Source organism: Platalea leucorodia (assembly GCF_965183815.1).
Source record: "Platalea leucorodia genome assembly, chromosome: 6".
In the NCBI taxonomy this organism is placed as follows: domain Eukaryota; kingdom Metazoa; phylum Chordata; class Aves; order Pelecaniformes; family Threskiornithidae; genus Platalea; species Platalea leucorodia.
This window is the reverse complement of record NC_138828.1, coordinates 84,234,994-84,523,351: the sequence shown is the minus strand read 5'-3', so window position 1 is coordinate 84,523,351 and position 288,358 is coordinate 84,234,994. Positions and strand designations below refer to the sequence as shown.

Sequence of the window (288,358 nt, the reverse complement as noted above, 5' to 3'; positions counted from 1 at the left end):
TTAAAAGCTGGTAAGGTCAAAGTCTTGGAATATCTTAGAAAACTTGGAAAGGGTCTCGAAAGTTTCAGTTCAAACCTGCCTCTGGGCTGTACTTACATCATTTGAGATAATGAATCAATGGATGATACTAACATCGAGGCCCTGAAGAGTCATGAAAAAAAAGCTTTGAAATTGGTGCCAGTTTCTGGCTCTGAATTCTCCAAATTGTGGAGACAGCTGCCAAGGGCAGATCCAAATTCCTCCTAATCCAAGACAAGATCTGAGCACTTTGAAATGTAACTCAGTTCGAAGCCTGGATCTGAATTCTGCTGGAAACACCTCCTTCCTATCCAACAATGCTTTCAAAAAGGATCAGAGGCATCAGAACATCCAATCAGGACAAATCTAACTTTTTTTTAAATTTTATTTTTCATTTCTGGTTAGCAATAGGGAGGACAAGATGCGTGACAAGAGTAGCATACATGAGAAGTCTGTCTGTTCTGTGGTGGTCTTGTTGGTTTGCTTTAGCATCTCCCTGCCACAGCCACTAGGACAGTCAAACTCTGCAATGACTGGAGGCCAGACTGAGGCCAGGCAGGGACCTGACCCTAGCAAGCCCTCAGATGCAGAAGATGAGCCCTCCCAAATTCAAATGAGAATGGAGGTTGGCACCCTGTTGGTTTGTACCATCCCAAGACTTTGTCAAAGAGTAGATGAATTTCTCCCAAGCACAGAGTTGAGATGTGGTTGCAATGGTCCTCACCCTGATGCTGGAGAAATGTGGCCGTGGGCAATGGTGCAAACAGGAGGACAACCAAGCTTCAAACCTCCATTGCATGGAGTTCTCTGTGACATGCTTGGACGTCAGCATGACATGTTTTAGGCCTCACGGGTTACAATTGTCCCCCTAAAGGACCCATTTGGGGCTGATGTCCTCCAGGGTTTTAGGGATCTTGGGTTCCAGCTTGAGAACCTGCTCATCCAACTACGCATCTCAAGTACTGGAGATGGAAGGGTGAATTTGTTCTTGCACAGTACATGGAAGAGATTATCACCAAGGGAAAACCCAAGAGCTCCTTGGGCAGGGGCATTGGTTAAGGAGCCCAGAAGAAATATAATCTTGGATTCAGCACTTTTCTCATAGACTGGTGACCCTCCCACATCTTTTTCCCCCACCCCAGATAAGTATATAACCTTTTCAGCTTTGAATAAGAATACTTAAGGAAGTTATCTTTCCAGCTCATCCACTCCAGCTCTTTTCTAACGCAAGGATAACAGTCCGCTTAGATCCTATGGCGTGTTTCTCCATGGTCGGGCACAAGAGATGAACGGTATCACAAAACAATGGCCAGTGCCTGGAGCAGATGAGTACAGTGGTATGTCTCCTTGCACAAAAAACCTTCACTTGCCTGGAGATTTGCTTGGCTTATACTGGGCTCCAGAACAGCTCTGGACACATCCAAATGCAGCATCGTGACCTTATCCCTGCACAACCCACCTGATGCTTTCCAGGGAGCAAATACTCACCTCCTGTAGCTGTGTTGACCATCAGCTGAGCCTGTTCACAGATTTATATGCAGCGTTTCTGCACGATGTGAACCCAGCTACAGTCCCACAGGCAGACTGCTGTCTGCGGGGTGAAGCTGGCTGGCTCCCTCCCTGTGCTTGCGCACCGCTCCGTGCCCAGCTCCTCTGTCAGCAATAAGGCCAGCTCTTTGCTGGCCACTGAGAGCATTTCTAGCAATTGCCTGGCCCCAGGATTAGATGAAAGGAGAGCGGTCGCAGGAGAGCTCTGGAGATTTGCACTTCCTTTGCCAGCATCCTGAAAGACTGGTGCATTTGCAGACACAACACTCTATTATTCATGCCTGAAAGATGGAAAATAGGGCACATTATGATATCAAAACCCAACACCTAAAATCACTCACTTTGTAGTTTGCAACTGAAAGCATATATCTAGCTGTATTAGGATGGAGAAGTTTCTTTTCCTAGGGAAATCTCTCCTTCCCTGCTGCCGCGTGGGGCACAGCCTTCTGGCTGTGGCTGCTAACTCTGCAGGCAGAACATCTGCCTGTGTGCTTGGGGCAGCAAACTCCACCGCAATCCAAGCCAATCTTGATTTACATTGTGGCAACTGAGACAGCAACCTGGTCTGCTGTTTTTTGGAAGGGGGGTAGCTGTATACATGTAAATGCATGCTGTAAATCAGCACCCATGGAGCCGTGGCTTTGCAAATTCCTGTTCCTGTTGAAGCCACTAGTTTTTCCTGGCCCTCTGTGGGCAGGTCACACAACAGCCTTGTTCACTTTTACAGTGACCTGATGTTTTGAGGCTGAGACCAGAACAAGTGTCACACCTCAGAAACAAATTTTCCAGTGGGACTTGCCTGGCAGGACAGGGACAAACAGCCCTGAACATCAAACATGCATGGTGCTGCTGTCTTGTTATGTGGACTCACAGTCTTCCAGAAGTGGCATTCACTTGTTACAGAGATTAGCTGCCGTTACAGACCCAGAGGATGAGATTCACCTCATCAGCCTTCAGATGTTTGCAGTGCAGGTACCTATTCACAGCCGTTGCTCCTCAGAGTAGCGGAGCTAAGAAGACATGGTTCATGAGAGCAGATGTAGACATGTACGTTGGGACAAGAAGAGTTGCACCCTAAAAACACCTGTTTCACCCCTCTGGCTCTAAGGGAAATCCCAGTGACTGTCTCCAGCAATCAGCCTGCCACATATTTCGAGTTCCAGCCTTGTCTTCCATGTTTACCAGGGAAGGCACACCACCAGGCATCCGCCTGAGGCAAGTCAGGGCAAGACCGAAGTATGGCAGGAAGGAAGAGTCCTGGCAATGCTGCACCTTTGTGCCAGTTGGCTCACCATCTGCAGACACTGCCAACATCTGCCTCTTTTGCAAACATCTGTATGTGCTGACAGCAATGACACGTGAAGGGAAGATCTGTGATGAATCTTGGGAAGAAAAAGGGTTCAAAAACAACAGGACAGTTATACAGAGTATGTGTTTGTCTTCCTGCAAAAAACTGTTTTGTGTAATGGCTTCTTACCCTCAAATAATTCTTAAGTCCCTGGCACCTCTCCTAAGCACTACTGATTTTTTATAATTGGGGAAACTGAGGCAGGCTATGGTAGCAGAAGTGACGGTTCCAATAATGTTAATCACTGTGTGCCAAAACAAAGGGATGAACCTGTATATCTGAATGCTTAGGCCAGTGCTTTGAGCGCTAGAAAATGTACCTTCTTGGGTGTGATATTGCTCCCCCTCCAAATTGGGAGGGAGAATATTGGCTACAGCTGACCTGCCTGCAGCAGTTTTAAGGGGAAAGGGAAAAGGAGGAAGATTAAAGGACAGAACCAAAAGCTGGTCTCTTGTGGCATCTTTTACACAACCATTTCCCTTTACAAGGTCCCAAACATCCATTAAGGAAGCTTTTAGGACCAACCCCTTTTTGTCTTACAAATGAAACCAGATGCCAAAGCCCCAGAAGTGGCAGCAGCAGTAAAACAAACCAACCTGGCAGATTCACCTCCTGAACCTGGCAGCAGCGTGAAGCCACCTCAGCAAAGTCATCACGGGACCATCCATCATCTCACAAAATTGCTGCTGCTCTAATTAAAGAGAGACCATAAAGATTTGGATTTTTTTATCAAATATTGGAAAGAAAAGGCACTCACTGCCAAAGTGATTAAAGTCTTCGGTGTTATTCATAAGTAGGAGTTTCGCTCAATAAGCACCTATGATGGATGATGGAGGGTTGTTTCTGCTCAGGAGCAAAGGGGCCTGATTCTGCATGGACCAGGGCATGGAAGGGGTTTTGTTTTGGTAGCCTTTCTTCTACTTCATTAATGGCTCGTGGGAGGGGATGCTCACTTCTCATCTAGCTTTAATGTGAAACAGACCCTAAATATGTCTAATAAAAAAAGAACACTTTTCACATGAAAAAAAGGGTTCGGGGGTATATTTATTTGCTACCTTTTCCTGTTAACATCTCCATCTTCTCAATCCCTGTTCCTGCTGCAGCAGCTCTGGGAGTGTGTTTCTTAAAACCAGAATGAGGTCTCAGGGAATCCCATTGCAAAGTCAGGTGCGGCAGGGTTCGGGGTGAGCAATCATCTCCTTTCCAATGCCTCCCCTCTCCTGACAAAGCAGCTATTTAGCTTCTGGTTTATGGAGGTTTTGGGTCATGGAGGAAATCATAGAATTAGGAATGAGAAATGTGGGTTATTTTTTTCTTTTTAGTGAGCAGGTTTTCACCTGGAAAAAATGACTGTGGGAAAGGTGTTCATGTTTCATCATCAAAACTGAAAACATCCTTCACTCTTCAGTGGCAACATTTTTGGCTTTCAATAAATCTTTTGAGGTGTGGAGGGGGTCTGGTACTTTCAACGATGTCAGGATGACACAGTCCTTTCCCCTTTTATTCCACCTTCTAATCACATCCTCCCCTGCCTGCCCCTCATCTCCCCAGAGCTGCCTGCACCTTGCTGCTTTCTCCATCCTGGCTCCCGTTTTCCTGCCCTGCTGACATTTTTGCAGTTTGCTTTATTTTTTCCTGCTGTTTTGGTAACTCCTTTCCAGTGAATTTTTTGTTTTGGCAAACGTGCGGAGCCGACTCCTTGGGGAGAAGTTGGTGGAGCATTTCCATTTCACTGCTATGGAGTAAAAGTTACCAAGTGCCGATGCCCTTGAAGTCATGTGCCTTCCTCTGATTTAATATAGAGCCTTTATGTGAAGTTAAGGACAAATACCTTCCCTTACAGAACCACTCCCTGTGACAGCCTCACTAATTAGTCGTTATTAACAGTGATAACAGAGCTATCAGGTTTAATAGGCAGCAGATTATGGCAATTACAGTGAATTCACTGGGTATGGGAAGCCAGGGTTTGCCTCCGGGGACAAACGGGCAGATTTTGTCAGGCAGCACACGCAGGGCAGAGCTGCTGTGTGGAAGGGTGCTCCACAAGGCATGAAATCATGGCTGGGAAGATGTACCAGCCAGCGGGACTTTGGGGTGAGGGAGGGTAGATATCATAAATGCATGGAAAAATTGGAAAGGGCAGATTTGGAAATGCCTTTCCTTTATTTCTTTTCTTTTCCTCTTGCACTTTTGCTCTGTCTCTCACTTTGCCTTTGCTCCTCTCTCTACTCCCCTCCTCCAGGAGAAAACAGTGGCAAAAAGAAAGATGAGAAAATTACAGAAAACACCAATGTGTTATTGCTTCTCACTGTCTCTGGCCGAGTGTCTCTGACGAGTGGGCACTGTTTCTGCTCGCTCTCCTGGGTGGTTGCAGAGAGCAAGGTCAACATTTTTTGCAGGGTGCCAAGGGCCAACCTAAGGCCAAATTTTTCTATAAAAAGTAGTGAAAAGGGGTCTGAGGTTCAAGGGTCACTTGGCTGGAGGGGTGGTGGTGTGGGAGGAACCTCAGAGGTCCCCACAGCTCAGCTCATCACTGATTTTATCCACCTGCCTGGACCTGTCCAATTAACCAGAAATGTGGAAACACTTCTGAGGACCACCCTGTCCTCCTGCTGCACTCGCAGCCCCTCCAGCAGCAGAGGGATTTCCCTCTGTGTGTGCATTTCCTTTTTCCCTGCTGAATTTTTCTTCATTAAATCAGCCTTTGGGAGGAAAACCAAATACAACATACTGACACGACAGCCCATCACGCCTCGGGAACGCATTTACCAGAGGCAGCCCCAGTCGCTCTGTTTTCCCCATTATCATCGAAGCTGACAAAGACATCCTCCTCCAATTTCTGTAAGACGCAGATCCCCGTCCCCCGCTGCCCCCTCCGCTTCACTCACCCCTCAAGCAAACAGCTTGGCTGGAAAGACTATCCACCACACGGAGACGCTGGAGCCGTGGTTGCAGTGATAGCCCCCGAGGGACCTCTCCTCTGCTCCTCAAAGCTGGACCCCCGTGCCCTGTGCAGCACCCTGGGGAAGGCACCCTGCACAAGAGATGGAGGAAAGGCAAGAGGCTGAGGGGATGCAGATGTGAATCACCCCACGCTTCCACTTTGCACTCGCTTTCTTAATCAAATTCCAGGAGTGTCTAGAGACTACCACTGCGATCAAAGCCTTGTTAGGCACATCATTGAAAAAACAGGTAGAGTCTACCCCAAAGAACTGCTGATGTGAGCTGGGAAAAGGGTAGGGGAAGGTGGGCTGCAGAGACAAATTGTCTTGCCCTATGTCCAAAGGCTGGGGTACAGCCAGGAGTACATCTCCTATCCCTTCTTCTGAATCATCTCCCATGGTTTCTCCTGAAGCCTGAGTGAACTTTACTAGCAAATGTAGGAGATGTCACAAAGAGTTTTACAAGGTATGGTACGGAGAAACCGTATCCATTGCACTATATCTGCTGCACGCCTCTGATGAAATGTCGCTGGATGGCTTGCAGGACTTGGGCTGGAATTGGCTGCTGTGTTGTAATGTGTGGATGGCTGCGGCTGCCGCGGCGAGGGCTGATGTGTCAGACAGTGCTAAGAGTGCCTCAGCTGCTAGCACAGTCACTGTGAAGGGTGATGGAGCTGTGCTGAATAGGTGACATCCCCAGACTTGAAGTGGGCTGGAAAGCGGGGCTTAGGGAAGCACAGACCTCCCAAAGACTATTTTGTACAACATTGTGCTGGCTGATGTTGCAACAGGATTCTGCTAAGATTTTATGTCTTCCCCATAAATTTACAGAGTCCCTTTTCTGATCCTCTCTCTGCCACCTGAAAGCTACCTTCTCTGCGCAACTCCGTTGAGACCCCAGAGGGAAACAGCTCAACTAACACTTGCCCACTTGCCATGGGTTGTCTAACTCTGGCTCTGAGGAAAAAAAGAGTCTTTTTGGTATAGCCAGAATGTCCAAGAGCTATTCCATGAGGGATTTTTGGTTCAAAGTGGTTAGAATAAGAGAGATGCAAATGCTGATAAATTATTCTCTTCATTTCTTTTTATCTTTCACAAAGCAGAAAAAAAAAATGGCATAGACTCAATTTCTATAATGTTCTGTTTTCATCTGTAAGAAGAAAATTTTCAAGCTTAGGTGCCAAAAGCAGGAAAACTAAATCTGTATTTAGACAGTTAAATAAGAGGCTCAATTTTCAAATGCACCAATACCCTGTATTCCTAATTGCTACCAGAAGAGACTGAAATCCTACTTTACTTTCAAAAGGGCATTTTGCAACTCCATAAAGAAAACTTCTTTATTTGCAAAGCATTTCCATAGAAAACGTCCATCAGGGAATGAAGGACAGAAGTCCACTGAAAACCAACATACATGTTTTTTTTCTTTTAGAGTTCAACTCCTAGCAATAGGCAACTTAGATGGATTCAGTAGCAACGGAGTTACAGTGATCACAGGCCTCATGCTCAGCTGTTCTTCCATTCCTCTGCACTGAAGGGTTGAACCCAAGCTACTGCCAGTGGAAACTAGGAGATTATGGGATTCTCAGTGCTTATGTTTGCTCTCAAGCCTATTTCTACACTTGGCTTTATGGTATGAGATCCTGGCTCTGGGCAGTTGTCTTTACCCCCAGTCTTAACCCACCCTCTGACAGTAATGCAGCCCTACACACACTGGTCCAATTCCATTTATGACTCCACCCAAAACAGGAGGCACTGTATGCAAGGCTGGACACCATGGGGAAACTGAGGCATCTGTGAGGGGATAAGGTTATGCCCCATTCTGGGCCGGCCACAACATTGTGTCCCAAGGAGAAGCTTTCATAGCAGATGCTCCCAAATCCCAGCAAAAGGATAAGGAAATCTTAGCTTAAACTTGCTTTCAAATTCATTTTTCCTCCTTATACAACCTATCTTCTGCTGGCATTTACTCCTCTTCCTGAGCTTAGTACATCCCTACCATTCCCATGTGTTGGAAGTACAAATCCATTATTATATAGCCCTTATTATAATGGTGATCTCTTTAATCCGCAGCACAGACAGGGAGCTCTCTAAGCGGATGGGAATGTCATTGGAGTGTGAGCTTCAGGATTTGACTTTGATTGGACCAAATAATGAGAGATGCTGAATTAAGTCTAGCGCTAAGAGCTTCCTGTCATTTCCTCCCAAATGCCAAGACTCAGGGTTAACACTGATGGAAGATCAGATGCTCTTAGATAACTCACTGCATGGTGGAATGGCTATCAGTGTCAGAAAGCAAAAGAAAATACAACCCAAAATTCTGAGGGAAAACGGAGATTTGTCATGAACCACTGAAAAACAGACGGGTGCTGGAATGAAGAATAACTCTGTCTGGAGAAGAGCTGTCATCTAGACATGGGTGAACTTCGTCCTCTTGTCCTTCTGAGAAAGCTCTGAGACATGCTAGCAAAGCCGTGTGGGAAATATTTCCAGTGTCAACCCTCCATGCCAGCGGATAAACAGAGGACTTTTTGGTCCCCAAGGGCTGCCCATCAGCTTTGAGTCCATTCCACCAGCCCTATGATTTACTAAAAGAAAAACAAGTTTGGAAAGCAAATGCACAGACTTTCCAAGAGGGCCCCCAACCACAGGGAAGACGACTCTTTGCCCCAGGTTATGTTTTGTGCTGTGTTTATGCTCATGCTGGCTCTGAGAGGATGGCCTCAATGTGCACAATACTGAACAAGAGAAATTCCTTTCTCAGAGAAGGTGGAGACCCGAATCAAGGGCACCAAACCCACTTTGCAGGATGAAAGTTATTCAGGCAGCTGCTGTTTCTGGAAATGCAAACAAATTGGTACTGGTATATAGCTGTTTTCATAGCATCGTGGTTGTTCTCTGGTATCTGATACCTCTAATAACTTCATGGGATGGATACGTCTAATAACTTCATGGGATGAACCATGGGTCATTCGGCGTGTTGAACATTAAAGGGACTAAGGTGACATTCAGGGCATCTGAATGAGGTTGTTTGCCTTCGAAGATCCTCTTGCGTTACACAAGTCAATGATAACATAGCTCAGTTATAAAACATGGTCACCTTGATTATGCAGCAGGACACAGGCTGCTCTCCTTGTTATTAGAAAAAGTTTAGAAATGAACACAACATCACCACGTTATTAAGAAAAGAAGGAGGGAAGGAAAGCAGTTCAGCAATAAAAATGTCAATCTCTGGTTTATTTAAAAAATACTAAAACAATGAGCTGAAAATGGGAAATCTAGAAAACTCCTTTGATAAATGTCAGTAGTTTTAAATTAGGACAAAGGAATTAGAGAAATGGAGGCTTATGTTTAATTCACTTGAAAGCAAATTAAAGGGTTCGGCTTATGGATGAAAGAGAAAATTAGGTTATTTTTTTCCCTGAGAGTTACCAAGGCTACTGCAGCCCAGAGAAAGCCACAGTTCAGCACACAGCTTGGCGAGCTGCTATTGACAGGGCTGTTTGCACATCTTAAGTGGATTTAGGAGAAGTGGCTCCATCTCAGGAATCAGAAGCTGGACCAGACACTGTGTCACATCCTGGCAGGGAGAGCACTAGGTTGAGTCTATCTAATCCAGGGACTTTTTTCCCAAAATAGTCCTTCCTCCCCCACCCTTTGCAAGGGAGGTGATGGTACGATGAGTACGAAGCCCCCAGCAGCAGGTTGTTTGATTTTTGAGATACTCAAGCACTAGTTAAAGTCACCTTCTGCACCTTGGCGTGGTACCTCCAGCATTTTCACCTGGGCTGAATGCCTGGTTTTAGTCAGGCACCCAGAAATGTTGCCCCTCAGTCTATGTGTGTGTCTATTACCAGTTTATATTGCCATGGCTCAAGCTGGGAATGATTTCCAACAGAGAAATGGCTTATCAAGTGCCCTGTTTAAGGGAGCCTTTACTTTCAGGTTCACGACTTTATATTCTGTACTGTTTCATCCTGTTTCTGCTCCTTCTCGAGGTCTTCTCTGTGATATTCAGCTCCTTCTACATTTCACGGAGGTTTCTCAGCTTTGTTCCATCAACAGATTTCATTAGCACTTCATTCCCACCTTGGGGGCCAAAATTGTTATTGCAAACCTTAAACAAATCAATTGCAAGACAGACCCAGGAGAAGCTCCACTAATAGATGGGCTCCCCAAACCAGCACTGTTCAATATCATTTCCCCGTTAGCCACTTCCTTACTTTTGACATGGTTTCCTCATCAAACTCCGTCTTCTCCCGCTGGAGTAACAAGGTTACCCCATGGCACTGCATCAATTTTTCATTTAAAATCCAAAGAAAGGAGACTTTCACATGCCCATTTTTTTCCTACAAAAATTTATTTTATCCAAGAAAATACCAGGTTTGCATGCTATGATCTCTATGTATCCATTCCCTATGTCTTTAGTGCCCCCTTCCCTCCATGTTATAAAGCCCAGCAAAGTTTTGAGCAGCAACAAGCATCTCTGATGTCTCTTGTATTACCTCTCTCTTTCAGACATAAGCCCTGGTTTTGCTGGTCCCCAGCCCAGAGGCTGCACTTTGACTTGATAATTTTCTTTCATGTCCTTGCCTCCAGATCCGAAGTCGTGCATGCTGGTCCTTGGAGATCTAGTGACGGAGAGTAGCCAGTCCTTCTGATATGGTGCTTTTTGGGACAGAGCTTCCCTGTAGTTCTCATTTCTCAGTGCATTTCCATGCCCCGCTTCGCTTTTGCCACCATCATTAATGGTTCATCTTAACTGAAAGCAAAGGTGAGCTATTTATTTTTTTCCAAGGGCTCTTACCTAGATTATGGCAAAACATAATCTGGATATCAGCCATAATATCTTCCCTCATTTCACTACATAATGTCTGCCCCTCTTCTGTGTTTTCTTTTCAATCTATCCCATGAATGGACACATGAAGAGTACTGGGGGACTGGGGTTTTTACATCTCTCAGATTCCCTTTTCCCTTTGTTCACCTCAAAATAATTGCAAACCGTGGCAGGTTAATCCAGCTGTATCCCACCCAAAGGTTGGCTGCACTCCAGCAAGGCGAGATGTGTGATGTTCTGTGTTTATTGATGGTATAACTATGCAAGGTAGTGTGGTCCCCCAGCTGACCTGGCTGGGAGCTCAGACTTCCCAGGATCTCACTAAAGGAGCAGAGTTTGCAAAATGCACAAGGATTCCCAAGGTCCTTGCATTTTCCTGGGAAGTCAAACCTGCTTGGCAATGAGTTTAAACACCCTACAGGTGCTGAGACACTCTGGAGTCCTTGGAAGAATGAAGATCTTCCTAGAAAGGTTTGACAGCAGCCACAGTTATTGGGGTTTTTTGTTTTGTTTTGTTTATTTGCTCCTAAATGGTAGCAAGTAACTCTCCTACTCTCCTGCCAGCCCAATTTAATAGGTTTGTGTGACATTATCCCAGACGTTCAGCAACCAGAGTCCCAAAATAACACATTTGCAAGCAAGAGAGAGAAGCAAGGGGGACACTTCTTAAACTGGCAAAACACAGCCAAGTTTCCAGTTCACAGCCCTTACGCTCTCACAAACTGATAAGACAGAGCCAAGCCCCTCCTCCTGCCCTCTCCTTCTTAAAACCAGTAGAGACAACACCTGATTAAAGAGGTGATGCAGATAATGCAAGCTGGTGCCCAAGCACAGCAGACAAAGATGAACATCACAGCAGCTTTGCCAGATCAGAACAAGGTTAATCTGTTTCTGACAGTGGCCGGTAATGGACATCTAAGGAAGAGGATAAGAATGGGGACAGCGTGGGGCAAAATGTTTTCAAAATACTCCCCTAACCTCCAGCCTTGCAGCTCTGGGAGTTCCTGAGCCACAGGTGAGGTCTCTGTACTTAACTCACCCTTGCCAGAGCACTCTTCTGTGAAATTGTCCGGTTGATTTTTTTTGAACCATGTTAGCTTTTAACAGTCACAAAATCCTGTGCCAAGGCAACAACTCACCAAAAATCCACTTTTTCCAATTGGTTTTGGACCTGTTTTCTTCTTGTTTCATTTCCTGGCCCTCACTCTGGTATGGGACGAGGCAGAGGACAGGTGATCTCCATCCACCTTGCCCAAATAGATCTCTGTCCTCTCTGCCTGCAGCTGTGTCTTCTCCAGGCTGAAGAGACAACACAGTGCTGACAGGTGGAAACCCTTTTCCAGGCTAAAATCACTCCATCCACATCTTGGATCATATGGTATAGATGAAGAGAGTGAGAATAACCTCTGTCCTGACTCTGTAGGTGGAAATGGTTTTTGAAGTTGTTTGGAAAAGGTCTAGCAGCATCAACATCCTAGTGGCAAGTGTCCTATGGACTTTCATTGAAAACTGCTACTCCTGTTCCATGTTGTCGCCCTGAAGGGCACCAAATGAGGGTCCTACAGGTGTATGCGCATAGGGAGGGGTGTTACCTGAGAACCTGTCCAGTAATCATCCCACTGCAGAGCATCCCATTCTGTTTGACTCAGGAACATCCTCCTGTAACAGAAGACAAGATGCCAGCCATCCCTTAGACACTGACTTTATCCTCCTCACTCCCTGAGCTGTAAAACCTCCAGCAAAACCCTCCTGTCTCTGATTTACCTCCTTTGGGTGACCTCCTCATTTTTGCCCATATAGAACGAGATTTGGCCTGCCTTCGTCTCTCTTTGATGCCCATCACTCCTTTCTCCTGCCCTAGGGCAGTCCAACTGGATTTGCCTCTGCTGGATTTTCTTCCTGGGCTAGGCTGCCAAATATTTCTGGTGAAGGAGAGACAGTTCATCCTTTTTCCTCCTGTTTCTGAACATCCTCGGCACAGCAGGTAGTGCGTTCCTGCTTTGTTCTGCAGGTTGCTTTGGTAAATATTTCTCTTTGCACACAAACTTTTGCTTAGGACCCATGTGTTTTGACCCCAAGAGGCAAACCAGAATCCACTCTGGACACTCAGATTATTGCTAAAGTGAAGAAGGATTAGGTTTCTGGGTTTCTGCAGTCATTTGGTTTATACCTAGCTGATGTGAGGCTGGATGGGTTTCCAGAAGCTTTGAGCAATTATAACACAATCTTACCAATCATATCAACAAGGTCACCTCATCAGCAGGCTTTTGTGAAGCCACATCAAGGAAGTTTGCAGAGCTGACCTGAAAGTGTACTGCCTTTTTTTTTTTTCCTATCTTAGTCCAAATTTTGAAATTTTCCAAATGGTCCCAAACAGTGAGGTCGAGAAATGTTGGAGGCAGGGAGTACTCTGGTCTTCCCAGTTTTGGGGATCAGGATAGTCAGTGCATGGGGCTTCTATACCACCTCATACTGCCTGGTGCACCCTCCACACATCTGCCTGGCTTTTTCTGCCACCCCAGCAGCTGGTTCCACCGATTCTCACATTTCCCACCACACTTTTCTAGACAGTATTTTTCCTAGTCTAAACCTCCTCATATCTCCTGGCCAGCAGTGGCTTGTCTTGTCCCCTGTGTGCCATGGGCCACCATTTCCCTGAGAGTCATTTTGAAGCAAGAGACATTTGTACATGGGTGCTGTCCTGGGATGGGTGGGTGGGTGGGTGGATGGATGGATGGATGGGTGGGTGGGTGGATGGATTGTTCTGGAATGGTCCTGGTGGCTTTCCAGCTTTCTGGAGTTGCATGAATACCTTAATCTCTCAGTTGTCACTTCACCATTCATAAAAAAAGATGACTACAGTTGTCTTGCCTTGTTTCTATGGCTATTTTTGGATTAGGGACCATCTATTGCCATGGGAGTGAGAAGGGAATGGTAGGGTCCTCCACAGCAATCTTACTTGGGGAAGACAGGCAAAAGTTCTGTTCCAATTTCCATTGTAACCGGTTTCGCTCTCACAAATGCATTTCTTTTAATCAGCATATTTTATGTGCCTTCCCTACCCAGTGATTTCTCCATGGACCTACCCAAACAATTCTTTCTTTCATTGGCTTTGCTAAATCTGTTGTCCAGAGCTCTGGGGAGCAGCTTTTTGGGATAGGTCTAACATAAGTAACAATGGGATTTTTTTACACCTGACTGATCAATACCTTGATTCATTCGTAAGGCAAGGGAGCAGGTAATTTTAGGAGGGGTGTGTGTATGTGCGTGGAAGGAGTGTTTTTTACTTAACTCTATTCATTTCAGCATCCACCCAGCGATTAGGAGAAAGCCCAGATCTGATAAATAAGGCAGCAAGGAACAATGATCCCTCTCTCTCCACAGTATTTGCAGCATGTCTCTTCTGGGTGGCTTTTCCCAGTGCATGGGGTCCCCTCCCTCCGCATGCAAGTAATTACAGGAAAGGCAGGAAATGCCTCCCCGTTGGGATGAACGCTGGGGGTTGTCTATGCCTGGACTTTCCCCATCTCTCAAACCCCCTGCTATTTTTTTTTTTCTTCAAACTTAAGAAGAAATGTTGCTTTCATAGCACTGATTCCTTGACAGCTTCCCCTTGTCTAGAGGGGGAGGTTGTATCCTGCCCTTACCCCAAGAGGGGACAGCAAGGCTGCCTTTGCGTCGCCTCCTCCAGCTCCAGCTGTGCAGATGGAGGAGGTTGATGCAGCTTTACCGATTTGATCAAAAGGCAGGTTTTCCTGCAGCTCAGACGTGAACAAGGGGACAAAACACAGTGGCAGGGAAAGCAAGTCCCCATGTCCCTGCTCTCAGCACCTTGGTGGGACACTGAGTCAAACCCATCCCTTCTTTAATGCATGGCGTGATGGGGCTCAGGTCACCTCTTTTGGTCCAAGGGCATCAGAATATCTCATTCCTGAGGGGAGGGCAGACGTCTTCCAAGGAAAATATTTTTTCATTTGTTCAAAAACCCACATATGTTCCAGTGATATTAGTTTTCCTGGGCAAAGAGCTGCTTCAAAAATAGAACACTAAAAAAGAATCTGTGAAATAATTAAAAATAATAATAAGCAGAAAAATCCAATAATTTCCCCAGTTTCCCAGCTAGATGTTTCAATTGCGTCTCATTGCAATTTCATTTTGAAATTTGTTTAAACATAATCATACTCTGCTTTAAGAAGTCAAAAAAAAACCCCCAGATCAAGAGTAATGCTTTTTTACTCCAAATGAGGCTTTATTAACACTTTCTTTTTCCCCACTGAGTCGCTCAGGAAATGCTCATTTCAGCTGTGAAAGACAGTTATTAAAGACATTAATTTATTTACAACTTTTCAATTCTGACAGAGGACTAGAAAACTCGCTAAATGAACAGCTCCAGACTGGAACACGGTAGAAGATTTCAAAGGGAGAGGAGGGCCAGGGATCACACTTTCCTTTTGATTTGCCAAGAGGAAAAAAAAAAAAGAAAGAAAAAGAAGTATTTTCTTGACTTCTTTATGCTTTATATATAACACCTAGAAGTGGCTGTATGAATTATTACCCTTCTCTGTTTTGCTCATGAAAAATAAAAATGTGCAATTCCTCTGATTTCCTAGGAGAACTTGCTGGAGGATTAATGAGGTGATGCCACAAGGAAATGCAAGTTAAGAACCCTGAACAGCTCCAGCAAAAAAACCTTCCCAGAGTGTTTAAATACCTGTTTAGATAAAATACCTGACCCAGCAGTCAAGAAAAGCTCTCGCTGCAAATGTTCAAAAGCATTGCCTGAGCTTTCAGTGTGGAAAAAGGGCCCCGGTGCTTCTCTGAATCAGCAGAGGAGCCCCTGTGTTAAGAAGAGAGACAATGAAGGAGGGATGGAAGGACAAAGAGGGGAGAGGAGAGGAGAGGAGAGAGGAGAGAGGAGAGGAGAGGAGAGGAGAGGAGAGGAGAGGAGAGGAGAGGAGAGGAGAGGAGAGGAGAGGAGAGGAGAGGAGAGGAGAGGAGAGGAGAGGAGAGGAGAGGAGAGGGGAGGGGAGGAGAGGAGAGGAGAGGAGAGGAGAGGAGAGGAGAGGAGAGGAGAGGAGAGGAGAGAGGAAAAAGGTAGGGAAAAGAGAAGAAAGAAAAAGGAGGGATAGAAATGGAAAAGAAGGGAAAGGCAAGAAAAAGAAGGGCAAAGAAGAGAGAAGAGAGGAGAGAAGAGAGAAGAGATGAAAAGAAAAGAGGAAAAAGAGAGGAAAAGAGAAGAAAATAAAATAAAAGGAAAAATAAAAGAGAAAAGAGAAAAGAAAAGAAAAAAGAAAAAAGAAAAGAAAAGAAAAGAGAAAAGAAAAGAAAAGAAAAGAAAAGAAAAGAAAAGAAAAGAAAAGAAAAGAAAAGAAAAGAAAAGAAAAGAAAAGAAAAGAAAAGAAAAGAAAAAAGAGAAAAGAAGAAAAAAGAGAAGAAGAAAAAAGAAATCAAAATAGAAAAGAAAAGAAAAAATACAAGAAAAGAAAAAAAGAAAGGAGAAAAGACTGGACCTTTGAAAAGGCAAGCCTGCATTAGGAGGAGGAACAGAGATGTTTACAGGGTACTGACTTGGGAATGAGGCTTCTTACTCTGTCGGTCAGTTAATTACTGGGTGAACCTGAAGACATCACTTCACATTTTGTGTCTCAGCTACTCCATGCATGAAATGGAGGTAGTGGAAAACGATGCTCACTCATCATCATAAAAATTAAGGAGCCAGGCTTTGCTGCTTGGCTTCCTAAAAGAGGGTCACCTACTGGGACACGGGGATTACAGGTGGGGGAGCCCGGGGGGTGGGAGAAGCACCAGGAGATGGTGGTGAGGGACTTCTTGCAGGGGCTGGATGGGCTCAGTGCACCATGGGGAAGGAGGTGTGGGGACCTGGATGGAGGGTCCTGAATTTACAGAGGTGTTTTTGGAGGACATTTGGAAGGTTGCAGGGGATTAATGAAAGGTATCATGGCTGGGAGGGGTGGTGGGATGTGGCCCAAGACCTCAGGGCTGTGTCTCTGCTAGCAGTCAAGACCAGGACACAGGTCCCAAGGGCATGGGGCTGGTGCTGTCATGAGGAGCGAGCGCCCTGTCCGAGGCTGCAAAGAGATGCGGGTTTGGGGGTGTGGGGGATGCCGGGACCCTCCAGGAGGGCAGCGGGGGAGAAAGAAGACATCCCGGGGCTGGAAGGGGTAAAAGGGGCCATGCCTGGGGCTCGCCCAAGACACAGATCCACAAGCTCCCCCCTGGGGCCGGGGCTCCGGGGCCGGGGGAGGCGGGGAGGAGCGGGGCCGGGCCGCCAAGCCCCTCCCCGCGGGGCCGCGGCCGCGGAGAGGCGGGGGCGGCGGCGGAGGCAGGCGGGGGAAGGCGGCGAGGGCTGCCCCGCCGCTCGGGCACGGCGGGACCCGCGCCCCGCGGACAGAAGTTTGCTCCTGAAAGAGAGGGGGAAAAAAAAAAAAAAATAAGACGAATAAAATAATCAAAAAGCAAGGAAGCGGCTTTCTCCGCAGCTGCCCCGGAGGGATGAGGCGAAAAGCGGCCGGTGGGAGCTGCGGGCATGACCCGGGGCCGGAGCGGGGCTGAGCCGGCCGCGGTGTGAGCGCTCGCCCCGGGAGGGCCGGGCCGGGGCGGCGGGGACGCCTCCCGCCCTGCCCAGCCTCCGCGCATCCTCCGGCACCGCCTGCACCGGCCGTGCCGAGCCGTGCCGAGCCGTGCCGGGCCGGTCGGGTCCCGAGCCGTGCCGAGTCGGTGTGATCCGAGCCGTGGCGAGCGGTAGGATGAGGGGCATCCTCTACTTCTGCACCCTGATCCTCCTGGGTGAGTAGCGCGGTGGCACGGGGAGATGGAGGGGGACACACGCAACTTTCTGCTGGGGTTTGCTTGCGGGGACGTTTCGGCCACCCCCGGGCACGGTTGGTCTCCTCCTCCCCAGCACCCCAGGAGCATCCCCCAGCTTTCTGTTGTCTCGTTTGCTCTGGATCCAAGCGCTGGGATCTTTCCCACTGTCGCTCCGGATAGTCCTGTTTGCCGCGGGAATGGCTCAATTTACCCAGGGAATTTAAGGCACTTCTTGCTGGGGAAGAGGAGCTTGGAGGGATGTGTTGGGGTGGAGGCAGATTTTGCACAGAGCCCCAGGGTGATGGTGAAGCTAGAAAATGTCGGGAGTTGGGGGCCGGTGGGAGTGGGCTGGCAGCCCCAGCTCCGCCGCTGTGCTGTGCAGCGCCGTGCACCGTGCCCTGAGCGCCGACCTGACCCGAGCTGTGTGTATGTGTGTGTGTGTGTGTGTGTGTGTGCTCGGGGTTCCCGCTGCAGATTTCCTCTTACCCCCCCAAAATTAGGGGTTTTTTTGTTTGGCACCGGGAGCGGGGGGCGAAGGACCCCAGATGTCTCTCCCCATCCCTGTGTGAGCTCTAAAGGCGGCCGTGGTTGGGAGATGCTGTCCCCCGTGGGATTCCGCCGTACCCGCGGGGATGTGATCTGCAGCACCCCTGCTTTCAGCATCCCGCTCCCATCCCGCTTCTCCCCAGCTGGGAGCGGCCGGTTTTCCTGCCTGCAATTCCCGGGGCTCCCCGCGCCCCTGGGAAGAGCCGTGCGTGAAGGGGCTGCAGCCCCGGGGCTGCCGGCACCGGGCAGCGGGCAACCACGGCTGGGAGCCGCCTCCCTGCCTGGTTTTGACTGGCTGCAACTGCGCCAGCTCCCCTTAGGGTATTTTTTTTCCCCCTCCTCGTGCTTCTTTGAGAGAGCAAACCCAAGAATGAGTCTGTGCTTAAATAGACCGGGAAAGGCTGTGGGGAGGCAAGGGGGTAGGATGCGCCGGTCCTTTTTGAGTAGGCACTGGGGGAGGAAAAAGGTCTTGGGATGTATGGAAGTGGCTGGGACATCCCGGCCCGGCGCTGCCTCCTCCGCACCCCGAGCATCCCTGCTGTCAGCCCCCCTCCTGGGGAAGAGCCCGAGTAGGTTTTTCCCTCGGTGGGGAAGGCTTTGTCAGAGCTCCAGGTAACTCCTCTTGCCGGCTCTCCCTGTCACTAGATGTCAGCAGCAGCAACTCTTACAAGTCCCAAAAGCAGGAGGGGGATTTTGACCCCCCAAGAGGGGCCATCTCCAGCCAGGGAGTGCTTTGCTCCAAGGGTTTAGAGGAGCACCGGGACCTGGACATGCCCCAGGTTGGGCCGTCTCCTGCCTTGCAGGGGCTGGAGCTGTGCCCTGGGCTGGGGAAGGTCTCAGCCTCCCTCAGAGCTGAGGATTTTTCCTGCAAGGCTCACAGGGCCTCTGGGTGGGAGCCCAGGTCTCTGCAGGGTCTGTTTTCCAAGTGGTTCAGATTGACTGACTCACTGATTGACTGCCTGATTGACTGACTGGTGGACTGATTGATTTTCTCTAGAGAAAGCGGACTTAAAGAAAAGAGCAAATGGCCAGCTCTCCATCGTCAGCAATGCAATTGGGAATAGCGGGCAGGTGTTAAGGGTACACTCATCGCCGCCACTCCAAGCCAGAGCAAAGCTATCAGCTAGTATTCACCTTTTGGCCTTCTGATCCTGGGGTCTCCAGAAGGACCTTTTCATCTCTGAATCCATCTTTGACCCCTGCAGGCTCAGCACCATCCCAGCAGATGCCATCCAACACCCTCAGCCCGCTCTCTAGATATTTTCTAGATGTTTGTGTTATGGATGGATGAGGGCTGCTCGTTTAGATGTGCCTGGGGAGATCTCCAGCAAGGACTGGGGATGCCGGGTTGCTGGGCTGGAGACAGTGACCTCTGCCACTGCAAACATGGCAATTCCCAGTTTCATCCATGCTGGCTGCAAACCACGTGGGCTGCAGTGCGAGCACGTTGCTTTTTGTGTGTGTGTCCCCCGCCATTTTTGGGATGATCCTGGGTGGTGGAGGCAGGGCTTGGAGAAATTGTGGCTCTCCAAGGTGGGACTGGGCAGCGTCACCATCATCCAGCCTGGATGGAGAGCTCCTGCTGCCATTTCATACCCAGTTCCCTGGTGGCACAGGCACTGAGGGTGACCCAGACCAGGCAACTTATATAGTTGAACACAATTTTTTTTTCCCCCTCAACCACTTTTCAGCCAGATCCGCTCCCTGATCTGCCTCACCAGCAGCCACATGAATGCCAGTGCCAGTGGCAAGGACAAAACAGGAGCACACAGCTGGTGACAGGGCCATGGCTTTGGAGAAGTTCATTGCTGTCTTGGTGTCCCCCGATATTTATTTGCACCTGTGGTATTGGCTAGAAATCCCACCCACAAGGCAGTGATGAGGCATTCAGGAAGACTTTATGGAGAATCAATGCTCTAGAAAGCACTGATATAATTAAAGAATATAATTAATTTTAGTAAGCCACTGGACTATACCTGTAACCAGCCCCCAAAGCACTGCCTATCCCTTGTGCACCTTTCAGAGGTCACATCAGTCCCTGCGCTAACGAAATAATAATTAAAGAATGAGAATGAAAATTTGGGCTAGAGTTGAAAGCAGTAGTTTGTTGTGAAGTCCCCATGGGACCAAGAATAATTTCTGGACCATTGCGATGGAGGACAGGATCCCGAAATGGCATCTGGGCTGTCTTCTGCCGACAACTGCCGTGTTTACCTGGCAAGTTTTACTGCGCTTAGTTGTTAGCATAATTTCTGGCATATGTTTCCCACAGGCTCTTCACAGATGCAATCAAACACAAGAGATTGTCTGGCGGATTTTCACCTGGTTTGGGAACTCAGATCCCAGGGGGAGAGGAAAAATCTCTTGAAAAATGCATCTGTGTGTATGAGAGAGGGAAACGCTCCTTAAATTAGTGCCTTTGTCAGTTCTGACGGAGCAATCCGTTATTTGCATCAGTAAGAATATGATATTTATGTCTCTCGGTATTGGCGCGGAGGAGAAATAAAACTTCTCCCTCAACAGGCTGTCCTCAAACACTGTGCAAATTCCTCTGCAAGGATCTCACCACACCCAGAAAGTATTTTTTCCAGAGCTCTGGAGCCTTATATAGTAATTACTGCTGGGTAAAAATTAGTACTAGTTAAGTCTAATGATTAGTATTAATTACTGTGAATAGTGTTTTATTTTGCTTTTGGAGACAGAAATGTCTTTTCTGCTCTCCTGGCAATTTTCACAGAAGGCTTCTATTGTGCCTGAAATCCCCTTCATCATTTTCACACAGGACTTGTTCATTCTTATAACTTTCCATGTGGTCATTTTTAAACATGACTTTTAATGTCGCTAAAGTTTGCCACCTTTCCATAAAAATACTCTGCTACCAAGATATCCATGATTTCTTTTTCCCTCCAGTGGACTATATATTCCCTTTGCTTCCTTAAAAAAAAAAAAAAATGACCTCTTTCTTCTCAACCTAAATGTGGAAGAGGACAAATTCAAAGGAAGTTCTCCTCCTGCTAAAACAATTTTTTAGAAGGACACATTTCACTGAAAAAAATAAAAAGGAACAAAACGATGAAAAGCTTGTTCCTGTCAATCTTCAGTTCAGCACAGTTCCCTTGTTTCAAATGCATCTGTCAAAATTCCCTCTGGTAACACCTCCTGGCAGTGGACTTCAAGCTTGAATGGGCTGATGGTGGCAGCTGTGTGATAGCAGGTGGGAGAGAAGGGCTGGGAAGACATCTCCACCACCCCATGTGGACTGCCTTCATCTCTTTTGGCCATCACAGCTTTAAAGGTTCAATTATGGGTGTATTGGGGCTGGTGAAATCAGAGTGGAAAATCAGGGTTGAGAAGATGAGTTCAAAGAGGTGGATGGGAAGTAGAGCCATGGATGGGCTTTAGGTCTTGGAGATGGACAAGGAGGAAAACCAAGTTTGGTGTGACTGGGGGGAGGGAGTGCATCCAGGTGTGTACAGGAGGGGGTTGTGGCAATCAAGGTGATGGAGGACAAGGACTTGGGGCTGTTCTATGGAGAGGAGGAAGGATTTCCAGAAGGGGAATCCACCACTTTTCCTGGGTAAGGAGATCCTGGGACTGCCACAGGGAAGAAAAATGAGTGTGTAGGAAGGATAGGTACCTTCTAAGGTCACATCACATGTAAATTACCTGTGATTCCTCCAAGATTTGGGTCTAATAACAAGTGATGCCACAGATGGCTGCTGCTGAGCTGTAGCGAACTTGATAGGTGTTAAGAAAGGTTGTTATCTTCACGAATATTTCCAAGCATCTCCCTGCATCTTACAGAGCTGAGCCGGTAAGAAGCCCTACCCTGGCTGCAGATCCACCTTGGGGGTCCTTCAGTCACCCAGCAGTGACACATCTTTCCCTGCTGCTGGGAATGGCAGCCATGCAAGGTGCAGGGCATGGCCAGACCTCCAGTGTGTCCTTGGAGCCTGGTCATCTCCTGCACTCTCTGGTCCATCTGACTGGAGCTGTTGGGGGGACTGGGATTTAGCTGCCTGCAGCAGGTGGCTTAAAGGAATGAATGACCCCCAGAGATGGAGACTCTCTGGGCCCCTGGTCCACTGCTTGGCAGTCCTCATTGGGAAAAAGTGTTTCCCTGTATCCTATTGGACTAGATATATATTCCCCGGCTCAAAACTGCCTGTCACTCTGGAGTCTCCTCTCTTTTCACCTCCCTTCATGTGAATCCCTCTTCTTCCACAGGCAGCTCCTCAGTGCACACGTTCCTCTTTCTGTCCAAAGCCATCTGGGAAGCAGTTTGCATGAAAGATGTAGTAAAAATAGTTGTGCTGTGGTTTTGATTTATTGAATCCAACTGGAAAATCCTGTCTGCAATACCTGCTCTCACTGAGTGCTTTGACAGAGTTATTAGCAGCACTCCCCACGCTACTGCTGACGTATGGGTTGGGGGGGTGTTTTGACACACAAGCGCAGGCAGCTGCTTTCAAGTTCACGGGTCCTGTTTATTGAGGAGAAAGGAATGGGGCAGGTTTTCTGGTGCTTCTTCCAAAAGCAGGATCAAATTGCTCATCTTTCATACATCGCCAGGCTAAGCCATCTATTCTTTGCCCCCAAGGGGATGGCAGTCCACTTTGGGATGGGATTTTAAACAGATCCAGATGCTAAAGGGCTGTGAGTTAAGACCTGAGAAACTTGTGGCTTTTACTTTCCTCCTCCCCTCCTGCTACTCGTACACATAATTTGAGTCAAGACTCAACGTTAATGCAGGTCTTTTAACTGTAAGCGGTCCGTGCTGCAGACTGCCTTGCAGGACACATTGCATACATGTGTTTCGGATCTCTTCTGCCTCGAGGGAGTTTAGTCACTAATGGCTGCAAAACCCACGAGGAGCGGAGATGCCTGTGGGAAGTGGGCTCTCTTGAGATAGGCAGCAACTGGAGCATCTTTGGGAGTCTGTCTGCATGATTTGAGGTCTCTGAAGGCTCAGAGCTGAACTGGACCCAGCAAATGCTCAGGACAGGTCTTGGGAGAGCTCCAGGGTGCCTTCAGAGAGGGCAAATTGAACAGTCTCTGCAAAATAATCAGGCTTTGCTTCGAGCTTTGCATCAAATGAGGCTGGCTGATGCCTCTGCAGCAGCCACCTGGGAAATCCTATCATCCTTGATTAATCAGAGCAAAGGAAACACAGGGCATCTACAGCCTCATGGGAAGGGAACCTTCACTTAAAGGATGGCTGTGAATTTTTTGGAGAAAACCTGCTGTCTGGGTCACCACTCGTCCAGGGTTCATGTGGTCTTGTCTGTGAGAGTTTTACATAAACAGTGAAATCAATCATAAAGGGTTTTGTATTTCTCGATTCATCTTCTTTTGCTGTGGCAGCCTTTACTGAATGCTTCGCTCTATTTTTTTTTTTCCTCCTGCTGCCCATACTAGACCTTCCATAAGTATCAGCTCCACCATGATTATAACTTGCCTTTTCTTTCTGTCCATTGCTCATGTGCATCACCCCTAACTGGTGTCTAGGACCTGCAAACTGGGTCCCCAGGTGTTGGCTGTAGATGCAATGATTTGGCCTGCAGCCAACCCAGCCCCTTCTTCAGACTTGCCCCAGAGAGAAAAGCCAGGAGGAAACTCATAGCTTCTCCGAGCTACCTGTCTCTGTGACTTTGGATAAACAAGTCTTAATAACAGGCTAGGTATTTCTTCTGAGATTTTAACTTCTGTGCATGGGAAGAAAAATGCATGTCCCCACGACAGCCTTCACAGCCATATCTCTCTGATATTATACAGCTGACTCGGTTACCTGCAATCTGGAAATAGGTAGCAGATGTCTCCTGTAGCACCACGCATTTTTTCCTTTGTTGCTGTCTGTGTTTTCCTTTGATGTTCAGTATGTACAGCAGAAGGCACCTTAAAAAGATGTCACAAGGCATGAGGCGACATAAATCCATGCACACTGAGTCTTCTGTAATAAAGGCTGCAGGTTAGGACGATGTGTTTGCCATCTACTAATGGAGAGGAGAGCAAACCAGCATGCTGAATTATTAGACAGGGCTTGGAATGAATCAAAGCCATTTGACCTGTTTGTGTAAAGCCCCAGACAAGGCTGTGTTTGCCTAAGTGTTTCCTCTGCACAGTGAGGAATTACACTCCTCCTTGCAAGGGTTAGTTGATTTATGCCCCAGATTTGACACACGACTTATAGCAATTTCACAGTAGGGCTTTTTTTTTTTTTTTTTTTACCCTTCCAATCTGTTTGTTTTGTTTCTTCCTCTTGGTAAGAGAACATAATGCAGCGAGGCTGCTTGAGAGACAAACTGCACACCTTGGTCTGCCTGTCACACCCACATCGTCTTTCGGAGAGAGGGCATGGGCAGAGTCATCTTAGCTGAGATTTCCTTCCAGTGTGGGAAAAAGTGCTCGGGGTCACGGTGCTCACAGCCTATAAACACCTTCGAGGTAATGTGAAGGAGTTATTCTCCACCTCGCAAGGAGCTGAAGTGAGGAGGAACTCGAGCTGCGCATTAGGAATAGAAGTTTGCTTTCAACCAGGAAAACATCTGATTAGTTAAAGGAAGGGAGAAGAGCAGGATTCCCTTTGGGAAGATGATGGAATCACTTGGGGGTTGTCAGGCTTTGTAGGCGTTAGCAAACCTGATTAGCAAAGCCATAAGTTGTGCTGGCCCAAGGAACTCCTGAAAGGTGGTCGGGTGTCCCATTCCCAGAGAATTTCCTGGTTTTCCCTATTTGATTGGAAAGCTTGTCTCTTTGTGATGATTTAGGATGTTAATTGCAGGGAAAACTAAAGGAAATATCTTGAAACTCAGATGAGGAACCTCCTCTAGGATCCAGCCTTATGGGGCTCTCCTGCTGTTTTGGGAAAAAGATCAGGAATTGCGTCAACCTTGCAACAGGAGACTTCTCTGTCAGGGCCAGAAGGTGTGGGAAGGGAAGAGCAGAGAAGGTCCCTAGCTGATTCTGCTCTGGAGGTGGGAAGCAGAGGAGAAAGAGCTCCTGAGAGGTTGGACAGAAGATGCAGATGAACCTTAGTAGGGAATCCAGGAGCTGGGAGGAGGAAAATGTAGGACCATAAGTCCTGAGAGCCATTCCCGAGCTGGGGAAGCCGTAGGGGTTGGATTCCCCTGTCTGCGAAAGGTGACGTGAGTCCCTGCAGGCGAAGTGTGTGTGAAGTGACAGCTTGGGGACCCATCCATCAGCGTGGAGTGTGGAGGCATACGCGGTGGGTAAAGCAGCTTCAGAGTTACCACCCTCTTGGGACTAATGCAAGGAAATTTATCTCCCTCTGCTGATATTGCTTCATTCTTCCTCCCCGCAGACCCAGCCAGGCCAATCCTTAATGTGTGCTGGAAAGCCTGTTAGTAATTAAGTACCTGACTCAAGGGGGTCCAGATCTCTAGTCAAGTTTGTTATATGCTATCACGTTACCAATAAGTATTAATTATAATCGGAAGGGTTGGAGCAAAAAATGAAGTAACAAATAAATGAACAAAAAAACCAGAAATAACAAAAAGAATTCTAGTGAACTCCCCCAAAAGTGCCTGATCTGCAGGCTGAATGATTTCCCATGGGATAAGGAATTATGGCATCTGTTTCTGGGTGTCAGGTTTTAGAAAATGATGCAAACTTACAGCATCACAGTGTAAAACAAGGATATTTTTAAAGTAGGGGAATTATTATGAGGTAGAACCAGGTGACAGTGCAGTTTGACCTGGGGTATTTGTGTTTGGGTGAAGCAGCTAACTACAAGCTGGGATCAAAATTTCTCCTCCGTGTATCAGGAACAATGTGACTTTTAGCAGCACCTGCTGTGCACGCAATCTACCGAGCTCTTATTTCTGTAGTCAGGCAGAAACTGAATTCAAGTACAGTAGCTGACTAATCTGCTCTGAAAATCTTCCCATATCCCCTACACGGGGATCAGTGATCCTGGTTTGCACCGGATTAGAGATGTGCGCTGCTAAAGAGAAGGGGCTGAATTCAGTGATGTGCTACAGAGACGGGAGCAACTGCGGGGTGCAAAAAAGGAAAGTCTCCGATAGAAGAGGAGGCTGAAAAACAGAAACTCATTCCCCCAGAAAAATACTGGGCTTTTGGTACAATTTGGCTTCTGAAAAACAGTGACAAATCAGGAATAGTAAAAATTCTGATAAAAGATAATGAGTGGAAAATAAAATGCTTATTGAGGATAATTCCAGGGGAAGAAAAATGAGGACTAAAATAAAGCCTCAGATGTCCCTGTTCTGTTTTACTTGCTTTTATTAAGAAAACAGAAATTGGTCTTCCCAGAGGGACACTGGACAGGAAGAGAAACGGACCCTGTGTCTCACTTGTCCCCTGCCCGCACACCAGACAGGGATGGTGCCAGCAGGCTGCAGGGGATGGGTTTCATCCCACCTGGTTTTCACCTGGTCTTCTGAACTTTTCCTTTAAATCAGCGGAGAGAGGTTGGCAGGCCCAGAGGGACACTTACCCTCCCTACAGATCAGTATTATCTCCAAGGACTACGAAGTGAATCAAGATGACAATTTTAGACCTTTCCCTGACTTTTAGGTGCTTTAAGTTCAATGAGATGAACCTCACCTAAGCCACCAAAGTTTCTTATCCTCCAAGAGAGCTCTGGGGATTGAGGGAGCAGTCAAGGAGCTGTCATTTCAATGTACTCAACTCAAAAAAAAAAAAAAAGGAAAAAAGAAAGAAAGATCAAGAAAGTAATATTCAAATATTTAGCACTTTATTTTTCTACTTGAAAACCCCAAATTTTCCCAGGGAACACATTTTCCTATGGTTAAAAGAGAAAGAAAGAAATCCAATGGGAAATTTTCAACTGTTTCACAGACCTGACGGCTCCAGTCGCAGTAATGATCAGAAGTACCTGGAGATGGTGACTCTGCTGGGGGTCACAGAGGCCACTTGTAAATCATACAGTGCCCAGGAGCCTTTGGAGCCATGGGAATTTGATTGTCAAACCTATTAAAATCCCTGAAGTGCTTTTCGCCATGGCCAAGCGGCCATGTCCTGGACATTGATGAGGAGCTAGCACAAGCCAAGGACCATTCCCAGTTCTTTTGCAAGTGGTTGCTCTGTTTTGAGGGGGAATAGAGTTTAATAGCACAGATGAGGCAGTTCTGGGCCATTTGGACCAGCACCTTGAGTTTCCTTAATTAACTAACCTAGGCACAGCATGAGAGTCCACCCTTTCCCTGCCAGGAACCGTCCATTTCTCAGACAGCCTCCAGATGTTGTTGGACAAATGTGTTTCAGCTTAATCTCTTTCAACCCTCTACATTCATCTTCTTTTCTGCTGCTTCCAGATCAGAAGGCAGAACACTAACAATGACATGAGATAATATAAAATAAATGATAGCGCTGCCTAATTTGATAGGGAACAGATAAATCCCCGTTTCTAAAGCATGCAGGTGCATGCAAACCCACATGCACGCAGACCCGGCAAGGGGCTAGGGATTTGCATGTGGAGAGCGAGTCCATCAGAAGTTTCTTGCAAAGCCTGTGCAGCGGCTGTATCAGCTCTGAAGTGTCCTCTCCAACAGGCAAAGCCTTTCTTGGCTTGCCACTGCAGTTAACATGACCTCGTGAAAGACAAGACACATGAGAGAAGTCTGAGGAAGCTTGATTTATCCAGAGTTGAAAAGGGAAGAAAGACACAGGAGAGAACATGATCACACTCTATAAATACCTTCAAGGTAACAGTGCAAGGGAAGGAAGAGGATTAGTCACACTTCTGTAAGACAGGGAGGGGAGGAGAGAAAGCAACAGCATGAAGCAGAGAAAGAAAAAGTTTTAAGTTGAGTATTAGGAACAAAATGTTTAGGCCATTTTTCTTTCTCATTTTTACTGGAAAAAGAAGTCGAAAGGATTCCATTTGGGCTAGGCTTTAGGCTTGATGCAATTTTTTGGGGAGAGTTGTGGGTCATGGGAATGAGGATTAAACAGCGCATCTGTGACTAGGATCTGCAGGTCCTAGGTGCATCCATGAGCTAAACAATGGGCCTGCATAGCCTCCAAGACAGCAACAGTGTCTCTAGGCACAGGGTCACCCTGTGCCTGGTACACTTGGAAGTGAGGGTTGGCCAAAGTTCTTTCACACCTCCTTTTCCCTGCACCCCATATATCCCACACTCATATTGAAGGTATCATGGAAAGATGGTGCTGCTCAACCAAGGATCTTAATGGTCATGTGATGGTACAGCTGGGAGGTGGCTCAGTGGTGGGTGATGGGTCTGGGTAAGCCAAGAGACTTGGCTAGCCCTGGGCTCTGCCTCTTGTTAATGGGTGATGAGGTGGCTTCTCCTCCTCTCCAGTAAAACCACCTCGGTCTTGGTGCCTTAGACCTGCTCTCAACCTCTCCACCTCTCCCAGACCCTCCCTGCCCCCAGGACACAATGCCTCCTGCCCTCAGGCCTGGCCCCATCTTCCCTGGAAATGGAGGTGAGGAAGGCAGGAGCTTGGATGTGACCTCCTTGAGGGACTGGCTCCAAGTCAGGCTTGGACAATTATTCTTATTGTCACCTTACATTACACTGGGACTCAAAAATAAGCATTTTCCAAAAAATGCAGGTAGCTGCTGCCAAGATTTTTCCCTGTCTCAAGCAAGTGCCAAGGACTCTTTCTTCTCATAACAAATCAACTAGCCAAATATAGATGTCCCTGGAGAAAACCCTTCAGGCTAGTAAGAATTAACGAGTTGATTCAACCAAAGGTAAACAAGCTAATTATGCTGTTCTTCAGCCTGTGGTTTCCTGAGCAAATGAATCTTGTGTATGTGTGTCAGTCTGTCCACCCCAAATAAATTTTGAGTCCTCTGGCCAGGTTGGATAGGTTTGATAGAAGTCTCAGAAGATGTTCAGCTCCCACAGGTTGTGTGATGTGAAATTGGCTGTGGAAACAGGAATGAGCTCCTAGTGTTGCCCTCCGGGGGAAAAGTTAGTGAAGTTCATAGCAGAAAAGGTGCATGTGAAAGGAGATGTAGAAATCTAGGCTCCTTTCATACTGCTACTTATTTTTTCCCAGCTAAGCAGTAAAATGCCTGATGCAGATCTGCGTAGAGCCAAAGAAACGTCTTCCTGGGACCATAAAGGCAGTCCCTGCAGCCTGCAAGTCCAGGGAGAAAAGGCAAAGTGAGAACTTTATGTGGGTTCAGGATTGCTCCTTGGAGGTAAAAGCAGCTAAACAATGTCAAAGGGGAAGTATGGTCTTGTGGACGTTAACCATCACAAAGTAGCATAGTTGTGGATGCTAATGTGATGTGCTGTCTCTCGGGCAGTGCCCAGGACCTTGGTCCTGTGCCATCTGCACCTTTAGAGGAGGGCTACATTTTCCAAAGAAATGGATATTAGCATGGAAATTTGCAGGAACTCCTCCAGGTTGGGTTTGCTTGACATGGTGTCACCTTGAACACGCCAAGGATTCAGGAGAACTGCTCGGGGGGAGCAGGTAACTGTTGGTGATGAAGGAAATTGGGGAAAAAGTAGGCTGGTCTTCAGAGTGTCCATGGGGTCAGGGTAAAGCCTCTCAAGATGAAGTCCACCTTGTTGGACAAAGCATGGGCAACAGGGAACACCTGGTTGTAGTAAGACTTTTCAGCAGCTTCACTGCCCGGTTCAGCGCGTGCTGCTGCTCTGCTTGCACCTCCCACGGGCTGCTTGGCTCAGATGTGACACACAGCTTTCTCAATCTCCGTCATCTGACGTGTTGGGTGGCAAAGGTTAATGGCATGGCATGCAATGGTCGATAGCTGTCGACTACAATAGATATTGTGACAGGTTGCAGCAAGGAAAGGATAGGGATTAAGTGAATTGGCTGGTGCTTTCTCTGCTTCTGTGCATATGATTTCTGTGCACCCATCTGAACCTCACTGCTTGTTCCCATCATCCCATGTCCTGCTGCCCCACAAATTCAGGGGCTGGGCCAGAGGCACAGAGCTTCGGATCTGCCCCATAGTATTTTACACAGAAATCACAAGGTAAAAGACCAGAAGGAAAAAAAGAGGTGAAAAAGAGGGAGGGGAAAAAAAATGTTCCTTCATGGTGCTTTTGTTTTCTAACAATGTTGACATTATGTGGAGTAACCGAGTATAAAATCTGCCTATCGTTTGGGAGCTGGTGTGCAGAAAAGATGCTATTATCTGAGCCTTTTATGCCTCTTTACCCTGTCTGGATCAGAGGAGATAAATGTGTAGATAGGAGCTGAGGCTCCTATCTTTATTTAAGCTGTCAGGTACTGCTATGTTATTTTATGCTGACTGTTATAGAAAGCCTCCACAAAGAGATATATGTTTCTATATTCCCTCACGTTTCCTATTTTAATCTATAATTTAATAATAAAAAGAGATGTATTTCCCTATATTATTTTTATTTGTAGTGTCAGTGCTTCTCTTTCACTCATTTTTCAAATAAACATTCACAGACACAAAGCACTTAAAATATGCACATAATCAATCTTCTCTGTTCTCTTTTGGGCTCCCTTTTGACTATTATTGCAGTCATACTTTAATTTACACATTAATGCAGAAACATTTTTAGTATAAAACAGGTTCCCCGTGGGGACAGCAGACTCGCAGTGAGCACATCCGCATGAATGCATGGCCATAGTTACATTCAACCACATTCCCACTCCACTCCCACGTTCACATGGCTCACACGTCTAAAGTTAAGCACACGTACACATGAAATGAGGCAAAAGCCACATCTGTCGATGTGAAACAGTCAGCAGAGCCAGGAACAGGTTGGACCAGGTTGCCCAGAGAGGTGGTAGATGCCCCATCCCTGGAAACTTTCAAGGTCAGGTTGGACGGGGCGCTGAGCAACTTGATCTAGTTGAAGATGTCCCTGCTCTTTGCAGGGGGGTTGGACTAGATGACCTTTAAATGTCTTTTCCAACCCAAACCATTCTGTGATTCTATGATTTTAAGCATCCTTAAGCCCTGTCCTACTGGTGTCCAATCTGGTTATCTATCAGCTCACTGGCATAGTTTTGTCTCCTCCTGACCAAACAGTGCCTTGGCACACTTAGGAGGTGTCATAGACCCAGGACAAAGGGTCCAGGTAAAGGTGTCTGTGCTGGTGGGGGAAGGTTTAAGCATGTGGGCATAGGCAAGCCAGAATGTACCTTTTGACCCCAGGGCCAAAGATTTTGTCCAGGCTTGTTTTATGCGGTAGTACAGATGAAACCCAAGATGCCATCACAAGCAAGGACCTGACCTCGGTTTCCAAAGAAACGCTTCCCACCAGGAGTTAGCCATTTCTCAGCTATTCCTCCACACAATGTGGATGCTCTGAGGCCAAGTTATAACTGGGTCAGCAGCCAACAAATGCGAACAGGAAATATATGGGGCACAGAGCTTTGCCTGGATAAGTCCATGTTTGACAACCTGCTTCTTCACAAGCATTGACAAGGTCAGGGACTTTCTCTTCCTTTCTTCTGGCTGAACTTCTGTTGGTTTTGCCTGTACATACCCCCATGCAGCCAACTATCCAATGAGCCCAATGTTTGTGAAAAGGGTTGCTGGAAAAGCAAGTGATTGACATATCGAAGGATAGGGAGAGCATTGATGCCCAAGACTGAAATGTGGGGGCCAGGAGGGACAACGGAGATGCTGTTCTGGGTAACTAACCAAAAGTGCTTCATTTCCAATCACAAAGCTTTCAGAAGTAAACCAATCACTTTGATGTTACATGAGATTATTAACAGATGCTGGTATTGACTTACCCATCAAGGCTTGGACAATATCTTCTAAAATATTGACATGTCTTCATCATATTAAGACATTGAGCTTCCCATAGGTTTCTGGGAGAGTTAGGTACCTTAGAAGGAGGTAGGTCATGAATGCCTATGGGTCTGGAGCCAGCTGTCTAGCGTACATCTAGATCTTGGGTGAGTTTGCTTGAGTTGAGCCCATAACCATGATTTCTTTGCAGCTTGGTCTCTCTAAGGTTTGTGACATTACCTGCTTGAGACATCAGTGTAGACAGCAGTCAAATGGCTCCAGACAACACCGTAGGAACCACCAATGGTTGAAGCAAGAAAAGGGCTTGTGAGCTGTCTTTCTCTTGAGTGTAACAAAGGTCCTTGAAAACATTTCATCTCACTTCTTCCTCTGCAAAAATATGTCTCTCAATCATCTGAAGCCACTTAGAATAATTTGTCTTTTGGGGGAAAGTATCTGCCTTCTGCTTTGTTTTTATTTTGAGGTTTAAAAAAATGTAATAGTCCTTGCTGACCTCAAAATTTTCAATGGGCAGATAGCACAGCAGAACTCGGGAACATCAGTTTGATTGACCTGAGGCTGTAGCCGAGCTGGTGCACGATGACCACCTGGTGTGCGAAAGTCCTACCGGGGAGCCTGGCCTTCAGGAGAGAAGGGTAACTGAAGCTGTTTGAACAATTCCCAAGCAGCAACTTGGCAGCATTTCAGATTTAACATAGTGAGACAATTAGTGGAAGTAGTTTCAGTCTCGATTATTTCCCTCTTATGGCAGAAAAAGAATCTGTGGAAAACTGGGACGGTTTCTTTCCAAGTGTGTTGAAATTGTATCTAAAGGGAAAGAGAGGGAATCCCAATGTTGGCCCAACATCTCTTACTCCTGCACATCTGAACCCCATGCCATCTAGTACTCACCTCTGTCCAGCATCTTCTCAAGTCCTGGCTATAGAAACTATAGTAGGAGTTACAGGAGCTGTTAGCAGCATTTTTACTCTATCTGGTCTAAACCCAGCCCCTGATATCCAAGCCATAGCAGTTATATTTTTTTAGAAAAAAGTAGGAAAGGTGAACAGCTGTATAAGGGATTCCTTCTGCTCCCATGTAAAAACTCCTGAGAGAAAAAATTGCATGAAAAAGCAACCGGGATTCACTAAGTCTAATACAGACACGTCTCTATTCTAGGTTGGGGTTTTTTTATTATTTGGGTCCATATCACTGTGTTTAAACCTCAGATCGTGCTACTGCTGTCAGGTCAACAGGGCGCAGGATGTTTCTCAACCTCATCACTTCTCGTGGCGGCAGTGGGAGGGTTGTTCTTGGAGATCTACAGGAGTGCAGATTCACGGAGGGACCAAGGGCACAAAGACTACCTGCTGATTCCTCCACACTGTGTTCAAAGCAAGGAGCAGAGTTTCTCTGCATGGCAGAAAAGCAAAGTTAGAAAGGACTGTTTTGTCCTCCCCTGCCAGTTCATAACTGGCATTTAGATTGGAAAGATGCACAGACCATCTTTTCCAGCACATTTCCCAAGACCTAGGAAAACTCTGTAGTGCAAAATATACACACATGCTCCCTGCACGCCCTGACACATGGTGACTATTCCTGCACACACTGCGTGTCCCCTAGGATATGAGCTCAGCCACACGCCCCCAACCATGCACACCAATGCTCTGTGTCCTTCAAGGATAGACTGAAGCATTTTCTTCCCTGGGGACCTTGCACCCATGTTACCCACGTTGCTGCCTGGCACCCAGCTGGAGCACAGGTCCACAATATCTACATGGTGTTTTGGAAGAGCTTACTTGAGACCAGGAGGTCACCTTTTGTGGTCCTGGCCCATCCAGTCCACCAATGGCGCTGCCTCCCAGAGAGGTCCATGTGGGAGTTGTTATTGGGACTGACAGCATGGACAATGGGTGTGTAAGGACTCAAGAGTAGTGTTAGTCCTACCAATGACCTGAACCTCTGCTGAATGACACATATCCTTATTTAAGTTTTTCTTCCTACACGGACAGGGAAAATACATGCGTTTTGGCTTCGTGTAGGAAATGAATCAAAAGCTTATGTGAAGGAACGACCCAGCTCGGTCCCACTGCAAAGCTTTGTCCTCCTCCACCCCTGGCCACCTCCCTTGGCAGTTCATGACAACCAATTTCTACCTGTGGCTGTGTCGCAGGCCCTGAAAGGCTGCCTATCTCCCCAAAGCCTGCTACAGTGAACCTCAGAGATCTGGTCTAATCAGCAGGTTTGCAGAGAAAATGAGATTTTTTTTCTTCCTGGCTGACTTCCAGCAGCAGCAGCTCCAGCTCTCCAAGGCACATCTCAATTAATTAATACAGTCAAACCTTATTAGAGACAATTGTTGGCCAGAAATTACCCAGTCCTGAATTCTCTTTGCTTTTTTCCTTGTTGTTTCTCACTGTTGCTTTCTTCCCTGCTTCCTTTCTCGCCAGTGAAGCATGTCCTGGCAAAGCCTGATGTAGCGTGGGAGCTTCTTTAGTGTGCAGTGGAAGTTCAACCCTCCTCCTAGCCCAAAGCCCTGCTGCAGTCAAGGTTCCCAAGCAGATCTCAGCACAGCCTGGCCAGAAACCGTGCAGTCAGCCAAGGTAGCAGGTTACAGGAGTCGGGGTCCCAGGGGCTCTTTTGTCACCTCAAACTTGACGTTGGTGGAATAGCAGTGAGCTATTTCTGTGAGACAAGTGAGAAAGTGACCCAGAAAGCCTCTGTGATGGGGGCCACTGAAACCTGGAAGTGCTGAAAGTCCTCCAGGCAGATTGAGATTTGACCTGAGAGACTCTGAGGCTCCTAGACAAGGGGGGTGGGGGGGCGGGGGGGAGGAAGGAAGGAAGGAAGGAAGGAGGGAAGGAAGGAAGGAAGGGAGGGAGGGAGGGAGGAAGGGAGAAAGGAAGGGAGAAAAGGAGGAAGGAAGGAAGAAGGAAAGAAGGAAGGAAGGAAGGAAGGAAGGAAGGAAGGAAGGAAGGAAGGAAGGAAGGAAGGAAGGAAGGAAGGAAGGAGAAAGGGAGGGGAGGGAGGGAGGGAGGAAGGAAGGAAGGAAGGAAGGAAGGAGAAAGGGAGGGGAGGGAGGGAGGGAGGAAGGGAGGGAGAGAGGGAGGGAGAAAGGAAGTAAGGAAGGGAGGGAGGGAGGGAGGAAGGAAGGAAGGAAGGAGGAAGGGAGGGGAGGGAGGGAGGGAGAGAGAGAGAGGGAGGGAGGAAGTAAGGAAGGAAGGGAGGGAGGGAGAGAGGAAGGGACGGAGGGAGGGAGGAAGGAGGAAGGAAGGAGGAAGGGAGGGGAGAGAGGGAGGGAGGAAGGGAGGGAGGGAGGGAGGAAGGAAGGAAGGGAGAGAGGGAGGAAGGAGGAAGGGAGGGGAGGGAGGGATGAAGGGAGGGAGGGAGGGAGGAAGGAAGGGAGGGAGGGAGGAAGGAAGGGAGGGAGGAAGGGAGGGCAAAAACCAAACCCAGCACTCTCAAAACCGAAGCACATATCAGCGAATAGAAATGGTGTTTTGTTTTGTATCACCAGCCACAGCTGCTGCAGAATTCCTTGCCTGATATTTTTGATGCTTTGGAAAATACCGAAGTGCAGGCGGACAGGGTATGGTCCTTAGGGGCAGTATGTGATGCCGAGGGAGGAAGGGCTGGGGCAATGCCATGAAGATGGAAGCAGCAAGATCCCCTGTGTGCCCTGCCTGTCGTGAGATGCTGCTTAATTGAGAGCATGTGCTGGGGCTGGGGTTTGCTCCCCGGCTTAGCAGGAAGGGCCTGGGATACCCCAAGACCAGGAAGGTCCCCTTGTTTCAGCTCCCACCCTACAGCTGCCCCATGCATGAACCATGGCAGTGAGTTGGTGATGTAGCAATGTCTGACCACGCAGCTTGCATGAGCCACTGAGCCTGGGAAATGAGGCTGCAGGTGGCAGAGACATGGGTTGGAGGCTGGTTTGGGGTTCATCCTCAGCAGGGAGCAACCATTTCCAAAATCAGACTGATCTCTCTCAAAACAGCAGTGGCACAGCAGGAGCAGAGGCTGCTTTGTGTCTGTGGGTAAATGAGAGGCATTCTCCAGGGCTGTCAGAGCATCACTTTTCAACAGCCTCAAATTATTATTATTATTTTCTTTTAACATGAATGCAAATATGTCAGCCTTTCTACGTGGTTTCATTAACTACCCAGCCCATCACTCAGAGCCTCACAATTCTTGTCAAGTACCGACATCCCCGTCCCATGTTCATTGCAGAGTAAGAATTCCTCTAACTCCATCTCATGATGGAAAACAGGTTCAGGGTAGGATTAAAAAAAATATCCAAAAAATAATAGCAATTGTTCTTCTTCCTTACAGTCACTAAATTACAGGGCAGACACCTGCCAGAGTCGCTGCAGTCACAGTTACCGAGAGTAACTCAGTGCTGTATCATGGTGATACAGGCAAAAACTGAGTCCCATCCTGGGTTTAGGTGGGTTTGAGTTGAAAAGCCAAGTGGGGCAATGCCTAATCCCCTCTGTGTGTGGGAAGAAGAAATCCCTATCTTCCCCATTTTGTATCTTCTTGATTGAACAGGAGGGAAACAAGAAAAGTGCTTCAGGGTCATTATTGAAGCTGATCAAACTTAAAACAAAATAAATTGACTAACAACAGAAAAATCCTTTTATTGCATAAAGGTCTTGATTTGTCTGTTTATTTTCATGAATGTGTCAGGCTGTTTCTTTGAGCCTCAGTACATGCCATTCCATTTCCCAGGAATTTTACCCACCTTTCCCCCAAAAATATATCAAATAGGGGACATGCATCACTCTGCCATGTATCTCATGGTCAGATACCACGGCAAGCCTCACCCGTGCCTGCTGCACTGTTTGTTGGGCTGCCCCAGTGTCTCAATGCATTCCCCCTTCTCAAGCCTGGCCTTGAGACTCAGCATTTCTCCTTGAAAGCTTCAGCTCCTAGAATCAGGTGCTTAGAAGAGAATTTCATTTCTTTTCCCTGAGCAGTCATCTGTCATGCACAGGGAGAGATGCTAGAAAGCAAAATGTAGAAGACTGTGTCCTCCCATTCTTTTTGGGATGCAAACAGCCCTTCCCTTGTGCTGATCCCTTTCAAGCTATGTCCAGGCTGACTTTGCTTCTCCCACTGCATCTCTGCTGTCCTGTAAGAAGATCCTTCTGTCAGCTGCATGCCATTGAGATGACCTCCTTCAAAGCCCTCAAAACATGGGACAACTCAATATATTTCCTAAATAAGTGAAGCATAGAAAGGTGGTTTCTACATCTGCTTTGAGGCTGGGGAGCTCAGTTGAGAGATTTTTCAGTATACTGTAAGAAAATGGCAGTTGAAGAGGCAATTCTGAGGAACGGAAAGTCGTGACCAGCCCCCCCTGGTCCTGCTGCATTTCAAGACCAGTCAAAAAAATGTGTTAAGGATTTGAGCAGAAGGCACAGCAGACGGACCGTCTCAAAGATGTTGAGAGACGATCAAAACCATTGCTTCAGATGTGGCTGGAGAAGACCATGCTGACTGATACACAGGGAGAGCCAGTTTTAAGTATGTTTTAGCAGCAGTATATCTAAAATGCCTGAGCCTTGATCTTCAGCTATACAAAAAAGGAGTTACAGGCTCCCACGTCTTTGAGACTTTTTATTTTAATGAAGGATAGGTACTCCAAAAATTACAGACTGAACTGACAAAAGAAATGAAGGATATCTGAGGTGCTAATTAAAACACCACAGTCGCTGTTTTGTTACTCATACAGCCATGAAAGCTGTAGAAAGCTCAAACCAAGCTTTACATTTGATGATGCAGTGATATTTTATAGCTGAAGTAACTTTGGCTGAACGGGCTTATTATCAGTGTTCGCAGAACCATACCTGCCTCCTGGAGGCTGTGAACCCTCCTGGTCCCTGAAGGGATAGAGGGCCATTTCTGGTGACCCTTTTCAAATCAAAGATGCTGTTGCACAGAGGAGGTATCAGGGTGTCTGAAAGCAAAGGCGCCTTTGGAGAGGGTCAGAGCACATGTTTACAGATGAAATTTTCTTAGTCCACCGGTTGGGAGCAGAGAAATGTGAATGGGATAACAGATTGCCAGCCTTTTAAAAGCGAGGTTGGGAGCTATAAAATCAGCTGTATATGGAAAAGCAAGCAGAAGTCACAGAGGAAGAAAGAGCAGTCTCCTGAGGCTAAACTCTTTCAACTTGAACCATTGCAACATTCAATACTTAAAACTTTCAGTACCTAAAGGGGGCTTATAAGAAAGATGGGGACAGACTTTTTAATAGGACCTGTAGCAATAGGACAAGGGGTAACGGTTTTAAACTAAAAGAGGGTAGATTCAGATTAGATATAAGGAAGAAATTCTTTACAATGAGGGTGGTGAAACACAGGAACAGGTTGCCCAGAGAGGTGGTAGATGCCCCATCCCTGGAAACATTCAAGGTCAGGTTGGATGGGGTTTGAGCAACCTTATTTAGTTGAAGATGTCCCTGCTCATTGCAGGGAGGTTGGATCAGGTGATCTTTAAAGGTGTCTTCCAACCCGAACCATTCTGTGATTCTGATTCGATAATATCCATTTGGTTGCACCGGGCTCTGGGGAGAGCAACCCCCTGCCAAGTCCCCACAGCCAGGCTTTGAGACGGAACATGCGACTGAATCCTGGTGGCTGCCACAGGGCTTACGATGGATGAAGATGGCAAAGCACAGGCTCTGCTCACTAATCAGCAGGAGTTTACCCAGGGATAGATGCTGTTTGCCTTTGACTTGTCTCTCAAGCCCTACTTGTGGATTTGAACTGGAGGATAAATGGGCATTGGGAAGGCTTGGCCAAATTGTTGTTGACATGCCTGGGTGAGGAATTGTTGGCAGCTCGGTGGGAAGAAGCAGAGGAGGGTTTTACTGCACTCTCATGGTGCTATCATGGTTTGGTTGGCAATTTTTCAGACCCTCACCTCTCCCCACAGCCTGAGCTCTGTAGTCATTGTCTTTGGTTTTTCTCAACAAAAAATTTGAGCCTGTCTGATTTCCAGAGGTAGCCAGCTGTATGCCCCTCATCACCCCCCAAGATGATCTGCTTCATCCCCCCCTTTCCTGCCCTGCTCTGCTCCCCACTACCAGCACTCAACTCCCACCCTGCACCTCCCCACACCCACCCAAACCAACGGCTCCCTCCTGAACCACCTCAAACCATTGCGTACCTTGCATGGGGCTAAAAGCTCAGCCACAGTGTCTGCAGAAGCATTCAGCAAAGGTGATAACAAGGTGGGAGGAGAGGCGGAACACGATGGCACAATCAGGGGTGTTACAGAAAGCCTTTAACTTTCCCCAGCCCACTTGCTACTAAACCCATGAGTTGCTTGGAGACAACCCACAAAACCTGCTTTGGAACACCAGTACTCACACCATCTGTAGACGACCCCTCCTTTTCATCAGCCTGAAAGAAAACAAAGAATTTTTCCTTTCAGAAGCATTTTTGGTTTAAGTTTATTAATACTCAGGAGTGCTTCTGGTGCCGCTATCACAGTAAAGATGAATTATTCCAAATCAATGAAAATGACCATGTAAATTATCAGCATAAAATTTGACAAACTCATAAGTTTTCCTTTAAAACACACAGCTCCTTCCCACCAAAGCCCCAAATAGCAGAGGAAAACTTGCACACTCCCGATTCACTTGATGCAAACACCCGTGCATGTTTGTAGGAACTGTATCTCTTAATGCAGGATCCGAGGCGGGTGTCCTCTGGCTTTGTGGGTTTTCTTTGCTTGTGTTTAGACCTTAATGTGCAAATATATTATTCTTTGGGCTTGGAATAGTTTGCAATATTCTTCGTATGACCCCAAAATACTTTGTTTGAGAAATGCTGCCATGCACAATTCCTTGCAAGCTACTGCTAGAGGAGGTTTTTATCTGCTCTGTAAGCAAAGATAGGAACTTTGGTTAGCAGAGGCAATCCATGCAAAAACCAAGTGCTGCGTGTGCAGACTGAGTTATAATAATGGTTATAGCTATTCCAGGGCCATAGCAGCAGCAGCTATTCACTCTGGGAGGTTTGGGTTGGGCAGAGGAACAAATGAGCTGAAAGCAAAGATTTTAAGCTCAGCAACTAAACTAAACTGAAAACCCGTCAAGCTAGTACACAGCAGTAAATGGGCAAAAATGGGCATGGGCTGTGTGGAGACCTGTGGTTCTTGGGGGACATCTCAAGCACCCCTCATCTTCCACCTATTTCTTAGCATCTGGGAAAGCATCACCCCCTCGATTTAAAAAAATGAACTCTTCACAATCCTTTAAGAGCAAGTAAATGCTGGGGAGAAGCCACTGTTTTCAAGGTTATACCCAGGGGGCCTGTCAGAGTGTATTTAATGCAGATTTTCTCAGCCATTCTGAGACTAGAAACTTAATGATATTTGAAAGGAAAAGGAACATCCCTTTGCTCCAGCAAAAGGGAAACCCTTTTAAACACTGCTAGTCCCTCCGGGACCAGGGCGGTGGTAGTCAGCAGTCACTGGGATTTCTAACCTTGGGGAAGGCAGGGATGAGGGGGTGGGATGGGCAAAGGACTCTCATGGTGCCCTGTTTAGGGGTCTGGGTCTGATGTCTCTTGTGCCAGTGCATGAATGTGACTGCTGGCCGTTTTCCTTGGGGCTCTTTGAGTTTGGGGTCTTGCTCTCCAGGTTGTTTTCTTGTCCGTTTGTCCTCAGGCTTCCATGTCCTGAGGGAAAGCAGAAACTGCTCTGGGCCAGTCTCTCCTCAAATCCAAAATCAAGCAGCTAAAACCCCATTATGTGTTTTACATATTTGCAATGTATTCCCTCATATTTGCACTCTCATTTTCACTCTTATTCCCCTCAAAGGTGTGATTTTAGGGCAGAGAGAATGATACTGAAAATTTTACTCATGGTTACAGTTGTCCTGTGGCCCAGGGCTGTTGTTATATGGCCACTCCAAATATCTCTTGGTTTTTTCCCCTCTAAGTTAATTTTTTCCAAAATTTTGCAGACAAGATCCAGTAACCAAAGCCAAGTAGTTAAATCATCCAACTGTTTTTTTTCCCCCCCTTTTCCTCTTGTTTGCACAGGACAAGTCTGTTGGCATCACAAAACATTATTTCCTTTTTCAGGTTTTCCATATTTTTTTCTTTATTTAAAATCTTTTAAGGAGGCTTTTATAGTGTTCATTACACAACATTTGTTTTGCACATTGTATCAAACACCCATCAGTATCATATTTATATTACTTAAAAAGTCAGGGGAACTTTTACCCTCCTGAACAACCTTTCAACAGAGACAGCCCTGAACTCAGATGATTTTGAGTTTAATATGAACAGTGTGTTGTGTATCTGAAAGTGGCAGTGGTGTTGATGAGGCTGAGCATGCTTTCTGGTCATAATCCTGCTTTATACTTGTGTTTTTCCATGTCATGCGATGATATTTGTCCTGGTTGAGGACATTTGTTCCACAATCTTCATTGTCTTCTGAAGACCATGCTTTTAGCTAGAGGTGAAGCATGCTATCAGAACATTGCAGATACCTCTGCAGTACCTGCGGAGAGAGGGGCAGAGGGTCTTGCAATGTAGCTTTTGCAAGAATGACCCTGCACCTGAAAAACCCTCCTTATTTAACCCCTGCCCAGAGAGAAGGCTTGCAAGCTGGTAAGCCATCCCTTTGGGTGCCGGGTGGCATAGGACAGACAGAGGAGGAACACAGCAGCTGAAACCCTGCTGCAATAACAGGACCCCCAAGGACCCAGGGTAGAAGCTCCCTGATGTGAATTTCAGTACAAAACACCTGTCAAAATTAAAGTTGTAGGGATAGGATCTCCCTTCTGTGTCTTTAATTGATGCTTCTCCTCCTTGTTATTCCATAGGGGAGCACTTTCTAAATGTTTTAAGGCCCGCTGGGTCTTCTGGAGTGGTACAAGATGGCATCATGCAGATATCAGGTAGACAACCTGTGGAACTCCTCACGGCAGGACATTGTGGATGTCTACATGGATCTGTGGGGAAACTGGACAGGTTCCCCAAAGATAAATCTGCTGAGAGTCGCTGCCTTGCGTAGAAACTACTTTTTGCTCAGGATGTCCACAGGATGAAAATAGCTGAAGGCTGGAAAGATATCAGAGGGTAGTACCATGTGCTGGTCCCTTTTTCGTAGTCTTCCCCAGGCATCTTCTGTTGGTCACTGCTGCACACAGGCTGCTGGGTGAGATGGATCTTTGAATGGCTGCTGCTATGTAAATCTGGGTCAGAGGAGGTTAAACACCAGTTTGTGGGGTCAAGGTGTGATTTAAGGACTACAGAGCAAAAGTCTGTCCAGCACAATCCTTCCCTGTGCTCCCAGCTTAACATTATCAGCAGCTTAAAAACTTCCTTGCTCAGAGGTTGTATCCAGTCCCTCCCATTTAATAGCCCCAGTGGATGCTGCAGCTTCATCCCACTGATCCAGGACTCCTGCTTTGCTGTTCGCTTTCTGTGCACTTCCAGTCCAAGCTCCAAGGACGGACAGAGTTAAGGCTGCAATTCAGTTACAGGGGAGCTGGAACAGCAAACCTCAAACCGCTGAACAGAAAGCATCAGCCTCCCCGGACTCATACTTCCTCTGCGTCCACTGCTCTGACTTTAGGAGAAATTAATTGCAAGCAGCAATGCACCCACGATCCCCAGAGCAGATGCTGGGGGAAGAGGGTCTCAGTGATGCTGGCAGGATAGGCTCGGTTTGAGCACAAGCCTGGTCTTGTGCGGCAACCCTGGCCCGGCAGGGAGGGAAAACGGACAGACAACAGATGGAGAAACAAACCCAGCAGGAGGAAAAAATGTTTTGAGAAGAGGGAGGAGGAAGGGAGAAGAAAAACAAGGGGGAGAGTGTCAGCATATTAGAAGAAGACATGGTTTGCTGGGATTAGTCCTTGGGGGTATTCGTGCCCAGGGTGCTTTCTGATGCTAATCAGGCAGGTGAGGGAAGAAGGAAGATATAAGTCTCTCTCCTAGGGTAAGAAGGGATGTGATATCTTTGCTAACTGAGGAGGGAGAAAAAGCACTGCTACCTGAAGTATGGCAGCCGCTCGCAGCACGGAGCCCTGAGTCAGTAACTCGGGGCAGGAGGGATGGAGGGGCAGGTTTTAAAGAGCTCATTTATATGCCTGGAGTCAAAATACTTCTTAGTCGCTCTAATCAAAGTTAAGGATGAGCTTTTCACCCATTCCTCCGGGGCAAAGCTAATGACTCCTTTCTGAATCTGCCAGCCCCATGCTGTCCCCCCTCCCACCCCAGTCCAGCTGCTCAGTCCCCACCAAGGTGGACGAACTGGTCCTTGCTGGGCTGGCTCAGGTCTATGCAAGGATGGAGGTGAAAAGGTGGAAGAGTCCAGCTCTGCGGACATGCTCAGGGTGGAGATAAGCTGCAGGACTTTATGGCAGTACTGGGAAGATCTTTTCCTGGCATGTGTGTGCAGGGATGGATGCGATAGCGCTTGAATGGTTAAGACTGGGGTGGATTTAAAGGGGCTTGTATAAACTTCTGTAGAATTATTTTGTTAGGACTGGTTTAATTTTGGTCACAGATGGGGGAAGACCTCTATTTTGTTCCCAAAATAGCTTTGTCAACTGAAGCCTTTGAAATCCAACAGGGAGCACATGCATCATGACAAGTTACTCCTGATTCCTTCTACAGTGTTCAGAATGATCCTAGGTCTTGCAGGAGATCAAGTGCACCAGATCCTACCCCAAATAACTCATTTTCTTGGGACCCAAATGTCATCTGTATTTGCTGCCTCAGACAGGAGAAATCGTAGCAACTTTGCAAGACCCCAGGTTTGCAAAGCTGCCTCATGGTGGTTTGTGTTTGACAACAAGTTTTCCTTTAATCACTGAATATGCAGGAAAGTAACCCATCTCAGGATGAGACCATGGGCCTGAAACGGGCCCCGAGGCTGAGACCCAGTTGTGAGATCACAGAATCATCAAATCCTAGAATGGTTTGGGTTGGAAGGGACCTTAAAGATCATCTGGTTCCAACCCCCCTGCCATGGGCAGGGACACCTTCCACTAGACCATGTTGCTCAAAGCCCCATCCAGCCTGGCCTTGAATAACAGAATAAGGAAGGGTGAGAGGGAAAGCAGGAAAGGGAGGTGGTCTGGAAAGTCTAACTGAGCACAAACAAGAAAAATAAAGCTTTGCTGTGTGAGTCTGGATTTTGTACTTGTGCAAAGAGCAGTAGTGCAGGACCTATGCACACTTGGCAAGGGTGGAAGGAAGGAGTGCTTACTGTCCTGGGATTAATTTAACACATAGAAATGTTATCCCAAGCCAACCAGTTGATTTCCAAAAAAAAAAGCAAAAAAGTACGAACTCCAAATACACCCACTAAAGAGAACTGCAGTGATAAATAAATAAACATAGGCATATCCACACCCAAACCCCCAGATTCCCAGCTGAATTCTTAGCTCTTCATCCCCATGTTTATGAAGGATCTCTGCTGAAGTTCTGGCTCAACAATTTTAAGTGGCCAGCGTTCCTTTAAAAGATAATCGGCACCTCCAAAGGCTTTTCTTCCTCCTATCCACCTTCCACCAGGACAAAAGATTCCCCTGCATAATTATTGGCCAAAATGGCAATTGCACACGTTTTTCCCTAAGGTATGCTCAGCTGAGCATCTGCGGTCTCAGCTGGGAAGTTCGATTTTATTCAGCCATTCAGCCCGGGTGCTCAATAAAAAATGCAAGAGCGACAACAACAAAAAAATCAAAAATCAAAGGGCAAAGGAAGGTAATATTGCTGCCAGCTAAACAGCTCCTTTTAATCTGGGCTCCGTCCTCCTCCTTCTGAGGGGGAATGATGGTAGTGTTAAAGGCAGATGAGAGGGAGAGATGGGATCCTAGGTGTGTGAAGCTGGAGTGGTTTGAGGAGATAAGATTTAATTTTCAGAGGCAGAAGCTGGAGCTTTGTTGATGCAGAAGAGGGTGGGTGTGTGTTGGGGGGAGGCTATGGCGAGCAGGAGAGATATTTAAACTTCACTTGGTATCAGTGCAGGGCGGTACGGGGCTGGATCTGTGTGGTCAGCCAGAGGCAGAGCCAGCTGGAAAAAAAGAGAACTACTTCTGTGGTTTTTTGGATGGTGATTTGGTCTGAAAGCTTCTTTTCCTTATTGGGAAGAGGTGGGAGCTCCTAACAATATAGTCCCTGCATCCTTTATGGCATCCCAAGACATGCAAAGGGCATGGAGCACCTCTGTACGGGGATGTGGATCCTGCCCAGTCTCTCCAGTAGTTATAATGGGAGCTGAGGCAGCTGCCAGTGATGTTACTGCCTTACAGATCCACTCTGTGACACCGAGCTCCATGCTTCAACCCCAAGCTGGTTAAAGAAGACCCTTCTGGCTTGTGACACTGGGATTTCCCTCTCCTGGTCCCTGTGGCTGGTAGTGACTGGAAGGACCTTCTGCCACTGATGAAATGCTCAGGGACGTTTGGCCAGTCAGTCAGTTTTGGAGAAAGTTTGGAGATACACAATGCAGTGCAAGCCCAGCTTTTCCAGACATAACAGCCCACACCGAATCCCTGGACACCAAATAAGCAGACTGATTTGGAGAGGTGCTGACTTCCCCCCTTCGATGCCTTGATTTTGGAGGAACATGGACAACGTTTGGCACCTCTGACAGGCAGACCACTGTTATGCCAGGAGTGGTTGCAGGCAGCCACTTTCAGGATGCCAGATATCCTGGAGTTACAAGAGAACCTGTGTAGCTTCTTCATGATCTCCATCCTTTCAACCTCTGCTCAGCGCCTGCATTTTCCAGCCCATTCTGGGAAATTCTCCATTATCGTTACAGATAATGCTATGGCATTGCGCAGAATCATTGAGGTTGGAAAGGACCACTGGAGATCATCTAGTCCAACCCCCATTCTCAAGCAGGGTCACCTAGAGCCAGTTGTCCAGGACTTTGTCCAGTTGGATTTTGGATATCTACAAGGATGGAGACTCCACAGTATCTGTGGGCAATCTGTTCCAGTCTTCAGTCACCCTTACAGTAAAAAATGTTTTTCCTCTGTTTAGTGGAAATTCCTGTGTTTCAGTTTCTGCCCATTGCCTCCAGTCCTGTCACTGAGCATTACTGGGAAGAGTTTGTCTCTGTCTTCCTTACTCCTCCCAACAGGTATTTATCTGAAGGCAGAGCAACAGCCACAAAGAGGCAGACTGGATCCAAGCCCAGGGCTCAGCTGAATTTCTCAGGTCAGGAGTGGGTGAAAACTTGAAGCCACAGGACCGGTCTGGGGCGCAGGGGCGTTTGGGCTCTCCCTTCTCTGCCACTGACTTTTTGTGTTCTCCGGGGAAGCCACCTCACCCTGTCAGGTCCATGCCTGCCTTGCCTCTTTGCATTAAAAAACTCCACAGTGATGGATGAATGACTCCTCCTTTTTATTATTTTAAAAAGGGTTTAGAGTACAATAACTACCCTTGACACAAGGAATTTCACTTTTTAGCACTGAAATGGAGCAAAGTTTCAGCAAGAGCCTCAGCTTGATGAGAACTGCTTTCCCAGGTGCTCATGAGGTGCTGGGAAAAGAGGGGAGAGAAAAAGGGAGGATTTCCTTGTTATATTAAATTGTAAGAGCCTGTGCATCATGACTGCTAAGGAAGGAAGGGGAAAAACATCAATCAGACATGTTCTTTGAAAATGCCAGCTGGATTTGCCACTGAGCCTGCTCTTGCAGTCACTGCTTGAAGACCCAGCAGGGGTAAGTCCAGGCCCTCCTTTTGTACCTCACCCCAGATGCAGTCTCAGAAACGTGGTGGTTTGGGTTACATCCATGTAGCCCCATCCAGAACCTCTTCAAAGAGCTACTCCAGATGCCTGTTGGTGGTCAGAGAGAAGGACCCAAGTGTCAGGGCAGGTGGGGATGGAGGACGACTTTGCTGGGGCTCAGCAGTCGGATATTGGTACAGTAGCTCACTGCTGCTTCCCTTTCCCCAGCCTTATTCTGGTTGGTATTGCTCTGGGATTGCTGCATGATGGGCACCAGAAAAGTCCCATGATCATCTACTGTTCAGTGAGATCCATGTAATGAGTTGCCAGAAACGCAACAGTAGAGGCAGCCAAATCTCTATGGCAAGAATTAGGTATGAGTGGTTTGCAACTGTGACCTGTGGCTCAGAATATCCATGTCCTAATCTCAGCTTTCAAATTATCATTTTTGTTAGGATCACGGCTTTCTGCCTTGGTCTTGAAGACCTTCATGGCAAGGACCATCTCTCCCTATGCTTTAGAGAGAGGTGGTGACACGGAGGGGGACTTCGCAGCCTCCTGTGCTACAAAAATCATGATGCCACCACCGTCAGACCCAGAGTGAAGTAACAAAGTGAAGTAACTTGCCCAGGACTGTGCCACAAGTCTGTTTCAGAAGTGCAAACAACCCTGAGGATTCCCAGTTGTGTTGATGCTTTATCAACATGCCAGCAGGCTTTTCAATGAGAAACTCAACCTTAATCCTCACTATCTTGATGGACTTTTTTTTGTGTTAACTGGTTGCCAAACACTTGATCAGAAAAGTGTCTCTGAGCTTTAGAGGAGTGAGAAAAAAAGCCACACTTTCACAGAAAGGTAGGGATGTGAGCTCCCAGAGCAGACATTGGTGTGAGACAGTGAGAACCCTCTGGATACCTGAGTGTGTAACATTCAGGCATCCTCCTGCATTCATAAAATTGGGGTCAATAACACCATTACTGATGCTAACTATGCCAGCCCCATTTCCCAGAGTGTCAGCTGTAATAAAATAGCTCCCCAAATGTCAGGCTGAGCATAAAGGATATTAGAAGCCTAATGGAGTACATTCATACTTCTAATTGTGAGTAAAATATCAGCAAACGACTGAATATTTTGACAGGGTTGTTCAATAATTAGGCTGGGACGCAAGAGATAGGATTCAGCTTGCTGCTAAAAATGAGGCAGGGCTTATGACGAGGGGAATAAAGAGAGCCTTTTGTAAAGGCAATTTGAGACAAAATATTGCTGGAATAGTGCTGTAAAAAATGTCATGGATATCGTCTCAGCATGCACAGTCAATGGGAGGGCGAGCTCGCTGCACTGATTGCCCAGGGAGGAGGCTGCCTCCCTCTCTCCTCTAGGAGAACTAGATGTTGGTGAATAAGCTAAGTTTAAAGAACAACTTTGTTGTGTTTGCTTTCATTTGGGTTTTTACATCAAAGACCTCGTTCATCCTCTCCTCCAAGCAAAAGGCTACAAGAGGCAGAGCCATCCTACTACCTGAGCAGTAAGGAAAACCCAGCGGCTTTGAGCTAGAAACATGAAAGACCATCTTTGTGATCCTGCTTTGACTTTGACAGTCTCCGGAGATCCTCCCCATCCCTTGATTACTGCGCTTCTCTGAGTGATGCCGTCCCTTCATGTCCCACTGGCGGGGAGATGTTTGGCCTTGCAGAGATATGAGAAGTTTTCCTCATCCTACATGGAGACGTGGCACTTCGACCACCTCCTCTCACTGCTGTGTAGGAGAGACCGCTACCTTCGGTGACTCCATCCCAGACCATGTTCATCAATGCCACTGTGACGGGAAGAGTGTGGCCAGAAATGGCATGGCGGATCTGCACAGGGCAAAGAGGGTGTTGTGAAGATAGATATGGGGAGTACAATAAGGTAATGGGATACTGCTGTGATAGAGGTTGATGAATGCCTGCGACAGATAGACAGATGTTTGAGAAGATCCCAGTGGATTTTAGGGTATAAGTTTCCCACCAGCGTGGTGCTGGCTGGATTTTGGGACAGGAGAACAGATGAAACGATCTGCTCTTGCCTCCGTCGGTTGTGCTTACAACAACTCCCATGGCACTTTCGGCAAAATCAGCAGAGTGCGATCGCTGGCATCCTGGTCCTGTTCCAGCAGTAATAATTACATCCTGCCTCCCCAAATTCCTCCCGTAGTCTCAATTAGAAACAATTTTCTCCTTCACTTCATGACCCAAACAGTTGCCTCGATTAGTTGTGCAATGTTGATTAAACAAGCCAGTTCCTATAGATGGTTGGAAAGGAGTCCGTGGGGATTCGAGCACTGATGGAATGCACAATATTAATAGAAATCAATAGAATTAATGGGTTAATTCCGTGCTAACACATAGTGCTGGAGGAGAAGTTAGGCTAATGAAAATGCATGTATTCTCTAAACTATTCCATTTGCATCAGATGATTCATCCACCACTGCTTCTTTCAAACAACATTAATGAGATTAAAAGCACATTTACTAAGTGTACATGACCAAGGGGGGAAGGGAGCACAAAGTTGCTTTCAGCAAGCTCTGCCTTACCTAATTCTCTATGTAAGGTGCTCTCTCTGTACCTGTTTTTTTGCAGGTTACGTGGGGAACAGAGGAGAATCGGGGATCTGTTGTGAAAAGGGGGATTTTCCTTTGAAGGCAACCAACTCTTTGCTAGTGATTGCAGGATGATTTGTCTAGATATGGACCCTTCCCTAGATCTACCCTGGGCCAGCTAAAATGATGGTGAAAAGTGAGAAGCTGTAGCTACTCCGATGCCATGCTAAACCTTGCCTTGCATCACCTTGCCTTGTACTGGATAGACCTACCGAAAACCAAAGTTACAGCTCCTGGGTTTTCCTTCTTCCGGTGCTAATTTGTGATTGGAAATGGGTCTCAGTGGCACCAGTAAAATGGGGTAATAATTGCAAAAATTTGGGGCTGCAAAAAGAAATGCACATTTCCAATATGCTCAGACATCCCTGGCTATCACTGGGCCCCAGCCCTTGTCAACGGCCAAGAGGAAACATTGGTGAAGTGGGGTTCATTTAGTCTGGAGAAGAGGTGCAGGGGGAAACAGCCTTGCGCAGCAGGGGAGATAATCCATCCCTTGCATCCTTTTATAAAGGGCAAGAAGTCATGGGCTTAACATGAGGCAAGATCAGGAGTTAGGAAACACTTTCTGAGCACCGGAAAAGAGAAACACTGGAGCCGTAGGCATCATGGAGGTGTGTAAAGTGCAAGTTGGATGCACGTCGGTCAGGGATGAGTGCGATTGCAAGTCAAAACCCTTGTTTTTGACTCAGGTCTCAGAGAAGCCTAGGTACAACATTTCAAAACTGCCCAGACTCCAGTAAATTTTTCAACCTTCTCTTGTCCTTGCAAAACCGAAAGGTCGCCCACCTGGATCTCGGTGACCACAAAACCAAGTTTGCCTGCATAAGAAAGGATTGAAAGAAATATCCTTCCAACATACCGGGGATTCGATGGACAAATGGCATCTGGGTAGAGCCTGTAACCAGACACTGAGCACACCAAGGGCTGTACTGTGTATGCCATATTGCATATGCTGTATTGCATATGGGTATTGCATATGCTGCATAAAGCATTTACATTATTGCATATGCATGACCAAAGAACATTTCAGCTGTGGTCCTGTGTGGTCGGTTTGATAAAAGAGCCCTTTGCAGGCTGCATCCAAAGGCCACCGGGAAAGCTTATGGCTCACTTCAAGAACGAGGCAAGAGCTTGCCGTGGGGCAGTCCAGACACTGGCCACAGGGCAGCCTCAGCCTTAAAAAAAAACCCACTGAGTGGGCGGTTATTCTAACTGAGAAGAGCAGGTTGCAAAACCTTTGGAGTTTGTTTCCCCTCTGTGGGAAATATTGACAAAACCAGAGGCAAGAAAGACAGTCCTGGCAGCCTGCTGAATTTTTGGCAAAAGAGAAAATGTTTTTGGCCGAAAAGGAGGGGATTTGGATCCTGAGCTGCATCTGTAGTGCATGCTGGGAGATGAACTCTAGCTGCGAAACTCAGAGGAGAAGTGAGCCAGACTGCAAGACTTACCATGGCCACAGTTCAGAGGCCACATTTGTCTTAGTTTGGGGACATTCAGGTTTTTGATTTAAAGGCAAAAATATCTATCATCTTCTGTTTTTCCGTGAATCTCCATTTGCTCTGTGCAAGACCAGAGCTTTGGGTGGGTAAAAAGAAATTCTCGATCCCACAGCACTGCTTGGAGAGATTATTTTTACACCAGTTTTACTTCTACGTGCCTCTCCCCAAAACTGGAAAAGGAACCAGTTTAAATCACCCAGACAAAAAGCTGTGTTGCAAACAAGCAGCAACAGTCACTGAGTTTCCCACGTGTCATAGCAAGGCTGCCGTGGAGCCTGAGGTTGATATGTGTCCCACTGCTACTTCTGCATCCCCCGAGCTCAGGGACTCCCTCTGCCAAAATCCCTGTGCTGCCCTTGGGTTTGAGTTTGTGCCATGAGGCTGGGCTGGCGAAAGGGGACACCTTTTAAGTGACAGGGACCCTCACTCCCCAGGAATGCTACAGCTGGCTGTGCCTTTTGGTGTCCCACTATCTCCAGTTTTCCTTAAATCACCACCTGAATGAGTCCTGTTATGTCTGGAGTACCTCCATTAAAAGATGTCTTTTTTTTTGACCCTAGACTATCCCAACCCATGCTTAGGAGTGGTCAGAGCTGCTATTAATATGCTGATTAACTTGTTATTAATGATAACAGATTTTAGTTAAAAAATTGCCATTTGGGACAACATTTTCCCTTCAAAACAGGCCTTGCTGAAAGTAAAATGTAGGGAAGAGGTTGTTTCATGTCGGGGAGGGAAGGGTTGATTAGGTAATTTGAAGAAAACCCCTCCTTTTGGTCTAAATGAGGTTTAGCCAGTTCTGCTTTGTAGAATGACTCCGCAGCTCTCTCCATGGCACGAGCAACAGGCTTTCTCCTGCTAACAGGGGATCTCTTATCCTCTCCATGGGTAGCCATGAGACAGTGCCTTTACCCAGCTGTGCACATGCAATGTCAATACAGTATTTTCCTTAATTTACTAAAAGTGACATTGATTTCCCACTTGTTCTTCTGGACCTGAGCACCACTGTTTTTCACATAATGAACTCCATATTCAGAAGCACTTATGCGATGTGGGAACTTCATTTCCAGAAGTGTTTCACAATTTTAGGAGCGTGCCTCCCAGACTACAGGATCAGGAGAAATCTCTCATTCCTGTGTCCATTGGTGTGCACCCAACATTGCATCAAGGGTTCAGCACACACCAGGATCTACTTTGACCTACGCTTTGGTCTCCATAGAAAGGAAACCTGGATGCATAGCCTGGAAGGACCCAGGGAGCGTACTGGTCATTTCTGTGACTCTTTCTGTCTTCTCTTGATGAAATACGAGTTAATCAGCAGTGTAGAGGTGTATGAGTCTGTCTTCACTGGGGCTACCTTGAGTCACGGCTGCTGGGACTAGTTATGGGTGTGAGCAACCACGGTACAAAGTCACTCCTGGTGTGTGTATGCATCTGTGTATCATTAGGACTCCAGCAAGAGGCAAAGTGGACATGGGATGTCCCTACATTATCACCCAGAGACAAGTAGGGCAGATCAAGCTCAAGCTACTGCTTCCTCTACTCCCAAGCCATAATGCATGATCCCACGTGCAACCCAGTGGACTTATTGTGGTGACACCAGGGAAGAGGCCAGCCTGCAGTGTGTGAGTCCCACGTAACTTGCACACGTGCTGGTTCTGGAAATTGTGCCACAAGACAAAAGATGTGAGAGGCACATTCATCACATGATTTTCTGCTGCTGAACGTGGCTTGGAGGGCTTTGCTCTGCTCTCAGAGCAGCCAAATACCTGTAGTGCTCAGCAGGAGGTCAGCCCATGGTACTCCATTGGGTACAGTCCTACATAAACAAGTGGCAGATGAAAACCAAGTGTCCTGATTTTCATTTTCATATCTTTTACTCCTGATTTGCACCAAAAAGAGGACATCACTGAATATTCAGAGCAGATACTCTGCAACAACCTTGCTGACCACTGGCAGGGCCAGAGCCTCCCCAGTACAGATGTGTGTTCAGAAGACGAAGCAGAGATGACCAGTCACACCAGCAAATCATCCAGCCCATGAAACTTACCTTTAATCTCATACTTTTATATGCCACTGACTTCACTGCAGAACTGACACCATCAAAAATAAGACCAAGGTCTGTTCCTTGTGCACTGGAGGCATCTGTGATATTAGCAAAAATCCAGAGTCCCCAGACTGAGCTCGGTGGAATTACTGTGGCTTTAAAGTTGTAACTGTGATTAAAACCTTGTCCTTACATTAATTCATATTTCACAGGCCTTTTTTTGGATGTTTCACATTGTGAGTCCGCTGGGGAAATTCCAGCTGCATGTTCTAGATTCATGATCTGTTTTATTTTGTCATTTATTCAGTCTCTTGTCACCGTGGCTACTCAGTCAAAGGAGAGGAAAATTATTGTGGCTTTCCCCCAGGCTGGTGTAAATCAGCATAGCTTCAGTACAGTCGTCTGAGTCAGCTGTGTCTTCACTTAGTTGTGCCAGGTTCTGATTTCATGAAATTGGGTATTTCTCTGTAGAGAATGGCATTGCAACAAGCTGGGAATATGCAGCACAAGTGTACTACAAAATTCCCAGCTCGCAAAAGCAACCTAAAGAGGGACTGTCTGAAGAGGAGGGGGGGTGGATGGAGAAGAACAGTGGCGGGTTCACAACTTAGAGCCGGTAGACAGCTAAGTTTGCAACCTGCATCACTAGCAAGAGGATCGTCTAGTTCAATACCTGGCTCCCAACCATCAGCCTAGACTTGTAGGAGACATAGGAGGCTTGAGGGCACAATGCTTGCTGAACCCAGGTGAGCTTCACAGGCCAGAGAGAAGTTCAACCCACCTCAAATCTGTTCCCATTCAATCTGTCCCTGAAAAGTGCCCCACAAGAACTGCAAGAAAACCAGAATTGGGTAAAGTATGAAACGAGCACTTGAGGGGGGAAGGCTGTGGTCACTAGTGACACAGAGACACCTTGAAAGAAAGTGGATCCAGCTCCAGGAAACAGTCAAAACCAGGCTGAAATGATCAAAACCCTCTCAAGGATTTAGGACCTTCATCCTTATTCAATCAGACACTTCTGAATTGGCTCCATCTTCAACACTGGAGGCTCTCTGTGCCCCAGTGGGCATTGTGTGCCATCAATGGCACTGTCCTTTGGGTCTGCTCCTGGGCACAGTCAGGTTATATGAGCAACTCACCTTGGCCAGGTAAACCAGCCATGCATAGACACCTCTGTACTGTGCCTGGACCTAGCTCTGGAGTGCTCCAGGTTCACTCCAAAACCACTAGAAATAAATATCCCATGGCTATCGCTTACCTGGCAGTAAACCTGGGGTCTCAAAGCTCCCTGTGCAGAAGCCAGCATCTCCAAATCTACCTCCCAGCTGGGGAAACCAAGGCATGGAAAGGTTGATGGACTTCCAGTGTCATTGCTAGGAACTAGAACAGGAGCCCTCATCTGAGGTGCGTGTGTTGCATGCAGACCACACCATCCCACCAGGCATGCGTACCTCCTCTCCAAAACAGGCTACGTGTCCTCTCATGAGGCATAAACCATACAACGTGGTGTTCACGACTGATCCCATGTGTGTTCTTTAGATGTAGAGGATTTGGGGAGGGAGGGGGTTCAGCAATGCCTGGAGATGAGATGCCTGTGCCCCCCTCTAGGGTAATTTGCAAAGCTGTAAAGTGTTTATTTTGGAGATACTGAGGACAGTGGGAGGCCATTAGTGGGAGGTACATTACACCTGCTAATATCTTGTGGGGGAGGAGAAGGAGAATGATCTGATCTTATTAGAGCAGGTTGAGGTAGAAAAGCCAAGCAGTCAAAAGACAGGCGATGACAGATCCAAGGCTGTCCGTGCAATTTAATCCCTTTCCCTTGGTGCATATCCATTCTGATATGGTCTTTAATTGCATGATTAAAAATATTGATACTGTTCTTGGACAAGATAACAATCTGTAGTGTGGCGGTATAGAGTAACTGAAGACACAAATCCTCATCACTGGTACATAAGCGAGGCAGATGCAACGAGCTTTTTCTTTAGCTGAAGGCTAAGGCTTCTAGGACGGGAGGAAAACCACAATCCCTTGTCACAGAACGATGATAGTTTGGCAGAGAGAGAAGGATAGGGGCCATGGTGGACAGGCAGTCCTCATGATTTGCTCAGAAGTTGTTGTACACAGGACTCAAACCCTTCATGGACACAGAAATGAAAACTCCACGCTGGAGTAGACCAGCCCAGCTGGAGTGGGTGCCAAAAAAGTGGGGATGGCCTCCCTCCCCATGCCGGGGAGGGCAGATTGTGAACTATTGGATCAGCGGAGTAAAGAGCTGCAGAAATTATTTGTAATTCTGCTAAGACCTTCCAGGGACAGAGGTTTTAAAGAATGAAGTTGTTGCAGAGGGAGATGTGTGGTGCAGTGATTCTGTTATCAAAGTGTTTTCAATAGGAGGGGAAGAAAAATTTAAACCTCACAGGGAAAGCAGTAACAAGAGGTGGGGGAAGAAGTTGGGCCAGATACAACCCAAGGAGCCAAAAGAAGCACATTTTGGCAAGAAGGGTGATTAAGCATTGGAACAAACTACCCAGGATGATAACAGATTTCTTTCTCTCTTGAGGCCTTCTAATCAATGGGGGCTTTTCTCTGGAAAATACACTTGAGCCAAAGACAAATTATAGGGGCCATTACCACTGTGAGTGGATGCAATCCTTTGGCCTATGTAAGGGAGGAGGCCAGCTCTGACCTCCTGGCCTCTGAACTTGTGAATCTTATAGTCTTTTTGCTTTCTGAAGGGCCCCTGCCTTGCTCTCACAAGCAGCACTGAAGGATTTAATCAACTACTTGCTGACCACAGCAGAATGGCGATGCTCCCGCATCCTGGCTGTAATGCAGGTCCTGATAGGGGAGCAGCCAACTGCTTCAGACCTTTCTCCTCTTCCACCCATAGGTGGTTTTTACTCCAAATAACCTTACAGTGACCCATTTCTAGACTATGTATATTAGCTCTGTTCTGATCCACGCCCACATCCACCCTCTGTTCGTCTGACGCAGACCCTTCATTCCTACAGTCCCAATGCCTGCCTTAATTTGCTGCCTCTCCTTGGCCTCGTTTGCTCCATAACAGCTGCTGACAACTCAGTATGAGACCACACAAGGAAGGGAGCTTGCACGCACACCGACATCCTAAACATGCCATCTTCTGCATTTCCGGCAGGATCCTCCTCTGAGATTGTACCAGCTCTTCATGGGTGGGTCTGGTCTGGAGACAGGGTCATAGACTCATAGAACCATTTGGGTTGGAAAGGACCTTTAAGATCATCAAGTCCAACCGTTAACCCAGCACTGCCAAGTCCACCACTAAACCATGTCCCTAAGCACCACATCTACCCGGCTTTTAAATATCTTCAGGGATGGGGACTCAACCACTTCCCTGGGCAGCCTGTGCCAGGGCCTGACTGCCCTGTCAGTGAAGAAATTTTTCCTAAAATCCAATCTAAACCTCCCCTGATGCAACTTGAGGCCATTTCCTCTCATCCTATAGCTTGTTACTGGGGAGAAGAGACCGACACCCACCTTGCTACAACCTCCTTTCAGGTAGTTGTAGAGAGCGATAAGGTCTCTCCTGAGCCTCCTTTTCTCCAGGCTAAACCACCCCAGTTCCCTCAGCCGCTCCTCATAAGACTTGTGCTCTAGACCCTTCACCAGCTTCGTTGCCCTTCTTTGGACATGCTCCAGCACCTCAATGTCCTTCTTGTAGTGAGGGGCCTAAAACTGAACACAGGATTCGAGGTGCGGCCTCACCAGTGCCGAGGACAGGGGGACGATCACTTCCCTAGTCCTGCCAGTCACACTATTTCTGATACTGCTGGCTCATGTTCAGGCGGCTGTTGACCAACACCCCCAGGTCTTTTTCCACCAGGCAGCTCTCCAGCTACTCTTCCCCAAGCCTGTAGCGTTGCCTGGGGTTGTTGTGACCCAAGGGCAGGACCTGGCACTGAGCCTTGTTGAACCTCATACAGTTGGCCTCGGCCCATTGATCCCTCTGCAGGGCCTTCCTGCCCTCCAGCAGATCAACAGTCCTGCCCAACTTGGTGTTGTCTGCAGACTTACTGAGGGTGCACTCGATCCCCTCATTCAGATCATCAATGAAGATATTGAACAGAACTGGTCCCAATACTGAGCTGTGGGGAACACCACTTGTGACTGGCCACCAACTGGATTTGACTCCATTCACCACCACTCTCTGGGCTCAGCCGTCCAGCCAGTTTTTAACCCAGCACAGAGTGCACTTATCCAAGCCGTGAGCAGCCAGCTTCTCCAGGAGAATGCTGTGGGAGACAGTGTCAAAGGCCTTACTAAAGTCCAGGTAGACAACATCCACATCCTTCCCCTCATCCCCTAAGTGAGTCACCTTGTCATAGAAGGAGATCAGGTTGGTCAAGCAGGACCTGCCTTTCATAAACCCATGCTGAGTGGGTCCACTCCCCTGGTTGTTCCGTACGTGCCGCGTGATGGCACTCAGGATGATCTGCTCCATAACCTTCCCCGGCACCGAGGTCAGGCTGACAGGCCTGTAGTTCCCCGGATCCCCCTTCCAGCCCTTCTTGTAGATGGGTGTCACATTTGCTAACTTCCAGTCAACTGGGACCTCCCCGGTTGGCCAGGACTGCTGATAGATGATGGAGAGTGGCGTGGTGAGCACCTCCGCCAGCTCCCTCAATACCCTTGGGTGGATCCCATCCAGCCCCACAGACTTGCATGTGTCTAAGTGGTGCAACAGGTCACTGACCATTTCCCCTTGGATTATGGGGGTTTCATTCTGCTCCCCGTCCCTGTCTTTCAGCTCAGGGGGCTGGGTATCCTGAGAACAACTGGTTTACCATTCATCCCCATGGCTGTCATCTCTCCCTCCTGTTTTCTGTGGTTTTAAATGGGTGTAAAATTCTTCCTTTCCCCAAGGCACCGCGGTCGCTACCTTGTTTGGTGCTTCCAAATTTTCTTCTGCATCGGGACCTTTCTGCTATTGAGCAGGGCACTGTGGGGAAACTGTAGGACCTTAATTCTTTCTTGGGCACTGGGAACCTCGAGTTCATCCACAGCTGAGAAAACATTTTGAAGATGAAAAGCAGCCGCTGCAGCCCTTTCCCTTATTGTTTATCCTCGCACAGAGCCAGGAACGCTGGCCCCTGACTGCAACAGCACTTGCGAACAGAAGTATGACTCTATAAGGTGAAAGGCAGCAGAGGAACTGGACCTGACTGATAGTATTGTCCCTGGCCAGGTCCCAAACAGCTCTGAATTACTTTTCATCATGTGTTGCAGGAAGGGGGTCCTCACAGTCAGATGCTGGCACAATTTTGTGTTGTCTTCATCAGAGCAGCACGGGGCTGAGATCAACCTCAATGCGCCATGTGGGGGGAAAAAAGGGTTATTGAAATAACAAATGACATGCAAGGAGAGCTATGATTAGCTGGACTTTATACAGATAGTTAGGAGGAAAACTGACCTTTATTGCTTCTGGCTTTTTCAGCTGCCTCTGGTCTATTCAAACTTTGTGACACTTAATATCAGATTAAACATTACACTTTTTTAAACTGGCCAATTGAAGTCAACAGAGAGCAGGAAAGAGAGACCAAACACACTGCTACCTGCATTGATTAGATGATAGAAAATGTGATTTCCCTTTAAAGGTCCTGTCGATTTAAGGGTCTGAAATTCACTGATGTGCAATAGAGTTTTTAATAGTCCACATGTTCCTGGTAAACCTTCACAATCAATTTCCCTTATGCTCTTCTCTTGTATTATCCATCATAATCATCTTCCCCCAGCTCTCCTCAGCAAGCAATTCTGAATTTCAGGCTTGTTTGCAACCTGGTGACCTTCCCCCCACCCCACCCCGCCCCCCCCAGATGAAACCTATGAATAATCATTGAAAGTGTGTTATAAATAATTGCAGCCACTAATTGCATTTCAGGATTCTGCTCCTGTTCCTGGGTGGACTCTTACTTTACAAGGGTAAGAGAAGCCTTCGGGCAAGTTACTAGACCTTTGTATGGATCAAGTTGTCTTGGATTACAACATCATTTCTTATAGCAGAATTCTTTGGTTATTTGAGCTGAGACTGAAAACAGACTTCCAGGACAGAAATAGGGAGGGCATAAGGAGAAAGTTCAGCATGAAGGTTCAAACCTTGCTTAATAACTTATTATTATTTAATTTCCTTCCATCCCCTGGGATCTCTAGGATGGAAGGAACACATAATTGCCATAAATGCAGGTCTAACTCAGGTGAAGACATCGTGACTTTAGGATGCTGTTTCAGATGTGTTGCTTTCCAGGGGACCCAGTGTTTATAGCAGATGACACTGCTGGCACTTTACTGCTGTGTTACATTGTGAAAGCCCATCCCACCTTAAGCAAGCTCTGATTCTAGCTGGCTGGCTCAAGAGGCTTTATTTAATTCCTGACACAAGCCAGAGGTCTTCTCTTTAATCAGCTTGCTACTTCCACCAACAATGAAGTTAATGATCCCTGCTTTGGCCACATTTGACACCTGGGACTTACATTTTCATTGCCATCTCTCTTTGTTTCAGTGCACCTCCAGCAAACATCCTGTTCCTGCGTGGCCAGGATGAAGCTCCAAGGGTCATATCCCTCTAATTTCATATAAATGTCTACCTATACAGCTGAGTTGGTTGCCCTGCCTAATGCTCCACTTGCTTTCCAGTTGCTGCTCCAGAAATGTGCAGAATTCCCATAGGACTGTGTCACATCTGCAGTCCCATTCATGTCTCAGATACCCTAGAGCATCTCGAATGGCGTGAAGTGCCCACACGTGGGCAATCAGCTCCTCTAGCAATGCAGAAACGTAGATATGTAGCTCACATGGGAGTGACTAAATGAATGCCAGACAAGTCCTATGTTTCTTTCTCTGTATAGCCCTCCTATGACAAATAATTAAATATTTGTCTTTTATTCTGTATTTTCTATTTTATTTTTTTAACACACTGCCCCCATGGTTCATTGTCTGCCCATTTCTGCCTGCCTCCTGCCCAGTGCCTCAACTCAGCATCTGCAGGGGAAGCCAATCTGTCATCCTGGGTTTAGAACAACCCCAAGACATGGCCAGTTTTTCTTCTCTCTTTCCCTCTCTCTCTCATATTGTTTCGACTGCGTTTCTCTGTTCTGTGGCCCCCACATTGGTTTTATGCCTTTTATTACTAACAGTTAGCTGGATGAAATATCTCTTTCACTCTGCTTTTATGAGACATATTTGAAAAGACTTGCCAAAGCTGCTTAGATCTTGCAGTGCCACTGCTTACTGCTCTGTGCAACACTCTAAATATCGCAGGAGGTACAAATACGATGCTTGCACTGCTTCCAAAGGTAGATTTTTCAACCCCAGTTTGATGATTAAAATAGCACCTCTTGGTCTAACTTGCAGTAAGCCCCTGATGTTCTGGACAATGTAGATATACATAATAAGAAACACCCCTGTGCGTTAAGTTGTATTAATGCATAGACTGAAGTTATTATGTGACTGTATTAGTATGGACTATACCATCATGCTGGTTTGGGGTGAGATGGGTGGATTTCACCTCCTTCTGGATTACTCATGGCATGTCCCAACTTGTGAATCTTTGCATTTACAGCCTCAGCGTCCTTTTAATGTGGAGTTTTGTTTATTTCAGTTTAAGTTCTCATGGTTTTGTCTTTTTGTTCTTCCAACACAGCCTGCCTTTTCCCTTCTGTGACCTCCCCCCCCATGTTTGTCGTCTGTCTCCCCCCATCAGCCTCATTGGCTATGGGGGGTATTACAGCTAAATGAGGCTCCCTAGTCTCTCCTGTAGTTGAGGAAGGCATGGAAGTGTTTCTAGAGAGTAACTACAAGCACTTAATTTAGGCTTCTCTATGGATTGCCTAACTCTTAATCAGCTCTGTGTTGAGTACCACTCTGCAGTGATCTATATACTTACATTTAGATACATACTTACATATATGTAAATACATATATATATAGTTGCATACCTAAATTCCAGCTGTCTTGCCTCAGTGCCCATTTCTCACTGCCTTTTCTCTTCCTCTCCTCTTCAGCAAGAAGCTTCTCCAGTTTTTCCAACTTGGCTTCCTCCTCTAATCTCAGTTTCTGCCTTATTCGTCCTTGTTCATCCTCATTTATGCTTTGGGCTTGCAAACTCCAGCCTTCATATCTAGTGCCAGAAGCAAAAAAAGGTCAGCATGAGAAGAAGGGACGATAGACAGACACAATGACCTGGGCTGGTACAGACATGCACACAGTTTTGTCTTTGAACCCAAAGTTGCCTGGAAAAGTGCCACTGAAGAACATATATTGGAACCCTGTGGTTTTGTAAAGTCAGTAGAAGGATCTCTGTTCTTTGATTTTTATCATCATTAATCTTCATAAAACTTCAGGGGGGTTCAGCTTTTGTTTGAACGAATTTTGTGACTTCCAGAGAAAACAGAGGCGGGGGAGTATAATTGAGAGCTTGTTTAGTGCCAAATTCATCTTAAAGCAGGGAATGCAAATCGCATAGCAAGCGTTGAATTATATATGATTAAAACTGCTTCAGCCCTTGCAAAGAAAAATAAAAAAGAGCCTTTTTATTCACCAGTTAATCATGTACAAAAAAAGTGGATGGAACAAAAATGAACTTAATCACAGAAAAAGGGGTCACAGTTCCTGCTTGACATATGGCTGGGTTTTCTATCATAACAGTGCAGTGCAGAATGCACTGCCATTTAAATGTTTTAGAGAGGTACATTAAGAAGAGAGTTCATTGATAAATGACCCTTTAAAAATGGGTGAGATTCTCTCCTTACCAATGAATGCTCAAGGTCTGCACAGTTGTCTTGGCTCATCTTGAATGCTCTTGTGTTTTGCAAGCCAGGCAGAGCTGGAAGGTTTTTCAGTGCTTAGTTATATTAAATGATGTATAGGATAGATAAGAGTGTGTTGAAACCACTGAAGGCATGATTCCAATACTGTCCATTTTTGCTAACAGTTGCTAGTCTGGCAGTAGTTCAAACTCAACACCCGTGGACTTTTCTGATCAAGAAAGTGCCAGAGATCAAACAAAGAAAATGTAATTTTCTCCTTGCTTCTCTACAGTGAGAATGGTAACCTGAAAATGAGTCCTGGCCCCTGCTGAACCAACAATGTTGACATGCCCTTAGGACTGTTTGATGCAGTGGGCATCACGGCTCCCTCAGAGAGCTTGCTGAACTTCATGTACCGAGACCTCTGTCTTTGAAGGCATTGCGCTTATTTTGCTATTGGCAAGAGTGGACAAGGGGATGTTACGTGCTCTGCCTTAACATCAGGCCTGCAGAGATGGCGTTGAGTTGAAGGAGGGTATGGAGTGAACAAATGGGCTCAGCTTGCCCTTGATCAGCAGTTCCCTCAGCTCTCCGTCAAGGACGGCAAAGGAGGACACAGACCTCCAGCAGGTGCTGAAATGTAGTTTAAGAAAACCGCCAACTTTCTCAGAGCGTCAGCATTTGGTGGTAGCCAACGGATAGCTACAGAGCTTCAGTAGCTGTGTTAGAGCCTGGTGAAGCGGGGAAGAGTTACTCTCTTCATTACACAGATGGGCAGTGGATATATAGGGAGTGTTTGCCAGATCTATTTGCTGAACAAGGCAGAAGCACTCGTGGATCTGAAAGTTAAATACAAATGGGAGAACATCCTACCATTTCTCCTGGGACCTGGATGTTCTCTGGGGCTTGGTCAACTTGCCCAGTCCTGGGCTTTCCACCATCCCCAGCGGAGCCGTGTGCTGAGCCAGTAGGCACCTACTTTCTTTGTATTTCATATCCAGGATAACCCAAGTGGCTACATTTCCCCAGCGCATGGCCAACCCTGCATTCAGCCTCAAACTGCTTGTCTTTCATGGGTTAGTGTGGTGGTTGCAGCAATATCCTGATGGGAGGGCTTGCAAACCCATTTCCTTTTCTTCCCAAGAGAGTCCCTAACCACCAGCCTGCATAATTATCCTCAGAGGAGGAAAAGCTCCTTCTTTTTTTCACAACAGTATTACCAGGCATCCTTCTTCTCAGCTTTGGTTTTACACACCTTCATCTTTAATACTTCAATGAAGTCACTGCTGATTAACATCAGCTTAACCACGAGAAGAGGGAGATGCCTTGTTCTGGGAGAGCAAGACTTCACACGGACTTTATTCACTTTTCATTTGGGTCTGACTCCAGTGTGTTTTCTTTGATTTTGAGGCAGTTGTTCTCACTTTACAAGTCCATACCAGCCACAAAGTCTTCAATAATCACAACTGGTCAGTGTCGTAGGGAGGGAGAGTGGGAAGGGACCGCACGTACACAGCCTGCTGCTCCAGCAAAGAAGGGAGGATGCAAGAGCCATTTCTGACAGATGTTTCTGTAAATGATTCTACTGCTGGGGATTAAACAGACCCTCTGTAATCTGTTTCACTTTTTAACTTCCCATATAACATTTTTCTTAATATCTAACTAAATCTCCCTTGCTGCACAGTTACTCAAAATTACTTCTCATCTTACATCCCACGATGGTGGAGGGCTATCTATCACTGTCCGCTTCTAAACCGTCTTGTTTACATATTTGAGTGCTCTGATTTTGTTTCTTCACAGGCTTTATCCTAAACTAAACAAACCCTGTTCTTTCAGCCTTTCCTCAGCCTGCAAAACCACTTATAATTTTAATAAAATTCCTCTGGGATCTTGTCATCTTCCTTAGCACGTGTTGTCCTGCCAAATAGATGGACCTAAACTCCAGCTAAAGCCTCACTGGAGCTGAGAAGTGCAGGATAATTGCTTCCTGTGATAAATATGCACCACTCATGTCCCACACCTCATGTTTTCTGGTTTGCATCTCATTGCTTTTTCTTGTTACCACCTCCCACCTCATGGTCATGTCTCCCATACTGCTGGCAAGCCACCCATTTCCTAGGTTTACATCTCCCTCCTATCCTCTTGCACTCCCATTACCAAGTGGCACTTTTGCTTCTGTTCAGTGTCATCCTCCTGATTTTGGACACTGCCTTTAACAGATCAAGATAATTTTGAATTCCATTCTTGTCCTGCATATTGCTTGTGACCCCCTCCTCATCTTCTGTCAGCCACAAATTACATAAATCTATTTTCTATTCCATCATCTGAGTCATTATGAGAATATTGAACAGTACCAGACTCAGGACAGACCCTTGGAGACCTTCTTAGTCTGAAAATGTGCCATTGCTAATCTTCTTGGAGCACAGTATTCATGAGCACCCACTTTACCATGAATGCTCAGAGGTCATTCTTATGGGCACATAATATGGACCTGTGCCAAATAGCTTGCAAAAGTAAAATCATACCATGTCACCCCTTGCTGTGCTGGCCAGTCTTATCCACATGATTGGTCTATAATTCATCTGGTCCCTTCTTCTCCTTCTTTAAAAAGGGCATCTCTTTGTCCACTCCTTTGGGATTTCATTCTTGATGAGGACTGGGAAGATAAAGATGTTACTTTTCTGCCATTTCTTGTAGTTGATATACACAGACTCTCTGACAAGTATCAACAGCCTCTGGGAGAGCCTATTTCTGTATCAGCAGTTGTGTGGCAAGGGAGGATTTTAAAACAGTATTTGAAAGGAGAATCTCTTATTGTATGGAGAGTGTGGTGGGACATGACAGGAAGCAGCCTGGATGTCATTCTGAAGGTCTTGCCCAAAAGGGTCCTCAAAGTGCTTTGTCTTCTTGGAACTGCTGCCCATCTCATCACTCACATGTCCTGGTTTGGGCAACAGCCGAAGTTCAGGGTCTTGCACTTCATTTTCTCAGAGAAGGAGAAGCCCATGACATTCATTCCAGATACATTCCTGTTCCCAATTCATGAGAATGTACCTGTCCATCAGTCGATCACCAGCACAAACATCCTTCCCTGCACCCTCAGCCTCACTTAATCAACTGCTTTCCAGTTAAGGGCTCTTCCATAGCAATTGACTGCAGTCGGAGTCCAAGACAGATGGAAAGATTTTTTACTCTTTTCATTTTTTCCCCAGTGTTAATCCTTTTTCAGGTTTACATCTTTAAAGAATCTGAAACACCAGATGATATCAGGAGGAGGAAAGTGATACACTGCAAACAAGTGTAGACCAGGAAAGAGGAGTGCTGGGATGAAGGGGGGTTAAGTTAAGGTAAAACCTAAAAAAATGAAAAATAAAATTCATCAGCAGGGCGGGTGGGTCACAGTTAAGAGATAAATGAAGTTCTGACTTGTAAGTAAGGTCATTAAAAGAAGGAATCTGGTTTAAAAAAAAAAAAAAGAAAAAAGGAAAAATTTTAAAACAGTATTAAGATGTCTTTAATGGCATTGGTGAACAAGGCATAGAAATCTGTGCTGTCAGATCCTAAGCGCTCAGTGCTTCAGCCTCCAGAAATGCTCCTCTGTTCATGAGACAGAAATTAAGGGAAGGGTTTGGACTATCTACTAACATTGAAAATAATTTTTAAAAATAGAAGCCACTGCAATGTGCATGCCCCCGAGAACAGCAGGAAAGAAAGACAAGTCCCTCAGACTGTGATTAGATCCCAAAGAACTCAGTAGGAATATTCAGAGAAAATATTTTCCTTTGTCTGCCAAGGGAGATGTTTTCAAGACAATGGCTAAAGATGTATTTTCTTTTATGCTGTTAGCTGCCCCTCTTGGGTCCTTGCAAATTGCCCTGACCAAGAAGACTTTGAGTCTGCATTTTCAATGCCCTGATGGGAGATGTTGCTTGTACAAATTTTCCTCTGGGCTTTAACTTGCTCCTGAGACTTTTGACAGGAAAGTGCAAGAATTATTTGAAGGAAATGAGAGCATTGCAATACACATAGATGATATCCTGAAAGACGGGGGGGAAGACAGCAAAAGGGAGAGACAACAAAAAGCTGCAGAAATGGGTCAGGAAATGGGACATGGCAAGAGAAATCTAATTTAAAATCAGAAATGTGAGATATTTGGGAGAAAGTGCAAGTGAATCGACATACACACAGACTCTGGCCAAAGCCAGGCGATTACAGAAATGCTGCTTTGACAGATAAGAAAGATTTGCAGAGTTTAGTTCCTGAAATAAAACGAGATGACAATTCTTCTTTCTGGGATGTTATGCAGAAAGGCTCAAAATGAATCAGGGCTGCCAACCTGGACAGGGAGTTTTGGAAGTCAAAGAGAGAAGAAAGAAATCACCTGAGTTTTGGCAAGCTGTGTCACCCAAAGATGACCACCTGGCCATTAAATCCCTCTGCAAATGACTCGGGACAGTGTGACAAAACTCTTGTGTACTTTGCAGACTGGTGGCATTGGTTTTCAGAAATGGAAACAGCATCTTAATGCATAAAGGGGAGTCTTTGCTCCAGAAGATGTTAAAGAAAAATATTCAGGTAGGGAAGATGGATCCCAACAAAAAATGGACCCCAAATTAATTGTTCCCAAAGCAAAAAGCTCGTTCACCTTCCAGAAAGCAGAAGGGTGTTTAGCTTTCATTTTGCAGCTGCATCCATGCAGTTTGTGCAAAGCAGGAAAAGAAGAGCTGAGAGCAGGCACAGTCCTGGGAGCGTCTGAGAAGTCTGTTCTTGAAGGCTATGCAGAGAACTGCATAACGCATGTAAATCTGTTGGAAGAGATTTCTCTCATCTCAAACACAGTAGGGAATAAACTTCTGGAGGCCATGGCAAAAGACAAGACATTGCAAAAAGCTGTTAACACTGTCACTGAAAGAAGGCTTGGGAATTACATATCAATTCAAATCAGAGCTTTCTGTAATTGATATTATAGCATACAGATGCAAAAATTAGTAGTGCCAAAAATACTACAGCCCTGAGGTATTCTATAGAATCTGTGATATCTTGAAAAATATGTTGCAGTGGTCACAAATGAATACAGAGATGAAGAAAATGGATATGCGTGAAATGTGTCAATAATTTCTATCTTAGAGAGAAAAAACAATGATGATGTCTCAGATATGGTGGATATGTTGGATTATCCAGGGTACTCTGAGACTGCATTATTAGAGACTCTTCTATTAAGGTATCTTACGGGAAACAGTAAACCTTTATTTGGCAGATATGGGCTCCCAGAAATGGTCACAGTGTACAACTTAATCGACAGGACTTTGCAAGGTTTTGAAGAGTTGGTGAATGCCAGAATTCTTCAGTCAAATGATTTGAAGCAAAGTGGAGTTAAGGGAGTTAAAAATTACATATATATATTTATATATGTGTATAAAACCACTACAGGCTCTGAAAAAGATCTGTATCTCACTCTGCTGGACTTAAGAAGACTGCCTCTAAGGCACTGATCATTGCTAGCTGAAATTTTGCTCAGAAAGCTGAGAATCAGACTGTCTTGCTTATTCAAATCTGGGCTGGGAAGCTGAGCTGATCTTGAGGCACAGATAGGTAGACAGACGTACAAAAATACATCGACAAAATGAAATGATAGCTGAGGAGCTCAGTTATTACAGGCTCTGTGGCTGATGACCCCTGAATGCTGTTTTAGTGGCAGTTGAGCATAAGCTGCAATGCGAGAAGAATTTCTGTTTGCAAAAGGGGGAGATGTAAAGGGCTTACACTCAGGTTAATCTAGGAAATACAGATCAAGAGAACATGTTAACAGCATGTTTGCCAATCTCCAAACTCAATATAGGCCTGTGAAATATTTCTTTTAAACATAAATCTTGCTACAGGTCTGGACTATTGAGGAACCCCACACACCACTGTACTAAGCTCTTTGGGGATCTCGCAGCTCAGGGACTGCAGTTAAGAGTATACGCTTATCATTGCTCTGCCTTGAGAAGAGTAAATGTAGCCATTAGAAGCACCAGAGAAATGCCTGTACTAATAGTTGGAGCACGTAGCACTTCCTTTCCTCTAAAGACTTGGAAAATCAGCCCTGTGGCAATTACTGATAATGAACTTGAGCATGTAATCTAAGCAGTGGAGACTGTTGTAAATGTCTGGCATTTTGCTGATGTCATGAATACTGCTTTGATTAAATTATTCTTTAGTTGTCCCAGTTCCCCCATTTACAGACCTCCATTTATCTTTGCATGTCTCTACATAGGATCGTACCACCCTTGTCCCATGCTTCCTGCATCTGCTTGCAGAATGCTCCGCTTGTTCCTTAACTTAGACTTTTGTCTGGGACAGGGACTTTTTATTTCCTTACTCTGTGTCAAACCCAGCTGATGACCAAGGTCATTGGCTTCTTGATGGTGGCACAAAGCAAGTCATCGACATTGCAATTGTAATTGGTTCCCCAGAGAGGTGGTAGATGCCCCATCCCTGGAAACATTCAAGGCCAGGTTGGATGGGGCTCTGAGCAACCTGATCTGGTTGAAGATGTCCCTGCTCTTTGCAGGGGGGATGGACTAGGTGGCCTATAAAGGTCCCTTCCAACTCAAACCACTCTCTGATTCTATGATTTTTTTGAAGTCTCCAGCTTCCCATCTAAAATTGCCCCTTTTTGCCACCTTTCAGGGTGGCAACATGCTTAAGTACATCCTGCGCCCCTCCAGTGGGGGATGGATTTCTATCTTTGTGGCTGCTATAGACAGATCTTGCTTAGAAAAAGACCTCACCAGGACTGTTGCTTTCACCATTGCAGTGGAGAGCTCTGGCAGTCACACACTCTTCTCAAGAGCAAGAGAAAATGTCGCAGTGCTGGACAGGGCAAATGGAAGTCACCCGTGTGTGGAGCATTACTGACGATTGCTATCCGTTTTAGATCGCTCTCAGTTCATCCGAATGCAGCGCCAATTGAAGTGGTAATGACTCCTCTTTCAATGGCAGCTTTCATTCGGAGTATTTTGATATACCAGTAAGAGTTGCTTTAAAATGCCAGCAATAAAAACACATTCAAAGCAATACACTTAGTGCCTCGGCTGTAAAGTCCCTATATGTTCCCATCAGCCGTATTTTTGACTGAATAAATGCTAGGCATGAACAATACTCACTGCATTTTCCACAGCCCTCCCTCCACGTGCGCGCACGCTCATTTGCACGTGCACGTGCACGCACACGTTCTCTCTTCCCTGCTTTCTGGAGAGATCAGACTGAGGTTTTCCAAGAGACGCAGGCAACCTCAATGTTTCCCACTTCGCAGCCATCGCCAGTTTTGCTGCCTCATTGTGCCATGTCTCTCCAAGAAAATGCATAATGGATTCCTCTCTTAGGGACAGGATGCCCACAATGTCTCCTTGTCTTCTTCAACATAATATCAAGAATAAAGATCATTCTGAATACCAAGAATCCTTGATATTGAGTCACCTTCCTTGGGATGTGCTTTCTACAGCATACAAAGGTCAAATACCAGACTGAAAGGCATGAAATCAAAGCTCTTGCTCACCACCATCTTTTGGGTGAATAGGGGTATGTCTGAGCCCTGTCCAGCACATAGATCTCTGGATGAGGAACACGAGAGGTCAGAAAGGGAACAGAAGACAAGCTGATATGATGAAGCAGACGCAGCCAGAGTTAAACCCAAAAAGGAGCAGTTTTGGGTCTAAATTTGCTTTACTATGCCTCAGCAGAGAATCTTTATGTTTCTACCATGTGGCCAGGACATTTTAAAGCCAAACCTAGGTGGAACTTGTGGTCTTATATGTATTTCCTTTAAGTACTTAGAGATCTCCTCTAGCCCTTGAGACCTCACAGTCTTTAATACAGTTGTCCTTACAGCTCTCTGCTAGATGTGCTCTTATCTTCGCAGACAAGGAGCTGATGTCCAGAGACCCTTGGTTATCCCACAGGATGGGATGCTTATTTTTACACACCTGTGTTACGATTCTAGTGATCACAAGCCCCACTAACCACTGTCTCCTGTTAGTGGTATAACTGGTTAGCTTTGGGATGGGGGAAGCACCTCTGTTACACCAGAAATCAGGGACTGAAGCCCCCTGATATATCAATATAATGGTGTCCCCAAATTTTGGCAAGCAATGAATGTGACATGAACCAAGTTCACTGCCAAAACTAGTATCTTGTTGTACGATAGGATCTTCAGAGGACACATTTCAGAATAGCGTGTACCCAGTTTGAGGCTTCATGGATGCTCAAAAGTTTTAAGCCTTCTTTCTGGTCAGATGGATTAATCTTATTTGGAATAGGTACACAACTATTTGCAACCAGGTCATGCACTGAGCGTGACGGTCTGATTTGCATCTTCCTTTCATAAAAATATTGTTTATAGCTGATTCAGTGGTTGGTCTGGTTGAGTCAGTCCAGCAGGAAGGGGCATTCCAGAGGCATCTTTAGAAAACAAAGGCTGAAGCCTTGTCAAAAAGGATGTGTTAGTCTAGGAGAGTAATGATATCTAGGGAGACTTGACCCCAAGTTATCATGAGAGTTTTCATGAAGAATTGTTTTGTCCTTAAGGGTAATGGAGGCATGATGTAACTTCACCAGACCACAGACACCCAGAGGGCTTTGGATTTTCTTCCAACTTGAAAGTCTGCAAACACAATCCAATAACTAATGCCCCAGCCCATGATTTTTTTTTTTTTTTTTCCAGTCAGGTTCTAGTCATTGACTTGGTGGGGTAAAAATAAATTGCTTCATCTTTTCAGGCTTCATCAAAGTCAGAGTGACACTTATCTCCTTGGCAAATGGCTAAGAGATCTACAGATGAGAGGGGCTGTCAAAGACAAATGGGGGATTATTGAGTTCATCTCAGCAGATGTCCAAAACGCGACTCACCGAGCCCTCTTTGGCTTTCATTTAACACTTGTGGCCATCACATTTCTCTCTCGCTTTGCATTGTAAGTCCTCACAGGGCAGAGAATAGCCCACTAAAATTGTTTGTGCATCATCTGACTTGCACAGATCCATCATGCCAAAGGACCGGTGGGATGGCTTGCTTAATAACATTCCCACCACAGCAGGGGTCTCGACCTACAGGACATCACAAGCTTTCAGGCTTCTCTGAAGGTATCTAGGTGTCCTGCATTAGTCTATGATAAGCAGCAAGACAGATCAGAGGACTGTGGTTTCTTCTGATTTTGATTTCATGCAATGAGTAAATTATCTTCTACGTGGATGAGCTATTAGAGGAGAAGGAAACACTTAGTGAGTGTTATTGTATTTATTTGTATTTCCTCAGTGTCTGTAAAGTGTCCTGCTTGAAGGCACTGAGAAAATACAGACAAAAGATTGCTTATAACCTGAAAGTAAGGGGAGAAAGGTCAGAGCTGGAGGTACAAAGAGTCAGGCAGCATATTTTTAATGCCTGCTTGAGACATGCAGCATGTTGTTGGCCTGAACTTTCCGGCGTTGCTTTGACACCCTCAGACATTACATTCCTGAGTTGTTCTCAGCAAATTCCACTACCCCAGTGCTGACTGGGAAGAATCACTAACAAAAGAAGATCAGTTTGCGCTGTGGGATTTCATTACGCATGTGTTATGTTTGTAAACCCATCTAAATCCACAGAGGGCTCATAGAAATGAACAGCGTCATCTTCCTCGCGTGAGCCGCTCTGATCTAATCCAGCAAAACAGTAAGCCCGCCCTCAAAGAGTTCATGGTGTTGGAGCAGTGACCATGCACCAAGCCCAGGGCAAAACAGACGGAAGGGAAGGGAACTTTCCCTTGCCTGAGGAACAGCATCCCGAAGGGGATTGCTGGGCACTAGGAAATCCAGATGACAGCTACAAGTTCTGGGCAAGGTGTGTGGGATCTCCTGGGAGGGCTGTTCTCAGGCAGGTTTGGGGAAGGACCATCAGTACGGCAGAGGTGTTTACTGGCGAAGCACTGTTATGCTTTATACGCTTCCCCCCAGACCAGGCAGGGTGCAGGGTTTTTTTCCAATGACATGAACCCAAGTGAGTACAGGTTAGTGCAATGCAGACAATGAATTCCCAGTGTAGGATTGCCTCTCTTGCGTGTCTCAAGCACGCTTGAGTGCCTCAACCCCATTGCAAATGAGGCCCCTGAAGAGGGGGACACCTGTGAGCCGTGACTTCTTGCACTCCTGGAAAAAAATCTAAGGTATGCAGGTGGAGGCATGTCCAATGTATGCACTTGGAGGAAAAGCAGTCCACTGCACACTCTGCAGCTATTTCAACAGTAAATGGGAAATGAAGTTTGAGCTGTGTACAAGGGCTTGTTCCTTAGGTGATCCTGAACACTTGACTGTAAAATCATGATGTGAAACCATAGTCCATAGCGACCACTTGCATTAGCCACCTGCGCCCATTCATGCATCGCTATTCGTTTATGCATATTTGCGAAATACTAGGAATATTTCTTCCAGACTCCCTTTCCCAACATTTTTCACTCCAGGACAACTATGTGTAATAACTTATTTCTGACAGTTTTGGGTAAGTTGAAAGTTTCTGGATATCAGGAAGTTGCCTATTAGCAAGCACTAACATCTATCCCACAGATTTGATTTGACCCAGCCTATTAGGATTGCCCAGTGATGACCAATTCTCCCAGCTGAACACAGAGAGATGGTCTGGTGCCCTCCTCAGGTTTAGACCCCGGTTCTGCAGGTGTCTGTCTCCTTAGCACAGGATGCAAGTAGATTTTGCAATGTCCTCTCCCAGCCATTTACATGGCCTATGTGCCGGCTGGCAGACTGACTCTGGCATGAGGAGACCCATCCAGCTTTGCAGGCAAACCAAGGCTTGTAGACAGACAGCTTCTCGTGCACCGTGACATGTTGCATGTGGTGTGTCTGGTCAGCAGGAGACCTCTGAAGTGCAGCAGGCACATGAGGTGGCAGAGCAGAAGGGATCCCACAGCATGGAGGATTCATGAGCACAGGAGATCCAGCCTGGGCACGAGGGGAGTGAGAGGCAGGAGCCTTCCACATCATACTTGTACTCATAGTGCAAGATTTGGCAGGCTTGATTTAGGAAGAATTATGCAAAAGATGTCTAACTAACCTAAAGGGGTAATAAACCACTCCTGTTGCTTTGTTGGAGATTTTGGATAGTTATTCTCCTCTTAGCAGCAAATATTGTAAAAGCAAACACCAAACACCCTGGAGTCAACAGCTTGTCGTAGAAATAATGTGTTCATCACTCCCTAGGAGTGTGCATGAATCAGGGATATAAAAGGATTCACACCTAATACATACAAAAACTGGAGGGGAGGGGGACATATCCCAAAGCCCTGTGTTGAACAGCACCATGAGAAATGCTGTGCTTCCTCCTAAAACATCTGAAGCCCAAGTGTTGGTTGGATCAGAAAGGCAGAGTGGCAGGGCCCCTTGTTGGTGCTCTCCAGGCGTTTTGTTTGCCGTTTCCCAGCTGGCACATGGGGTCACCTTCACACTTCTCTACCCCAGACACAGCTGCATGTCCTTGGTGAAGGAAATGGTCTCCTTGGAGGAGAGTCAGACCTTCTTGTTCAACAAAATGCTCTTTGAGATACCCATATAAGAAGAACCAAGGATCTGTCAAGGCAGAAGAGCTGGATTTTTCTCTTACTCCCGCACACTAGGAGTAACTTTATGTAAGTGTCACTGAGGTAAGCAAGAGCAGAAACAGATGTGCAGCATAGCTACAAACAGGATGCGAAAATAAACTCATTACTCCATCTGCCCACTGTAAACAGCGTGAAATTAGCAGCAAGCGAGGAATAAAAATCCAGACAAATGGCCTTTTAAAGAGAGCAGAGGGAGCTGGAAGGTCTGCTATTAGAAAAGCAGAGGCACAGAAAACCCAAGCCATGCACAACCCAGTGCATATCCCGAGCCCCCCAGTCAGTCGGGGCAGAGGCGGAGGAAAATCCCGCGGTGGAGAGTCTGCAAGGTGCTGGTTTTGAAGGAAAAACCAGAAAGGCCACTCCATCTTTGGGAGAGAAGACCTGATTTTGCTTTTGTCCCTGCCTGTTAGGAAGCACCATCTATTTTATAAGTCACAGAGATTATTTTTTTTCCCTAAGAGGCAGTCTCTTAATGTTGCATAAAATTACTCTCTCAGGGGTAGTGTGAGAAGGAAAACGTGGTGTTATGTTGTCTCAGTTGCAAAGACATCGCTAACAATAAAAGCCCCTGAATGATTTGGTTTTTAAGTGACATGATTATGGAACGGGTCATTCGTGACGCTCCAAGTTGCTTCAAGCACCTCTGCCGTAAAGTCTGAATGGGGGTGTTTTATGCTTTGGGCTTGGGCTGTAAATATTCACCCCTGACCTTTGTTCTATGAAGCAAATCTCAGCTTGAGGATATATTTACTTAAAATTTTGCAAGAAAATTTCTCCAATGGTCAATCTGTTTGATTTATTTAAAGTGGGATCCCAAAGTGTTTTACCGCTTTTACAGGCTGGCTGTGTTTATAACCATCCTGGGGAGTATCTTCTGCAATTCATGTAGCAGAGAGGGGAAAGAGGGTCATAATTTCTATTTTAACCTACTTTTCTAGCAGCTGACATGACACTGACAAAGTCATCTCTTCTAGAATAAAACCTGCCGTGCTTTATCCTTGTCCAGAGGAGATTCTTTGGAGAAAGCCAGGGCAAAATACGTCAAACGCTCTTTCCCCCCGCCCCATGGATTCTGCTCAGATATGTGCATGGGAAATTCAGTGTTGTCTGAAAGCAGAGACTATGAGCAGCTCCGGCTCATTTTATAGATCTCAGTGAAATTGCAGACCAAGTGATATTTCAAGGAAACTGGTTCCTTGTGTTCGGAGTTTGTCAAGATATGACAGCCCAAGGCAGAGTTTCCTACATGTTGGAAATAATTTCTCTCTCCACATTTGGCAGATCCAAACAAGCCTTGAGTGCTAAATAAACCAGGTCTATGAATAAATCAGGGGTAGGAGAATTCAAATTTGAGGTGTTGTGAGATTTGAGATAACTGAAAGCTTGATGTTGGCCATGAGGCACTTCGAAATAGTCTGGAGTTTGAAGAAAGGTTTTGCATTTGAGATGCCATTGGGATATTTCAGGAGGAAACCTCCTGGTGGGTTCACCCAAAATTTGTAATAAACGTAATTGAAATATCTGAACTCCAGCTGCTACTTCCTACTCTAATCAAGAGCAACAGAAGCAGCTCCTTCTTAGCAAACACCCTGCGCCTGCTGAGGGAAGAGAAATGGATATACTGGGCTCAAGGAGTGAACTGGGAGGGCAGTGGAGGCAGATGCAGGAATTCAGGGCAGGAGAGGTAGCAGGTGGAAGGAGGAAAAAGGGACTCTATGGAGAGATCAACAGACTCTTGGAGAGAGGGGAGATCTCATGAAGCCCTCAGAGATGGAAATCAGGGCCCTGCATTTTTCCCAAGAGACGGGATTTTCTAATGATGTTGTCCGAGTTGGGTCTCACCAGGAGCAGACCTTGGAGGGACTCAAAAACCAGAAGGTGCCCTCGCTTTATCTACCCCATGAAGGGTAAAGTATCCTTATCCTTCTGGTTCCTATCCAAAGGGAAGACAAGTTCTGTTGGGGACAAGGAGTTCCTTTGGGAAGCATTTGACAAGTCGTCCTTTAAGGTCATGACAGGAGTTTCTGTTTTTCTAGTACAGCAGGATCCAAAATTATGTTATAGGCATGGGGACCGATTCTCCCCTTCCATAAACCAGGTTTCCCTCTTCATCACTCCCCCAAGCCATGGTGCAGTCATGCCTGACCTACGTCAACATGCTCCAGAGCATCACACCAACTGGAAAGCGTGCAGTTTGCCTTGTCCTCGACCCCTGTCTCCTCTCCTCCACCTGGGTGCCACCATGCCCCGCTGAGCACGGCTCAGCCTCTGGCTCTGCCATTGCCAAGGTGCAGCCATGCAGCCGTGAGCCTTAGAGTGAGCGCAGGCCAGGACCCACCCCCAGGAGCCAGTCTGCATGTGGCCAGCCTGCTTTAGAGAGGAAGAGCATTTAATAGCATGGAAATGGTCTGCTCCACACCATGGGGGCACAGCACCACTGAGCATGTTTGGTTTATTGGTATACACGTTGCAATAATGTCTTCCTGCCATGCTTTCCTCTATCCTTTCAGCATGGGTAACAGAGGACTTTTGGTATTTTTACAAGTAACTGAGGAGAATTTACAGAAGCCTGGGAAAAGCCAAGACAAAATGGTGGGAGTCCTGGGGAGGTGGTGACAGTGAACAAGGGCCAACTCCTCGGACACACGTGGGCTAATTCCATGTCAAAACACCCCACACAGAGCCATTCATAGCTTCAGGGAGGTGCAGGCAGAGTTAAATCATGTGCCAGGAGGAGAGGCTGGGGTCTCCATAGCATTGGGCTGCTGTTAACTTTGAAAGGCAGAAACGAGATAGAGATCTGGGGCAGCAAAGTGGCTGGAGAACATTTTGTGCTCCAAGCAGGAAAGAGCAAGCACTAGGAGCTGGTCGAGTCTCTGCCACATATAATCCTGCTTCCAGGCTGACCCCATCCGGGGTCACTCTCTGAAATCAGGAAGAACCTGGTCTCCAGGAGAGAGGTGACCTCTCCTTCTGGCTCATCATCTGGAGGCCACATGCATCTCACTGCTGCTGGTGGCCCAGCAATATGGAAGAGAAGGCTGGGTTGAGGTGTTGAATCTCAGCTTGTGTCTTGTCTCCTTAACGTCCCTCCAACTTCCTTTCACCCACTCCTGTTCCCCTGTGACACTGCTGAGCAGTGCTGCAGCACACTCGAGCCGCCAAGGTGTTTCAGCCCCATCATGGGGGAAATCCATGAGTAGGAGTGGCAAGTCTGAGCATTTAAACCCTCCAGTTGACCTGTTGGAGAGGGATCTGCCCATTTAAAGACTTCAGAAGCAGGATCATTGCTTGTAGAGTGGACAGTGATGTGAGGGATTTCCATCTCTGCATGTGAAGATGGACATCCCGGCCTGGTCCAGCTCACGGGAGATACAATTCATTTCCCACCTGGGGTTGCTCCATCACCCTCACACCCCTTCTCTGGTTTTCTTGCAGAAGGTATGGCGGAAGCTGTCAGCTCGAGCAGGGACTGTCTTCAAGCAGGCGAGTCCTGCACCAACGACCCCATCTGCAGCGCCAAATTCAGAACCCTCCGGCAATGCATCGCAGGCAATGGAGCCAACAAGCTGGGCCCCGACGCCAAGAACCAGTGCCGGAGCACTGTGACGGCCCTGCTCTCCAGCCAGCTGTACGGCTGCAAGTGCAAGCGAGGCATGAAAAAGGAGAAGCACTGCTTGAGTGTCTACTGGAGCATCCACCACACGTTGATGGAAGGTCAGTCGAGCAGGGTGCTCATTTCTGGTGATCTTAGAAAGGAATTACTGCTGGGGCTTTCTACAGAGCTCCCCAGCACCAAAGTAGCTGCAAAAAAGGTCACCCCTGTAGTATCCCATTCCCTCTCAAGACCTGCTGACCCCCACCGTAATGATATTTTGGGGACAGCAAGCCTGAAAACCTGAGACACCTCCTTCCTTCTTTTTAGCCTGGCCTCTTTTATATGACGTTCCCAGTATACCCTGAGATCTTTTGCTGGGGAAATGCATGGTGTGTTTTGCATCAAAGTATGCTAACCAAGACCATGAAAGCGGTGGATTTTACAGAAACACTATACAAAGCATGGGCATTGAGGAAAAAACAGCATGAACTTAAAAAAAATCATTCTCTTGGAGGCTCTCAAATGCACCAGTGTCTTCGGGTTAGTGAAGATTTGGGGCTGGTGACACCAAGTTGGAATTTAAAGTGTTCCCAAGTGTTCCAAGTGTTGGATTTTGACGTTTTTTTTTAAGAGTCATCATAAAAGTGCACCTCAGTGGCCATAACTCTTCCTTGTCAGGCTGGTGAGTATTTTATGCACCATGAAAATTAAAATGGGGAATAAAACAGAACCTTCCAGCCATGGGCTGTGAAATAGATTAATAAAACACTGCTGGCTGAAAACTGAAAGGAAAGGTGCAGGGGTGATAACACAGGCCAAAAGGCCAAGCAAAACAAAGAGGATGGAGACTATAATGCACAGGCTTGCCAGACAAGGAACTGCTTAATCAAGCTTTTGGGTACCACACCTTGCAGGGTGCAGAGCGTAGTGATATGAACTGACTGGGGAAATAAGAGACCTCAGCACCCTCCAGGATCCAATCTTTCCCATAATTACTTGCCAGGTGAGCTTGTTTGCATTGAAGTGAAGCCTGGGGAAGAGGTGGCAATCCAGCCTCTCCATTCACCTTAACAGGCTGCGTTGCAACCCCTTCCCTGCTGACCTTTGTGGCCTGAAGCTTTGGACACAGTTCATCTGTGACGTGGCTGTGCAGGACAGTGGTGTCAGGATGACTTCCAGCTCCAGGACCACTGCTGGAAGAGCAGGGAGAGGATGGCAGGGAGCACTGGGAGCAGGCAGGAGCCAGAAATGGGTCTCCAGATGCAAAGTGGGAGATGGGTGCTGGGTGGCCAGGCTGGGGATGACTGTGAGAGCTGTTATCAGAGACTGCCAAGACTCTGCCCTACCTCTCCTCTGCTGTCGTGTCCTGAGCTCCGCATTTTTTCAAGCACCGGGTTCACTTGCTATGCAGATTCACACTCCTTTGATTTCCTTGCCTTAATTTCCCTGGGGAAATATATTTCATAATAGTCACATGTTTCAGAGTCCTTACACATGTTTAATTGACTGAGAAAGGAAGCCAATCCACACGCTCCGTGTAGGGCTTTGTCTCTCAGTCATACGTACCCAGGAGGCTGTAAAAAGCTTCCTAGAAGCCCTCTTATAAAATCAATTGTGGAAGTGTGTGCTCAGGGAATTTACAAAGCATACTATTTACTCAGCTTCTCTTGAGCGCGCCTGTGTTTAGCCACCTTCCCATTTGGAGACACAATAACATGATGACAACCCGATAACAATTCTCTGATAAGGTGCTATATCATCAGGACATAAAACTGCTATGCTGGAACATACAAATGGGCCCCTCTCCAGTCAGTAACGATGCAAGATATTTCAATGAAGGTGTAAAGCTGCCTTGTAATGCACCTGTGGTAATTGCACAAGGCTGTGTACCCTGGGAGCCATTTCTTCCTGACCGCAGCTGGTGATCAGCATATGCCCGGAGCATGTGGTCTGATAGTCCTTTTATCCCAGCCAGTACACCTGCTGCTGCTGTCCATATCCATCTAAATGTCCAATAAAAAAAAAAATGATACTGAGCTGTTTGCTTCAATAATATTCTGTGGTATCCATCAGGATGACGGGGCATTACAGACCATTGAGCGGATGAAAGGGAAGCACCGATTGAATAAAATTAGCTTCCCTGCAACTTAAAAATGAAGAGGGAAAGTTTCTGTGGGCGCTTTGGGTCATTAGCTCCATGCCAAGTAAGAAAGGGCTGTTGGCAAGGAGAAAGGGAGACGTGTTAATAAATATGAAGGCGTGTATTGCCACACACACAACCCTGTGCACAGACCTGGCTGTGTCCCAGAAACAGGTGAGGACCATTGACCCAGGGAGGGGCATATAGGAAATAGCAAGAATGGTGATGGAAACCCCATGTATGTAGGGAGCTGGTGGTTTGAACTCTGCCCATGAACAAAAGCCTGTGCTACAGTCTGGTGTCCTCAGTGGCAATCCCTGTAAAGGGGCCCAAGACTTGAGCTATAGAGGGTTGCAACTCAACAGTTCCCTGAGAGGCTGTTCTACTCCAAAGCTGTGATATATTTTTAAAAGCCAGTTACATCTTGTTCCCTTCCCTAAGGATATGGCCTCACATCGGTTCCTGTGACTCTGAGTATCCATTTACTTATGGCCTTTAGAGCACACGTCCCCTTGGACGCACCAAGCAAACCTGTGCTGCAGCTGTTGAACCTTGTACATCTCAGACATCCCTCATGAGCCGCAGTTGCCTTCTCACCAACTTCTCTTTTCACCCCAGGCATGAATGTACTGGAGAGTTCCCCTTACGAGCCGTTCATCAGGGGCTTTGATTATGTCCGGCTGGCATCCATCACCGCAGGTAGGTGGGTGGGAAGATGCTCCTACACTTACTGGTTCAGACTGGGGGGAAGAGGCTGTGGGATTAAGCACTACAGACAACGCAGTCCTTTGTGCTCTCTTGTGGTCTCTTCACAAAGCATTGCATAGTTCAGGTCTAGCAATCATTTTTCCAAGGAGCTGCTTATGAATCCTATGCTAAACTGGTACATGTCCTAGGAAGAAACACTTGTGATTTTCATCCTTTGTTTTTTTCCTGTCCATACTGTGAAGGGCTGGGACTGAGGGACATGGTAGGAAGACCTCTTCCAATGAGCCATCATGGGTGGGATGACTCTCCATAGCAGGTGGATGACCTGTGCCATGCAGACACCCTGCCGAGCAGGGGCTGCTTGGGTATCGTTAGGTATGAGAAGGTGCTTCCACATCAGTCACAGGGTCAAACTCTGCAGACAAAAAGGTCAATAACCCGACCTACCGGTTGATCCCAGCCACAGCCTTTAACCCCATGCCCTGAGGGCAACCTCAGGACTCAGATCCGTGTTCTGCTCTGCATCATGTAATCCCCTTAATTACGTGAGCAGAGCTGCCCAACACCTTTTAACCCCCTCGAGGGCATGAACTCCCGGCTCAGCAGTCAGAAGGTCAGTGCGGTAGCTATTAAGCCATCCATCACCAACATCACAGCTGCCACCACAACCAGTGTTCGACTCTGCTTACGCACCACAGCCATGGGGAAGATTTACTGACTGATTTTTGTTACCAAACTACCCGTCTGGGAGCAGGTAATGTACTCCTTGTGTGTCTCTGTGCCAAAACAGCAGTCCTGTTGCAGCTCTTCCCAAATGTGCGCCTGCCTCTGGGGTGGCATCCACAGCTGGAGTGCACCCAAGCGAGTAAGGAGCAGCAGGTCCCTGCAGCCAACGGACATCTGCGGTCCCCGCGACAGCAAGGCACGTAGGTGAAAATGTCCAGGAGCAAATTAACCCATCAGCCCTTGACTATCTGAGCAGTGAGGGGAAGGGGGCTGCTCCCTGACCTCACATCTTCTTATTGACTCCACTTGACCAATTTGAGCATGGAAAGTGAAGCATGCACAAAGCTGTTTGCTGGGTCATGGCCTTCTTTACTAGAGTTTTTCCCCTTTCACTCAAAGTCCTACAGGGCTCTTTAGAGCATGGCGAAATCTAGGGATGGGGATTTTATGCACGGTTAACACATTGTCAGGTTTTTAAAGCAGAGTGAAACCGGTTGGGCAGCAAAGCGAATGGGTCCAGAGCAGCAGGGAGATGTACCAAAGGACTCAGCATCCACCTAGGGATGTGAAGTTTCCTGGTTTAGCCTTTTTTCCCCTATTTATACTCATCCACACTGTCTATAACATAACTTATGACCTGCCGCCCCACGCCTGTCCAGTGCCCAGGATCATACGGTCAGCATTGCCAAAGGACCCTCTCAAATCTACCAAAAAAAATTCCCAAAAACTTATTGAAACATAAGACATCCCCATGACCGTATGCCAAGTCAGAGCAACAGATATTTTTAACCCAATTTTCCATAAACAATATATGGCCACTATTAAAACTGTACACATGGAATTATAACCCTCCACTCTAATTGTAGTGGTGATTTAAAAAAGCACATCCTCTGTTGTTGCGTGGGAAGAGGAGAAAAGCTAGCATGTTCCCTGTGATTCATTAGCTGAATGGGTAATGAAACCCTTCCAAGTAACTGTTTTCTACACGTTTGCTGACAGCTCCCCAGCGTAAACCAATGCCGTGGTGGGAACGCACCAAGCAAAAGTTCCACCCATCATAAAATAACTGCAAAACTTGGGATTTGACTTCCAACTCACCGTAAGCAGCGGGGACAACAGGAAGGGAAAAATAATAAATGCTCGGAGAAGGAGCATCTGATAACATCAGTGAAAATGAAGGAAGGCAGCCAGTTTTGAAGTGCTCAGAGAGACTGTCAATGTTTTAACACTTGTCAGCAGTGACTGTCTGGTTTTAACTCCCAGCCAAAGATAGGGCTTGACTCTGCATTGGAAATTTATCATTCTGGGGATTTTTTCTCTGTGAAAAAATCCTTCTCTGCTGGGGAGAAAGTCCTTCTACTGTGCTTCAGGTCATGAGCTTAATTCAGAGAGGTGAAAAACGGCCTCAAATTCATTTTCTCTCTCACGCTTGGAGGACCCCCATCTTATCTGTCCGATCAGACAGAGCCTAATGTCTCGACTGACTCCTACCAGGGACTCTGTAGCATTTCCCCCCTCTATAAAACAGAGCCTCGTCCTTCTTTGAAGGAGCCCTAAAACCAGTCTTATACAAATGCCTTTCCCTCTTAGCTATTCCCCACATTTGCAGAGGAGATCACTGGCACATAAACTCGCGAGACCCCTATTTGCCTACCAAAGACAGTGTGTTTCTCATCCGTCACCACCGTTTTTGCTTTATTTTCCTGATTGTTCCCCCTTGCTGCAAGTTTTCCTCCACCTCCCCTGCAGCCCCACAGCACACCCTTGCTCTCCCACCCAGACGGCTAATCTGGGGCTTTCTTTCCTCTCTTGTTTAAGAGGGTGGAAAAGCAGAGCGATTTCTCTGAAGCCGGCGAAGGGGTGACCTTGCGATGTGTGCAGGGAGAGACCCGCATGCGCTCACATGCAGGCAGCACCAAGGTCCCAGGGGCATCATGTTGGATGGTAGCTCTGATCCCCATTGCATGAAGGCACTGTCGCTGCTTAGGATGTGGGCATACTGGGCAGGACTGGTCTGGATGGGGGAAGCCAGAGCACTGTTGTAGCGCTTTGAGACCCAGACAGCTCTCAGCTGGGCAGGTCCTGGGATGAACAAAGCACAGCTGCTGCCAAAGCCAGACTTGACCCTCCTGAGGCCTGAGGAAATTCATTGCACAGATTAGAGAGTCTGGGGTGCAAGGGTTAGTGCAGACCACCCATGTATCTGGAGACCCAGCTTTGCCATTGACTTAGTGTTTGATCTTGAGCAACCTTTTGGAAAAAGAAGGTCCATTAGAAGAGATCTCATCCCACTGGTGTGTCCAGTCATGGCCATAAGTAGATGAACTTTCTAGTGACTGCTGTCTTCCCAGGCCTCAAGTTGGTTAATTCACATCAGTAAAGTGTTATGAGATGCCCAAGGTAGAGCAAAGCTTCATTTTATTAAATGTAAGAGCTTGGTGGAGCCAGCGCTGGGGTGTGGGGTTTGTTGTGTGGCCGTGACACCTCTTGGAAAAGGTGAGTAGAGAAACGGGATTTGGTTCTGCCAGGACACAGAGAGCAAATGTAGACTTCACCCTGGTCTCTGCTTTCCCAGAGTGGGTGGTGGTCTCACCGAGGTGGCCATGGATGGGAGCAGGATGGGGATGAAGATCTCGGCATAGGTTGGTGCTGCTGGTGGGCAGGTCAGCACAAAAGCCCATCACCATCTCCCACCACCCCACAGGGTCTGAGAACGAGGTTACCCAGGTGAACCGGTGTCTGGATGCCGCCAAAGCCTGCAACGTGGATGAGATGTGCCAGCGGCTGCGGACGGAGTACGTCTCCTTCTGCATCCGGCGCCTGGCCCGGGCCGACACCTGCAACCGCTCCAAGTGCCACAAGGCTCTGCGCAAGTTCTTCGACCGCGTGCCGCCCGAGTACACCCACGAGCTGCTCTTCTGCCCCTGCGACGACACAGCCTGTGCCGAACGCCGGCGGCAGACCATCGTTCCTGCCTGCTCCTATGAGTCCAAGGAGAAGCCCAACTGCCTGGCACCTCTGGACTCCTGCCGGGAAAACTATGTCTGCAGGTAATGTTTGCACACCGGGGTGGCCAACATGGAGAGCTGTCCCTTGGACAAGCCTGGGCTTCATCCACTGGTGACAGCCCGGTGACCAGAGCCAATGCACCCACCTGAAGGATCCTGTCTGGAGGCACCCATCCCACCACAACCCACCGACATAGGCCATTGCCTGAGTGGTTCCTTCCCATGACCCATGTCCTTGTCTCATACTCTATATAGAAGGCATTAACAGACAGAAGAAGATTTGAGAAGTTCATGCTGGAGCTTTTTTAAACATTTTCTGTGTTTTTTGGCTTTGGTCCTAAAGAAAGACCTGCTATGGAAATAGTTCCAGGAAGGTGCAAGCTAAGCAGGGATGTGGTGTGGGGTGCTTGCAGCCACTTTCACCAATCTGTCTCCTCACTGTCTATCTCCCCTAGCCCAGAGCATCCTACAGGAGCACCCAAGCTATTCTAACAGTCACAGGCACTTGTAGATACCTTAAAACCATGGCTTTCCTTTTTTTAATTAGAAAAATTAATCATATATATAAAAAATATACCCTTCTGCTGCAAGGCTGGATGTGCTAGTGATTGCAATAGGAGTCTCAGCGTCACAGTTCTCACTCCAGATCCACCACGTAGTGTGTGGCCAGGGTGGTTTGCTCCTTTGTTTCCATTTAAGCCCCATGCGTGCACACATGCACAGACCCATCCCAGTGGGCACACTCACAGGCATACCCCTTAAGTGTTTTTCTCTCAGCTGTACTGTTTTCACCCCTCTATTTCTCAAAAAGTCTTTGATATTCCAGAAGGTTGATCCACATACAGCTCTCGGGAGTGGAGCCCATCTGTCAGTAAGAGATGTAAGACCGTAACAGCAGCCGTACTGCACTAAACGTGATGGTCCCAGCCCCGTGTCCTGTGGCCAGGTACAGACTCCTGGAGAAGAGCACAAGAGCAAGTGTAGGACACATCTCCCAGTATTGTCCCAGTCTCTAATTATTGTGGGCTTTGGGACTTCCTGAGCTGAACTTCCAGCAACCACCCCCTACCAGCACATCATCTTTAAATTACAATAAAAAAATTGTATCTTTTCACAAAGGGAGGTGAGAGGAGCAGCAGCAGCATCTTGGAAGGGTGGGCTGGTACTAATACCCTCACCCCTCTGCACCCCAGAAACGTGGATGAAGGAGAACAACTGAGCTATACATCTGAAGGATGCAAAAGCCCCTGAGCCACACCAGCTCTTGCTCAGATTTCCCCTGGCTACCTAGGGAATCTGAAACGGACGGGTACTGCCCTCGCCCTAACAAGACAAGAGGGCCCAGTGGGGAAGAAGAGGTTCAAAGGGGAGACTGTTGCTTCCCAGGAGGCTGGAAACTGTTTCCTGCAAGCAGCACAGCTGTTAATTATCTGGTTCTTGGTCTCTGAATATATAATATAAAACATCCTCAAGAGACAGAGCGGGATCAAGGGGTTGACGTGTGACCTGGTCAAACCTAGCTGTGCAGAAACCACAAGGAGAGCTAGGAACAAATAATTTTTAAAGAAATAGAGTGAAATACTCCAGGGCTAACCTTGCCTGCACTGCTTAGTCCTCCTGCAGCTTCTTCACAGCTGTAACCCCTTGAATTTCCCAGCTTGGAGGGGTGGGCTCTACCAACATGAATAATACAAAACCTGCAACCAGTTCCTCCCTTCCCTAAATAATGCAGCAAAAATTTGGGCAAGAAGAGTTTGCTGGGCCATGGCACAGGAGAAAGGGGTTGGTACAGGGCAAAGGTGGGAACAAAGACGAGAAAAAAAGGAGAAGACTGGGGAGGAGAAGAGAAGTGGGCAGGTGAGCGAGTTGGAGTGCTGACACCGACCAGGAGCACCGACAAAATGTCTGGAAGAGAGAAGCTGTCTGGGAGGAGCAACATGCTTGTTTTTTTCTGAGATTGTCCAGGCAGAGCAAACATTTGAGGTACCCAGTTCACAGTTAAGACACTGCAGGTTGTCATCTACAGGGCCCTGCCTTCAAGTGTTGGCAGTGCTAGTGCTTGCTTGAGTTCCCTAAGCAGCTCAAAAGCCATGTGAGATGCCTTCTTACCTGGCCATGGGATGCCTGTTTAGATGGATCTGCGTCTCCGGTAGGTCCTATGTCCTAACTGAAAGCCCCATGGGGATGTCTTAGATATCCTACAATGTCTAAACACCACTAGATGCCTGTGTGCCAACAACTGACTCATCCCTAAAGAATCAGGTGGCCCATATCTGGTTGGCAGCATGATTTACAGAGTTTATCCAACCAAGCTAGCAGGGGAGCCACATGGAAAGAGCAATCTGGCAATCTGTCTGAATGACGCACCTACTTCCCTGATGGCTCAGACCAACAAGCCCAGCGTGTGACTCAAAGCTGCTTCATGCTGAGTGGTTTGGTTTGGTGTTTTGACCGAGACAATGTGAAAACTGAGGCACAGTGGCTTGTGGTCAGAGCTGTATGTCACACACCTCTTGCTCCACAGGCTCCAGAGTCCAACCTTCTCCTGAGAATGGGTGCCCGCAGCAGAGGATGTGGCAGCAGCCCTGATGACGGGTAGAACATTTCACATCTGAGCCTCTGGGCATTTCCCTTAATCTGAGGCTGACCTCAGCTACATTTAGAGCACAGTCTTTGAGAGAGAGAAGCTGGACCAGGGTGATTCTCTCTTTCAGCAAATCAGCCTAAAAATGAAGGCTTAGGTCTCTAGGGGAAGTTATTACCCAAGAACCAGGTAAGGGCAATGCAGAATGAATTCCCTCGCTGTCTGCAACAGCTCTTCCCTCAAAAACCAGCTTCACACACCAGAAAACAAACATTTCTTCCAAGACTGGACCTTTCTCACAGTCCTAGAGGAAGCCTGTAAAACATTAACTACAGCACCTATTCATGTCTCATCTCAAAGGGATAAAACCTACTTCAGGGTTTGTTGGGGGCGGGCAGGAGAGCATAAAACGACATTCATTCAAACTGGTTTAGCAACGCCTACAGCAGCAAAGGATTTTGCAAATGCGTTCCCTTCTGTAAATACCACCAGTGTGCTGTTATGTCCCTTTTTGCCCCGAACAGCTGTGCCAATATGTCCCATTTTGTGCTCTTGCTCCATCAGGTCACGCTATGCAGAGTTCCAGTTTAATTGCCAGCCGTCCCTGCAGGCTGCGAGCGGCTGCCGGAGGGACAGCTATGCTGCCTGTCTGCTGGCGTATACAGGCATCATCGGTAAGAGACTGCGTCCTTTGGCGGCTCTCTCTCCCACTCCCTGGGTGGGAAATATCTCCTCTGGGTGGGAAACATCTCCTCTGGGTGGGAAACATCTCCTCTTGCTCTGGGCAGCTAAAAGCTATGAGGACTGTAAGTTGGAGAGCCGAGACGGGGATTCAGGGAGATGCTGGGCTCTCTGGTGACTAGAGAGGAGCCTAAGCCATGAGCATGAGGTAACTTCAGGACAGCTGCAGCGGAGGGAGAAAAACCATGCGCCCTGGGCTGCTGCAAGATCCCAGCTTCTCTCTCAGGTGGAAATACATGGGCTGTCCCAGGGCATCTGCTCTGTCAGGGGTTCCCTGATGCCATCACAAGTGATGCCACTGGAAATCACCATCCACTGCCATCTTGCTGACTTCAGAGGATGTCAGATTGGGTTTTCAGATGCTGCAGAGTCCCAGCTGGCAGCAGTTAGCACAAGCACAGCCAGAGTCCAAAGAGAAGCGCCAATGACCATTGGACTTGGTCCATCCTGACGGATGGGATAGATTGACAGCTTTTTAGGTCAAGATTTCATTCCGGTTTAATCCTTCCTTTGTTGTCTCTGACCATTCTGGAGATTGACTTTGGCGTTTTCAATGACAGCATGGAAACCTTTACACACGTTCACATACAGTTTTTGAATGTTATTAGAGAACCTGGGTTCCCAGGAGCTGCCCATTCCTTGGACTGATGGCACGTTTTAATTGACTGAAGGCTTTGGTGGTGGTGGGGTGAACAAAAGGGTTGCGGATGCCCTGCTTCTCCTCCTGGGAGCACAACAGACCTGTGACACCAGCACTTGAAGGGTTTTCTCGTGCTGCCATCACGGAGGGGCTCGGCTGAGGCTGTAAGCAGAGCAACCCAAGGGAGCAGCAAGGAGGGAAATCATCGTCCCTTTCTGAAGGACCAGCCTTGCAGTAACATGTCTCCATCCTTCCCGGCAGGCAGCCCCATCACACCCAACTACATTGACAACTCAACTTCCAGCATAGCTCCCTGGTGCACGTGCAATGCCAGCGGCAACCGGCAGGAAGAGTGTGAGAGCTTTCTGCATCTCTTCACCGACAATATCTGCCTCCGTAAGTATCGCCTGGCACATTGCTGCACCAGCAGCATTGCCCGTGAGCTGGTGAGGCTTCTTGTGAATGAGGGTATGAAGATGCCCTGGTCCTCAAGAGTCTATAGGTGTCCAGCTCCCTGTGCTTTCATCAAAGAAGCTCTGAAAACCCTCGGGCACCTTGGGTGATGCAGTCAAAGGAGGCTGGAGAAGGGATGCATGTGCTTTCCCTTGGAAATGTTGCCCTGACAACACTTTTCTTCATCTCTTTCCCACACAAAGAAAATGCCATTCTGGCCTTTGGCAATGGGACCTACCTGAATGCAGCTGTGGCCCCGTCCATCCCCCCCACCACACAGATGTACAAGCAGGAGCGAAATGCCAACAGAGCCGTGGCGACCCTCAGAGAGAACATCTTCGAGCACCTCCAGCCCACTAAGGTAGGAAAGGGCTGACCTGGCCCCAAGAGATGGTTGGCCTTGTCTCTACCTCCTCCGGGCCCTCCAGCACTCCTCACCTCAGCTCCCTCTTCCATCTGTGTCATTTCAGCTACGTGAAGACATCCAACCTCCCCTCCACCTCCTGGAGTCCCTGATTCACCCTCTTCTTCATGCCCTGACATATTTTTCCCCAACATCAAGCACAGGGCTACATGCTCCTGTCCCTGACTCTGCCCTCCTGCTTGTTGGTCACCTCTTTTCTTTCGTGGGTGCTACAGACAGATATGGGTTTTTTTAGAGGTACTGGGAAATCCATGAGCTTTTCAGGAGTGTAGAAGGGGAGCCAGGACCACTGGTTTGGCTCCTCACCCTCCTGCAGGGCAGCTGCACGGCTTCAGACAAGCATTTCAGCTGCCTGGGACACAGGTTCCTCCCTTGTTAGATGAAGATCCTGGAGGTCATAACATTGAGGCTTAACTGACTGAGGTTTGCTAAGCATTGGGAAATTTCAGATGAAAGGTTCTATTCATCAGCAAAGTGTTAGTATCAAACTAATATTAAATTGAAATTATTTTGAAATAAATAACAGATTAATTTACTGATGATGGCAGTAGTAGGCATTAAATATTTTATTTTTAAATAAAAAGCAATGACCTTGATTTGCCACCCACCAGAGTAATTTTCAGAATGAATTATTTTACTGTTGAATAATTAACAGTGACCCCGATTTGCTGAACATTCAGGTAACAGAAGCTGTCAGTTAACTAGACTCCGAGGACTGAGCATGGGCTTTGCGCTGGGCTAGCCGATACCTTCAGAGAGCTTCCACACACGTGTTTTTTTTTTAAGCCTCTTCCCTGTTTCTTTTCCTGGGAAAACACCTGATTCACCTCCCTCCACTCTATTTTCACACAGCAGCAGGTTGGGAGGTGCGGAAATGTGGCCTCAGCTTCCCTCACTGCTTTTCAGGGCATGGGTGGCCATGCACAGCACAGGCATACTTTCATCAGGCCATAAACTTTGCACCTGGGAGATTTTGAGGATTTGCTTCCAGCCAGTGCTCCCCAGACCTCAGTGCAATCCAAGCAGTGGCCTGAGATCCATACCTTGCACTGACAACTTTATCCTGGAAGTGATGGAGAAGCTGTGAACCTCCCTCATCAGTGACCATTCATCCCAGATAGCCAACTGCTGCTGCCACCAGCAAGTGGGAAGCTGAAGAAAGCAACTGCAGTAAGGGATGGCCCTACCACATTGCCAACCTCCATGTGACAGCAGCACATCCCTCTGCTGAGGTGTGAGTGCTCCTGGAGCACGGTCCCTGCTGACACTGCGAGAGAAACCGGAGAGTTGGGTCTTGACTTTGGACTCAACTTCGAATCCAGACCCTGTTCAATGTTTAACGAAGTTGGTGCCCCTGGACTTGAGCAGGAAAGCTACGATGGACTGATTAGTCCATCTGCTTCCCATCTTCACAGCAGTGCAGAGTCTTGGCTCTGAATTATGTCAGTTATCAACTAATGCAAATAGAGGTCTCTAGTAAAGCAAATTTTTGGCCACGGATGTCAATGCACTGTGAAAGGAGAAGGGTGGGGTTTGTCTGCGGGGGGTAGGCACCCGGGGTGGGAGTCAGTCACGTAAACACATGCACTGTGTTTTGGAGTAAGCCACCTGGCTCCCAGCTGCTGCTTAGTGAAATGTCTACCAGCCCCATGGAGATGTATTCAACACCCAGGGGACATCTCAACCTGAAGAGGCCACCAGGTCATGCTGCTGGCCAGCAGTGGCTCCATAAGCTGCATGGCTCTCCATTGACCAGAGCGGGCATCCAGGCACCCACCTCACACAAAGACACCTCCAACCAGTGCCCAAACCTGTGGGCTGCACACCCAATGCTGTGCCCAGGAGGTGACCCTGCTGTATGCCACGGAGCTACCACCACCTTCGCCACCACCTCCAACAGAGCTGAGCTGACCTCTAGACTAGAGCTGGGGTGCTGAGACTAGCCCTGGCTCCCTCTGCTCATGCACACATGTAGGAAGACTGTGCAGTCCCCAAGCCCTAAATCCTCAGAGGGACCGAGGTGGGGAAGAACCACTCCACTCACCCCATGTGCCTCCTTTCTCTTGTAGGTGGCCGGAGAGGAGAGGCTCCTGCGGGGCTCCACTCGTCTGTCATCAGGGACCTCCAGCCCAGCAGCTCCCTCCTGCTGGGCAGCCTCTCCGCTGCAGATGTGGCTTCTCCCTGCTCTTGCTGTGCTGAGCCTCTTCGTGATGTGAAGCAAGGCAGGCGCACACCAGGCAGAGACTCTCTTTGTGTTGGTTTCTTTACAAAACAACCAGACCAGTAACTTTTTTGGGGGGAGGGGGGAAGAGGAGGGAGGGGATGGGAAGGAGAGGTGAGCACGTGGGCTTCCCGTCCTCCTTCTCATCCGTCTGCCAATTTATTTGATTTTATACAATCAGCATCATCGACAACGAGCTCATTCTTGGTCCTGGCCACCTTCCCACCCCACAGCTTGGTTGTTCTCTCCAGCTCTCTGCGGATGGGGTCGGAGCCACGGACAATTCCCTTGGAAAAGGTAAAGGATAGAGTTGAGCCAAGAAATGAGAGCTGCAAAGGAAATGCTTTTGCCTGCCCTAGCCAAGAGGGGAAAGACTTTTGATGGATGAGTTGTCAGGAGGTTTCCTGAAGCCCTGACTCACTCTGGAGGGGCTCTTGACAGGACATGTCAAGTGATGTGGAGTTCAGACTGTCTCCAGGGTTGCTCAGGACCTAAAGGGCAGCCCAGCTGGTTCAGACTGAAGAAACCAGAGCACTGGTGAGAAAGTGGTTGGTTTTGTTCACTGGAGAGGATCCTGAAGCACCTCTGGGGTGGACCAAGTAACCATGCTACGAACTGGCTGGCGGGGATTATCCACCTGATATTGAAATCATGGCCAGCATGCAACCAGCATGCATCTCCAATCTGTCACCTACCCCTCGGGCTCTCCTTTTTCAAGAAACATGTGTCATGTATTGATGGTGTTCAGGAAGAAACACGTGTGTCGTGTTTTGTTTACGGCTGGCTTTCTTCATGTCCCAACCCTAGCATTTCCATTTACTGGTCCTGTAAAGTGTTTGGGGTAGGTATTTTTTTAGTCACATCCAAATAACCAGAGGCCAATGTTGTCCCACTCCAAGCCACCCTTTCTCCATGAGGGATGAATGTGTGAGCCCATGGGCAGGACTTGATGTGAACCCAACACAACCCATTCTCACGTGCTACCTGTGCATCCACCAGTCTCGCAGAGAGGCAGAGGGTCTTCGGTCAGAGGATTTCATTATTTTTCCTAGGAAGAGATAGGATAGAAAAAGTTTGCTAGATACCACCCTGGGGACATAAATATCCAGCCAATTTGTGGAAAGGCCAAGTCATGAATCACATCATGGGTAGGGAGTGGATTGCTATGGTTCCCCTCCTTGAAGAGCTGGCAGAGGCAATCGTTTGTGTCCAGGTTAGCACGTGAAGGACATCATTGCCTCCTGCCAAGTCCTGTTTACTCAGCTGAGAGGTCGTTTTTAAGTGAAGGCTGGTGAAGTGACCCATTCTACTGAGCTGCAACCAGAGCCCAGCTGGAGGGTGAGGAGCAATTGGGGATCTTCCCTCGAGGAGGCAAGCTGAGGACTCACAGTGCCTTCTTGGGGGGCTGAACCCTTCGCTAGATCAAGCCAAGAAAGAAGATGGTAAGGAAGGTGAGAACGTTTCCCAGGATAAATGCTTACCCAGTTGACCGCCGCGGGAGGCACAGGAATAGCTCCAGATTCTCCCTGAGTATTTAGGCCTGGGCTTTGCAGCAGCCCATTTATTCCTTGGTTTGTCCTCCTCCGAGGAACATCGTTAGTTCCTTAGCGTTTGGATCCATAGAAAGGCTTAGCAGCAGCTGACGCAGCGAAGTCCAGCGCTTTTTATTCCCATTCCCTGCAGAACACCTTCCGTTGTTCATTGCTTCAGCCTTTGCTGAGAAACTGCAGCAACTTTCTTGGGTTTTGGTCCAATATGAAACCACTCCTGTTTTCAGTTGAAAACCTGTGGGTGTGTAAGACACGCACAGAAATCCTCCTGGCTGCATCCTCTCCAAAGTTCTGCTCCTCGAGGTCCTCGGGGCTGTAGCACCTGGTTGTCCCCATCCAGGGCTGTGCAAAGGAACATGCCAAGATCCAAGCCCTGTGTGCAGGGTGCCAGGTCACACCCTGAACTGAAACTTGCGGGTGAGATCTTTACTGCCAAAAGAGGCTCACCCAGATCAGAAAAGTAGGCAGGGAGGCAGCACTACAGGCAGGGAATCCCTTACCTCCCCTCAAAGTGCCATAGCCACGCACTGAGTTGCTGTGAACATCTCCCCTTTATCCAGGACACCGGTGTCCTCTGAGAGACCGTGGAGCCGTCTGTGCACCGACACAACTACTAGCTGCAACTCTGCAAAGCTTGTGTCCTCTGAGCCACAGGTGAGAAAGGGATTAAACCCCGACGCTCAGCCCTTCAAAGGCAAGGAACTACCTCCGCATCGTGAGGTCGTGCTGTGAATTGCCTTCTTCTGCCACTTTCCTTTCAAGTCCTGTAGTCATGCCCTGCTCTTCTACACATCTGGCCCTGGCAAGCCTGTCTCCACCAGCCTTTAGTCTTGCGCCGGCTGAGTCTGTGCGTAGGATGGGGATGCAAGCGTCAGCTGCTTTCCAGGAGTACCCACTCCTGCAGCCTCTCATGGCTCCACTCCTGTGTCTCTTCGAACTCACTGGTGGCGATGTTGAAATGCCACTTTGCCGTTTCCTTCTCTGGTTGACAGCCAGGAGAGTTAGTTAGACTTTTTCTAGGTGGTCAGGATGACTGGCAACCCCACTTCAGCTCTCCCTAAGGACTGGTATGCTGTGAAAAACAAATGTGGAGAAGCCTACTCATAGACTACAGGGGATGGAGGAGAGCTCCAGAGGTTACCTAGTCCATTACCATGTCCCGCAGCAGGACCAATGGGCGGTTTACACTTTCTGGCAGATTTATCTTAAAAGATTTTTAACAATTTCAATGACAGACATCATCATCATCTCCCCTGGATTTATATCCTGCTTTAAAGACTCCTTAGGATGTTAGTTTTCTCTAAGCATCACAGGCCAACGAGACCCTCAATTCCCATTGTGGTGTCTTCCAAGTCCTCAGTTTTGGAAGGATGGGAGACCAACAGCTAAAAGTGCCCCGAGGCTGTGGAAAGTGACAGCCAACTGCCATGGACCATATCACAGAGGCGTTGCATGAGAAGCTCAGAAAACATGGCAATAGCGTGCCAGCATCCCTGCAAAACCCGCAGTGAGTTCCTGTAAACGGGTGTCTGCCAGAGGGGTCCCCTCCCCGTGCCGTTGACTGAGGGACCTCAAAAGCATCTGCAGAGTTGAGGTTGCAGGTCTGAAAATGCGCTCCCTGTCCTCAGCCTTTGTCCTGCGCTGTGAGTTTGGATACAGCGTCCTTCAAGCACCGTCCCAGGCCGGGTCCTGCACCCCCGGGGGCTCCCCACGGTCTGGGGGGGCTTCGAAATGGAGTGAGCAAGGCACAGAGCAGTGAGCCTCTCGCCCAGCAGCAAAAAGCTGGGGGTTGGGGTGGGCAGTCCAATTACAGAGAATTAAATAAATAATAATCCCCAAACCTGCATGATTTTTTCCTGATCATTTCACCCTTTTTGCCGATATTTAATGTCAATTCTCCCTCCAAGCCTGTTCACGAATCAAACTTTGCAGAAAAGGATGGCTTTTGAGCAGGCCTTTTGGAGGAAGGAAACCCGATTGCATTCCCCCCCCCGACACATGCGTGCACAGGCCATTGCTTTTCCCTTGTGAAAAGTCAGTCATTTTTTTGGATGCAATTTCATCTCTGTCGAACTCTGTGAAGTGAAGCACGGATCTTCCATTTTTAAGTCTCTTGACCAGCCACCAAAGTCATAGCAGCTGCTTGTAAAGGCAAAGGATCGAGCGAGCCAAGAGAGAGAAAGGGAGACAATTTTTTTAGGAATTACTCCATACCTGGGGCCTTTCATAAGCACAAAGAAGAGTCATGGGAAAAAAAAAAAGAAAAAAAGAACCAGCCAAACTTTCTGTAGCCACCGAACTCTATTTTTTTGGCTGCTCAGCGCTGTTGCCAGTGGTTTGGCAGTCCTGAAAGCCCGTGAAATATTGTGTATGTACAAATCCCACATCGTCGTCAAAGCAAGAGCACGAGGGGAGACACCGCGGCGGGGGGCCGGTGCTGGAGCAATAACCCCATAGGCAGCAGGGTGATGCTAAAGGCTGCGTGTGTGTGTGCGTGCACGTAGGGGAGGGCGGTTGATGTCTGCCTATACTACTGGGACGTAAACTGTACTTATCTCTTCTGTACATGTCAATATTCAAACATATCCATAAATAAAGCACACATGCATTTTCCTGACCCCGTTGCTCCTGTCTGCGACGCCGGGCTGTCCGTGCCCGCATGTCCAGGCTGGTGCATCTGCCGAGCTCACCGGTCCCGCGCCGTACGGGCAGCTGGAAGGAATGGGGGGATGTTTTGGGGCAGTTGGCAGAGCGGTGGGGCTCAGATGCACCGTGCTTGGCTGGAAACCCAGCTCTGACCTGCTGCCTACCAGTAAGGGGGGGCAGCAGGTGAAAAACCAGCTCTGCTGAGATGGAGAGATATCAGTGCCACCCAGGGAGGGGACACGGACCCACGCGAGTCCTGGGGCTGCTTGTGCCGCACGCGGGGGCGACGCACGCAAAGCTTTGGGAACGATTTGGGGAAGATTTAGCTCAAAGCTGGTGCCAGCGCAGGAGGAGGGAGGCACGGCAAGACGTAGCAGGGATGGGAATAATTGCACTCGCAGTTAGTGGCACGTGGAGCCGCTGATGCTGAGATGTCACCGCGTCACCCGGGGAGGGGGGGTGGAAATAACTGGGGGCGGCTGGTGCTGCACCATCCCGCAGGGCGCGGGAGGAGGGGAGGTGGAGGAGGAGGGAGGGTGGCGGTTCATGCCAGCCAGGGAGACTTCTGTTCATGCCACGAACATCTGTGAGTTATTTTTGGCAACTTAAAAAAAAAAGAAAGAAAAAAAGAAATCACAGGAAAATTGATTAGAGGCAAATTGAATGTTTTCTTGCCAATTCTGGGTGGAAAAAAAAATTCTAGAAAACAAATGTATATAAAATTTATATAAAAATAGCAAGTGAAATTCAAGTCAGTTCCTAAACACAAAGTGAGTTCAAGGTCGAACCCAGAAACGTTGCACTTTTTCCTCCCCAAACCCATGTTTGTCTTCGCGCATGCACGAAGCAGCTGAGGATGCAGAGGGGGAGCAAAGCTGAGGGTCAGGGCCAGACTGGGGACTCTCGGCAAAGCCCTTTCCTTCCCCACAACGCGCGGGCTCTTTCGGCGGCCGGGGTTTTGCCGACACAAAGAAAATTTCCTGGGAAAGTTCCAGCCGGTTGAACCTGAAATGTGCTGTGAAAACGGTGCAGGTCTGATGTATTTTCTCTGCTTCTTGGCAGGCGGCCGCTCGCCCAAGGTCAGCACCCGAAAAGCTGGCAGGGGAGGGTGCAGGGCCAGACGGCGATGGGTGGGTGCCAGCAGCCGCCAGGTTTTCGGGGTCCCTGGCCTTGAGGAAAACCTCCCATGGCCGCAGGGTTGGTCCTTGCTCCTGCAGGCTGCGCACCGGGACAGCGCGCTGGTTTGATCGGTACGGGGCAAAGCACGGGGCTGGTTAGGGCATCCCTGGCTCTGGGTTATAGCAACTGGCTTCAAGCAAGCCTGGGAATCACCCTAAATTTAGGGTGAAGAGATTTTGGAGCAGGAGCACCACTAATAGCTAGAGGGGGCTTTGCCTGACCCTCATTTCTATTACATCTTGGGGTCTGGCTATGGTTTTTGGGGCGCTACCACAACATAACAGCCCACTCCAGCCTCTAACCAGGGACATCAGATGGGGACAAATGCTGAAGCAAGAGCAGGTGAAATGACTTTCCCCAATTCCAGGAGAAAAGGTCCTACAACCTCTGGAGCCCCCAGGACAGAGAGGAGGAGCCCGGGGCATCTCGGGAGGTTCGGAGGAGAGACCGGCAGGCAGGACCCGATGGGGACCAACGATCCCCGTCGCGCTGCGACTGCAGACGCAGCAGAAGCGAAATCCTGCAGCTGATGTACAACCGCTGCGAGGGGACGTTTAAAGCAGAAAGAACAATTTACCATCCGTTATCTCCATGCAAACGGCGCTAATGGGCTGATAGGGGTGGATGCATCTCGCTTCGGTTATTAAAGCGTTGTCTTCCTGCGCCGAGCGCGGCAACGGCGGATGTTAGCCAAGGGGAAGCGCTGCAGAATTAGCTCCGACATGAAAAATGTTCAAAGTGCTTTTTCTTTCTTTTTTTTTTTTTTTCCTAAGGAGAAGTGGAAATGATTTCTGGTGGGAGCAGGGATCCCAGGGAACGTGTCAATGGAAATACTGCCAGTCACGCTGTCGGAGGCACGTTGTGGCTGCAGACTGGAAAGGAGATCGGATAAAACAGTCAGCGAGCTGCTGGTGGGACGGATGGGGAAATGCCGACACCAGAGTTATCTCCATGCTTTCAGCCCTCGTCATGACGATGCTTCGTGATCAGCTGTCACAATCCACACCTCCCCGCTAAACCTCTGCTTCCAAAGTAAATTCAGGGGCCGGCGTGGGGATCAGCAGGGATTAAATCCCATCCTCCCGCGGCATTGCTGATCGCTGCCGGTGGGGTGCGATCAGAAACGGCCCCCGCTCCTGCAGGCTGGGGGCTCGTGGAGCTGCGCCCCAGCTTCTCGCCAGGGCAATAAAGAGGAGCGGGTTTTTATCCTCCCTGTTAGAGCCAGAGAGGCCAGAAGCGCTTTTGGCAGCGTTTTTTGGCTCAGTTCCCTGCAGATGTGGCTGCTGGGGGACGCACGAGGTCTGCGCGGGGACCCAGGAACACAGAGAAGCAGAGGGGGACGGAGGGGTTTGATCGTGCATCTCAATGTCGGATCTTGCTCTTTGTTTGGGAGCGGATCTTACTTCCCCCAAGACACCCCTAGTGCAGAGCTTGTCACTGGGTCTCTGGAGTCACCGAGGAGAAAACAGCCCTCCGGGGCACCCTGGACCTGCCCTCGGTGCTGGCCGCAGGGCGATGATCAGTGTCGCAGAGTCACGCGAGCGAGGCTGCTGGGGCTGCCTGTGTTGCAGACACAGTTCGGGGAGGTGTTGCTGTTCCTGGCCACCCCTGCAATGGGCAACACCGGGAGCTCAGCCCACCTCTACCTGAGGGTGACACCTAGAATCATACAATGTTTTAGGTGGGAAAAGACCTTTAAGATCATGAAGTCCAACCGTTAACCCAGCACTGCCAAGGCCACCACTAAACCATGTCCTCAGGCACCACATCTCCCCATCTTTTAAATACCTCCAGGGATGGGGGCTCCACCACTGCCCTGGGCAGCCTGGGCCAGGCCCTGACAGCCCTTTCGGGGAAGAAAGGGTCCTGAAGCACCACCACCAGCCTGTAAACACATCAGCAGGTCCCATCACCCATCTTATTAAAAGATCCCCCCACCTACTTTACCTTATGCCTCTGAAAATGTCTGAGTTTTCATTTTGTCACTCAATCCCCTGCCTTGTCACTACTTCATTAGTTCAGAAACCAAAACCCTGAAGGAGAAATACAAAAAAATTCTGCAAACTGGTTTTTCCAAAATGGTAAGCTGTGCTAGCTGTGGAGCTCTGGCTCATTGGTACACCTCTCTTTCCCATTAATGGGGAAAAAAAAAAGTGGTTGTGCTTCCACCATACCAACAGATGATTTTACTACCAACCAGTGATGTGTAACCCATCCAAGAGTTGCCCCAAAACCCCACTTTAAACTGGGTAAGGAGAAACAACACCCAATCCAACCCAAAGTCCAGGCTTTCTGTAGGGTGGTTAAATTGGTTGCTTTGTAAAAAGACTTAAAATGGCTTCTTTACCCAACTGCATTCATTAACGATAGGTGACACAGCAAAGAGCATCATCCTGGATGTACGCAGAGCCTCGGAGAGCCTCCACGCTCTCTTCCATTTCTTCCCTGCAAACCTCTTTTCTTTGCTACAACGCAAGAAGAAAAATCAGAGCAGAGATAAAACATGGCCCCATACCTCTACATTTTATCCTGCTGTCCAAAATGAGCTTAAACTAGCTTTAAAACCACAACCCCCTGCCCACTTCATTTCAAGTCTGGACACACCATGCTGTGCTTTCAGGCTGGCATCCTCCGCTCAGCTCGGCAGCAATTGCTGAGAATTGGGCTTCGGCATCCAAGTTTAATGCCATGGGATGAAGTAGCAGCGGTGACGGCGGTGACTGAAACCTTCATGGCTCATAAATGTCAGGTTCAACTCTGCTTCATCTCAGCAGTGCTTAATTTCAAAGCTGAGGAGCGACATAAAAATAAATGGAGAACAACAGATTGCGTCTCGGCAGGAATCTGTTTCTGGATACCGGGGGTGCTTCACGTGGGCTTCCAAGGGGTGGGAGAGGAGAGGTCACCTCCGACTTTGCTCTCCTAGCTTTTGTGTGCATCTGAAGCTCCAGCTGGCACCAACATTTGATAAGGTTGCAAAATTATTAGCAAAACTCTTTGGATGATACGGTCTCCAGGGATGTTCGATTTTTCTCTTCCAATTCAAAGGAAGGAGCGGTTTAGCGGGAAAATTAGCGGTGAAAGTAAGAAAGGGAAGAGGCTGAGATGTTCTGTTCCTGTTGGGCTTATTTAAACCCTGAACGCAGAAGCCCTGAGCTTTGGGACAGGAACACGGTCACAGAACCAAATAAAGACCAGCTGTGCGATGACAGCAAGGACTCATGACCCCAGCGTTGAGGAGGTTGGAGCAAATCAAGTCCCTCTTCAGCCCTGACCGTCCCAGGAGGCCCGCGTGGAGGACGAGCCCCTTTTTCTCTACGATGAAGACGCTGACACCTCTTTAGGATGCTCCTCCCGCCCACCAGCCTTCAGAGACAGCCGTAGGGAAGATCAGGGACCAAGAGCTTCCCTAAGGCCCCTTCCCTCCCAGGTGGAGATGGAGACGAGGGTGATGGTTTTGGGGGATGGCAAAATGGGGGGATTGTGCAGACCCAGCAGCCTACCCCCGGGCTTTGGTGGAGCACAGGTCGTCGTCTTCCTCCTCCCGGATTCGGTACCTGGCACAGGGTGAACACAGCCTGCGCAGGGAGGTGCGAGCGCCTTGAGATCCACCACCGCGGTAGAAACTCACCCTCACCCCAGCCAGGAGTCTTTAAAAGCATCTCGAGTTGTTGCTTCCCCCTATTTTAAGAAAGGGGGGAGAAAAGGAAGAAGAAAAAATGTTAACCAGATCATCTACTTTTTATTTCAGAGGAAAGATTTGCATTATTTACTTTTATTTATATACATGTACTTCACATTTGTATTTAAAATGCACAGATCTCCCAATAATTTTCTCATTCCTGCTTTAAATTAGCTGTTATTTTACAATACAAAAAATTATACCAAAACCTGCAGTCCTAAATGTGTGTATGTATAACACCCACAATCCCCGGCAATGAAATAGTTTACAATACTTGCTCATATTTACATATGAATGCAATAAATGCTAAATTATACATATTAACAAACTAAGCTCAAGTCTGAACACAGATAAGAATCGTAAATAATTACAGAACAGAAAAAAAATCCAGAATACAATTAATTCAAGGATCCTAGTGTAAAGAACATTTATTGTGCACAAATTTCAGAGTAATATAAAACTCTATTTTTATTTTCTTTTTGCCTTTTTTTAAAAAAAAAAAATAATAATGGACTGACATATGTTACACTCCTCCACAATGTTTCTTCTTCTTTCTTCTGGTGAGGTTTGTGGAGTCAATGATAAACGTAGAGGAAACGTCTAAAGAACTATAGTACCTGGAAGACGCACAAAAATAGGCCGTGTGTAGTGTTAGAACAAAGTAATAAACTCAACGAAACCTGCTCCGATGCAGAAGCAGAAAAAATACAGCATATACACGTTATTGTAGTATTCCTAGCATGGGGAGCTAAACTAATTTAAGCAGCTATCAACAGAAAGAGTGTGAATTTGGCTAAAATTGCCAACAATACGTCCGAAACCGAGCAACGCACACCTACCCCTCCCCTCCCTTTGCTCCCGCCTCCCCAGACGCTCGCGCGTCTTCTGCTGCCACTCTTCCATCTAACACAGGCGCGGCTCCCTCTCCCAACCTGCTCTTGCAGCTTAGCTCAGGAGGCTCCGAAAACCCAATCCCCCTTCCCTCCCCTTCCCCTGTGGTATTCCCAAACGAAGATCAAAAGAAAATGGGAAAAGAAGAGACGTCCGCAGCTTACTCGAAGTTGGATGGATGGGTTTAAAAGCCGCTCCTGGCACGTAGGGGCTGTTCTTTGCTTTCTCGCAAGCTCAGTGCCGGCAAATCCCTGGTTGCAGGGAAAAGGGTTTTACAGGTTGAGAGATGCAGCTGATGCTCTGTCCCTAACTCAGGGTCTCGGGGAAAAGAAAAAGCAGCTGCTAACATCGGGAGCGGTTACGGATGGAGAATCAGCCTCATCTTCGCAGCGCTGGATTTTCAGCAGGTTATGGGAAAAGCCTGAAGTTTTATTTCAGCCCCTTGAGCGAGGGTGTTTCATCAAAAGCTCGTTTCAACTTAGGGCCAAGCAAGCTGAGCTGCTGTTTTAAAACCATACTATGAACCCACTGACTATGTATTTCGGTAAACGTTTACCGGAGAGAAAATGATGTTTCTGAGCAATATTTAGTATACAAACTACCCCTAAGGAAGCGTGTATCTGCCAACAGGGGCCGTCATGCTTTTATGGTACCATACCATCAAATTTTGGTAAATTATACGCTATGACGTTATGCTAATCACAGGCATTATCCCATCACGTATAGCTTTATTTTGGCCATTTAGATACAGCGCATTTTAAGCCCAGGGAGAGTGGCAATAACTCAAAAGTTGTGTCCCATAAATCTTCCTGTATTCAACATATTGACCCGCACCACGGCAGGGTCTCCTGTCACTCGTGCTGCAACAGTCCAAAGAAAATTCTGGGCTAAAAAGAACGGAAAACGGTGAACCAAAGAAATGTATGTTATTTGGAGATTCAATGGCACTGTTGCTTTCTGGAATAAAAGGGCTACAGCATTTCTGATTTTTTTTAAATTTTTTTTAAAGGCGACTCTCAAAGAATAAAAATGTTTTGAGGGTTGAGACCTTGAATGTTGAATTTCAGCCAGTTATAAACGCTTGCAAATAGTGATTTTGAATGGAAATCACTGGCACAATCTTAATGGTAGAAGCTTAAACTGCTGACTTAATCCTCCAAGTAATGACTGCTTTAAGTACATTTATTACCTGTCTTCGAGCGTTGGTTTGTTCCCCTTTCAAATGGAAGAGCCGTATTTTACTTAGCTTATACCTTTAAGTGAAATGCATTTGAATACATAAAAGTCAAGTTATGCCTCCCTGCTTTATACTGCAAGATACCACAAATATAATTTGATGTTTCTTTAAAGCTCTGGAAAGTTATCTAATACTCATCATATGAAGAAGTTATTAAGACAAAACTCATACATCATTTAAAATGCATCAAAAATACATTCAATATTTTTCTGGTTTATATACACTTTAAATCTTTCAATGTTCTGCACGCTACTGTATAGTTTATGTACAAGTGCAAAATCGGTGTGTTATTTTTCATTTTTTTTACAGATTCTCCCATGAAATAAGGTTGCTCTTTCCCCCCCCCCCACCTCCAAAAGAAATAAACCCACAAATCATTCACTTTAGATATTGGCCGGGTGATAAACCACCGGCATTCTTCTCCCCCCCATCCATTCCCACCTTTGTCTCTGTTTTACCTTTAAATTGGGATGAAACTGTTGGCAGCATAGATATGTATGAGAGTTCTCTTTTTCCCTCATCAGTATGGAGATAAGATGCAGAGCAGAGCTACATCCTAAAGGAGCTGTTTCATTTTATTTATATTAATAAGTCTCATTCCTCTATTTACATTTTTTTTGGTTCTGCTAAATCTCAAAAGTTTGATCGTTTTTGCTCGTCTTTCCAGTATCCGATACCTGACTTTGTGGCTACGCTTCTGGGCACGCTCCACCATAAGCTTTTGAGACCAGACAACCCAGCTCTCCGGGGGGAATAAAAACCCCAAAACATTTGTGTCTTTTTGTTAACATAAAAATATATCACCCCTCCAGGCCTACTGTTCCTGAAAGCTGTTTCTGTTCAGGAAAACCTAAGCAACAACTTGAAGCACCTGCTTAAGCGCTGTCCTGACTACGGAGACTTGAGCACAAGAGCTTTCTCAGTTTGGGTTGGCAGTTTTCCTCCCCAAAAAAGCATCGGGTAAGCAAGAAGACGACATCTCTGAGCATGGGGACGTGCATCACGACTGAAATTAAGCAAAGTAATAACAGGGGAGGGATTTGAGTCCAGTATAATTTCTCTAGTTCAAGTTAGCCCTATGCGCATAGGAAATTAGAAGATATTTTCAGGAGATGAATCTGTCTGAGGTAATCTGTGCATCAGTTAAAACTTAAATTGCCTAAACCCCTTCGTTCTAAAAGACATAGCTCACCCCTTTCCCGCTCGTGATTTCTTTTCCCCAGAGGGCATTTAAATTTCTAGTTTAGAAACAGATGCATTATATATATAAATATATATATAAATATAAATATATAAAATGCATTTTTCCCCCAATATTTTTCCTGCAGTTCCGTTCTATTTGTTAAACAACACATTAAATCAGAATTATAATCCACCACGGTCTTTACACCAGCAGGCCGTCCCCCCATCACCGCTGTCCAGACACGCACAGCAATCCACGTCTTTATTGCGATGCTGATGTGCTCCAAAGAGCTTCTTCCAAATAGTTTAAAAAAAAAAAAGAGCAAGTGCCTGATAGGTGATCGATCATCAAAACATGCACAAAAAAAGATGCAGTTACTTGGGTTTCATTTTGGAAAAGGGTGCTACCTGGCCAGAAGGTTCAAGAGCACTTTCCTTCGTTCCTCTTGATTTGTTACTTCCATTTCATGAATACTAGATGTCCTCATCAGACACCCGCGACTCGGCGACCTGAATGAAACCACACTGCGATTAAGCAACAATTACGCGTCTCGTTTGGCACCTTCACGTAACATCTTCCTACCGGCTTCCACATCACAACTTTGCACGGCCCCGGCACTGCGCCACGCTGCGGAATCAAGGGAGACATGGGGCACCAGCACGCACGGACTGATGGGTTAAGTCCGACCTAGAACCTCAAAATGTAATCCCAACTAGTCAGAGTACTTCAGCTGGTTTGACACATCCCCCAAAAGCCAAGCCTTCTCTCTGCTGTTTGCAAGTCCCTTCCTTTCACCAACAAGCCACCTTCTTCAGCATCTAAGAGAGTTCAACCCAAATGGGAAATATCAGTAATGATCATGTAAAACGCAAACCTGTGGCCAAACAAAGCTGCTCTCCTTGCTTTTTATTTTAAGTTCTATTTTACTTCATCCTCAAATGATCTGGCACCTGGAGTGTTGCTTTTTACAGCCTGTAAGGAGATGGAGCAAATCTTCCTGCTGAGGAGCGATGCCTCTGAGCCCCGGCACAGCTCAGCTCTCGTCCAGAAGAAGGACAAGAGGGAAGGGGGAAGGAAAGAGGCCAAATGGGCAGAGAAAAATCAGAAGAAATATAATATATCTGACCTGGAACACAAACTGCTTCTATTAAAAGCGCTGGTGAAACCAGGAGTTTTCTTATGAGATACTGAAACTCTACTTTCCCTCCAGACATTTCCATCTGGTTGAGTAGTTTGTTGGGCAGGAAAACGCCATTTTCCCCTGACTGCATGTGATATGTTACAAAGAACACAGATTGCCTTGGGTGATTACATATATATGTGTGTGTGTGTATACATATATTTAAAAGGAATATAATTATGTTAAAAAGAAATGTGTGTAGCAGTCTCCTCACTCCCTAGATCTGTTCAAGTCTAGGCACTTGTGTGTGGTGTACTCTAAGCAGGTTAAGACTATGTAAACACTGAGTCCTTCAAAAGCAACATTCAACTTCTCCAGGTATTGCATGTGGTCTGAGCAACACGTGACGTCAACCTTTAAACCATCCCAGCTTTTGCGTTCCTGATGTTCTGGACCATGATGACTACAAGAATGCTGTATCCGGAAGAGAGTTCCACTTAAATAACGAGGGAATAAACATATTAAATGAAAACAAAGGATGAAGATGCTTTGAAGATTAATAGTAGTGTTTATGTGTTGAGAGCTGACACCTGTAAACACTGCATCTTTTTCTTTTTGTACAGTTTGATAAATACATGAACTACAAAGCACTTTCCATGTATAAACCTGAGTGTCATTCATATTGGACTACTGTTCTATTTACACTGACCATGAACGGCGGCGATCGGATGTTACTGGACCTGCAATAAAATTATTTTACTTTAAACTCGAAGAAAACAAAGGAGCAATCTGAAGCCACGTGTCAGTAAAACTTAAGTGGAGCAGTTGTCAAATAAAGCCAACTATCACGTAGATGAGAGAAAAAGTTGAGTTCAAGGAAGCTGTGTTTTTCTGAGTGCTTCTAAGTCTCTTGTGACACAACTCGGAAATCTTTCTCCTCCTCCTCCTAGGTATTACTTTTCCGTTTTGTTTAAAACCTTATACAGTTTCTGATGTCCATGCATCAAATACAGGTTCCTGGCTGTGCAGGGGGCTGCTGTTTCCGATTTCGTATTGCACCCGATTTCTCTTTGTAGGCAACTGGCATCTGTTGTGAAATGTCCACCAGTGCACTGGCCACTGCAAGACCTGAGGCAACAAAACGAAAGAGTCACGGAACAAAATAGTCACAGAAACAAATCCTTCCGCCACAGCTGAGAAAAACCCTCCAAGCCACAAAATGAGTATCATTTTTTGAGCTGTTGTTAAAAAAAAGCAAACTAGAAAAGCATTTTGGCTTAAGAGATTAAACTCTAGCGGCTATTCTGAAATAAGCTTTTAAATACTGCATGTTTTATTGAAAGCAACTGCAGTAGAAAAAGCTGGAAGTAAGAAGTGTGGGTATTAACGGATGTGAAACCCGTAATATTAGAGAGCTGTCTTTCTCATAGATGACACGGCTCCTAGATGGGTTCGAATAAAGCCTGAAAGCACGTGTGCGTGGAGGTCCCACTGCCCTTCCCGGACATCTGCCATCTCTGCAACCTCCTCTTGGCAGATCCACGGACAAACCACCGTTGGCCATCTGGGATTTGGTTCAATACAGCTCACAACCAAACCATCCCATCTCAAACCCAGCTACTACTCTTTTAAGATCCTCTGCTTCACCATGCTCACTGGGCACTGGAGAAACCCCAGTTAAAGCACACACTGCCCAGGAGATGATGTCTTGGTGCCCTGCAGGCAGGTTTAAGTGAGAAGGGGCTGGGAACAAGGAAACCTTAAGCTGGATGGAGAAAACTTCTCCGTCCAGAGCTGCTAAGAAGAGGGCACGGATGCCTTGAAAGGACTTGATGTCTCTTTACAGATGGAGCTGGGAATAGAGGGAATAGGCTGGGAGACAAGTTACTTTCGTAAGTAACTACTGCAAACCTGTCTCTACCAGATCTCCCTTTTTCCCCAGCCATAAATTAAAGAGTAATCCAAATATCAAATGTCCAAAATCCAAAAATCATCCACCAACTGACCCAAGAAATTGAATCAAACCTCAGGTCAGCAGCTAGCAGGGCCCAAGCTCGCTAGCATTAAAATAACCCGAGCACATCCTCAGCTGTGGTGTGGGTACAGCAATTACTGCGGGATCAAGTCTGAAACTGTAAGGTGAATCTGTAAGGCTGGGGAAGGAGCACAGAGTTAATTAATACCAAGCCAGCGGAGACAACGATATTCCTCACCTGACTGTCCGGGTGGTGGTATACCCCCAAGTCCTCGAGGCAACCTCACGAATACAGAGAGAACGGCTGCTTTGTTCCCAAAGCAGGGCTCCAGCGCTATTGGCTTTGGTACAGTCTGCAGCGAGGGAAGGAAGAGGAGAAAACAAATGTTATACAGCATGTTACACCCTCCCTCTTACCCCAGCGTCGTCTTTCTCAGATTGTACAAGCTTCAGGGCACGAACCGTGTTTCTGCGCTTGGCAAATTTCCAGCACGTAGCTAGCAAAGCTAAAACCAATGTTAGTAACAAGCAAAACCCCTAGTCATCGCAGAAAACACATTTACTTAATAAAAATCTAGCTATTAAAAAGTCAAGCACAGCACAAGGCTTGCATTTCTCCCTAAATTCAGTAACAAAGGAGCAGCTTATGCTAAAAAACAAGATTTAGGGTTTTTTTTTTTTTTTCCCTTCGAGCCCATCAGCCGCGTATCACACATATCGGCACGTCTGACCACTGCGACTTGGCGGTTCAACTTCCATTTCCAGAGTTTAACTCCCCATGACAACCTTCGCAGCGCTGTGTGCATTAACATGGTAAAGAATATTTACCCCCAAACCCCTCTCTACTTCATTGTTGTTTGCTTTAAGTTGTGTTCCCCCAATTTCGTCTTTCATATCTGTTCTTTCCGAAGGGGTTATGTTTGTTTTCCAGTGGTCTTCTAGACCACTCTGGACTATGGTCTTAGGTAGCTGGTTGTTCTGGGAGCTGAAAGTGCTGTAGAAACTCTACTGGGTTGTACTGTCCTTTTTTCAACTGAAAAGCAGAGGATTTGTGATCCTGGATCTGGATCTGGTTCCAGTGACCTGTCGTATCCTAGGATGGACTACTCTTAACGTACTTTACCGAGCCTGTTTACTTTGAATACGAATGTTTCACACTTATATTAGCAACATGGACATGAAATAAAGTTTTCAGGTAAAACGTGAATTGATAACTATGAAGATATAATGGGCAACCAGCTTTTGCCCACCCTAGAGAGCAGGGGAACGGATCCCTCGCTGACCCTCAGTGTCTTTGAACCTCACCCTCCCACCGTACTCCTGTAAAGATTTTCTTTGAATGATCAATGGCTGATTTCAGGATGTCGTTAGAGAGACAAAATGCAACAGCACAGCCCAGAAACTAAAATATGTTCTTACCTGAGCCGGGCCCCGATCCCACACGTAATTACACGCGATCAGCGTTATCGTGGGATGGCACAACAGTGAGGTGAGGATGCAAGTCTACGCCTATGAGTACCTTTACAAGAGGGTTCCTTCTTCTGTTCCACATAAGCAAGAAAAGCTGAGAAACGCTATTTTACCTGATACGCTCAATGCTTTCTGATTTCTCGTTTAGTATGGACAAATTCTAGCCTAGTATTAATGAAATAATTATTGCTTTTTCCATTAGGCATGAAATTGTACTACTGTACTTAAATGTTCAACAGAAACTCAATACAATGCAAGACACTGAAAAAACCGAACAGGAGTCAAACAATGCTATTAAATTACTGCTGCTCAATAAAAGAGAAAAAAAAAGAGATGACACCAAGCAAAATGAAACTTAAAACTGTTTTCATATCTCATATTTACTGTAATGATTGCAACAACAATTTGTTAGTCTGTGCAAGGTAGATAAATACGTATTCTACAGGCTGTAACGACGTAAGCTGCCGTCTGCCTGCTTTATGACTGCAGATTTCTTCATCTTCTCCCCACCCCCAGCAAAGGGATCAAACTCAAAATAATGTTTTTCCCACAAAGCAACCAAGCATACCCTGGTGCTATATCCCACAGGCGACTCAATTACCAGAGGTAATGGAGAGAGCACAGAGAAGGCAACTGCAGAAATACAGCCCACGGACTTCTGGCGTACGAGGGGGAGCGTGCACCGAGCACAAAGTTTATTTTCTTTCGGAGAGAGCCAAGTACCTTAGTTATTCCACTGTTAGTAAAACAGTCCTGCTGAATCCCAGAGGTTGGAGCACGGTGGTTGGGTTTAACAGCGAGCACTCACACTCATCCTCAGCGTTGGGCAGAGCGAGCAGCAAAGACCAAGCAGAGAAGAAGTAGTGGGGGGAAGAGAAGGATGAAGGAGCAACTGAACAAGCCAAGAAGAGATTACCTTTTCTAATACCTTTTTAACGTATTTGCTTTTAACTCCTACTGGATTAATGGCGGCAAAAATGCTCAGAGGGCTGGAACACCTCTGCTATGAGGAAAGGCTGAGAGAGCTGGGGGTGTTCAGCCTGGAGAAGAGAAGGCTCCATGGAGACCTTACTGTGGCCTTTCAGTACTTAAAGGAGGCCTATAAGAAGGATGGGGACAGGCTTTTTAGTAGGGCCTGTTGTGATAGGATAAGGGGGAATGGTTTTAAACTGCAAGAGGGGAAATTCAGACTAGATATAATGAAGAAATTTTTTTACAAAGAGGGTGGTGAGGCACTGGCACAGGTTGCCCAGAGAAGTTGTGGATGCCCCATCCCTGCAAACATTCAAGGTCAGGTTGGATGGGGTTTGAGCAACCTTATTTAGTTGAAGATGTCCCTGCTTATTGCAGGGAGGTTGGATTAGATGATCTTTAAAGGTCCCTTCCAACCCGAACCATTCTGTGATTCTGATTCTAACCAAAACACTTCTGCAACTCTGTTCCTTCCCCAACATAAACTGTTCAGTGCAACTCTACTCCAGTATGCCTTGCAATGTCACGGGGACGCTCAGCAGCACGCTCACCATCCTCCAGCCAACACGCAGAAACTGGCAGATACTGACTGGAAAATACTTCTCACGGTCACTGAATCCAGCCCTTCACTAATGCAGGTGACCGCACCTAAGAGTGCAATGCTCTGCTTTAAAAGTAGTTACCCCTTCAGCCTGTGCCATCAGCTGTGAGACCTTTCCAGAGGCTCCCTGCTCCTGGATCTCACCGCTCTGATACCAGAAACTTTCTTCTGACCTCAATTCTTTCCCACCTAAATTTATTCATCCATCTGACGTTCTCTTGTGCCTTAACCCTGGGCTTTACCCTCCTGCACATCTCAGCCTTCGTTTGGCTCATCTGAACAAGCACCACACTGAATTTCTTCTCTGAAGACAAACACTCCCTTCTCCAGCTCTCCCAACAGTCCCGCTCCGCACCTCGTCTGCTGCTCTGGACCACGGGTGACCTGAGAGGTGTTTCAGGCTTTGACAGGACCTCTGTAACGGTACCAAAACTACCCTGATTCTCCTGCACATCATAAAACGGTAAGGAATAGAAGTTCATTATACAGCTCTCAGTCACAGAGCTGAAGGGACTTTGAGGGTAATTAGCTCATCTCTCAGCCCCAAGCAGGACTCTCTCTCCTCCTCTGCCCTTTCCAGCTAATGACCCTGAGCGTGCAGCAGAAACTCTCATTATGAGTCCCTGTGGGCACTATCTTTCCCTTTCCATGGGATTTTTATTTCGTTCCTCAAGGTCATAATGTCTTCCTCCTCTCTGCTCTCCTGAACCCACTTTGAACCATGAGGAGCTCCTACGCAGGTGTCACTGGTGCTGAAAGGGCCCCAAAGAGGCAGCCAGTGCTGTCCCCCAGTGAGCAACACCAGACCCCGGCCACGCCGATACCTAAAATTCAGTGTTATTTCATGGGGATGAGTCTCACCCTCATGCTGCAGTGAATTTTTAATCTCTCTGATGTACCCCAGATAGCTGAGGGCAGAGGACATACCTCTGAGCATCCTTCCTTCTCTTGTCAATCTGCTCAGGAAAGCTGAGTGTTGGTAAAAATTTGTTAATATTTCATCGCATGGGGAATTTTGTTTCTATTAACCACACAAAGCAAGGAAGTATACTTTCTATAACGATACATCCAAAATCTGTCAGGCAGTTGCAAGCTAATTTGGAAGGAATATACTAAGCACAAGATCATCTTACTGCAGCTAATCTCGATCTTACATCTAAAAGGGGAAAAAACAGTCTAGTGTCCATCAAACCCAGCCATTTTCCTGAGACAAGCTGCAGTTAATAACAGCAAAAACCAGCATAAAGAATCAAGTCCTATAAATTTGTATTTTTGACAGCACCAGTTCAGGCACCTGCTTTTTGAACTGTGACTCATACTGCATCTCATCTCCAAGCGTGCGCTCACCAGGCCAAGAGACAAAGCGCAGCCCGATGAGATGACTCACACGCCGAGTGACGGGAACGATGGATTTGATGCAAGCAAGAGGTCAGCCGGGAGCGAAGGGCACGCTGTGCCCTCTGCGAGACACAGAGCAACCCGGCGGTGGAGCCCGGGGACCGTATCCTGCAGGCAGGGAGGAAAACACGTGGGTAATTCAACCAGCAACTTAACGGCTATCTCGATTGCGGATCTCACCCAGAGCTGGCCTTGCTGTGAGCCTGCTTGTGTTTTGACATGACCTATGTAGGTGCTACCATGCTGCAAAGCAGCTAAGGAGAAGCTGGCTGGCTTCATCAGGTTGAATATTAGTGGGGTGACCTAAGAAGAGCCCACATCTCCTTTCCTTCCCCACCTCTGCAGCACATCTGCCTCCTGTGTGGTTTCTGAATGCTCTTGTTGCGGATCCAAGCTGCTTTTCTGCAAGAAGGTTTGGAGTGGACTCAGGAACCAGAGATCAGGTCATTATAAATGTTTGTGCTTCAGTCTGACAGTTGGCTTTTAATGGCCCACTTAAAAAAAAAAACAAACAAACACGTAGGTCTTCAAACTTTGTAACACCTTTCATCAGATGGTTAAAACCAGCCTCTGCCAGAGACTTTCATTTAGAGTGTTTTGATAAACCCATTGTTGAATTATAGAAGCAATTCCTTTTTATTGAAGGCTTAATGGCACAATAAAGTAGACATTATTCAAATCTATGCAAATAAGGTGCATCCCTCAGACACTTGGCACACGATGACTGCTTCGTGTGGTGCCTGAACAGCAGAGGCCCACACCAGGAGGGCACAGAGGGGAGCCCAGCTGCTGGAGCGTGTGGATGAAGACCAGCTAATAGGATAAAAGGATCTCACCTTTGGTGGTGGGTCAATGCATACGAGCCAAATTGCCATCCAACAGCCCATCAGAAAGGAGCCATGCCCTTGACTCACGAAACAGAGCATGCTTGCATCCCGCCAACAGGCACAGAAGCAGTAAAAAATGTGTAGCCAGAAGATTTCTGGTTGCAATCAGGACGGAGGTCAGCGAAGGGGATGCTGTGCTGCCCGGGATGTATCTGTGCTATGAACAGCCAACTGCAGCTGGTCTACCCGTCAGGCACCCTTCCCTAAAGCTGCTCCTTGTCCTCAAAGAAATATTGTGAGCGCGCTGGACTGACAATGTCGTGCAGCTAATCATAGGATCACAGAATGGTTTGGGTTGGGAGGGACCTTTAAAGGTCACCTAGTCCAACCCCTCTGCAATGAGCAGGGACATCTTCAACCAGATCACGTTGCTCAGAGCCCCGTCCAACCTGACCTTGGGTGTTTCCAGGGATGGGGCATCCACCACCTCTCTGGGGAACCTGGGCCAGGGTTTCACCACCCTCATGGCAAAAAATTTCTTCACTATATCTAGTCTGAATCTGCCCTCTTTTAGTTTAAAACCATTCCCCCTTGTCCTATCACAACAGGCCCTGCTAAAAAGTCCATCCCCATCTTTCTTACAAGCCCCCTTTAAGCACTGCAAGGCCGCACTCAGGTCTCCCCGCAGCCTCCTCCTCTCCCGGCTGAACCCCCCCAGCTCTCAGCCTCTCCTCACAGCAGAGCTGTGCCACCCTCGGAGCATCTTCATGGCCTCCCCTGGCCCCGCTCCCACAGCTCCATGTCCTTCCCGTGCTGAGGACCCCCGAGCTGGATGCAGGGCTCCAGGGGGGTCTCCCCAGAGCGGGGCAGAGGGGCAGAATCCCCTCCCTCGCCCCGCTGGCCACAAATAGCCTGAACTTTTCTCCTGCAATGGACTTTGACTGTTCCTCCCCACCAGCAAAGCTGCAATCAATGGGAATGGTGAAAAAAAAAAAAAACAACAATGAGGAATCAGGATAGTGCAAATGTCAAACAGAGACCAAAAAACCCATCAAAGACCTCGCAGCCTGGCGCACAGATTTAAAGACACTTTGCCGGGCGACGTGCACCGTCAGGAAGGTGCGCTGCAGCGTTTCGTTTTTAACCGGGAAGCGCTATCATGCGTTTTGTGTTAGGCAGCGCTTGGAAACAGCGAGTACCCTTTTTTGGATGAAAATATAAAGTTAAGGGTATTTTACTAAGCGGTGACACAACTCCATTGTTCCTGGAGGCAGCGAAATCTGTTCTCGGCTGTTTTCCACAGAAGACTTCACTGGCCAAAACCAGCACTAAAAAGTCACGTAATTTCAGTTGTTTATGAGTTGTTCTATGTACTTAATATGTGTCAAGCTTAAACAATTATAGGAGTTAAAAGCAGTAAGAGACCTATTAGGTCATCTAATTAGTCCAGCTTCTCCAGCAGGATTTTCCACACAGACAGGGCATTTTCCAGGGCTTTGTGCGGGCTCCTTCTAGGTGACCCAGGTGTGGAGTGCACCACCAGCTCCCTTGGGAGACAATTTCACAGCCAAATGCTTTCTGCAATCAAGTTGAATTGCATGATGCTCAACCTAAACATTTCTTTTTTATTTCATCTCATTATTTCTATTTACGCTGCTTATATTCGACAAATTCGAAAGGTTAATAATGTGTCACATAAAACTAATGGCTAGAACAATAAATATTCTGTGTGATTTAAAAAACACAGCATCAATTTTATTTAGGTTCCGTAATACACTGCCAGCATATTGCTTTTCAAAATGTATAAAAAAATACCGTAGAGAATTTTTTTTCCTTAACAAGAAAACATATTTCTGTGGTTTGATCAAATAACTCTTACATGGTTTTCAATTTCCAGTAAGGAAATTAAAATAAAGGAAAAATCTTATGGTGGGGGAAGAGAAGAGGAACATTACTGAAACAGTTCAACTTTATTATTTGATTCCACTTCTTCAGATGATTTCACTCTGTAGAAAAAGGGTCAAATTCCATTTGCAAGTTTTTAAATTGTGCCATTAAAAGCTGACTGAACATTTGTAAAATAAGTTACAAGCAATTTTCTATAAAAAATAGAGTATTAAGTTTTAAAAATCATATTCTCAGGGTAATATGTATGTCCTCCAAGATAGAGATGAATGAACTTCCAGCAATAATTTGCAGTAAATGAGTCTAGATTAAAAATTTACATTTACCTTGTCCCTGATATCTACCTTGGAAGTGACACAGGGGGTGGGGAACGAATTGCTCACAACTCGTCCCCAACACTGGGTTCCTGCATGTCAGGAATGAAATAAAAATCATATTCAAACCCTTAGATGAATGCTAACAGTCTGAAATTGAAAATAGAGATCCGAGCATCCCGAGTTACCAATAACTGGAGCATATAGGCAAACCAGCCTCACGGGGCACCGAGTTCGCTCCCGCTGCATTTAACAACTGCTTTCTATTTTAAAGTGCACATTGTCAATCCAGCAAAACACAGACACAAGCTCTCGGTGAAGGGAAGGATTTCGCTAGGCAAGTTTGTATTTCAAAAGCAGTCACCCTGAAATGACACAATCTCATGTCACAGCTTGGAGCATCGCCACTCACGTAAGCCAACGCTCGCCCTTCTTTTTCAATTCCCTGCTGATGCCCCCAGGAGGGGATGGGATGGACGAGGCCATGGGTATCAATTCTGGGCAAAATACATATGGCCAACAGTGGATATTTATTTTGATTTTATATGGGTGAAGAGGCACGATTTTTCTGGTTCTTTTTGACCACCTGGCTGGTTTTTGCACATGAAAAAGTGCAAGTAAAAAACCCAACGAAATAGGACAGTTGGATGAAGACTGCAAACGCAAGAGACACAAAACAACTATTTGGCATAAAGGAATACAAACAGGTCCCCAGTAATGTTTTTTGAGAAGCTGCTGGTGTTATTAGTACTTCAATCAGAAGAGACACTCGTTTGCACTAGAGGGAAAAAAGAGCTTAGAAGAACCCTCTCCTGTGGGAAGCTTCGTGCTCCTTCCTCTCCCTCCAGCAAATTCCTCCTTATCAGCTAAAATCAGGGGCCATCCTGCTGAAAAATTTACAGTCTTTAAATCCAAAACTAGTTAAATCTTAATTATCAGCCAAATATTCCCTAAATACAAGGCAGGCTTAGCAGATGTCTCTGTTGATCTCATGATAGCTCCCTTCCAAATATTTATATTCCATATTATATTACAGAAGTGGCAAAAGTTCCAACCCCCTCAGTCCCTCGTTTTGCAACAGAAATCAAAACAAGATACCCGGCCCTAGTTAACTGGAAATAATTCATTAGGTGAAAGTTTTATCAGGTGTTTTTGTTGTTGCTTTCGCAGTACAGATCACAGCCAGACTACATGCAATTCTAGCGCAGCTAATCCGTTTTACACACCTCGGCTGCCCAGATAACGCTCCCTTTCTTACCACTGGCAACTCCATCTAGCATGGCACTCCTTCAAAGGCAATCATACACTTTTCCATGAATTAGAAAGTGGGCCAGCATAAGCGGAATTAACACCCAATATAAAGTACAAGATGGGATGTCGCTTCTTGTTGTACGTCCCTCGTCACCCCGATGCGATGGGCGGGCTCCTGCCATCCGCTCGCGCACACGGACCGAGTCTAATGAGTGGAAGCGCTTTTGCCAAAGACAAGACGACAGCTACGCACTGACACGCTTTGAACGCCTTCGCTTTAATGCAGGGAAAAGCTCCTAGAACCAGCAAATGCTAGAAAACCCAGAAATAATACATTAGAAATTAAATCGCATTTCAAAGGCAAGCTAACAAGCCCGAGCAGCCTGCCTTAGACAGGTCAGGCGAAATAAAACCAGCCTTTCTGGCCTCGAAGGCTGCGCGTGAACCATCTCCAGCAACTGCCACATCAGATTAAGATTATTCAGTTTATGTCTCCCCCCCCTCAATTTCATCCCCTTCTTCCAACTATTATCCTTTTGAGGATAATGAATGATTCTCCCTTCTTTCAGCTTATTTAGAGCACCCTTGAAAAACCCTAACCTGCTCTGTCCCCCTCCAATGCAGCTTGATAGTAGCATTTCTACTTAAGACTGCTTTTATGTATCGCAGCTCAAGCCTACCGTCCTTCCAACTCTGCCTGCTTGCATGAGGACCCCCTCAGGGGTCTGAGGTCGGTGGCACGGTGAAGCGGGAGACTTCGTGGTTATGCTAACCTGGCTCATTTTAAGTGAAGCGGGATGGGAGGGGGTCACAGAAGCTGCTCCAGCAGCAAATCTGATGGACTGATAATGGGTCAATAACATGTGAACTAAGGGGGAAATGAGTCACCGAGAGTGACAACCAGAACAGGATAAAAGCCCTAAAAGCCATCAGTTCCTTGACCCTTAGTTGTTCTTCACTTCTCTCATTGCATGAAACAGCCCAACACAGAAATACCTGTAAAAATTAAGATGAAGTCTTAATACAGATTTTGCAAAAGAATTGCGAAATACAAGTAGACTGAAAACATAAATCCGTGGTATCCCTTGTCCACTCCTATATCAGCCCACCACTTCATCTCTGTACGTCTCGAACAGATGGGACCTTCTGGCAGTCTTTAAACCACTCAACAGCACTTTCTTCCATAACAAAGCAAACTAATTACTAGAGTAAGATGCTATTTTCCATCAATTTTTCTGCTATTTTTAAGGACTCGGCCAGCTTGGTGAGCTGATGTCTGATTAAGGATTTGCAGTGAAGCTATTTTGCCCTCGGAAGCCTAACACAGCAGAATTAAATGCACGACGGCATGAAGGTACAGAACACGCTAAATGAACCTGACAAGGCTTTTGCTCACCAAATACTTCTCTCACCCCATTTAGGCAACTATAGATGTGGACAGCCCGTCGATCACGGCCGCAAAAATAATCGCCTCAGCACGGGCTTTGCACGTTGGATCCCGAACACAGCCCAGCAAAGGCTGCTCTACGGACCAGCTCTACTAGGCAAACGCTCTGTTTTACAGGAGTGTTTTTCAAAGCCTCCAAAAGCTTCCAAGACAATTTTTTTCTGACTTCAGGATACATTTTTCTAATGCAACAATTTTCTTGTTGATCCTGTAGGTGTTTTGCTCAAGCTAAGCGCCTCCTTGCTATGCCGTGTATGTGCTTTTCCCAAGAATCTACAAGTGTTAACTTCATGCCTTTACCAGCTTCAAGATACCTGGAAATCAATGTCAAAATTATAAACTTCCCGAATTCTTTCAGGACAGTTTCTTCTAAAAATCACTGCAGAGAACTACAAAACTTAGATTAATTAGATAACAAGACCTAAAAAAGCCTGAGTTACAGTAATTCCAGTTCAGACACTTGGATGAGTCCCAGATACCCAGGGACATTAAATACTCTTAGAAAAAGAAAAAAAAAAAATTGCAATAGGCAGCACCTCAGAATGCACAAAAAGCTGCAGAGAAAAGCCAACGGATTTTGTAATAACTAAGCAAATTTAGTGGTAGATTTGTGATCCACTGAGTATTTGTTGAGTGGGAAATAAACCAAAGCAGCTAGTTACGTGTTGCCTAGCTGCAGACTGTAATATGAATAGTTTCCCTGCAGGTAAATCACTTTCTATTACTTCTAAGTACCCCAGGAAAAATACTAATTGGAAACATGGTTCTAATACTGTCCAGCTGGAAAACATTAGCTTAGGATGGAACTGGCTTGACACTGGCTGCCAATTGGCTATGCACAATGGAAAAGGAAATTAATCTCTTGCAGACAAGACGTCCCATTTTCCACTTCTCCTCTGTAACACTCAAATAAACTCCTTATTAACCAAAGGCTTTGATTCACATGGGGAAAGAAAAACATCAATGCAGTTATGATAATGCCAGTCTGGATTTCTTGCACTGAAACGAAGACTCACAAATTTTGACACAGTGAATGGCAGAGTAACTGGGGAACGGCTTACAGTCCAACCACGTAGCAACATTTCGCTTCACTCTTTTCCTGGCTAGTAATTAAACAACAGACAAAACACAAAGAAAAACGCAATTCTACATTTCTGTATCGTCCCAGCCCATCTTCCTGCACCTCCCTCCTGCTAAGAGCTTTTTTCCCATGCAGGTGCAAAAGGGATGAGGAGAAAAACCGAAGTTGACCCCATAGATACTAAGACTGCTTTTTCACTTCTATTTAAATTAATTTGTATGCAGCATCCAACAGGCCAGACTACCTCCGAGGCATCATTCCCCAAGTTGCTCACAGCCCACAAGCTTCCTGAGCCTCCTCTCCTCTCCATGTGATTTCAACTTTGCTGAAACACTCCAGGCTGTTATACATACTTTTATCCCCTATCCAAATTCTCCAAGATGATAAAAACCTACATAAACCCCCCCCCCCCAAAATTTAGCGACTCTCCTTGTCATGGAAAAGCATCCTCGTTCTGCACCCAGATCTTCCAGCAGATGAAGTTACCTGCTGGCACACCCGTCCATGCCCACGTTCCCTACTTGGCTCCAGGTTACTGTACAAGGTGTGTGCTATTTGCCTGAATCAGACCGTCTCATGTATGCTCAAAGCGGATTAAGAAACATTTGTATGAGTTATCGGCACTGAGGGCAATTAGCAGTTTTCTGCATCTGAAAAAGGACATCTGTCCACAGTCTTACTTATTATGCTTAAAACCGGCTTCTCCATCCATTCTCGAGCAACCCAAGGAGGTCAGACAAGTGAGATATGGAAAATGACGGCTGACATGGGAAGGCAAGGAGGCTTAGCTGCAAGTGAAAGACGAAATCCTGTCTGTGGTGCTGTCTATGGAAGCCCTTCAAAAGAGAAGAGCTCGACATTCCTATAATCAAAGAAGAAACCGAGAAGAAAACAAAAAGCAGAGAGGTGCGGAGGAGAAAGCGAACAACAAAGCCCAAATGAAAAGGTAAAAGCACTGCCAGCGGAACAAGAGAAGAAATAACACACTAATCAGAACATAAGAGATCCAAAGTTTACTATCTTCTCTGTAGTTTATGAGTGTAGACAAACTTGTCAGAGAGATTAAAAATTTTGGGACAGCTTTGTTCCAGCCTGATCCTACAGGAGAGGTGCTTTTAGTTAGCTTATTTCCAGAAAATGGAAAGAGGGGAAGGGAACTGCCCCAGACAGACAGACTGCAACCCAAAAACATCAGCAGTCAGGCTGCAGCCTCACAAATCCACCTCCAGCCCGATGGGAACATCCATACACATCCCACGGCTTCTTCAGTGAAGCAATGAAAAAAAAAGGCTCATTCTAACTTGTTGAGTGACAATCCAATTTTACGAGCATGTATTTCAAAGTCTTGGTGAGCTATTAGCGGCTAATGACTTCCAGTGCCTACCATTCTTGTAACAGAAGTAGAGAAATTATAAAAACTCAGAAAACCTGAATGATCTGGAGTCAAATGAAAGTCACCGGGGAGCAGAACAACTCAGAGCCTCCAAGGAGAGGTCCCAGAGACAGGTCGGCTTAGCTGCCCTGGCACTCAATTACCCCAAATTACTGAGTACCTTTGAAAATTTTACTTTATTTTCACTACGCTCCAAGGTTCATCTCTGCAAAACAGGGACAATAATCCCTGACTTCAGAGAAAGGTAACAATTCATTCATGAAGCACTCAAATGTGGGGCAATCATTCAAGCTTGGGACTAAAGGTTTGGCTAGAACACACTAAATAACCAGAACAAATAATGAAACTGAGACAAGATATTGAAAAGCTTCTATGCAGTGTTCACCCAGAAGATGCTGCAGGACACGAAAAAAGTGTTACAACTTGCCATGAAAGCCTATATTCACAGATAAATAAGGAATAGCTAAGGCTATACAGGCAACCTTAATTGTGGCATCTCCTGACACTAAGGCCAAGACTTAAATATTATTACTCACCAAGCAGAAGTTCTTGGGTCAGATCGTTTTCATGTGCTTTATAATAATTAAAATACGCACAGTTTTTTTATAGAAAAGCAGAACTTGCTCGCTTGTCACAGTAATACAAGGTGAGAAACTTTGTGCCTGGACCTGATGAGAAAGACTTCCAAAAAACTGAAGTCTAAATAAAACAAAACAGCTACCTTAGGAAACAAAAATAATCAGTATTCTCGGGTTCTCATTTTTTTCTTTTTGTATACAAGTCTGTTAGTCAAAGCATCACATTAAAAAGAACTTTTAATTCATTAGTCTCCTTTTAAATATGCTTTTCCTAAAAATACAACGTGTTGTGCCTACGAACATGCCAGCTCGGTGTAAGACAGTGATTTCTCCACACTCCCTATTTGCGCATCACAGGATGTATTTGAACATATATTTATAATCAGAAATATGTTAACACTGTTACAGTACATACACACGATTATATTCCTGTTTGCTTTGAGATACCACAGAAAAATGGTTTCTATTTGGAGCACCTATAGCTATTTCTAGCCAAATGTTCTACTGCGTAAAGCTGCATTCTCCTCTGTTTCAAGGCATAAAAACTAACAAGGCAAACACAAAATCTCATACCCTACAAACAGCGTAACTTTTCTCTAAACCAGCCCAAAAGTTGGAAATGCATACCTGAAGGGATAAAAGCAAATAAAACCAATACCTGTTGGCCCTCCCCGACTTACGGTTTCTTGCAGGTATAGAACAAATCGAGGATTGGGGATTATTGCGTTAAGCACAGTTTAAAACAAACATCCATGATTAACTGTGGTAAGGACCATCCTAAAGCACCAGCTCTCACCTTTATGCTTCCCCCAATGAGATCTGGCGGCTCTTCATCTGTTTCTAAGGCAACGTTGATGGAGGCGAAGGGGCGACTTGCCATCTGTTGCATCTCACGGAGTAGTTGCTAATTTAATAAACAGAAAAATATTATTATCATATTGTTCCAACACAAAGATGAAAAAAACATGTTTCTGAGAGGTTTTACCCAATATGAAGGGATCTCAATGAATATGGAAAAATAACCTCCTGGTGTTTTAACGGGCTTAAGGGTACAGACGGAGAATTGTAAATATTCCCATTACTACAACTTAACAGGTTATTGCAAGTAAAGCTACATCCACGGTCTTAGCCTGGCTCGTTTGTGAGTGAAAACGCATCTGCTTATAGCTCCATAAAGCAGTTATTTACTTTTTAAGCCGTGATACCCCAGTTGTTTGTCATCACCTGTCTGGAGCATGACAGGACTCCATAGGATTTGTGGGAACCATTTAAAAATTAAACTAGCAGCAGTATGTAACTACTGTAAGAAAGAATTTGATATTTTTTTATAACAGCACTAGCAAAATGCTGTCAGCCGTTTATTGAATAATCACTGTTTTTATTGTTTGTTTCCTTTCTGAATGCAGCACATGCATCAAATGGCAAGCATGTCCTTGTTGCAATATGTTTTATTAAAATAGAAATCCTTTTCCTGGGTAAATCTCTGCAAGCCTTCATGGCACAAAACATCTTTTTATTGTACTCTTAAGCACTTTTAAGCATTACGATGCAGCTCCCTCTTTTAACACAAAAAATGATGCTTCCTATACGGCTGGGCTGGAAACAGCATTTCAATTTTAGCTGAGCTGTGGACACGCTTCTTCTTGGCTTCAGCGGCTAATCTCCAACGCTAACAGCAAGCCACACAACCTCCAAGTGGATGCAGAAGCCATAGCCCCAATTCCCAGAAGCAATGGGTCTGACATGACTCGGTGCCCCTATTTAATAAGGGAAGAGGCATATATTTTGTAGAGCATGTAAAAAACTAGCAGTCTGACCCTTAAACCACCTGTTGTATGCAGCTTTACACATTTTGCATTACCACTTAGCGGCAGCAATACTAGTCATACTCTGTTTTTAAGCAAGACCGAGGCACTACCAAATGCCCTCTATACTTCCCACCATCACCACCCACATTTCCCCATTAATTCTGGGCAATTTGACACTCCAAACCCTAACGGATCATTTACAGCGCTCAAAAAGTGCTAAAGAAATCACCACAAACTGCACTGTACCCCAAATAACCCGGGAAGACATATTGCCCACCTCCAGCACAGCAGAAGAGGACACAGCACGCAGGCGAAAGGAAGATGCTGCTATCCAGCATGCAACTCGTTTGGACAAAACTAATCCCATCCCCATTTGCTTGAACTCCTAAACCTTCTGTGGTCGTTTCTTTGCCAAACCATCTTTTAGTTTTGGGGTTTGTGTAGGAAACTGGAAGACTGTCCCTGTAAGCTTGGGGTTCAGGCACGGTGGCAGGAAGGCACGATGGGATCGATGCAACTAAGCTTGGGGGGGTATATAAGCCCCTATGGTTCTCAGTCTAATAAAAAAAATATAAAATTTCACTGTCGTAAAAGGCAAGTGGCAAGGTTTTGCTTACTTTCTGAAGCGGAGGGGGAAAAAAAAAAAACGAAAAAAATTTCGGAGCAGATTGTAGATACTGTCACAAAGCAAAAAAACCCAACAAATTCACACGAGCGGAGCTGTACTAAGCATTTGCAAGCAAACTTGTGTGTAACTCACACTTGGGTAAAAGAACGCGAGGAGTTTTCGAATATTTAAAGCACACCAGCAGATTGCAGACTAAAGCAAGTGTGAAACAGATTGCTGGGTTGTTGTTCCTGCAATTGTCCCCTTCAGCTATCATAAAGCGCTTTGTTTAATGGCTATAAAATCAAAGAACAAGCTGTCCTGATGAAGATGTCCAAGAGACTTACGAACTAAAAGCTATTAGCTCTTTGAGGGAAGTTTAGTTTACTACAGAAAATGTGCAATTTGGCAACATGACTCCTACTGAAGTCAATAGTAGCTTCAAGAAATAAAACCCCGAGCAGCGCTGCGAAGGCAGAGATGTGCTACGACACGAGCAGTGGGAAAAGCGATGCTGGCAGCAACGTTACTGCCTTCGTTTTCCGAAGCGGCCAAGGAAAGCCATCGCTGTCGGGGTTGTCCCAAAGCCAGCCGACTCTCAGCGTAGCTGCAGCCAAACCGGGTAAAACCGAAGGTCCAAGCTGCAACCAAAGCAGCAAATGCCTAAGGGAGAACATCTTTTTCCTAACACCAGCTTCTGGTGTAGCACAAGTCACGTTACAAAATTCCCCCCAAAAATTAAGAATAAATTTGAGAAATAATTGCTCTGTAACCAGAATGTCACTCTTACCCCCAAGGCATGCACTGTGCATGTTTAACCTGTGCACGTATATATCCTTCGGTATTTGCTTGGTGTGTCAAAATTTTAATTAAAAGATTTTATTATGTTGTAAGGGAGAAATTGTGGCATTTCCCTAGCCAAGACGTTGAGCATGTCATTAGAAATCAGCAGCAGTTAACATCAAGATAGCCCAGAACCTGGCTCACCCTCACTCCTAATGACTGGCTTTCTGAGATTTAAAATAATGAACCTCAATACTCTTTGAAGCAAACCTTTGGTTTCTAGATCACAAAATTAATGGGACAACCTGGGAATATTTTAAATCACTTAGGTCTGAAGAGGACCTTAAAGGCAAAACGTTTTGACAGGCTTACAATAAAAACACATCAAAAAGCGTGTACTGGAACACACCACTGGCCTTTAATATTAAAGTAACCGCAAACTGTGAGAACCTGCACAACTTTCATTTGCATTGATTTTCTTTTTTCTTTTCACCATCGGTAGAAAAACTCCTTCCAAAAAAAAATATCACAAGTTAAAGCCATCGCAGAATGGGAAACGTCAAAACAACACCTGAAGGTTTTGGTGCAACCAGAGACTACCGGAACCTGACAATAGAGAATACTCCACAGACGGTCTATGGTGGGAGAGAAAAACAGGAGGGAGGATGGGAGACCACCAAGGTTACTCATCTCAGAGCACCCAGAGGAGAGGTACGGATCCAGGAGCGAACGGTGCAGAAATGCAGGGTTTCATACCAGTGAGTCTTTAAATTCATACACGTTGAGTAATGGATAATCCAAAATGAATAGCGTGTTACTGATGGGGAAAAAACCGCCAGAGGAATTCAGGAAAACCTTTTCATGCAGTAGCACAGGCTCTCACGCAAAAGAAAAACAGCTCTTCAGGTTACCGGGTTAATTGACTAATATAACCTATGCTGTGTTTTCTGACAAGAACAGCCCGAACATTTTATTCACGATAATAAAGCAGTCACCAGTCTCTGTATAAGCACCCCGCTACCATCCGTCTCAGCAACTGCCCCCTGCAGAGTCTCTTTTATGAGCACAGGGCTACGGTACCTTTCGGGCTCGGGCTCTGATATTTTCAGCCATGAAAAGATGCCGTTTTTTCCAGAAGAAAGCCACACGTTTTGCATTTTATTTGCTCCTTATCAAGAATGGCTTTAAAAAAAAAAAAGCTAAGGAAAACAGCTACCTAGAACTTGTAATGAACTCAAGATTTTACATGAGTATTTCATCTCAATTTTCAACAGAAATGAGACAGAAAAAAAGTAGAAACTCAAGGAGGAAAAAACCATGGGTGTGCTAAGCGAACAACGGGCACGGATGAGCTTTCATTTTAAGGCAGAGGAAAAGAGAAGCAAGCAGGGCCCCAGAGGAAAGGGAGCAAAGTTATTTCCAGCAGAGAGGAGGTATTCAAGCAGGGTATCAGCAGGAATGTCTGCTACCATTACACCAGTCTGCGGTCGAAGGAGGTGAACTTTAAAAAGAGGAGCCAGAAAAGTGCAATAGTCTTCTCAACAGGTTTTATTTTTTCCAGGAAATTTGTAGATCTAATCCTTCACGGTATTTCTGAAATTCAGATCTTTCTGGACTCACAGCTTGTTGTTTTTAGCAGTATAGCTACTCGGGGCATCCTCAGGAGATAACTTTTTGCTTTTAGAGGAACTTTTGCTGAAGGTATTTCAACAGAGTAAGCTACGTGTTCCTTTACTTTGAGGAGACAAGTGCAATTAAAGGCCATCCTTTGAGGATTCAGCCTTACAGCCTTACAGATTCAGTATTACAGCCTTCGAGGTTGCAAAGAATTTGGGCTGGTGCTGCAAAGCTAAGGCTATGATCAGCCTCCCGCTGAACGGGGTCTCTACTGCCATATTTCTGTACCACCACGGAAAAATCAAGCTCCGCTCTTTTACAAACAAGCAAAATCACCAGCTGTGTTCTCCACGCTGTCCACAGCCAACTTGAAAAACCAGGATACTCTGAAATCAGCTGTGTTTTGAACCACTGCCCTGTCTGTGTTGCAAAGATAACCTGGTCCAATGGGCCAAAACTCAGAGACCTCACGAACAACAGCGAGTCTAAAGAAAGTAACAGCTCCAGTGCCATGGTAAAAGAAGAAAGATAAAGAAGATAAGGAAACAAACTCATTTATATTCCTGTTGCTTAAGACGTTTAGGAAAAAAAAAAATTTTGGGGGCAGAACAGAATATTTGGGATTTTCCTGTATGAAGCTGAAGCGTGGAGCTCTACCACGCAGAGCGTAAAGACGTTATTCTCCAACATGGATTCAGCAACTCCAGTTGCTGCTCATCCCCCCCAGCCAAAGCTAAACAGAGGGAGATAAGGAAAGAGAACAGAGTTGTCTCCTTCTTCCTGACCAGTCTTTGAAACAGCATCAATTCTGCAAAGTTATTCAAAGTGTGTCGGTCCTCCTACGTGTTCCCTCCAAGGCTCTGCACGACGTATAGAACACACAATCCAAATAGCTGAAGGTCTCGCTGCATACACTGAGCGAAGGCTAACAAAATTCTTCCAGCAAGGCCTATTAGCTCTGACTTGGCCACTTGCTAACTGAAGTCACAGCGATTTTGCTGAGGTCAGAGAGCACTCCTGTCCTTCCAAAATGTACTGGGTAGAGCGGTTGCGCTGGTAGACAGGCAGTTAGAGCTTATTCCTGCACGTCTTGAATTGCTGTAAGAGCTTCATTTGAATTCAGAAGGTGGCTTGTCCCATTTGCGCCCAAATACATATTTTCATATGCACATAAAATATCGACTACCTATTTCCAGGCACGACTAACTTCGAAAACCTTGTCGAGAGAACTTGTCCCAGAGCTCTCCTGTAATGACATCTGCCAAAACTGCAGCTCGCAGGCTCCTGACAGCCAACGTGGGAAGGGGATATCACCCTCCTGGGGTCGTTGGAGAAGGTGTCCTTCCCGGTGGCGGTGGCCACAGCAGCTAGATGGAGCTGCACCTCTACGTGGCCAGCAGTGACGGGTGCTCAGGCATCACTGCGCATTACTTTGAGGTAACACATACATCCTGGGGTGGGAACCTTTGCTTTACGCTGTAGTTACTTGGCGACCTTGGGGGAAAGGGGAGAAGTCAATGGAATCACCTACTCCAAAATAAAAAGGGGCATCAGGAAAGAAACAAACACATAAGATATAAATATTCCACGAAGATGAGCCACATTGTCTCAGAAATAAGTGATTTAAAGCATTTAGCTACAATTACATTAACTACCATGTAAGTCAACAAACAAACAATTTTCTCTGACACTTCCATCATCACTGAAAATTAAGTTTTTAAGCCCCTAGAGCAGTGCACATATTGATGTTAGCTAATTAGTTTTGTAACTGACTTTGCAGGCTATGTTGAAAGAGAGAGGAGGAGAGAATTAATGTTCAAATGCTTCTCAACAGGCATTTCCACACTTCAAAACTATAACAAACCAGAAAGCAAAGCTGCTGGGAAGTTGCCTCATGCTGAATTGACAGAAGATATTTAATTCAGGGCTGATTAAGATAAGTTATTCATCATAATCATGCCCAGTAGGAGGGCACAGAAAACCTGACCTTTAATAAGAAGAATAAGATATCATTTCTTTTTAAAAGACCAGAAATATGTAGTCCAGGCAGAATAAAATATATACCAATACCAGATAATTACACAATAGCAGAGCGCACCTTTGATTGACTAGAGCTCTTCTAGCATAATTACACAACACTGCTTCTCTCCCTGATTTTTCCAAACAGCTAAATTAGATACCTGTACCACTGATACCTATCATCAGAGACAGACCTAGGAGTCTGAAATGACAACAGCTTCAATATACATACAGTTGTGGGTTTTTATAAACGAGGCTGAACCCTCCTAGAGCTAGGCTTGATAGCCTAGCTCCATCATCGCAAATACTGCCAACGGTTCTTTTTTGGGATGTACTAAACCCAACTTAATTCTCTAGCGGCAACACCACTAAAGACTACGTGAGAAGAGCTCGGTTGGATGCCAACGCTGCGTATGTGATTGCCAACCTGATATCATGGTGTCCTGCGTGGACATATTAAAGCTACAAACGGTCAGCTGTAACTGGCCATCTGCAAGTTCAACCAGAGATGAGCTCAATTAGGCACAGAAGTGACAGCAGCATGTTCAAACAAAAACGGACCACCAATTTCCCTGTGAGCTGGAATCTCTTGTCAACATTAATATTTTGGGATGTTTTTCCTCTTCAGGGCATCTCTTATTTCTGCTATAATTTCCTTCAGTTGGTGACCAAAGCCACATAGATCACTGCAGAGAGCACGCGGCATTTGTATTTTGGAAAAAGCCTACAGGCGCTATGAGTTGGTTCCCATTCACAGATTTTTAAATTTAGGGGTAGCGGAAAAAGTTACGATTATTTGATCTGACCTCCTGCATAGTACAAACCACCTAAGTGCACCATGGGATTTCCACAAGCATGTGACTTGGATTGACCTAGAAAAGATCCTTCCAAAAGCACTCAAATTCTGATCCGAGAGCCATGTTTCTAAAAAAAAATAATAAAAAAAATAAAAAAATTGTTGGCATTGCTACTCTTGCCATTAAAAAGAGAAGAAAAACACAACAGCTTTTGTCTTTTTTACCCCCAGTTGCAGACACTGGGTGTTACGCCTTTGGCTGATCCTTTAGAAGACCCTCACCCATCATGAATCTTCTATAATTCCTTTTCACAGAGACCGACTCACACCATCAAATCTCAATATGTTCTTCCTTGGATAAAATGAGTAATTTGCGATGCTTTAGTCTCTCGCTTATCTTCCAGATAACAGATTACTCTTGCAGTGTTGTTCTGTACCATCTTACACCCAAGACACTGCTGAGACCAGAGTGGACACAGTGCTCCAATAACCGGTTACACACAATACTAACACTATGCTCTGTGCTTATTACTCGACTTACAAATGCAGGAACTGGGAATTTACATACAGTTATTAATTCACCACGGCCACCATCATTTCAGTCTATTTTCCAGGGAACAAGTATTCCGGGAAGAAAAACCCAGCCTAACTGTTTATAAAAATACATACACAGGCTTACGTTTCACCCTGATGAGACAAGTGTGCTGACCGCATAATCTAGGCCTCCGTAGAAGTTACCTGCTTGCCGTGATTTCTCACTCCTCCAATTCGTACCTCCTCTACAAACTACACCACCAACAAGTTAGTATTTTCTTCTCAGCTGACAGACGCCGAAGAGCACTGTCGGTGCTTATCGAACAAGAAGGTCCACGTGCCAAATGACTGCTGGGAGCTTGAAGAATGCAGCAGCAAAGTTTGGCAGCAGCACATCTTGTTTCTTAGGAGCCCTCCAAAGCACCTGTGACTGCCAAAATTTAGGGACACTTGTGGGCTGACCTTTTAATGTTCTTGCATAAGGCCAATACCAGGTCCTTCCAAGACACCGCTGGAGACTCTAGGCAGCGATGAAGATCCTGATTTACAGTTACAGTTTGAAAATATTCCAATCCTGAATCCTTTTCTTTGGCAAAGGATACCCTAAATTACAGCCTAAGAGGGAAGATAGAAGAGATGAACGAAATACTAACAGGTGAGAGCAGGAAGGGGAAGAAAAGGAAGGCAGGGCAATAAATAATACACAGCACACACCCCTTGGAAAGTCATTGCTGTAAAAACGAATACAGAAAACTGCCTGCCTAAATGGTATTCGGTGTTCACAGATGTTACAGCGGAGGATGCCAGTGAAAAAAGAAGTGCTGCTACATTTTGAATACACCTGGGAGGGAAGAAGGTTTCAGCAATGAGGTCAGGAAGAAGAAGGATAATCCCTGCAGTAAATCAGTAACACAAAACCCATCCTGAGTAAGCGGGGCAGTGTACAGAGTAAAAGCGTTCAGTCCTGGATAGCCTTGGCAAGAAAGGAGGTGAAACGTAGACAATTTTACGTATGTTAAGGGTGCAACTGAGCTCTAGACACCCAAATTTAGTTACCTCCATACATGTTTGATGCTGATGCTCCCAGCACATCCCAGTAGGGCACGGAGAGCGATCCAGCTGACCTGCACGCAGACAGGTACGCTGGGTCGGCCAGATCACTATCCACGCTCCATTTGCTGGAAATGTTAAGAGGAGCTATTTTTTGCTCAAAGTGGAGGAGAAGCAGCAGACTGAGGGTGAAGAGAATTGGATTTGGATGCTAAAATAAAACAATAGGACAGAAAATTCACGACAGCAGATGGGCATATTAAATTTCTAATGCTGCTCTCGTATTTTGTGCATTATTCTCTATTACCACCTTGCTACATTTAACGGGTCATTTTCTAGAGACAAGATAGAAAGGTTTCCTATCCCTATTTCCTAATGTCATTCACCTCATCCTCAGCCTCCTATAAAAGCTGCCTTTTTATTTCCATTTTCCCTCTTTAAGATGTCTGAAGATACTTAAACTTGGTGCTCACTGGAGAGGGAATAAACACACAATTTACAATCCCATCTCCTCCATGCCTGATATGACACAAATTGTTCCCATTTTCACTTCAGGTCAAGTTTTATACTCTGCAAGGCCTGAACTTTTGCTCAGTGCTCCAAACTCATTTTCCTACAACTATACATTGGGTACGTCGTGTTTGCACACCCAAAAGACCCTTTAGCCTTAAGGCTGACGAACATCAGCACCGACACGTGCAAGCAGCTGGTCAAAGAGGATTAGCTGCAGAAAGGAAAAAGAAAAAAGTCAGGGCAATCTTATATATTTTACAAGATCCGGGTGTAGATTCTCGATTTGTAGTACACTGCTGTCTCAAGAAGGAGTAATGCAAATTTAGTTTCAACCAAATGATGATGCTCTGTTCCATTAACCTCATACGCCAAGCACAGCTGTACAAATTCTCCCAGCACATTTTCCAAGCAGTACTGTCTGAATAATTTTGACTACTAGACCTTTCAACACACTCCCTTTTCTGTCCTATACATATCTCAGATGAAGCTTCAGCTATCTACTTTTCATTCTGCGCTGCGATAAGAAGTTAGGCACTTGCAATGCTTATACTGGAAGCAGAAGTGATTGATAGCTGGGAATTACCTGCAGATCGCATTATATCTTTCTTACTTTTGGGTTAAGATTAGAGAACACGTGCAGAATTACTACGGCACAACCCATGGGAGACAGGCGACTGTAACTTGACTTGCTTCTAAAAATATAGCTCAAACCAGAGAAATATCTTCCTCCAGGGCTGCAGCATATATTAACTTAAAGTTTACAATATGCTGTCTGAATCGGGTGTCCTGCCACTGCTGCTTAATCACCTTTCCCTTCACCCTGCCTCCAAATTGTAACATGGTGGGAGGAGGTGGAGGAGGTGGTCTCCATCAACTGTGTCAGCAGTTTATAGAGGAAAAAATAAGTGATAAAACAAAATCTGTTTTTCCCAGTCCAGCCTGCAAACCCTGTAACCCAAGACTCCTGTAAGGGTAATGGAGAAAACTAAAGAGAGCAGCCACCTCCAAAGGAAAGAAGAATGGCAAATCTAAAAATCACACGCTTCAGAAACATCCTCAGAACGGAGCGGTAAACTTGTGTACACTTAAAACTTGCAGTGTAGCAAATGGCTGTTGAGCGTTATTTTAACTGCTCATGTTTAAAGAGAGCCTTGCTAGGATTTATTGAGAGTCCGTATAAAAAAGAGCGTGCAAACTATGAAATCATCTTAGATAATATCAAAAAGTCAAAGAATTTTTGGGCAGACTTTTGTTTCTGGAGACAGTCTTCATTAATATGTCTAATAACGGCCCGGCAACGATTTAAAACAGTTTCCTCGAGTTTTACGAGTATTTCTAACAAAAGAGGAATGGAATAGCAGAGAGCTATGAACTACAAGATAGAGTCCCTGGATGCAAAGGAGCAGCAAGACAAATAACAGCAAAAGACAGGAATCTGCCAGGAAAAGAACGCACTGATGAACTGCCCGTCAAATAGCCACACATGTAAACTGAATTTAAGACTAAAACATGCCAATATGTTACTAGTACTCCAGCTTTTTTCCTTAAAACATGCATCCGTCTGAAAGTAACTTAATTTATAGAGAGGTTTTTTTCATTTAGGCCACTGCTAAAATATTTTAGCTGAGCTCCAAAGCACAGTGTTTACTTCTCAGTCCATATTCCTTATACATTCCTAGATAACATTTAACCTCAGGAGCCAACAGGGAACGTTATGCTGACTCCAGCTTAGCTGCTTGCCAAGAAAGCGAGAAGGAAAAAAACAGCCGCCCTAGTCAAAATTTATCTACCTTCTGAGAATACGGAAAACCTCAAAGATGAATTATTTCAAAGATTAAGGGTTATCTGTTTGAAAACCACTGATTATACTATGCATTTGAGTTCACTAGTAAGAGCAAAAACATCTGAAAGAGAAAGAGGAAGGAGAGGAAGAGAGTTATCAGACATCATCCTGCTTTATTCTAAGAAAGGAGATCCTCAGATGGAATAAATTTATACGGTTCCCACTACTGCACTGGAAAGTACGACCAGATGCAGATTTTTGAAGACAGGCAAGAAACGGGCACTTGCACAGAATTTCTGCACTGAAAATTAATCCCCAGAATACTCGTGATCAACTACTAAGTACAAGTAAAACACCCTTGGATAGAGCAGTTACACGGCTGGGTGCCTGCGGCTGCCAAGAGCTTCATCCCAGCAGGACACCTGGGAGGAAAACCTATGGGAATAGGCAGATTTCACCCTAAAATCCAAAAGCAGGGGAGAAACACCCCACACTCCTTCGGGAAAGATACCTGCTCTTGGGTGACGATGTATAGACACTTACATATAGAAAGAGCACATGGACTCACTTGAATAAAGTCTGCCTTCTCTCACTTTGCATACAAGAAAACAGATTGCACAAGACAAAGCTCCTAAAAGTCATCCCAGGCGCAGCCCAGCATAACCTCTGCTCTATCTGTACCTAACACAGGGCTCTGCCTTCCATGGTTTTAGTGCTTACCGCAGCAAGAAAACCCCAGGAACCTGTGGTCGTCTGCCTCGCAGCACACAGGACTTCCTTCTCTACACAGCTCTACTATACTTTTCTGCATTTACGCTTAAAAATTAGAAATAAGGACACATTCTTTATGTTACTGAGTGACAACGTATTGGCCATCCTATCTTGGTCACCCTGCGTGCTTAGGGTGCAACATGAAATTAGCTTCAATTGAGAAGCAGGAAAAAACAGTGGCAGGGGAAAAAAAAAAAAAAATCACTAAATGCATCAGGGATAAACAAGGAGGAATCATATTTTGGGGGGTGTAAAGTACACATTTTTTTTTACATGCTCCAAACAAGAAAAAGTTGTGAAGCCGGTATGGCTCATGGCTAGATGAGGAGGAGAAAGCTGGCACTAAAAGTTGCCGTTTTTAGTAGTACACTACAGCTTTCCAAATCGTGGGTGTCTTCTCCCACTTTTCTCTTATGCTACTACGTTCCAGGGAATTAAAAAAAAAACAAAACACAACCCCAAAACACTGAGATAAGCTTTTAATTTGAAAATGGGGATTAGCCTTTTTTTTTAACATATTAAAGTGGGAACTAACGTGGTTGAGAGCTTCAGCGCAGAAACTTCCTCTTTCAAAACGGATGCAAAAAATCTCCTAATTTGCAGTGGGTTTGTATTTACGCTGTCTAGAACCCGAGTTCTGGGAACGCAGGACGCTCGCCCCTATTTTTTTGTGCTTCACAGAAACTGCGGCATCAGGATACTAAAATAGCATCATTTGTCACCGAAACTGTAATCGAAAGTACACCATTATAAATCCCCAAACAAGCATTTATAGATTAGTGGAGCTTATCCTTAACTGAAGGTTAATGCTATGCATATGTGAATAAATACAAGAGAGAACAACTATAAAAAAGTCATTTAAGAGATAGCATTCAATTTTGTCATTTCAACCTCTCTTCGTCGCGATGCCCAGCAACTTTGTTTAATCTTCCAAACCACAGCTGCCACCAGGAGCAAAGACAGGAAACAACTGCAAAGGAAAGAAAATAAAAATATCTCATTGTCCTTGTTCATAACATAACGGCAGCTGAAAAACTCTAGCAAGTCCAAAAAACTAGCCTAAAAGTTCATAAAATACTTCGAGGTACTTTGATGACAGATAATACAGCAGCGCAAAATGTTTTGCACAGTTTAGTGCTCATGACACCCGGTGAGGAATGATGAACATCTATTTTCAGAGAAAACTGTTGTTCCCAAGTTACCTATTTGACCTCCTTATAGGACATCCACCAATTTTCACCAGGAAATCAGACCAGCAAGGCCAAAAGATTTAATCAAATTGGAAAAGCCAGTATTGACTATCTTTGGTGATATTTAAAGTGAGAGGATAATCCAAATAAGAAAAGCCTTGAAGGAAGTAGAGAAAATTGATCATCCCCCCCCCCCCCCAATCCAAAAATAAGATAAAGTGTATACTAGTTGGATTCTTTTTAACTGGCTGTTGCAGAACTATAGGCATTTCTTGATTTCCCCAAATCTATATTGCTTTTCTTAAATCTAAAGAGGAGAACAGGATGAATACATTTATCAACTTCTAGGGAAAACGCAAAGAAGCAGATATAACAAAAAGCCATTATAATGAGAATAATAAAAGCCAACTTTATTGACAGTTATGATCTTATCACACTGAATACTTAATGAGCAACTTCAAGGCACACAAGCTTTCCAAGATTAAAATTTTTCCTTTTGTATACCCGAACCCCAGCGAACGCCTCTCTTCTCAAGTACCACACTGGTGGGGAAGAGAAAATGTCTCCAAACCTCCTTCCCCAGACTCTAGCATATATTTAAAGAGAATGCTTAAAGGAAGATTAACCAGAAGAGATGATTTATTTCCTAAAGTGCACTATTTATGCCCACCGCGGTGCTCTGTATGACTGAACAGGGTTTTCTGCCGAAGGGGGAACCGGCGTGCCCCTCTCCCTGCCTCTGGGCACGGCTCGGTTCTCATCATTCCGGGGCTCCCGCTGGAGACCCACAGCCACGCAGGAAAGACTACAGTGGGAGAAAGACCACGACTGCTCAATACTCCCTGCCTTCAAAACCAAACTCAGCTCTGCTTCCAAAACCCAATCCTCTTTGCGGATCCTCAAACCTCCCATCTCCCAACAACGCTGTGGCTTCCACTGTGCTCTCCCACCCTACTCAAACAAATGTCCATGACCCCGATGGCTGCTTCTACTTGGACGTGAAGCCGCTGTTGTACTGCTGACCAAAAAAGCATAGTTTATGATGATGGATGGTATCTTATCCCATCAGTTCCCTGTGGTCCCCTCTCTTCATAAATGCCTTGCCGTTTGCCTGCGAGGGACGGCACATTTTGTCCTTCAAGCACTACTTCAGCAGCTGGCAGGCCTACTCTACAACGGCAAATTCTTTAGCAGAGAGTAGCGCAAAGAGTTGGCAATATTTATCATTAAAAAAAGGACAGACAGCAGGAACCATTCCCTGAGATGCAGGGGGAGGAGGGCCTGTTCCTGATCACGTATCACTATCCATAGCCTATACGTTATGAAAACTGTGTGCCATCGGGCACCGAACACTCGAGGGGCAGCCAGTAGGCAACACGATTATATTTTTCAGGCTTAGATAGGCACAGGAGTATGTTTTACTGTCACATAGTATATGATACTAAAAAATTAGCACTTGTGTGACCTCCGCATTAAAACGTCTGCACGGCTTTTAAAGACTCCTACGGTGCCTATTTCTTTATAAATTTAAGCAGGATCACGGAGAGATTTGTTTGGCCTTTTTTATTTTAAGAGGTATGTATTCCAATCACTTCCCCCACATTTTCTCTAAATATTAAAATCCAACATTATTTCAGTGTAAAAGCCTGGCCATTTTTCTGCAAACGCAAACAATTTAGACAAGCACTTTTAATGGCTATTTTATTTTCCTTTTTGAGAGGTACTGGATTACTACTGACTTTCGCAGTAAAAAACAATGAGCCCCCATTAACTAGTAAAGTGTATTCATTAAATCTTTAATTGCTATTTTGGTAAAGAAGCTAACATGCGTTATTGATGACTGAGGATTTCATACCTCCAGCTTTCCCGAAGCTCCCTGCCATGGTATTAAGCGCCGTAGCAGACTACCTGTACCACCTGGAAAGAGTATTTATCTCCCGGACCAGGTCACGTTTGGACTAGGTGGATTTTCACTTTTGCCACACTTGAACAGGCACAAGTGAATGATAGACTAGCAAAATTTTTGAGTGCCCGCATTTGTCTTGGGCCTCCTGTTAGCTCCCCACGGCATGAATGCCACCACACTTACTCAAGGGCTTTGTTAAGCTTTTTTTCTTCTTTTAAGCTCCCTTTTCCTCAAAGAAACCTCAAGTCTTTCTAAGGTGCAATGTTTGCTTTATCTCTGAGGCCCAAAGAGGGCAGTGCTCCCTGAAGAGCAAAAATCCAAAATGTACCCAAGCAAAACCAGCACAGCTAAGATCATGAGCTAAATCTTTGGTCTGCTTTGATTTCAGTAGCATTTTCACACCAATGTACAAATGGAAGGTGGAAATAAAACAAAATTTTCAAGGCAGCAGGGAAAACTGTTCCTGGCTCCACATCTAATTTGACCATGAAAACAACAACATTCAAAACATCTGCAGGAGTCCCCAGGACAGGCTGCCAAAGCTCAACGCCTGCCAGGCGATCGCGTTCACGTCGTGACTCCAGCGAGAAGTTTCATCTCAGGATAAAGCATTTCAGACGCAGCTTACGGGCAACGGCTACTGCCATGGCTTATGTGAGTCTACCTCCTCAATACCCCTTTCTCTGAGGAAAGGAGATGGAAGTCCAAAGGGCAGAGGGAAAAGGCCAGATGCTTCATCGTTCTCCAGCACCTCTGTGTTATAAAGACACATTTCAGAGAGATTTACCTTTAGGAGGAGTTTCTCGAGAGGTCAAGCATGCAGATGAAGCTGCTTTGTGCTGTGCACAACCAGCAAAGTGAATGAGATCTCCACCTTTCTGTAGGTGACCCTTACAAGACGTATGTGCTCCATTCCCACGTACCTATCAAACAGCGCCAGGAACATACACAGCGAACTGAAGAGACACATCAAAACATGCTGAACTCCTATGAGGATGGCTGCTTCTTAGGAAAAATGTGACCTCAGTGAGTTGTAAACGTCAGATATGGACTTATTTTTGGTTGATTTGAACATGGCGTCTCCCTACATACTCATTTACTCCTTTGGAGAAGAATAAGAACATCACCTTATATCAAATCCCCTTTCCGAAATGCAACATTGCACAAGATTGTACGTGCCAGAGTCTTTCACAGGTTTCTCTTTCCTGCCTCACTTCTGGCACCACAGCCAAGACTTTCTGAAGAAGGCATAGAGAGGAATTAACAATTAAAGACTAATAAAATCTCTTTCTAAAACGCTCACCACAGTACCCTGTATTTCAAAGGAACAGCACCATCCATCTTTGTACCGTCACAAGGAGGCAGCAAACGCCCACAAAAGCTATAAAGCCACTAAGGAAATATATTTTCCCCCTTGCGCTACCTCCCCTTGGCAGCACTTGGGGAGGAATAAAAGGCAGTGCCTGCTTGCTGGGCTGCAGTCCATCACTTGCTAGAAGAGCCCCGGGGGTAGAGCTAAGTCAGGATTTATCTGCTGGGTTTACTCAGCGTAAACCATCCAGAAATAAGTTAAAAAGACCTGTCTTCATGTCAGTAGCTTTAAAGAAGCTTTTTTTTCCCCATACCTTCTCTTGGAAAGGAACTGTGTAATATGGAAGCAGTGGAAAGAAACAGCTGCGTGGAGCAAAAGCTGTGTTGGAAAATGATTTGGAGTGAAAGTCCACGGTTGGCAGAGCCCTAGTCAAACGTCGTGCTCTGCCCCGCTTTCTCCTGAACAGCCTCAGCGCTCGCTCTGCCAGCTACGAATATCCACCCATTTCCAAATGGCTTTAAAAATAAACCTTTGCTGCAGGACTTGCTTTACCTTCTCCTTCTGTTTCTTTCTCCTCCAAAACTAATAGCCTACGCAAAGCCTCCTTCATCCCTGAAATCCACTGTTCATTCAAGTCTTCTCTCTACACCTCCTCCCATCTCAAACAACACTTTTGTATTGTTTCTCCTCATCCGTCTCTCTGCAAAGAAGGGAAAGGGCACAGAAACGTTCTTGGGCTCGTAACATCCCAGCATGGTCTGTACGGAGTCCTGCAAGTGTCACGTACAGGCGAAGCAGCACATCCAGTAGCTGCACCTGAACTATCAGCTGGTGGATTTCTGTTTTCCTGAGGCCAGTAATGAGTCCAGTTTGAGAGCAGTTCCATTTTTCCAATAGAAAAAGAGGAAACCGGCAAACTCAGGTGTGAAACCAGACTGGAAGGAAAAAGAGCCATCGAGAGACATCTAACACCCCTGGAGAGTTTTTCATCCCATGGGAATTTGAACACGACTCCTCATTTGGGTCAGGTTCTACCAAATACATCTTTCATTGGCCTATACAAGTTATAAAAGTTGCTTATGCAGCATAAATTTGCAATACAAGGAGAAGTTACAATTACATTTTATGGACAATACTCTATTTGATAACTAGCTCAATTAAGTAATTCTCAATTATTTATTAGATTATTTAAGTACAGTAAATGAGCTACATGGTTATAAGTAATCTCCTCTCAGTTGGCCTCAACACATGCATTAATCATTTGTTGATAAGCCTTCAGCGCTCGGTATACCAGAGGGTGTTCCCACCCTGACACAAAAATCTGAACTTAAAACGTCCTGTCTGGTTTTATTCTGTACTCTAAGCTCCTTTTCATAGCAGACAGGATATTCTCTCCACTCCAGGTATCCTTAAAGCTCTTCAAACAAGTCCACTTTCATTTTTAAATGGCTGGAAAACTTCCTCAGCACTTTGGTACAATGCATTCTCATGAGGAGAGAAGAAAATCCATCTGGCGTATTAGGGCCCAATTATTAAACTCTCCTACAATGTTTATCAACATCAGAATTGCTAGTAAAAAAATGGCACTTTTAAATGCCAAAATATACAGCAGCTTCAATACTAATATGCTTTAACATATATAGGTCACTTAATAATTTCAGAAAGCACTGCAATGATTACTAGAAACACATCCCAAATTATTTTGATGAATTGGAAGCTATTTAAGTGCTATTTAAAAGTAAATTTTAATATGCTGGAGAGTTATGGGACACATTTTTAAGTACTCGATGCATTAAACCTCGAAATAATTGGAACAAGAACATAACGCAGAAGGAGTGCACATGGTTTGCACAGTTGGCCTTTGCCAAACAGCTATCTGCAGCCAACAGCACACCAACAGATCCGACCTACACATTATTGACCTTATCTTTCTGCTGAAGATGGCACCAAGGTTTAACACGCCACAACCCACATTATTTGTGGCAGGTGATATTATTTTTCTTTTGTGACCGTTTTAAAAATCTACTTATTTGCTAGCACAACCAATCTGACGCCCTGTAAAATCATGGCTGCTTCCATAAGCACAAGATCAGTCTAACTAAGAGGTTTGAGGTCTTTGGGGAAAGCAGGTATTAATATGTTTGTCTGGGTTTTGGTTTGTTTGGTTTGTTTTTTTTAATTTGTTTTTGTTTTGCTTTTTAGGGTTCAGATTTGCAAGTCCTTCTATGCTACCGCAAAGGGCATAACATTAAATAAAGGGAAAAAGTCATCTTGCATGTCTACATGATAGAGCTCTAAGTAAACACACCAAAAATCATGGGACACATCATGAAACTGGAATGGAAATCAGTGTTATTTTGACCTGTGTTTTGAAGGTTTTTCCTTCATACTATTTTCAGGCATGAGAACAAGCTAGTCTGAGGGCCGGGATGTCTCAGCAGGCTGTAGCTACGAGTGGGGCTGGGGACCAAGCATGGCGTTGGCCCTGTAGACTCCTTCCATTCTCAGTTCTCCTCTTCTGTAGTCTCTGCACTAACCTGGTCATCTTGTCAACTCAACTCATGAGAAATACCCAAATGAATTACAGTCAGCAGCCTGTGGAGAGCTATGTGCCTCACCCTAAAGTGGACACCTATGTCTGGTAACTGAACTGCTCTTCGGTGTCCATCACCTGCACTGACTAGAAGATGAGCTTTGACACAACACAGACAGAAAACTAAATTAAGGTGTCAAAGCTATAAACTAAATCCCACTCAATAAAGGTTTAAAACCCCAAAGTGCTTAGATCACACCCCAAGCCACTACATTGTCACAGGAGACTTGAGAGGCCAGAACCATACATGGGCACTGACAATGATGGGACTAATTAATGGAGGAGAGACCAAATGGCCTCGCTGCTCTGGTCCACACGTGACCATTGTGGAGGACAAAGTAAAGAGTGATGAGGACAACATGGAAAGAAGGAAGTCATGGATGCTGAACTGTTTATTTCTAACAAGATCAAGAAGTTTATGTAAAGATATTCCCAAGATCTTCCTTTTCCTTGGGGGGGGGAAATGATTCAGACTGTATTTTAGGCACGTATTTAGTAATGCCATTTCTGCTGCAGTAAGAAATTATTTAATAAGCAAAAAGAGTAAATAAAATATCTGCAACACAACTCCAGATGTGAATTATTGCAACAGGTCATTCCCACTTATTGAAAACACTGGGCAAAGTTTACAGCCAGGAAAAACAATATACAGCACATTAAACCATCTGCCTGACTGTTGTACAGAGACAAATACCACTCCCTCTGAAGTTTTTCTGAGGAACAAGTCTAATTATTTGCACCAAAGTAAAATTAGGCTATTTGATATTCAGACCTTAGCAGAGGCACAGGAGGTTTCATGTACCACCATGAAAACACAAAACTTTCAACTTCTGTTGCATTTGTGAAGTACACCCAGTTCTCTAATAATCATTGTAAGACTACGATGGGACTAGAGAGTCAACGTTGAACACCCCTAGAAGGTCATTTCAAGGGCAGATATAAAAGATGAGACACAGAGCAGCCAAGAAATGGGGTGAACTGTGCACATGAGGACACAGAACAGAAGTGCAGTAGAAGACATCAGAGTCTGTGGTAAATCAATGTAACAAAGCTCAGGATGAGATCACAACAGAATCATAGAACAGTTTGGGTTGGAAGGGACCTTTAAAGGTCATCTCATCCAACCCCCCTGCAATGAGCAGGGACATCTTCAACTACAGCAGGTACATTCAGAGCCACCTCCAACCTGACCTTGAATGTTTCCAGGGATGGGGCATCCACCACCTCTCTGGGCAACCTGTGCCAGTGTTTCACCACCCTCATTGTAAAAAATTTCTTCCTTATATCCAGTCTGAATCTCCCCTCTTTCAGTTTAAAACCATTCCCCCTTGTCCTATCGCAACAGGCCCTACTAAAAAATCTGTCGCTATCTTTCTTACAAGCCCCCTTTAAGCACTGAAAGGCCACAATAAAGTCTCCTCAGAGCCTTCCCTTCTCCAGGCTGAAGATGATTATATTTAACAAAACCTGAGAGAAAAATCAATTATACCCATTTACACTCTCACACCCACAAATGCCAAATGTTATGGCCAGCTGGTCTGGCCAACATGTCCCACAGACAGGACAAGGGATGCTGGCTGCCAGGTCCTCACCACATCTCCTGGCTTCTTCCCTGGAAACAGCAAACCTGGTTTATAGGGTTTATAGGTCTTTTATACCCTGTAGGGCTCAACAGCTTCTTTGGCAGGACCCTTTGGCTTCAGTTTTGTTCACCTCACACTTCTGATCTTTTAGGCAAATCTGTTGGTCCACACCTCCACCTCCTCATTTTGAGTTTCTAAGGGCTGCTACACTAGGAAAAGGAATGGCAGTGGCGACGCGCTGTCACCTTGCTGCCACCCTCCTAGTTTTGGAGCAAGAGGTCTCCTCCTGACAAGTTGCAGGGTTCCCAGCACGACCCTCGACTACTTTACAGCCAGCTGTGTCACCAGATAGAATACAAGCCACGCTTTCAACTCTTGTTCTGCTGTTTCTTCTGGTGCTTGCACATCCTTATTTCATTCACACCGTTCTTCATACTCCTCTTAGAAATCTCTACAGAACTGGCCAATAAAGCAGAGAACCACAGAAGAAATACAGACGCATTGTTTTTTTTTAATAAAAGGAAGAAAAAGGATCGTTGGTGAGCAATATGAGTTTAGAAGGCCAAATATTCAAAATAATAAGTATTTTCACATCTTCTATATGCAAAAGTATCCTGGTGAGAAATATATGTTATAGATAGGTGTGGTGGCATACACAGAGTTTTTGGAAGACAAGGAAGCATGGATACTAATAAAAATGTTTACTAGAGACTGTCAAAACAGCTCAAACTAGCTGCTGAAAGAGAACAGCAAGATTTGTAAATTAAAGAGCTATGTTATGAAAAGCAGAGGAGGAAACGGAAAAAACACGGTTTGCTTGCAATTCATTTCGCTTTGCAAAGGTTAACAACGGTTAGAATCTCATTTCTCCTGCGGCTCCAATTATAATGCAATATTAAAGGCCCCGTAACTTCACCGTTCTACCCAACCTTTATCCACTGATGTCTTCTTGGCTTAAAATAAAACATTAACGTGTTGCAAAATAAAATAATGGTAACACACAGCCAGACAGCTGACTTTCTGCTGAACATTGACTCTAGAAGGAGCTCCAAGAGTCTAACAGCAGCTCTAAATGTGAGGCACAGCCCCTCTCACCCAAAGTAGACCAGCTGTTAAATGAAATGGAAATCAAACCCAGCAGTCACATTTTGTCCTGTTCCACAGTGTCTGATGTTGTTTAAATGCATGGCCGGGTTCCTGGCCTCTCTGTAGCTTTGTGTGCCTCACAGAGGATCAGTCCAGCCAGTGCCTTTAACTCCATAAATTAAGCAGCACTGGAGTTTGGCAATCCAGCTTGCACTCCAGCGCCCGTTGGAGGGACTGACTTGACCTAAATCATCACAAATGTCAGCAATGAAACTGAGAATCTGAACCCTCTGCTTCCCTGTACGCTTCCCCATGCAGCTCAAGGCACAGCTGCTTCGGCCAGTAGCATGGCAGAAGAGCGTGTTTAAGATGAGGTTACAACAAAGTGGAAAGAATAACTTCTAGAAGATGGCGATGTGCTACAACATCACCAGCGCAGAAAATTTTCCAAAATTTCCCACAGAAGGGCCAAATGAAGCAAGACCCTTGAATGTGATAAGAGAAAGTCATTCTAAACAGCCATTTTCCAGAACAAAGCATCTTTTTGTGTCCATTACACTCAAAGGATTGAGATGTACCTCCGTGTTTGACTTGGAGGTGGCCTATATCTCAAAGGTCGTTTTTAGGCTTTGCAGAAAGCATTTGCATTGTCTCTCCTTAGTGTGCAAATTTTCAGCCAACTCTATCTCATTAACATCACAGAGGGCTATCAGATATTACTAATTTACAGCCTAACTTGGATTCAACTGTAATTATGAAATGCGCCCTAGAGCACTAAAAATGCAAGTGTGTCAATAGTTTCTCCTACAAACAGCAAAGCTGAATCACGCTGTTCTAATACACTGGTTATTTAGCGAGTTACAGTGACTGTAAAATAAAACACGGGGGGAGGAACTTAGCAGTAGTTACAATTAAAGAATCAAAGAATTTTTAATGCATTATAAATGCTTGGTTGGAAAACACCAGTAAACTGTCTTCTCCCAGATATACACGTTCTTATCCCGCTGGCATGTTAGGATGAGAAATAATATTGCAACATCGCTTCTCAAGGAGATCCATGTGATAGCAGCGAGGGAGGGAAGGAAAACCACTGTTGACTATCTTCAATCTCCCTAACTTTTGGACACGTATTTTCAGCTGCATGGGTTCATTGAGATATATAATGCACATATCTTCTGCTTCAAACTGCGATTCTCTTCCAATAATGGAATAGAGGAGTTCAACAGGAGCTGAAGAGTTTCAAACTCTCATATGCAGGTGGATCCGGGTCTATAAAGAACTAACGGATAGTTTTTGAAGTGTGGGTTGATCTCATGCCATTAAAAAGGAACCAATTGCTTCCCTATTCTTTCTCCTTATAAGTAATTACCCTGCCACAAAGATTTTTAGGGAAGACCTTGACTGTAATGGATTCAGCAGAACAAATGCTTAAGTCTGCTCCAGGAGTAAACACTTCATATCAATGGAAACAAGGTGGTGGTTCAAGCCTGCTGTTTACCTGGGATTGTATTAAGCACACTCCACTCTGTAAAAGCTACATACAAAAAAAAAAAAAAAAAGAAAAAAAGAAAAAAAAAGATATAAACCACTTGTTTGAAGGACCCATCTGGAGCTCCTTGCTTTAATTAAATTTCGCATGGAATCTAAAGCAAGATATTATTCCCACTGCTTATTTTAAAATGGGCATAATATTGCCTACTTTAAAACAGGTTGTAAGATCTGGAGTACTGTTTACTCCATGTACGTCCCTCCTGAGGGAGTTCTCCTTATTGATCAAGTATTGGTTTATATTTGTGCAGTATTAACAGTTGCTAAACCAGAGGCTAACACATTAGATTTTGAAACCATAAAGAGATGGCCTGCTATGCTTTGGGAGACACTGAACCTCTTTGTTAGGGCTATACTTTTTTGGAGGATGGAAGAAGAAACAGGTATTGAAATTGCTTCTGTTGGTTCCAACTCCTAGGGAATCATCAGTTTGCTTCACAGAGGGAAATGAACTGTACCATGCAGCTCATGAAGGACAGAAGGGTATTTGGCTTCAATTGTGTTGAATGTTTGTATTTCATTCGACATATTTTCAAAGTTCATTTTAAAATCAAAAGTTCAGTTTAAAATCAACAGGTGCCAGCTAAAGAGTTTGAAATTAGTCCATGCTTAACTCAATCACTTCCTTAATTTATGATTTGTGTCTGACGATGTGTGAATATCTGCAATTTCTCTCAGTCATACATTATTTGTATGATGTGGTAACTCAAAAGATGTCTTCTATACCACTTTAAGAGCAACTTCTCCATTTCAAAAAGCCTCCACCCCCTCCTCCAACCTCCCTTTCCCTGCATGCACAGGACAAGATGCAGCTGCAAAGATGGGTAGACAATTTTTTTAACATATTTCCTAATTAAATACTTTAAACAGAGTAGGGATTTCCATTTGCTAGGCTGTGATGTAAGCAGGATGTTTAATTAAAAAACAAAAACAACAACAAAAAACCCAAACACTATACTGAAAAACAAAAAAAGAAATATCTTTCCTAAAGAAGAAACATTTAGCTGTCTTAAATGAAAAGTACCTGAAAAATGTCACAAAGAACTGTACCAGGTCCATAAAGTTGCTGTGCTGTGAGAATGCAATCTGCAAAAGAAAAGGAAATGCTTTCTATTACTTACTGAAAAGAAAATTCGTATTTAAGATGCATTGTTGCTGGGATCAAAAAATTACAACGATATACACCTTTACTTAAGTCAATTAACATTTTTGAACACTGTTTTGAAAAAGCACTGAAATATTCCAAGGGAAAAGAAAACAAACTATAACTTCACATTATTTCGATGTCATATATCCAAAAAATGAGCCTAAACAAGTAACAATTGTCTCTCCCAGCAATGTTCAAGGAATAGTCTTCAGCGCACATTAACTACCTTAGAGAAAACACTAGTTCAAAAACTTGCAACACAGACGTTTTAAAGAGCTAAAGTAGAGCATTTTTAATTATTGTACACACAGCAACCCAAAGCACAACATGAGAAAGTTCAGAAACGCATGCTCCTATTCAAACAATATTCCTACATCAAAATCTGCTTGAATAAGTAACTTACACCAAGAGCAGCAAAAAGGCATGAAACACAGAAGATAACAGACACTGTAAAAACAGCTATGGCATTCATCTTAACTCACTTTCCTGCAATCCACTCACACTGCAAAGAGAAGTGAAAAACAAGGGAATGTTTTGGACAAAAAACAGAGGGAAGAAGCGAAGAGGAAATTGGGAGGTGGTCAGAGGCAAGATTCGGGAGCCTGGTTAAAAATAACAGAGCCGAGGGGAGGCAAGCCAACAGAAAGGCAACTTTGCAGTATCAGAATCCGAAGTTCTTTCCAGGTACCTCCTATTTCCTCCGACTATCAATCTCGGCACCACAACAGGATATTAACTCTTTCATGAGGTAACGGAATTGATTTCAAACCTAAAGTGAAACCTGCACTTCTGTTACAAAAGCTTTCCACGGATATTCAATTCACTTAAGGCGTCATTTGTTGTTCTCTTTAATAAACTGCATGTTACGGTACCGTTCGCATAAATACAAATCTCTTCTCCCAGCAAGTCACATTCCAAAAATCATGAATATACGCAAAATGAGTTATTGCTTGGATTTCTGTTGCTCAAGAACACCTTCTATTATCATATTTGCTTTAAATATCCATTGTAACTGGGTATAGAAGCTGGCCAAAATAATTTTCTTATGAATATATTGAAATGCTCTTGAGTTGAAAGCTCCTTTACAGTGCATAACTTCTGTTTCGCTGGAAAGCTAACTCGAAACCTGCAGACCAGATGCTTGTGACCTCAATATTACTGCCTACAAAAGACAAGAAAACACATAGCTTCGTGCTGTTTTTTTTCCTTATAAAGTGCTTCCCAATAGCTTTCTGATGAGAAAAAGGGAGCGAGCATGATTTCACTTTTTATTTTAAAACTCAGCGCATAGTAACTGAAGTGGTTTTATATTTGTGTAAATATTCTGGCAGCTCTTTAAAGCAAGGAATTTTCTTACTAAAATATCACATCCCAAAATACAAACATGCAATATATTCAGCATATAGAAATATGGTCTGAGAATAACTACGGTGCTGACCGACTATCAAAGACGCGTTTCAAAACAAAGACCTTATTATGTATCAACAGCTTATATTTAAAAATCCTTCTGTTGAAAAAGAAAATTAAAAGCACAAAGAAATCAACAACGGGTCAGTCCTCTGCAGACGATCATTAGGACCAGTTTCTGTGATGGAAACCAAAGCTTGCTCCAATTTGAATGTGAAGAGGAAACAAGTATTTGCTAATTTTAAATAATGACAGATGCTATGGAAGATTACCGAGACTGCGAACTCATCTCTAAACTGTTATAGGAGAAGGCTTCTCGTTTTTTGATAATAGAAGTGTAGGAAATAAAACAAAGAAGGAAAATCTGGGTTTGCTTCCCACAGAAGCACTATGAATGCTTCACCAGTGGTGGTTCTTTTGCCTACCTGTTGGAGCTCTTCTCTTGCAAAGACCAACTGAGGATCTGTACCTCATACACAGATTAAAAAAAAAAAGCCTAGGTTGGTTTCTGCAATTTACTTCTCACAAGCTGGAAACACTTTATGCTATTAAACCTGACCAATCTCTGTCACAGGCAATTTAGTATCATAATTGTTAATGGTTTGCTTACTTAGAGCTTAATTTCCCCTAATATAATCTGTTCCTAGGACTTAATTAATTCAGGTACATAGAAAGTTTGGTTAGAAATAGATGTTAAAAGTAGACTGTTCATTCTGAACATAGGGAAAATATGGCACAAATTTCTTAGCGGTATGGATTTTTAATTAAGTTTAAATGACAGTAGAAGATTCATTTATCCATTCTCAAAAAACTAATTTTGTACCAAAGGAATAAGCAGTGTAACTGCAGGAAAACACCGTGTATCTCGCACTGGGGATTGGGAGAGCCTCCTCCAGGTACTGAGCAGAACTTCAGATCAGCTACAAAATCAAATTGCGACTTCCATAGCATACGTGTCCTTCAAAGATGTTTCATACTACGTTCTCAGTGCTAGGGACGAGCCTAGGGGTGGCATGCCTGCGTTGGAGAGGAGATCTATAGCCCAGCTGAAGTGCATTTACACCAACGCACACAGCATGGGCAATAAACAGGAGGAACTGGAAGCCATTGCGTGGCAGGAAAACTACGATGTGGTCGCCATCACGGAAACACGGTGGGATGACTCGCACAACTGGAGCGCTGCAATGGATGGCTGCAAGCTCTTTAGAAGGGACAGGCAAGGAAGGAGAGGTGGTGGGGTAGCCTTGTACGTTAGAGAGTGTTTTGATTGTCTAGAGCTCAACGACGGTAATGATAAGGTTGAGTGCTTATGGGTAAAGATCAGGGGGAAGGCCAACAAGGCAGATATGCTGGTGGGAGTCTGTTACAGACCACCCAACCAGGATGAGGAAACAGATGAAGTATTCTGCAAGCAGCCGGCTGAAGTCGCACAATCCCTAGCCCTTGTTCTTCTGGGAGACTTCAACTTACCAGATCTCTGCTGGAAATACAACACAGCGGAGAGAAAGCAGTCTCGGAGGTTCCTGGAGTGCGTGGGAGAGAAGTCCCTGACGCAGCTGGTGAGGGAGCCGACCAGGGGAGGTGCCCTGCTGGACCTGCTGTTTGCGAACAGAGGCGGCCTGGTGGGCGATGTGGTGGTCGGAGGCCGTCTTGGGCTCGGCGACCATGACATGATAGAGTTTTCAATTCTTGGAGAAGTAAGGAAGGGGGTCAGCAAAACCGCTACCCTGAACTTTAGAAGGGCAGACTTTGGATTGTTTAGGAGTCTGGTTAGCAGAATCCCTCGGGAGGCAGTCCTGAAGGGCAAAGGAGCCCAGGAAGGCTGGATGTTATTCAAGAAGGAAATCTCAAAGGCGCAGGAGCAGGCTGTCCCCGTGTGCCGCAAGTCGAGCACGCGGGGGAGAAGACTGGCCTGGCTGAAGAGGGAGCTTTGGCTGGAACTCAGAAAAAAAAGGAGAGCTTACCACCTTTGGAAGAAGGGGCAGGTGACTCGGGAGGACTACAAGGATGTCGTGAGGTTATGCAGGGAGAAAATCAGAAAGGCGAAGGCCCAGCTGGAACTTAAACTGGCCACTGCAGTGAAGGATAACAAAAAATGTTTTTACAAATGTGTCAGCGACAAAAGGAGGGCCAGGGAGAATCTCCCTCCTTTGTTGGATGCGGAGGGAAACATCGCCACAAAGGATGAGGAGAAGGCTGAGGTACTTAATGCCTTCTCTGCCTCAGTCTTTAATAGTCAGACTGGTCATCCTCGGGGTTTTCAGGCTCCTGAGCTGGGAGATGGAGATAGGATGGAGAATGAAGCCCCGGTTGTCGAAGAGGTAACAGTCAGCAACCTGCCCCTCCACCTCAATGCTCACAAGTCCATGGAGCCAGATGGGATCCACCCGAGGATACTGACGGAGCTGGCGGAGGAGCTCACCAAGCCACTCTCCATCATCTATCAGCAGTCCTGGCCAACCGGGGAGGTCCCAGGTGACTGGAAGTTAGCAAATGTGACACCCATCTACAAGAAGGGTCGGAAGGGGGATCCGGGGAACTACAGGCCTGTCAGCCTGACCTCGGTGCCGGGGAAGGTTATGGAGCAGGTCATCTTGAGAGCCATCACGCGGCACGTACGGAACAACCAGGGGAGTGGACCCACTCAGCATGGGTTTATGAAAGGCAGGTCCTGCTTGACCAACCTGATCTCCTTCTATGACAAGGTGACTCACTTAGGGGATGAGGGGAAGGCTGTGGATGTTGTCTACCTGGACTTTAGTAAGGCCTTTGACACTGTCTCCCACAGCATTCTCCTGGAGAAGCTGGCTGCTCACGGCTTGGATAAGTGCACTCTGCGCTGGGTTAAAAACTGGCTGGACGGCCAAGCCCAGAGGGTGGTGGTGAATGGAGTCAAATCCAGTTGGTGGCCGGTCACCAGTGGTGTTCCCCAGGGCTCAGCGCTGGGGCCGGTCCTGTTCAGTATCTTCATTGATGATCTGGATGAGGGGATGGAGGGCACCCTCAGTCAGTTTGCAGATGACACCAAGCTGGGTGGAAGTGTTGATCTGCTGCAGGGTAGGAAGGCTCTGCAGAGGGACCTGGCCAGGCCGGGTCGATGGGCCAAGGCCAACTGTGTGAGGGTCAGCAAGGCTCAGGGCCGGGTCCTGCCCTGGGGGCACAGCAACCCCAGGCACCGCTGCAGGCGTGGGGAGGAGCGGCTGGGAGCTGCCCGGCGGGAAAGGGCCTGGGGGTGCTGGTCGACAGCCGCTGGACATGAGCCAGCAGTGTGCCCAGGTGGCCAAGAGGGCCAGTGGCATCCTGGCCTGTATCAGGAACGGTGTGGCCAGCAGGAGCAGGGAGGTGATGGTGCCCCTGCGCTGGGCACTGGTGAGGCCGCCCCTCGAATGCTGTGCTCAGCGCTGGGCCCCGCACCCCAAGGCGGCCATGGAGGGGCTGGAGCGTGGCCAGAGCAGGGCAGCGAGGCTGGGGCAGGGGCTGGAGCACAAGGCTGGGGAGGAGCGGCTGGGGGAGCTGGGGGGGCTCAGCCTGGAGAAGAGGAGGCTGAGGGGAGCCCTCATCGCTCTCTGCAACGGCCTGAAAGGAGGCTGGAGCCGGGGGGGTCGGTCTCTGCTCCCCAGGAACAAGCGATGGGACGAGAGGGAACGGCCTCAAGCTGCGCCAGGGCAGGTTTAGATTATAGATATCAGGAAAAATTCCTTCACAGAGAGAGTGGCCAGGCACTGGCCCAGGCTGCCCAGGGAAGTGGTGCAATCACAGTCCCTGTAAGTATTCAAAAAACATATGGCTGTGGTGCTTAGGGCCATGGTTTAGAGGTGGACCAGGCAGTTAGGTTAACAGGTTGGGCTCGATGATCTCGGAGGTCCTTTCCAACCTTAACGGTTCTGTGATTCCATGATTCTTAGGAATAATGCAGAATCCTTAAGTAGTTAAGATCAAAACAGATCCGAAAATTAATTACGTTAATTCCAGAGAATATTATAAAGCTTGTGTTTATCTGATCTGAAAAGGTACCTGAAAAAGCATACCAGCCTATCACACTTTTTCTAATGCCACATCATTTGAAGTATCAAAAAAATTTGGCTGCTTTCCAGATGAATAATAATAGCTGACTATATGGAGTGATAAAAATGTGTAATTAAGAGCTTTACTTTATCATTGGATTAGCATAAAATATTAAGCCAAGAAGAAAATTTGACTACCTCTAACTATCCGACAACATCTAAAAAGTGCACTAGTTTTGAAATTAGTACACACACATTTCAAAGGAGTTAACGGCAAAGTACCTGGCCACAAAATATTTTGTGGAACGGAAAAGCAATTTGAACCCCCGACTGACATTTCAGTAACAGTTGGTATTACGAACTCAAAACACCTCTGGAGTTAAACTACAGCCTGTGACTGATATAAGTTTTGACAAACAAATTGGGATGATTACATACCAGGAATTGGTTTGCATTAGGACCCAAGGTTGTGCTCCAAGAGAAAAGAAACTTGAGAATAATTTCAAGAGAATAATTTTGTGCAAAAATGGGTCCCGCTGACTCTTAAGTCAACTTCGTGTTTCTGAAGTTCACCTTAAGCCTGTAAGTGCAACCATACCTAAAGCTATTTAAGCCTCCATTCTTTTCATTTACAACTGCTTTGAACTCATTAGAAAGTACTCGAATTTCAGATATAACTAAGAAAAATTAAAATCACCAACCCAATGAGAAATTCTGCAGAAATATTTTTTTTTTTTGTTAAATATAGCAAGAAACAAATTTCAGTAACTCCTCTCGCTTACTTGTAATAAACAGAATTACAGATAAATCATCACAACATAACTCCTTCCACTTGTACTGGACATTACCATTATTTTTAAGAAACAGAAGCCAAGCCATTAGCCACAATGGGGATGGGGCAAATCTCTCTCCAAACCCAAATAATTTCTAGTATTATACATAATGTTAATACTTCTAATCTAAGCTTGTTAACTGCTAAAGAATATTTCAAGTATGGCATTTTCATAACAGAAGTTGGAGCATTTTGGGTACCTAAATGCTTGAGAAAACATGAACAAACACAGAAAACGTTGTCTTTACAACTTTTTTCTCCCTGCTAACAATTCCGGATTATCTATATGCCGTATTTTTGCCTTTCTCCACTATTGTATAAAGTGACTCAATTCACATCAGTGCTGCCTTCCTTTTCAACCCTCTTTCATATTAGGGATGAGAAAAAGTGAAATTGGAAATGATATTTTGAACAGGACACACTCCTAGAATAGAACTCTAAAAGAGAGAAAAATAAAAGTCTAATTAACTTACGAAACCGGAGAAGTACAACAGAGAAGGCGCAACGTGAAGCAGGCTACTGGAGTTTGGTGCTTGCTGTGAATTCAGAAGATATCAAAAGGGTCCCTACTGCTAGATCCATTAACCTCACCTAGCAGGTGGGAGAACGCTACAGCACTCATGTTTTGAAAGTCGACAGGACCACACAGCACTGAAAACCATGGAAATTCAGAGATTTCAGGCGGCTTTGCTTTTTATTTAAATATATAGTCCCAGCGCCAAAGTTAACGAACAAAAAAGCAGCACGTAAGACTGAAAGGCTGGGAGCTCCAAGGGCTTCCAAAGAGATAAAGCCAACAGCCAAACAAGCTGCAGATCACATTTATGTACATCTTCCTCTCTTTCTCAGCACCTCCACTTTTTTTTATGGTTAGAGGCAAGGATTCAATCTGACCTTGGAGAATACAGACAACAGCAACAGGATGCCATGGCCTGAATGCTGAGTGCCTGCGCTTCTGTCAAAGGATCTGCTGAAAAACAAATGGTTTTTAAGTATTCTTGAGCAATGCCAAAGTCATCAAAACATTCATTCTGCCCTCTGTGATAGTGATGGGGGGAAAGAGTGCTCTTCTGCTCAAGAGAAACACCGTTCCTGGTTGCAGTTCTCCTTTAAACACAAATACAATGCGCCCTAGTGAAACGCATGGCAGAAAACGCATATTATATTGCTCTTGGTGCTCTCCACTCAACAGAAGCAGTGAGCCAACTCCAACAGCCTCGGCGGTGAGGTTTCGGGAAAAAATGAGCCAATTTAACAATCCAGCTCCACCACCTAAAAGGTGGTCCCGGCTCTGCCACATGTGAACATCTTTAGTGAGCCAAGGCAAGTTTTTAGGCCAGCAGAGACCTAACCGTAGGAATGCTGGGCTTTTTGCTGGTATTTCTGAGCCGACCCAGCTCACTGAGAGATGAGGCAAACTCAGTAGCAACCCAAGGGAGGAGCAGGGCAAGATGACCCTTTTTGGGCAGGTGGCTCTCAAAGTGTCTCAGCGACGTCAGCTTCCAGGTCAACTTTTCCGAAGGAAGCATCCGTTCACCTCTGTAGATGAGATTTATGGGATTCAGACACAGATTAAGACATCTAAGTACAGGAATAGAGAGGTATGTGCCTGTCGTCCCTTTACACTCAATGGAAACATCATCTGTGATTCAGTTGGCCAATGTAGGTGTCTATGACAGGATTACCTGAACAGTTCCAGATCTAAGTCTCCATCTATCATGGGACCTTAAACATCTAAGGCACATGAAGACATCTATTTGTAGACCCCTACATTTAGGATGGTTTAAATTTCCACAGCCTTTCTTGCCCTCGGTTTCATGGACGCACTGGAAGCTTCATTCGTTGCCTAGGTAGGGGTAACCTATTGCCATTCACCCGTCCCTAAGACATCTCACCTGGCCTCCAGCTGCTGCTCCAGAAGGGCACGGGCTTCTGATAGGTCCCGTGTCCTATCTGCCATCCTCTTGGCACTACGTGCCCATGTTTAGGCGTTGAGTATCACACCACGCTGCTGGACCGCACGCAGCTGTTTGCGGTAAGGCACACAGACGTTGGACTGGATTTATTAAATCTGCTCTTGGTGTCAAGAAGCACAGAGAGACTGGAAGCTGGGTCAGCACGCGCCAGTGTTAAAAGCTTAGATGATTCAATGACAATGACGGAAGAGGAACTTCACTGAACGGAAGAAGAAACTCAAAGCTGGGATTTGAGCTTACAAGAACCACTTTGCCTCTCTCTTGCAAAACTCTTTGATGTGGTGGTAAGCTTAAAAGTAGACCTTAATTTTTATAAGTCTGATCCAGAGTGGCAAAATGTAGGAAGAGCTGACGCTATAAGCCTGATAAGCAGGTTAAACACCCTGCATCCCTGTTCCTCCCACCCCAAAGTACAAATCCACAAACTTGACTGAGATGAATCAGATGAATTCAGGCTGTAGGAGCCTTGAAAGGCAATTAAATCCAGTCAGAGACCTGACCAACATGTCCCAACATTAGGACATACGTACAGAAGGAATGCTTCGTTATTATAATTATTTCTACCTTTCAGATCAGGCCATGGAGTAAACCAGAAAGTACGGAAGAGCAGGCTAAGTCAAGACTACCTGTCCTCTGTGTTAACATTGTGTATCACACCTGGAAAGAATAAGCTCATTAATACCTGCTCTTTCTTTACTTCTTTGCGTTATGGTAGATCTTGGGGAGAACAAACATGGGCTAACGCCTCACAAAATGTTAGAGAACAAAAACATTAAAAGTACATGAATTATACTTGCAACCCAGGTATAAGAGGCAATAGGCAAATGCAGCAGGATGACCGATCGCTGAGAGAAACCACGATCTTCTTACAACAACCTAACAAATCCTGTTCGAATTGTGGGTGCCCAAGAAGAACATGCACCAGCTTTATTTTGGGAGCCTTATGTCACACCATCATAAAAGCCAGTTTCTTTTTGGATGCAAGGGGATCAGTTGCCCTCAGTACACCATCACCTGGAAAAGCGTTGATTAGCATTGTGCTCTGTCTCAGTCAAGACCCAAACTATTTGCATTCAGATGTACCAAGTACAGTCTGGCAATTTAACAAATAGATAATGGAATACAAATTTCAGTCAATGCAGACATTTGACAGCGAAATGTAGATGTTGAATCTCCAAAAGGGAAGAGAAGCATTACAACTTCTTGCCTCTGTGCAGGGTTAATGTTCAGTTAAATGCAGAACAAGACACCTACAATGAAAAAACAAAAGATATTTACATCTTTAAGGGAACGAAGCAAAGCTTGTTATAGACCACGACTATACCAACATTTTAACCCTTCCATAAGTGCTGCTGGTGCCCAAGTGTCCCTTTAACCACTTGTTCCCATATTTCCCGTTACCCGGCAAGAATGTACAGTGTATTTGCAGCTGTATAGTAAACCAGATCACACAACCCACTGCAGCTGAAAACTGATCTTTGCTGAGCCAGCTTTCAGGTGGAGTCATACCCTGGTCAGTCACTGCGCCAACGGGCAATGGGCTGCCCCACCACGGAGGCAGCAGGACGTTCCCATTTTCGAGGCACCATGGATCTATTTTAAATGAACAGCAAAACTACACCCCAAATGTTGAGGTTCGGAAGAAAATTTAAGCTGCCCTTGACCCCTTCAAAAGCCGCAAGAACAACTCGCTCCACAGGTAAAGATTTCTCTAGACAGAAAAGTTAAACCATAAGTCTGAGAGAAGGACGGGTCTTATGGCAATTAATTGTAACTGGGAAAACTCTGACACACAACAAGTTAAAGTGGAACATGATTCAGAGGTGGGAGATCCCAGAGAGTTTGTAATACACCTGGTGGTGTAGGTGTGGACGTCAGAAGGAGGAGCTGCGATGCTCACTTGAAAGCTGACGAATTTGAGTAGGGGATCACCATCCTCAGCTGCAACGCCAGCTGATCTGACAGCTAAAAGTCCAGGAGAGGTGGATCACAGAAAGCAGAGAAGTCCCAGACATAAGTCCAGATTGATCTGTTCCTGCTTACATTTAAAAAAAATTACTCATTGCTCATCAGAAGCTCAAAACCCAATTTGCATCCAAGCACACTCAACAGACTGCTGCTTTATATTTTGTAGAAGAAAATCTTCTGGCCGACTCGGTGCAGCTGAAGAGGTTCACGTGCTCAGATTTACATTCTACAAGAAGTAAAAATAAAATCTCCACTAAAATTTGATTTTCACACCTACTACTATGAGCCACGTTGCTCCTGTGTGGAGGATCAATGAAAGAGATAAATGACTTACTCCTCACTTGCTGCAATACTAACTAAGCCATTGAGCTTTATGGCGCAAATACTTGATACTGTGCAAATATAAAAACTAGTTCACTTCTGAACTTATACCAGGATGGAAATCGATTTATATTCTAATATTGTGCCACCTTACTGCAGTAGTCACAAATTGTCACTTTTCAGCTAATTGGCTGCAGTCAGCAGTTGGCTCAGAGATGCCAATTATATATGCTTTGTCACCCCGTGCGAGCTCTCAGATTGCTGTGCAGAGCAAACGCGGGCATAGCTGCCTCTAAATTAAAAACAGTGCTTAAGATTTAGTCCCCCATTTCTCTGCATCAGAAAAAATTACCACACAAATCTGACAAACGGGAAGTATTTGTTCAATAAACAGCCAGGTGCTGAATCGTGATGCTCATCTGAATTTAAAGTGTACTAGCAAACAATGTTCTGGAAAGTCCCATAATTGGAATGGCAATCTCAGATCAGGCCCCGCACACCTACTCACTACAGTAACGCGCTCCCAAACGCCACAAGAAACCTGAGGCAGGGCCAGAAAAACCTCAGCTCTTCTGGATGTCAGGCAAATACCTTAAAACTAAAGACCATCCGTTCCCATAGACCTCTGCTGCATCCACTCTCTATCCTGTCTGCACACTGAAGGTGGCGATGGTCATGCAAGAGAAGGGTGGGAAGGTAACTCGAGGCTATTGTAGCAATTTTGCAGGAGGAAAAAAAAAAAAAAAACAAACCACAAACCAAAAAATAAATGCAAACCTAAAAATAAATGCAAACCTAAAAATAAATGCAAACCTAAAAATAAATGCAAACCCTCCCCAAAGCAGAGAGCACAGCACACAAATAATTCTGCCTCATGTGCGTTCTTGCAAACATCTGAACTGGTTGCTCAGTTGTTTCAACTTGTTGAATTCTGGTGAATTTTTACGTACTAACTCACTCAAGATTAAAGTTAAAAATAGGGTATTTCATGATAACGGCAACTAAGTTCAGGCAAATTACTATCATCAGCTGGAGACAAAGACTAACAACATTAGTCACTTCTAGCAGTAAACAGCACCACAGACTTCGGTTATAGAAAAGAAAGGGTTTAAGGGTTTGGAAATAGAATCAAACGGTGAAAACTCTCCCAACCTCGCCTACTGCTTGCAAACAAAAATCTTTACTTACGGTTGGCCTCTCAAAATGTAGGGTATTGGTAAGGTGTCCAGCTGAATACCTTTGAATGCAAATTTTATGCTTGGAATTCAAAAGGAAAAGGGGGGGGAAAAAAAAAAGTATAGAAAAGAGATGTCACATTGTTTCTACCTCCAAACAAATCACTTCCAATGTGCTTCTTTTTGTCCAAGAAGGGATTTCTTGTTCACACACACTTGTCCACACCTAACCTTGAAGACCGACCTACAGGTTTGGTAGAAGTCACCTGAAAAGGGATTCTTGGAGCAGTCCTACATGTTGCCTGTTTTCATTCTACAGCCTCTAAGCACCAGTACCTTCTCAGGCACCGCAGAGAAACTTCACGCCATTCTACTTTAAATGTTTAACTAGAAGAAAAAAAAACTCTTTTGCTAAAAGGTCTTGCTTATTAAATGAAATGCAGGTAAAGAATTCACTCCTTTAAGAGGAATTCGTCTGAGAAAAGCAACGCAATAATGCCTCATTTAAAAAAAAAAAAAAAAGCATATTTTCCACTGCTCAGTTTAAAAGCAACAAGTTCAAAAATAGGAGACTTCTTGAAAACCTATATAAAATACCAACCCTTATATTGGACCTCAGATGTGTTTATGCTGCAAAGCTGTTTTGAGTTATCTTGAACTTGGCGGCAGGGATACAGGACTCGCGTTAGCCGGGGCGCGGGTGCCGCCGGCCCAGCCGCGCGCCCCGGGGCAAGCCCCAGCAGCAAAGCTGGGCGTGCTCACAAAGCACTACGCGGTTTGCTCGTGCCACGCAAAGAAGAAAAGAGGTTGTAATCTGCAGCCGAGAAAAACATTTTGGTTACAGAGTGAGCTTTCTTGCCACCATATGAGTCTTTTAAGAGAAAAACGCTGACGTATTCCTTATTTTAAATGGATTTGGATTTATACGCAACTGCGACAATTATTCTAAAGACAAGGCAGTTTTGAGCTACTTTGAAAAAAGCCGTTAAAAATAAAAATGCCCAAACTAGACACAGAAAGTGAGCCACTAGCATTCAAACGCTCCATTCTTCCCAGTTGCAAGTCCTCAAGAACCTCCCTCCAGTATCAGATGCTGCTGTGCGGATGCATTTGTGAAGGATCCCGTTCCTTGGCTTCGTGCCGAGCAGAGCTCTGACACCATCTGCGTGCAGGATAAGTTCGGTTCGTCAGCATACCGACTTTTTACGGAGAGTTTCAGCGTGGAAAAAATTAAAACTTTAGCACATAACAGCTCAAACACTCTCTCAGGCCCTCAAAGTCCAGCAAAGAGAGGAGCTTTACAGTCTACAACCACTTGTGTGCCAAAGGCTTAAAAGGAATAAAAGTTGTTTTCCTAAAGAGCTTGCAAAGTCAGTACACAATAGGGAATCAAGAACAGAAAGAAGAGTAAAGCAGCTAAATATATATTAGCAATCTTTCTTTTTTAGGCTGCAAAATAGCTGACAGATGGAAATGGGCAAAACCTTATGTCTTGCATCATTTCTGACCAGACGCTGGAAATATATGCAAGGCAGAGCTCGGTGTTGCAGGGGTATTAGTGGAAAAAAAGCTCTGCCTCCCTCTCCGAAGGAGCCGTGATTTCTAAGGATCACATGGGATGAAAGATTTAAGACGTTTATCAATCTGTATCACAAAAGGTTTGCAATACGCCAGCCGCAGAAGTCTCTACAGCAATTCTAAGGATTTTATATCCTTAATAAAATAGAGTAGTAAAATAAGTATATATATTTATATATTACATATATATAAATATGTAGTTCAAAGCAAAATAAGTATATATTTATATAAATAACCAAATAAAACCACCTTTTAGTCACAACGTTTCTCACATTATTACACAATGCCGAAGCCACACGCTGTTCCAAACCTGGTGCCACATTACTACGTGAAGTGGCAGTCGTAATAATAAAAAACAAACAAACAAACTTACTTTCAACAAACTACCTATTTGCAGGGAGGAAAAAAAAGAAGATAGAAGAACCAAAGATTCATGCAATAATTGCAAGTTCAACCCATTTTAGGATTTTTAAAAGATGTGCTCGTGTAGTTATGAAAAAAATGCCGGGAGTGTTACCAAATGTATTTTTCTCCACTGCACACCCATGAGATGGAGAACCGGCAGCCAGAGCTGGGTTTCCAACAGAAAAACAGGGGAAAAACATCAAGTACTTTGGAAGGAAACTTTACGCTGTGGAGCACAGCGAAGGCGAGCCCCTGTAAGGGCCGGTCCAAGGGCTGCCTCGCTGCGCAGTACCGGTACCAGTTCTGAAAGCTGTGAGGTCAGAAATCATGGGCTGGGCTGATGTATTCATAGACTCCTCACAGAATGCTTTGGGCTGGAAGGGACCTTTAAAGCCATCTCGTCCAACCCCTCTACTACGAGCAGGGACAGCTCCAACCAGATCACGTTGCTCAGAGCCCCGTCCAACCTGGCCTTGAGTGTTTCCAAGGATGGGTCATCTACCACCTCTCCGGGGAACCCGTTCCCATGTTTCACCACCCTCATCGTGAAAAATTTCTTCATTATATCCAGTCTGAATCTGCCCTCTTTTAGTTTAAAACCATTCCCCCTTGTCCTATCACAACAGGCCCTGCTAAAAAGTCTGTCCCCATCTTTCTAACAAGCCCCCTTTAAGCACTGCAAGGCCGCACTCAGGTCTCCCCGCAGCCTCTTCCTCCCCAGGCTGAACCCCCCCAGCTCTCAGCCTCTCCTCACAGCAGAGCTGTGCCACCCTCGGAGCATCTTCATGGCCTCCCCTGGCCCCGCTCCCACAGCTCCATGTCCTTCCCGTGCTGAGGACCCCCGAGCTGGACGCAGGGCTCCAGGGGGGTCTCCCCAGAGCGGGGCAGAGGGGCAGAATCCCCCCCTCGCCCAGCCGGCCATGCTGCTTTGGATGCAGCCCAGGAGATGCTGGGCTTTCTGGGCTGTGAGAGCACATCGCCGGCTCATGTCCAGTTTTTTGTCTATCAGCACCCCCAAGTCCAAGGTTTTATTTGTTGAGAGCCTTGGCTATGATTTTGTGTTAAAGAAATTTTAACATGAAAAAACAACACTGCTGGAGAGGGAAAAATGTGCAACCTATACATGAGCTCGTATATTAGCATTAAAAAAGGACCGGTAGTTACTATCTATCGCTAAAGGCTTTCTAGAACATGTATTTCACCAGTTTGTCATGAAGAACCTCCCACTAAAAAACTGAACTGACAAATCAATCTATCATGATTTATTTCAATCCCTGTGGTCAAAATATTAATGTAATTTAAAGATACTTTGAGTTCAGGTGTAGGAACCAGGCAGGTGCTAGTCTTGCATGAAAACCAGACTGTTTTAAGAAATAACTATACATGACGGTCGTAATGGAGGGGAGGGGAGGGGAGGGGAGGGGAGGGGAGGGGAGGGGAGGGGAGGGGAGGGGAGGGGGGAGGGGAGGGGGGAGGGGAGAGGGGAGGGGAGAGGGGGGGAGAGGGGAGGGGGGAGGGGGGAGAGGGGAGAGGGGAGAGGGGAGAGGGGAGAGGGGAGAGGGGAGAGGGGAGAGGGGAGAGGGGAGGGGAGGGGAGGGGAGGAGAGGAGAGGAGAGGAGAGGAGAAAAAACCCAAAAACCAAAAAAACCAGAACACACCAAAACCCCCAATCGTCCCAGAAAATTATTGCAACACAGGACTGGGACAGCACTACACTGCCCTGGCCCCAAAGCTCTGCACGCTGCTTGCCAACACTGCTGTGAGCACGATTTGCCAACATGGTAGAAAAAAAACGTAATAATATGAAGTCAGGAACCTAAGTGAGAGAAAAAGAAGTTTTAGCGACATTCCAGGAAGGGTTTGTTTTTAACAAAAGCAGACCCGCGGAGCCATCTGAGAGCTGTTACTGGAGTGCTGGTGGCTCTGTCTTCGTGTCTGAGAGCTAAACAAGCCAGAGGCTCTTTGGTTTTGTTACCCTGTGTTAGCACAGGATATATTTTTCCCCCGTGGCTTAGCCAGGCTGTATCTATTGTTGCACTTGAGTATGCTGGCTTCTTATATTTTATTGGCAGTGCACTTTTCTCCTCTTCATTAACTCTGCTTACTATTCTTTGACTCTTTAAATAAGCTTTCGTATAAGTAAATATATCTAGCTCTTTTGGTAGCTGTAAAAGCTTCCCAGCAATGGCCCATATCGCTCGTTTTCTGAAATATATTTGAACTCCAGGTTTGCATTTACATTCAGCGGTGGCATACTGTATTTTCAAGAGCTATTCAGCACAGAAGTACAGCAACTGCAAGCAACCAGCGCATCATCACCCTGGGCTTCACCCAGGAGAAATTAATTGCCTAATGAGGACCTGGCTTCCATAGAAAATTAATTCTGTATTTTCTTTGATATTATGCTTTTCAGCCCTGCATCTTAAAAGGAAAAAAAAAAAAAAAAAAAAGACCAGCTTCCTTAAAAGTAAGGCAATCCATACGTATCTTACTCTCATATCCGAAAAAAACCCTCATCCTAAGAAATCCTCCTGGTATTATTAAATCTGAATCTCAGTCTATGTCTCTCCGTTCTCCTATAACTTTTCTTATTTATGCAGCTAAAGTTTTGCAACAGCCACACAAGCAGACTTCCAATGCTATAGGAAGACATTACAATAAACCTCGCCAACAAAGATACGGGAGTTACTACAGTTGATCCCACCTATAGCTCAAGTTGTAGATATAAACCCCCAAGATTTCAGTGGTTGGGTAAAAGGATAAAAATCAAGGGAAAATTTAGCGTGAGCGATTTTCAAGCTTGCTGAAGCCACCACCTCCAGTAGAAAGGTACTGAAGTTGCAACATATCCTAGGCAAGGGTTAACTGCCTTTGAGAGAAACCCCAGTTTTTAAGAATTTAAGAAGCTGCTAACAAAAATACTACTTAATATGAAAAGGAACAACTTCTAAAAGGAGAAAAATGTCATCGGTTTAGGCCAAAAATAAGAAGGCAGGAGCAGATAAAAAGGAAGCAGCTGTTTCATGTTTTAAAGTATCATTTAACTGTTCTGTTTTAAATCTTTCCGTCCCCAGCAGAAGATGTCAGTTTGCCTGTTCTGAAAAATCAGCATGTAATTGCATGTCTCCAAAAGTAATTACATTCAACAGCAAATTTCATCAGATTAACAAATTGATTTACGTTTCATTGTTCGGTTTAAAGCAAGCCTCTTAGCACCGCGAGAGAGATGCAGCAAGAGGCTCAAAAGCACCTGCAGTTATATCTAAATAAAGGCAAGGGACATCATTAGCAAACAACTTTGGCATTCCAGTGCTTTCAGAAGCAAAAGAAAAAGCACGGGTTTGGAACAGAAGGGTCCCGGAGAGCTCAGGATGATTATATCTCCACACCTACATCTATTCCTAATCAAAGGTGTATGAGGCACACTGAGGAGCTGGTAGGAAAGCGATCAAGATCACCACCCTCAGTACGGTTTCAAGGCTACATAATTATTTTATCAAAGCAATCACTATCCATCTATATGTATTTTATTCTCTTTAGCCAACAACAAAGACATTTTTTCTTTCCCTTTACCCTTACTGAGAGCTTTCATTCGATTAGCCTGTGGCTTTTGATTACAGAACGACATTAATTTAGAGAAAGGCTGGAAACCTCCGAGGGCCGTGGCCAGTCCTCAGGGATATTTATGCCCTGTATCAAATGCCTAATGTTGCCTCCAGAGACAAATCAGGGTATTAGAGCCAGTTACAGACCCTGCTTTTTAACTGCGGTACGGTTTCTTCGCTCTATCTTATTACCTGCATTATCAAAGCCTTTTAGTTAGGCTGTAAACCTCAAAGAGGTAACCCTAGAGAGCATCACTGCTGGTAATACTCATGTCACCTTAGAGAGGTTGAAAGCCTCAAATAAAAGGAAGGTGGAAGCGTGGGATCTGGCATTCCTCCAGCTCCGTTTTTAAGCCGAGGGGTACCGTCTTCTTCACCTGGCAGGAGCTAAGGGTACCCCAAAGCTTTACTTGGCTGCAGTGAAGTGTCATCCATCACTTAGCTCTGCAAGAAAACAAATGCTTCCCAAACCGTGTTAAACGCCGAATGGCAAGTAAAATTAAAGCTTAATTGAAAATGGTATTAAGATTCATGCTAATGGAGACCACCTGTTTTATGGGTAACATTGCCAATAAAAATAGCGGGATGGGAAAAGAGTATCAGAAGAAGAAATTTAATCCAAAGCTGCTTTAACGAAGGAGATTTCCTTTGAAAAATGAGAACTTGGGAAGAAGTATTTGCATACTGCTGGACACAAAACCCATGAAACATTAAAATAATGATGATAAAGATCAGAGTAAGAGCTTTGTCTGAGGATTGTGAAGACTTTTTAGGAACGTAATTCCTGGTGCTTTATAGAATATGGGCTACTATTTCCCACTTAAATAGCCACGGTCAGCGTAAGAGAAAATAAGCCTGCTTTAATCAGCCAGAGCGCCAGTCCTTAGAAGAATCTCAGTCTAGTTTATAATTCATCTCTGCTTTGAAATCCAGCTGACACCAGCAGCATATGGCTCCACGTGAACTTTCCCTACATACCAACACAGGAAATATCTACTGGCTTAAGAAAAAGACATTTAGAACGTTATTGCCAGCTCTGCAAAGCCAAATAGATGTGAAGAGAATCCGCTCTCTCGCATTCCTACATACGTTTTCAGCATATCATTGTAAACCAGTGGGAACCGTTTTACAGGTCAAAGGAGGCCATGAGCGAAAACAGTACAGTCCCAGAGCAAACCCTTCGGTTGCAATGAGAGACAGAGCAGAAATCTTTTGATGCATGGGAATAAACAGAGCTTAGGCTGTTCCCTTAGACTAACAACTAAGGGAAGAAGAAAAGGTCATAAAAATGTATCAAAATTAGCAGTCACAGGTCTAACATACAAAGCACTCGAATCCGAGAAAGCGTCGTTTCTGAAAGCTTTTTCAGAGCGAAATCGTACTCCCACATCTATGTGAAATCTTATTCCAATCGCAGCAGTGCAGCTCCGGAGCACTAAAATGTGTATTTTGCTTCAAAACTTGGACGCAGTCATCCTGGCAACGTCTGCGCCGACGGTAAGTTAACAAAAGCAACATCCGGCAGTGACGGGAGGGCCCCAAAGGACGGTCGTTCATTAAAGAGCACATCATCCAAGAGGTTTGCACCTCACAGCTTACATTTCATTCCCTGGGACAGCGCACGCCGTGGTTTCTGTCCAGGCAGCAGCAGGCACGCTGTGTAACCCACGGCCGTGCGAGTGGATACGCACAGGTTAGCGACAGTCACCCGGCCCGTCACCGAAAGAAAGCGCTGCAAACGAAAGGCTGATTTAATTACAGCACGTTTGAGGCTGTCCCCAATTTTCAGGTCTCCCATTTGTTACAGTTTCTGCGCTTGAACTTTTGGCCGCTCCTCGGAAAGCGGCGGTCAGTTTAAGGGAGATGAATCATTTCCACCTTTCGGTTCCCCGTTCACAATTCCAGCAGATGAACTAGACAGCAATTCAACATTTTGAGTGGGTTCACAAATATTTTCCTATCACGGTAAACAGTGTCTTTTGAAATATCTAGAATAATTATGACAACACATTATGCCACTGAATTAAGCTATCCACACTGCATTAACTTTTTGTGTAGAAGGAATAAAGCTTTACTACCCAGACCCACGGTCCTGAAATAAATCAGCTGGAGGAACCCAGAAAAAAAGCTTCAACAGCCCATGCAGAAGTTTGAGAAACCAAAAAAGGTAAACAGCAGAGGCAATTGTAGCTATTTTTCCACTATAGCCTTTATGGAATCAGAGTGGCAGGCAGCAATTTAAGTGACTTGAAAATACCCTACCGGTTATCAAATACTTCCAGTCCCCCAAGAGCGTAAGCCGCCTAATGCTGCTGCAGCACTCCGCCAAGCAGCGCGTGCAGGGACGCTACGTAGGCACGGCGGCACTTTTTTGAAGCCCAACACGATGACGAATTGCCGAGCAAACAATATACGGTGAATATCTAAGCGAGATTTTGCAAATGGTATTTATTTTTTTTTTTTTGCATGCAAGAGGCTGCAAAATCCATTCGCCTCTTTTTGTTCCTTGAAGCATTTGGCTCATAATTAACGTTTAAGCGCATTCAAATTAAAATACTTCAACCAACACGAGGGAAAGAGAGGAGGCAATTGCCAGTTAATGATACAATTACAAACTGTGTTTTTTCCTTAATCAGCTCCTAGGCATCTTACATATACTCAGAAAGTAGAGATCGATGCAAAAGGCTTCTTGGCAAGGGCTCTATATCTGGGAGAAAAATAATCTGAAATCAAATGGGACAGAATGTTAATGAAAACAATAGTTTGGGTATGAAACAAGACAAGAACACAAGTTTATATTTAGTGAGTGGTAGAGAACACCGCCAACAGTAAACTGTAATGGAGCAGAAAGCTTACAGCCATTAAAAAGGGGCTGAAGTTAGCTGTATTAGCAACTCTAATTTTCCCCCCCTGTGCACTCAGCAGAGAGACTCACTTAGTGGAACCTGCGCCAGGTAAATACACGCTAGTTTAAACGCTGTTAAAAACTGCTGACATTTACGCAAGTATCAAAGAGAATTTCAAATTCGCACCATTAACGACTCGTCAGCTCCAGAACTAAAGTTTCACCTCTGAGTGAGCTGACTTTTGTCTGGATTGAAACCCATGAAAAGAAGTCCTCTGAAAGTTTCTGCACTGGATTTCCTTGCTTCTTATTGAATATCGTACAACTGATTCTTCGTATTCTATAGCTCTTTTCTAATCTGAGATATATTTTGAATGAGTAAGAAAGCAACCTTACGACAAAGATTAAGAAGACAGAAAAAGTAAAGGGGAAAAAGATCACATTACATTTACATGACTACAGAAAAACGTCAACCCTAACAACATCCACTACCATCCTTGTCTAAAGGGTGCCCTCTCAGTTCGGTGGAAGATAAGGAATATTTAGGACAGTGTTTTCCGAGCAAAAGAGAGAAAGGTGAACAGCTGGGGTTTGCACAACGCTTATAAAGTCACCGCGGCTGTGCCAGACAGTTTGTTAGCAGAGAGGAGCCGCAAAGCAGAGAGAATGGAAGTATCCAGACGTTTTCGACAAGACCTTACCTGGGTTTTCAAGAAAGCTGGGCAAGCTAAAGTTTTAAGTGAACTCCGCAACGCAGCTTTCATGCTCGGAAACCACTCAGACAGGAGGCATTAGGAAGCAGATTGCTGTATTTTGGCGGCTTTCTGCATTTTGCAGCTTTAGTTCTTTTACAAAATAATCATTTCAAGTCATTAAAGCAGGCAGGGAAAGACATCCTAAACCAATATACTTAATAAAAAAACCCCCGAACTGAAGTGGTTTTGAAGAGAGGTGGAGCAAGAAGAAAAAAAAAGCCAGAATTCAGCATTGGCAGGGACACAGCTATCTCTAACACAAAAGAGCATTTATGCTCTCCAAGTCCCGATTTTAACAGGCAAAGAGAGGGAAAGAGAGACAGATTTCAATCAAGGACTTCAGAATAAAGTTTCTAATATTTAAAACAAAAGAATGTGGATTAATCGCTCTGCAGTAAGGACTGTACATTTCTGAAGTTCTCCGTTGCAAGATTTTGCATAAACAGTTCTGTTTAGATACATCTGCTGTAAATTGAAAATAAGCCAGGATAAGAGAGTGTACATACAATGACCATTTATTATGTTATTCAAACAAACAAACAAATAAAAAACACCCAAAATACCCGTTGGACATGCTGCATAGGAACAGACCAAACCCACGCGTAAGCTGCAAGGGGACGCACACACAAGGAGGGGATATTTTCCAGCAGTCTGGCAGTAGCAGAGTTTCACTGACTTCATCATACTTCTTATATTAAAACCACTCTAATTTCAAAAGGGAAATTGAAACATGTTCTGTAGCTGCAAAAAGTTTAATAGCGTATCTGCAATGAGCAGAACTGCAGGAGACAGTCTCTCAGATAAGAAAAACAGTTTGCATCCTGGCCACACTGCAGCGTGTAGTTTTAATTAACGAGTCCGCTTGCCCTGAAGGACTAAACCCAACGGCACAGGAACTTTTACGCAGTGAAATAAGGGACGACCACTTCGAAAAAGAAATAAGAGAGGGAGTATGGGAAAGGTGTGAGTGAAAGCTATTCCTGGGAAGAAAGGAGCATGGATGAGTGCTGAAGGAGCAGTCAGGAAAGCAGAGAGGTTAAGAAGTGAGAAGTCACCCCGTGGCTCTATTTTAAATCTTGTAGTGAACCCCAGTGAAGGATCGACTGCTAGGAAGTCTTTGTCCCAAAAATCCATACCTTGCTTTATCTTCTGTTTTATCTTATCGAAGATAAACTTCTACAGAGAGCCAAGACTTTACAAAAAAAGGGAAAAATAGGGAAAGCACATAGGAAGGAGGTACAGAAAGGACAGGCAGGAACGCAGATTGCAATTAAGGGCAATTGAGGGCAGCTCAATCCACCATGGAAGATTGCACAAGACCTGCAAGGACACAGTGAGCCCAGAAGACAAATCACATTTTCTTTACTAACTTTTCTCTAGTTTTTCCTCTATGGAACCGTTACATTTCATAATACCATCTCCTACTCATCAACTGCTCTGAAAAAAATTATCAGGACGGTGAGGAGGCAAAAGAAATTAGTTAGAGTAAAGCAGTACCCCGGGTGGTGCGAGAAGCGTAGTGTCAAAGTGTAGAGTGTCTTAGCATCCAGTGGGGAAAAGCTTTCATGTGCCATCAAATCTGACACCAGATCTCCACCAGATGGAGAACGGACTGAAAGTAAAGCCAAAAGCAGATCTATATGGCTATAGGCTCTTTGTGAAGACGACGTGACAGCCCTCATGAGAGCAGACCTAGCAAATAGGGGCTAAGATGAGGAGATAGTGAGGTGGATTGAAAACTGGCCAAATGGTTGGGCCCAGGGGGTGGTGACCAGTGGCACAACATCTAGTTGGGGGCCAGTAACTAGCGGTGTACCCCAGGGGTCGATATTGGGTCTGATCCTATTTAACATCTTCATTAATGATCTAGATGATGCAGCAGAGTGTACCCCCAGCAAGTTTGCAGGCAACACCAAACTGGGAGGAGTGGCTGATAGTCCAGAGGGTCGTGCTGCCATCCAGAGGGACCTCACCAGGCTGGAGAAGTGGGCCAACAGGGACCTCATCAAGTTCAACAAGGACAAGTGCAAAGTCCTGCCCCTGGGGAGGAACAACCCCAGGCACCAGCATGTGCTGGGGGCCACCCAGCTGGGAAGCAGCTTCGCAGGAGAGGACCTGGGGGTCCTGGGGGACATCAAATTGAACGTGAACCAGCAACGCGCCCTTGACGCAAAGAAGGCCAGTCATATTTGCTTACCATGTAACGGCTGCATAAGACAGAGCATTGCCAGCAGGTCGAGGGAGGTGATCCTTCCCATATACTCAGCACTGGCAAGGCCACACCTGGAGTACTGGGTCCAGTCCTTGGCTCCCCAGTACAAGAGAGACATGGAGATACAGGCCAGTGTCCAACAAAGGGCCACGAAGATGATGAAGGGCCTGGAGCACCTCTGCTATGAGGAAAGGCTGAGCGAGCTGGGGCTGTTCAGCCTGGAGAAGGCTCAGGGGGTCTCATCGATGTCTACAAATACCTGAGGGGAGGGTGCAGAGAGGACGGAGCCCGGCTCTCTCCAGTGGTGCCCAGTGACAGGACAAGGGGCAGTGGGCACAAACGGAGGCACAGGAGGGTCCCTCTGAACATCAGGAAACGCTTTTTGCATGCGAGGGCGACCAAGCACTGGCACAGGCTGCCCAGGGAGGTTGTGGAATTGTCATCCTTGGAGATACTCAAAAGCTGCCTGGACACGGTCCTGGGCTACTTGCCCTGGGTGGCCCTGTGTGAGCAGGAGGTTGGACCAGATGACCTCCAGAGGTCCCTTCCCACCTCAACCACTCTGAGATTCTGTGAAGAAGATCGTGCTCTTTGTCAGATTTAGGAATGCCAAATGCAGACTTGAGTCTCAAACGGTTGCTAAAGGATGCAGAAGAAAACGGGTTTTATCTCACACTCAAACGAGCAACGCTGCTGGGTTGCTGCAGGAAAGGAGGGAGGAATGCTGTGTTGAGCTACGATGAGATCTCCAGCGAAAGGAGATGCAGGTGGGCTTCCCAGAGAAGGACAACAAAGCCATAGCAAAGTTACGAAGAACTGCTATGGCAAACATGAGAAAGGACTGAGACAGTCAACACCAATAGGTATTCAGAGAAAGATGACAGAAGAACATCAATTTGGGGAACAAAGTTTCTCAGCTATGATCTGAAGAGCAAGCTAATAGAAATCGTAAGGACCACATACTCCTGGATGCGATATCGCTGCCAGACTTCTTCACAAAAAGGGTCTCTCAACCAATAAGAGTTGATGCTATTTTAGACTTTGTTTTGGCAAGTAACAAGGACATTAAGAAGAGCTGGTGATATAAAATTACCTTGGATTGAGTGCACACAAACAAATCCATATTAAACTAAGGATAAAACAAGGTAAGTGTTACAAGAGAATCAAAGTTCACTCCTTTTAACTCTGAGAAATTAAATAAGACAGTAAAATCAAGTTGGCTAAGGAGATTAGGAATGGGAGCCATCTAAGTATTTCTCTCAGGTCAAAGATGCAAAACTATTTGAAAGCTGTATCCTCAGAACTAACCTCAAAAAGGACATTAAGAACAATTAAAGAGTCTATGTATTACGGAAAGGAAAGGATTCATTAGCAAGAAGCCAGCAAGTAGTACAGAGATCAAATAAGAACTGCCAAATGTCAAGCTGTGCTAGACCTCAGCAAACAACAAACAAAATAGCAAGAGATATTTCAGCCTTACAAGTAAAGGAGACCAGAAAGGGCATGGGAAGAGGGTATGCTGTAAGGATAGGCAAGAGATTAAAACCAATCAGCTATATCCCTAAAACTAAATTAGAGTTTTCATTAAGGACAAGGACACTGAACTTAGGTGCAAGGCAAAGTGTCTAATGGGAACGAGGTTATAAAAAGATACACAACCAAGCTGGAGAAAAAACTCAAATGTTTCGGTGTGTTCAAAGCCAGTGGAAGCAGACGGCTCGCATCCCAGCGCTCCGCAAGAAACGGCACACGAAATAGCGCCTCTGGTAGCGAGGCTGTTAAAGCCATCTACCAGCCAAGCGTGGCACTAGGGAAAATTTAAAACTTGCATTTAGAGGAGGAGGGAGAATCTAGATGCTCATGCTCCCTAGACCTCGACAGTATGCAAAGTTTCAGGACAAGTTTTGAATAAAAGAGCTGAAGTAGTAAATGAAAAACTGAATTCAACAAGCAATAGAGCTGACAGCGGTAAACTGTGCTATACCAGCCCGCTATTTTCTGCCTGTAAAAAAAATTAATTGTATAGACCTTGGAAGTACAGCTGAGCTAATCCAGATTTCATTATGGCTTTCGATACATTGGAAATTCCTGGGCGAGATACAGACGGTGAAGATTATTTCAAGAATCATAGCGGTTAAGGGGGACAGAAGTTAGTCCAAGGCTGGCGTTTGGACATGCTTTGACTGATATCTTCATTAATGACGCAGACCCAAAAAGAAAGCGTCCCAATTGCACAATCTGCTGACAAAGTTGAAGGAGATCATTGATAAAAATACAGAAAACAACAACACAGAAGAACAGCTAGATGATCTTCAGGACTGGCAATATTGCCCAGTAACAGCAGCGGGATAACGTTTTAGGATGATATTAGGGACTGAGAAGAATGTTCGCTATCAAGACTGGGAGCTCATCAGTTGGAAACCAAGGATGTGAAAGAAGAGGGCATATTAGTCCATATGAAAATGAATAAGGACTATTAATTGCTGCAGCCACAAGAAGGAACAAAGCAAAATACTGCCATAAAAGGACCTAGAAAGGTTCATAAAGAACCTAGCGATACTGCTGTACAAAGCAATGGTGAGACCTGATCTCCACGACCTTACACTTGGCTGACCAAAACCGTACAAGCGAGATTAATACAAGCAAGCACAGAGGAAAAACAAATGAGGCAACTGAACCTGAATAACCTGTTTCACGGGACAAGATGATGAGGGTTTGTCTTGCTTAAGTCAACAAACACACACTAAAGGCTCAGAGAGGATATGACCTGTTCAAAGTCATCCAGGGGGAAAGTGGGAGACCCAGCTGCCAAACAAGAAGATGGAGGGGACCTTTAAGCTCAATGACAACACTGGCGTAGGAAGAGCTAGCAGAAATTCACCGTAAGTACAGGTAGGGTAGAGACTGGAGTAAACACAGGAGAGCTTAAGGGACAGGAGACAGCACTGTTCTTAAACATCTACAAAGCCCTAACACACAGTTCTGCATCAAGAAATAGCAAATAAATAAATCAGGGTAAGGTACAGCCCAGCCCCGATTACAGAAAGTAAACTATCCACCAACATAACCTGTAAATTAAATAAAATACAATTTTTTTTCCTGACTCCTGTGATTACCAATTTGATAAAAGAGAAACCTGAATATTCAAATAAATCATTACACAAGTGCCCACCTTTGTACGCAGGACGTTACTTTCTCTACTGAAAGCAGTACTTATCTTAAATGAAAACAATGAGGCTTAGTACTTGCTGCTTGAGTTATCCAATGACATAAAGGTTTTAGCTTGCAGCTCTTGCAAACTCCTCCATATCTAAAAATTTGGACTTGACAATGAACTAACACTTTACCGATTTGTAAAGTAAAAGCTCCCCGGCTGGAAAATGATTACCAATATTGTAGGTGATATTAAAAAGAACCAAAATGCAGCCCAAAGTCAGCCTATCAAGTCTACCAGTCTGCGATCAACAAGACAAAGTTCCACTTAAAACCCACAGTCTATACCAGAAGGTGATGCAGACATTTCACAACTATTCCTAATATTTTTCCAAAAGTTCAGGAAATACCTTGGAAAAAAATCACTACAGCGTAAGGACCCTTTTTCCATGTGGACCTCATTTCCTTGCTCAATATTATCATGTGCGTTATCTTTGTTGGAAGTGACCCCCATGGTGAGTTTATGAGGTGTAACTGATATGTCTGAAATATCAAGTAAGTTAATGTGAAGTTATCAGCTTTCACATAATAATTGGTTGAATGAGGGTGAAGATGGAAGAATTTGGGTTCCCACATTTGACCAAGCTTAAAAAAGGCAGAATTCAAATACACAGAGCCTCATTTGAGATCTCTGTTCCAGACCTGGAAGTCCTTTTGTCCTTCAAAGGGCGCCCGTATCGCTCTGAGTACGCTGCAGGTTGATACTTGACTTAGCCCAGAGCAAGAACGTGGCCACGGTTTCTCTGAATTATTAGCTGCCGCAGCAGTTGCGGAGTCTCTGTGATTGCAGTCTGTGATCTATGAGGGTTTTCATGATCCACCAAGCCTCATCCACTGCTTCTTCAGCCTTATCATCGCAGTCAGTCTGACACCTGAGGCAACGCGTGTCTTAACTGACTGCACTGAAAGGGAAAATTGAGCTTCATCTTGTTCTGCAGGTGCCCCCAGCCTTGGGCAGCACGAGGAGAAAGGGGGATGGCCCTCGAGCTGTGCCTTTTGAGAACAAGACGTTAAAAGGAGACACTAAACATTTCCTCCGTTTTCTCATTCTGGGCTTGGTTTTTCGCTACGTGAGTCTTTGTTTTCTTCAACATCAATATCTACACATTTAAAGTCAAAGACCTCGTTAGAACATAGCCCTGTTAATAAGCAAGCACCCCGCTTCGTTTCACAACGCATTTGTAGATCCACTGGGTTGAGGCAACATCAGAAGATGACGCACCTTTGTGCTCTTATTCAGGAACATCAAACCCTTCGTCTGCTGCACAGTTACACCGAGAGCTGCTTCAGCTTGGACAACACAAAGCACACCGAACGGCCACATCGCTTCAGAGAAACAAAAAAGCACTTTTAAATAAGTATAGACACGTTAACAGCTCCTACCTGTATTTTTATCGGCCAGGTGAAATTGCTGACGTAAACGAAGAAAGTGATGTTTGGATTGTTGCGGAAATCAAATTTCTCATTAGAGAAACTGTCCTTGTATTCTTTTATATTGGTTCTTGAAACAACTGGAATTTCCTCTCCAGCCTGTGTGCCAGCTGTTTTCAAATGTTAAAAAGTAGCAAGAAAAGATGTTTCAATGCACATTTTAAGCGGCAAACAAAAAGGGCAAAGCATCCTGAATTTTAATGTTATAAAAGTAACTATTCATCTATTTCAAGCTGCATTGCATTATCAAAATCACTGTATGCCAAAATATTGTACTACTAAAAATCAAATTTGCACCTTTGATGTTTCCAAAATACACTATTAAGATAGAAAAACATAGTGCTTTTTAAGATTTTACTTCTGCCCCCCAGGCCTAACATTTAAAATCATTACAAAACAAGTTCATAGGTTAAAAAAAAAAATATTCCCCATTAAATTTGCATTTGTTGAAAACTGGTAATTGAAACAAGCTACCAAGAAACTTAGATCATGCTCATTTTACCTGCAAAACTTGTGGACCAAGTAATGTTGAGGTTGAAGTTTTTAGATGCATTGATAAACATGTCCAGGTCTCTGTTTTGCTTGGGGGGAAAAAAAAGAAAACCCATTTTTAGGATTACAGTTTTACTGTACTTTTTCCTAGTAAATCTTCACAGAAAAAAAAATCTTGGAATTTGTTATTTACATGAAGCAAATACATCAAGCAAAAAGCTATTTACAATTTCTGAAAGCAGTATTCTCCTCCCCAAGGAAAGCATAATAAAGAGCAAAACAAGTCACACGCACAGAATAAAACAGGAAGAATAGAGAGACAACGTATTTGGTGAACAACAAGCAAAACCGGAGTTGCTTAGCAGTTGTTCAAACAACCGTAAAGAATCAACAGTAGCTCCTTAGGAAATTTTACCGTGAAGATTTGAAACTGCACGGCCAAGCCAAGCTCAACAAGTTCTGGTTGCTTTGTGGAGCTGGACGTAGGTGCCATGTTAAGAGACTACATCTGGAGACTCGCAGAACTCTAACAGCTCATCGCCTCCATGGCCAAGAGACCACAAACACATACCCGAAGGATGAAGTTGAAAGGGAAGGCAGAAAATTTACCTCTTCGGGTGTTGCTACAAAGTTGATTGCTGTGTAATAGCGATCATCCTCTTGAGAAAGGCTGAAGGTGAACTGATAGTCAATGAGAAGAGTATCTGTAAGGAATGCATGGAGAAAGTTATCCCGTGTCTTGGGATAAAACAAACTCCTGCAAAGCAAGGCATGATGCTGCTGAAGTGCTTCTTGCACTGAGAGCATAACTAGGCATCAGCACGCTGTTATAAATGACTCCAGCCTATGTATAATCACACACAAAAGGGACAAAATCCTCTTTTTAGGTTGAGTCTAGAAGGAAAAAAAGATTCTGCTTACGTTTTCCAGGCAACAGCCTCCAGCCTTAATCTAAATGACTGTTCATATCTATACACTGTAAAAAACACACCAAGACATTTACTTTTTCCATACTGCAATACCTCCATGTGCTAAGGGAATGCGAGCAAAATAAAACAGTCTATGACCCCCACTTGGGAGGGCACTGAGCCCCGTGCCTGATAAGTTTCTGTACATCAGTGGACTCTACAGGGAGGATTCTACAGAGCAGCTACTTGTTAACGGACCCAGCTGCCACCCTACTCTGGGTCACATCATCTCCAGGCACGCCAGGACCAGTTTTTGGCCTACCTGTGTGCCCCCCTATGCTCGTGTCTGCCTAGGGCTGGGCTATCGACAGCGCACAGCCAGTGTTGGGGATACATCCCCCAGTCTCGGTATCTTTTTATTAAAACGCAGTATTACGACTCGTACGTATTCCCGGACCCACGCAGAGATATTCCAAGCGATAATAAATACAAAGCTATACACCAGGTGTTATTTTTCTCTTATTGCCTCCTGGACACCCCTTGTTGGATAGCCACGAGCTAGACAACCTTCTGATGTCTACCCACAACTCCTACGAAGCACTAAGACAGAAATTTTCAAGGAAGAAAACGAAGTGAGACTGAATCTGGACAGCACAAGGCTGTTCCTGTAAGAGTTGTGAAGTTCTGTTTTTTCCCCTTTTTGCCCACTTTACCACCCCTGCCCTTAGCAGCAATGAATTAGGTGATCCTTGCAAAGAGACTGTCATGAGAAGCCATCAGTGCCCTTGTTTGGCTACGCAAACAAAATTCAAATTTGCTAAATACAGCATGCTGATAATTTCTGTTTGTTGCACAAAAATACTGTTTGAGACTTGCATCTTTATGTAATTTAAGATTACATCTATCCATGCCTGCCAGTGTGCTGATTGCTAATATTTGCAAATAGAAGCTGGAGAGTTTCCATTAAGTAATCTGAAGCTTGGCAAAGTAGCTTCGCAAATTGCACGGGAATCCAACTGTTCATTTCAGAGAAAACGTGGCAGTTTTGAAACCTTACCCATTCTAACACGGAACAGAATTTAAAAAAAAAAAATAGTATTTTGCACTTACAAAAATTCTAAAGGCATGCTTTGATTTTGACTTCTTAGGTATATATTCTCCAGAAAACCAGATTTCATTTCAAAGTCACGTAAAAAACATTCACATTTGTTCTGAAAGACCCAACCATCACACAGACCTTATCGAGAAGAGTATTTTCATTCTCTTTAAGCAATACTTCTGTGAAAACTGAAGTTTTTTAAAACTATTTTTCAGCCGTTCCCTTAATCCCCTGTATTTTAAACAGATGCTGAGGCAACTAAAACTAGTTTTAAACAATGTATTTTAAACTTCAAACACATTTTTTATCTCTAAACAAAAGCCCAAAAGTACTCACAGTAACACGTTCCTTTAAGTGGATTTCCCTGATACCTATTTTCGACTTCACACCTAAAAAGAATACATATTTTTTAATAAATGGAATTTTTTTTTCAGTTCTACTTATTCCGAGCCACTAAAAATCAGAAAACACCGCCTGTGCCGGTAATGGTACACAACCAAAAATAAAAGATGCGTGTCTGAGCTATACTGGGCTGCTGAAGAAATTCCACGATCCCTGCAAGTCAAACTAGTATGCAGTAAAAATGAAATACAAAATTCTGGATATTAACCTTCGCATCCACTTGGAATGTATTTATTAGCTCTTCGCAATGCACGGAACTGGATTACTACAGTCAAAAACTGAAGTTTCCATTTACATTTACGGCTATTCCAGGACCTAGTCCTATAAACGTTTACTCATGTGAGCAACACTTTAAAAATAAACCTGGCAATGAAATTATTTGGAAGGAAATTATTTCCACTAACATTACGCTAAAAGCATTTCTGTTACATTACAGAGAAACCTCCAGCAAATTTGTTGCTCTGAAACTGCTCCATTAAAATGCTTGAATGTCAAAGTCTTATTTCAGATATATTTACACTCGCCCCAGAACAGCATCAGAGTGCACAGACAGAAAAAAATCTACCAATTAAAAAGAAACTATTGAGGGATAAAGCAAAGTGGTATGTATAGTTTAGGGGGTGGGGGCATTATTTTTTCACCCCGTCCCTTCTGCATGACATTCCCAGCTGAAATGTTCTTAAAAATGGAAATCTTCAGGAAACCATTTTGTTCACGTTATCCCCCCAGGGCAAGCACGGCTGGCTGCACCGCCAATGAAGTCAGTCAACTGTCAGCAGGAAAGGAGGAGCAGAGACAGCATAAATACAATCATTTAAAAACGTAGGGGTTCCATGCCGGTATGTGCACGGCCCTTTGATTTCAAATAACAAAGTGAAATGAACTCACAGTTGACACTCGTCTCCTTTTATGCCCTTGGTGGTGCAGAAACATTTCCCCGTATTTGTGTTGCAGACAGACGCGTGGCCGTTGCACTTGCAAGCTGTTGAGCAGAGGGGGGGGGGAAAAGATGCAATGTTGAATGAAGCAAGAGAAACAGATTCGATAGCAATTAAGTCCTTTAGTTGCCAAACTGAGATACATCAACAATTAAAGTGCATGTGAAAACCCATTTGATGCTCTTTGGTTTCTTTGTGATACAGAAGGCAGCCAAAAATAGAACCGTGCGTCAAAATGGAGTGAGTGCAGGCTCCAGGACTGATGTTTTGTATGAAATCATGATCAGACTGTGCTTCTTAGCCTCAAAAATTTATTTAACTTCCTCTCTTGTTGTTAGATAGCACTAAGGATATAATAACTGGTAAGAAAAAGACCCTATTTGGAATAGTTTTGGGCTTGCTCACACATTTCAGTCAAACTCAAAACTGTTGAAAGAAGACTATTTTTGCAAATAAAGCGAAGCTCATGGTGCTTTTAGGGCTTTTTCTAGAAATAAATAGGCCTTTGAGAAAATAATGTCGTTATCAACGTCAGTGTATCTCCAGTGTAAAATGGCTGGTGCTAAGAATATGACGTCCACGCTGTAAGTGGTTTGGGGTGCGTGCCCCAATATCTTTCAGAATGTCTTTGGCCTGGTCTCACGAGCTGAATGCCACCGAGTCGTGGCTGAAGCAAATCAGCATGCCCCTAGACTCCATCAGGTTTGTGGTATGCCCAAAAGAGACCAGCTCATATACTCTGAGCCCGCTCGAGATGCAAACCAAGGTATGACGGCGGGGACATATGTGAGATTTGCTTCAAAAGAATGCTCCTGAATCAAATGACAATGCTAATGTTGACACACTTTGAGACCTTTATTCATAAAGAAGCAGAGGAGGTACATGCAAAAAAAAGCCCAGATCAAAACAAGAAACAACAACAAAACCAACACAAGCACTTGTCTTTGATATAACCAAAGAATCGCTTGGAAAAAGATCTCCAAGATCATCGAGTCCAACTGTTAACCCAGCACTGCCAAGCCCACCACTAAACCATGTCCCTCAGCACCACATCCATCCGTTCTTTAAATACCTCCAGGGATGGAGACTCAACCACTTCCCTGGGCAGCCTGGGCCAATGCTTGACCACCCTTTCAGTGAAGAAGTTTTCCCTAATACCCAACCCAAACCTGCCCTGGCGCAGCTTGAGGCCATTCCCTCTCGTCCCATCGCTTGTTCCTGGGGAGCAGAGACCGACCCCCCCGGCTCCAGCCTCCTTTCAGGCCGTTGCAGAGAGCGATGAGGGCTCCCCTCAGCCTCCTCTTCTCCAGGCTGAGCTCCCCCAGCTCCCCCAGCCGCATCTCGAAAGACTTGTGCTCCAGACCCTTCCTCAGCTTCATTGCTAGAGGAATGGATATAACAACGTTTCCCAGAAGGCAGATGCCTTTTAGAAGCTGTTCTGCCAATGAACTGGGAGACGCATTCATCTGGAGCTGTGCATGGGAAAGCGTACAATACAAGAAGGGAAGAAGTACACAAAGAGAAGATCCCCCACTTGCGGTCCCTGAGCTTGCTGGAAACAGTGTGCTTTAAAGGCTGGTGCCTCCTCGTTAAGACGACACGTGCCACTCAACGAACCAGCAGATTGTTAGGCATGAAGTCCCCACCCTGAGTATCCTTGCCAACCTTGGGCCTTACTTTATGAATCCTTTTGATGTCTTCTTTATATTGGCATGTAAGGGAAGCTACATTGTATCGGGGACACTTAATTGTGCGTCTCGGATGTGGATGAGTGGTTTCCTAGCAGCAACACGGAACAAAACATGAAGAAGCATAAAGGCCTGTTGTGGGAACAAGTAACCTGAATGAAGATTTGACAAAATAATTGTATTCTGTGAAGCAAACACACTTCTCATTAGTGGCACTTTAAAAAAAAAAAATATAATTCTTAATACTATTGAGAATGCCTTGTACTGCTTTCCTCATGCTTTGCAAAAGGTAAACAAAGTGAAATTCGATCAATATTCAACACTACCACACATAAAATTCAGGAGAAATTTCAAATTTCATGTTGTTTAGATGCAGATCGCTGTACCTTGAGCGCTAACATTAATGCTTTCTCTCCCTGCTCTCTAGCGGCACGCTTATCAAGACGACTGAACACTCAAATATCTCTATTTAAAACAACAGAGTCTGTCTATTTATCTGTTTTCCTATGAGCCCTGTAACTGGAGTTTATTCACTAAAGGACTGGAATATCCACAAAGAGAAATTTTCTCATGGCTTTTCAAACACGTATGAAGTTTGGAAACAAACTATTGACACAAAGTACTAGACAGCCTCGCTGGAGTCTAAAAATGAAAATTTCCCTCCCGAGTCTGATGCTAGAGCAGAAAGCCAAAATTATTGGAAACGTCGTTTTGACTGTGAAGCATGGTAACAGTCTGACGATGAACCACCTCGCAGCAAGGCTCCTTCCACCTTCTTCACAAACCACGGGTCACAGACTCATTCAGAGAAGGTCATGGGGTTCTCTGCTCCTCTTCCTACATTTATGACGGTCCAGCTTCCCAACGGCAACTGCATCACCCACCTGCCCAACACTATTTTTCCACGCCAAGCGCTTTGGCCATCCTCCAAGGTCCCTGTGCGGCCCTGGGAGCGGGGAGCGGGCAGGACCTCGGCACCAGCAGCTGGTCGCGGGCCACCAGCGAGCACTCCACGGAGGCGTTCAGAAGCGCTGCCGCAGCAGCAATCTGATTTCAGGTATAATAGCAGCGTCCGTTCTCTTGCAAATAACTTTCTTATCTACTGCTAGCATATTTTCATGTGAAACTTTAATCAGAAAATTCAAAAAATCCTGAATGCAGAGAAAGCACCTTGCAGCTATTTTTACATGTGATGTGCTGCGTTTCCTGCCCTTCCTGATTAACGCTTCTCTACGTTGGACACTTCCTAAAAGCAGCCGCTGAGGAGTGATTTACCTACCATTTAGTTATTATCTGCCCGGCTCCACAAACACCAATGCCTATGATGATATGCAAACAATTCTTTCAGAGACGTAACTGCAGTTTGTTAAAAATTTCTCAACACAAGCAATATAGCAACGTTCAGCTGCCCTGGTGGCACAGAGCAGCTGGAAAAGGCATCTTATTCCATCCGCTTTTTTATTCCTCCCTGGCTTTTGAACCCCATCGCTACCACTTCCAGCTCTGCATAGCCTTACCTGTTTGAAAGGCTACTGCTATCCCAACAGCATCGCTCAAGCTCCTGATGGCTCAGCAGAATGGAAAATACCAAACACTAACAATTTTTCCAGCACTGAATATTTGCCATTTTGAGGATATTTATGGTTCCCATGCTGCCGGGGCCACGGGGTACCAGGACTCACACTAGGCACTAAGTGTGCAAACACACGGATGCTTGTGCACCAGGATGGAGTTGTACCAATAACCATCTCCAGCACAGATGAGACCGTGGGCTCTAAAAACAGAGCAGCACACAACATTGCACATAAACGCACAAAAAGAGTGGAATCAGCACATCATTAACGGGAAAGGAAGGAGGGAACATGGCTCAGAGCAGGGAAAAAGCAGGAGTTGGCTCTGTTGCCCATCAGCTGATCCTCATCTGAAGAATTCCCCTCTGGAAACCTTCTCACCGAGCAAAAATTATGAATGGCCAGCAGTGACTCCGGCTGCATCAGATAGGATGACCTCCCCTCGCCTTCCCTTCCGATCCACCTCGGTCTTTCTGCTCAGCCTCCTGCTTCCCTCATCCTTTCGCCTTCATAGTAAATAGCGTTAAATCACAGCAAATTAAAAACCTGGGCCCAAAGCACTTGAGAGCAAAGCACTTTTGACATGAGCTACTAGTTTCACCAGATAACAAATGAATGCTGTTCCACAATCTCTCAACACATTTTCTAATTTCTTTTTCAGGCATCTGGATGACTTTAGTCTATCATTGATTATCTCAGCAACAAACTATTTTTGGACAATCCTCATGCGAAAGAGTCCAAAGTAACTTACTCTCAATTTCCACACGCATAGAAAAGCAACAAGTATCAAAAGGCACATTGTGATCCAACAATTAAACCTGAATGCTCAGAGTAGAATTATATATTTTGTCAGGCCAACTCAGTCTCAATTTATTCACTCCTGCACTTCAAATTATCTTCATCGGAAATGAGTTTAAGAATATCAGCGGTATTTAATCTCGCAGATAATGTTGTGAAATAAAGCGTCAGAGATGCACCTCTTCCTTTGTACCCGTGCCGTTGTGCCGTCTGTCGTAAATTCATATCCCAGCTACTGCAGCACCCTTTTCCCTGCGTCAGGCAGCCTTGCCCCTGTCTCTTCACCCCCTTCCTTGAATCTGTTCGCTGGGACGTTTGTCATGGCCTCGAACATCACCTACTTGCTCTTGCTCTGGGAACAGGACATTCATGCGCCAGCTACTGACTCTCATCTTCATCCAGAAGGTCGATGCTACTTCCAGTAAACATACTAAGTGAATTCCCAAGTATTTTCTACTGGATTTTCTCCATACTTGGGAAGAGCAACTCAAAGTCTCCAACGTCCCCTCATTAATCACCTTCACTTATTTCTTCCGGGATGCCTACAAACCACCCACGCTCATTTCATGGAAGTACTGATACTACTCTGACACCAAACCAACGTTATTTCCGTTCTACCGTTTCCATCACGGTACCTAATGATATCACCCCACCTAAATATATTCCACCAAAGCTCCTCAGAGCAAAAAGCACCTTCCCTTACATCTGCATATCACCTATCACAGCTGGATTCTGGTTTACAACAGGTCTCCCCATGCTACACTACAAAATTCGCAGTAATTCAGAATAACGTTCAAGGTCAAAACTTCAAATCTTACACGTGCATTTCTCAGTATTGCCTGGATCGGTCCTTCAAGAAAGATTTTTTTTTTCCCCGGTTTGTTAACTGGATCTTGCACAACTGAAAAAATGTTCTTTGTGCCAAAGAGTCCCAAAGCACTTTACAAACTTAAAATGCAATTTTAACAGGGATCACCTAATCCTCAGCTGAAATCCAGCCAAGTCCTCAGTAAAATATGGCAGGCCTTTCATGAAGCAGACAATTGTAACAATAAACGCACCGCACATTAACCAAATGTAATAGAGGGTGGAATTTAGATAAGCAGAAATTTGTTCAAGACATTGGGATTAACACTGTTTCTTTTCAAATCAGGATCATCAAACACTAAAATGGACGCATTTTTCACTGTGGTCATTTGAAGTGTACAAAGGAGGGTAAAAAATCATCTTTATCTTGTGCAATGAAAGTCAAAGAATTTCATCAAGCAGTTTCCGTATCTTTGATTTGAAGAAACAAGGATTGTGCCTCGCTTGCAGAAAAGAAGAAATGTATGATCAGGATATAATTTCAGTTAAGAGAGCAGAGGAATGAACAAAGAGCAAAAAACATCAAAGATTTTGGCTCAGGAAGATTTAAGGCATCACTTACGCTGACACGTTCCTCCATTAGTAGGATCACCGTAGTAGCCTGAGATACAAGTTTCACAGTGTTTGCCAGTCGTCAGATTTTCACACTTCTCACAGATGCTTTCATTTACACACTTACTGTGCCCGTTACACTGGCAGGCTGAAGAAAACAGAAAAGGATGAGTATTTGCGCTCAACTATAGCACCCCACATAGCACCTCAGAAGTCTGCCTTCTGCAGAGGCTGAATGAAACCATTTCACGCCCCTTCCAAAGAGGTTCTTGCAGTCTTGCTAGCGATACGTGAACTCAAAGAGAAGTGTACCGAAAACCTGAACTTTAAAGCAACACACAGAAAACTGAACTCCAAAACATTGCATATTGGAGAGACGGGACTGGAAGCAGCTGCTGGGACAGATTTACATGGAGGAATGGGGAAGAAAGGATTTCGCAGCAGTCCAAGTCATTTTATTCTATATGTTTGGTGTCAAAAACATTATTTCAGAATCACCCTGAGCATTACTAACAGTTAAATCAACCTTCAAAGAAAGAATTGCCTTTCTTTCAGACAACCCTGAAACGAATAAATACACAAAAGTTAAAAAGTCAGTAAGGGTTTGTAGGGAAAGGAAAAATTTCTCTAGAGTAATGCACAGATAAGTCTTCACGCAGCAAATCTCTGCAGCTCACTTACAGATACCCGCAGAACTCCTTCCATCTCAAAATGTCTTATTTTTTGTTTCTCTTCCAAGCTCGTTTCACCCCTCCATTAACAGGAGGGAACACAGACATCACTTAAAAAGTCTTAAAAAGTCTCTCCCCTTGCATTTAACTGTTGCTACTGCTGAAAGGTTTGAACAATTAAACGCTGCTCATTTACCTGGACACTGAATAAAGGACCAGTTGTAGTTGTTCTCCACAGGACACATGCTGACATTAAGGACGGGCTCCAAGCTCTGTTTCCCTGTTGCAGACGGGGTTGGCATCTTGACCGGGCCTCTATAGGAGCCTTCGATGCATTTCCCCTTGCCGGTGTTGCTCGGATCGGTGCACCAGCCGCAGCCGGGCTGCTCCAAACAGTGAGCACACGTGCAGTAGCCTGAACAGTTTTCAGCTATAAAAAAAAACCAAACAAACATCAAATTGTGGAATAAATCACTGTCCCAAAACACAGGCAGCAACGAACACAGAAACCCTTGCATGTCTTTTGTGACCTTAAGCATTTATCTCCCCACATCTGTAAATATTTACTGAATATATTCTGATATTCACAGTAACACATATATATATTCATTCCTATCAGAGTATTTATTCTAGCATCTAAGATAACTATTAACAAAGGTTGCATTAATCAGTGAGCGAGTTACGAAACAAAGCAATACACACGTAAGGTTTTTCTAACCATGAAACACCACCCACTAAAACCAGAGGTTAACGTTCCCACCTACAAAAGATCTCAGATTGATTTACAACGGATCGGATGATAAAGCAAGCCATCCGGAAGCAAAGGCTAAAAACCAATTTGTTTACTCGCTTTGAGTCTCTTCTTAGCACACATTTCAGTATCACACACTACTATTTCAAGTATTTATCCGAGTCAAAAAGCATAGAATACAAATACAGAATAGAATTTGTCTTCTTAGCATGCTCAGAGTGCCACATGCAGATCCCTTGGGTCCAGCAGTCAACTAAACCAGGGAAAAACCATCGCCATCCTTTAACTGTTCCTTTCTCCAATGGGATTGTATTGCAGGGGTGACAAACTCTTCACATATAGAAAAGTTTTTCTATTCCTTTCCCCATACCGTCTTAAAAATATTTTGTAGATTCTTGGTGTTCCAAGATGAGCAGACTTTCTATTTTGATGTTTAAATTGACAATATTTGCCTTAAAAAAAAAAAAAAGTAGTAGAAAAACATTGTTTTCCATTATTTCAGGCTACTCATCTGCCTGTTGCGTCCTCCAACTTTGGACCTCTGGCAATATGGGAAGTTCACACTCTCAGGTTTGACTGCTATCTGAAACTAATTTTCTCCATCTCTTATTCCGCAACACTTTGAGCTACTCAGGCTTATTCTCATCAGCTTCCAAAAGTCCCTGGAGCAACTGCAGCAGCTGGAACTGCCCAACTTTCCTCCTGGGGAACACAGGCATTCCTCTCGCTCTGCTACCCCGAGAGCCCTGGCTTTCCTGACTCCCCTGCCCACACTTAGCTCCTAAAGAATTCAACACAAATAAAAATAATTTCTAAAACCGTTCGACCACTTTTTAAATTTCTAGACTATTTCACCTCAGCTTGAAAACAAAAAGCAATATTCCAAAGCACCAGAAATCTTTTGCAGCTTGCTCACATCTACCTGAAAGGGTGGGGGGAATAAATAATTTATTTAAAATAAGTTAGAAATTCCTGCTGTGGGCTATAGTAGACAATACTTCCGAATAAAACACTGGTGTAAACCCTGATTTGGATTTGATAGTCTAACATTAAATTAGATGGCTCCATATGTGAATAGAAGAGATATGGAAGAGATATATAATTTTATGTGATTAACTTCTTTTTGTAACAATTAATTTGAAGGGTAGGAATTCAAATAATGAAACAAGCACTTCTCTCTCTGAAAAAAAAGTCGAGATTTCATCATCTCACTTGAAAGCCTTGACCATCCGCCACTTAGTTTAATTGATAGTTCCCGTAACTCGGACCTAATTCTGTTTAACGCTTTACATGATGCAGAGCATACCGCAGGAAGGAGCTGCACACCCTAAGCTCCTGGGGTCAGGCGCTTCTTATTTTTGAAAATCCCCTGGACCGCACGACCGACGTGCAGGCTTTGATGACTTTTGCTAGCAAATGGCAGCAAATACAAGACTCCAGCCCACCCGGCAAGATGCAGAAGCAATTACTCACGCGGACAACTGCTCATGGTGTACCACTCCATGCACTGCCCGTAGGGGAAAGAGGCCACGTAAGCGTTGGAGTCCACGCACTGCTTCATGTTGCTGCACCACATGCACTCGGAGCTGCCGCTCGTGCACTCCCCGCACATCGTCCGCAGGGCGCAGGGCGTGCGGCACTGCTTGGCGCTGTGGTTGGCTGCGGGCGGGAGGACAAGAGTCAGCTTTCTTCCAGAAAGAAACAGGTAACGAGCCCCGAGATAGAAAGACAGAAGATAAAAAGCCCTGTCTGTCATGGCTAAAAAATAGTTCAGTATCACAGACTTGAAACGCTTCATTTGTGGTGCGGTGTTGCTGGATGCAGCTGGAGATACCTTACACCACAGCGAATACGAGAAATGCAGTGAGTACTGTCAAATCATTTCTCTTATTATGTATCCTTCATGAGTGTGAATGCTTTTTAAGGTATCCACCTTAAAACCGATCTAAATAGCGTTATGAACGTTGTCTTTATCTCTCTGCAGGTCTGTTGGTGTGTTCCTTAGCCACTCTCCCAACCGAAGTGTTGGCAAGAAACCCCACGCTTTATGTGAGCACACAGGGACGTGTTTTAAGTTATTTGATCAGTTCCACACATAAAATGAGTGCTGAAAGCAGAACTAACTCGTGAGTTTCTGGTGCGAGCCAGTGCTTTATCATCTCCTTCAAGTGACTATTCTCAGGCCATAAAAAACAAGTTAAAGCTTAAACCAATCCAAAGCGCTGCAAGTTAAAATATACAAAATTTTGAGTTCAGGTTCCACATTCAGGACCTGTATCCTGCACTTCCACAAAGAACGATTTAAGGTGGTGGAGGTTACTCAGAAATTTTATGTAATCAAGCAACTTTTAATAAAACTTAAAGAGGCACTAATTGGTATTCAGAAATAATCAGCTACAATTGAGAGTTAATAGACCAAGCCACTTTAAAAGGTATGCAGGTCCAACAAAGCTAGAAGTTTTCCCAAAAGCAAACAGCTTCTTTTTCAAAGTTCTCATATCTCCAAAGTGTCTTGCCCAATTAATTTCAAACTTTGATAAAATCCTCCCCCGGCTACGGAGCAGGGGAGGAGGGAAAGGGGAGTTCAATTGGAAAGGAGCTTTTTTATTTTTGTTAAATTGCTCCATACCATAATTAACCTAAATGTCACATTCAGGTATGTAGTTTAGAGAAAAATAATTAAACTATCATGTACTTCAGGCATTCTACAGTTAACAGTGCAAATGTAGAGCTGATTTTAAAATCTCCAATTCCTGTATGCAATACCTACACAAGACACTTTGTCAGAACCATTTTTTGTTGGCAAAGTCATGATGCAGCTAGTTTTAAATGTCATGAATGGGATCCTCTTTACTCTCTAGGAATTATGAATACTTATTAGTCAACCTGCTCCCCACGAGACACACAAGTTCGACATTGTCACCTGGCCTTTCGCAGACGCTGCCGTTGACTTCATTGATACACGTGGCTGCCTTCAGTCCCTGCTGGAAAGGCTCGGCTAAATAACCGCAAAATCCAGCATCGCTTGGTTCATCGGGGAGCCACTGGAGCAGGGTGTTGGTGAAGGGAGACATGTCTTCCCAGCACCAATACGACACGTTGATTTTCCTCAGTCCAACCCATGGAGTCAAAGTTTTGGGCTAGAAATAAAGGAAAATGGTAGATTTAATATCCAGTTTTATTACCTTAGGTATTAAAAGAAAATAGACATCATCACGTAATGTTCCTAACAACTTTGCCAGGTTAGGTGTTGCAAAAACGTAATAAGGGAAATATTTGTTTCTCAGTGCTATCAGAATTAAATGGCACAGAGACAGAGAAATCTGTCAGGAAACACCTTTTTTTTTCCCCCTCCAAACTGCATTTCTACTTATCCAAACCAGGAGGAAAGCAAGTCAAACATTAATACTGGCTGAGTATGAAATTAGCTGCCAGTCGCTCTTTATATGTTTGTGACTCCTATAAATGGCTAGGCACAGGGAAAAAAATTCTGGAGCTACAGTTTGACACGAGGAAGAAAACTAGCAGTTCCCTGTACGACTTAAATGATACAATCTGCCTACTCCACAGTCTGGCTAGAAGACCTCTGCTGTGTAAGAGTGTGTATCTATGGAGGGGGAGAGAGACAGAGCAGGTCAAATCTAAATTACTGCTGCTGGCAATAAAATTCTCAATATGAAGAACTCATTACACAACTATTTCTACCGGCAATTTATTTTTTAGCACACTTTTATTTTGGGGAGAGGCACTTTAACTGTATTGGTACAATATGTTATTTTACTGCTAAAATCTTTTTCCATCAAACCGCTGTGGTGGCGCAGCTGTCCTAGGAAAGCTTTAGCCCATACGTCTTCCCTTACTGCTATATACAACCATCATCTACTTCGAACTGATTTCACGCACTCTAAAACCTTAGAGCTGCGACTTCTAACAGCGACAGAGTTACACAGCACTGTGTGCCAACACCAACGCGTTTGCTTATTATTATTACAAAACGTCTATACACAGCTTACTTAAAAAAGGAGTAACTGCGAAGTAGAGCCTCCTCCAGCCCAGCAGCAGCGTGCCACAGAATGGCAAAAATTCAAGTACCAGATAGAGGTTGGCTTTTTAGCAAAGGCATTTTCCCACAGTACAAGCACTCAATACTAATATCAATTAAAAAGGGCTAATAGGCTCTTTAGATTTCTAAGGCTCACTTTTAAAATGATACTGTAGATAAAAACAAACATACATAAATTAACAATTTTTTTCTCCCCAGTGTAAGGGTTCAAACACTATTAGGGAAGGGTTGCCACGTGTCTTTAGGAATTTACACTACACTTAACCACTGGGATATCCAGAAACACCTGGAGCTGTTCGAACCACGTACTTTTACAATATCCCAGGCTCAGCTTCCTCTCTTTACAGAAGATTTAACAAACAATCTCGTCTAAATTGCACCTTACCTTTTCTTGGCTAAATTGAATCCCCTGTAAAACCTAGTAATTGTTGAAATGCCACTTTAAAATTACAAAGGGAATCAAAGCAGGGAAGGTTCTCATTTCAACAGGGGAGTATTTCTCTTTAGTATTGAAGTATGTTCTCCTCTGAAAAGCAGCAATCCTACTGCCTCCAGTCTCATTTTTCCTATATGAAACTCTGCCCGATTGCCAGCCCTGCCCACGGGGACCCAAGAGGAGCTACCCTGATGCGCCGTCAGCCGCAGCAGCTCTGCAGCCTAAACCAGGATTTCAGCAAAGCTGCACAGCATCGGTCTTTGCTAGGGCTTTAGCACCACCTACACAACCTGCCCTGCATACCTCCACGCTTCTGCCAGGGACTGGGGAAAAAAAAAAAAAAGAAAAATTTATTTTATTGATGTATGAAGAGGGACAGATTCCAATTCACTTCTCACCATCTCCGACAGAGAAGCACCTGCCACTAAATCAAACATAAATAACTCCAAATAAGCCAAGCAGCTCTACGGAGTAAGAAGCCGACATTTTAAACAGCCGCTTTTCTGAGCAGAATAAATAACTTTAAATGCTTTACACTAAACACCTCTGGTGCCCCAAAGGGACCTTTATTTATAAAATATTGTGTACAAGTCACGAGAGGACTCCTGCTGCAGTCATGTATCCCACAAGAGAAATGCGCGTGTGATTTCATTACAGAAAGTGATACCTTTGAGGCACCGTGTATGTTTATATTTATCTTTCCCATTTACATTCTCTACAATTTCAGTTCAAAAGCACCCATAGGGTATGTTGAATTTCAAAAGAAAAATCAGTCCTTTTTAGTTAAGAGGCATGTCTATTCTGTACAGAGCATACAATACCACAGCAAGGACTTTTCCACAGCCAGAGCTTAATTACTCAGGGGACATAAAAGAGAAGCACTCACCGAAGACTGCATCTTCTGCAGCTCCTTTAGAACAAATTCTACCTTTTTCTGGGTCGTGAGAGAAGCCAGCAAAGCGCCGTTGGATCTGCAGGACAGCTTGGCATGATCATAGTTCTCCTTCGCGTTTGTAATTTTCAAGCAGGAGTTGCCAACCAAGTGCCAGTTTGTTCCACAGATATTTTCTGGGGGAGGAAAGAAAGTAAAACCAGAGATGCAAGTGACCTTCACAACGTTCAAAGTAGCGAAAGAGCTCTTTCGCCAAAATAAAACCTACAGCCCCATCCCAAACCAGCACGACTTATCGGCACGCTCAGAAGCATCTATGTATAATAATACCGGAGGAAGAGGAAAGCTGTTTGGGGGAGCTGAAGTGTGATGTTACCATTTAGTTCTCTGCAGTAGGTAGTCAAAGCACTTATTACAACGTCGAATAGTAAAATCATTGTAGAAGAAAGAGTAGAGGAAAGGAAATGAGTATCTTGCTGATGGCTTAAAGCCACTTACTCAACCACAGTTGTTAGGATATCTTTCAACAGAAGAGGGCAGTTGTGATAATCCCATCCACAGGACCAAATTTCCAACATTAATCCCTGTTTCATCTTGAGCACAGCCATGCCAACTGCCGAAGAACTCCTTCTACTTTGCGGTTAATTATTTCCCTCACTCATAACCACCCTGACAAAAAAACCTGATGGACATTTTCAGTGTGAATTGTAGAGCTGATGTCTAGCTCCCAAGTCTTGGTTTAGATTTCTCTAACAGATTGAAAAGCTCTCAAGTGTCAGTTTTTCAGATGGGCTTTTTACACATATGATCAAGTCACCCCCTTTTCTACAACGAATTAACCAGACCAAGCTCTTCATCTATCTCATTAAAAGATGTTTTTCTCGCTCTCATGGCTCTTCTCCAAAGTCTCTTCATTTTTTCTCTCTTCCAGACTAGCAAACACCAGACCTGGACACGTCCAGACCTATCAGAGTTACTACGGGAAGGTTTTCCATGCTCATTAAAAGGTCCTGTCTGTGTTGGTTTTTTCCCTTTCTCTGTATTTTATTAACTGCAAATGTCAATCACTGAAGATGCTATATTTCTCGCCCAGTCACTGGGAAAAAAATCCCCATTACTACAGGGGGACTAATAATCAACTCCCATGAGCTCCCACTGGAAACACTCTAATAAGAGAATTTTCGTTATACACTTTAGGTGTTATTTGCCTAATTCGTCCAGTATGTGCCATTACGCTTTTGCACAATTTTAGTTTCTAAAATTAAATAGCATGCATTATTAAATCTAATACCTTCCAGAAGCCTATTATATCAACAGTACTGCTTTTATCAAATGAAAAGAGAGAGATGAAATACAGCCTAATAATTATACAAATGATCATACTCCTCTTCAGACAACTGGGACTGAAAAATAGTCCATCAGACTTTCTGAATCTACTAGAAATAAAGTTTCATACCAAAGCTGGTATGATTAAACAACATTATTTACTCCAGCTTAGCACTAAAAGATCACAGACAATGGGGTAAAAACAAAAGCAATTTTTGGACTGGGTGAATTTGGGGTTTTTTCTTACCCAAATCCAACCAATACCTACCTGGTAGAGCGATGCACTCCTGATTCCTAGGTTCCCACTGGCAGTTTTGATCCATGGCACAGCTTTTACAACTTGTCTTTTTGTTACAGTAATAGGCAGGGTTATCCTTAGGACAATTGTCATATAGAGTAATAGGAACCTAAAATAAATAGCACAGATGAGGCTTTTCCCTATCCGACCAATGTCGGTTTATAACAGCCATGACTACCACACTAAACCTCACAGTTCAGACCTACAAAGCAACCTATGTATTCAAAAGCTGCCTGTACTGCCTATTCAAGGTATTCCCCCAGGCCACCATCTGACACATTTTCCTTACTAGAGCTTTTACAAAAGGGTTAGTTTTTCTTTATTTTTCCCCTACGGAAGGCTCTATTGACAGCAAACCCAAATGGCTACGTGCCTTACCGAATAATCACACCACCTCTTCCCCTGCCCTCAGCTGCCCTCCTAACTTAAGACAGAGTCCCATGAAAAGCCCTTGGACCAGCTTGAAAAAATTCAAGCATGTTAGCAGCTCAGAGCTACACAAGCACTGGCAATAACGAAACAACAGGGGTCATAACACTGACAGATGAAGGCATCTGGACATTTGATATTTCAAAGGCTAAATTTAAACTACAGAAGTATTAGAGAGACTTTACCTGTTCCTCTGTGCAGTTGTTATGCATTGAGATACACTGGTCAGTGCACCATTGACAGTTGTTTGTATTTGCTGTACAGCTATAGCAGTCTGTAATCTGATCACATTTTTCATTGTCTATAACTATTAAAGAAAAAAACCTGCATGACCAAAAACAGGCATTTCCTGACAGAGCTCTAAGAACTTGATTATATATAGCAAAAGATACAACCAAACAGTAGTGCCTGTAGATTTTCCGTTATCGACTACTTAGTAAATCAGACACTTTCATGTGATTGAACCGATAGAAAATTGCGCTCATTTGCACCACCAATCATTTTTAGCGCCCGAGGATCCGTAAAACACACCACCAGAAAATGCACCAAGACATGGAAGCGCATGAACTAAGACCGGGCATGCACGTTCAGCCAACGCCCAAGCAAAGGACGCCAGAGGACGTTTCACAAGGACAGCAACAACCTCCCACCGCAGGCCCGTTTTGCTGCGAGCCTGGCCTTCAATTACGTGGAGCATTTTCATGCAAAGCTTGAACTTTCCACTTCATCTTGCCAATTGCTTATCGCCTGTGTTTTGTGAAAATTTATTGTACATTGAGAGCCCATCAAAGCAATGTCCCTTTACATCAATTTCTTTTAAATAATTAAAGGCTGCCATCTATTACAGAATCAAGGTTCGTATAATTCAATTCAGAGCAATGAATGCATCAGGATAAAGCGTTGAAAAGTTGTTTAAAAATTATCATAAGGGAGAACACAGGAATCAGACCTTAAAACAAACGTTCTTTTTGTACGCCCCTATCCATATAATACTGTAGAAGGAGAAATAAAGTAACTTTTCTTAAAACGCTCTCCCTGCTGTCTCTCTTGAAGAGCACAGGATAGCACCGCAGGACCCAGATCCCCTTTCCCATGCTCCGTGGTGCTCATCAGCTAATTGCTGGCTGGTTCTGGGAGCAAACATCTACAGAGCAACGGTCCAGGCCTGATTCCTGACTGGTGATGTCTGTTTGAGATAGGAACGTAAGTACAAGCAGTACGGTAGGAAAGAAGTCTGATGAGCAAGCAGCTTCAGGGGGAAGGAGAGGTGGAAACATCTCCAAGCCACTGCAGCCACTTGGTCAGAGGAAGGTCTCCCAAGGCACTTAGAGAAGCAAAACTACAGCCCCGCCATCTTAAACTTGATCCGATCATGGCATACAACTAACGCAAGACAGAAAAGACCCTACGCGCCTTTTGGAAAGGTAAATGGAAAGAACGTGACGCATACCTGGCTTGGGAGGACAGTCTTCAAAGACCTTTTGCTGCTGCACTATCGTCGCCATTTCCCAAGGGACGCAGCGAGGAGGGGCGGCAGCCCACACGCATCTGACGCCGGGACCTGCTCGCAAGCAGGCCGTTTCGTTGTCAAAAGCTTCACATCTCTCGGGCGTGTACTTCAGTATGTCACTCAGGAGGAGGCTGTTGAAGCCTCCAAATACATACATGGTGCTAGACAAAATGCAAGTAAAGAGATAAATATTTGTGCCTGTGTTTACAGACCATGCCCTGCTGCAAGTCAATGTGATTCAAGGTGTGAGCAAGGTGTTTTATTACGTTCCAGCACGTATAAATCCAGGAAGGCGCTCAAGAAAAGGTCGGTCGAGTTCCACTGTTTCAGAGAAGCCAGAGAATCTCAACACATGGGCGTTGAGACAGAGTCAAACCATTCCGAGGTCATGGACCGACCTTCCCCTTCACCCAACACTCTGGGTGACACCTGATCAGCGTGACTATACCTGCAATGCTGCAGAAACGTGGGATCCTCCTGGAAAGAACAGTGGCAAAAGAGGGAGGAAGGCTAAAAATTGGGGACACGGTATCACACCATTAAACCGGCATCCAGAAACTGTGACAAAACGACTCAGTGTTGTCACATCTTGCTACACCGCTGTGACAAAACCACAGTTATTTTCATGGCTGTTAGCAACTGAGCAAAGAGTCATTGTGTCAACTAAAAAAATAAAAAGCCCAAAACAAAATAATATTGGGGGGGGAAGAGGTGTTTTTTTAAACCTTCTTTAGTATCACAACTGCTTCAGGCAAAACATCAAATTTCATTAGTTACACAAAAATGTCACCCAAAAAACCCTGTGCATCCATGCTTGTAAATGTACATTTAAAAAGACAGGGAAGAAGAGCCAATGCAACTGAATAAAAGTTTTGGTTGAATAAAAAGTTTTTTTAATACGATTTTCATCCTATTTTAGGAAAGAACTAAAGCATAGGCTTAACTGCCCCTCGTGGGAGCAAATGCACAGCTGGTCATCGGTATACACTGAAACAAATAGAGAGTGAGTGAGATTTTAGAGACAAAAAAAGAGTATTTAGAAGCAGACCTTCCTTTTAAAGGCAGTGACAGTTATCTGCCCGGCTTAAACTGAGCTTTAAATAATGTTACTGATTTACAGAAAGTATCCTCAAAGGATAAAGGAACCAGAACGCAAGACTCCTAAGAAATATCATTTCTCAAACTTGGTTCCACAGACTCAAATACAGCAACAGATGTTCACCTGAAAGCACGGATATTATTGCAGTGGTGTAATGCTTAACAGCAGAAAGCTCACCCATGATTTCACCTAAATACTGCACATGATGTGACTGGTAAAGAAGAGCCATGCAGGATAAGGTATGTAAACTGAATCATGGAGAAATCTAGAAACCACGAGGGAAAGTACGATTTGGAGATAAGAGTTGCCAGCGCAGCTAAATAAGAAATAGAAATAAGAAACAGAAATATGGATTGAACGAAATTATGAAATAAATAAGAAATAGAAATACATATATAAATAAGAAAAAGGAATAGAAATATGAAAAAATCAAATTTTTGAAAGAACCAAGTGAGCTGAGACAGTTTAGTCCAGTGAAGAAGAAGGGCTGATAGGGACAGGTGGATACTGAAGACATTACAAGAGTGAAGATCTGAGAACTTTGAGAGGTTTGCAACAGATCCTCAACCCTCTGGTCTCAGCGTTACTGATCTACGTGTACACGCTTATTGAGGTATGAAAAATGCCGGCACCCCCCAGCTTGTTTGTAACCTTACCTGTTGTACAGCACGGCAGAATGTCCAAACCTGTTCACATCATGGTGGAGACCCGGGCGAGGAAGAATGGACCACTGATCACAAGCTAGGATCAAGGAAAGCTCATTTCAGAAAAGTTCCTCAGTATAATTAATGATTCGACTTAAGTAGCACGCTTCTTCTGGAAAGATCCCAAAGTACTTTAATAACTACAGAGAGATCATTCTGCCCACCACCAAAATGCAAGTCTCGAATGAAACAGGGCAGTTCACGAAAGCGCTGCGTTATCTTCTTTTGCAAGATTTAAGACGCAGTCTTCGCCCCGGCTGCCGTGGTATGACAGAAAGGGAAGGGAAGGATGCAATGGCTCTGCTCCATCATCGGAACAGCTCATGAAAAAGGAAAGTTTCAGGGCGTTGTGCTGAAGGGGTTATTAGCTTTTTGGCAATCACGTGTAATTAAATGGCGGTGGCTTTAGTTGCTTTTCCTCCTTTACTAGTGGAATTTTTCACTGCATAACAAGTTCAGTTTTTATCTGTTGATATGTGAATTATTTGCAGTTTTGCCCCAAACCAGTATCACTGAGAACAGAGACTTATCTTCTTCCCCCCCTAACCCCCCCCCATTGCAATTATGTTCCTAGAGGGTAGATACCCATGTTTTTAAAAATATTTTTCACTCATCATAGCTCAAGGATTTGCAGTTGTTTTTCTCTTTTAATATAACGTGAGATTATTCCATCGTTTTCTATTAGCATAACATTTATAAGTTCTGCTTCATTTTTTACTTGGTTTCTCAGGTAATTTCTTCCTTTAGGCAGCAGGAAAAAAACAACCCAAGAAATATATAACCCACTGAGCAATCCAAGGAACAAAAGCAAGAAAAGTCAGTCCAATTCATATCACTTAAACTTTGCAAAGTGAATGGGATCACCTTGGGGGCTAGCGTCCCAGAGGCAGTTGTACGCAATTTATGCAATTAAGACAAAAAAGTCAATCTGCTGTGAAGATCTACAAAGCCCTCAAATATTCACAGATTCTTTAATACAAACTACAACTGTTGTGCCATGGACTGAGCCTCTGAAAAAAAGAAGTCCACAAACCCAAACTAGTACAGAGATAAACCAAGAGGGCAAAGAAAACCACCTTACTAGTTCTTCACCAAATTTAATTGCAGAATTGTTGGGTAAAACAACTGATCCTGCAGAAACTTTTGTTCAAGAGTGCTGATAAATAAAAGACATAGGACCCAGCTGGTTGGATTTAATACTCTGATAAATCACTATTTTGAAATTTAGGTTTAAACGTCATTTGCTCAATTTTCAAAGCATTTAACCTAGCCCAGTATCACTCCTGAGACAAGCGTGCGCGGTTCCAATCTTTAACAGGAGACTCCAGCAAAATTGGACAGCAATTTGCAATTTTTTATGCAGCAAGTTGTGAGTTATGTGAGGCCAAGAAACATATTTTTCTAGATTAATAGAAGGCCTGGAATGTTTTGCTTTCTAAACTTCTTTCCCATCTTTAGCTGAAGCTCAAGTATTGGAAAAAGTGAATGATTCTGAAACTACAAAGAATCCTCTCCTTCCTGACTTCCAAGTTAAGCCAAGCCTAAAACCTACAATGAACAAGATTTATTAAATATACTATACAAATAGAACACACATGCTATGAAAACATCCAGTCTCTTTCGATGTTTGTCATCAGAACTGAATTTTTGATGGGGTAAATAAGAGTTTTAATTTCTCTCCTGTAGGGAGAAAAGATCATTATATGTGTATAGCCTTTACATGAATATTTCATGTTGAGTTTTAAAAAAAACAACAAACCATAAAGTTAAAACTTATTTAGGAATGAAAAAGAATGGTTACTTAACCCACAGTAACCGCATTTTGAGACAATCTGCCTGAGAAGTTTCTATTCTTGCTTTAGACAGACCCCATACGCGAGGGACGCGACCCTTCGGAAAGCACAACCCTTGCCTTTGCCCTCCTGGAGACGAACATACAGCGGTGGAAGGGCGGCAGCGCACACGTGGCTCCTGTGCTGCTATGAATTGTCGAGAGGAGGAGGCAGAGGACTCAAGTGAGGCATTTGTCCACCCAGAGACAAAACTGCTGCAGGGTAGGAAACACTTTCATAGAGGCCAGAGAGACCAATTTGGGGGATAGGAAGTGCTAACTAGTCACGGCAGTGTGCAGAATGTAGGAACAATACTGAGACTGCTCTACCCAAGTGCTCACCCAACCTGAACGCCAACACAATCCAAAAGCTTGTCCTGAGAAGCAACAAGAAATGCAGATGCACACAGACAGCTGGACTGCTATCCTGAAACCTTCCAAAATTGGGCGTTACCTGGACGATTTGGATTGAATAAGGTCCAACCTGGTCAAGTGGAGGATAAAAGGATGAGAAGCATTAATGCATTCTCAGATCTACCTGATCCGCTAAACCTCCAGAGAATCTCAGCACACATCTCAGTGCTATCTGTTTGCATCCTACAAACAAAAAAGAAGAAGATAATATGTCCTCACAATACTCAATGCGTGTGGTCTGATTCCTTAGAAATTTGAGGAGAGGAAACCAAAAATTTTATGAGGTAAATAAAACCAGTTACTGCAGAAATAAGTTTTAATGTTAAAGGGAAGACCTATTTTTGAAGCCTTTATTTTAGACTGCATTTTAATTTCAGTTTTCTCCAGTCTTCCAACCATCACTATGATCACTTAGATATTACCGTCATCAACAAGATGTTAAAAATGAGCAAATTAGCCAGATACTCCCTACTTTTATAGTGTGCTCAGACAGCCAACTCCTAAGCCTCTCCTCCGAAGGCACTCAGTATCAATTGACCTTGCTGCTTGGTTTTCTCCTGGGTAGCTTGAGCCTTGGGAGCATCAAGGGATAGATAACAAACACATAAGCATATTAATATTAAAGATGTGACAGCCATATCCATCTGTGGTGGCATGCCACAACGGTCTTTCATATGTACAATGCTTCCCCATGGTATATGGGCTTATTCCCATGGAGACCAACATGAACATGATCAGTATAATTACTGCAGAGATCGTGCATGAAGAACCATCACGTAGGTTTTTTCTGCTATGACACTAATGATCAACCAGCACCCTAACGTATTCCGGGCAGTGCTCCTGGTCCATATGGGATAAGGCAAATCACGTAAAGAAAGGTGCCCTGCCATGAAAAGAAAAGAAAAAATGTTTTGGTTTTTTTTTTTTTTTTTTTTTTTCTGGAGAAAAAAAAAAAAAAAAAAAAGCTGTTCTTTCCAGCCTGAGAGTCTCTGCCTTAAGGAATGAGGGTACTTGAGCACCAGAGCACCTCTCATCCCCGTCATGTGAAGCGCAATCAATGCCAGCTCTAATTCTCAGTGTAGAACTGGTAAGGACTGGTCAAGCTGACTACAACGCTTATTTCATGTAACAGGAAGCTGCCTGTTAACTAAACGGAATCAAAATGGACATCGTTATTGGCATATTTTGCCAAATTAGTGCAATTTGTGTTTTACACCTAATAGTTCAATGGGTCAGGGAAGACAGCAACAGTGATAGATTTTTCTTGCTAAATTTTGCTATCAAAGTTTAAAATAATTACGCTGTCCATGACTGTCAAAATACCTCGTTTTACTTCTTCAAGAAAAAACTCAAAATAAAGCTAGTGAGGAGCACACAATAAATTCCACAGGGATATGACTTGAAATCACAGGAAGCAGACGGGAACGATCCCTGTAACAGACAGCAGAATGGCACAAGGATGCCAAACCCTGCTGCTGAAAGCAATCCATTTGCTTGCATATTCCTTTCACAAACCAGGAGTGACATCTCAGTGGACGGTCACTCCGGGAATTCAGGTTTACATGTTTATTTCAGGGAATCAATCACGAGAGCCCACATTTAAGGAATTCTGAGAGCAGAAGGTAGAATGCGATATGAGCACAGAACGGTGTTTTCCTTCAGCGTGAATTATCTGGATGTGCACGCACCTTCTTTTATACAATTTCTCCTTCTTTTCTTCTTAAACGCGTCTCTGGACTTCAAATTCACAAATGAATGCTGCCCTCTTCTGGCTATTCAACCTCATCAAACCTCAATCTTTCCAAATAAAATCGAATCATTTGGCTTTATTGTTAAATAGTGCTTATGGGGATATTTATGCTTATAAAGCGTACATATAAACAAACTGACATTACAAACAGCACAGCCAAACGAGTCAGCCAGCCCGCAGTTAAAAGAGGAGTGTGCAATGTACAAATCGAGCTTCAGCAGTGTCCAGTGCTTGCGACTGTCCTAACAGCCTGCATTTTTGATAAATCATAGATTAAAACACACTCCAAACATCAGGATAGCTTTATGGCTGAGACAGTAGAACAATACGCCTTCCATTTAAGAAGTAATTTTTAATGCCCAAGTTTCTGTATAAACTGTTGACCAAATAACTGCTGCTGTATTTGCCTAGAAATCACTGCACCAGCTCATTTGCTTGGTAATGCGTAGCAAGCTAAACGAGCCTCTCCTGATTACACATTCTTCTGCAGTATGCTTAGTAGCATTTGGTATAATATACCCAGCATGTAAATTAGTCTTCTCGAAGACAGCTCTTTTTGAATATCCAAGAATTTTTTTACTATTATTTCTGCAAGAACTTACCAATATCATACGCCATAAAATCTGAAGAAAAGCACTTTGCGCCGTGGCTCATGGAGGTGTCGTTGTGCGTGTTTCCTCCAAACACCAGCATGGTTCCGCTCATTATCACAGCCGTGTGCAAATAGCGAAAAAATCTGCTGTCTTTAAGAATTGTCCTTCAGAAATAAAAATATATGTGTTAATGAAACCGATCAGTACCTGGCAAAGACAAAACAATCCAAAAACCCAAGCTGAAGAAGGTTTCAGGGGTGCAGGGAGGAGGGGAGGGAGGGATATTATTTATCTACTTTTTCTAATGAGGTATTTAGCAACTTACTTTCCACACTGTTCAACTCCGCCTGTAATTTCATTCTCTCATCTTCCCATCTGCTTGCCAATTTATAGGAGAAATATATCCATGAAAGCCTCTTTCCAAAGCTATGGATCTTAAAATCATCAATTCCTTCCCTAGGGATTATCAAGTTTTCACACTAACTGGGCTTTTGAGCCTAGTCAGCTAAACCTGCCGATATGGACACTGCCTGGGAGGACTCCGGTATTTTATAGTAACTCTGATTTTATAGTAACCTAAAGAATTCTTTCAAACTGGGCATCATCTCTTGCTCAAAACTAACAAACCTATTTTAAGGAAATCTACGCAGCTGCTGCTAACGGAGCCCCGCAGCTCACTACCCGCAAAACTCAACGCCTCATCCATGACTAAAGCATGGGAAGCATTAATCATACTCGCCGCTGACCTCACCTTTAATCAGCACGATTAACGGCCCTGCACACACAGGGTCACCCTTCGGAGAATTTCCCTACAATTTTGAGAGGGTGGGATGGCAGGAAAAGCCTGGCGCGGCCGCATCCCTGTCGCAGGCAGCGGTGTCGCTGTTCGCAGGCTGTCACAGCAGTTCTGCACAACAGCGGCATCCCAAACGCAGCGTGCACTGAAGCCCAGGCTTTCACAATGAAATATTCAGCACACGGTAGATCAACGGCCTGGACCAGGGACTCGGAAAGCACGCAAGGGCTTTCTGAGCATTACTTTGTCCCTGCCGGGGCTACAGCATTAGACTGTGAAGCTGCCAGTCGAAACACCGGAGGGAATCACAGAATCGTTAAGGTTGGAAAAGACCCTTAAGATCATCGAGTCCAACCGTTAACCCAGCACTGCCAAGGCCACCACTAAACCATGTCCCCAAGCACCACATCTCCCCGGCTTTTAAATCCCCCCAGGGGTGGGGACTCAGCCCCTGCCCTGGGCAGCCTGGGCCAGGCCCTGACAGCCCTTTGGGGGAAGAAGTTTTTCCCAATACCCAACCCAAACCTGCCCTGGCGCAGCTTGAGGCCGTTCCCTCTTGTCCTAAACACGGGGAGAAACACACTTGCCAAAATAAAGATCAGGGGACTGCTTTTTTTGCCCTGCCATGAAATCACAAGAGGGAGAGAGGGCCTAAATTACTGAAGAACAAAAAAAAGAGGAGTCAATGGCACCAAAAAAGCACAGATAAAGACGAGCAGACACTCCTACGCGCCTCACTGCCAGGCGACTGCTCGCCCGCTCCGACAACCCTCCCGAGACTGAGAAAAGAAACGCGACGAAAGGCAGCTGGTGCTGCAGCAGTTCGGAGGAATATTGCCACGTTTGTGACATTTTCTGCCTATTCAGCCAGATTTGCCCGCTCCACGGCTAAACTAGAGGTTCAAATGAACTAAGAAAGGAAGGGTGGTCGTTACTGCACGTACAACAGAGGAGGAAGGAAGGGTTTTGGAAATTAGTCACTAGTTACTGTACTCATCAGTGTGGACTCACAAACAGTTGTTGCAGAAATACAAGCTGTTTTAAACTCTCAAAAAAAGGCGATCGGGTGACTCAAGTTTACATGTGCTAATTCAAAAGACAGTCTCCTTTTTGCCAGGAGCCTTTAAAAACAACTTTCAGAAAAACACGAAATTGAAGAAAATTTATTTCGCCTCTATAGCTCAAAGTTGTGAAGTTTTGCTATAGCTTTTAAATAAAACTCACCTTTGGGCAGAAACAATCATAGAAGATTTCAGCTTAAGAAACGAACGTTTCTAGCAGTTACAGAGCCAGAAGAAAATGGGGTTATAATAGAAAATTCTTTTGCGGTCTTAACTGCAGAATGAATTATCACTCACTTGACTGCAGCAACTGCACGCATATGCACAGTCTGTACTGCTGGCAAGAAAACCCCATCAAATATTTTTCTTTTCAGCTTTAATACAACAATAGATTAAAATGGATTTCTTGGCTCATTCACAGCCTTGATTATATGTGATTATATGATTCTCTATTCATAAAGGGACATAAAAATAACAGATACAAAAGCACACTATCTATCCTAAATGCAGGTAACTACATACTATTGTAGCCTTATCAAATACCCCGTCCTTTTGTCCTCTACGAACAAAAATGACGGGGTGGTATACAGGAGGAAGAACTACTTACCACATACGGGAATCAACTTCATATTTGTACAGGTCATCTGCTAGCCTGTATTTGTTGGCACTGAATGCTTTGTAACCTCCATGGATATAAATTGATCTTGTATTCGGATCGTAAACACTACTGTGGCCATACCCTCCTTGCACCAAAGCTCCGCTCGTCTGTAAAATGTTCCATGTATTTGTGGCTGGGAAATGAAAAATGTGAGTGACAAAATATGGTTAAATTTATCTCCATTAATAACTTATCAACAAATCTGGTTCTGAAACAAATTGGGTTTCCCTTGAGTCAGACCTAGACACCGTCTCTCTCACTTCATATCCAAAAATATTCTCCTTCAAGGAGTTTGTTGTCAAGAAGCATTGTCAAGTCTTTTTAATTAGACCAGAAACATCTCTTCTACAGTCATTTATTACGTTTGGCAGACAAGCTAAGTAAATGAGATAAAAAGTACAGACATAATATACTGCATTTCAATGACATGAAAATGCCAGCACTATGGCTTGATTTGCAACGGTACCCAAGAGCACTTTTATTTCATATGTATATAAAGCCAGACAGCACTGAAGCCAAGTTAAGTATGACCGTGAAGAACACTGCAGTTAAAAACTAATACGTGATTAATGGTCCTATATCTCACTCACTAAAATAACATTGGTTTGAAGCACTCTAGACATAATATAATGGCTAAAATTACAAAATTGCTAAATTACAAAAATGCTAAATTACACACCAAATCTCTGTAGCAAGAGCAGAAAGAAGCCCAAGCACAAGCTTCCTAACTCCAGGGCAGATCAGGCACACAAAAGGCAAAGGAATTGAACAGTCTGCAAGATCCACATGGGAAAACCAGAACAGAAGAACAAATCACTGCCCCACACATCCTGGTTTTCCCTAGCTTTCTCCTAGAGGAAGAAAGCTCGCTCATGTGGACGCCAGCGACTCAGAGCAGACTCCAGCAGATCCTCTGGATCAGGGTGACTGAAGGACAAGGATAACAGGTCAAAAAGTGCAGATAGGGCCACTATTTCTGACACTAACCAGCACATTTCACATTGTGAACCTCCTGTGCTTAACTAACGTTCTCTACCTGGTCAGTGGAGCATGGGACGTGCCTCCGGAGAGCCACTTCAGAGCAGCTTAAGTTAGGCAGCAGTTCAGTTCAACCGGAGAGCTTCCTACACTTCTCCACTGATGACACTGGAAAACTCTGGACCTTCAAGTCAGAGTCTGGACTATTCCCAGAGATATGGGGCAAATGCAAGTCCAGAAAGTCATTCCCTGCTCCCCGAAGCATTCGCTAATCACGACTACTGGAGACAGGGGTATCAGGTTAGGTGGATACTTGGTCCGAATTGTTACAGCCATTCTTGTATTCTCAGGATATAAAAAATAATTTCAAAAGTGTTTGCTTTGTCAGAGGGAAAGTAGAAAATGAATTTAAATTGTCCCACAGTTATCCTGCTTTGTCCCTGCCTTTTGTCTTTGGGACCTAACAAGCTGTATAAAGCCGGAGACACATGGCTGCCTGCTCACTGTTTGTGTTACACAAATAGTGGAAGTTAGGTTGAAATTCTCGTCCATACAAATAGAAGGAGAAGAAGGTATCTGTCTTTGTTTTGCTATCTGAATATGGATCACGTAAATAATTTTCAAACCGTTACAGTTGAAGGCAACGGAAGGTAGGGCCCCACTCACCCAGGTTGTATTCCTGGACGTTGCTGATATACCCGTAAAGAGGGCAGTGCCCAAAGATGACGAGCATGACCGCACTCCTGTCTCGCATGGTGACGATGTGTGCCGAGTGGCCGACAACAGCATACTGCTCCTTGGCTTTCGGCGTCGCTTGCACCCAGGTTTGGGTGGGAATGTGGAACACCCACAGCTGGCTGGTCACGTTCCCCGTCGCATCTATTTTTCCACCATACATGTATATATCATCCTGAAAGAAGTTAGATTTCAAATGAGGCCAATGAGTTTCGAAACAGCTAATATGTAAGTAATGACGTTATTATATTTTATCTTCTCTCAGCCTAAGTTCTTCTCCTCTCTCAAGGAGAAACATATCTCCTTCACCAGTCACATTTGATATGAACCACGACTGCCAGGGTTTGTAGCCAAGCCCGTAATGTCAGAATACCTTCAACACACACAATTCACCCTGCGTCAGGGTACGGACGGGAAGGGGTGCAGGAGGCAGGACTGACCTTCAGATGACAGACATCAAAATTTAGGTGCCTGTATGCTACCTGAGACTCTAAATACATATATAAAATCTAGTGAAGCCTAGAGAATAATTCAACTGATCAGAGGCAGGGAAGGTGTGCCTACGTTTGGGTGAGCTGACTTGCCCTCCAGATTTCACTACCTGTACTGACTAGGTCTATTTTCACTATAAATGGAGCTCAGAGGCTCCCCAAGGCACCCAAAGTCAGGCACCTGAAGTCAGGTGAATTAATAATCAAGCCGAATCCCTCCCAGAGCTTGCAAATGCAAACAGCAGAAGATAGCTGGGTAGAAAGGCAGTTATGATGGAAACTCCTCTGTGTCTGTACACTAAAAGCTTTGTCTTCCAAGTTAATGCACTGACAAAGGACCCTTTGGAAAGAAGGGAGCCAGGATAGTTAGACAGCATTTTATTCATCATCCTGTAAGAGCTAAGTTCCAAAACTCTATCCAGTTTCCTTTGTGGGTTTCTCCAGGCACCTCGGAGTCAGTCATGAATCCACCGAAGTGTGTAGTGGAGCCCTGTTTCCCTACTGACAAGGCAGTAACCTTAGAAAGGGACATTCTCTACCATAGCTGGTGCCTCTTGGGATATTCCTGAGAACCACTGCCCGTCACGGATGGTAAACTCACTTATAGAACCATAGAATCGTTTAGGTTGGAAAAGACCTTTAAGATCATCGAGTCCAACCGTTAACCCAGCACTGCCAAGGCCACCACTAAACCATGTCCTCGAGCACCACATCTACCCGGCTTTTAAATACCTCCAGGGATGGGGACCCAACCCTTCCCTGGGCAGCCTGGTCCAATGCTCAACAACCCTTTTGGCGAAGAAATTTTTCCTAATATCCAACCTAAACCTCCGCTGGCACAACCTGAGGCCATTTTCTCTCGTCCTATCGCTTGTTACTTGGGAGAAGAGACCGACCCCCACCTCACTTCGCGAGCGATAAGGTCTCCCCTCAGCCTCCTTTCCTCCAGGCTAAGCCACCCCAGTTCCCTCAGCCGCTCTTCATAAGACCTGTGCTCTAGACCCTTCACCAGCTTCGTTGCTCTTCTTTGGATGCGATCCCTCTTTTGGATCGTACCCTACTTTTGAACAGTGATTTGCAGAATGTGCATCGAGCCCTCGCAGGCAGGGATTTCCATCCTTCTCAGGTTCTTCAAGTGTCCTGTTTGTCAATAGTGCTGTGTGGAGTTTTTCCAGTGTTTATAACTATGCTTTATATAGGCTTGCACTGTGACCAGCTAATTAACATTCCAAAACCAACGGTCAGTAAAGGATTAGCTCATTTCCTTTTCAAAGGCTTTGCCATTCTGCTCTCACGTGCCCTGCACCCACAGCAAGGCGTGCAGGTGAGAACTGAGGTAAGAAACAGTCAAATCCACTTGCCATTTCAGATATTGGAAGAACAGATTCACGGGTCTACTGCAGAAGCAGAGCAGGCTCCAAAAATCCCTAATTCACCAGCTCTGCTATGGGGCCTTGGACAACGGAGCTCATAAAAATATTCATGTGGTCTACACAAAAGGCAGTTGGGGAACCAGCTGAACTCCAGCAAACTCTAGCCGTCAGGCATGTCTTGCAAGCACAGACAGTAAGAAGGAAATAATGGACTCGCTGACCTCAGTTAGCTCTAAAATCTCTGAGAAAAGGGCAAAGAAGGAACACACAAGCAAAAGAACTACAGGCTTCCCAGGGTACCAGTCCAAGGACTCCCTGGAGTACAATTACACAGACAGGGACATCCATGGACAGGCCTTCGAAGGAGAAATGCTTCTCTCCAAGCAAGACTGATCTGTGGAAAGGGGTGGGCGTAGGGGGAGAAGAGGGAGGTGAGGCTGCAGCACTGAACTTACCTTATACAATGCCAACGAATGACCATATCTCATCTCTACTGAGTTCACAGTGTTGTCCAGTGGAAGCCATTGTTCAGAAATAAGATCATACCTGTATAATAAAAATTGAATTAATTTCCCAAGAAGTAGATAGCAAAGTTAAGAAAATTATCGGTCGTCCTTTCCAGGATTTGTGGGAAATTATTTTATTTAACAAAAGTCCTAGATACCAAGATTTCAGCATGCACAAAGCATGCACAGACTACTTATGGATTAAAAAAATCCAGTCAAGCCTGCTCTGTTACTTAACGTCCACGTATTGATCTGCTTTACCCTGAGTTTTCTTTCCCATGCAAAACCAAGAGCTAATGCGTTGTCTATTAAGCTAGGACAACTTACACCACATGATCCACCCAAAAGAGCAGAAAAACTTTACGCTAAGCTCAGATAAGTTCCAACTACTTGGTAAAAAAAAAACCTGCCAGTGTTTAAAAGGTATTTTTTAATTATGTCTTTGTCATTCAAGTGTACTTTTTCTGTGAACTTGAAAGAAGATAAACTCTTTGCCCTGAAAACGGCCTGTGACTTTTTAGATAAAAGAACGAACTATGCTCGCCAGGCTTGCAGCCTTGTAAGATAAAATCATCTCGCAAAGCGTTCAATGAAGCCATAGGGTATCTGTTGAAAAATCAGGCATGACTTTGAAAGAGTAAATTGTGGAAGTAATCAGCAACTATTCTATGATTAAGTGTGCATTTTCAGCTCTTCTTTAACTTCCCCTACAAGAACTATTACCTCCGGACATGAGGGCAGAACACACAGTTCTTGCTTAGGTCCATGAAAGCGAGGTATGGAAAAAAATCCAGCTTTTGCCTAAATCTTCCCAAATACTATGAAGCTCAAGAGGAAGCCTGAAATGTTTTCTACAGGGGATTTCCATCAGGTACACAATTATTATTTGATATCTTAGTTACTGTTGAATCTCCTCAACTAATTGCATAAATGTCATCATCCTAAATGCCACTCCCTGTTTGGTATCCCATCCACTGTGCATAAACACGCACAGCAATCAGTACGCATTCATTACGGAGCCAAACAGTCTGAAGTCACACAGATATAATATAAGGAAGGACTAATAACAGGGAAGCAAAACTATCCTCTTTGAGCACGAGGCCAGATATAATTTAGAAGCTAGTCTAGAAATATATAGTGAATAGTTAAATGCTGTCAGAAGCAGATGAATCAAAAATTCGCCAAACATCAGGAACCTTACGCTTTTTCTTTTCCAAAATTAGCATGCCTTAGCAGCGTTCTCCCACATCTCAAATGTGAGTCTAAGTTTTTATTACTGCTGTTTTCCCCTGGAGATGGAGCGTAGGCCAAAGCACAGCATGTCAGATGGCATTTTCTAAAAATAATCCTCAAATCTAAGTTCCTCTACTTAGACTTTATTATCTAGGTTTATACTCACGCTAAAACCTTCTGAGAGTCAGAATGATTGAAGACATAGCCTCCAACAATCCACATTTTATTGTCATGGATTATGGTTTTGTGAGATGCTCTAGGAAGTTTTGGAAGAGAGTATTCCTCCCGGGTCCAAAACGACTGGTTTGCAGGAACGGGAATTGAACAGCCAGGACCTGGGAAAATAAGGTTTAAAAATTAAGTGAGTTTTTTCCAAAGCCTGTGTTTCAGCTAGAGGTCAGTACCCTGCACCACAGCTGACAAAGATGGTGCGTGGCCAGGTAAGAGGTGAAAGCTGTGATCCTCGTTTCCTTGCCCACGCCAGAGATCTGTGATGGACCTGGTATGCGATCTCCCAACCGTAACACCACGTACTTCAAATTTAAAATTGTTTCCAGAACTAAAAAGTAGTTCCAGACTGGATGAATTAGTGATGCAGCAGAGCAGACACTCTGCTCCGTTCTCCCCCGCTGTGGCTATAGGGGTCACAGCGCAGACCCCTTCCCACTCCACACCAAGAGGGAACCTTCCAGCACCGACCTAGCCACCATGTGCCCACAGAAGTCCCACCACCACCTGTGCAAGCTTCAGGAGACCTGCTCAGCAGCACGCTACAAAACCCCAAGGGTCTACGGCTATCTTTCCCTCTTTTCATTCCTCTCCTTCTCAGCAATACATATTTGTGAATTGTTCACTTATTTTTTTTTTTCCCTATATTTCTGCTGCTCTTAAACCATCTTTTTCACTGCCAGGCTTCCCTTCACAGTTCCCCGTGGTGTGGCAGAACAGGAGCAGCAAGTGGCAAGGTCTCAGCAAAGTAAAAAAGCCGCATAGATGCTCTCCCTTCTTCTCAGTGGCAACCATCCACACGCACAGGGATACCACAGACAAGAGAGCACAGAACCTGCTGAAGAGGCTCAAGCCTCGAAAAGGGAATAGTTTTATCAGGACAGCCTTTAGGCAGTCATAAAAGTGAATCACTTGTAACAGAGTTATGGTCTTGACTGGAAGAGACAGCATCTGCTCGTTCTTGCCGAGCTCCTACCAGCAATAATCTCCAGTTCAGGAAAGCAGACTGGAGTCTGGTTTATCACCCTTGAAAAACTCCTTGTTTCTGAGGTAGAGTGACCGTTTTCAGATGTAAAAAAAGCTTCAGAATAAGAAAGGGGAGAGCAGCTTGCATCTCATTCTGCTATGGTTTGTTCTGGGGCTTTTGGGGTTTTTTTGGTGGGTTGTTTTGGTTAGTCTAGTCCCGTCCCGTCCCGTCCCCCCCCCCCTTACACTAACCTGCTACAGAAATGAAAGACAGGGAAAAAAGAGGTGTAGGCTACAAACTGAGCAAACAGAAGCCCACCTTTGCTGTCAGTGCACAACCAGACTCCAGAAAAGCATCAGGGAAGCACTGCACTGCACAAGGGGATGTGGTCTTCCAGCCCTGACGTATATTACCTGCGGCTGGTTTTATACCCGAGAGGCAGGCATGCTAGCCTCCGTACTGGACGCATTCTCCTTAGGACGCTCATTTTGCTACCCCGGATTCTTTCCACAGCGCCTAACACACTGCCTGATCTTGCAGCATAGCTCAGTGGTGGCAGCGGGTGCTGCCAGTGCTGTAGCTGGTGGCATTTCACATAAGACTAATTCTTCCACATCAGTATACCTTTGCAAAGGAAACATTTACATTTGGTCCAAACTGTTGCTAAGACTGACACGGCTGACGAGCTTACACGGACGTGAGAACAAGGCATTTTGTGTGTTCAAACAGGTTAACTACTGCCAGCAGGCTCAAATTTGCTTTATGTGCACAGGGATGAGGTTTAAAGGTTTCATCCGATGCCTGCACACAACAGGTTGGTTCTGCTTTGTATGGCAGCATAGTTGCTTTTAGTTGCATTTGTTACAAATGAAGTGTGATCTTTTGGTATGACAAGTTCGATACTCTGTTCCTACTCAAAATGCTAATACTCATCAAGCAGATTATTCTCAAATACTCCTAATTAAACCGCAAGAGCCATACGTAGAAAAGGCATCCAAGAGCCTCTCCATATTCATCAGGAGACTTACCTTGCCAGCCTGCAGAGCACAAACATGCCTTGGTATCATTAAAGTTACAAAACCCTCTCTCGGGCGCCCCGCAATCATCTGTGCAGTAGGGAATATCACAGGCTTCTCCCTTCCAGTATTTGGCACATTCGCATTCAAGAGCATTGCTGCTGTTATTGAGCTTGCACTCTCCTCGGCCGGAGCAATTATTGGGACACATATTGAAACTGCGAACATCAGGGAAAGAAGGTTTGTCAGTAATGAAGCAGACTCCCAAGCCATACCTCTTATTAGCGAATACAAGAGCGATGTTGAACAAAAGTTAATGCAGCTGTTTGTTAGCACACAAACCAAGGAGAGCCGCTCATCTAGGACCTGACGTGATGGACCTGTAGAGATTTGTTCTCACTTAATGAGTTAAACTTACAAACTCCTCTGAAAAATTATCAATATGGTTTTTAGCCATTTGTAATGCAAATGAATTGCCTTAAAACGCCCAACAGTAAGCAAAGAATTTAATCAGCGCTTAAGGCTTTTGTGGTGTCTGTGCAGTTTATATTTAAACTACTCACAATTAAGTGCTATTCTGGGATCTGCTTACCAAGGGAACATGCTCGAGATGAGTCGCAAGCCAAAGATGTGCCTGTTTTGAATCATTTCTGATTTTATATCATCTGCAATGTAGCAGAGGCAAAACTAGATACAACCTTGGTGAAGACCCAAATTCAGAGACCCTACGCATTTCCAAATTCCAGTTTTTGCCGGTGTATCAACCAGGATAACTGGCAGATGGGGATTACCACCCAATATTCTCGCCGTCATGCGACAGGTGGAGTCACCGGCTCCAAGACCATAATTTCACAAGCGTTTGTTGAGTACCTATCCCCAGCAGCAACTATAAAGGCTGTTAAACTGAAAAGAAATAAATACACCCTTTTATCAACTCTCTGCAAAAATGTTAGGAGGAAACCTAGCGACCAGAACACACACAAGAAACAAAACACAAAACAGCACTTGAAAATTGTTTGAAATGATGAAGAAAGTGAAGAGTTAAAGAAATATTATAATATCTTAAAGGAACTTAAAAAAGGCAGGTTATTCTTCAAGAGAAGGTCTCGGTGGTATTGCAATAGCGCAATACCCACAGCTGGCAGCAGATGGTGTCAGGGTTTATGGGATCAGCCAGAGCTCTGAAAACGCTACTGCTTCAGCTGCTGTTTCACCTAACTTTGCAAAGGCTCCTCATTTTCTTCTGGAGCTTTCAAGGGGTGCTGGATGCCCCCGATTTTTCAAAGAATCCACTGTATATTTAAGTGCTCAATAAGGATGAAAGCACCAAGACTAGTATTCAAAAACTAAGCACATCATTTTAAGGAAAACTTTCAGTTTTGCAAAACGTCAGTCAGGACCAAGGATTTTGCAGCTGATTTTTTTTTTTTTGAGAGAGATGAGAACTTCTGCAAGTTACACCCAAATTAAGACCTCCCAGTGCAGCACAAACGTAATTTGTATCTGTAGGAGCAAAAACTTCAAAGCCCATGATCCCCACCAGAAGCAAAATTCCATCTCTGCTAGTATGTCCACGCTGAGATCATTTACTTCAAAACAAAACCTTTCTAAAAGCAGTCGATGAATTAGGGAGTACCCTAGAATTATTTTAAAAAGCTTACCGATGAGGACTAAATACATGTTAGCGGACAGAAAGCACCCACATATAATATTTAAAATATGAACCAAAGAACATAACGAAATCATCCCAGACTAAAAAGGAGCCAGATTAAGCAATTCGATCCCGGGACTGAAGAAAGAGCATCCCAAAGAAAACTGCTTGAGGATCCTCAAGAGAAGGTACAGTCCAGTGTCCCGAGTGAGACGTGTCTGCTTATGCAAAAGCGTGTTTGTGCAGAAGTAGCTCTGCAGAACGCGTAAGAGCGCACACATGCACAAAATACATCAATTCCGGTTGACTGAATATGATCAAATGAGCCTAACAACATAAAATAAATAATATGTCTTTTTGAGCAAACATTTGCCCACGCTTACAATTGACAACTGAAGTTAATGCTGAGCACATTACAGTTATTAGCCGTTGCAAGGGTATAATAAAGATAAAAATCTAAATTCCAGTATCTACTCATAATTACATGCTTCAATAGCAATTGCTTATTTCAAGACAAAGCTGAGAAAAGAGGAAAGCTCCTTTTGCTCAACCTGCAACATCACTCTGGAGTGGTGCTACTTACTTGTATGTGATGTTAAACCCGGTTAAGTTATAGGCAGCATCACTGAAGAAATGCAGAAGAGCATATCCAGAAGTAGCTACAACTTCTGGTACTGTTTCATTGCTATCTTTCTCAGGAACAATAAGACCACTGGAAAAGAAAAAAAAAAAAAAATATGGTAGCAGTTAAATAGAAGAGAGCAAAACAACAATAGTAAATGCATCAGTGTTAATAAAACGATTGAAACTCAAGGTATTTATTTGAATCTATTTGAAGTATAATGAACTTGCGTAAAGTAATGATCATTCTCATAGCGCAGTGTTACATTCTCATAGCGCAGTGTTATCAGATTGTTTTTCTTCAATGGAACTCCTTAAATATTTGAAAGAAAACGTCTTGACATTGTGAGTATGCATATTCAACCAACCCTCAAAACAACCCCATTCTCAAAGGCGCAAGAACCCTCAAGATTCTCTCAGAACGAGAAAACCACATTCTTCAGGGACCAGTTTATCCAACCCTTATTAAACCTCTTGCTTGGCTTAATTACCTGCAATACAGTGACCAGGTTACTGACCAAGGAGTGCAGACAAACCAGGATGCTGAGGCTATCGAGAGTAGCATTACTGCTGCCCTCAACATGCACAACGTTGGTCTACAAGAAGGCATGGCTGCAGAAAGGAATGCAAACAGAAAACCCTGAAGTAATCAACTTGGCTCTTCTGAAGGATAAATGTATATTAAAAGCGTTTAACCTGAGTAAACCTGAAGCTGTCTAGAATTCTAGTTATTCTTACTGAAAACCTACTTTCCCTCCCTTATTTTTCTGCCATGATTTAAACAGGACCCATTCCTAAAACAAGGTGGCATGTTTGAAAATGGAAATTAGTGTGTCCCAAGAGCATAAAACCTGCTGTACCAAGCCAAACTAAAGGTCTGCAGAGCCCCGTATTTCCTCCTGACTAGGGGCTACAGCAAATGCTTGGGAAAGACTCTGACAAACAAAGCAAGGACGGAGCATTTTGGCGATGTGTTATCCAGCTTCCAGAAACCCACAGTTCAGGCGCTTTGACCTGGAGAATGCACCCAAGACAGCACATTTAAATAAACCATTCATCCATGCTTCTAATTCCTTTCTCAACCACTTATACCCTTTTCACCTGGAAAATCTGCAGCAGGGAGGTCAATTTAACTCTGCAATGGTAGAGAACGGACCTCCTACGCTCGCTTTCCATCTGCTGCCCGATCATCCGCCGATGCCTCTTGGGCTTCTCCTCTATGAGAAATGAGTACAATCACCCTCACTCACCATCTTCCTGCCATCCACTCTTTATTCATAAAGTTCCGTCCGACTCATCACGTCCACGTTTGCTGTCTTTTCTGTCCCAAAAGGCTATCCCGCTCGCTATTCCCACCTCACTCATTGCTTCACGCTTCTGGTCGCCTCTGGCTGTTTCTCTACACCGTTCCAGGTTCTGCCTGATCCTCCAGCCTTTTAGCTTTCCAGGGGTGGTGGAGAGAAGGGAGGATGGTGGGCAAGACTATTTACAGTATTTAAGATCGGACACGGTACAGATTTATAGAATGATCTGACAAAATACCTGGATTAAGCTGGAAAGGAGGCTAAACCTCTCTTGAATGGAGTAACTACTACCTATTTACCTATTGCACAAAGTAGTTTATTCTTCTTTTAACAGAAGCCTGACAACAACAAAACAAAGAAGTCAATCCTCCCTCATGCAGAAGACATAAGAGGAAGCATAAATTTGAAGTCTATTGAATTTTTTTTTTTTTTTAAAGCCTTTATCTAAGCAAAGCACATTGTCTACCACCACATATTCATAGTCAGCTGTTATTTTCTTGTAGAGAACCGTCTTTCCCCGAGCCTCAGTCCTATTTTCAAAGGCTAGGTCAGAGCTTTTTGACGAGCAGCAACGCCAAACCCCCGAGCGGAGCACGTCGGGCAGGGATCCGAAGGCAGCTCCGGGGCTGCAGGCAGGCAGCAGCTCTCCTGGGAAAGCAGCCCAGCCTGGTTTTGTGCCCTGCGACTTCTGAATATCCGAGGGCACCATTGACTAAAAAGCAACCACGAAAAGAATTTTTCCCCCTGAAAAGAACTTACTTTTCCTCTTTTCAGATCTGTTTGGAACAGAAAGCAAATGCATTTGAAGACAGTTCCCCAGGACAGGGTAAATGAGTTTCTGCACCCGAGGAAAACACTCACAGCTATCCACAGCAACCCATTCACATCGCCTGTAAAGCGCTTTTTTGTGACCTGAATTTTTCCGTCCCCGCGATACAATACAATGGTGTGCTCGAAGAATAACACGGACACCCAGTGATCCTTTCCAAAAGCTTTCGCTATAGATGTTGGGGGTGTTTGCACCAAGAGTAGCAGATGAACGTGTTACCTATGGCGGAGTAAATCCACAAACTGTACAACAGTCCTTCCCGCACAACAACTCCTATTGAGGACAAAAAGATATCCTTCATTTTACCAACATGCCATAAAATCGCAGTAACCTGACCCCGTGTTTTGGCTAAACAACTCCAGCACATTTGCAGCTATCTAGCTCAGTAAATATTTCCTTGTGAGAAAGCCAATTATTTTTTTCTTCTTTCAGATCCCAAGGATATGGGATTAAAAGGCAAAATTCGCTGCCTTTTTCTTTCTGTGTAAGAGGTGCCTGTCTCATTCTAAAATTCGAGACTTCTGATCTGAAGATGATCTCTCCCAAAAGACCGTCTCCTGAAAAATCAGAGAACAAATAGTCTAATAAACTTCTCCTTGCCATTTGGTTCATAATTTTCCTTTGTAATGCAAACTGTAGGATGGTATGTCTCCGCCACAAGAAAACAGACATCTGAATATAATTCAGGGTAGGGCAAACTACAGCTCAGGGACAGGTGAAAATTCCTTTGTTCTGATTTATTTTTCTCCAGTCTTATTCTTGCAGTGCTTATCCCTGATATTACAGGGCAATCTAACTGGAAAGCCCTGGAACGGGGAGAACAACGGCGGCAAAGAATAAAAAGTACAGAGTGAATAGTGGTAGTGAGAGAAGACAAAATCCTCCCCAGTGACCTCTCCTAATAAAAGGACTGGCACAGGGCAATTATTTGTTTTCTCTTAGAAATGTCTATTTTGGGATTTGTTTGGGAAGAACGCAGGTACCTCCATAGCAGATGCTCTCACCACAGCTCCCGCTTGCTCCTTTCCGTCTTTTTCTGATGACTCGTACGTAAATATACTAAAGAGGACGTTATCCCACCTACACACATTTAAAACAGCCTGATGAAACGTAATAGACTGTAATTTCATTAAGAAAAAGCCATGAAGAGAACACAACACAACGATAACGGCCTTGAAAGGTCGAACCTCGAAAACCGCGAATAAATTAGTGTGTGCACAGCACCATTTGGAATAAACCAGCACAAACAGAATTTCCATTATCTGCCATGAAAAGAAAAATCCAATAGGCAGAATCAGAATGATAAAGGATTATGCAAAACTTCCTTTAAACTACAACCCAGAATCTCTGAGAGACTCGACTCTGGCCAAGATTAGCCTATTTCACAATGTACCGCTTCTAGTTCTTTTTATAAGGTTTCAAAACATTTTGTAATCATCACTACTCCAAAGCAAATAAATACTCCTACTCAGCTAAGCTGTCCAATGACACTATTTCTTAGGTGTTGAAAGGCAAAACCTCTGTTTTGCCCTGAAACAACTTCTCTTTTCTGTGCGCTGGATTTGCAGAGTCAGTGGCAAGAGTGAAAAACAACGTCCAGGAGACCCGACTTCTCCATCGCCCGGCACACACCGCCTGCCTTGCTCCCCCTACACCACAGAAAAACAGGAATTATTTAAAACGAAGGGCATCTCCTCTATTACTTTTCCTTGATTTGCTACGCAAGCGTCACGGTGACGGGGTATTCATCATTTTCTCCTGAGACACAACCCGTCAACGAAAATACTCAAAAAGCAAGGAGGTGGGAGCCACGGGAGGAAAGGGGGAAAATACAGAGTACAGATCACAGAGAAGTAAAAGGATAAAGGTGATACCGAAACATTGGTAGTACATTGCATTCTCAATCTATCGAAATGCAATGAGAAACCATTCTCTTCTCCTAATTTTTAAATACTTTGACCCATCTGGACACACATGTATACAAAATGGCACCATTTCTCCCTTGTTAAAAACAGTCCGCGCCTATCACCATACTCACAATTACAAGAGAAAAACAAACAAAAAAATAAACAAAAAAAACAAACCAAAAATAGAAATTACAAGAATAAACAAAAAAATAAACAAACCAAAAATAGAAATTACAAGAGACTAAAAATAAATCAAGGCCAAAAAAACACAGGAGGAGGGGTGCAAATAAGGAGCCATCTCAAACTGATTTTCTTAAAGGAAAAGCTAAGATTCTTGCGCAGCAAGATGACTCCCAAACCCAGACTTTCAAGGAAACAAAGCAATGACAATTACACTTGTAAAAATAAAAAAATACTCATTATTGAGAGCTGGCAACACCCTAAAGTAGATTTTTTTCTTGCAACCCCCGTCCCTCGCTGCAGTACAGACAGACCCAGCTGCTGCGGCACCAGCACCCCAAAAACCTCCTCAGTTCCTACCCGATCCTCTTCCTTCCAGAGCCAGCGGAACAAGGACAAACCCTAAACATATTAAAATGTGTCCCACGAGCCATTCAGTAATTTTTAATGATTATACCACACGGTGTGACTGTAAAAGCCATTATTTCAAGAGAACATGGACTGAAAAGCCTCAAAAGAAATAACACCTTTTTTGCCATTACAGTGAAGAACAAACTTTAAAAGTTAAAAAATTATTTTACTATCTAGTCCTGGAGAGACAGCCCATGCTACTGGCCATGGTGCCAATGCCTTTTCATTTTTTAAAACCTAAAGTCTACCGCCTGTTTAATACCTGTGAAGCTCAGTACAGGATATTTGAATTCATGGAGAAAAAAAAAAAAAAAAAAATCAAAATCTTATTCTTCAGTCCATCAGAAACAGTTTAAGAGAAAAGAACTGAGAAAATGAAGAACTGAAGAAACTTTCTGCTCGAAACTTCCTTTATAGGCCTCGATTTAACTCGGAGGATTTATCCTTTCAAAACTCTAAAATGGAAATGCTCTTTGTCCACCTTGTCAAATTGATTTGATGTTTTTGGAGGGGACTACAGATTTAGTGAACAAAAGCAATTTTGATACAATGCATTTACATTTCTCTAAGAAATCCGACTTTCTACCACAAAGCCATTTTGATTAACCAATTCTCGCGCATTCGAAGGATCGGTCGGCTCGCTGACAGCTCACGAGTCAACGTAAACATGGGAACATCGTTCAGCAGGTGCATTTCCAGCAAAATCCCAAATACATTTGCTCCTCACCTTATACTGATTTTTTTTTTTTTTTAAATCAGTACTCTAAAAGTTATTGTGGATCCAAAGAAAACAAATAGAGCAAAATAATAAATATTTGAACAGGCCGCTAGAACAAAAAGTCAACTGGACTGCTCCAGGAACGGCGTGTGTGCGTGACGACCAGTCCAGCACAGGGTTGTACTGTTACATATTCCCTATCCCAGGCCGCAGAATAAAAACTGATTTGGGAGGTGATGGCTGATGATGTGCTGAGTGCCAGCTCCATCAGAGGCGGGCGAGAACATTTGATAGGCAAAAACCTGGTTACGCACATGAGTGAAGGTCACCCAACGCATGCTTTGAAGCAAACAGAGCGATACAACTTAGCATTAAACAGTCCCTTCATCTTCGTTATAGAGTCATAGCACGGTTTGGGTTGGAAGGGACCTTTAAAGGTCATCTAGTCCAACCCCCCTGCCATGAGCAGGGACATCTCCAACCAGACCAGGTTGCTCAGAGCCCCGTCCAACCTGACCTTGAACGTTTCCAGGGATGGGGCATCCACCACCTCTCTGGGCAACCTTTACGCAGAGCACGTACACCCGCAGTTCGTTCTCTGCCTATATGTGCCGGAGGCAAGGACCGCTTCTTCCTAGAAGTCTATATAAACACCAGCGCTAAGCTGATTAGCTCCTCTGGATATTCTCATAACACAAATAGCAGCGACTCACCGTGGTTTGTACCTTTCCCAGTGTAATTAATCCCTGTTAGTAACCCCCCTGCTGATATCAGCTGATCAGTTGCTCCAAGCAACGTAAGACAAGTCGATGGGGAAGGGTAAGCAGGGTTTGCAGGTTAGTTCAGAAGGGTACTGAGGACTAAGCAGAAGACAGACAGCCTTTGCGTGTGCCCAAGGCAGCAATGTGGGTTACAATTTCTGGCAAAGAACTGAGGGAAAAGAAAATAGAGAAGGGACAACCATACGATGTATGAGGAGAGGTGGAAGGAGTGAGGTTTGTTTAGCCTGGAGGAGAGATAGCTGATGATGGGGAGAAATCTAATTGGTGCCTTCGACCACCTAAGGAGAGATTACAGAGGAGATGGCACCAGACACACAGAAAAAGGACATGAAGTGACAGACACAAGCTGCAGCAAAGGAAGTTCTGATTTGATATTAGTAGATGATGGTTTTGTTTTTGGTTTTTTTTTTAATGTATTTTTTTTCTTAACCATGACCATGGTCAAGCGCTGGACCTCAGGCCCAGAGGATCAACGAGATCTCCATCCTTAAGAGAAATGCACAATTTGACTGGGCAAGGTCTTGAGCAAGGACCTGGTCCCACTCTGAAGCTGGCCTTGCTTTCAGTGAGGGATCAGACCAGGGTCCCTTCCAACCCAACTCACCCACGTTCTGTGCCTAGACTCAAATTTGGGTGTGCACGTGCCATAATTCACCTTCAAGTAACGCAAGGAAGGTGAACTGCTCCTGTTTGCTGAGGGTCCGAGAGCTCACGTGGAGGCACCGCAGAGCAGCCAGCTCAGCCAGTGACCGCGGGGTGGCCGCTGCCACCACGACCATCCATCGGGCACCCGCTGGCGACCGCGAGGCCCTTCGGAGTGGTCTCAGCCCCAGCGCCGAGCCGTGGCCAAAGGTCTTGCAAAAGAACGATTGTTTCTGAAGAGGAAAACACCCCCCGCCGACCGGCGCAAAATGAAAATAAAGGCGCAAAAGCGGCTCCAGTAAATGTTTAACACGGAGTAAAGTTAAAAACACAACCAACAAAGTTCACGGGTGATGAGTGTAGTTTATCTGCTTCAGATTTCTTCATTCTGTGCAGACAAACACGCTGGATTTCCATTTCCTCCACGTTCTTTCATCGCATTTTTGAAGCGGCGCATTTATACAGTCTCATGTTGCCTATGATCACAACTATAAACCAGCAAAGATATTTTTAACCCTGCTTAATAGAAAAAAAAGCTTAATGTACTGGACCGGACGGCCCTGGGGGCACTCAGCCTACGAGGAGTTTAGTAAACAGTTTACGCAGACACTTGCACTGTGTAAATGTTTGCATTATGCAAATATTTATCACAGTTAAAAATTGATAAAACCAATTTAAAGTTTCTCCATAGTGCAGCGTCGAGGATTTCCAAGATCATCTTATTATATTCAGGGTAAATACCATATTGTGAACAAACATAAGCGAGCATCAGAAGGTCAAGAAAACAAGATCAGAGCAGTGAAGGAAGCGAGGGCTCAGGCAACTGCTGCGAAAAGCCAGGGAGGTAGCAAAAACTGAGCTTTAGAGAGGGAGGAGTTTACAGTGTTTATCAACAAACTCCGAAAGTTTACAGTGTCCAACTGTACAAAGCTCAATCTTGCAAATCCCCTGGCACGGTGCAAAAATAGTGAAGAGTGAAATATGGTTATAATTAATATTAAAATTTAATATAAGCCAAGACAAAGAGATAAAATATGAACACTGCTCATGAAAAATTCTAGTGCATTTGTTTTTCTATCAGAGAAAGGTATTTTTCAACGGATGTTTTTTTGCACTTCATCAAAATTAGAAGCATCTGCTATTTCCTGAACAACACAGCTCACTGCTAATGAAGACAAAATTCAAATGTCACCTGAGGAAGCAATTAAAAAAATAATTGAATTTTTTTTCCTACCTCAAAAAATGTTATTGTATTAAGCTCACGCTTGCTTGTCCTCAGGCACAGACTTCCTAGTGATTTACAGATGATTTTAAAGTCTGAACCATAATTGTTAATGCTGTGAACTACTTATAACCTCAATTTAAAAACCCTATTAATTTTTGAAAAACACACAAGAAACTGCAGGCACAAATCATGATCATTTCACCTTTTCAACAGCATATTAAAAATTAGCTCGATTAGAGCAAAATGACTATGAGTCAAGATGACATTTCTTCCTCCTCCTGCATATCAATTCAGTGCATGATACCGGGAGAGGGCTTCCAGGTTGCACCTCCAGGTTTTTGGAGGTTTTTAGAAGAGAGAAGGTTTCTTCTTCTTCAGATACGGTGAGAATAACATAATAATTCATTTGTGTGCCCTGTTTCCACCTCAGGTTAGTCTGAAGGTTTACAGGAAGCATTCTTTCACTACAAAACAACTCTGCATTTTCAGCTGAAGACCGAAAAAAAAAAAAAAAAAAAAAAGTGGTGCTTTTAATTTTTTTATCAACTTTTTGTTCCTATGCTGATCTTCTCTCATAGAGATGACAAGGATTTTTTACAACAAACATGAAGTATTTTTAGAACTTCATTTCACAAATGAAAGGAAGCACAAGCAGAAGGTTAATTCTGGAAATAGTCGATCAGCCACTTGGAACAAGCAGAGTCCAAAGGGAACCATTAGTTTTTCCATACACAACTTGGGATTATTTTTCTAATTTCAGCTAAAAGAATAGAAAACATAAGGTGGTGCTTGTTGCTGCAAGACCGAAGTACATAAATGCACAAGTTATATTTAGGTCTCTTCGTGAAATGTCGACTGTTAGCCAGCATCCACAAATTGGTCTCTCACCACAGACAGATGAGCCAAATACCAGTCATCCATCAGAAGAACAGATATTTTTACACATTTTTACAAAGCTGTCTGACCCATCGTTGTTGTTTCTAAGCATGTTCCAAAGAGTTTAAAAATTTGAAGTTTAATGTACAGAAGGATATACATCGTTCTACGAGCCCTATATATCTGCAACATTGATTAATTGGCTTTTGCCTTCTGTCAGCATTGACGTACTATGAGTTAAGCTTAAGTCACGTCGAAACCTGGTAAATGGGGCAGTTTTCTACTTTAGGAGGAGCCTGCATGCCAAATCATCTCAAGCTCAACCAGATGACAATAATTTTTTGTCTCTCAAATAATCAGGATTTGGAAATGAAAACATAATACTTACAGGCTACAGTGTAGTAACCTGATTTGTTCATTGTAAAAGCAGAAACAACTCCTTAATTGTTTATGCCGATGACGACTGCACAAAAGGACACTTGCTTATGTGCTGTATTTGCCGTATTATATATTTAGATTAGTGGAACATATTTATACTGCTAGAAGCCACATTTGATTCAGGCTCCAAGTGAAAGAAATATCATTGCATACAGTTAGATTCTTACCGAGGGGAACTTACCTAAAGGCTGCCAGTAAGGGAGCGTAAATTGAATCTCCGTCATACACGTACAAATGGTCCCAACTGCACTCTGTGGCAAAGTGATTGAATCGAAGCCTGAGGATTGTGTTTGGCCTGTAAAAAAAAATAATAAATAAAAGATTTGTAATTAGCTACTCCACACACATGGCAAAGTCCCTCCAACAAACTCCTCTGGCGTGAAGCTCCTCTCTAAACAGGACTAAAACTGAATGACTTAGTGTAACTGTAGATGCATCAAACATGCTGTGGCTTTCTTTTTTGGTGTGCACGCTCCCCTGGTATTAAGCAACAGATTCTTTATGGTCAGAAAAACTGTGTCCTTAAACCTTTCCCCACCACCAACGGCAGAAATTGAAGAGCAGGCACTGCCAGCCCTCTGCTCTTTACCAGTACTGACTCCCCTAATGACAGGGCTTTGCTGGGGTAAGCATGGAAAATCTGCACGGACAATACATTCACATGTAGATGTGGCACTTGGAGACATGGTTTAGTGGTGGACTTGGCAGTGTTAGGTTTACAGTTGGACTCGATGATCTTAAAGGCCTTTTCTGACCTCAACGACTCTATGAAGAATCACAGCCACCATCAGAGAACTTACCAGAGCTATTTTTCTTGTTCAAGGGATTTTCTGCAGACCGATATGATTATGATGGCCTGAGATTATTTACTTGCCCAGAAGCTGGCAGAAATCCTTCTTCTATTACTTTATGACTTGTGCAGTGCTGCAGGATGGCCCTCCTGAGGGAAGCCCCTCCAAACTGGAAATTAGAAATACGCCTCAGTGGATGCTAACTGAAGAAATTCTCAGTCTTGCTCTCCACCTTTTGGGAGGTGGAGAAAACAGGTCAAGAGAATGGAGAGGAGACCCGTCTTCTACAGGAGAGGAGGCCCTGGGGCTTTACCTTATGCCAAAAGGAAGGTCTTTGGTCATTACGTGGATTGTCAAGATGCAGTAACCACTCACTGCCCCTCATTCCTTACAAACGTTAACCAGGTTGCTTGACTTTCTTCTGGAGATGCGTTACAAAAAATAATGGGACCGGTTGAGAATGAATGAGCTGGAAGTCCTGGGAAGAGACTTGCTGCCTTCCACCTGAATGCAGCGGGCCCAGCACACCCCGATGTTAACACCACCGGTCAACAAGAGCCTACTCTGTTGACTTATTAAGTCAAGAGAAGATCATCAAGGGGCTTGATCTTCTGAGATGTATCAGAAAGAAAAAGGTTTTATTTAGTTGATGTGGGGATGGAAACAGTAGTTCAGACACCAAAACACATCAGCATTTCTTTCACTCCATACACAAAAGGTGCCTACGAAGCCATAACCAAGTAACGTACATTTAAATACCATTAGTTTCATGGCTAATACGTAAAGATACATCTAAAGAGAATTGCACAGAAGCTACAGCAGATATCTAATTTAAGGCTCAGGTCTAGGAGGGTGAAAACAGCACTAACGTTGTGCTTGGACCCTGCGATAAAGAGAGAGTGAATCTATAGCAGCACTGCTTTTTCCTACCCGCAGCTGTAGCTGTTGAAAGGATAGATGCAAGTGATTAGGATCTCTTCAACAGCATTGCCCTTGGGTTCAGATTAAATCCTCGTTCATCCTAATCAAATAAATTAATAAAATGTCAGCTTGCCATAGAGCCCTTCCTTCCCACAGAAGGGGTATTCTTTAGGGAGTTATTCTGCAAAAGAATATTTTTTGACAGCACAATGATCTACTCCAAGCCTTTGGAAAAAGAGCAGCAGGTGTAACTCAAGGATAATGTCTTGCTTAAAGAAAAGGTACAAAGAGTACTCATCGTTTCAAACCTGAGCAGCCTATGAAATTGTAGGGGGTTTGTTTCTATTTTAATGGTCTGACAGCTGTAGAGCAGATAGAAATACCTAATCAATAAAAGCTTTAGACCAAGAACAAAAAGAAAGAGATTTTCTTTGCTACAGCTAACGACTCATTAACAGACAGCACTCATTTGCAGAATCGCAAGGCACACGGCTACAGGTTCTGCCTCAGATGGGATCCTCGGGCTGGCCAGATCTTCTCTGCCTTGCCTCGTGCTCCTGGGGAAACACTAAACGCACATCCCCGGGATGAGGACACAGCACAGACACCAGCCAAGAAGAGGCAGGAACAGTGCAAAAAGGAAATGAGTACAGTAGGGAACACACGGCTTATTTTACGTCTGAATTTATCCAGCGTCTTCAATTGCACACTTGGATTGTACCTTTACTTGCTAACCTCAAAAGCCCTCCACATACCGGTATGCTAGCAATGAGGTGAGGGAGCTCAGCAGAATTTAACAGCTTTGCAGATGCTGTTTTCCAAGTCCAGATCTCTCCGGGAATGTCACATTTGGCAGCGAGCTCGGGCTCTTTTCACAAGGGTGCATATTTCAGCTGTTTTAATCAGCATGATTATCTCCTTTCTGTTTACCACCAGCCTCTGACAGCAGGGTACGAACAATCAGAAGTGGAAAAAGGACACCGACATAAATGCCTGGCTACAGAAGGAGGAGGAACATTTTTGTACACCTCTTTACAGCAAGTAAGATCTCGCTTCAAACCCCACGACGTGATAGTTGTCTAGGAAGCCTCTCCGTACTAGCAAACAAAGGCTGAAGGAGCTATTATGGTGACATTATCAGGGACCCACGAGCAGCATTTCGCTTCTGATATAAACATGAGTCACATAATCCTTTAGAAAAAGAAGTTATGAGGGTTAAGCTGGCTGTACTGGAATCACTGAAGCTCTTTTGTCTGTAATAACATTCTTGCAAAACATTTTTTAATTATTTGTAATTCCAAACTGTCTGCAGTTATATTTTTATTACCTACAAAAATTAAGAGGTGTTGCCACTTACAGCATCTAACTTTTGATCTTAACCACATTAAAGAGCTGGGCTCCTTATATAGTTAATAGTGAGTGGCAGGCTCCCAAATTCAGTGCTCTGGGTGGCTCCCCGGAACAGCTTAGCCCTTACCTTTGAGTATCCTGGACGCTTAGGTATTTAGGTTACTCATCCAAAACAAGCGTCTGAAGTAGATGAAGTGAATACCAATTCCCCCCTACTCATCAGACTCCCAAACACAGAGAGAGGACTAAAGAAAAAAGTGTACCCTGGGCTTTTAGTAAGTTCTGATCCTCCAAGATGCCAAAGACTTCAGCTTCCAGGCATTCAAGGCAAGCGAAATCATTCGTGCTCTCACATGGCTCGTTCCCATTCACAAACCTCTCTACTTACAGATTCAGGGAACAGTATGGAACGTGACTTAACGCATAAGCTGTTAACTCACAGCATCATAACGGACCATGCAAAGTTTTAGAGACTATACAAATCGATTTTACAGCCCTGGTGTCAGCCTGGTATTATGAAAAACATATTTCAACAGGTCAGATGCTCTGAACTGCTGCACCATCAAGCAGATGACAGCCAGAGGATACGAACTAAACAGGCTCCTCCTAAAATCTCTGCAAGAAATCACCATAAGCAACATAAAGATCAAATACAGGCAGGGTAGAGAAACGAGGGGAGGAGGTCTAAGGGACTCCTTGCAGTTTAGAAGACCTTTGCAAAAATGTCAACAGTCCCTCTGAAGTCCTCATGGCCTAGTGAGTAAATAAGTATCTGAACTGCATCATTACAGAAACTGATTCTTCACAAACAAGAGCTTTAACAGAGTCTGCTCTATTTTTTTCATACTGCCAAAAACTCCCATACATAGTGAATCCCAAGCTTCTGAATGGCCCACTATGGTAAAAGTTAAATAATTTTTAGTTCTTTATTTATTTACACAGATGAATTTATTCTCATTTTCCACGTGCGGTTTCAACGCAAAGGGTATTTCACACAGGAAACTTCAAATTCAGAAGTCAGTTTGGAGGGCTCAGTTGCATAAAAAACCTTATTTACCAAGAATACCTACGTGCTGCCCTTAAGAAGAGCAAAAAAAGAATCACGAGATCTAAAAATACTCAACGCAGATAAACCTCACCTAAAAGTCACAATAAGCAACACTAAAAGCCCAAGATGTTTACTACACTCACCTTCCTTCAATAAGCCAGGTGCATTTTGTTTTGTATTTGTAATTTCCAGGCCCATCCGTGACATACCCTGAGGGTCCAGTGAGCCTGTAAATAAAAAACACAGACGAGCATTAGTCTCCAATGGTATTAAACATTCATAAAGCATTTCCTAAATTTAGAAGATCCATCATTAGATTTTTATTTACTTAAGAGCCACTACAAACAAACCACCAAAGCAATCGGTCAGTTGGGATTCTCCTGTTAAACTCTCTGTACATGCTTTCTGATGATTGTCTTGTGAGAACGAGGGTTAAGAGTGATGCTTTCTCTAACAAATTGATGGTATTGTTTCGAATCAGCACCCTAGGAAAAGACAAGACCTTCCTCCACAAACAAAGACTAATACACAGACTAATACCAAACAGCCAGCGAAAGGAATTCCCTAACACAAAAGCTAAAGTTACTCCTAAACTATTTATTTATACAAACTACACAATTCTTGCAAGAAATTCAGACGAAGTCCATGGTGAAACCTCTCACCGTTCTGTATTCGACTCCTCACAAAGTCCTTGGCGACCTCCTGAAGGGAGGAGTGATCCCCGTAACCCTTTAGTGTAAAATAAGACCTGAACTCCTCGCGCACCAGGGGCTGCGTAACTCCGGACAACTCCGGAGCCCGGCAGTTCCAGGCATCCCCCACCGTCGGTAGCACGTTCCCATCCCCGTGTCATCTCATGTCAAGTGATCAAAGTCAAAGAGCTAAGCGGTCCCCACTGCTGGGACAGTGCCAGGACCACCCTACATCATCTCTGCACCTATAAATAGGTGGTGACAACAGGAGCAAAAGACTCTGGAGAAGGATGAAAAAGCAGCCAGTGCAGTTGGGGTCATTCATCCCAGGGCACTCAATGAACGCCAGCACTTAAAACCATGAAAAATTCAAGATGCCACTGATAGAGAGAAGGGAACAAAGCCAGCGAAGGACTCGGTTTTGTCAACATCTGCAAAGCATTGTAGAGCGCAAATTCTGGACAGCTGCATTTGTCTAGACACTGCTTGCAGGGATGTCCAAACGCGGAGCAGCAAACCCAGTCTGGAGCTCAGAAGGGTGTTTTGATGAAAAGTTCACGACAGATTGCAGAACTATGCTTAACCCTTTGTTGTGGTACGAAGGAAATCGATATTCATGCTCACTACTTGCAATGCTCGTTACTTGTAATGAGCATGAATACAGGTACTGGAAAGAGTGAGCAGCGCCGTGCAAAACCTGCTTTCACATTTCCATTGCTCCTACTCAAAATGTGACGACCAAACACATCTGCACTGTAAGAGAAAACGAAGGTAGCAATCTACTGGCTGCAGCTGTAATTTCTCCCTTCCATAGATTTTAAGAGGGTATGCTTTCTTCAGAGACCATGGACAACAGAGAAGGCAAGGACACTTCTTCAAGGCTGAGGGAGACGGATCTAGCAGGATTTTGGAGCAGGGGATCTGACCCATCACTTAGGCTCCCAAAAAACAGGCACTGAGATTCTGCATCTTCTGCCTTGGCACAGAGACTGGGAGGAGCACGCATGGGCAGAAGACAAAACCAAGAGCCAGACTGTTCGGATACACACTCTCGTCTCATATGCATTAGTCAAAATATTCCAGATTGGTTTTAACAAATAGCTGCAGTACAGCAGAAACAGTTGAAAGTAAATTACCAGGGAAGGATGACAGCGAATGGAAGCAGTACCTGAAGATGCCCAAACCCCAGGTTCGGGCAGAGCACATACTGGCACCTGAACCAGGATTCCTGCCTGCGGAGGTTACAGGCTCCATCGTCAGCACGTGGCTGGAGCACAATTAAATCGTCCTACTTAAAACACAGTTTCAGTAAAACAAAAACACTCTGCAAAATGAAATTTGGCAGAAAAGAGAAGGAAGCAAGACCAGAAGTTCCCAAAAATGCTAACTTGGAACTTTTTGCTGTGTCTTTTCCTAGTGATCTGTTAATGTTATCATCTAATCTTTTTAAAATATTTTGACTGAGTCAAAATGGTTTTCCAGAATCTTTTCCAGAGAGCACTTTCAAGGTTCCGCTCTGATTCAAATTAAAAAGGCAAAAAACACAGATTTTGAAAACCACCTTCCTCTTCCTCCATGTTAATTTATTATAATACTTTTCAACCTCAGAAATTTAGCTTAAGATTTTTAAAGGCCAGTTACTGAAGTTCTGCAGGAGATCTACATTTAAGCAAGTGAAGAAACAACTCCAATTTTCAGGAGCACAGGAAGCATCTGTACCTTCTATGGAGACACAGATAGATGCAGATGTAGATAAACAAACATACACACACATATATATATACTTTTTAAGGCTTCAACATCTTTGAAAATTCAAATTACTTATCTACTGACCAGGAATTTCCAAAAACAGATGGAAATTCCAAGTTGTAGGCAATAACTTCTAAACTTTTTGTCTAAAAATGCATCCTTTTGAAAATAGTATCCATGGAAAAAGCTAGGAATCAAACTATATCGACACTTCAACGCTGACAGCACTTTGCATGCAACCAAGAGTAAACAGACTCTGGCAACCTGAGCAAGTCTCACAAGCTAAAAACAACCTTATGCAAGCTGCCAAGCTCTCAAAGAGCCTCTGCTCAGAAAACTCTTTGAACAATTTTCTCTGGAAACAATTACTAAAAACATTCACCACAAAAACACTACCAAGAGTGACGGGGAAAAACAAAAGTAATAATCCTGTTAGTACTGCAGCCCCAGCCATGTCACATCTCAGGGGAAAAAAAAAAAAAAAGTATATTTCAACATCAACATAATTGAATCATATTTCAGCAATGTAAAAACAAAACACAGGATTTAGTTTTAAAAAGTAACCAAAGTCAAATTTCCTTGATATGCTACTAATTAAATACTTATCTCTAAGTTACTCAGACTCCTTACTAAGCTTTAGAAGCTGCTGACACTACGAACAAATACAGGATATTAAAATAATCAGAGTTGACGTCTCTGGAAGCAAAAGAAATCGGAACTATGTCCTTATCCCACGTACTGCCTGGCACAGAAGGGCATTAGCGGATCCACGTTACTCTGTAAACGCTCTTGCAGAGACATGCTGCAAGGCAGACAGAAATAAATACTAAGCACTAAAAGCAAACTGAAGCTGGAATTTTAGCTTTACATTCAATACAGAAAGCTAAACGGATCTCCCAGCTCTAGTTAAAAAAAAAAAAAAAAAAAAACAACAACAACAAAAAAAAACACAAAAAAAAAACCCAAAAACCAAACCAAACCAACCAAACCAACCCCCTTGTCCTCTCCAACTCGGTCCTGTTTGCACCATACGTGATGGTGCCTCGTTCGGTACTGGTGGGCACTGATAACCAGGACGTGTCCTACACAACGTTTTGGCTTTTTCTGTGAGCAAAGGCTCAGGAAGGGAGTACACGAGTAACTCGAGGAGGTAAAACACTCCAGGAACGCAGTAACTCCCCTATGAGGACAGGCTGAGAGAGCTGGGGTTGCTTAGCCTAGAGAAGAGACGGCTCTGGGGAGACCTTATAGCAGCCTTCCAGTACTTAAAGGGGGCCTGCAGGATAGATGGGGAGGGATCCTTTATCAGGGAGTGCAGTGACAAGACGAGGGGTAACGGTTTTAAACTGAAAGAGGGTAGATATTAGATATTGGAAAGAAATTCTTTACTGTGAGGGTGGTGAGGCCCTGGACCAGGCTGCCCAGAGAAGCTGTGGATGCCCCATCCCTGGCGGTGTTCAAGGCCAGGCTGGACGGGGCTTTGAGCACCCTGGTCTGGTGGGAGGTGTCCCTGCCTGCGGCAGGGGGGTTGGAACCAGATGACCTTTGAAGGTCCCTTCCAACCCAAACCACTCTATAATTCTGTTTCAAGGCGGGACATTTTCATGACATGCACTAGGCTATGCGTTAGAACTACTCTCACAATGGTCCCCTGCGTAACCTGCTGCCAACACCACCAGGCTCCGAGGTCTTTTGCCCTCCTAAATGCTTTGTGCATATTTATAATTTTAGCACTCAGATACAAAAATCAGATTCCATAAAGTATGGAAAGGTATCGATTCCCATCTGTCTTTCCTAACTTGGCAGTATGTGATGCTACTCTACAAGAAGCACTTCTGTACTATTTGGGTGTCACATCTACTAGTGTACTACACATCTACTACTGTACTACAACTGCAAGGAGCAGTTGCGATACTCTAAGAAGCAAGGTCCCTCAAGTATTCTCTGCGATGCATAAACACACGTACATGCAGGTGGAAAAACATACACAAAGCATAGGTAACCCTTTTAGCACCTACAAAGCTACAATATTGACTCTAAAACCTTCAGGGTGGAAAAACAATTGCAAGGATCCGTTTACAAAACTGAGATTTGAAAATATATACGTATACTCATGTGAATGTACACACTACTTAAGGCTTCTTTCAAACACTACCAGGTGGCAAGGATCATGTACAGCTGGTGTAAATTTTCCACAGGTTTTCAAGTGGACTGAAATATTTAAGAATCAAAGGGAAAAAAAAATGGAGTTAGGGAGCTGAATCTACAACACAGGTATTCAAAAGGCTCCAACTTTGAGTGCTGCCTATTTCAGCTTTTTGTAAGACAAAGACAAAAGGGAAGCAATGAAAAGGATGAAGATCTCACAAAAGAGAGCCTGCTTGAAAGAGAAGTATTTCTATGTAAAAGAATTCTGTATATTTAGCTACTCCCCTCTAGTTCTGGGAGCTCCTGAAAAGCACAACGCCAACACAAGAAAAACCAGACAGCAAGCAATGGCATCTCGTGGGTAAAAAGCCAGATCTGAGTATTGGAGCACACCAGATAAATCCATGTGTTTTTAATAACGACACAAGTAATACTAGCAGCCTGTATTTTCCAAATACAAATTAGTATACACTGACAAAGTTCCTACGGAGACATGAACTGCACAACTAGGCGAAGACTCAAAGCTGTTATCTAATTACCATCTAATAAATCCGAAGCAATCCTCTTGCTAACAGCTGAGTACAATAAGTCACAAACTCAAGAGCAGCCTGTAACTTAGGACTAAATAATTTTGTGGCACTTATTTGCAAAGTAGCACATTATTAAAGGCACACTATATGCTAGCAACGAGGTGTCGAATATATTTATTTTCATCAGGAGTACAAAAGGGAAAATGCAGATTGCCTTTTCTTCATTACTCACCAGAAAAGGTAAGCAGGTTGGTCTGGTTTATAAAATACATTAAACCTTCACCTCTAAGAGGTCATGAGTGGATCTCAAAATTGGTTTGTATTGCTGTAAGACTGCAGTGACACTTATAACACCAGAGAAGACCTATCGGCATATCCTCTGGAGAGTTTTAGCACAGCCTTTCCACTAAAAAACCCCAAACAAACCCCAAACCCAGTTGTTCATCCTAATTTTGAAGTTGCTAAAGCGAGAGACCAATGCAAACACTGAGTTCTCCTCCTCTCTCCCCTTTCCTTCCCAAGCGTTGCTGCTGCCTCAAGCACACCACAATTAAAAGCCATTGTTTCGGGTAAATCTGAAGTTGAAGCCAATAAAGAAAGGGCTGTTACAGGCTATTACCAGAACAACGGCATTCTCCCCTAAATCGATTAACAATTTAGCTTTGTTCATTTTCTCAATAAACCACCGCCGTCCTTCGAGGGTTTGCTATAAGCAAATGCCCTAATTTATAGGCATGGAATAGTGATCAGCCACAAAAGGGAGGAGAGAGGCTGATAAACAACATCTATGCATGTATTTCATTAATTTCTAATGCAGAACAGTTAAATCCCCTCTTCTGCCAGCTAGGTGCCACACCACAGGTACAGCTGGGAAGACAGAATGAATTACATGCCGGGTCTCACACAGATGAAGGCAATGACATTACTGCAAAATCAAGTTTGATGAGGATTTAACCTATGCAGCAACAGGTACCTAACCAAAGACTGAACTGCTCTGGGTGTACACAGAGACTCCTCCCACGTCCAAAGCCTCCCGTGCAACCGAGATAAGAGAGTTCTCAAGATGAGTAAACTCAAGCGAAAGTGCTGCCACCGTAATCCCAGAAGTGTCATATCTGAGCACCTTAACTCAACAACTAAGGCTGCAAAGTCACCGCTTGTTCATCCCGATGCTCCTTCGGTTACTGCTCCGCGGTGCTTATCGCACTTGTTTCTGCATCGGCTTGAAGACAGCTCTCCTCTGTGACTTCCAAAACTCTGGGGTAAGAGCTTCTGGATGGTGCTACCGCTCTCTTCAGGAGGAAACCCAGCTCATGTCCTCCTCCCCTGGGGGGTGGTGGGTTGACACATGATCTGAAGAAAGGTCCCAACCCCAACGGGGACACTCCTTAACAGTTCCAGCAAAAAGCACTCAAGCAATTCCCATCAAGTCACGAGCTGCACAATGTGGAGGTGAAGGTACCTCCGGGTAATTTGCTACAATCCCAGCTGATCTGAACACTCAATTTGGAAAGCGAGAGCTCAAAATACCCACAATAATGCCATTTACTGCCATGCTGCACACCAGGGAGGCAGACAGCCATGAAACCCCTGGAAAATCTGATGGCTTTGCAAGCAAAGAGCATCTTCAACCATTCTCACCGCAACACGCCACTATTCCAGTGCTTGCAAAACCATCCTCTGCATTGCCTTCATCAGGGTTTTCCTCTCAAAGAGAATCAAGTATTTCAAGGTCGCTCTGCCAATCTCACCATGGCAAAGAGGTCAGAGAGCAGTGGCAATCACCCTCTATGCTTAATAGCTTCTGTTTCCATCCCACTTTCCATGGCACAGTTGAATTGATGCTAAAGAGGTGTCTTGCTTCAGGAAAAAAAAAAAAAAAAAAAAAAAGAATGACTGACACAGTTAATTTGACGGGAAATATTGTTTCTTCAAAGGAAGAGATTAGCTTTGCCCTTCTGTGTGAGATACGTAGAAATATGGAAAGTGATTTCCTGGCTGCTGATCAGAGATAAGGGCAGAGCCTGAAAAGCCCGGCGAGGTCTGAGAAAGGATGCTCAGAGAAATTGCATCAGGTAGAACACATCACGGCAGCCTCTCCTGTCTGAGTCACAACCTGCAGCACCGATGCTCGCAAACCTGCTAAATCCCTCTTTGCTCCTGAAAGATAACGCCTCGATTCGACAAGCTGCCACGCTCCAAAGACTGAACGACCGTCGACAGCCTGAGAGAGATCAGAAGGCACAAATGCTGCTACAGCCTTAAAAATCATTCAATCAACAAGCTAGAAACCAAGTATTTTCAAATATCGCCCCTCTCCAGTTGGCCACCAGTATCTCCATCAGGCTCCCGACCTTGACACACTGTCCCAGCTCCTGCTTTTCTGCTGTCACCGAAAACGAATGCCACCGAAGTCACCTTTTTTGGGGCTGGCTGGTGCCTCTGCCTTTATCCCGCTGGAGCTGCCAGCTGCTTTCAGCAGCAGCAGCAGTGATCTTGAAACACATCTCCTCCTTGGCTTAAATAAGCTGAGCCACACCTGCAGCTCCTCCCGGTTGTCTAGCTATGCCTTTAAAGTTTCGCTTGCCCAACCAGCTCTCCTGCTGGGAAAGGAGAGGAATTTCAAAGACATTTAATTAAAAAAAAAAAAAAAAAAATGCACTTCAGCTTATCTTTATGGAAGAAGCTTGCTTTCTCTCTTACCCTACAACCCCAAAAGTTTATAATAAGAAGTAGTAAGCGAATTATATCCAGGGAGAAATCATTTGACAAGACCCCAAATTAGCCAACCTCAACACTCAGACAACAGAAACCATGAAGGAAAAGCTGATTTCCCTCCTCCAGCCCCATTTCCTCATGTCAGGAATGCTGCGGGGGTGCAACGTGCTGGGTCCCAAAAGACACCGGCATTTCACCACTTTCACAACCCCCGGTTAGAGACGCTGCCTTGTAACAACATCTGGTTTGGACGTGCCAGAAACGCTGTAGCTCCACCTGATGATCTTGCCTCTGCGTTCCTCCAGCTATTAAATTCAAACTGAAAATATTCCAAATTTAGATCCCTGTCAATCCTCGTATTTCGTTATTTCCAGCCCCATCTCGGAGACCACAAAACAGCATTGTTCGCTGCATAACCTCAGCTTTATCTCTGTCGAACCAAACATCCAAGCTGAAGTGTATATGTCAACATTAACGTGTACCTTGGCTACTGCAAAGTCTTCCCCCCATGCAAATTTATTGGGGAAAACAAAGAACAAAAGGTATTATTATTATCATTATGCCGCAGGAGCGTCTTCTTCACACAAGCGGTATTTTATAAGTGCAGATTTCTGTGGCTTTGCTCTACTATCTCTATATTATCATTGATCTCTGCCTCCATACCGCAACAACTCCAATCTTGATTATCAGTCATCTTTTTTTTTTTCCTTCAAAACACTTTCCCCCGTGCCTGTATTATGTGTAGAAACGTTACCATGACAAAAGGCCGCTTCATGACGTCCCCTTGAAGGCCACCTTTACCCAACGCCCATACCTGAGACAACAGCCACACAGATGGTGAACGCTACAACAGTTGTCTATTAAGCTGATCTAACAGTTGCACTATGCTTTCCCCATCTGTTCACAAATCCATTTATTGGATCTTGGCCTAGTTCTTTGAAATAAAGATAATTTAGCTGCAAGTGTTTGCAATGCCTAGGAAAACTCGACTCTCATCCTTCACTGGCGGTCTCGAAACGCTCCTGGAGTTTCTAGGAGTACGTTCTCTACTTCACACCAGGCAGGAGGAGACAACAGTGCAGAGCAGAAGCAAATAAAGCTCACACGTGATAAACCATCTAACTCTGCAGCAGAAAAAGGAATATACCAACCCCTCTCTTTCCCCCGCACACAATGAATCCTTACAACCTTTGGCCAAGAGCCCTTGCAGACAGTCTCACCCCACACGGGGTGATGCCTCGGCATCAGCCCAAACTCAACACCCTGCAAGACGACAGTAAGGAGAAAGCACGTTATTGCGATCGTCAAAGAGAATCATCAAAGGTTAATGATGAAAGATCTCCAGAGCCAGACAGGTCCCATCAAGGCCTACCACTGGAAGATCAAAAAAAATTCATTGCATTAGGTGATCCAGCCTGACTTCAGGTAATACATGACATATACTTTATTTAAACATAGGTTATAGTGTATCTTCTAAGAAAAAATAATGGTTCTGAATATACTCAGAAGCATTAAAAAACAAAAAATCTCATTTATCTATGTTTTCTTCATCCGTGTCCAAGTTCCAGTTGGCATTTATCAAGCTTTAGCTCCAGTCATTAAGTTTTTGTTTACTTTTCTAGAGGGGGGAGAGGGCAGAATCGTTTGTTATTTATAGCATCACAGAATCGTCAAGGTTGGAAAAGACCCTTAAGATCATCGAGTCCAACCGTTAACCCAGCACTGCCAAGCCCACCACTAAACCATGCCCTCGAATTTAAATCCATCATCCCATGCTGGAGGGTCATAGAGTCCCTTTTTAAAAAAAATAAAGTGTTGCACCACTTAAATTCTGGTTAGAAACTAAAAATACAACAAATTCTACACAACATTCTAGTTTAGTAATTTCTGCTTGTATCATCTGTATTCATACGTGCAAGATTTCCAACTCTCATCAGGGTAAAATACAATCAGTGTAACTTGTAACAGAAAAGTCTACACACACATTTGGTCTATGCAGAAACTTAAACCAACTCAACATATATCTAGCCAAATTTTTTCAAGATCTTGCTAGCTCAAAGGCTTAATAATCTACCAAAAAACTTTTTTTTTTTTTTTTTTTTTACGAATGAGCTATTTTAGACCATTTCAAGATGCACTTCTGATTCTACCAATTTGAATCCATTTTTCTAGCAGTCAACATCTTTTCACTCGTTCTGCCCTCCCTTCTGTTTCAAAAGTTAATTGTGATTCACACTCTGTTGCAAATAGCACGCAAGGTTTGTCGGATGATTTTTCAGCACTTTCCCAAAATTAGAAACATTCAATTAGTCAAAAAAAAAAAAAAAAAAAAAAAATGTATCTTAAGTACGTGTACAAGCATTTAAATTGCAGTACACTACACCTGTGTACCTTGTAAATAAGGCATCGTAATTAAAGTTTTTAAAGCACGTGTTCAGAATTGACAGACACGTCAATATTCTCCTCCAGCTGAAGAGCACTTTACTTTGATAAGCTTTCAAGTTACCAGTCCTACATTTAAACCCAGGCAAAAGCGTTCACTGCTGGGACGGGATTGTGGATGAAATGGGGTTGAGCCACCAACTTAACTTTCCAGCCAGCAGGAATCAGAAATAAATAGAGTTTAAGGCCATCCCCAGGGAGCAGAGGACCATCGTCCTGCTGCACTTTGCTAAGACATATGCAAAACCCCAAGCCTCTCCAACAAAAGTAAAATCAGCAGCAGCAATCCCTTCCTCTTTCCAAAGCCACACGCGAAACCGCTGCCCAATTCTTCCTAACCAATGCACCCCAAAAGACCCCATGCGAACCTCACGAAGCACGTTCAAAGGCTGCTTGAGCTGCAAACCCGGCCTCCGCCACCACTGCCGATTCCTAGGCCAAATGCAGTGCGCGGTACCTGCTAGCAGCATTTCGAGAAAAGCTGAAGCCCAAGATCAGTCAGCTTTGCAGCAAAAAAAGGAAAATGAAAATATTGTGACGTCCTATAAATAAATATCACAGCCTGACCCACTTTCCTAACGGGTAGAAAGAATTCCTTTTATTTCCTGCCTGACATTCAAAAATTTCTAAGCTACTACACATCACTGTTACCTGCTGGGGAAATTGTTCTCTAAAAAAAAAAAAAAAAAAAAAAGTTAGAGAACAGCTTGGTGTGAAGGTTAACTTCCATTTGGTCCCAACCTGAAAAAAGGATTTTGACGCACATCCTCACATGTACATCATTAAAATAATAAAGTACGTCCCAAGATCCAGATGGGGTTTTGTGAACCTACAGAATGACAATCTCTAACATTTTAAAGCAGGTTTCTGGCTGAAGCGACACGGAGAAGGTCATGCAAAGAGCAGCGAATCAATATTCAAAGAGGAATCCGGGCTGCAACGTGTGTTTGGGGCAGCCTGGGCTTGTTCACATCGATTTGTTCCTCCGACAGTTTTTACTGAATATGCACAACAGCTCCTACACCCAATAAAATGCAACAAGTGGCACAGGTTTTTATTCTGCTTCTTGACACCAGCGACATACCCATGTAGCATTTGACAACTAAGCATCCAAAAACGAACATGGAAGAAAATATTATATTTATTAATGAAACAGATTTCCAGATAAGACCGTAATCTAATTATCCCTTGATAAACACACTAATAAGGAAACTGCTCTCAAGGCTGACATTAGTACGAATAATACAACACCCATAGGAGCCCTCGTAAGCATTGAACATTAAATTTAAACTTGAGAGAACAAGACAAGTGTGGTCCCCTAGAAATAAAGTGTATATGTTCATATCATACGAGGATATACTGTCTGCCCCAAAAATGTTCTTCTCATGTGTATTACCTTAAAGAACGAAACGCGTCTAAGTATTATTTAGCTTTAAGGAAGGGACAGAGAAGAAATTAATTGAGGGGAAATGGAGAAGTCCACAGAGCACCAATAATAAAAATAACCCAACGGTTTTGATCAATACAATCTTCTAAAATCTGATGAAAATTTTGTACCTCATTTCAGTGAATTCTGCTCACAGACATATTCTCTCCGGCTACACGAGCTCTCTTCCCTAATAGCCCCTCCAGCACATACACCTGGAAGACTATGAACGGTCATTCAGCCGGGGACTACGACCGCTGGCCCGCGGAGGTGAGCCCCGCTCACCACCGACGCCTGACCGCAGAGTCAGGTTTGGTTTCCAGCTCTGTTCCTCGCCCACCGAACATCTTTCAGCACCTGCAGAAGCAACTGGAAATGAGCACCTACCTTCCTAACATAAAGCAGCAACATTTAACTTAAGATTGCCCATGTCCAGGAGAAAAAGATGGGAACAACAAGCGCTCTCTTCTAATTTCTGCTTTTACAGGGACTTCTCATCTCCACGTACATATTGGTAGAGAACTGTAGTCGCCTTCCATAAACACTCAGTATATCAGTCCTTCTCCCCTTCCCTTACATTTTCCAGTTCAAGCCAGCTGTTCCTCTGTCCCGTGGACCGCTGTGCTAAATTCTTAATCACAGCAAAAAACAGAGTGATTTGGAACCCCTTGCAGAAAAGCATGAGTGGTATTTTCCCCAAATGACTCATTTTTAATGAAAGCAATTTCACACCAAGTAGGAAAAAAAAAAGGAGCTAAATATTGAATACTTTGAGTATTTCATCAAGGCAGATGTACACGGTTAGCTTCCTTGAGAAGTTCCCCTTTGTTAAGTAGAACAAAACTGGAAAATAAAGAAAAGTCCCGATGACTCAAATTTAGGCAGGACTACATTTACATCCTAAAAATGCAAATACCGAGCGCTCGTACAGCTACGTGTTCTCACTCCTCTTGTGCTTCTGCTGCAGCAGTATGCTGGGCTCATCTATACGATACGCCCCCAAACAGTCACCCTGCCGCCGAAATGGGTTACATACCAACATGAAAAAACCTGGCATTAAGACGGTAAACAAGGGGAGGGGAAAAAAAACCCAGTCTATTGAACAATAAGGCTCCTCAAGAATTAATTTGCTATCAAAACGCAACTCTAGCACATCTCTATACTAACACCAACCTGTACGTTCGACTCAGCACCAGAAATGCTGATGCTTAAGAAGGTCAGCGTGATACAGCCGCACATTCGGCGAGCATAAAAATCCACTTATGCAAACCCTCCGGTGCGCAGACGTTCATTAGGGGAAGTAAAATGGCTGGTAAAATTCCTCTGAAAGAGGCAACAAGTTTGATCAACTCTATGAATGCTCTACGAATCCCTCATTTAGTTGCCGCCATAAGGAAATACAGTTTTTGATACAATACTATTCACACCTATGAGATGGGAAGCCACCTGCTCCAGTTTACAGCCAAATCCGGAGCCAGTATCCTGGCTTAGCGAACAGGGAAAAGGTCAGATTTTGCGTAGGTTTGGTTAAATCATCTTCATCACGTAAATGAAAAGTCTCTGTTGCTGGCACAGATCGGTTTAACCACACTCAGCTTACTCCACGAGCTAGCCTAAGCTTTTCCACCAACTTCTTGCAAGAATGAAGTAAACCCACACCACTCAAACCACCACAACGTTTATTTAAGAGCCTGAGAAAATAAACCAAAGGTGAAAGACATCCAGTAACGCAACAGCTCTGAACTCAAGGAGGCGAAGAGTTGGAGTGATTTTCAAATACCGGACCATGTTTGTCAACCTCGCTGTGACCAGCGAGTATAAAACCCTTCGGAAAAGGGGTGTGTTTAGCCACTATAAACTGCTACACTTTATTAAATGCGTCTGCACAATAAATTTTACAATCCGTATCAGATATTTCCTAATCCATGAAGACAGATTCTTGGCTATTAGAACACCAAGCCTTGATTCCTTACCAGGATGAAAGAAACAGCAAGAAAACTCACTTTAAAAAAAAAAAATCCTTCCAAAGAATAGACTTAAGTACATTTTAATCAAGCAATGACTATAAGAAACCATTTTATTTTGGGAATAAATGTTGAAAATAACGCACTCATCGGCACATAATGCAGAATTTATGGTTGGTGTCAATGCAGCTTTAGCAACAGACTCGTTACAATATCTTTATAATCCAAGATGTGTTAGCATTTCTGCATACGATAAGTAGCTCTTGAGTGCTTGTCTACGAAATAGCTCGGCGGCGCAGGGAAGGTCACAACCACCAGCCTACTGATTTCTCAGTTGCGGAGGTGGATATGCATACTTTTTTTTCCCCCTCTTTTCTTGTAGTAAGGCCGCATCTAACGTACAGCTCTCTTGATAATCGCTACCGAGCAAAGAAACATCCCCCCCCCAAAAAAAACCCCCACAAAACAAATCCAACAGACGAACTATTTAACGAACACTGGGGTCAATCTAGAAAATAACTCAATTGTGGGCGTCCTTTGAGCGCAGGAGTCGGGGCAGGCCTGCCGAGCTTGCAGCCATCCAGCCAAGAGCCAAACTCCCCGAGGGAAGGCGTAGCTGCAGAAGTCATTGCTTCCATCTCCAAGTCTGCCATATGCACCTTTCCCATCGCCTCTGAAATGACTTAGAAAGGAGTTATTCTTGGACAGTAGCGGGAAAAAATGAAATTCCATCTGCTCCCAACAGATTTGTAACAACAAAAACAAAATCGGTGGCTCAACACTAGTTATGCAAAGTTTCAAAATAACCCCTCACTTCACTACCAAGCGGAGCATGATTTACAGGCCACCTCTCAACTAACAGGCTCTAAAAAAAAATTCTCACCTCTTCATTTAGGATTTAGTCATCACGAGCTCTTTCCTCTCTCAGATAACATCCATAGGAAAAGCATGTTTGCACTTAAAAGGAATTTTGCAAAAAATTTTGCTCTGTTCATTTCTTTTAAATTAAGAAAAACAGCAAAGGAAAAGATTTTGCCTGGTTCCAGTGTCCCAATTAGCTTCTTGCAGTTTCATTTAGTTACCTCTATTCATAACCAAGATGTCTTAAAACATTATTTATAAGAATAACACTGACCACCTACGGTAAGCACCCTTAAACCCTGTAAGAAAAAGCTTATTCCTGCCTTAAAATTGCTGAAACCAAGACGTAATACTTCAATGTACCCTATCAGGAAGGATTAGGAGAACCACTTATGCCGAGTCCTCTGGAGCAGAAAGCAATAACCCACTTCACGTCGAGTGCTTCCCTCCGGCGCGCTCGAACACTGCTGCATTGTCCGCCCGGCCGCAGTCCGCGTTTGTGGGAAGGATTTCAAGGTGTTGATGGGACTTGTGCGTCTACGAGGCTGTTTTCCTCCTGACTGTACTTTTATTCCTGGCCCAAAGCAGCTCTCTGCCCTGCTGTCGGGCTGATGAATGCTCACGGGCATAGCATTGAGGGTAACCCTTGTGTCTTAGCACTCATTTCTGCTATTTAACACAACAAACACCAAACTTCAGGTTATTAAAAGGAGGAAATTTCAAGCTGAATGCTTTCCAGACCTAACCACAGACGCATCAATGCATCATAAGGTCAGTAACGTCCTCTCATCTCCTGTGCTTTAAATTAATCTGTCAGAGATAATGTATAGAACAAGGAATAAGAAGTGAAGCAATCACGGTAATAAATTCCTCTTTGACACATGAAAGATACAAAGGTATCGGTCACTGGACGTAACGGTTTTCAAGAACCATTTTGTTCTTATGCTAAAATTATCTATGCAAAGGTATAAATAAAAAACTCACGCAGCTGGTGTCTTTCTAAGTTTCAAGGCAGCCGGACATCTTTCATAGACTTGGTACTTGCACTTACTGCTGATACAGCGGAGAAGTTTCATAGCGGACTCTACAGATTTCTTTTAACTATGAGCTTCAAAAGAGTCGCAGGCAGTCGTTTCAAAGACAAAAAAAAACACCATAAAAATGATGGCTGCACAACGTTTCCTCGGAAGTTTTAAAACTCACACGTCCAATTTCAGAGCCCCTCTGAGCATCCCCAGTACCAGGAGCACTGAGCGCTGGGTGGTCATGCCAGAGCCCTTTTATACTCGAATACACAGAGCCGCAATCTCAAAAAGCAAACACGATTCACAGGAAAGCAGAGGGAAAGGTGATGCAGACCGCCGCAAGGCCAAGCAAGACAAGGATGGAGACCCAACTTGTTTTTCCCCTTCATCCCGCCTGCAGAAACAGATGCTTTCTTGCTTGCCAAGAGCTCTGCGGTACTATTTTGAGCTTTTTGCATCTCATTATTTAATTTATTTATTAAAGTCTGATGCGGGAAAAGGGAGACAAAACTTGCTCAAAGCATTTGGGTTTTATTTAGGTTAAGCCAGGCTGTTCAAACTGGCTCGTAGTCAAATTGTTCCACTAATTACAATCCTTATTTTAGAGAAAGTGGAAGTATTCGGTGAGATTCTCCAGCTGCGTAACTCTTTACTTAGGGGGTGTGTTTCTCGCCTCAGCAACTTCAACAAGCAGAGTTTGAAGCACCCAACAACTCTCGAACCATGAAATGGCATTCCCCAGGAAATAAATCAATTTAAATTTTAGCTGTAAAATTAAAGCACGTTAACTGCTCACCATTAGTTAAGTATTACAGGTGAGAAAGCAGCGGCTGCCCGAGGAACAGCACCGCCACCCGTTCCACATGAGGGTAATGGGCAGTACCACCACAAAAGCAGTAAGGGTCACCAGGGTTTAAACCCTTGCCATCAACTGCATAAAAAATTACATTATGATTTTCTCCCCCTCTCTCCGAAATGACTGTCTGAAAGGGCAGGTATTTTAAAGACAGAAAAAGCAAGGACTGACAAATATTGAATGCTGAGCATTTTTAAGAGCTGGGCCATTAATTTAAAAGCTTAACTTGAGCCACCGTTTTTGAGCCACGGTCAACAGTTTTAACGCAGAATCCAAAAGTCTTTCACGAACAGCAAACATACAAAATCCCTGAAAGCAGACAGGGCTCTGGCCAAAGACAATCATTAAACTAGCCCATCCGACGCAGGACGGGACCTTTCACAACAGCCCCTTCTAACATCAGAAAGCAAACAGGACGTTTTTACAGAGTTCGGACAAAATTTGTGAGTTAAATGTAGCGGAGTTTGCTGTTGCTTCCAAACCCAAATGAATTTAGTTACTATTTGCGTGGCAGGTTTACTATCTCAGCGAGACAGAGGATTTCATATTGTTAATGTTCGCTGGCATAATAATCAATAAGTAATTCACGCACAGAGAGAGTAAAAGTCACGGCTGATTCATTTATTACGGGTTCGGCTCAGAGCTGTCCTTTGCCTGTGCTCCTCACCGCTCTATGCTGAACTGAAAAGCAGACGTTTTCCCATGGCTCTTCGTCCTCTTTTCTCTGGAGACAGAATTATTTCTACATGAGCTGTGCTGTGACTTGTCAACAAGCATATATTGCTCTGCCAAACGAGCCTTGATACTCCAAAACCTCGTCTGGCCACTAATTTGCTGAAGAGCATTTAGTGTCCTACCTAACCCAGTCACATTTCCACATCTACCCAACACGGGTGCATGGCCAAGAGGAGCGTTTTATGAAAGTCTCAGCGTAGTGAAGCGTTACATTAAAATTACATGTTAGTGCAAAACCATCGCAAGGTTACTAACAATATCATTTCAGAATCGCATTGAAAATAATCACTTTTTTACTCAAAGAGGAAGGTTGCACAAATGAAAAAATCATTTACGTAAATAAATCTAGGGAAAAAAATAGTAATTTTCAAATATGCCTTACTGAAATTTTACATAAAAACTATAACATATATAATCACTGTTGCACCCATTCCGCCATTCCTCGCCAATACCATCACTTCCCATGTGAGATTTTATTCGATTTTTCCAAATCACTAAAAGCTAAAATGGTCAAAATTCATGTTTCAAACCTACGAGCACTTAAGCACATAAACTTCATCACACGAACAGTGACTACACGTACTGTTGGGTCCGTCACGCAAGCCACCAAACCTGGGAGAACACAATTTCCAGAAAGCTGGAAACACAAAACCTTGCATTTCAAAACAAACAAACAAAAAAACCACAAAAAAAAACCACAACACCCCAGACCAAACATTACAACATTGCATGCAATGAAAAAAATGGGCTTCCAGCAAATTAATTTTATATACAGCAGAGCACCCGAGAGCTCTCGTGAGGCCCCGGAGAGGTCAGGCTTCCTCCGACAGTGGCTTTGGGGTTAACGTCAGCTCCGGATGGAAAGCACGGGGTGAGAACACCCAGCCTGCTCTGCTGCCAGAAGTTCACCATGCTGAGTGATAACATAAACACATCATTTTGCTTTAATTGTTTCCATTCGAGGCTGTTCTTCTATATTAAGAGTGTTACAGGCCTTGATATAACTTTTCACATGATTAAATTTTAATATAAAAATATTTTTTCCATTTGGGAAAATACTGACATAGTAACGACTGGGAAACAAAATATCTGTATCTGCTTCCAGTCCAGTCTAAGCTGTGAGCTGGAGAGCAACATGATAAAAAAAAAAAAAAGAAAAAAAGACTTCTAATAAAATTGAATAGGTTTTAAAAGGGAAAACTGCGTGACAAAGGTTCCGCAATTACTGGCTTCCAGTTTGCATCGCGTCGGAGTAGATGGCAGCGTCACCGGGTTGTGCAGAGCGCGGTGCACGGCATCATCGAGTGACACGTGCCGAGGTGAATCAGCAGACTCTCCGGATTAAATGTCAGGACTTGCTGGATTAAACATCCGGACTTGTTTCATTTAAGAAAAACCATTGTTTGTTCCATTTTTCCAAATCACAAGAGGAGTTACATGCTTGGCAAAGTGCACCTTCGGTAATTGAAATAATAGTTTATGTTTAGCAGCCGTGAAGCATTGTTGAATGAATACTACCTGTTCCTTATGCTGATAAGAAATACCTGCAGGCAAGAGCATTTGCTAATCAATAGACATAAAGAACTTAAGCATAAATGACAATCAGACCCCCTAAAAATAAGAGCAGAAGAATCCTCTTTGCTAACAGGTGATTAAAACACCTGATCAGAGGGCGATGCTATTACCCAGGAGATGCTCTTCCCAGCGCTTTGAACCTTAATATCATCTTCCCCTCCTCCTCGCTGCCTTTTCTTTGTTTTTTGAACTGCATCACGCTGACAAATAACAACCATTCAAAGACCAATTACTGTTTCTGGGTCTTTTTTGGATAACTTCATCTTAACAGGCTTTATCTGGAAACCACTGCGAGCGTAACACCGCATTGCACAATGCTGCTTCATCCCCATTCTGTCATTTTATTCACCCTGCTCTGCCAGGGTGATAGCGTGCTCTCTGTACCCAGGCTCCCCCGTGATGTCAGAAGTGATGTAATCAGTGCGCATCTCTGCGCTCTACCCAGGTCATGAATGAAAATATTAAATCAGGTTCCAGCTCCAACTTCTTCGCAAAAATATACTCCGCTTTTAAACTCCACCCGTTTAACACCTCAGCAACTGCCGCCTCGCGATACCTATCATTCGAGAAGGAGCCTCATTAATTTCACGTCAATAGAAATGACAAAATGGAAGATAAACTTGGTTGTCAGTTTACTCCAGTTTTCCTGGCTACCACACCAAAGGTGAAAAGTTCTTCGTACATCACGTACTATCGTCCAGCTTCTCTATTTCAGTAATACTCCAGGTGACATTGAATCAAACAGGCTCCCAAAGTCCAGATAGCATTTATCTGTTACAGATGCTTTCATCCTAAACGATGCTTAAAAAGCATCCCCCACACACATATATCATTAGCACTCTTGCCAACGATATATTTTGTTTAAAATAGCACCCTTTACAAATGGCAAACCTACCTGGCAATGTCTGTCTGTCTCCAATCATTCTTTCCTTGAACGTGCTCTAAAGCCCGCTTTGCTCCCAAGGTCAGATTGATGGGTCTATAGACACACAGATCATCTTTCCCACAACTTTTTTTTTTTTTTTTTTAAATAGACACTGCACATCACTATTCCACAGTCCGAAGACTCAACTAATGTTACTTTCTACGACCAGCTCTTCACCCTCACTATTTTTAAAACTGCTCTTAAAAGATTATGAGTACACCTGCCCAAGGGCAAAATTCAATTATAATTACATGGAGAAAAGATTTTAAAAGTGAATTAAGGATATAGAGGATATAACACAACTCCTGAAAATCTAACCAAAGCATTAAGATAAAAAGAGCAGCAATGAAAAAGGCAGAAAATTTGATTTGAACCAGTGAACGTGAATCCCATCGGTACAAATAATCAAGACAACGTACAACATGGCCTATTTTAGGGGGAACACAATCCAAATGTTATGACTGGGACTCCTACATACTCCCTCAGTACAAATAAGTAATACGATATGTATCCTCATGTACCACGTCCTCATCTCCAGCACTCGGGATGAGCTCTGCAGTTTAACAGTCAGCTTGGGAAAGGACTGCACGCTCCAAAACCCTGGTGTGGGAAACAGCTCTCTAAGACCAGCTTTAGATTGACAGCTAAGGCTCTGATTTGCATCAGAAGTCTGACAACACCCCAGCCTCAGTCTACAAGAGCTGCAAAGTACCTGCTTGTACTGCACCAATTAGACACCAAAGCAGTTAACCAGTTCATAAATCAATCCTGTAATTCTATCCTGCATTAATTCACTTGGAGAGGGAAGTGTGCTGCACCCTCCTGAATCGAAACGTCACTGCAAACACGGGGAAGAAGTCAAGGTACAAAGCACGACTGTGTAAAACAAAAACAAACAAAAAAAGCACAACACACACACACAAAAAGCCAAAACAGAGCACGTGATGGACATTTCTGGGATTCCCCCTTTTCGGTTCTGTTGCAATTTGCTCCCATGAGTTTGCCACTGACACCATCGGGAAGCAAAGACAGCAGAGAAGCTTCTTTGGCTTCACCTGCACATGCTAAGCTCCTGCAGAAACATTTCTGAATCTGACCTGGAATAAGGCTGGAGGTGGCACATTGACATCATCTAACTTCAGTCACCTAAAGGGCTCAGTGCCCTCGGTAGCGTGGTCATCTCCCACACAGTCCATGGGTAGCGCTCCTCAAAAGGCAACTCATAACGTTTCACTTACATTTTTAGATCCCAAGCAAGGTTTAATTTCACAATACCACACATAAAAAGTTTGGGTTTCATTTCCAGCACATGTAAGTGAACGGCTGAAACAATACCAGTGCCAGCAAATGTGCCTTTTAGATATTTCGCTATATAATCTGTAAGACCTTTGCTAACAAGATTAGGGTGAGATGATACATATAATGTGAAGTGTATTATGTATCAAAACTACTTTGGACAAAGTATTCCACATTTTTGACCTCGTCTTCTTTCCTCCTTAGCTCCATCACTTAAACAGGATATCACATATTAAGGAACATCAGGTGACCTGCACAATAATTATTTTAATTGCACACCTGGGTAATTGTACAGCTTTACCTACGCTACAGATGTTTGACACGAGAGGCACAGAGGTAACCGCCAAAAGAACATCCCACAAGAAAATTTAGAAACTTGCCACTCCCGGTATTTTCACTCCACGCAGAAGTTACAGCAACACAGGATTAATTAGGGCCAAATTTTTCCAGAGTGTGTTTTTAAAGACTTTGTCAATATATTCAAGAGCTAATAATGAACACGTACGACCAAGGGAAAAAGCTTACAAACAGACTCTTAGCTACCGAGCGATTTCCACTCTAAGTCATTAGCAGAAAGGAGAACCTCTGTCAAAACACCAGTCACTGTAGATAGATAGATAGGGAGATACATATGCGTGCATGTATATATATTTAACCCCATTAAAATTATAGCTATCAAGGGGGTTTTATTTAATTGGAGATTAAAGGGAAAGCAGCTTGTGCCAAGTCACAGTCCTGACCCGCTGTAAATCTTTAGCCCATCACAGGCCCATCAACAGCCCAGACTCCCAAAGGGCGTCCGACGCTCAGTCTGCTCATTAGGCACAGCACCTTGTACTCCTCATATCACGTGTGTAAATTAGGAGAACTTAAGTCTCCACAATACCTTCTGGCCTCAAAATCAGTGTCTTTTTTTCTTCAGATATGTCAAAGATATCACAGGGGTTTATCTCCTCCAGTATCGGTGGATAGTGGCCTTCATCCAGCTACTCTTAATTTCTCAGTGTGAATTTATTGCTTCTGGCCACACCATTCACAAAACCATTATGCTACAAGACGCTACACGAATCAGCAATTCCAGCCGTGTCTACAGCATCCTGTAAGTCCTCCTAAACCTGAACAGTAAGATTTCCTTCAGTGGCTGACAGGAGTTCACCTATTTACTGACCTCGCTACAGAAAAGCAAGACAGCCTTGATGCCCAAAGAGGACCGCACGAAGCCTAGCCATGAAGCGCTCAGGCTTTTGCAAATTTGCTGATGTCCGTGACTCCATCATAACTTTAAATCGATAGGAAATGTATAAAAAAATTAAAGTGTAAACAGAAATCAATGGACACATACAGAGTTTTCTCCTACAGAATTTCTTCTTCAAATCCACAGGTATCCAAGGAATCACCTTCAAATCCACAGATATCCACAGGTATCCAAGGAATCCCTTTCCTAGAGCTGCCTTCTCCTGTTCTCCAGCCTCAATAGAGGAAAAAATAAATCTCTTTTTCAGGTAATGCTACAGAATCAGGGTCTACAGAAGAGGGGGGGAAGCTCACTCCATACAACCATTTCCAAACTCCAGTGGGTCTGCAAAGCAACAGGGCAGAACGTCCTTCCCTCCTCCTCACACCTGGTGTAAAGAGAAGCTCTCAAATCCTTCTTTAAGAGACCACAGAAACACAGTTGCTTCCTAGAAGGCTGCATAAAGCCTACACGTAGAGAAAAATCTAGGGACTGAGGAGGAACACAAAGGTTAGAAGAAGATGGGAACAGTAGAAGTATTTGGGTCACGGCAGTTGTGCATGCCTTGCATCCCATGGCACAGCCTATGTTTTTAGCCCAGTAGCTATGTTTTTACCCCAGAACAAGATGCATGAAGGTACATCAACCACATAAAAAGGGAAAACCTCCCTCCAGCTTCCCAGAGAGAACCTCCAGCTTCCCAGAGAGAACCTCCAGCCCAGCCATAGTGACTTGCTCTGGAGGATGCTCCTCGTTCTCCACCGCAGCAGGTCTGTGGGCCAGCACCACCAGCAGTCCTCCTCCTGTAAGATCTCCCCTGCTTTGGTGAACCTCATGGTAAAATACCGCTCACCACAGTTCACTGCTTGAGGAGGCCTGGTATACAATTTCATAGGGTAAGCCACTATACCTTCCTGTCTGCACTCACATTTCACCATATTTCTGTCCTAGCTGCTTTGACATGCTGAAAGATCGGTGGGTTTTAGGAGGCTGGGAGTACGGCAAAGGATATCTTCTTCAGCACGATGTCTCATCTCATAAACACACATCTTGTGTTGAAAACAAGCAAACCTCAGGCACAAAAGATATTCTGATGCCTTGGCCAGCTTTGATCAGAGAAAAGGATTTTCACACAATGATTTTTTTTTTTTTTCCTTTTAATTCCACATGACAAATTTCTGCCAGCACTGAATAGAAAAATTAGGATCACATTTAAACTTCATCACTTTTAACACACAACATCCTTTTTCATAAACCTCAGTGAAGATGATTTAGGCATATTTATAGTAACATTAACCACATTTCTTCTGTAGGACAGTATTATTCTCAGAATAGACAAGTTGGATAAAACTGCCATTAAAGTATGGCTTCTAAACCCCCAAATTCCTATGTAAATAGCGTCATCATCAGAACATCTTTAAAACATACAAATAACTTGTCCTTGGTTCAGTTTCCCTATGAAACAAGAAGCCTAGATGGTGAACCGTACTTTTGTTTGATTCCTAAAGTCGCGTGGTCATTTACTCTCAAGAGAATCGCGCCCTATGAACGAGAAGGCTACACCCCACACTTTTTCAAAGTAAACCACCGATAAACTGGTACAACGGTACTTAGAATTTCGGCAGAACTGAAGAGGGGTGAGGGAGGAAGCAACGCTGGCTGCGATACCATCCTTCTCTTTCAGAGGAGACACTCCCACGACCTACACCAATACAACACCTGAGTATCTTTGCTTAAAAAGACATTAGCAGGAAATGTGGACGAAGAAGAAAAGCTGCTTTCTACCTCCGAGCTACCGAACACGTCGCACCTCCTCTCCAGCCAGCATTAAGCAAGGGGAAGCCACAAGCACACCGTTACAGCTCTCCCTCTCTCATTTAGCTCTGGTTCAAACCCTAAGACCCGACGTTGCCGCGTCTGCCGGCCGAGGATGCGCACAGCCACGGGGCTCAAAAGCAGAGCTGGAGAACAGAAACCGACCCGCTTCGGTCTCAACTTCAGACACGTTTCAGAAGAAATGACTTGCGCATTTTATAAAACCAACCAGCGTGCCAGCCTTGGGCAGTTCTTATTTATTCCCTTCGCCTTCTCAGGATTGAAGTCCCCTTAGCCCCTTTCTAGTCTTCCTTAGGTGCCATTAGCAAAGTTACAAGCTATAAAGTCACTACAGCTTTTCCAGGTGGATCACACATCCCTGTTTTCCACCAGAAATCTGAATCCCCATCCTTTCACATTCAAACACCAAACCTGCATAGAAATTATTATTACGCCCATTCACATTAGGGAATTATGCACGTATTGAGACAACATTTGCGTGGCGTCCCAGAAACCTTCAGCAGTTCAGGTTACTGAGAATAGCCGCAAATGATCCAAGAATTACTATTTTGACGGTATTACGTTTTACATAGCTCCAAGTTTTCTTTGGGCTCACCATATAAATTCAAATAAAATGAGTTAATAGAATATCGGTGATATCCACTAGGAGAAAAAAAATATGTATTTCCAGCAACATTAGAATGGATGTTTTAGAAAAAATGTGCATAGGCGGGAAGTCAAGTTCTGTTTTTGACTTTGAACCATTTCAACACCTCCTCAAAATGATTCATACTCCAAAAGTTGAACGAGGGCATATTTAAACACCCATTACCATTCCCGAAATGAAAAACACTGACTTTAAAGAATCGCTGCAACCTGTGCTTGTGAGAAACAGACACCGACTGACCCAAATTTAAAGATCTGCCTGTTATGTGTTTGAATGCAATAAATCAATCAGTTAACAAAAGTGCACGAACATACTGTCAGGCGAGCAGGCAGCAACTACAAATAAATGCATCTGGAAACAGAGTGCATCTTGCATAACAATAAATTTAGTTCCAAATTTTTCAACAAAAATAAAGGCAACTGACCTTACAATTACGCCTGTTCCTAATCTCTATTTGAAAAAAATAAAAATCACAGAACCATCAGTGACCTCAAAAGTAATTATTTCCCAGCACATTATTTGGAACTCAATACTTTTCTTCCAGCGGACCAGCAACTTCGATGTCTGCTCACAATTCGGATACAGTAGAATATTTTTTTCTAGCAGCACAGAAGCCCTTGCTGGGAAATAACGGAGGAGTTTTCCCTGAATTTTTTCTTGTAACAGACTTGCACAGTCAGCATTTCAGCCCCCGACTATCTCAGGTCTTGCAATGGCTAGAAATTTTTTTTCTTGGCATCACCTTTGCTGATTCCACACAAGATCAAAGTATGGAACAAAGGCAGACATTGGAGATACTAAGCTCTGAAATCGCTATAAAATTCACGTGACACTCTCCCCTCTGCATTAACAGGGTATCAGTTGTGTAAATTAATCATTAAACAGGCAGGTGTGCAACTTTGGCAGGAAGCACGCTGCACATTGCCACAAAAAACCTTCGCAAAGCCATCTTGAAAAGTTTATTTTAGAAGAACTCAAACACGTTCTCGATCGTAACAAGCAACGAAATCCAAAAATTGTGCACAGGGTGAAACTCAATCATAGATTTTCTCCAGGTAAGGCAACTGCATTCAAAATATCTGGCAACAGTGCCACAATACCAACACTTAGAGCATTACAAAACTGTGAAAGGAAGGATCTATCGACACATGCACAAAGACACGGGACAAAAAAAGGCAAAAACCACTCAATACACAGCTATACCTTATATCAGCAGCAACTCGCCAAAGTTAAATGCGCTGGAGGTGTAATTTTTTTTTCATAGCAATACTAATGACTGAAAAACAGCAGGGATGAAAACTACCACAGCTTTAAAAGCAGAGTAATTGAAGACATAGTTGCTCTTTCACTTCACAATGAAATAACATTAAATCCAACCTAAATTTTCTGAATGGAAAAATAGCTCTCACCTTCCGTACTTCAGCTCATAAAAGGAGTTTACAAAAAAATGCTAATTCATCTGTGCTTCTTATACTTTGAGTAGACAAGCACCACCTTGGAGACGGGTATTAAATTTTCATGCAGTACAAACACTGACTAATAAAGTCTTCAAAGGGGTGTTTTCCTAACATAGCCTTCCTTATTGTGTGTCCTTTCAGATTAGAGAAACTAGCAAAGAAGAAACCAAGGTTTCTGAAAACCAGGAAATAGAAGACAAATAATAGAAAAACTGGGATTTTCATAGCTGCGTTCGTACATCCTGCATTAGTCCCTACAGAAAGCCGAGTGGCACTGGCTAACGGTAAAAGACATTGCAGATAATTTTCCCCCATAACAGGACATGTAACATGCTGTACCTACACAAAGCAACAACCCCCATTTGAATTTTTATGACAAGCAATAAGCACGTCTGAGATGAGGGTTGTGAACAGCAAAACTATTTCTTCTGCAGCTACGAACTCAGCAGGCATGGTAGGGAAAGAAAACGTAGTTTACACATTGGAAAACCTTTGGTTCAAATGCCCAGCCCACCTCCCGCTACCATGATCTCCTTACACCAGCTTAATTCCGCTTCTGCATTTTCAGAGAGCTGAAAATTCTGAATATGATGATGCTGCAGGAAACCTGTTTTACCAAATTAAGCCACAACCAGTACCAGGAATGTTAACTAGATCCTGGGGTGTCCTAGAAGTATTTCATACAATCTGATTTAAAGATCAGCTGCCCTTCTTTAGCAGGAATATTGCTCAGCCTATCAGTAAAACATTTAAATTCTTGTCATGCGAGATGCGCCAAGGCTATTATCAGCGCAAAACACTGAGTCCATTTACTTTAAAACATTATTCTAAAAATCCCCCCAGTGTTCTGATGTACCAAATTTAGCTTATCAGATTTTCACATGAAGACTGTTCCGTGTGCAATTAAGGTTAATTACCAACCCTAACGATTTCACAACTCTGCAATCAGGACAGAGCCCTTCCGTTTTGAGAATCCAGAAGACTTCAGGTTCTACAAGGCAAAACCGTGTCCCAAATCACATGTATGCAGCACACCCACCAAAACCCTCGCAGCAACCTGCGTCTCTATCAAATAAACATTTATTCTAAGCCAAGGGAGAGAAGAGCATTAGTGACAGTCTCAAGTAGACTCTAAAGGAACTCCATGTGGATCAGCCGCAAACAAAGCAAGGGAACAAAAGCAGGAAACAAAAAGCAAACATCCTTACTGGTTCAGCGTTTCAGTGACTAAATGAGTATTTGATTCAAAGCCATACACAAAAGTAAATTATCATCTCTGTTCTGTGCTGTAAAATTGATTATCAAATTTTCCAGCCCTGCTTTCAAGACACTGCAGTGGTTACATGGGCAGAAGTTAGCACGTGGCCATACAAGATCAAAGTACTGTAATAAAATTGTTGTGGTCCTTCTTAGGGTGAATTCCAGTTTGTAGCAGCTCACTCCTCCTCCCCCAAAACCACTTTACCTACAAAATCACATAATTCTCAATCCCATCTTCGGCATTTTTTACTATATCTTTTCACTATGCTTTAGAAGATGAGATTTAAGAGCTCCTAAAGAACTACTGGCTGAGAACATTTTGAGTGCAGAGAAAAAAAGCAAAGCTCTACCAGATCAAGAAGCTAACTCCAAGCGCTGTGCTTGGAACTTCAAACGGGAAAAAAATTCTTCAAGGAAACCGGCTGTTTAAGAAAAGAGCACCCAAGGGTATCATAAATTAATGCAATAATACAGCAGTTTGGTCAGCAGCAGCATTATCTCTATATATAGAGGATTTCCAGCATGGATCTTCATAGACACTTACGTTAGGTGCAGTGAGCTCATGGTTTTAAAGCTCACAAAAGCTTCAGAGGAACAAGCCAGGAAAGTGAAAACCGTCACATGCATTCCAAATGTTATTTAACTTTATCAGGACACATGATAAAAGCGATCCTGGTCCTAGTTTCTTTTGAAAACTTAAAAAAAAGAACAGAAACACTGTTTCTGTGAAAACAGTGCTAACCTCTGTCATTTGTTGATATTTCAATAGAAGCCATTTATGTTAAATGTTGGACATGAGCTTATTTTGGATCCATAATTAAAGAAGCAACTGTGAAATAATGACTGGGAAATAACGGAAAAATAATGGAAAAATCCAGCACAGTGTCAGACAACTTCTGCTGAAGTGACTCAGGCAGGTATTCCCTGATATTCAGACAGAAGAGAAACGAGACAGAAACGTCTTTCTTGTTGACCACTGCAGAAAAGGAAGCATTTGCAGTCAAGTCTGAGGCAGTGATACATTCCTGGAATTGGCAGGTAGAGGAACATTATCCTCTACCTGCATCGTTCCCAGAGGTCTCAACGCTCAGACGTGCTTAGCAGGAAGACAGCAGCCGGACGCTGCTTACTCCTCTCTCTCACAGGTTGAAACCATGAGCTGTTCAATAATTCCAATAACGAATGCTCCAACGGTGAAGACACTTGATGTGCATGAAGCAGAGATGACAGGAAGGATCTAGCGTGCACTGCACTGTCTCACTGTTCTGAATTTTCCGCTATTGACTCCTTGTTATAAAGCAGACTGAAAAGATAAGAAGTGAGCTTATTGCAAACATTAACAAAACCTCACGCAAGTCAAATATTTATGCTGGCCATTCAGTGCAAGGCAAAAAGTGTAGAACATCTCAGATATTTCAAAAATATTGAATTATTTCACGGATGAATTTTTCTTCTTAAAACAGCCCTAGTAAAATATCAGGCTGTCCAATAAAACAGTGAGAGTAACAATAAAACAGTGAGAATTAGGATGAAATGTTAGCCATGAGCTTCTCTCTCAACGAACAGGCCATTTAAATACATATAGAGATAGACAGAAATATAGATATCCATGTGTAGACAGATATACACACACACCTCCTAGCAAAATTATAAATCTGGAGTTGGAAATAATGCCTCCAAGAGCTAAATAAAAGCATATAAATGTTCTTTTTTCCCCAGTGTATTCTTTAAAATTGATAATGCCTAAGTATTTCCTAATTGAATAGCTTATTCTTTTATTAGCAGTGCACAACATTTGAGCGAGCCTTTCACACAGCAACATGGAAGAGAAAATCATTTTAAAGCACGATAATGTACTAATGAAAAGAGAGAAACAGAATGGGGATCAGGCACAAATGCAGCACCCAAATCTAATTTGAGCACTTAAACTGATTTGATTCAAATTGCCAACATCCTTAGATATATTAAGTAGTTTCCTGACTTTCCTACAGCTTTAAACTGCATCAGGTAGCTTTTCAAAGACAAGGGTTTTGTATACTAGCTTTTGACCAAAAGTTCCCATTTCTTTAAGAATGGGAACTGTGATTGATAGTTCTTTGCCAGCTAGCAACTCTCTCATGTTATGATTTACCCAAACCTTCTAGAGATAAAATTCCTCTCACTGTAATATTCTTTGGCCAAGGACATTGTATTACCAGCGACTCCTTAATAACATTCAATCAGCAGCGCATAACTGCCTCCATTAAATTAATAAAAAGGTAGTTTAAAAGATACACTCTAATCTTTTTTTTTCCCCTCCAACTGTCACGTTGCATTGCTAAGCACTGCTTAGCATTTTCCATCTCCCACCTCAAAAAAAAAAAAAAAAAAGTATTACCATGAAAGGAGAACCAGTGCCTTTGCACACAAAAACCAGTTTTCTGGAATCATTTAGTGTTTCATTATATAGTCAAAAATATAGTCTGTTCATATTTTCAGCTACAGTCATGCATCAAATTGCCCATCGGTGTGCCTATATACACAATCCACATACAATACTGTTCCAGAAGCCAAGCACTATCCTGAATTTGTTAATCCAACCCTCTACAATCTCTGGCCAATAAATCTATGTAAAATAGCGCTCATTTCTTAACCTGTGCTTTACCTCCCTCGGCAGCCCTTGTCTGTCTGCTAATCAGGCAGCCGGCTGAAACAATTCAATTCAAGCGGGACAAGAGGTTGTGTCACTGAGCTACGGAAAGCGCTTTGAAGAGTCTGTGGTCTCAAAGTTTGCAGCATCCTTTCGACTGTACAACACCTAATGCTGGCAAGTTCACTCTTGAGTTTGGTGCTCCTGAGCTCCCACGGCTCGAAAACATTATCTCCAGTGTGCTTCTGCAGCTCTGCGACTGGGAGATTTCTCATCCCTCCCAGCAGACAGCCTCACAGCAGTAGTCCTCTCCTGCCCAGATTACGGCAGCTCAGAGCCAGTGGCCTGCAGCAGACTCCAGCCAGCACAGAAGCCCACTAGAGGTTTGTACAGAAATAGAAAACACAAGCGCATCAGGCACGTCCTATATTTTCTATTTCAGCTTCCTTTAAAACCAAGATCTTTAAAGTTCAAGAACTCAAGTGGCTGGTTCCACAGCTTAAAGAAAAGAAAGTCACCTGAGGTCCTTCGTAACTCAATTTTCTACCCCCGCAAGAGCATCACTGATCCGTGCAGCGGCCAGTGTTTTCTCAGAAGCCGTTCCTACAACCAAGAACGATCGCTAACAAAACCACATGCAGGTATACTTTTACTATGCCCTTTTCAAAAAGTCACAGCGCACCACACATGCTTAAAAAAACCCCACACATGCACATTAGAACAGTAACACACTGCGTATCATCTCCCCTTCTGCGGTTTGGGTGAAACAAGAAAGAAAATGGTCCACCCCAGGTTTGTTACCTGTATTTCTAACTGCGGTCTAAATAAACAGACTTTCCCAATGAAGAAGACAAGTAGAATGTTAGCAGACTGCAACACGAAGCTACGACGTTCGTTCTTCGCTGCTAACACAGGAAGATGTGAGGGATTAGTAGGTCAGTGAAGCACAAGTTGTATGATGACAACCCCAGCGCTCAACATAAACAAAAAAGTCAAGGCCACAAATATAGTCATCGTATACATCTAGATAAGGACAGGAAGATTAACATGCCAAATTTAATTACATCTCTCAGTCAAGCGGATAAGCATGTGGAATATACCACACTTACAAAATAATTTCCACCTGCCCTTCTACTTCCCATTTGTACCTAGAGCATCTAATAACATGTCAAGTCTTTTAAAGCCAAGCTCTTGACAACCACGCACCAGAAAAAAAAAACCAAAACAAACCAACCCTGCAGTGCCACTTCTGACAGGAGACAGAGGAAACTCAAGCCATGTGAAAGCTGTGACTGCAAAGCTCTAAGGTTGCTAAAACCACTTGTTTGCACTTCTCAGAGCTCAAAGTTTAAAAACATTACTAGAAACTTCAACTTGCTAATAAATAAATAAATATCTAAATAAAACACCTAGAGCGAAAAACATGCATTATATTTTTAGTCAAAATTTTAGACCGGAATTATATGTGAAAAAGAAACAAGAAGCTTTATCAAAACAGAGAAGAGGAAGGGGGGGCTAAGCTGTTAGCAGTGGATATATACCGATTCTTTTGCTACTCAGCAGCACCAGTTTTGCCATTCAGAAAAGCCGCCTCTGGCTTTCATCAAATCTAGTCCCCTTAAAATGACCAATATCCTGAACCGCTCAAGTAACAGGTAAGTGGTTACACAATGCTCTCCCTCAACTGGAAGAAAATTCTTATCATGACAGTGGCAAAAAAACATTAAAAAGGAAGCTTTCGACTTCCAGGGCTTGCCCAGCCTAGCATGGTTGCCACACAAAATCCCTTTCAAATTAGCTGCATCATACACTCATCTACAGACTGTCAAAAAATACAAATAAAAAAAGATAGAAACCTCAACTCCAAAAGCACACAAAGTGTTTTTCCTCCATAAATTTGGCTTATACAGACAGCTCCCCCTCCCCCAAATCTACAGGTAGCATCGTCAAAGGGTGGCTGGTACTTTCTGTAAGGAGCTTCCCGAGAAAGCAATCGCTGCCTAGAATAACCATCCTTTTTTCATTTCCTTCTTTTCCAAGAATCAGCCCTGCCCAGGGAATTCACCTAACGCATGCAGACACACACGCTGGCGCTCTCGCTGCCACAGCTGATAAAACCAAAGCAGGTAACCATCTCACAGAAACCCCTTCTACCGAAAACCTAAGTTTATATAGAGAAGCCAGGGTACACTTCCAGCCTATTCCCATGAAGATTTCCCATTTCTCATCCTATGAGGTAGACTTTAGATACACCACCCAACTGAGCATCCTGTCACCACCAGAACTGGCCTCGGTACTGCAGGCAATGTGCTTTTCAGCATCACACAGCCCAAAGATCACCTTCCTCCTGTGCAGACACCCCTCACCCCAGCAGACACACATATGCACATAGCCTGGACAAGCACAGAACCAAGGAGTCTCCATCTCCCTGCCCAGAACCACCCTTTAGCCTTTTTTCTCAAAAATAAAAGACCCTGCCCAGAGGCAGGAGCCCCACACCACCCCCTGTCCTGTTTGATCCCCTCCAGCTGCCCAGCTCTGGCCTTGTCCCCCAGCAAACCCTGGAGATTCCTTCCACCAGGCTGTTATTCCCACTGTCCCTCCCCAAGAGCCAGTGCCACTCCTGAACACACTCCTCTGGCCCAAGAGCTGAGTCTCCCTAGGTGCCAGCTGCCCACTTTAAGACTCCTTTTCTCCCCTGTGCATACCTTTCCCGAATTCACCCTTAACCAAAACCAACGCCTGCTTATGCTATCTGCCAAGATGAGCCTCCTTAACCCCCTCAAACACCCCTATTGCCTCCACCCAGCCCCAACACCCACTCGCACGCCCTTCCTCTCCCACTCCAACCTGCTCCCAGCCAGATCCAGTGCCCCATCTGCCTGTCAGTCTTTCTCCCGTATCTGCCCCCGCCCAGGATCTGGCCCCACACCCACGCTGTCCTCCAGCCCCAACACCCGCTCCTCACTGCTCCCATCTGCCTCCAACACCAGCCACCTCCACGCACAAAACCAGCCCTCATTCACCCTTCAGATTCTACTTAGACAGCCCCCAAACCTACCCCTGCTGCCCCCAGTATGTCCCCCTACCCAATCCCCCCCAGCTTTACTTTCTCTCCAGACCTACTGCAACATAAACCCAGTTACTCGCATTCGCACCCCACCATCTCCCAGGCTCAGCCCTGGGCAGTCCATTACACCCAGACCCACACCTACCCACTGCCCTACACCCACACAGCCACAGCCCCTTATACTCACAACAGATCCCCACTTACCCCTGAACAACCCCAGCAACCAACACCCAAAATACCATCCCCTCAGAGACGCCTCTTTGCGGTACGAACACCGTGGACTCCCCAGCCGCTGCTCGGTGGGCAGACACCCACGACCCATTACTCCCAGACCTCCTCCACGCAGCCCCAACCTCTTACACCCCCAGACCCAGCCTTGTGCACTCTCACCCCTATGCTCCTGTCACCCCCTGCCACCCCCCACGCCTGTCCCCTCACAGCCGCACACCCATTGACCCCAGACCCCTCTTATCCCCCTGCCTGGCTCCCACCGGCCCTTTAGGCCCACACCCCCGTTCCCCTCAGACCCGTCCCCACTCAAACTCAACCGGGGACACCCAAACCCCTGTTTGTCCCCTCAACGCGCTCCTACCCGCCCCTTGCACCTGCACCCTCAGGGTCGCCTGGACCCGCCCCTCGCACCCACGGCCGCCTGCCGCCCTCACCCCCGGAGGCTCCCCCCCTTTTGAAGCCCCAAACCCACCCTGAACCCCAAAACCTTCTCACAGCGACCTCCCGGGCGTCGTGAACACCAAGCCCCTGTTGTCCCCCCTCGCACCCCTGCGCCCTCCCGCACCCGCCGCCCCTCGGTGCCCCCAGACCCGCTCCCGCCCACACCGGCCCCGCATCCCCCCACCCGCAACCGGAGACACCCCCCACCTGCCCCCCACACCCACGGCCATATTGTCCCTAGGCGTCCCCGACCGGGGGCACCCACAACAGCCCTCCCGCCCTCCGGGGACTCACCTGAAGCGGCCCCCGCAGTGCTGGCACTGGTCGCCCACCCAGCCGGGCTGGCACTCGCACTGCCCGCTGGCCGGCTGGCACCGCCCGCCGTTGGCGCACGGCTTGTCGCATTCCTTCGCCGCCGCCTCCTCGGCGGCAGTAGCAGCGGCGGCGGCGGGCCCCAACCCCGGCAGCGCCGGCATCAACAACAGCAACAACGCCAACAGCAACCGCCGCGGCGGCGGCGGCGGCGGCCTCCCTCCCCGCCAGCCCGGGCCCCGCCGCGCCGTGCGCTCCCGCGCCATCTGTCGCCGACGACGACGACGACGCCGACTCCGGGAGGGGCGGGCGAGGGGAGGCGGCGGCGGCGGCGGCGGGACAACGCGGACCATCCGCCGCGGCGCCTCCCGGGACGGTGGCCGGCGAGGGGGCTTCCGCCGCTCCCGCTACGGTGGCCGCGAGGTGGCGGGGGCCGGCGGCGGGACGGAAGGCGCAGCAGCAGCCAGGCGGCGCCGCCGGGCCGCGGCCGATGACGTCACCCGCACGCCGGCCACTGGCAGCCCTCCTCCTGGCGGCGGGGCGGGGGGGCGGATAGAGCGGCCCCGCGCCGGGCAGCTCTGCCGCCGCGGGAGCATAGAGCGGGGCGGTTCCCGCCCCCGCCGGGGGGCCGTCCGCGCTCCCCCGCCGCCCCGGCCCGGGGGAAGGCCCCTCACGGCGGGGCTGACCCCCCCCCCAGGGCCTGCTTCCCCCGCCACCTCACAAAAACCTGCCCCTAAAGCAGCCGTGGGGAGCGGGGAGGCCCCGGTGAGGGTGGCAGTGAGGCGTGTGGGAGGCCTGGAGGCCGACAGGGAGGGAAAAGATGAAAAAAAACCCCGAGTTTTGGTGTTTTTTAAATCATCGCTCTTGCTTCGTTAGCTGCAGGGTCTTCCACCCGTGGCACCCTTCCACCCTCTGACACACCACCAGCTCCTCACGCTGAGGGTCTCGGTGAGGAGAGGTGTGTACCGTCAGCTCCACGCGGGACTGAGGCGGCCATTGCCTTGGCGAGGGGGACTGCCAAATGGAAACGGCCTCAAGTTGCACCAGGGGAGGTTTAGATTCGATATTAGGAAAAATTTCTTCACGGAGAGAGTGGCCAGGCACTGGCACAGGCTGCCCAGGGCAGTGGGGCAATCACAGTCCCTGGAAGTGTTCAAAAACTCTGTGGATGTGGTGCTTGGGGCCATGGTTTAGAGGTGGACCAGGCAGTTAGGTTAGCAGGTTGGGCTCGATGATCTCGGAGGTCCTTTCCAACCTTAACAGTTCTATGATTTACAGGATGGTAAGGCTTGGTTTGCCGCAGAGACCGGGGCAGTCGGGAAGGGATGCTGCGTGACGCGGCTGGAAGTGGGAGCAGTTAAAGCTGGAGTTGTTCGTGTTCAGGTTGCGCTTTGGGGTTTTCCAAGCGACAGTTTGGTTAGTGCTGAGATCCACCATCATCGGGTCTGGCTGAAGCAAAATAAGCGGTCTGCTGTTCATACAAGAATCACAGTGGCACAAAAAACCAAGCTCACCATCATGGGACGTTTGTCGTCGCTTGGTAGTAAAGGTTTCCTGTTTAAAATTGGGAAGATGTATCTGTCTTATTACTTAATTTTGTAAGCAGGAAAACAGGGATCTGCAAGAAGGGATACCTTCCTACCCTGGAAAACAAGTTAAGCTAATGCTCTCCAAGGATTTTTAGGCCTTAATTCGTAACAGCAAAGGACTGAGGGAAGAAGAAGTAAAGCAGTTAAATCTCTGGTCCTCTCCTGAGTTCACGGGCAAAGCAGCAGACTCTTTGTCTCTACACACGAGCAAGGATGCCATTTGCGGCAGGAAGGGTGGAGCAGAAACACAGGCGCTATTCGAAGTTATCAGACCTTTCATTTTCAGCAGGGTGAAGAAGGAGTGAGAAAGTTCTTGGGTAAATGTTGCCTTTGGTCTGTCTCCATTAATCTGATTGTATCTGGAGTTTCTCAAGTAGTTAATTTAATACCTTGTTTCAAATGTGGAAAGGTGTCAACAGCTGAGAAACATTTTTTTTTAAATTAAGGGCAAAAAAGGTACTATTCATGTTTTTCCCTATAAAAAAGGGTGACCGGGGTTTAGGTACAGTAATGCAAAGACAGACAACAGGCTGGATGGAAACAGCCAGCTCACCATATTTAAATAGTTCATTTGTATTTAGAAATCAAAATGTTAGTTACCTGTCTGAGCTGAAGGAGGTTCTTCAGTGGGAGCCTCGGTGATTTCTAAGTGAGTTACCAGGGATAATGAAGGGTGTTGAGCAGAGAGGAAAGAAAACAGTCTAAAGACCAGTTTGTGTCTTCTTGTCAGTGAAGCATCTGTCTAACAAAACCATCGTTCATATATTTTGCCTTTTCTGCTTGAGGCCCCAAGAAGGCGAATGAAATCTGTTTGAAAATGCTGTGCTGGGCTGACCTGCTATCCGAAGGAGACATAACACCAAAAAGATGCGAGAGATGAGAAACAGGGTGCGAATACCTTCTAGGTTATACAGAGGTGGAGGCACAGAGAGTGTATTTCTATATACATATGCGTTCCTGGAACAGTCATATGTATGACTGCCAGCATGCCTTGAGTCTGCGGATTCCGATACCATCCACTGCCATTATCCACGGTGCTGCCAGGAAAAGCCAGTCTGGCTCGGAGACTCGCCCAGCTCAGGATACGGCCAGCACATGACGCTGCTCTCTGGATTGTCCTCTCTATGTCACACAGGTGCTGTCAGCACACCTTGCTCCCGCCAACTCGAGCCAAAGCGCTTCCACCAGTGAAAACTTCTCTGGCACGGCTTCTGCACCGCGGGCGTTCGTTAGATATTACCAGCTCAGGCCTGGGGCTGGCATCTGCTGTCAAATACCGCCTCCATCCTCCACTTTGTCTCTCCCCACATCTGTTTGTATTCGCTTGCCGTTATCAGAGATAATACTTATATTTTCACAACACCTTCTCCCCCTTTCTTGCCAGACAGAGCTGGTTGTTGCACAGGAGACTGAAAGTAAAAACATTGGTTAACATGGGCAGAAAAACTTGGAGGAATTGGTCCCATCCTGGACTGGAGTTGAACTCCTCTGCATCAGCGTCAGACTTGAAGAACCGCTTGTGTGCTCAACAATTTGTGTGGGGGTTTTTTCCAACTAGGTGGAAAAACACAAGATGCTGCCTCTCCTTATATCTCTCCCCACCCTTTTTCTGATAGTTTTTCCTTAAAATTGGTAAATTGAAAGGTTTTCTACCAAATAACTAAAATCATCAGATCTGTGCAGTGGTTGGTTGGTTTTTATCAAGGAAACTTCGTCTCTTAAATGAAGAGTTAAGAAAGATCATCCAGCAAATGAGAGCAGGGAGAGAGAGTTCTGACATCAGGGCAAGCCAACAGGCCAGCTAATAGAGCATTCATCAGCTGCCAGTGGCCAATCTCGAATCCTTCAGAGAAGATTAACATCCGTGAATGTTGCACAATAGAAGAAATCCTCTCCTGACCTTGTTAGCGATCACACTGTGCCCTGTTGCTGTCTGCATGAAACATTAACTGTGGGAGATCATTGTTGTTAAATTAATCTGTTCAGTCTTAACATGCAAAGAATGTTCAAAAATGCTTCATTTTTTTTTTTTGTTATTAGCAGGCAGCTTTCTGACATGAAAATACAGTTTGGAAGGGAGGAGTTAGGTTAGCCCAGAGTGCAGGCTAAGCTATTTTTATTTCGGAAAACAGAAATATTTCATAATAGGCATACTAGAATGATTAAAACACCCTTTCCTGGCAGCAGGCGCAGCAGGACAATGGTGTTTTTGCAAACGACGCATAGTGAGGGTATTGCATCGAGGGATGGAAGAGTCCTGGATATCACGGCTGAAAAAAAATGTCATCAGAGCAGCACTTAAGTGACTCTTGCACAACTTCATGCAGCACGTGAGATCGACAACTAATTAAGCAAGCGTTTCCTTGGACATTGATTTTAGGCAAGACTCTACAATGAGCAAGTACCACCAGCACCGAACTACGTTTGCAGTGAGGAGCTACACTCACCTCTTCTCACTCTTGCTGCCAAACTTTTATGACCCTGTATGTTGTCGTTACAGGTGCAATTGAATGCATACTTATTCAGCACATATTTGCGCAGCATAGAAGTCAAGTTACTACCCTCTTCATATGCCCAATGACAGGATAGCCAGAGATGCTAATTAATGAATTGGCCTCTGGGGTGAAATTATGTCCTCGTTAAGAAGACTCCCATTGATATTAATAAGGTCAGAACATCATTGCTGATGGCTGAGTCACGGCTGAGCTGGGTATCACGGATGCGTAAGCAATGGAACTGCCCTGGGAAGCAGGTTGCTCGGTCTGTTTATCTGCACGACACAAAATGGATCAAGTCATGGTGATATCTGGGGTCAAAAGCCACGTGAAGCCATAACCATAACGCTGCATTATACATGCTTTTTTCCTTCCATTGAGATGAGCTGTTTCACAGGAGCCCTAAACTCCAGAAATAACTCCCTTCCCAAGGGCCTGAAACCAGCTATTTCCAATTAGCTCATAACCCGGCGTCGCCAGTTTTTCTGTTCCTCACCCGACCTGCAGTTTCCACTCTGCCCACATTCCCAAATCCTCACCATCTCCCAGCCCTGTCCCTTCTGTCGAAGGTCCTTCCAGCTGCCCTGCCTGTATCCAGATGACGCGGAGCAGCCTGGCTCCAGCAGCATTGCCTTGCTCCCTATCCAAAACATCCTCCTTGCTCTACAAACAGCGGGAGAAAGGAAGGGGATATCCTGCCGTCCAGCACAGAGATCATCCCTTGCACCCCGCCAGAAATTCCTCACCTTCCCAGGCTGAAGAAAACAGCAAGAAAGACATTCCTGCTATTGCAAAAAGCAGCTCACGTAGCACTAAAGCCTTTCTCATTTAATGCAAGCCAAGCAACTGAGATGACTCAAAACAAAAACCCATTTTCCCCAAAGCTCCTCTTCCCTCGATGCTTCACCTCTGCAGCGCTGGTGAAGTCTGAGTCCGAACAGGATCAGGCCCAGACCAAAATATATTCACTTGACTTGCTCGGTCGCTGTCTGGGGAGGTGCATAGGGCAGCCCTACACTTAACAACTGCCACGTGACCTTCCTTCAAAACACCCTGGGTCGTTTGAAGGGCTTGCTTCAGGTTTTTTTTTTTCCTCTCCAGAATTCAGACTTCCTGCAACAACTCACCTTTGTTTTCTTTTGGTTTCTGTAATCGTGTCCCAGACCTCACGCTGGCACAAGTCCCCCTTCTCTCATGCAAATAAGGAGCTTTTCCACGGAAGGTCCCCAGCTGATAAAAGTGTCAGAACAGCAGCAGTAAGCGCAGAAACCCTCAATTTTCCACCCACCCACCTGGAAATGCTGCCATGAGCATGTCTGACAACACTATTAAGCACATTTAGGCATAAACTCGGAGGTTGCTAGCGGTCTAGTTTGACCTCTCTTTTTCCTTCATTTAGATGTGGACGTAATGACCAAAGGTCCTTCGAAAATATGCTTAATAAGGAATGAAATATAGTAACCGAAGTGCTGCCGGGAGCAAAGGTCTGATAGATTTGCAGGCACGGTAATGATGAACAGCTGAAAAATACCTGTATCTGCACAGTTGCTTTAGATCTTTCATTTTTAGGGTAGGGGGAAGCTAGTAATAAAACTTTACTGAAATGGCAGAAATTAGGAGAGAAAATGAAGACGACTGCACCCTTCCAAAGCTGTTGTGGAAATGGTGGTTAGTGAGACGCTAACAACCCCACGTGGACCTGGGTTATAAGACCGGTGGCTGTGCAGAGCCCTATAAGAGCTCTAGTGATTACAGATGTTAGGACCTTGGTTTTATATCTAATTCAAAAGAAACAATATTTCATGCTGTACAATTCTGTAGCACCGCAAAGGCTGCTGGATTGAGCCAGGCTCAGCAAAAAGCATCGCAGTGGCCATTGCAGTATATCTCCTCTGCTTCTGTTTTTCTTACAGATTTTCTATTTTCAGGTCATGTCTTGAAGGAGCTTTACAGAACTATTTGACCCGTATATCTCCATCTGATTTTAGTGGGAAGATGCGCAGGCTCTGACGACCAACATCTGATTGCCTCAGGTTGGGTAACTATGAAAACAGAGTGTCTGTTTGGGAAAATGTCCATTTTGTATAGACCAGGGACTAAGGTTAGGTCCAAACCTGGAAAGCGTGGCTCCCAGCCCGGAGCCATAATCTCTGTAAAGCCACTCCTCTAAAATCCTGGCGTATTTTGAGATAACCTCCAGCTTCATAATGAAAATCAGGGTATTGTATAAAGCGTAAGGAGGATAAAGGAAAAAACAAAGTCAAAAGAAAGTAACTTGCGCTTCTTGGGAACGGAAAAATCACTTCAGCATGCCATCTCTGACAGATATTTTTTGAAAACTGCCACAGAATGGTAAATTTGCTGCGGGAAAAAAAGCCAACTGCACTTTCAAACTCTGATATTTATAAAAAGAAAGGCTTTGTCTGCAAGCAACTCTTCTGCGTAGCCTAATCGTCCGATTCCAGCCTGCTCTTTGGAAAGAGCGTATTGAATACATCAGCCCTTTTTTTGCAAGAACAGAGCAAAGTCCCGAGTGTAGCAAGTAATTGAAAGATCATTGACCAACAATAGCAAGTTAGATGCAGTCTGGGGAGAGCCTAGATGCTCTCTCTTCCCTCCTTCCTTCCGAAACGGAGCCCAGCCAGAGGATAACGAAAGGCATTCAGAGCCGCCGCTGAAGCCCGGTACAATGTGGCCCTCCACACGTTCAGCTGGAGGGCAGGGGCTGAAAAGAGAGGAGCTGCCGTGATTATGCGGGTATTCTTGGGAGGAATAAAGGGAGGCGAGGCGGTTTTGTACGTTCAAAACAAAAAACCGAACAAAACGGCAAAGACAGGCTGTATGTTGTTAGGGGCTGCGCCAGACGCTCCGCGTTTCTCCCGGAGAAGCATCTCTGCTATGTCTGACCTCGGCGACTCTCTCCTCCGACGTCAGGGCTGGGGGAGCAGCTGGTGCCCGTGGTGGCTTGGTAAAGTGAGAGCCTCGGCGGCCCCGCCATGGGTGCCAGACTCTCGCCCCGCTAGCGACAGCATCCCAAGGGTGCGTCGACAGACGGGGAGGCAGACGGTGCTGGGTGCGTTCAAGGAGGTTTCGCCTCCCGTAGAGAGATCAGATTGGCGAGGAAGAGGAGGGGGCAAGGGGAGGGAGATGCTCTTGCATTCGTGCCTCCCCATCATCTCCTCTTCCCCAGTTCGTTTGCAGAGGCTCTCGCAAGCGCACCGCTTCCTTGCCGTTGCCCTTTCTGGAGGGAGCCGAACGGTGCGGCCCAACCCTCGTCAATGCTGCTACAAGGAAACGCGACTGCTGCCCTTGACGTGCAGCCTGGCTCTGGCTGACTCACGTACCCGCGATGGAAACACCTTCCCTAATCAGCCCCTGGCACCGCCGTCCCCGTGGCAGCTTTCACCGCCCGGGAACCGGAGTCACCCCATCAGAGGGATTACGGGGAGGTCAGGCACCGCTCCAGGGATGCAGGTGCGTTTCTGGCTGCTGCACAGGCAGACCCTGTGCGGTGCCCAACCTCTCCTGGGTGCAGTTCCACCAACAGGCAGTAATTAACTGAGGGACTGAAGCATAAACATACCTGTAGACACCAGTTAGCTTTATTTCTGTCTCTTAACTCTGCTACCAGGTCTCCCTCTTTCTCCCTCTGGCTCACACATCAAGCTGACTCCTTCTAGCTCTTGGGAAAGATGACGTTATGTTATTCACCATCTGGGAGAAGATGCTAATCTCCATTCTCTCAGCTGCTTGAAGCCTTAACCACCTTCCCTGGCTATGACCAGGAAAGCAGCGGTGGCAGGAGACACCCGCCTTGGGCTTCAGAGCTCTTTGGGTGACCCCAAAATCTCAAAAATCACAGCTGGAGCGTACGCCTCTTGCATGCTTGCTTCTACCTGCCGGAGCTCCCCAGGTGACGGAGCATGGCTGGCTGCGCTTGTTTAGGCACCTGCCCCTTGGCTGAGGCTAACGATCCGGCAGGTTCGTTAGTAGCTCTCAGGAGAGCCACTCCTGCCGAAGACCTGATGTGGCTGTACGCGAAAACACCCTGCTAAAAAGCCAGCCGGTGCAAAGTCCTTTCCGCAGCTGACTCCTCGGTATTCCTGACAAAAACAGCCCCGGGGCTCCACATCTCCGTCTCTGTCACACTTGGACCGGTGACCTTTCTGTGCCACGCTGGGGTGCTGGCCCACAAGCTCTCCGTTAGCTCCCGTGCAGGGCTGGTGTAGCTATGACGAACTTGGCTTCGTGCCGGAGAAAAGAGAGACCATTGAAAAAATAGTCTCTGAAAGCACAAATGCCCTCATCCTGACTTTTATAAGAAGAGAAATGGATGGGTCTAGCGTTTGGGCTCTTCTCCATCAGTAGCACCTTTCTTCTCAAAGCCTTATTATCTTTTTTTAATACCACCCCCTTAGTGGTAATGCCCCTGAAGTTTTTTGCCCCTTGCTTACTCTCAGCCAGATTTACACTGGAGGCTGTTGCTGAAGTGCACTGAATCTCTATGTTCACGGCTGAGGAATGGAGTTAAATTATGTGTGAAATTATGTTGTCTTGGGTTTCATAGGTCTCATCCTTGAGATGTCTTGCGAACTGCACAGCACACCGGCACCGGCAAGGCTGCGGGCTTCAGAGCGTTGCCTGCCCAGCTTTGGAAGAGCCTGCCTGAAGGTAGCTCCAGTTTCACACCAGTCTAACACCATCAGCTATAGGAGAGCTGCTCCTTTTTCATAGCATAAACAAAAAGAGAGCTGGGGCTGCGGCATTCAGTGCTGCGTATGACATGGGCTAGGCTACTGGCTGCCCTGGGTGAAATTATGCTGGTTTAAATCAACTTAATAATTGGCTGGGGTCTGTGTTTGCAAAACAGATGTAAGCTCTGTTGTCCAGCCACCTCAGGCTCGTTTGGTTTCAGCAAACATAGGTCCTCTGGGATCCGGAGCCTAGCATTTATACAAAGTTTATTAAACTACCCTTTGTCCAAACTTTAACACATGGGCTTGTAATTAAGAGGGTGAATGGTTGGGCTGGCTTCCGTGGGAGTGGCTGGACTTGTCGTTAAACTTGTGCCTGCAGCTTAATGAGAGTGAAACTTCCCCCTGGGCTTGCCCATGTCCTGTTGAAACAGCACATAAGGAACTTGGTTTCTTGATTACATCAACACGTTTTGCTTCCTCCTATCGTGACAGGCCAAACCAGTAAGGACTTACTGATTTTAAATAGAAACCAGTTCTCCAAACGCCTCTTGCACCCCAGTGCGAAAGAGTTGGGCAAAGTATAATTGGGATAATAAAGCCCAGGATAATAACAGCATCAGAGCAGGTACTTTGCTAGAGGTTGCATGAACAGCACTAGAGAGTAGGAAATGCCTGAAAAAGGAGGATGCAGGATTACATTCAGAGCACACACAGAACACAAGGATGTGTTGTCTTATGGACGGAGCAAGCAGAAACATGGAGTCGCAGAAAAATTTCAGTTGGAAGAAATCACCTGGTCCAACCCTCCCCCCTTCCTCCGAGCAGCTCAAACCACCTCGGAGCAATATTTGGGGCTTGAAAATAAATGGCTAGTCAACACCTCTGACCACTAAAGCAAGATTAATAGTTTCATGCTACTTAACTCCAGTACAGCTGCAGATACCTACATATTATAGGGCTTAACAAAGGATTCAGCCAATTTTAGGAGTGAAAGAAACTTGGAAGGAAGAACGCTCGCTCCTCACGTGTTTAAATCGGTATAATTCCATCGAAAGGAGTATCAGCAGGGCATGGTTTTGGGGAGGCATGGGGAGAAGGAATAAACCGCTGGGAACAGGCCCGCATCGGCCTTCGCTCAGTGGGATGAGTTGTTGTGAAATCCGGGGTGCCAGGGGAGAGGGGTTGTGCGGGAAGGGAGAAGGAAGGCGAAAAGAAAAGGAAACAGATGGGACCGCAGGGGTTTGTGTAGGATTTATGGGATACAGTTCATGGAGTCGGAGGCAAGGAGGGACCACTAGATCATCGAGGCTGGCTTCCTGCATCCTCGGCTATTTGGCTCCATCCTGTTGCCCCTGCCCGGGGTGCAAATTGTATTCCCACCCCATGTGCAGCCCCCGAGGGTTTCACATCTCTGGGCTCCCAGGTGCTGCTGTAAAAGTTGAGCTCTGTGGCACAGTTCGGGGTGATTGCCACTGCAATTTGAGCGCGGTGCAGCTGTTCAAGGAACCGTAACGTTTGGCTCAAGAAAAATATTGTGATGTAATCCCTTGGGCTTCTTGGGAGGAAACAGTGTGCCATTATAATCCAAAATGGTCTGGGGGGGTGGGTTTGCTCTCATTTTTTTCCAGTTTAAATTAATATTCCTAAAACATAAAATGTGTTGTGATTTATAAAAGAAATATAAAAAGGCTTTTCAGCTTTTCTTCCACTGCTGTGAGCTTTTCTAGGCATCGTTATTGCGGGAGCGTCCAGTCTGAGCAGAGGCGGCAGAGGAATGGGGAAAAACCAGCCCTCATTCAGCAGGTTACCTGTTGCACATCCCTGCGCAGGGATGCTGCAGGGATGCTCCGCCGGCAAAGGCAGCACCATGTTCCCCCAGATGTGCAAGTGCAGGTTCAAGACTGTTGGGAGGTGAAGACACGCCTGCCAAAGCAAGAAATGTTGGTTTGGAAGGAGTGGAACTGTCTTGTGCATCAGCTGTTTGCTAAAAGGATCTGCTCCGTGCACACAAAGGTAGCGATCTGCTCCGTGCACACAAAGGTAGCGATCTGCTCCGTGCACACAAAGGTAGCTGCTGCTGCGCTTGTGTTTGAGAATGCAGATGGAAAACAGAGCGGGCTCTTCAGCAAGGCACTCCCAAGAGGTGTCTTTATAGCAGCATTGTGTGTTTTAGAAACAACATTGGATAGAGGCATTATCTGGGGATCTGTGAGTCAGCTTATGTTTGGTACTGGGAGATAAATATGCTATTTGAGCACATAGAATAATACCCATCTCAAAGGAACAGCTTTGAGACTCGGGCAGTCGATACGACCAGCACGTTTGCGTGCAGAGATCAGCGTTAAGAAGCTGTTGTGGTTAAGCCCTGTACAGTCAGGGAGAGCCAAGAAAATGCATTTCTTGGCTGAACTGTGTTCCAGCGCTTGAGTAGGCGGCGATGGCCTTTGCGAAGCCATGAATGCTGTCCTCGCTCCAGCCCAGAAGGGCTGCATCGGCTCCAGGTTATTTGATATTTTTTCAATAGCACTGCCTCTGTCTCAAAGGGTGGGAGCCGTCTCAGCTGGCCTGAGACATTGACAGCACAGATGGCTCCATCTGAGCCAGTCCCAGAGGTTTTCTCTGTACAGAGAACATCTCAGCATGGGACTTTCTTGAGCTGCTTTACATGGATGTCTACATTGCAGCCCTGTGGCATGCACTCTCTCCCGGGACTGTAAAGGCTGTCTAAACACAGCAGATACCTGGATCCCACTCACAGTCATCTACAGACCGAAGCATGGCAGGGTTTTGCTTCCATACAGGAACACTCATTCCTATGTGAGGGCAACCTGTTACCTCTAACCCATGGCACAGCCCGAGCTCCAGAGCTCCTCATTCAGGTCTGAGCACTGCAATGCCTCCAGCTGCTGGTAACGAGTCCTCCTCGCCGGACGACCGTGCTCTCTGCCGTCCTCAAATCAGTCACTGCTAACTCCAGTGGGTTTGGGCTCAGCTTATGTTGCTTGGATGCTTTAGCGGAGCAATGTCCCACCACTGCGGCGGTGGGAACTTCTGCCTGTGCAACAGGGGACTCTGAGGAACACTTTCTTGAGCATGCTGTCTCCAGTACAGGTTTCTACCTATAAAGCATGATCACTGCTCTAGATCTACACATGCTCCTAAGCAATTCCGGGCTGCAATCTTAAAACTATATGGCTGTAAGGGGCCTTGGGAGGTCTCTGGCCCATCCCCTGTCCCATGGCAAGGCTGTTGCAGTGTTACAAACCTGGGGCACGTCAGTATGCTCAGTTACTGGTCGCTGAGAGGAAACGTTGCCCGCTCTGCGAGCTGGAGGTGAGCCCATACTGGTGATACAGAAGCCAGAGGTAGCTCGTGATAGCTTGCACGTGCCCGTGTGGAGCTAGGGAAGGGGGCTCAGCTGCTGCTCCTGAGAAGAAGGTCCGGGAGACCCTACAGCTGCCATGCCAGCACGCAGTGGTGGTGGTCTCTCAGGCCTGGAGCCTACAGTCGCACTTCAGCATGTTCCGGACTTACGTACATGAATATTATAATCTACCACATGCTCCATACGCTTATAACCAGTCCTGGAACTGGCCTGAAGCCCCCACGCAGGAACGTCTCCTGCCAGGGTCTGCCAGCCTGACGTAGGGTCCTGTGTAACTTTCACTGACTAATGATCACCTGTTTTCTTTAAAATAGTATTGAATGACATCGCATAATGAGAAAATGTACATTGCATTAGTTTTAGAAGAGATCAACATGTTTCTAGTGGGAATGTATTGGTAAACAGAGTATTCCATTTTCCCATTATCAAGCATGATTTATGCATACACCTGGTGGCCAGAATGCTCCTGTGCTCCAGCGTGCCCCGCACCAAGGATACAATATGTGCTGAATTTCTAGTGGTTTTTCCATATTTCCATACAGGTAGTTCAAAATTTTCACACTACTTCTTCTTCACTTCCATTTTGATTATAAATCTCAATTATTTTCCTGTGTCAATTAAGTGACGTATGTGTCATCAGGACCTGGGGTGAGGATTAGAGGTTTGGTGCGTGGGACGTTAGGCAAAGCAAAACGTCTCTTCTGCAGAAAGCTCATAACTGAGTGGCAAGCAGGACTTGGCAAATGAAGGAGCCAAGCCAAGGAGGTGAGCAGGATGATGAGCGTCAAACTGAGCTGTGACTTTCAGCCCGTGTTTTGCAGACTCCAGCAAGAGGTGGCCTTCCAGGCACTGGAGGGGAGTTCCCCAGGCAAGACTGGGGAGAGAGTTAAGGAAAAAGCAGACGAAAATTGCAGACTCTGGGGGTTGCAAAAGGCTGCAGCTACCCGGAGAAAGGAATTGAAGTTGAAAAGAAGGAGCTGTTGTTTGGTGCAGCCTCGGACTGTGAGGCAGTGGAAGGATGGAGTCACAAGGGCGATGCGTTTGAGGGATGAGCTGGGAAGACGATCCCAGCAGCGATGCTTTATGGAGGAGTCCCAACATGCTCACGGAGAGGTGCCATAAATAACCCTACCCCTCAGGCCAGCTTTCATCCCTTCGGCTTGCACAGAAACCTCGTGACCATGTAAAGTGGCTCTTTTTCATAACGAGGCCCATGAATTATTTTTAGTTTTATTATCTTTTTCACTCTCCCTTTGCTCAGAAATGAATGGATTACCTTTGGGGCAAAAATAGCAAAAAAATAGATGATTCACCTGTACACAGATCTCAAGCTAAGCAGTGAGGAGCACGAGGGGGAAGTAACTCAGCTGGCGACATGGGGAGTTATGAGTGGGAACGGGGGGTTAAGAACAGGGGTTTTACGCTGGAGTAATTTTAACGACACACAACAAGCACCTCACTATAATTAAGTGCCGAAAAATAACAGCCTACCATTAAGTGATCACATTATAGTCTCAACAGTGATCATATAGCAGTCTCGATAATGGTGTCAAACCAGGATATTCACTGGGGGATTAATGAGCAGTTAAAACACGAAAGCTCCGCGCCAGAAGGTTATCTCCAGGAAATGCCTGCGAGCTCGATTGTTATTACTTAAATAAACAGCGAATGGCATTGCCGAATATAAAAATTTTTACATTGTCTTATAAAAACGTCAGAATAGAGGTGAAGGGGAAGTATTTTACAGCAAATATCCAGGTGCAAACCTCTTTTCCACACCTTTTGCCATTAGCTTTAACACCCCATACTCCTTAATTTGCCCACATTGCCATGCCATGATCAATGAGTGTCTGACTTCAATTTAGGGAATCCTCTGTCCTGGAGAGTGGATATTTCTGCAAGAGCTGTTCTGTGAAGGACATTAATATATTGTTCCCCTTTCTATATTATTTTTCTCCTGGTGTGAAAATACCTTCTTCTTCTGCACAAGCCCGCAGAGCATGACAAACTCCTGGCTGATGGTTAGGAAAGTTTCAGAAGCTGTTGGGGGACACCTAATCCAAGAATTGAGACTGCTGATGTTATTTTCCTCAGCCTGGTATCTCACGTTAGAGGCATAAGGATTAAAAAGGCTTAGGGAGGTGAGCTCGTCTTGTGTTCGGATGAGTATGGCTTCGGAGACGGCGATTAAATGCTCCGCTGGCTGTTTTTAGAGGATTTGCCTTGTGTGAGATGACGCTGTAGAAGTCACCCGTCTACCCAGAAAGTGCTGATGGCTGATAAAGGGGCAAGGCGGAGGTTGGGTGAGGGTGACTCAGGAGGCCAGGTGCTCTCAGGGAAATTAACTCTCTTTATAGACACTGAGATAATGAACTTATTTTAACCTCTGTCATCCAGGGCTTAGTTCTGTTATGTGAGCCCAAACTCCACTTAGGAGACAGTGGTGGACAAGGTCCCTGGGGTGAGAAGCCATGGGATTTCATGGATCAGTGGTCACCCCTTGCCCCCAGAGGGAAGCTGTCCTCCGTGCCCCAATCGACGGGACAAATGCAGACTTAAACTGAAACGAATGAGATTCGAGTTAGTCAGTGGAGGAGTATTTCTGAGGGCCTGGTCAGGGTAATGAAGCTCTGATATCAGATGGGCGGAGAAGCCACCAAAGTAATGTCGCAGGGGATGACCAGGCTCAGGGTTGACAACCACTTGTTGGGAAGGCTCAAAGTATGGACTGGAAAAGCTCTCCACAGCACCTGTGGTCCTTCTCACAAGGTCTGCAAATCAGCACTGGAGCAGAGGACCTGTTTCTCATATGTGAGTCTTGAGATCCTCAGCTTGGGATGCCCTGACTTGTGTGTTTGCTACCTTAAGCCGTTGTACACAGGCCACTCAGTTGGGATAGTTCAGTCCAGACAGAGTTCAGGTCACCGTCACTTTGCCCTGTCCCCACTACAGGGTGACAGAATTGGGACCAAGAACATGCAGATGGCCAGAAATTGGCCTGTGAAGTTCTCTACCTTCCAGCTTCTCACTGCTGAGTTAAACGAAGCTACCTGTGAGCAGGTACATGAGAGCATCCCCGTGGCTCTGCATTCACAAATGACCCCCTGGCATCTTCTCTGTCCCTCACATCTTCTGTAGTTACCCGGGGGACTTGTCCATCCCACCAGCATTGCTCTGCTTCTGTACTGAGTGCCTGGATCAATCCCACAAGTAGCTTTTCCAGGAATGCCACAGCTCACCTGCCTGTAGCAGTCCCATGACTTTTCTTATAAATCTGCTTCTGGTGTCTGACTCTAAGATGAAAGAGGTCTTGCAGAGACAGGATAAAGCCCTGCGCTCTCCCTGATTGCTCTCGATGCATCCCAGCTCCCTGATGCCAGCGGGAGCACGGTGAAGTCCACTCCAGCTTGCACCGGCTGCCTACAGCCCCAGCGACCGCCTCTCCTTTCCAGCATCTCAGGTAGCCAGAAATCCCCCATTCTGCAGCCAGGAGACTGTCGCTCTGTGCCTTGCACTTAACCTTCCCCAGCTGACCCCAGCCGTAGACAAGTTCAAGCAGTTTCTCTTCGCATCGGCCGGAGGAGGGGATTTTCGTGCAGCGTTTAAATCAAGCGCATGAGTAACTGGGAACAAAGCATTTTGCAGCAGGAAACGCCCTCGAGAAGGCATCGGCTCCCACCGTCCTCGCAGCCTCCCAGCATCTGGCAGAGCCCTTGTCTCCCCCAAAGCACAGTTCAGCTGCTCCTCAACGGGAGGTGCTGTGGGGAGGCCAGGTGGAAATTTGTCGTGTGGGGTTTGGTTCCCTTCTGGCATAGCTGGAAGGAAAAGGAAAAGAAAGGAATGAAAAGGAAAAGCTTATTGAAATAATAGTTCGTCAGCATCTTAGCACCTCACTTCTCTGCCCAGCTCTCGGCATTTGCCCGGCTCTGGCCTCAGCTTTTGTTGAACGTAGACATCTAACATGCAATCTCAGCCAGGACAACAAATAAGAAACTTCAGGGTTTCAAATCTCCTTTGAAGTTTTGTTACATTTTTCAGTCCCCAGTGCAGTATTTTTGGTGCAGTGGCTCCTGCTCCATGCATTGCACTGAGCACTGCCGATTGCCTGCTCCGGCAAACGGGCTGGCTATTGCAAGGCAGGAGCACAATATATCATCCGTAACAGCTGAATTGGCTTGAGCTTTACAAAGCTAATCAGCCATGAAAATGCCCCTCCTTGCCATCCTGGAAGAATTGACTTTAATGATGAGAGACATTCTCTTTTCAGCCTGACCAAGAGGGTAGGAGGCCTTTCGGGGAGATTTCATCTTGTCCTTTGGAGCATCCCATGTATTCAGAGAGCACAGGCCTGGCTCAGAGCTTTCTCTTAACCCTCTCCTACCCTGGAGTCGGGAATTTCCAAAGCTTAACTGCAGGATTAATACAAGACCTGTGCATTTATTTTTTTAATTCCTTGTCTTGGAGATCTTCTTCATGTGTTTCTCCCAACTCTGAGTGTCTGCAAGCGCTGGTGACTCCATCCTTCTCCCCATCTCTGGCACCCACACCACCCTTGGCGTCCTTGACCATCAGGGTTGAGTGTATTTCACCTGCATTTGGCCAAAGAAAACTGGTAGGAATGTTGTGGGTTTCTGGGATATTTGTCCCAACGACAGCACAGGCAGAGTCTTCTCCACGGAGCAGCAGCCATTACCATGGGGTGTCCCACGGTTGTTCTGGAGGTCGTGCAAGGAGCAGTGTCAAGGTGTCCCTGGTGGGGGCCACCAGTGGTAGCTGGGACCTGAAATGCCCGAAGGTGATTCCGCATAGTGGCCCATGATGGTGACCCACGTAGTGTTGATGGCACCTATGGCTCGCTGAGCGGTGTCCTGGTGTCTGGGAACAAATATTGATAGACCTTTCTAAGCACAAAAACCAGGCTTTTGGTTTGAAAGCAGATGGTGGTAGATGATACCAGGGATTGTCCTGATGAGGGACCTCCTATAACCTTTCACTGGAAATGTTCTTGCACATTGGGTTTAGCCCAATGTCCTGGCACGGCTAAGAGGATACAGTTCCTGGCTTCTGCCCTTACACCCATGTCCCATATCCAGTCTCACAGCCCACAGATGGGGATTTATCTCCAGCACGCACAGGGCTGTTATCTGTGCTTACGTTTAGATTGACAATGCCAGCAGGACCCTGTGTTGCAGACGCCTCAGCCATATCTCTATTTTCCCTCATTACTCTCTGTATCTCCCTGAGGCAGCAATTTTTCCTCTTGAATCCTATCTCCAAGCGTTGTCTCCTAATAGGCCAGTCTCAGCCCTGGAGGCTCTGAAATGTGATAGAAATGATGGGGTGTTTATCCTGCCTCCCAGCTGAGCTGCACAGAGCGTCGGGGCTCTAGCTGACGAGCCCAGATTTAGGACACGGCTGCAAAGAATAGCACAGGAGTCAGGGGCTGAGATTTTCAGGGGGTTCGTAAACCTTCCCCGCTAGCAAGGTGGCCAGAGGGGACCATCGCCATGAAAGAAAATGGTTGTAATTTACCCTGGAGGAGGATACTTACCCTGGAAGAAGATATTTCTCTCTGTGAGGGCAGCTTGATCTCTCTCATTAGTTATTAGTAATATTAATAATAATATCAACTGGCTTCGCAGTGGCATCCGAGGCTGCAGTCACAGAGGACAGGCTGGCTGTGCCGCTCCGAAGAGGGCAGTTCCCCCCGTGGGGCTGTCGCACGGAGGCTGGTAAGGCAAATTGCACATTTTGGGTCACTGTCGTCAGCCACGACCTCACAGCCTGGGTCAGAGATGGCTCAAAGTTTAGGACCAGCAGTGGCATTGTCCCGGTCTCTCTTCTGCTGACTATCCATCAAAGACATACCATGAACCCTGAGCAAAAGATTCCTATCTCAAGTAACTACGGAGAGCAGAGAGGAAAGGGCTGGCACGTCTGAAAGCAGTGCTGGAGTATAATTCCTGATGCTGGTACTCCTTTTTCCTCTACAATCTTCAGGTACAGCAATTAACAAAGTAATAGGAGTAAAATGATGGATTCAGCACGATCTGAAGACAAATCTTTCTGATTCCTCTGCAAGTTCTCCATGCCAGAACGGCTCGAAGTAGAGGGTTATGAATTTATGGCACATCTGAGCTCCCAGGGTTTGCACGGAGTGCCACGGGCTGCTGTGCCTCAGCGCTCTTCTCCGTGCTGAAAACCAGTCACCCCTTGCTGTGAGTCAGGAGGGAATATTCCCAATATAAATGAGCTTATATTATATATAGATGAGTCCCTGAAGGACTTGCCAGCGGAACAAGTCTCTGTCCGAGCAGTTCATCCCACACCTGGCCTTTCTAACATGGCTCTGCGCTTTATGAGGAGAGAGGGGTTCAGTCTTTATCACCAGATCCTCCTGATTTTACCAGGAAAGGAGACAATTACTCACGACAGCATCACTGAAGCAGCCTGTCCAGTCTAGGGAGGCCACTAAACTCCTCACACAAAGCTAATGGTCACCTGGTGGGGATGGTGCTTGGTCACTGCCCAGCCATTGTGGATTCTGGTCCGTTGTCAGCCCCGATGGTTTCTTGCAGTGATATATTTAAGCCTACATCATGGTTGCTCAAGAGCTAGGTCTGCAAGCCAAGTCCATCACTCCTGGGCCTGATTTTTTATCGTAGGACAATCCATCCTGCCGTGACGGTATCTCTTTATCATGGAACAGTGTTGCTCAGAGCGTGTCACCACCTTATTTTTCATTCACGGGTCATCTGGTTTTGTTTATCGTTCACTAAGAGGAAAGCATGTGTTCAGCCATTTAGGTTAATTAATAGATGATGTTGCTCTTCAGGGAGCGAGACGGGGAAAACACATACCGTGTTGAGAAGGATCAGTCAGACGAGTGTGCAGCAACATGTGCTCATAAATTTTACATCCCCGGATCTCTCTGTCTGCAGAGTGGTGTTCTCAACTCTCCCGGGCTTTAGCAGTTCAACCAAGGAAACCAAAGCCTGAGTTTATCTCAAATCCGCCGCGTGAGTCCGTGTGCTGGCAGAAGGTTGATGCTGCAGAGTGGCAGATAGCTGCACATGTTCCTGCTCCAAGCGGTACCTTTTCCATGTCTGAGCAGCTCCGATACCCTTCCCTCAAAGCCCAAGGGTGAAACTCTTCCCTCGTCCCAGGAAACCCATCCCTGCTGCAGGGCTGGGATTTCGACAGCATGATTCATCTGTCGGGGTCGGGGGATTATCTGCCATCTCCACGCTTCCCCAGGCACCAGAGGTTGTGGTGCTGTCCCCTGAAATGGCCTCTGAGGGACCGCAGGCCAACAAAGAGAGACCCCGATGGGAAGGTCCTCTGCAACCAGGCGGGAAATTACAGCCTTATCTGGAGACGTTGTGGGGAACCATTGAGCAAATTAACGAAGAGTGCTGCACTAGCTGTAGGTGGCTTCAAGAGGGCTGCAAAGAGACTGGTCAAGCTTTTATCAGGTTGTAATATGGTCAGATTCAGGTCACCTAGGCAGTACAAATAACAACTAAAGACAAGCTATTGATTAGGTTGGGTCAAGCCTTCAATGCACCTACCTTGAAGCCACTGATCAGTGGTTTCACCTCGTTACACAGACTCATAAAATAATGGAGGCCGGAAGGTACCTCTGAGGTCTCCAGTCCAGCCCCTGCTCAAAGCAGAGCCAACTTCCAAGTCAGATGAGTTTGCTCAGGGTTCAGGTTTTGAGCATGAAGATGGTGATTGCACCTTGCTATGCTCCTGTTCCTGTGTTTAGTCACCCTCATGGTGCATCTTTTCTTCCTTATATCCAGTTGGATTTCCTTTTCCTGCGACTTGCATCTTGTCCCCTTGCTGTGCATCTCTAGGAAGTCTGTCTTAGTCTTTCTGTCTTCTCTGTCATTCTTCCTACTGCCACGATAGTAGAAGGCTTTACAGGATCCCTTTAAAATTTGTTTGTATATGGCCAGTTCTAGGCATCTCTTAACTATCACTGTTATCCTAAGCCCATCTTCAATCTGGAGATCTGAAAATAAGGAACTGATACACTGGCCGTGTAGGAATGACTGGGGAAAGAGCAGAGCTTAGCTGGCTCCTGGTAAGTAGCACAGAAGAGGAGCAAATTTGTCCTGAGTAGACCTCCATCTATTTAGCCTTTGATGGGATTGTTTTATTCTATAGCAACCATCTTGCAACTGTTTTATTTAAATTCATTTTATGTATTGAGTCCCATTTCTTTGCTCTGTCACCTTCAGGCTGTGGGTTTATTTGGGATCTTGGAAGTCTGGGAAGCCAGAGCATGCTTTGTGTGAATGAGCTGCCTACGCTCTGCCTGGACCGCTCCGTGCCCTCCTCCCTCCAGCCCGAGGATGCATGAGATGGGTTACGCTCACCAGGCGTTAGCATAGCCTTGACACCATGTTGGGGTACACAAACTGTCCCCATGTCCTTCAGCTCCTCGATGGAGCCATATACCCCTTGTACTTCTGCCTGCCCCTGCCCCAGACCACTCCAGCAACTTCTTCTCTACCACCTCCGTGGTGGACACATGTAGACCTTCACTTCGAAGGGACACATGCTTGTGTGCTTTGAGCTTTGGAAAGAGCTATTGTTTCAGCTACCTGCTTTCATGAAGGTGCTTAATAGATGCTAACAACCACCTTCAAAGCAGGGCAGCGATGAGGCACAGGAGTCTCCATGCAGGCTGTGGTCAGAGAGGAATCTGTCTGTGCAGGCTTCGCCCTGGCTCTCTGTGCTCTTAAGGTGGCCTGCCTGTGATGGTGAGGGCTTTTTATTCTAGTCCAACACCAAGTCTCCTCCTACCCCACCTCAAAATTGTCTTTGGGCTTTTTAAGATAAAAAAATAAACAATGGTGAGTTTTCAGAATTTGCTCCACACATAACTGCTTGAGTTGGAAGGAGAAATGTGACTTTCATAAGACCCTTTTTCTACTGGCCTCTGGGAGACAAAGCTCATGAAATCATAAAAACATAGCATGGTTTGGGTTCGAAGGGACCTTCAAAAGATCATCTAGTCCGACCCTCCTGCCATGGGCAGGGACCCCTTCCACTAGACCAGGTTGCTCAAAGCCCCATCCAACCTGGCCTTGAACACTTCCAGGGATGGGGCATCCACAGCTTCTCTGGGCAACCTGTGCCAGTGTCTCATCACACTCATAGTGAAGAATTTCATAGTAAATCTTTTATTTATTGAATATAATTACAATTAATTTGCATAGTAAATCCTCTCCTTGCAAGGCCCTTTTGACACCTCCCAGCACTGCCAGAAGCTTGGAGACCCAGTATCCTTTTGGTGGCATCGATTTGCTGCAGCTGAGCGCCCCAATGATTTTAGGAGCTGTACCCAGCAGAAACGCAGTGTGCCCCACGCCTGTGCATCAGCGGCCTCAACTGGGAGATTTATTTGAGCACCCTCTGAGAGCCTTTAACTGGGACCTCTCCTGGCACACAAGCAGCCTGCTCTGGTGGCATGCCTGGGGAGGACCCACGTCAGAAGGAATCCAGCAGGATTTTCATCTAGCTTGCTGAATCGCTTGACAGAATTACATTGCGAAGAGCATTGCCAGGTGATGCCAACCGTACTTTGTGGCTCTTGGACTCCATAAGCAATGAAAAATCTTGCAGCAAGGACTCAGCTGGCAAGGATGTTAGCAAAGGGGGAGAGCTTGCTTCCCCCGAGCAGCATCATTGCTGCCACACTGATAGCAGAAAGGCCCTTGTGTGCTTCAGCAATCAGATGTGACTTGAAGACACAGAAGAAGGAGATCTGCTGGGAAAGAAGAAGCTATTTTCGTTTGGAGGTCACAAAAAAAGCATTTGTGACCGCAGCCGCCTTACAAACAGAGGCCCCTTATTGTTCGCAGAGACACCCTTGGCAACCTTTCTTAGCAGCCTGGATATGAACCAAGAAGGGCTTTGTGAAGCCTTATAAAAGGGCATTATGAGCGGGGGGCCCCACGGGCGGGCGGGATGTGCCGGGGCGGTCCTCCCTAGAGGGAGATGCGGGAAGCGGGAATCTCCAGGAGATGTTTTATACTGGAGCCGGTCTGGACCCAGGCTCCCATGTGCCAGGGATGGGACCATTGCTCCCACGTCCCTGCTCAGCGCATCCTCCCGGTCAATAGAGAAGCTGTTTGTGAAGCTGAGCAATCGATGTGTGCGATCCAACTTGAACAGCTTCACTGAAACCCACCGTAGTATAACCACGTAATGGCTGAAATAGGGGCGAAGGAGTTTGGGTCCTGAGCTGCTCTGCTGCAGAACATCTGAGCAGCACTGGTCAGATGTCCCAGACCAAGAAAATCCTGCTTTCCTGTGAAAATGGTAAAAGACTACCTGGTGGTTGTTGCTTAATGGGATATTAGTGATCGTACGCCAACCCCAAATCAGATCCTTGGGCTCTGGAAAGGGTTTTCCTTATTTTTGGTCACTTGGCAGCATGAGTGAAGCCTAATAGCCAAGAAGTACTGCTCTCTGGAGGGAGGCATAAGTGTGTTATAGACAATAAAATAAAGATGGCTTCATTCCAGGCTTATACACGTGGTCTCCCACTGGAGGGGTCTCCCACTGTTGGCTCTCTGGCTGGAGGACCAGCCTTGAGATGCTGACACAGGGCAGCTGCATACCCAGCCATGGCAAGAGGCATCTACAGGTTTCCTTGGGAAGGATGGTCTAAAAATCAGGACTGGTTTTATGTCTCCATATCTCAGGGTGTCTCGTTAAGCCAGGAGGTAACGACGTAGAAGCTCCCAAATCCTGTCCGTGTGCTTGTCACACCAGAAGGACGCATCACCTTGTCAGCGGTGCGAGCAAACAAGCCTTGCAGGAGGAGGAGGTCGGTTTACGTGGCAGCCACAGCCAGGACTGCTGCTGCTGCAGACAGACTCAGCGCAGAGGCAGAGACACTCCTTCTACTTAGCTCCCAGGAAGAAAAACCAGGCTAATGCCAACCCTGGGTATATTCGATAGAGATGACAGCAGCGGGGAACCTCCCGGCTGTGCTGGACCACAAACCCTGCAGGGTGAGGCCCCAAACCCCATAGGGGCTCTGGGGAATGGTGTTCCTCCTTCCCTTGGTTTAGTGACAAGGTCTACCCCAGTGCCAGCCCTCTTGTCACAAGACGAGTAGGATGTGGCCACACAATGGGGGACTCTTCGTTTTCACACGAGAGCTGCACATCTCTCCTTTTGCTCGGACATGCAGGCTGAGCCCACCCATGACCTGGCGTGTGCCTGTGACACCACGCAAGGGGCCTCCATTTGGGTCCTTTGATGCATGTGTTGAAACCATCAACGAGAAGAGGCCATCGATGGCTCTTTGCTTGTACCCGGGGGACTTTTGAGAAGATGGGGAGGTGGCATGAGCCATTCTACAAGCCCCTTTACGTGAGGATGCCCAGGGCTGCCTCTCACCAGAGCACCCCCACACCAGGCTGCTGGTCCCCATTCACCCTGGTCTGGTGGGGGTGAGATCAGGCTCCATCCCTGGTGCCTTGTATGTGGGCTCCATCTCCTGGCTGCTCTGCAAACCCCGCTGCCCCCAGCCCTGCTGCTCTGCACGGTCTGGCTCCCAGCAAGGACAGCACCAGCCGGACAGGCGCTGCCACCACCACCTTCTCTGTTCCCTCCTGGACACTTCTGCAAGCAGCCATGCTTTGCAACCTGGCCTTTTCCTGAAGAGCTGTCGAATCACATCCCAATTGCCAGGGGTTTCCCCAGGATGTGCTCCTGTTGCAAACCGAGCGGCTCCATCGCATCATCCCCTTCTGACCTTCCTTTCGGAGCTGGATATAATCACCCCATACTTCACCCGGCAGGTTGGATCCGTAGCACCTTCCAGCTGAGCCGACCTTCAGCTCTCCAGGGGATTTGGCTGACGGCTCCAACCTCCCCGTGGTGAGAAGCCCTGCCCGAGCTGCGGGCTCTCCTCCCGTGCTGCTGGGAGGAGGCTTTGCAACCCACCATGACAGCGTTTGGAGAAGCCCAGCTTCCACAAGCTGTACTGTAGCCAGGAGAAGCTTTCTCAGCAAGGTTAAATTTGCCAAAATTAGGATCTCAGACTATTTACAAATTCAAGCTAGATTATTTTTGGCAGGCAAAACCCATGCGGAATCTGGGCAGAGACGTTGCTGGAGTGACTGGTGAAGCCCTGTTTTACTGGTAAAGTCAGCGGTGGCTGCACCAACCTGCCCCGGGACTGACCCTGCGGGTCTGTAGGATGCCTTCAACCCCACGCTACAGTCGAATGGGGCAGTCTTAGGGTCCCTGCAATCCATGCAGCAGTGCTTAAATTTAAACCACTTCTCCCTTGCTGTAACACCAAGGCTGGCTGGAATCTTGACATGGATCAGGGCTCTCTCGCGGTCTGTCCTGATCGAGCTGTTCAGCTGAGTGTGAAGCACTTAAGTATTCGCCAAGGTGATGCTGGGAACAGCTCTAGCTGATAGTGCCTGACATTCTCCCAGAAAAGAGGCAGTTGAAGCATTCTTCTCTTTTCTCTTTCATTACTCACATAAAATTGCCCAGTGTCAGCAGAGAGATGGGGAAGAGCATCCCGCAGCTGCGACCTCTGTCTGGGAGCCTGGGATCTCCCTGGCCAGGGCTCTAGAGCAGCACCCTGGTCCATGTCTCCCACCGGGAGATACTGCATAAGCAGGGAGGCTATGAAGAATTGAGATCTTTGCATGCTGTATAGGGGCCCATGTGGTTTTACGTCAAGTGAAACATTCCTGACAAGCGTGGAAATAAATGAAGATTTTGATTTTTTGGGTTATGACAAGAAATAAAAAAACAGAGTAATTTTCTATTTGGCACTTGGGAAGTAGACAAGGACTGCCAACAAGAAATAAGTGATTCAGGGATCGCACAGATGAGAGAGCTGGGAGTAATGTGATTAATATAAGAAGGAGGAACAGGCTGGTGAGGAAGATGCATTTTCTAACAGCCAGGAGCAGCTCTCCATGAAAGGGATGAGAGTCCCAGCATGGGGAACTTGCAATTTCCCATAGGTGCGAGCCCAGCAACCATCCCGCTGAGGATGGTCCCATCCTGCAGACCCACACTGGTGGGCAGGGCGGCCGCCTGAGCTCATCCATCGCTTGCCGTCTGCAATTTCTTCGATTTTCACACATTCTCCAGACTTGTAAGACTGGCTCTGAAAGTGATGAGCAGTTGCGAGATTAATTGTTTTGAAAGCACAAAAGGAACAGAAAATGCCTGAAGGCACTGGGACAGATAATATGTTGTATTCATAAAGGTTTTAATAATTTATTGCCAGCAGCTGTATAAAGTTATTTTGTCCCCTTCCACTGCTCCTCTTCAAGGACGACTCAAGGCAGCTCGATTCCTGCTCAAGGAGCGCATATCAAAGGATGCCTTGAATCAGTCTAGGTGGAGTCATATTTTATTAACCAAAGAAACTTGTTTGCCAGTAAGAAATTAAAAGCACTTTTACCGAGTTCAGGGCTCATGAAAAATTCCACATGAATACCCTGGAAATCGAAGATAGTGTTTGCCTCGGCTCTCGCTGGGGAAAGAAAACCTGCTCAGGGGAAGGAGTTAAGCATGTATTTAAAATTAAGCATGTACCTAAGTGATTTCCTGAAATAGAGCCCAAAATGCTGCACGGTGCAATGCTGCAGGGCTCTCCTTTGCTACAGAGCCCCACTTTTCTTTGGCACTGAGAAGGCTGGACATCTGTCTGGGGTTACCCTTTGGATGTCGGTGCCTTACAGGCAATTCCTGCAACGGGGCGTTTGGTTTCTTCAATATGATCCCGTTCACTTACAGCCATAAACCTGGTGATCAGCCATAAAAGACAAAAAAAGCTTTCCTAGAAGGATGGAGGAGTGGAAGGGGAAGATACTGGGTTGAAAAGGTGGGGAGAAAAACAGAAGAAGTGTCCTACGAGCACGCCTAGAGCACCTTCCATTTGCATTTTGGGTTTTATTATGTTTGGAGGCATTTCCTTCAAAAATATTGTCCTGGTTGTAAAGTGGAGAGCTGGATATTGCTGTGAAGAAACGAATTTGGCCCAAATGTGCCTGGGCTAAGTGGTCATCCTGGCTTAGCTGGTGATGCTGCAACAACGCTCGTTGTACAGGGGATCTGCAGATGAGGTTTTGTTGGGGCACCGGTGGCTTGGTGAAGTCCTGTTCAACATCTGTGATTGCCCACAGGAGAAGCAGGTGCAGAGCGGGGCTGGCCAGGGAAACGAGATCTTTTGCCCTTCTCTTTTTAGGAGAAAATTAATGAAATTAAAACTGATGAGAAGGGAAGGGGTGTGAAGGCCAAGGGCTCGGTGAATGCACTGGGGGAAGACCAAGCTAAGCACCACTCCTGGAGATGGGAGCAGTTTCCATGCTGACCCTCAGGTCCCACCACCGCATTTTGTCCCATTTGATCAAAGTTGAGGGGTGAAGAGGTCCCCTGGCCTAGAGGGGCTGTGGAAGGGACATTCTGGCAGTGGGGAGGGGAATGGCAGCTGGCATGCACAAGGTGCACCAGGGACCCCTCTCACCGCCAACAGGGTAGAATTTGGGGAGCCCACGGATGTGCTGGTGACTACTCAGGGAGGCAGCAGAGCAGGACCGGCCATGGGGTGAGGAGGAGACCACATCAGGCCTTGGACAGGATGGACCCCTCTGCTCCAGGGTTGGGGCTGCAGGTGGGTTCATTAAAAGGTTTGCAGTTGAGAGGAAGAACCTGTCTCCTCTGAGCATCAGCTATATCTTAAAGTAGGTGTGATGACTTCTCCAAGATCAAAGTCAAGACCGGCATTTTTTTCGTAAAGGCTGTGCTCCTGAGAAGAGGCACACGGAGGAGGTGAACGGCCATCCACGCAGTTGTGGTGCAACAGTTTGGGAGCATCAAATGAGATTATAGGTTGGCTGGTTCAAAACCAGCACAGAGGAGGGTCAACCAGTGCGACTGGTTTCCGTAGGTTGATGTGGAAGCCAATAATTTCCATGGGTTCAGAAAGCAATCGGCCAACTCTGTTAAACACAGGACCATCCAGTTTGTCCCTGGCATCCACTGAGCCATGGAGAGCTGCAGGCTGGGGTTGTCCAGGGAAGGACCGCTCTGCGCTTGGTATAATACTCTGCTATTAGCAGGGACAGCCAGGATCTGGGCTGAGGGAAGCTTTAGGTTGATCCACTATGGCCATTTGTAGGATCTTCCATTCTGACACCTCCACGTTTGAAATGCAAATTAATTCAGCCAAATCCCATGGCTTGAATTATTCTGGGGGTCCAATTACACAAACACGATGATCCCTTTCAGCCTGAAAATCTGTGAATAAAGCCAACGAGAACCATTCTTTTATCTGTTGAAGATCTGGCCCACAGAGTATAATAACTGCTGTAAATTGAGCCTGCTTCAGCTCAGAGAAGCCAGAAATTATACAAATAATTTCTGAAACCAGACAGGACACAGAGGGAGAAAAAAAGATGATTTTTTTCTCCAATCCCACTTGAGAGTGGAAGAGGCAAAGAGCAAGGCTTCTCTTAACGAAGGGAGGTTGAAGTCTCTGGGAAGAGGGTCAGGTCGGGTTCGTTTTGAAGCTGGGCTTGGGTTGGCGTGACTTGCCGTGACTGCCTTTCCTGAGTTACAAGTGACTCATGAGCTCAGCTGACTGAGGGGAAAACCAGACGGATTAGATCAATGGAAAAAAATTAATAGCATTCCTTCCATGGGCAGAAACCTATAGGAAGAGTAGTCCTTGGACTCTGCACCTACCTATCAACCCTATTGAAGTGTAGCCTTGTCCTAGCTGATGCTCTAAGCGCTGGGGGCAGAGCAAGACCGAGAGGTCATCCCTTCCTTAGCTGCTCTTCCTTCAGAGCCAGGAAAATGTGCCTTGGAGCCTCACACTGCCGCGTAGAGGGATTTTGAGAAAAAAAGTGGCCAAATTGCCATTGAGCATCAACTGGCGCCATTGAGCTGATTGTGGAGGTGTCTCCCCCACGTCCCCCAGGGACGGACGGGCTCCCCACATCTCAGCACATTCCCCCTCCCCGGCAAGGCGAGTGCTTACCAGTAAAGCCAGGCTATGAAACTGCTCACTGTTCCAGTGGGCTGCCTCATTTCCATGGAAATAACGTGTTCATCACAAATATTTTGCTATTGCTGCTCCTGGGCTCCTCCTGAGATGCTTCCCTGACCTCTCCAGGCCTTTTCTTTCTTCTGCTGCAATTAATATCCTCATTCACATCACTTGGCAAGTCGGAGGGCGGCATAAAGACCTTGGCATTAAATATTTCATTACCAGGCAGCGCAAGATATTAACAGGGACAGTTAATAGTAAATGTCCTCTTTGTGAAGGAAAATGAACTAATTTATGGCACACTGCCTTGCTTGTTTCCACAAGGGAAGGGAGAAGTCAGGGTGATATCTCTCCAGCCTGCATTCAAACACCCATTAAAAATAAAGCTTAAATCCTAAAGAAGGGTTTGCCCAAAGAGCTTGTGTATTATAGAAATTCCTGGGTAAATACAGATAGGCTGCTGTGTCTATACGACAACAAGGATTTCTGATTGGGTCTGAGCAGATCACATTTAAAACCTGCCTGGCTGAACCAAGGCATGGGAAACTAAATTCAGCATCTTTCTAGAAAGAGGACACGATTTCCAGTCTCTTCTTTTCCCCTTCCTTTCATCGCGCCACGCTGCTAGTCTATCTTGCAGTCATTTAATTAATTTGATTAATTAGTCCGATCCTGCAGCATCTCTGAAGCCTTTTCATTAAAACAGAGGTTGTTCCTGCTCAGTCTTTCTTTAAACCTCTCTCTTTTTGCCCAGATCTGCAAACTCCCTTAGCATTAACTGTGCTGGTATAGGAAGGGCAAAACCACCATTGCTTGCTTCTTTTCATGGTTTTCCTGATCTTCCTCTCCTGAAAACCCCTAGTATGGGCTACAGGCTGAATCCCCTATCTAGCAAAGAGGTGAGGAGGATGCTGGAGCATCTCAGGGCCACTGGCCGTGGAAAAAGCCCTCCTGGTCCAAGGAGGGGAAGGGGTGGAGTGGGGACAGGGGGACAGGACGAGGTCCCCATGGCCTCCCTGCTCCTCTGGCCCCAACCCCAGCAGCAGGGATGCACCATCAGCCGTGGCTCTGGATGCGGTTCAGGAGCCACGTGGCACCGAGAGTGCGTGGGGTGGCTTTCCCGCCGCGTAGCAGCTTTATTGGCTTTTAAGCGATATAAACAATGAGTCAGTGACAGATACTGCCGTTAGCATCCCACCCGGGCTGCCAAATTCCCCCAAAGAGGGGAAGGGAGGGAGCTTCATCTGTGCTGCCTTTATAAGCCAGGCTGGTGCCTGCCTTAGGGGTGAGCACCTCGGATGGACCAGAGACCTGGGGTAAGCCTTGCCCCCGTGCTAAAGCAACCGTGCAGCCTGCAGACATCAAGGGCTGCAAGAAGGCAGTGGGGTTTTTTTGCCTGGTACAACTCCCCGTATTCACTGGAAACAAAAAAACCCAAGCAGACAAGGCACAGGGATCTTGCAAAAAGACCTATTCCACCTGGTAACGTCCTCGTTCGGTGTCCAGGCGGGATGCACAAGGGGGTGATGCCAAAGATGGTTTCGTTCCTGTCCGCTTGACTTTGCGGCCCAAGTCCATTCCCTTGCATATGAGATCATTAGATCTTCGTTAAACCTGCTCTGTGGGCTACTGGCTCCATCCTTGGGCCCAGCTGCTGGAGCAGCGCCCAAACAGTCGTAGCATCGATACCTCTTAGTGTAGCATCTGTGATGCTGATGTAACCGTGGTCCTACCATGACAGTCCAGTGGGGAAAAGAGCAAGCTGCCACGGGTACAAGATACCTTTGTATAAAATGCAACCAAACCTGAGATGTTCTTATTTAACTCCCTGGGTAAAAAAATACCCCAGTCCCAAGCATCGAAGAGGAACAAAAACCAGCTGAACAACAACAAGAGTATGTCTTGGTTTTCTCTTTTCTGATCTGCTCACTCTGTGCATTGGAGAGGTGCGAAGGATAAAGCTGAAATCGCAAGAAACCTTTATTCTGTGTTAATTGAGAGCTATCGCGTAGTTAAATCGAAGACACGAATCTCTTTTTTTCTTTCTCCATTTTTTATGCCCCAGACCAATTTTACTGTCTCCAAGATTGGTGAAGTGATAATTGCTCCAGCTGCACCGTGCCGTCTACGCCGGAGAAAGCTCCTTGTCTTTAACTCGGGCAGTGCTTGGGTGCATCTATATGTTAATGTATTCACAGCCCTTTCTTGCACAGGAGACAAAATAGCTGGTAGAGGACTGAAGGAGAAAGAGGAATTTCATTTTCATTGATTTGGGAAGGCAAAATGTTTAGCACGGTAAGACAAAGGAGGTTGTTGTTGCTTTTTGGTGTTTTTTTCTTTTTGAACTAACAAGACTGAAAAGAGGAGATAAAAGATGCAATTACTTGGTTCAAATGTCATTTCAATCCCTTTTTTCTCACCTAGAGAGTGTCTGATGCCTGACATAGAGACAGGGATGGTTGCTGTGGTTTTCACCCAAATACGTCACCCAGCTCGTCAGCTTTTTGCTTCTTTGTTTATCGCTTTTGGTATTTCTTCCTCATCTTTCAGGACTGAATCTTTCAGGACTCCTTTGCTGCCTGTTACTCCTCAGATCCTTCTTCCTCCAATCTCAGCAGATGTAAATATTGTTTGCGACGTCCAAAGGCTCTCCTCCACGTTAAACCTAATCCAAACAGTCATGTCTATGGCTGAAAGCCTTCTGGTAGCACTGATGAAGAGGCAACGAGGCTTAAAAGCTCTTGTGTCTTTTTGCTGTCCCTGCTGAACGACGTGCCAAGCAGCAGATGAGCAGCATCAACAATGGAAAGCAATTGAATTTTAATTCGTATTGGC

General features: G+C 45.2%; 2 protein-coding genes across 8 annotated transcripts; one reads left to right on the top strand and one right to left on the bottom strand.

Moving 5' to 3' along the window:
* Positions 1-17,457: 17,457 nt before the first annotated feature.
* On the top strand, positions 17,458-90,343 carry GFRA4 (GDNF family receptor alpha 4; the record flags this gene model as incomplete). Of its 2 annotated transcripts, none has more annotated exons than XM_082316179.1 (8): positions 17,458-17,497; positions 76,544-76,822; positions 79,462-79,542; positions 82,982-83,327; positions 86,434-86,543; positions 87,512-87,646; positions 87,907-88,064; positions 90,197-90,343. In XM_082316179.1, the coding sequence occupies 8 exons, from the start codon at positions 17,458-17,460 to the stop codon at positions 90,341-90,343; spliced, it is 1,296 nt and encodes a 431-aa protein (XP_082172305.1). The 2 variants fall into 2 exon arrangements, with proteins under 2 accessions (XP_082172305.1, XP_082172304.1); XM_082316178.1 differs by having other exon boundaries at positions 76,544-76,849.
* A 10,070-nt stretch (positions 90,344-100,413) lies between these two features.
* On the bottom strand, positions 100,414-257,687 carry ATRN (attractin). Of its 6 annotated transcripts, XR_014228556.1 has the most exons (30): positions 257,280-257,687; positions 223,383-223,466; positions 219,311-219,424; positions 209,780-209,908; positions 207,558-207,763; positions 205,501-205,669; positions 204,051-204,141; positions 201,663-201,906; positions 199,968-200,151; positions 197,513-197,667; positions 192,868-192,952; positions 191,053-191,273; positions 189,788-189,909; positions 189,144-189,282; positions 187,544-187,725; positions 185,082-185,298; positions 183,632-183,817; positions 181,604-181,837; positions 180,747-180,884; positions 175,211-175,304; positions 174,257-174,309; positions 172,523-172,617; positions 171,924-172,002; positions 171,374-171,531; positions 143,572-143,633; positions 132,221-132,299; positions 119,845-119,952; positions 106,050-106,164; positions 101,486-104,964; positions 100,529-100,547 (listed from the first exon to the last, which is right to left on the bottom strand). XR_014228556.1 is itself a non-coding variant. In XM_082315660.1 (29 exons), the coding sequence occupies exons 1-29, from the start codon at positions 257,648-257,650 to the stop codon at positions 104,840-104,842; spliced, it is 4,239 nt and encodes a 1,412-aa protein (XP_082171786.1). In that variant the 5' UTR covers positions 257,651-257,682; the 3' UTR covers positions 100,414-104,839. The 6 variants fall into 6 exon arrangements, 5 of the variants coding, with proteins under 5 accessions (XP_082171786.1, XP_082171783.1, XP_082171782.1 ...); XM_082315660.1 differs by having other exon boundaries at positions 100,414-104,964; positions 257,280-257,682; XM_082315657.1 differs by lacking the exons at positions 100,529-100,547; positions 101,486-104,964; positions 106,050-106,164; positions 119,845-119,952 and adding an exon at positions 142,498-142,533 and having other exon boundaries at positions 132,265-132,299.
* Positions 257,688-288,358: the final 30,671 nt, after the last annotated feature.

Bases quoted from the DNA above. Each gene is read 5' to 3' on its own strand.
- ATRN (XM_082315660.1), bottom strand. From the start codon at position 257,650: ATGGTCCGCGTTGTCCCGCCGCCGCCGCCGCCGCCTCCCCTCGCCCGC. The intron at 223,467-257,279 runs GTGAGTCCCCGG...TTTTATTTACAG, and splicing joins CACTGCGGGGGCCGCTTCAG to GCTCACTGGACCCTCAGGGT. The intron at 191,274-192,867 runs GTAAGGTTACAA...CATTTTGTCTAG, and splicing joins TCTGCCGTGCTGTACAACAG to CACCATGTATGTATTTGGAG.